This window comes from Strix aluco, chromosome 3 (genome assembly GCF_031877795.1).
Source record: "Strix aluco isolate bStrAlu1 chromosome 3, bStrAlu1.hap1, whole genome shotgun sequence".
Lineage (NCBI taxonomy): Eukaryota > Metazoa > Chordata > Aves > Strigiformes > Strigidae > Strix > Strix aluco.
In genome coordinates, this window is record NC_133933.1 from 52,089,995 (window position 1) to 52,362,345 (window position 272,351).

Sequence of the window (272,351 nt, forward strand, 5' to 3'; positions counted from 1 at the left end):
GAAGACATACTTGTCCTTGGTTTTGGTTACAGTTTTGTGGAATCAGAAATGGAGGGGAGCCATATCTTTCACTGCCTATAAAATGAGAACAGCAGAAAGAGGGTTCAGATCTAATACACAACTGGTAAAGAAACAGATATGAAAATGTCAGGGGAAAGAATGCTTGTGAACAGTAGCTGACCAAGATTTGGATCCTACTGACCCTGGCTTGTGCTCCAACAGCACAGAACCTGGGGTATCCCCCACTCCCTCACATGCAGAAACACTTGCAGAGAAAAGCCATGCTTGGGGAAACATGGAATCTCTGTCTCCTCACATGGCTGCTCCTTACCCTGGAGACATTGACCTTCACATTTACCAGCATATACTGGTGAAGACATTTTTGCCAGTTAAGTTAATCATTTCTGGATTTCTATTTGTTGCTTATAATTTCTATTCCCAGAGGACTCCTGCACTGCTAGGCTTCATACCTCAACCTTCCCCCGAACTATGTGAAACATGAATGGTCTATAATCCTCACTCTGCAGAAGAGGAATTGCAACACAGAAACAAAGCCCAGATTTTCAAACTGGATTAGGCATCTCATTCTTTGCTAGATTCCAGTGGGTGTTAGGTGCTTACATATCTCTGAAATTGAGTGATGGGCTGGGGATCACACAGAAAGCTACTGGCACCCCTTGTAATAGTTCCCAGCTTTCCTAAATCCATATTGAACAATCTAAGCAGCGGGATATGTTCACTGTTCCCAGCTTCTGATCTTTTAAATTCATATTAGTAAGCTTTTATTTGCAAGTAATAAGGCCAAGGAACTCACTGGTTTTGAAGGCTGACAGCAATGATTTTACTGTAATCACAGAGCTGCATGCCCCAATGCTATAAGGAATACATAAAAAAAGTATGACCTGTGATGAAATTATTAGTGTTGGCTCTGTGGTGGATATACAGGGTAATATCAGAAATGCTGGTCAAAAGTTGTTTGCATACTGCACTCCTCCCTTAAACACCAACCTCTAATAATATATCACAAGACAGCAAGTCAGCATACGGATGTCTGATAATCAGTTATTTTGTGGCTTGTGTATGGCCTTGATGAAAGTGGGTCCAATCCCACACAGGCAATACTAATCCTTGCAAATACAGTCAGAATCTATTTGCAGATAAGGGCAGGAGCAGTCAGTACCAGTTCAGGTTTTTATGGTTATTTAAATACCCAACAAAGAATCTGTAATCCCAGTCCTGCAATTACCCTCACATGAATGGAATTCAGTAATAATGCCTCATTCTTAAAGGATACTTTCCAGCAGTGCATCCTGAGTGGCTTTACAAAGGAAGACACATATCTTCACCCTTTTTTACAAGCTGGGAAACCAATGTACAGAGAGATGCAATAGTACAAAATGAAAAACCAGTAGTCCAGACAGGAATGAATCCCAGGTAACCTGAGACTGATGTGCTCTTCTCCAGTGTATTGGGGGAGCTTTGAAGAGCCATGCAGGAGTGGAGTTATGGCTTCTGACTTCAAATCCACCATAAAAAACACTGTACTCACTATAATTTCATTCTGTGCATCATATGAGCTCGCATATATCACCAGGAATTGCTTTTCAATCAGCAGCTGTGAATGTATTTTACCTAATTTTTCAAAAACTGTCTATGGAAGAAAACATTTACAGTTACAGAGACACCAAAAGTGGAGACACCTGAGTCATGCCTTCCCTTACTCTTAGGCCCCGATTCTTCCCACATATGAATAAGCTCATACATGAGGAGTCACAAGAACTTTATTAGGGTGTTTCGTACTTCAAGCTAAGTCATAACGAGGAATATTATTCTTATAACTCTGCTTAGAACAGCATTCAAGTATTTCTGAAGTGACTCTGAAAGTTAGAGGTACAAGATCTAGTGGAGTTTGGAAGCTGTGTTCATTAACACTTTGCCATTTGTTTGTAAAAATACCACCCATGATTGAGTACAAAGTGGAAGAGCATGAATCATTTATTGGAAATATGTTGTTCTGGGTGACTAGAGAAGATATGGTTTGTTTTGTCAAAGAGGTGCTAAATAGTGACTTCCGAAAACCACACTTCCTCCCCCACCCCAATGTTATTAGGATTTCTTCCAATTGTTGTTTTAATATCTGAATGCTCAGTCTGGCTAAAAAAATCCATTTAGTCTTGGCTAAGTTTTCAATGGGAACTGGGTGGCTCAGACTCCAGAGGAAATCTAAGTTCTTATGAAAGTACTTAAATTGTAATCTTTTCTAGGACTTGGAAGCATTAGCTCTGACCCATTTCCCATGAAACTGGGATGAAGAGAGCTTTGTCTTGTACTTTTGCAGTGCTGTCTAGTCATCCCATGTCTCTTCTCTGTCCAGTACTACAGATACAATTTTTTAGTGATAGGCATCCTTCCACATCTGGCTGCAACTGTGTTAGCTACATAGGTCATGTCATCCCACTCACAGCTGTCAGTTCATTCCACTCACCCCACTTCTCTAGCCCTTCCCATACCAGATACCGCCAGCTGGAGGTTACTGCTACATCTAACCTCTTTCCCTAAGATGTTTCAAAAAGGAGTGACCTTTTCAAAGAAAATGAACAGTTCTGGTTTAGGAGATGCATGTAGTTGTTCTTTGCCAGTCCCTGACTGAAACAAGGCACAGGGCATTTACAGCCAACTGTCAGCACAACTGTAGAGTAATGGACTGGAGGAAGCAATTTTCTGGCCTGCACAATATCAGATGCAGGTCATCTTTCCCTTGATACTTTCACTAGCCTGGTTGTCTGTGTATCTCGTATATATGTATAAGATGTATATGTGTGTGTATATATGTATCTTATTGGTTTTTCAGTACATCAGTCAGGAAAGTTAGCCACAACAGAATTGGTTTTGTTTGACAAAAGGAAAATAAAATAAATTGAAAGAGCTCAAAATTGCCAGGCAGAATGGAAAATCTTTTCAGAAGACAACACAAGTGTAAGCCCCCAAATAAAAGGGTCTGTTGCCAGGAAAAATTACCTTTGAGCCAATGTAACAATGACAACAACATGCAGAAACCAGTAAGAAAAAAACCACAGAGAGAGTAAAAAAAAGGGCTCTAATGATGTAGAAAGAATAAGGGTACACTTAGAACTGGCAAGATATCTACTGTTTTGTAAACCTCTGAGCTGAATAATTCAAAGGTAAAACTACTAAAAAACTGCACATGTTTTAGCATCAATTCATTAACCTCTCTTTCCACATGCTCTTACAAAAGACACAGAACTGAACATGGCTCCCTAAATAACATGACTATCATCAGTTGCAGGGATCTTAGCTGTATCTTAGGAAGATCCAGATAAAGAGCAAAGCTGTGATCAGATTCACTATCTTCTCTGTAGGCTGAAGGTAGCTAGTCCACGGGACTTTATAACAGAGCCACCTTGCAGTGAGCTTTGAAAGAAGGGTAGCCAGTGTTCAAAGCTCACACCTGAAGGAGTCCTCTGCAAAAGGGGGAAATTTCCTATAAGTCCCACTGGGCTTGTACCCAGCTGGACATTGCAGACATCTCTCCATGACTTTCTGTCCCATTTGACACTGAGGAATTGGTCTGGTAGTAGGGAAAAAAGTGGTAATGTTGGCAAAGAAATTAGGAGCACCTCTTATCATAATGTGCTCCCTTCTCCTCACAGACAGACTGCAGAGAGTTTGCCAAGCATCCTTATTGGCATGCTAACCTGACCAGCATGCTTAGGCCTGCAAGATCCTGTATGCTCTGCAGGGTGTGTTTAAGACTTTCCCTGCACAGACTATGAGTCTGGCCAAGGTGATGCTGACCTATCCCCAGTATATTCCTTTTTTTTTTTTTTGTGCTGTGAAGCCTTCCCTGAGGGGCCACACAGAGACTCAAAAAGGATGAAGAAATACTGATGGAATCTCCTGGAGGTACAGAGACTCAAGGGGAAAATGTATTCCTCAGGCACCAGCCAGAGCCAGTGAGGCCCAGCAGCTGCTGTCTAACCCCATGGACCCCTGAGCTCCAGCAATGAGTCTTCCAGAATTTCTGGCTTCTTCCATGTTAAGGAAATACCAGCTCCCAAAGAAAATGAGGAAAAAGGCAGCCATTGAAACTTCCTCATAGGAGAAAATACAAGATTTGGTATTCATCTGTAGTCTGAAGAATTGTATCCTTATCTGAAACTCTTCTGGAGGTTCTAACCCTCTTGTGTCTGCACAACTGGTCTGGAAAACTCATCATCTGTTTTTTCATTAAAGTGACAGGGATTCTTGGTTCTCTCAGACCTGCATATAACATGATGTTTCCTCATGAAACTGTACCCCTGCATGTGTCAAATGCCTCCAAATCTCAATAGCTACTATTGGTTTGGGGCAAAATTCTTAGGGATGAGGGACAGAAAACCTCCAGTTTTCAACCTGAATTATCTCCTCACCAAATCCAAACTTCCCACAGCCTTCAGCAGTTCAGCCGTTTGCTAAACACAACTTGCCTGTGTCAATGCCCAGTTCATCCATATTATTGTTATTTTCTCTTTGCTTTTTTTCCAGCCTGGTTTAGATTCTCCCCTTCTCTTAACCATACAAGCAGACTCTTTTTCCTTCATGTTTTGGTTGGCAAGTGGTGTGGAAATCTTACACACCCAGCTGCTTCTGAGCAAGCCTTCAGGATAGGTTGTCATTGCCCCTGGTATTTAACTATCAGTGGCAAGTACTATGGCAATACCTGAGGAACAGCAAATACTTAATCTGACATAAGACTTTATTCCAGAAGGTGCTTGACATTCTGGCCCCTGTTAAATGCCTGTGTTTGTGCTCTGGTAGATGAAGGCCTTGCAGAATTCTGTATTTTCCTTGGAGTCAGATTTAGGAGGGATGTCTGGCTCATAGGCTGATCCAGACTTGTTTTCCAAAGTTAACTTCATGTCATTTGGAATATATTAATCAAAAAATCACTAGTCTGAGAGAAAGAGAGTCTGAGAATGATTAAATACTTTAAATAAAAGAAGACAAATAATGTGAGAAACTACCACTAGCCTAAATTTTACTATCCATTACATTTCATGTTGGATGATTTAATTAATGAACTTGTCTGCAGCTAGTTCCATACAGAAAACGTCATGCTTTGCTTTATTTATTTGCTCATTGGTGTGGTTTCTTTGTTTTGATTTTTTGTTTTGTTTAATTTTCTTCTGTACCCCCAGCCCACTGAAGATGAAGCATGATGTTCAAAAGGCTGTTTATGTTAAACAACAACAAAGCAACAGACCAAAACCACAGTCCTATGCTCATCTATAGCTAACAGTTAATAATAGATAAACAAGGTCTAATAAAATAAAAGCATACATGGCCACTTGCCCAAAACAGAGAACAAGTCAGATTTGGAGGTTTGGAAAAGCTGAGTTGTTTATTCTCCTGAGCACACCTCTGGATCTAATATAATCACTAACGAAGGGAAGTCACAGACTTTTGTAAAGAAGGTCATCCCACAGGATTCCTGAATCAGTCAGGCAAAAGCAGAACCGATTACCAAGCGTACAGAAGAGCAGTTATATATTTCTGTTAAATGACTTTGTATTTACTCTTAAGTTAAATAATATTTTCAGAAGCAGCCAAGTGATGTCTTAATTACAAATACATAATCTCTTAAAATAAAGGTGAAATGTCTGAAGACTGAAATCTCCAGGCCAATCTAATCCCTCCACTCTGGTTTTTTGCAGAATACATTGCATTTTGAGAAAAGAAGCCTGGGAGTTGGCCTACATAAAGTCTGAATACTGATTTAACTAAATCAGTCTAGAGTTTGTATGAGAAAAGTGAATCAAATAGATATTGTGTAATAACCTATCCTGAAATAATTTCCTTTAGAAATACTATTCTGAAATAAAAGCTCTTTATTCCACAACCATTTGGATGCTGTTGAAGTGGAGAGTTCTGGTCACATTCCTCACTGTCAAAAAGCATTTAAAAGCTCTACTTCGTAATGTACAAGAGATGTGAATCAAGACAAGTGGTTTATTGCTGAAGATACAAGACAGATTGCAAACATCATTATTTGCTTGTTAACAATTGTCTATAAAAGTATCAAAATCATTAAATATGTGCTCTATTTTAATAGGTGTGGCTACATGGAATTGATATTGAGATGCAAACTTACACTTCTCCATCTTTAATACTGAGCATAAACTGCTTTACTTTTAACATACAAAATTATGACAAGAGAGCTCCAGCGATGCACGTCCATAACAGGAAACAGCTTAAAATGTCTCCACCAACATAATTAAACCGGTTCTGAAGCTGTGCATAAAGATGGTTGCTGCTGTATTAGGAAATATGCGGTCCACTCACACTGCTCCTGACTCACTCTTGCTACTACCACTGACTTTTCTTTAACCTTGGACTTCATTTCTCAGTCTTCCTGTTTCATAAAAATGTACTTAACTGTATAAAATGGTTTAAAATTGCTACAGGAAAGATAGTGCATTAGGACAAGGTAGTCCATATTATAAAATCTTCTCTTAGTAATAGCCTAGCCAAATGTCCTGAGAGAAGTATAATTTTTTTGTTATTATTACACAGGGGTGTTGGGAGGGAACAAGGTGTTTCTTAGCCCTGCTTATCTCAGCATTTCTATTGCAATGTTACCTTGAAAAAAAACAAAGGTGGTTGTGAGCCCAGGGGTAAACAAAGCCAGACACAGACCATGGACAGTAGGTCAAGTCATGTCAAAGAGCTGATAATAATAAATGCAAGAGAGAAGGAAGAGGATTCAACCTGGTCTAAAATACTTTACAATTTAACACTAAGCATATACATGTTTGTCTCTGTAATGTGAACCGCTGGGACCCATGTTCAGGTCACCTCTATCCACAGATTCCTGTTATTGATGTATTTATGGGGATGGTTTCTGAATGATACAAACCACCATAGAAATTAGAGAGGAAAGAAGAAAAAGAGCATACCCTGTCCTTCCTCATCAGATGATCTTTCCACTATCATTTTATGGAGATACTGCCTTTCTGTTAATTCACTTATTATACAATGAAATAATATAATTGTAGTAAAAGATTGGAATCTACTGTGCTGGAAAACTACCAGGTGAAGCCAGGAAGGCTTCTGAGAGGAAGAGAGAGAGAGAGGCATATCTTATGCCCTATTCGGTGTATCATGATAAAAAGAAACATTCAGAGATGAATATAGTTAATCTAAGATTATTAGTCTCTTAGAAGAGATACCACTCATGGAAATAAGAGGGAAGTAAACATGCTTTGCACAAACAACACTAATTTTGACTCAAAATCAATAGCAAAACTCTCATTGTCTTTTGCGGGCTTGCATTTCATCCAAAGTATTCTTCCAAGTCTGCTAATGTACAAACCACTTGGGCATGCAAAGAATGCTGAATTAGCAGCTTGTCTTTGAGCATTACAAAACTTATAGTCTTGCTGAAAGTAGAAGGCAGGTAAAGTGAGAAGAAAAGGCAAGTCATTTAGGGGGAGGCACTAGTTAGATGCACATAAGAAGAGAAGGCAAACTGGAAGAGGATTATTTAGCTACGATATATGACAATACCATAAATAGATAAGCAGCTCATGATGACAAAAAAAAAAGCGGCTGGCAAGACACAAAGTCTTCACTGAGAACAGAAATGTCATGTGTGTGTTCAAGTGAGCTATTAATGAAAGTGCTAGAAGTCAGCACCTGGAGTATCTGGTGTTCATGGTTTAAAAACAGTTTATCCATGGTGCTTCTTTCATTATGCCAGATTAGAAAAATGCTAAAGTGACATTTCTAAGATGGCCCACGCAGAAGCAAGCTTTGCCGTATAAGAAGTCACCCAGGCCCCAGATTAGAAGATGAGGAGGGTGGTGGCAATTGCTGTGAGACATGTAAAAAATTGTCCACCTGTTTTAAAAGTGGAGTGGGTTTATGTCATCTACAGGCATGAAATGCATTCAGGTCTTTCTGAGTCTTTTATCTTCGTATGCTTCTTTAACAGCTCATAAATACTAGCATGTACATGTGGATCCTCTGTGGAGGGCAGGTTTGGGGATGAGGAATAGGGTTGAAATGAATGCATGTGAGTAATTCACAATAACCTTTGGGATCAGAGACCTGGCTGTAATGTAGATGCCTCAGTTCTCAAACCAAGGGGGAATTCTGCCTCTCATTCCCTCTCAACCAGAGTCAAGTTGGCTAAGAGAGCCAGCCAGACCTATTTTGTGTAAAGCCACAGTGTTGGCACAGTTTCCTTAATTTTGGATGAAATTTTGCCAGGAAATTTCACTGATGTGGACAAGTTCCCAAAACACAAAGGCCACATATTAAAATACCCTCTGAAAAATTACAATTGGGCAAAGGAAGGGAGAATAAAGATGAGACCCTCTCATTCTAAATGTGTCCAAGGGTGGCTTTTAGGGGTTTTTTGTTTGTTTTGGGGGTGGGGGTGGTTTGTTGTTGGGTTGTTGTTGGGTTGTTTTTTTTTTTTGGGGGGGGGGGGGAGGGAGGGGAGGGGGCACGGAATGCAATATTTTATCTGTCCAGAAAAGACCAACTACAATTCAAGTGACAAGTAAAAGGACTCTAATTATATCAGCTGTTAAGATGAACTACGAACTTCTATCTTTTCTGAATTTTTCCATCATTACTACTGATGGTTCAGCTGCTCTGATAAGAACTCTGTAACAGATATAATGCCAGGTTACATTATGTGCAACATTATCTCAGTATGCTCAGAAGAAACAAGAATAGAAAAGATGTTAAAGCTACAGTCCCAGCTGATGATGTATCTACACTAGCATTCTATTGGTATAGGAAAGAAAGAATTATTGACATAAAAAGCCTTTTGTCTACACAAACTTTTGTAGAGTTCTGCAATGATGACATTTAGATGTGGTTCTGGAGACAGTCAGCCATGTCAGTTCTGGAACCAGACCATATACCAGTAAGCAATAAGTTGAAGAAGCTGGAGACTGGGAATAGCATCAGATATGTTTGTTAAGAGGGAAAAAAAAAGAAAAAAAAAAAAAAAAAAAGAGAGAAAATCTCATCAGCCCCCAAAAGTTAAACTCTAACTTTCTGAAAGATTAAAGAAAGAAGAAATAGATGCACAGAATGGTAGAAAAAGTCTAAAAGGAGATATGGGATGATGTTTTATCTACCCTCTTGACTAAGTGAGAATTCCTTATGCCAAATTCTTGTCTACAGCATGTACAGTTTGATCTTTAAGACCCACCAGCCTCTTCTGCAATCTTAAAGACTTCACTGTCCCTGCTACTGGAGAGGTTTTTCTGGTGTCAAACCTGAATCTTCCCTGCTACAGTTCAAACTCGTCATTTCTGTTCCTTTCCTTGGTGGAAGACAAGAACAATGCTTTCCTCTGCAGCAACATTGTAAGTGTGTGAACATTATAGTGTCTCCCTTCAGTTTTTTCTAGTCTCACAGACACTAAATACACACAGGTCTATCAGCCTTGCAGTCAAGTTACAATCTAATCACTTGCATTTAAATGAGCTATAAGTAATTTCAGGTACTACACTGAGACGGTATGCCAGGGTGTTTTTTCCCTCGTGGTTTTACATTCACATTTTCCCTATTGAAAAATATTACAAGAATAACAAACCCCCTCTCCTTGTAGTTTGTAAGACCCACACAAACAAGAGAGAGAAATGACTAACTGATTATTCACAAAAAAAACAGTTCAGCTGACTCATTAAGTACTGTTGAGATGTCGAAATCCAGGGAAAACTCTTTAAAAGCTTTTTACATCATTTAGTCATTTCAAGTAGGCTTCAGACATCCCGGGTCTCCCATGCACAAGCCTGGGCATCTGTAGCCCTGCTGCCTCCAAGACTGCCTGTGTTGCAATGGGCAGCCTGGTTGTTGTCAGGCACAGCAGATGGAGGTGTCCTTCAACAGGTTCTTTTGACAATTCAAGCTAGAAATGCTCAGGGCAGCAGCATGAAATTTTGAACTTTGCAGAGGAGCAGAGTCTCTGGGCCATGGGGAAACAATGATGCCACTGTGGTATTTAAACTGTCTGGGTCTCATACGCTACTCTGGTATCATATGAATTACTAAAATCTCCATTTCAGGCCTTTAAGAATCTATTTGTCAAAACCTGCTTTCTCCCTCAGGATCCATATGTACCAGCAAAGCAGAGCAAGTATGTGCGGGGCTTTTTACACTATTTTGATTCTATTGCAAGCATCCTCATTCCCAGGTCTTTACAGGCTGCTTTTGCCAAGAACTTTTTATTTCCCTTTAGAAACAAACATTGAACAACTCAGATTGGAAGGAACCTCAAAAGATCATCTGGTCCAACCTTTAAACAACATTTCCTATTCCTCCCTTTACCATTTACCAGTATTTATCTGCCATTTTGCAAGTTGTCAAATGATTACGCAAATCCTAAAAACTCCCAAAACAAATTCTGAAGGTTTTGTGGCATTTTAAACAGGTAGTGGAAAATTTGTGGTAACATGACTATCTACCACTGTGCAAAAGGCAGTGACAAGTCCAACTTTACTGATTGCTGCAGAAAGACTGGCCAGAAAGCTTTCAAGTCCTCCAGCTCCTGGTCCCATTAACCCAGTTGGCAGTCTGTTAACACAGCAGTCAGTTGAAAAACAGCTTCTGGCAAGTGCCAGCACCTTTGCTACAGTACAGTAATTGTGCTTACCAGCTCCCAAAACTACTTGGCTTTAAAAACAACAGCTTCACTAAATGTCTGTAATTTCTCTATCTGAATTTGGGCAACAATGCATCTTTGAACACAAACTGTGTCATCTCACATGACAAGTCAGAGCCCTACATCATACAGGAGAGGGCTTCATTTGGAAAAAATCTTCACCACTGTACCATGCCCTGGCTAGGTTCACCTTGCAATTAATTCATCACAAGGAAGTTCTTCTGTTAATCTCCCCATCCCCTATTCCCTGCCAAGCTTCCACCAGACCTCCTGCAGGCAGTTGATAATTGCTGCTTCTTGATTTGCTTGGTTAGACTCTTCCAACGAAGCACACAACAGAGGTGACCATGTCTTTACTTGACACTTAAGGAAAAGGAGTGTTAGGAGATCTTCTGTCTAATTTAGGGTTTTATGACCTGATACCCTGATCAGGACCATATCTGAACATATCTTAAGTTCACCCTAAAGCCCAAACACGACACAACAGATGTACTAAAATTTACTTGGACTTAGATGAACTAAGGTAACTGTCCATACAGACTTGTTACCAAGATAAGACATTTCATAATTATTTTTTTATTTGTTTCTGATGCAGGGAAGGCCTGATTTAGGCTGAACGGAAACCCAGTTTAAACTGGAACAGGACAGGTGATCCACAGACTGTGAGACCTCAAAACACCAAAAGATCATGTCATCTGACTGGGCTTACTGGACTTTTCAACAACAAAATCATATCTTTTGGAAAAGTCACCTGGGATTCATTTGAATACTACAAAAATAGAGAATATTCTACTTCCTTGGGTTGTACTGGGACTGATCACTCTCTCTATTAAAACATCTATCTTATTTCTCCATGTCTGTGTCCTAAGGAGCCATGACCTTAGTCCTCTATGTCCTTGTCCAACCCCTGGGACTCCCCTTATGCTTCCCACAGCCCAGGACCCTGTTTCACTCCCTGGGGTCATCAGCCCCCTTCCTCAGCAACTCCACAGGGGTGGTCTCCAGTTCCCCTCAGCCCTTGTCCTGCCCAAACATGGTGCTGCACATATGGGCCCACCTGCAGACCCATATCCCGACCTGACCTCGGCCTGTCCCCATCCCCAGGGAGGTGCCCGATGCCCAGGGCTGGGGCTGCCCCAGTGCCCCCGGCTGCCCTGCTCCTGGCCCGGGGTGGGACAGGCCCTGGCTGCCAGGCCTCACCCTGACAGACCACCATGGGCAGTCCCCCTGTCTCTGCAGAGCCCTGAAACTGGCAGATTCAAGAGAGTAGTACTGGGTATTTTTTCCCCAGGAAGATACTCCATGCTAGTTAAATAATTAAATTGCTTCTCTGTCTTCTGTTTGATTATCCAAGCATATTGTACTGTTTACTTTTCTCCTTTCAAGGTAATTTTATGAGCATCCAGCTCAAACCCTTTTCTGCACCATCTCCAGTTCTGAAAAGCCTTTTCAAAGCTGTCAATACCCAAGCACACCCCTGCTTTGCTACAAACTGTATCCATATCAGAAACAGAGATAATATTACCTCTCTGTTCATCTTCACAGGTAAGAAGCCAGAGGTCTTTTTCACCCAGAGGCTCACATTTGCCTGTTAGACCAATGTAATAAATGCCCACCCTGACGTTCATGTATGCTTGAGTAGTGTGGTTTAAAAGCCATATTGTTACTTAAAAAGGTGCATTTTGCTGTGGAGACAAGGTCCAGACCTCCATTTTCAAGTCACTTTTATTCTGATGATGCCTTTGTTAACTTTAATGGTGATGGCCTGAGGCTCCTGGACCTGGCAAACACGACCAGTTTTTCATCTTCATAAAAATGAGCTGAGATCATTCACTGACTTTTCCATTGTTTATCAGCCCTAGTAAATATTTGTGGGTGTTCTTATTCATAAACTATTTCATATTTGCAAAGGAGTCTTTCCAAAAAAAGAGAGGGAAAAAAATTGAGGGGAAATATCTGGAATGCCAGTGGTAGCAGCAGCCAGTGCAGTGAATGCAAGACAACTGTAAAGTTCTCTGTGGTGGGTCTGTTGCATCTTCCTATCCTGTTCACATTGTCTTTTCTGTATCAAGGACAACATTGTCAATCAAAACAAAGCCTTTACCTTGCAAGTCTATTTGCAAACAGGGTTGACTGAAGTTTACTCTGAAACAGTTTAAAGTAACCAAGAAACAGACAGACAATCCCAACTGTAGTAGATACAGTTTAAAGGCTCAGAGCCATTTTTACTTGGTCCTGACCTTCCCATCATGTAAAGGAAAGCTGAGCTGTTTCAAAAACATGCTCTTGTTTAGTATGGAGATCCTTGAGTATGTCATTCATGGTCTTCCAGTCTGATGGAGATTTGAAAGCACTGACACTGCCGTTGCTGAGGAAGTATCCAAAGAGCCCCTCAAGATTTTGCTCCTGTCTAGGGCCTATTAGCTAGGAAAGTGTTATTCTGGAGGTGGAAAGAGGCAAAGAAGTGTTACTCAAAGCTTTGATATTCAGTTTGGGCAAAAGTCCATAACAAACGTGAGTATTGCTGTTGGGAAGTGTTATCTTGATGTACTATTTTTGATGTTTCTTTTGCTTTCATCACTACTGGCCAGATTAGGTTTCCCAGATCATAAAGTGGTATACATCATACAAGATCCATCCCTCGTGCTGCAACCCTCATGATGGCCAGAGAAGATCAAGGTACCTGAACCACAACACATATGTGGCAGCCACTCCAAATCTGATCTTGCTGGATTTTATTTTTTAATAGAAATTTCATTCTTCTGTTCAAAACAGATGCTTTTTCTTCATCTGCTCCAGATCACTTTTTTTTTTTTCAAAAAATAGTTCAAACAAAACATTTTCAGCTAGTCTCCACACTTTGCAAAAAGCAATATGCTTATGTTTATTCCTTTCTGGCAAATACAGTTAGACTTTGGGTAAATTTTTCCCCATTCCCTTTTGTCTGGGAAAATTTATGTGCCATTTCTTTTAATTTTGATTTTTTTTTTTTTCAAATTCTGCATTCCCACCTATAAGATGGCTCCAGTGGGGGGCCTCACAAGAGGTTATAAAGCTATATTAGCTATGCCAGTCATTTTAAATCTTGGGTAGCTAAATTATTGCTACTAAAATTTGCTTTAATTCATTTTAATAAAAATTAATCCCACTTATGGAAAACAAAACTGCTAAAACCAAACAGAATGAGCTAGAAAGACCTTTCAAGAGGCAAGAATAGAAACTGTTATTACTTTTTTCCTCTTAATCCAGTTGCTCAACAAAACCACATGATGTGCTGTCCAGCACTGGTCCATGCTGTAAGTATTAGCACACCACTGCTACCAACTGCTTGGCAGTTCAAGTGGTTTAGGTTTATGCTACAGATTGAAAAGTCTTACATTCTTGCTTCTTATATTGTTCAAGTTGGATGTAGCATATTTTTACTAGGTGGAAGTGCTGTTTTCAGCTTGCTTTTACTGAACAAAAAGAAAAACTATTAAATCCATGTGAAAAAAAAAAAAAAAAAAGTATTCAAATGATATTGCAAGTGTCAATCTCAGTGCACTTAGAATTAGTTACTGTCATGTCTTGACCATGAGACCAAACCATGTCCTTCTGTGTATACATGCACAAATGCATGGGTTGCATAACAACACACATGTTGCTTCTTGGAAATCTAGTTTTATCCACTGCATAGACAGCAGGGCAGAAGAGAACTTATTTTTTTTTAATATATATATGTATATGTAAATGATTCTTCTATGTAATATATAAATGTTTATATTTTAAGGCACTGCTCTGGGACTCAGAGAATTTGGGTTATCTTTCTGGCACTCCCACAAATGTTCTGCTAAGCAAGGCTAAAATAATGCCAACATTTGAGGATGTCAGAGTAACAGGTTGCACACCAATCTCAACCACAATATTTCCCATTTTTTGCAATTTGTACATGGTACTAATGCTTGGTATTTTTGCATGATTTTAGGGAAGGTGGGAAGGAGGAAGGGATATTGGAAGACAGAATTTTGGCAATAGGTGTGCAAACTCAAATTCAGGAAGGTAAAAATGAGAAACCTTGAGTGCCACTGCAGGTCAGAATGGGAATAAAACACATACATTTTAGTCATCCTCTCCCTTTTCTATTTATGAAACAAATCTAAGTCTCACCTCTAGCTACATACTCTGTCTACTTGGGAATATAAATTATTGTCACAGCTTATGTTGGCTTAATATATTTCGGTTGCTCATGATGAAAGTCCTTTAAAAGAAGCCTAGGTAATATTGCTCTTGCTCATTATGGTTTCCTCCAATCTCTTTCCCAGGATGATAGTATTTGTAACAGAACAGTTGTCATTCTGAGTTTTTCATTACTTCCCTTGAGATAGCTGTCAATGCAACCGGCCAAAATCATGTAGCAGAAACTGAATTGCTGTTCTCCAAGAGATCCCAGGTTACCAGCATGTGGTTCTCATTTGGAAAGACTGAGAAGAAGCAGTGTTCTCATAATAGCTCCAAACAAAAAATATTTACTTGAAATTGAAGAGTACAGTGAGAGGTGATGTCCTCAAGAATACCTTTTTTCATTTTTAAGCTAAAAGTGGTACAAAAAGATGCATTCATTGGCCAGCCTCAATACCTGACAAGATGGAGAAAGGTCACCAATATGACCTCAATTAATTGAAGAAGCACAACTAAAAATGGGAGCATTTGCATCAGTGCATCATGGTATTAGATTGAATCAATATCCTGATTGAAAGTGAAGTGTATTTAAAGGTTCATAAATTCTAAAGCATTATCTAAGTTCAGTATTTTCCAGGTTGCTGCCACGTACAGCAACATTAAAACTATACTGATCTAATTGTCTTACCTATATCTATGAAACCACTTACAACCTCCCTAGCATCTAAACATGACGATAAAATCATAACAAATATTACCATTCCAATATGATTGATTGTTTCTGTTTGACTTTACTTGTAATACATAAAACATCAGCCATAATTCTGAACCTTCCACAATGTTACTGTTTAGGATAAATATAAATTCTACTAAATCTGAAAGATTCAGGTCCCAGACCTCGCTCATCTTTGGTTTCCTCCTAAGTTACAGGACTCAGAAAGCAGAAATTATCTGACAAAGCAAGAAGGCAGAGAAGTTTATAGCATAGGTAGCTTACCCTTAATAGAAAAAAAAATCAGTGGCTACAAAGTCTCTTAAGGAAGTCTGGCTAAAAAAGAGGAAATGTAGATCAGGACAGGAATCATAGGAATTAAGTCTGTGACATGCTACTGTCTTAAGCTTATGGCACTAGAATGTGTGAAAGAGATGGTCTTGCTAGACATGATATTATGATTTTATGGTAACAAAAGACAGAATCAGGGAAGGAGGAAAGGAAAGATTAACAATACATGGCAAACAGTTCAGGGTCTTACAGAAAAAAAAGGACTGTCCTGAGGTAAGTAGAAGCAAGCCATATTATTTTTTAAAAGAGCTAAATTTTCTGCTTTAAAAAATTTGGAAACTCAAAAAAGTCTAACTTTTGTAAAGAAAGTTTGTCTTTCTGAGTAGATGTTTCATTCTGCATTGAAACTAAGTTCACTTTTAAGAAAGTCTTTGAATAAAAAAATAAAAAGATAAAACATCTGTCTTGAATGTCTTAATAAATTTTTCTTTTTTCCTTTCTCAGTGAAGTATGCTCCAACTGGCCCAAATACCGATAAGAGAGTTTAAAAAAATCTCAATCATTTTCCTATAAAAGAAATTGTTTCCCATCCCACTTGTATTCTTCCATGTTTTTATTTTAATTTGGGTACTTTTTAATTCTTTGATTATTCTGAAAAGGGAAGACTTTCAGCTTACACAGAGATCAGAGTTTGAAGTGACCATATTGTTATTTTTGTTAGCAATATTGTCAATTACTCAACTGATTAATCCCTTTAGTCACTAGTGTTGATTATTTCCCAGAGCCATAGCTTGAGATGGGGAGTGACAGAAAATCATGTATAGTCTATCACAGTAGGCAGGAAACCTCTTTTTCTCATGTGGAGTTCCTAAAAGCAGGGACAAAAAGACAGCTCCCAAAAGCTTTCCTGAATGTGCTGAGGCAGGGTGCAGACTGAAGGACATCCTACACAACTGAGATTGCCTTGTCAGCCACCCAGAGTCTAACTTGCAGACATGACACTTGTAGAGGTTTATGGGGAGTTGGTCACAGACAAGGGAAGCAAGGCAGGTGGTGAGAATTAAAGCAGATCTGTAGGTACTCAGCCTACTCTGTGTTCAAATTAACAAAAACAAACCTCTAAACACTACAGAACAGCTGTGCAAGAAATAAATTACTTTGAATATGAGAAAGTCCAGAATTTCACCTGTTAGATGGTTTCAGTACAGTATTTCTTAGTCATTCAGGTCATTTTACTGTTCAGGAATGTTATAAACTATGATGAACATGCTACTAAAACATGTTCTTATTGAATTTTCTCTCAGTGTCTCAATGCAATGTACAGTCATGACTTTTTATATTTCTGACACTCCATGAGACAGTATAAATGCACTATCCCAATGACATAAAACAATGGGCACAGGAGGCACCTTCAGGCTACTAGGCAGGTATTCAGAGGAGAAATCTGAGCATGAGGAAGAAGTACATATAACTAATTGCAGTAATGATGAAAAAACAACCCTCTGCATAGGTTCCACTGGGAGGTAGAATAGGATAGGGTGGGAGCGGCAGCAAGGATTTCTGCCAGATGTGGAAAGCAGAGGACAATGCTGGCTCACTGCAGGATGCCTGTTTTCCTCTTACCAGTTTTGAATGACTGCCAGGGAAAGAGTATACTCAAGAATATCTCTCCCTCGAGTGCCTGTGATCCTGACAAGCATGAAATATAGGCAGGAGGGCTTGGCTATACCATCAAATTGTGAAGAACTAGTCAAAAAGCTTGACTGTAATTTTTGTGCTAGTAAAGGGGAATTTGTCCAAGAGTTATCATGAAAAATAGTCTATTTATTTTGATTTTGAGGTTTCCAGCAGGAAGACAAAATACCAAATCAGGTCTCAAGGACTCCAAAAGTAAAACTTTTTTTAAAAATTTTCTTGTCCCGTAAAATATTTGAGGTGTTTTTTCCCTATCTTTCACTTTATTTTTTTCTCCACTGTGATTCCTTCTTTCTTTTGTTCCAATAGTTAAAACAGGAAAAGGAAAATAATTCAGTTTTCAGTCAGAAAGACTTTTTATATCACTTCCACTTCCAAAAAACTTCAGATTAGAAAATAATGCTCCACTTTATCATTTGTAACATTCCAAGTGGAGAAAAACAGCTCCCTAAGAAGGCAATTCTCTGACTAGAACAAAAGGAGTCAGATTGTCTGACTCTTCCCAATACGTAGAGAGCTCTCACAGGCTACCGGTGCTATTGTGTTATTGCCTTGAAGGAGGGACTGGGAAAGTGACTGCAGCCTTTTCCCTCTCTCTCACTCTTGCCACCCATGGTGCAGAGTTAAGTTAGGCATCTTCAAAGAGAAAAGGTTCAGACAGAGGGACCATAAATCTATCTGAAATTGTTCTCGTGGTGGTAGATTGTTAGCCTACTGGCACGCCACTGGCTTTGGCTTTGTTTAACAGCTTGGCATTCTACAAAAAAACAAATCAGGCCTTTAATTTAGATGCTAACTTTATGCCTTCAAGTTTCAATATTTTCATCCAAGAGGTTTAGAATGTACCCATTATTTTTGCAGATCACATAATCAGATAATACTAATGACAATACCGCCTAATTGGCTTTTCTTTTGGCTAAAACATATTTCTCTAGTCCTAATGATTATAATAAAATAAAATGTGTCGATTGTTACACAAGAAAAGAATTAAAGAACCTGAATATTACAATGGAGTTTTGTTCCTGCTTAGATATGAAATTACTTATTCTGACACAAGTTTGTGGAGTTAGAGTTCAATGTCATCCCAATTAAATTAAACCTAACATAACTTCAGCAGAGCAGTGTTTGCAAGTGACTGGTTTTTCTCCTCTGAGAGCAGACATGGAGCAATATTTCTGTCATACTCAAAGTCTGGTTTCTGCTCCTATGGATCTGGTTTCAGTGGTTGTTGTATCAAACCCGAGTATGACTGTAGCGAAAAATGTCAGGTTCTGTGCTATATGTGAATCATAAATCTCAGATTAGATCTCTCTTCCTCATATAAGTATATTGTCTGTCCATCACAGCATAACAATTCTTGGCAGATTAGTAATAAAAAAACTGCACTGTGCATGAATCCCTCTCTACACGTGTCACGGGAGAAGATCTAGTAGTTAAAAGCAAACACACAACAAGAAAAGATTACCATCAATATAATACTAATGCAGCTGGCATCTTTTCTTCGAGAAAATGCTATGCTTTTCACAGCATAAATGCAAACAAGCTCCTGAGCACTTAATTTATAGTATGTCAAAAAAAACGTTTTAGCAGATTATAAACAGAACAGCGACAGAAGAATTAGGACAACTGCCCAACACAAGGTAGGGAAAGAAAGCATGGATATCTTGGAAAGAATAATTTTGTTCATCATCCTTTTGTCCCAGAAGAAAGATAGCATGAAATTTCTTGAAGCTATTTTGGCTGGGAAAAAATAATTGTCCATAGGCTGATTATGGTTTCAAATTAATTTTCATGTGTGTACTGCTGCCTAAGCAAATCTATTTACAGGAATTAAACGAACCACATACAAAATCTATTAAGCAGAATTTGTTCAAGAATGAAGGTGATATTTTCTTTCTCCACCTAATTATTGAAATGTAATAAATGTAGGCAGGTGGGGAGGAAGTTAAAGTGGACAAAAGAAAGCCAGGCTTCCATTTTATGGTGTCAGACTTATTCTTTGGGCCAACTCCATGCCTACTTCTTTGATTCTCTACAGAATATAGTTATTTTTTTTTCACTGAATTCTGCTGAGGTGCTGCAGAGCTTAATTTGTTTTAAAATGCATTCAGATTTTCTGATGGTATTGCAGAATGACATGTATTAAACTTGCTTTAAAAGTGCATATAAATACTTACTCTCATCCTATGCACACTCAACTGCCTTAAGACTGAGAAAAATTTGGGAGTGAGGTGGAGCCACCTCTTAGCAGACTCCAGTTTAATTGTGCCAGTTAATGTCATGTCTGAATTTGGTCCACTGTATGCAGAGACCTTCAGTACACTTGGCTAATTATATTACAAAATCATAAGAACAGTACCATGTGTAATGCAGAACAGACCCACCTTTTGCATCTTGGGGGCGGCTGAGCCATGCCATCAAATTTTGTTTCAGGTATGTCCAGACCTACATAACACAGATAAACAGGTCTTGCTATGATTTACACCTGGTTCTCCCTTTCCTCTAGGTCAAGCTTGTTGTCCTTCTACTCTTACACCTGGCAGCTTTGTGGGATAAATTTGCCTTAGTGTTCAGTGATCAAATGAAACTTGGAAAAGGACAGACAAAAGCATGACTTATTTGTAGCAAGAAAACCATTATTAGACAAGCAAGCACCAAAGTAGTTTCATTCCAAAGTGTTATAAAATACTCAACTTTGGAGCCCAAATTGACATGTCCTTGTCCAGGTGACAAAACTCATGCCGTGAATTGACTTGAAATTGCTACTTCTGCCTAGCCTCCTTTCCTTCTCTAGCAAAGTATGTTGTCAGATAGTCCTTACTGAAGGAATAAACATAAAGTGCAGATCCTTTCATTTAAGAGAAATGACTAATTGCTATGGAGACACTTCTCTCTCCACTGGAATGGGTGTGTTGCTAGAGCAGATACCAGACATAGGATCTGTCCTTAGCAGTCATGGAAGGTTGAGATTTCTTCTTCACAAATTGACTTAGATACAAAAGAATGATCAGGCACTCCAATTAAAACTAAATCAAACCTAGCTCAGTAAGAGGTAAACCATGGTAAGGCTTAGTTGAATAGCTTGAGCTCTGCTGCCTTCCAGTGTGTAGAAGACACAGATCATTTCAAGTGAAAAAGTTTTTCATGTCACTGGCTCAGTAACTTTAACCAAAACTACAGTGGCATTGGGTGAGTCTCTTAGAACTTAGCTGGGCAGATTCTCTTCACTCTGGTTTGACAAACATCTTGTCAACTACTAGGAAAAGTGACTACGGCAGCAATATTCTGGAAATGCTAATATCATAGTTGAAATGTTCCTTGATTTTTTAGGTCCATGGGATGGTAGTAAAACAGTCATTTCCACTAGCCTAACAAGATGTGAGAAAAGATTGTTATCTAGAACTGTTTACAGATTAATGTACCAGAAGTAAACATGGAAGCCGCTGTAGCTGAAGCACAAAAATGTCACATCCAGCCAACTCCCTGATGAGTTCATTTCATAATTAACAATGGCAGGATTAGAAGCTAGATCTCACTCCCACAGAAACCAGTGATCATTTTCTGTACTAAGCAAGACAATTAGCACAAGATTAATGCATTTAGTGCACAAGCTGAAACTCAGTTCTCTACAGGGCCAGGTGGAAGAGCTATGTTTAAGCCCTCATTAAACCCCTATGGATTCTCATGAGATCGAAGCTGTTCATTTTCCTCCTGTCAGTCCTGAAATCCTTAAGCTTCAGACAGAGAATCATTCTGACTCTCCTGGATGTAATACAGTATAAATTTGCCAATGTGAACAAAAGACTTGGCTCCATGAAAGTTAGGAAAATTAGGTATCTTGTACGCTCATATAATTCTTCAAAGTATGACAGTAACAGCATAATGCTGCTGAGATGGCTAAACCCTCTTCAAGGAAGCCCTGTGCCTTGGCACCACTGCTGCCATGGGAGGGGAATGTGATATTCCATCAAACAGCTGGATATAAGGATGTTCCTTCAGATGATGTATATAGAAAGTACACATCTAGGACACACTCATCTTTGGAGTTTTAACACCGAAGAAGCTCATACTAGTGACAGTTTCTATATTTTTAAGAGTAAAAAGGAGAAACACAGACTCCAAAATAACTGTGCAAGATGTTTGTAAAAGTTGCATTGAACAAAGCCAGGAAGGAATATTTTACTAACCTAAACTGATCATTGTATGTCAGATGAAAGGTAAGACATGGTATGTTATTATTGGTTAGGAAAAATACATAGTCACTTGAACAGTATATGATTGCTCTTAGCCAAAGACCAATAACAAAGTTTTCCTTTAGAACACATTTATTCCAGAGTTTCTAAGTAATCATTACCAACACCTCTGTAATTCTGATGTTTCAAAATAATAAGATCCTGAGCAGCTTGAACACAGACTGAATTCTGAAGAACTGCTGTGTTACTGTCCCACTACAGCACTAACAGTAAGCTTGGGTATAGTGCACAAGCCAGCTCTTATTTATTAGTCCTGTTTGGGAAAATATGCTTAATTTTAATAAATGAAACAATAATCTAAACCACAACAGACTTCTGGTTTCGTTTTACACAATAAAAGTCCTTTGTGAGCTAGTGATACTGTATTTTATAGACACTGGGACAGCAGCGGGGGGACAGATGTTTCATCTGGAGGAAAGATTTGAAAGATGTTGTTATCAGCACTCTCTGGTTAGCTGGACTTTCATATTTTGCTATAAAATCAATCAGTGAATGCGAGTTATGCTTTCAGACAAGAATTCATATTTATGGTGTTAGGCACCACAAGAAGAGACCTTATTTTTTTAGAGTACTCAATCATGCCTTTTGTAGAAATGGTTAGAAAACCTGAGCATCACAACATGTCTTTACATAGTTGTTTTAAAGTGTTGAAGTTTTAAACTTTTTGTTCCTTTCTATGAATTGTTAGCCAGGTCTCCTAAGCAAGTGTGATGTGTTTATATGTATTCTAAATGAATTCTGAACTCCTAATAAATTTTGAACTCCTCAGACAATTTCAGGACAAAGGAGTGAGGATCTTCAAGATTTGTTTCCACAGGTCTCTTTAAAGTTGTATCTTATTAGATCAATTCAGTCACACATGTCAAACCATCAGAAATCAGGCCCTATCCACTGCTCATAGAAATACTAATTTTTTTATAAGCCTCTTTCCAGTATTTACCTGGTTCTATGCCTATTTATATAATTAGTTTAATGAAACTTGTTTAAACTTCTCCATCAAATGTTAGGACCTTTTTGTATTCCTGGGAAATGCATAAACAAGTTAATATAAGAAGATGTGGGGTGAGATTCCCAGCTAGACACACATGGCAGAGTCCACATGTAGGATCTCAACTGTTTAAATGTGCAAGCCCTTCCCAGAGTGTCTCACTTTGCAATTGCTTCAGTAAATTCCTGCTTGGTTTGTTGAGTTGCAGTGATGGGTAGGTCTCAGTAGGGTCCAGGGCAACTCTGACTCCTTATAAACAGGGAGCAAGGGAACAAGCAAAGTTTTTTTGGCTAACTCCGTCTCTGTTGATCAGTGGGTCCCAGGCCAGTCTCTCAAAGCTTTCATCCCAACACAGTTACATCTCACTGTGCAAAGGCAGATAAAATGAGAAGAAAACCTAAGATTCACAGTCTGGGACAACACAAGAACGGCCAGTATTTCTTTTTCCCACTTCTAGCTTTCAGCTAGCAAGGAAAGAAGTGCCATTGGGCTTTGGTAACAACCAAATGGCACAATATTGTGCAAACTTTTGATCTTTATTCACTTTAAAGAGACGATGAAATAAACATGAAATCTAAAGAAGCATGCCTGAAACTAAATGTTGGAGCCAGTATTTCCCCCTGGAAAGCAAACATCCAAGTCCTACAAGTTAATGGAACCTGTAATTAAAAGTTATGTTGAAGAGTTGATTTTAAACGAGTGGCATTAAAGGTACTTTACCATTCTTCCTCTGTATTACATGTCTATTTTGAAATTCACAAGCTGTGAAAGCCAAGAACCGCATAATCCACAGTCTGACTTCCTGTTGTAGGGATCTACATAGACCCTTACTCAGTTGCTACTGCTCCAGGATCAGCATTCTGGCTGAGTCAGTGAATATGTTCAGGGATACACCAACCCTGATTTAAGAAGTGAAATTCTGTCCCCACAGAAGCATATGGAAAGTCTTCCCCACATCCTGACTATGTAATTACTACCTAAACATTTGGCTATGACAAACTTTCAGCAAATATGGAGAAATACAGAGGAACCTGGTGATATTTGCTTTGCACATCTCTGTGTTTGGGATCTGCAGTGATGTTATTTGATGAAGTGGTTGGTCTCTAGAGCTCTGAGTAATTCTTCATTTCATTACATGTGTCCAGAGATAGATTCAAAATTACATACAAATACACTGTAATCTAGGCAATCAGCAGTGCTGCTACAGATACCAAAACACAAACCAGCAAATTTACCAGGCTACAGTATCAGTTAATTTGCAACCTGGGAGAAACCAGATTTTCCAATAGACCTTGTGGCAGAACAGATTCTTTTCCAAGGTGCAAGAATAAGCATTAGCAGATGAAAATGAGTTGTAGTGGATTCATGTGTAGCATTATCCATACTACCATTATTCTCTGTCTACAGTGGTAGTCTCCAACTGTGAAGTGTATGTGCTCAGTCCATGGACTGTTTCTAAGCAATCCACAAAACATAATCAAGAAACATCTACTGTCAGTACCTTGAATTGACTCAACCAGAGAAAACACCTCCTTTGTAAAACATTACAAGGTTTACAAACTGTAAAAGATTAGGAACTACTATTTTAGGAGTCTGTTGTCCTGTTCCTTGCATTAACAAATTAGTAGGATAGTTTATCCCTGAATGAGAAGACAAGCTGAGAAAAATGGGAGAGAAATTGATCTAACAAAGAAACTTCAAAAATACCTGCATAAAATGGTTATGAAAAAATAGCCTTTGTCCTAAGAACGTTACAATGAAAGTAAATTCCATTCACTATTTTCCATGAAGAATGGTACTGCCTGAATCCATATTTGAGTTATCAATCTGGTGAAGTATATGAAAGTGTTTACTATAAAGTCACAAATGTATAACATGCTTTCATACCTGCTGGTGTAAGGACATTAGACTCCAATTTAGTGAACCCCGTGTGCAGTGTTGGACTTAACTATACCTGCTTCACTTATATTTTTCTATGTGTTTATACTCAAAATCCTGCTTGAAATAATTTCTAATGTTTTGCACAACATCTCAGGTTTCACCCCAGTTCATGACCCGGAAAATTACCCAGAACTTGTTGCTATATATCTTGTATTTTGTTTTTTCCCAAACCACAAGAGGAAAATATAACCAAACATGAATCTCCCTGGTGATGTATATGCGTGTCAGGCAGACAAACAAAACTTGCTTCAAGTCAGCTGAGACATAAATTAATGGTCTTACATTTTTATTTTCTGAAAATTTTTTTTTTTGCATCTTCTGATGGCCAACACCCTTTGTCAAACCTGACCATAACTTGTGTATAGCTTTTTGGGGACAAGTTTGTTATTCACCACAAACTTCACCATAACTCTATGCAGTCAAAAAGCCTTCAGTCTCTCTACTTCTGGTGAGAATTTCAGTATAAAACTGTTTTCAGAGTAACTAACTAAATTAAACCTGAAAACCATTATAAAACAACACATATTAATTTTTTTTTCCTTCAGAATCAGTGCCCAAGACTTTCTAGAACATGTGCAACAGAGTTTGGGATGCAAACCGCAGATTTGCCATGCTCCTGGAAACATATGTGTGTATAGCTTGGGCTGCCAATGTTGTTCTGTTACTGGAAACAAGTTCTCAGAAGACTTGTACAAGGATGGCAAAAATCAATGAGGACATAAGCACTGCATATAACCTCTGTGGCTCTATTCAGCAGGACAGATTTTATCCACTATTAGAAAGAGTGGATAAACCTAATTTGCTGATTGACCCTTAAATTTTAGATTATGCACTTGCTTCTAACTCAACTTTCTTAAGATCCCTTATTCTAAAACTTACAATTTGCTGACTTTTCACAATACATGATCAATGTTTTTTCCTTCTGATGATGGCCTAAACCATTACATCAGTACATATGTCTGGATTACACATTAGATACTTTGATCCTAGCTTCACCCATGAGAAAAAATAAAATTAAACTTAAAAAAATATATCTGGTCCATAAAACCAACATTACCTTGTTCTTGAAATCCGTATCTTGGATACATATACTCTCCATTACTCAGAAAGTCAGCCAATAAGCACAGATACATTCCTTTGCATCTGGGGCCAGCTATGCCTTTGTCTTAGTGTGAATTAAAGTTGAACTAATGGTTGCCCTAACTTTATTCTGGCAAATGACCATTTCTCCTTCCTGCTCATGGAAGACAGTCCTTGCACACTCCTGCAGTACAGAGTAGGTCCCATCTGTTTCATCTGTTTGTTCATGTCCATACTTATTAAGCCTGATGGAAAGGCTGCTCTGAGCCTGGCACTGTTTTGTAGGGGTGGCTCATGCTAGGGCTTGTCTGGAGTCTCGCTCAGTGTCTGAGCCCACAAAGCCATGATCTGAAGCAACAGCACTGGAGCCCTGCTTTGAAATTGACCCAAGCATGACATTTAAACCTGGCACCTAACCAGATGTGCATTTAGCCCATCTAGCAGCACCCTCCTGACAGGTTTTTAAGGCAAAGAGCATTAGGAGGGACTCCACAGTGAATGGACTATCACAGGGTAACACACTCACTGCACTGTAGGCTGAGGTGGAAGGGGAAATGGTAGCAGCACTTTGCAAACATGTTAGCTCACAGCCTGCACTCATTACACTCTCAGCCCCTGGTTCCAGGGAACTGGGCATACTTGTATTTCAGAGCAGCTTGACTCACTACCTGTGAGAGCGTTTGTATGTTGACTCTGACAGGAGTGAGATGTGATAAAGTGATGCTTCCAGTCCCCTCTCAAATCTGGCTTACTCTTTAAATACACACTGTGCTCATTAGAGTCCCAGGTTCTGGTCTTGAACACTGGCTTAATGTTCCCAGGGAACCAGAGCACAGCTGGTCTGCACAACATTTTAGAGAAAGGTAGGGATCTTTATGTGGGAAAAGAAATTTGCCTGCGTGTTAGCTTGTCTGAATAAACATGGGTTTTGCTATTAACCACAGCAGTGAGTGTTTATTGGAGGCAATTCACAAAGGATATTAGACCGAGGGCATTATCTTTATATGCACAAACATCTGTATGCATTTTCCTGTAGCAAATGTATAATACTTCACTATCTAATAAATGTTGTTCTTAAAAAACTGAGTTGAAAGTTCATCAAAAGGCAAGTTTAAGAATAGCACAAGAAGGCATTTTACAAGTTTCCACATGTAGTTTTGCCTTTGCACTTCCACCTGGATCATTTGTATTCCACTCCTTGCTATCTTCGAAAAAAGGCTGTCAGCTACATCCAATTATCTCATAGTTTTGTGATATGCTATGACCACATGGGGGTTAGGATGAAAATAGTCAACTCCCTTATATTTATGACAGACACTCAAGCAATGGGAAACTCTTGTGAAATCCTGCGGCACGACAGAACCATGTAGTAGGTGTCAGCACAAGTTGAATTTTGCTCATGAAATGCATGTAAAAGATGATAAACATTAATAAACCTGATGCAATGAGCTTTCTGGCAGACTTTAATTATGCTTTTCCTAAAATAGATGGATTTTTTTCTTTTCATTGTTTCTTATTTTAAAAGTAGAATTAATAGAATTATGGTGGAAGCTAAATATAATCTAAATGCATGAAGAACAAAATGTGAAAATGCCATCAGCTAAGCATTGTCACCAGTATACCGATGCTTTCCTGTTAGGTCTCTCTTAACTGTGTTTTCTATTGTCCAGAAGACTGGCAACACTATTTAATATATAGAGAAATTGGTACAAATGTGATGTTTCATGGTGTGAAAGACTGTTTCAAGCCCACAAGGAAAAAAAAAAAAAAGATAAAATAATAAAATAAATGATACACTAACAGTTGTAATCAAGCAAGGCTTCTGAAGTACCCATTACTGGCTTCTCCTCTATGACAAGGCTTATATACTAACAATACAAACTAAAGTAAGACCTATAAGGGAAAACATCTCTAAAACTTACTGTTTCATTTCTATGGCTCAAGCCATAGTGACCAATTTCTTAAGCCAGATCCATCAAAAGTGATGTTGAAAATTAAAAGAAAAAAAAGAGGGAGAGGCAGGATATGTGATGATTGAATCTATGCTCCAGTATTCATTTACATGTTTAGCTTCTAGTTAAAAGCAATGCTCAATGCTTCTGACTAAACAGCCATGGCATTTGGACCATCTCTTCACAGAGAGACCTGGCTCATACTGGTGCCTTGATCCCTGTTTCTCACTGTGAAGAGGATGCTGACACCTGGGAAGTTTCATGTCACAAATTTCAGGAGATAATAATCCTTTCCTTCTATTTTAAAAAGGTAAAAAAGAGCAGACTCCAGAGTTTAACACAGTCTTTCCTTCATACACACCCCCCACCCCAGCATGCACTGCAAGCAACCAGTAAATCTGTGCCAGTTGTCATTTTCTTGCATTTTATAGCTGTACTGCCTGGCTTAATGTGAAAGCCTTCCAGGCAGAAGCTGTCCTCAGAACCACAATAGGAACTGGCTATGCTACTTACTGCCAGGACATAGGTTCTGGACAGCTAAATGTCTCTGAGCTTTAAGTGGTGCAGCAGGCACTGGTTGTAAGACAGGTTGTCTGGGCACCCTCAGGGTCAGCCTCCTACTCTTCACTTGGTCCCTCTTCACCATCCTCCTCCAAGCTCTACGTGGACATGTAGCTGACTCTCTCCCTCTCTCCCAGCTGCGCCCAGGTGAAGCTGCTTCCCAGCCTCTCCTGAGAGCTGGCTCAGCCTATGTCCGTTTGCTATTTGCATTAGGACAACATGCCATGAACTTGTTCCTTTACCTTCTCTACTGCACCACTGAAAATCTGAAGCATGAGGAATTTCTTGTCATTAGCTATTTTCCAAGTCATTTTCTGGATGATTATTCAAGGCTAATGAAGTCAAACTTCTTGTCATCGAGTCATCACAACATTTGTTGCCTTGAAATGTTGGGGGATATGGTATAGGGAAGAACTTTGTAGAGTAGGGCTGATGGTTGGACTTGATGATCCCAAGGGTCTCTTCCAACCTGAATGATTCTGTGATTCTGTGAAAATAGTTCTAGCCTGAACCTGTGATATGTTCCATAGGCTGCAAAGTTTTTTTGAACATCTTTCTTGCAATCTGCTTCTATGCCTTTTTCTCTCTCACACACAGATACAAACCTTTAGATTAAAGATTAAATATTTTGAGAAGTATTTAAATAATTATTTTTTAGCCACTCCAAGAGTGAACATAAAGGCAACCACAAAAAAAGACAATGAGAAACCAGCACTCTCTTGTAATCCTTTGCCATCAATGTGTTGATTAAAGAAAAGGTTTAACTGTAGGGTATCAGCCAAGCCTGCAGAGGATCTATTGGTGCAACGAATGAAATAAAAAAACTATGAAAAAAAAATCTAATTACACTTTGCTTGCATCTTTACTGAATAAGAAATACAAAAGGAAATTTATCTTTGTTGTGGTTCAGATTTCCTCATCCTGCTCAAATCTGCTTTTAATTTAGAAATATGCTGGTTTCTGCTTTCACATTTTCATTAAATGTTGCTTAGACTTCCTGGATATAAAGGAAGCCTTGGGATTGGTCACGAAAACAAATGTCTGTTGGAGCAAAGTGCTGGAGCCACTGGGATACAGAGGTCCAAATTCAGACCTTATGCATGGACAGGGAAGAAATCCAAGGGCAGGCTGGACCTCTTGTATAGGTCAGAAAGTGATGCTGTGTGAGAGCAATGCTGTGCCCAGGAAGAAGAAATTTGGGGGTCTCCTTTTTACCTGTGTCCCTTCTGTTCTTTTTCTCTCCTGGGCCCCTCAGACTTTTCCTCCTTATGGAAGTCTTATGTGTAGTTCTGTTTCTCTCTTTATCATTCCTATCCTTGCTTTGTTTGATTCCTGTTTCCTCTGTCATTCCTCCTCATTTACCCTCTCCTCCCATTTATATCTGTTATTTCTCCTTCCTTTCTTGTTCTGTCTCTTTGTTTCCTCCTCTTTCCCTCCCACATGTGGCTTTAGCACAGAGCTCTGGCCACCCCCTTCAGTTCCCCTGAGGTGTCTCCATGATTGTCCTTTCACTCCTCTCTTTTATCTGTTCCTCTGCTTCATTTTGTCTTCTCTCTTTCCTTTTTTTAATTAGTCTTTTTTAAACAGATTTTTTTTTTTCCACCTCAGCACCTCATCCTTCATATATTTTGTCTTGAAAAATATTTCTTGAAACCTATGTACAGCAGCAAGAATACAATTCATGCTCCTGGGATAACAGCAAGAGATAGGCTAGAGAACAAGCTTCCTCCCTCAATGCTGAGCATTCAACACAAAGAAATACACTACAGACCAAGAGAAGCACAACCCTCATCTGCAGAGCATTAAAGAGCTGATGTGTGCGGACACTGCTCCATCATATGGTGCTGAGCAGAAAGAGGAATTGTTAGGTGGGAGTTAACTAAGCATATGCATCTGTTGAGGGGTCACAGTATTTCTCAAATACTCCTTAGCTGAGACTTGCATTGATTCCCACTCAGTTAAGTATAACAGTCTGTCACTCTGAGTATGGATTTGATGTATTAAGAAGCAAGAAGTTAGGGTTTGTCATTGATGATACAGGGCAGGAGTTTTCAGCGAATCACAGCCCACCAGGGTAAAAAGTCTGAGCTGTGGAGTAATACCCTGTAATTTACAGTATCTATCACGGCGGTTTTGCTTGTGTTCTTTGTTCTGGGCCTTGGTCCCACAGGTATCCCAGCCTGGGGTCTCAGAAGACTGAAACCAAGCTGTGGGTTCAGGAAGACTGCCTGGGGAGCTACATGCCAACAGAGCTAGAGCTGCTCCTCAGGTAGTGGTCAAAGTGGGGTTTGGCACGCATCATCCTTTGAGTGAAATGACTGGTAAAAGAGATACGTTAGGATATTATTTTAGGTTTGAGGGTGTTTCCATACAGTCCCATGGAAGGCTTGTTCTGCAAGCTAGAAAAGTGCCCTATATTATTTCTGCATGTTACTAATTCACACTGTTTCAACTGTGCTGCATAGATACAAGTTAGAATAAATACCTTTACCCATATTGCAGTTTTCTTCATGGTCCATCAGTTCGTCAAGCTCCAGCCCTGTTAAATGAAAATGCAGCATTTCTTTGCCTCATGCAGGGCTAGCAAGGTACTCAAAGACTGTAAAATGAGACTCAGATGAAGCATGACAAATTAATGTTCAGAAACCTGACTTCTTTCAAACAAATATGATTTTTTTTAAAAAAGTTGAGGAAAGAGCAAGAACACTGCTACCTTTCATAATATCTGATTTTGGGATAAAATTGGTGTCAAAATGCCCCTTTTCAGTTAATACTTCATGCTTTTTAGATAAAGGAAAAGAAGTTTCAACAAAAAAAATAACCACTAAACAAAAAAATACTTTAAAAAGTGAAATTTCATGGAAACCCTCAATCGCATGAAATTGGTCAATCATGGTTTAGTGAAAACAATGCTTGTCAACAAAAACTTCATTCACGACTTTTTTTTTTCTTTTTTTCTTTTTTTTTTTCCTGACTGACTACTTAGCACAGATAGAGTCATCTTCATGGATGTTCTGCAGGTACTGAGTGGCTTCATAAATCTTTATAAACTTTTATTTGTGATGTAATACAAAATTGCAGCCTTCCATCTACAATTTCATAGGCTGTGCTAGTCCTTTATGAGTGATTTTCTTCATAAAGTACCCATTTAGCCAAGAATGGATTTCATGCCTGTGCAAAGAAAAATTCTGTATTTGATAAAAAGCAAGCAATCCTATGCATTGAACGGATGTCAAGGGTAAAGAGAGTCTCTAGGGAAAGGATGCCTCAGATGACTGTATTTTACGGAAAAGATTGTTCACATGCACAGAATGGACTCTCATTTTGCTATCTTCCCTTTCAATAGGCTTTGTATACCAGCAGTGACATTAGTCAGAGGACAAAGCGAATGACGAAACAGGGAAGGTGAATGTAGGAAAGGCAGAATATTGCATATATTTCTATTGTTAACCTAGATAAAAAACAGACTTCTCTCCCTGCCACCCCCCTCCTTGGATGTTCTAGAGAAATGTGTTGTTCTCAATGCTTTCCACATGAGCTTTTGTTTAAAGAAAAAAAACCCCAACATGTATTATTTATGCTTTTTAAACAAAGGGCTTATTTTCACTTATAAAACTTGAACAGAAACAATTAAACGGGACAAAGAGTACAGCTTGTATCAGCAATTTACTATAGTAATTCTAATATTTCAGACATCAATAAACTTAGTTGATTGTTATTTAATGTCAAAGTAATTACTCCAAAATGACATAAATTTGCCATCCTAAAGAAAACAAAAGAAATAAACCTTTCACTTTCTTCATTAAAGACTCTTTCACACTAGTTTCTATTACCTAGTTATATAATACGCTAGTGTAAATATTTAAAAGGGAAAATTAAATTATCTTTGCCAGGGAAGATTTCTTAACCTCTATTAATCCATCTTTTATTACTACTGTAAAAGGAAAATATTAATTAAATCTGTCAAATCTTGGACACACTTAAATGTCTTTAATGATGCAATCTATATTTTTGTTTCTTCTTCCAGCTTTCTAGGAATGCCTGCTTTCTCCATTGGCTTATTGCACTTATGAAGGGCAAAAGCCTGGTCCAAATGAGAAAAGTACAGCGTATTCCTTGATTTATATGCAGTCTTCTCCCTTACGCTTATATGAACTAATGCTTTTTTGCTCTCTTATTGTCTGAAACGACATTAGCAAGAAAAGTTGTCATTCCAAGCAATCATCTAGGTCCCAGTTCTGCAAAATGAGTATCTGAAATTTAGGCATTTTGTTAGACTAGGAGAAGACTAAGAATCAAGTGATTTTAGTAAAACTGGAACTATGAAGTTGGCCTACTTGTAGGGCTGGGAACAAGACAAGAAAGTTAAATAAAGTGTTGACAAAACATGGAACATTTCTCACTGTGTGGCCTGTTGACTAATGGACGTTGCAACAGGCTGGACAAATCATTGAACACATACACATTTTTAAAACTTAATAGTCTTATATTTACAACTTTGTAAAAGCTCTAAATAAATCTGTTCAGCAATAGCTGGAACTAGAACAAATATTGGTCAATGAGAAGCAGAATATAAGTTGTGCTTTCAATAAGAACAGAATTAAAATTGAGACTAAATTGTTCCACATGGAATAGGATAAAAACTAGAACTAACTAATTACTGTGGAACTAAACAAACACTGGTACTGTAGTGTGAGCCTAAGGGCCTATCCACATGGATTCCTTTTTGGTATCAAGGCCATGCTTGGTTACAACTAGAAGGGCCAAGATTTATCCAAGTTTAACTATCCTGTGGATACATGGGAGATACAGGAACCTAAGGTGAATTTATCAGGTTTTCAATCTGGACTCTAACTGGAATTATAAGAACTCAGTACTGCTTATAACAAAGTGCTGTAATGTCTAGAAATTGAAATGAACCATAAATGTGATGACACAGAAATATGTACAAAGATGAAATACCTCATATTTCAGTCACTGTAGAGTCATTTAATGATTCTATGTTGTAGAAGTCTTTGGATACCTAAGAGAACACCTGTAGCATTTGTTCGTGTTTTGATAAGTGTTTAAGGCTACTCATTACATAGTCAAGTGGCTAGTCCAAATCTGCCTCCTCACACACCCTCTCAGTTTAAATGGGCTGCCATTTCAGACCATGGACATGGCAAAACATTTGATTGCTTACATTTATATTGTCTCCAAAGGTCACAGTGGTGGAATTAGATGTTTCTTACAAAACATTGCTATTAACCATATTGTGCCCACCTAATCAGGTGCTCAGTATTCTCAGGGTTTGCCTCTCTCTTCTGATTGTTTCCAGTCAGGTTGAAAGTTGTCCAGAAGCTCACACTCACACTCTATCTATGCCACATTGCACTGTGCTGAGAAGAGGCCAGAGACCAAGCTGAAGCTATATGGAGATAATAGCAACAAAGGATCTGGCCTCAGAATCACATCTTTAAGAAAGCAATGGTATGAATAAGGCATGAACGACCTTAGGAGACAATTCAATAAAGGGACAAGGGAAGAAAAGAAGATGGACACAATGTGAGGTCATGAGGTTTCTTGTAAACTCAACACAATAGTGAAGTCACCACTGTGTGTACCTGCTTCCAAACACGGCTATCACCTGTGTTGCAGAAGAAAAACCACCAGCCTGGTTTGATAACATACTGATCTTTAATCTATAAAGAAGATTAAATTCAAAGTTTAACAGTATAAAAGAATAAAAAATACCTTTTTAAACAAAAATACGAGATAACACACAGTTGCATCTTGGTTCCTCCTGCTGCCAAAGCTTAGACTACACAACTTCTGGGGTACAATTCCACTGCATACAGTGTTTCCTATCACTTCAGCCTATGTTGAAATTGAAATGAAATATTTGTATTTGCAAAAAAGCTTTTCCAGGTACAAGCTCAAGACAGGGTGCTACTGTGATTAGCTAGTCACACGTCAGATCCCACACGTTATTTAAACAAACCATAACAAAATCACTGCTTGTTGCAACATTCCTGCCTTTTCATGTCAGCTCCTAGATGCCAGCAGTCCATCTACCACTGCCTCGATCAACCCAACTGCTTGTAACTCACAGTTGTTCAAGAGCTGAACCTTTTTTACTTGGATCCTCTGCTCTAAATTCACATCCACAAGTTCTTACTCCCCTATGGCACAAATACAGAAAAGCACTGGGGGGAAAATGACAGAGAAGGCATGAAAACTTGCAAGAACTTCTTTCAGACAGCAAGGAAAAAGCCTCAGGCAGGGGCGATGTGAGTAGCCCTTCTTGATGGCAACCGTTCATAATTTGTTCAGCTTTACCTCTAGTGGACCCTGAGGCAAACCAAAGAGTTGATGGGGGCAGCCAGGTGTAGGGGAAGAAAAGGTTGAACAACCTGTTTAGCCTTCCTCATCTCTTTATAGTTTAGATTTACAATTCTGACCCATATAAACTCTGCTCCTGCTTTGCACTGTCCTCAGAAGCATGATTCTAAGCCCAGGTTGAACCAGACTGGAATGACATTACGATCCACCTTACTCCTAGTTGTCTTGCTGTATTAATAACCCAAGTGAAAACAAACAGGGGAAGAAATTCTACCAAAACTTATAATGGAAGGCATCTCAAAAATGGACAAAAGGATACATTTTTCTACAAGTTTCCCAACTGTAGAATAACTGTTTTGAATCCATTAGTGGTTGCATTCTTATTGCATGATCTTTGGAAAGCATCATAATAACAATGAAAACAAAATGAAATTAAAATATTGCCACCGATGAAAAATCTGTTCAGTTAAAAACTGCAAACCCAAGTAAACAGCAATTTACACACTTCCCTCAGTCCTGCAAACCTGAAACATCCAACACTGCTTGGACAAAATTGAAAATACAGTAGACTTTTCAGAATAACTCTACTTAAAAGACAGTATTGATTAAGAAAAACAAGGCATACTATTGAAACCAAAATACATAGAATCAGGTTTCTATGCTACTGTTTGCCAAAAAGCTATTTTTAAAAAAATGGTTTAAATGCAAACTTTTACATCTCCAACATGTTTTACATATTTCAGACAACAAAAGAATACACATACATTGTATGTGATAATTTTTCAAAACTAGCCATTACATTTTCACAGATTAAAAAAAAGTCTGCTTAAATATTTTATTTCTACAAAGTGAATTTACATTTTTAAGTACAAAGTGCAAATACTACAGTTGTTTTTATTGCCTTTTGGTGAGGAAATCTCCCACATGTCAAAGAGATCTGCCTTGGATCAGTGAGCCGTTCACCCTTGCTTCTTAGAAACTTGCTGAAAGAAAGTTGAAAAATTTTTCATTATTAATGATGTTTTCAAGTAATCAAGTATAAACATTTATCTCTATTTTTCAGCAGTGTCCACATGCCACTGTCAGAACAAGAGTTCTGCACAAATACATATGGGGAATAAAAAAATGCCTGCCCTGTAGTCCTTCATAGCATCTACGAACAAGGATAGGAGCAACATCTTTACTATTTCTTACCTACAGCCTCTTTAAATCTGTACCTGTCAAACACACAGTTTTAGCAACTGCCTGGGCAAGTCCCTGGTGCAATATACCTTTCTATGGTATGTGATGTTTAAGGAATGGGCTGCTTGCCAAAGTCTTATGAACAATCTATAGTTTCCTTGTAAAATTTTTGCTAGGCTGCAAAAGACCCTCTGGGTCTCATTGACAGTGTGTGTGCGTGTATGCGTATGTTTGTTGGACAGGGTGGAGCTGAGCAAGGGAAATATACCTGGCCACTAACCCCAGTTCTGTCAGATCCATCATGTATTTGACCTCTTTTAGAGCAACCACAGTTAGCATATTAATACATGTATCTATATCTGCTTGCTTTCAGTAAGCTTGTATGTGCATATGCACATACAGACGTGCACATACGTAAACAAACCATTCAGGAATACATGCCTAAGCACACATAAACATATATATAACTGAACTTCTGCAATAAACTAGTAGAAAATGAGCTCTTGAGTGCCTATCTATCTCCTGAGTGGTGCAAACCTGATCACTTCTTAGATGGGTGGTTTCCTTTGAGTAGATCCTACCCAGCCCAGTTGCTTTTCAGTAACTTCAAGTAAAAGTTTTTGTGATGAAAGCCACCTTCTGCATTTGCAGCCTTGTATTGTTTAAGTATGAAACTGCCAACAGATGGTTTGCTGAGCCAGCCTTAATTCAAGGCTATCATTTGTCAGCAACAGCTTTTAAAATAATTGGTGCTGAGTCAGCAAAATTATTGGACAAAATTAAAAAACATAGATGTTCTAAGACACTTTTATTACACATTCTGCAAGTCAGGATCAGATTACAAGAAAGGGGAGAGGGCTTGTCATGCTTCAAGTGTAATGCACGTGTGCCAGTAATTGACATTATATAATTAAAATAACCCCTTTGAATGTTTTTGAGTTCCGACAGAGTAATTGTTTTCAGGCTGCCTTGTTTAAAGCATAAGTAATTTGTGGGGGAATTTGAAAAGTTAAGACCACAAACATTTGTTTAAACAAACAGAAACTTATCACATCCTCTAGCTGTGAGAATATTTTATATTCCATCAAAGTATGTAGGAGGTCTGGTAGAACCCACAACCAATGTTGAGCTTGCCTTAGGAAGTGTGAACCTAACATCAAACAAATCAGAGATAAAGCAAGTAGCAGACTGACTAGCAACAATGAGAGGAAGATTTCTTTTGGCTTGTGGGAAGGTTCATCTTGAGTTTGTTTTTTAACAAATTAATCTAGTTTTCTGATAGATAGGAATATATTAACCACAACTATGTTTTGGGGATATTTTTAACCAAATTCCTATTTTCCCAGCTGCAGGGTTACCTGAGCTGTTCTTATAATATGTTTATATTAATATTTTTAAAAACAGTTCATCATTTACTCATGCTTTTGTGGGCATTAATCACTTAATTCCTCTAACTAATACAAAACTGAGGCAAGAATGGTATGAAGATGATTCTTTTCCTAGACCATTCAAGTAACTGGCAAACTCACAAGTCCTTCTTTGGAACCATGCAGAAGTTCTAGGAAGTTGTGCCCATGTTCTCCAGAAAACCACATATTTAGGATTAATGGTTATAAAAATAGACACACACAAATGAGAAACCATTTTCTAACCATTTTATCTGAGCTTCCACTTGAGTCTCTCCTTTTCAACGTGTACCTTTCCTTGATTTAAAAAATCTGCTTTTGTGTACATTCGTATGCCTTGAGTAGCCAAAACTCCATGAATGACATACAGTGGTGTTATTTGGAAAACCAAAATCAAGTCTTTGCAGAAAATTGATGCAAAAACAAATCACAGATTATGTTGGCAGGGCACTTCACATTTTATTTGCTACAATCATTCTGCAGACCTAACCAATTTTAGTTTAAACATACATCAGCAGAGTGATTCAAATCCTAGTTCTCCAGCATAATTTTGCTCAGCCAGCAAAGGCATTTCAAAGTGATTGCATTTTCTCTACGCTATTTTAAAAGGTGTTTAAAGCCACCATACAATAATTCAGTGGGGTTTGTGAAATATACAGATTTTCATAGGGCATGGGAAATGCATGGCTTTGTTCACAAAGAGTAATTTCAATCAATGTAAATTTATGTCTATAGTGTGACACACAGGAAAGTTAATGGAATTCAGTTAAAGCAGAATGTAAATGAAGATAAAGCAGTACACATTTAAAAGTGTATGGGAATGCTGTCACTCAGGAATGAGGAAGACTCATATGAGGGCTCAATTACACTCACCTAATTCTCACTAACCTATATGCCAATTTATGCTTTACTGAGAACATCCATATGCAGGCCTAATCCACTTTGCATTTATGCACATTTACTCTGCACCTGTAGTTGACTTATTCAGTTTTCCTTAGATAGAACTTAAGCCAAAATTTGTTAATCAGGATGCTGCTCTACATTTTCCTGGCAAGTCTGCAGAATGGCAGATTAATGCAGTTTGAAGCTGCACTGAAATCTGCTAAAACCCCAAGAAGTTCAGCTGGGCAAGGCAGAAATGAGATCTTGCTCTCCTCAGTACTCACCTGCCTGCTGGATGAAGTGCTCTCAGTGTTGGTTTTAGGGGCCGCTAAAGGAAGGAAAATAAAACATAATAAATATGGTTTGCAAGTTATATGTAGCATCCCCAAGAACTGAAGCCCTCATTCTAAAAAGGTATTTTTTTAGATCAGTGTATCTGCACAGATTTCACTAAAGGAGATAAAATATTTCAGACCTTTCATTGAAACATCCACTTTTTTCTTTCCTCAATACAGGTGGTGCTTCTTTCATGGAGTTATATGAAAGATGAATGGCAGCATTTCTTACCAGTTAATATGACATTTGCTTAGGACAGATTGCATACAGTCAGTGTTGAGCATTTCAAACTTATTAAATCTTTAGTAGTAAAGATTGCCTATTATCCCTGATGGGAAAGAAGCATGGACAAGCAGACTGTCTGGAAAGCATTCACTTTGCTTAATGATATTGCACGGGAACAGCTCTATGAGCCAAAGACATTGTTCACATTTTATCTGTAAAACAAGATTATTGCTGGTTTTTAAGTTTCCTAGTGGCAAAGCCCAAGACAGTGCTCTAAATGAGGGGAAAAAAAAAAAAAAAAAAGACAAAAAGCAGCTGCATGAGTCTGCTGGCCCATTCAACTCCACAAACAAATAGGAGGCGATGAAGGAACTCCTCCTCTTGGTTTTCCATATCAGTTTGCTAGTCAATCAAGCTGTACTGGGACAAACGGGAACAAAACTGGACCTTGAAAAATACTGTAGCAGCTAGTATTCCCCTGAGAAAGTATGTTTTGCAGCTCTATGGCTTTTATATTGCTTCAAATGGCTCTCCCAAGACACCTGGGACTCACACAGAATGATACAGAGCCACCTCCTTATCTCAGCTCTCACATCACCTTATCTCAGATCTCACCTCTCAGGTGATGGGGTCTCACCTATTCCTAGAAATATAACTCTAGCTGTAGTGAAGTGATGATTGATTTCTTTTGTGCAACTGAAAGGATTATCAAAAAGGAAATTTTAATTGTCAAGCAGGAGAAACAAAACAGAATGCTGATATTCCAACAAAAGCAATTTTTACTGTCTTGTCTTTAAAAGTAAGTATTCCTAGGAAAGCAACAAAATTATTTGATTTAGAATTTTCTTCCAACTGGATGCCATTAGTTTTTCAATGCAAAAGTCCTGGGGTGTTTCTTCCTTCCAAAAATGAATGTTCTCATTATTGACTACATTTTTTTGGAGAAGCTCTGTCAAAAATCTCCAGTTATGGTGAACATAATTTTTACTTTAGCAAAATCTGTGTGTGATCTTCATATAAATTCATGTATCTTACAACTTTCTTTTCCGAAACAGGCAGTTTATCCTAATCTTTGTTTTTTCACTGGAATGGACACAGGAAAAACTGGGTTTTGCTGAGTCTTGCTACAGCTTTCCTTTATGTCCTGGGGCAATGATTTTGGACCCAAATTTCATCTACGATAAAAGAACACGGAATGCCAGCTACAGCAGGACAGAAGTGTCTTGAAACAAATGCTAACATATGAAGTGACCATAATGGCTTCCACTTTAAAACACTAGTCTGCCAAATACAGTAAATGAAAATGAAGGTGTTATGCTTCAGTTTCCACATTTATAGCATACAGATAACAACAGACATCCACCTTCAAATACATTTTTTTTTACATCCATCATCCAAGCAAAAATTGCAAGGTATTATTATTAGGTCCACAAAAAACACAGAAAACAAATCCTGGATTTGATAAACTTGTTTTGAGAGATCTGCATCTGTGACCCACAGACAATTTACTTTATTAGGAAAATGTATGCTATACTGTCTTTCTGCAGTGTTCCCTTTCTAAACTTGAATACAACCAATTTTGTGGAAATCATTTGATTTCTGACTGCATTTCCCACTTGACTTGTTTTTCATTTCCTAGGACACCTTTGTTTTACTGCCCTGGCTTCATTTTAAGGTCCCAGACAAACAAAACAATTAGCCTACATTCATGTTCTACAACTTCTTACAGTATGGGGGTCTACTGTTGCTGTTTAAAACTTCTTTTTTTTAAAATTCTTCCTCATTTTCAGGAAGTTGTTCCCCTTTCTACCCGTTTGGCAGCAAGGTAAGGTGGCTGTGTACCAGCAGTTGTTCCACCTGTTTGGCGGTTGACCACATTCCTCATTGTATCTCTAAACCACATTTGAGAAATGAGAAGTCATTAGAAAGCTCAACAATGTGCTTCCTTCTCAGCAGGAATCCAAAAAGCACAGATGTGATACTTCCAGTCATTCAGGACATCGTACTGTAATAACATTAAACTGGCTTTTCGATGACTGTTAATGTTATCTTATCCTCTTAGGTTTCCTACTGTAATACATTTAATGGTCAGAATCAATGGGAAGTTTTTGATTCTGTTGGAGCAAAGTGATGATTTGCCTACAAAGATGCAGCTTTCCTGTGGTCTGTCCTAAGCAACAGCTGCATTAGCTACAGACAGGTGTATTCTTTTATTTTGTATACTTCTGGCATATACAAATATCAGACGTCATCAGCTTTGAAGAATCTAGTGAAAAAATAGTTAGAAAAGGTTCTTACTATGGCGTTTCTTTGTTTCTGCTTTACCTTCTTCTTTCGTTACTCCCAAGCAGCCCATTAATTCTTGAACTGACAAGGACTTATCATTGTTCACATCGCAGTATTCCACAAACTTTTTTACACATTTTTTGGGTTTTGATTTCTTTCTTAGGAACCTCTTAAATGGCTTGATTTCTTTCTTGCCAATGTCACCACTGGAATTTTTATCTAGCTGTTTGAAATACCAATGGACCACTCTCTCTTCCAGAGTATGATTTGGATCAGGCTCTGAAACCCTGAAAGAGAAAATAAGAGTCTTAATTCTGATACATAAACCTCAGTTTATACCTTTATTTCAGAATAGTTAAATCACTGTCAGATGCTCTGTTACATAAACCTCCCTGCTTTTGGCCACTAGCTTCTTGCAGTGAATCCCTCTTTTTTTCACTTTGGCCAACTGTATCCTAAATTTTACACTAAGGGCTGGAATCTGCTCTTAGTTAACTCTCTGAAATTGTGTTGAGGCTGGCACCATACTCAGAAAACAGTGCTTTCCCCTTTCATTTCCTGAAACAGAGAAAAGTGAAGAGAGAAATAAAAGAGAAAAAGACAGTTTCATAGATGGCAGACACATTAAAACACGTAATCTATCCAACTGAAGTAGGTCAACAGTCAGCATCACCAAATACCTAGGCTCCAATTACAACCCATGATGGATGCTCTTAGAGATAAAACACCCAAATGCATTGAATTACAGAGTAAGTTATAACAATAAATGCCACCTTCTCTTCAGATTGCAAGCACTTGACCTGCAGACATGCAAAGTTTGACAGCACTTACGCATTTTTAATTCTGCCTGTGACTGTTGATAGCATTGGTTTGTTTCACAAGCAGCTAGGCACATATTCATCAAGTAAAGCCTAAGAGGAGAATAAAGACTGAGACAGTTGCACCTGCAGCTACAGATAAACTCTAAGCTGCGCTGCTGCTGAGAATTCAGCTATCAAGTGCATTTCTGTTTAGTGGACATAGTCTACAATGGTAACTGTGAAGTAAACTCTCCTAGATAGGTTCTTTGAAATTTATCCTTTGTGAAGGTAGAAGAATTACTTCTGCAAGACCTCAACAATTCATTCACCACTGCCAGCATCCTTTTACAGACACACAAAAAGGATCTGAAACTCACCGGCTAGAAGACAAGGATGGATCAGAGACTGCGTGCACCATATCCGTGGACAGTGCATCCAAAACACTAGTCAGGAACTCATTCTTCTTGGCCCCAGGACAACCTAGAAAAATAATTTTTTTTTCTTTTCTTGTTTCCTCTTTTTGCAACATTTAAATTCCAACAACAGTTCAAACTTAAGAGATAGATGTGACTCCCTGTACACAAATTCGCATCAGTTGTGGACAAGTTCATAACATAATTCAAAGACAAGCATCTAAATTCAGGTATATATTTGTAACATAGAGCAGGAATAGAAAAACATCCTTTTAAACTCAAGCAAGTGGGAATCTGGTTTGCATACCTCGGATTCCTTTCTTTCAATTTTTGCCATTAATTTTCCTTCTTTAAGATATTTTTTTCATGGGTGTCACATTTTGAAAAGAACAGCTTTGAAACAACAGAAGTTTTTACATGACACGGACCATTTAAAACATAGACTAGAAGCCCATAGCACAACACTTCTTTCAGATTTCCACTTTTGCTCTTCTCAACTACCAATTCTCAACACAAATTCTCTCAGTGCATTGGTTTTCCTCTCTGTAAAATGACAGTCAACTCCTTGCCTCTTTCACTTTTTTCTTGGACAGGAGTTAACTGCCACTATACAGCACCTAGCCCTGTTGGATGATGTCAGTTGGTATTTTGGTTCATACTGTAGGATCCTATGGTGATGCTAGATCATCCTCATAATTACATTCCCTATGCCATGAGGTTTGTCTCTGAAAGAAACTGACAGCACATGTCAGACACATAATATGTCAGATAAATATATACTGAAAGATCCACTCTTAGAACAGTGCAGCTGGAGCTGATAAATTCATCTGACAAGCGCATGGATGTTGACACATGGAGGTTTGCTTATACAATACACCTGCTTCCTCTCCTCTTCCCTAGAGCCCTAAGCCAAACACCAGGTCTTCCCCTAGCCCTGCAATAGCTGAGTTAAACTCTAGGATGATCCATGAGCAGTGACATAGAGATGACAAGCTTGAAGCCGGAGCCCATTGCAGGACTTTCATAGACAATACTGTGCTGGAGGCCTGCTTACCCATAGTTCTGTTCTTAAGTGAAAAAGGGAAATGCTTTAAAGTGTTGTGGAAAAGGGAGATTAGTCAATCAGTATGGATTCATTATTTCATTATATTTCTCAGCGACCTTTGGAGCAGGCAGTAGGATTATCTGAGCTTGAAAAGCCTCACCTTGCCCAGCAAATTATTTTTTAATACATCCCATATTGATTCAAGGAAATGAACCTGTTACATTAGCCCTTAGCTGTGTAGCAGTAAGAATAGCTCAGCTATTATGTATAGCAGCAGCACCCACTACATATTATTATCTAACACATACATGCAGTTATGAGTTCCCTGTCTCTTATGTGTTTGTCTTCAGCACCAGGGAAATTTTATTCCAGTAACTGTAAAAGGTGTATAACAGAAATTCACTGACGCAAGTTTCACTGCACTAAAAGTACACATCTGAAACCAGTTGTCACTCTCCTAGATATGTTCCTCTTCCCTTAGCCTTTAACCAGGTTTTTTTTTCCTGTTACAGCTGGGAAAAAATAAAAAAGAAAGAAAAAAAACCCCAACCGAACAGCTATGACTATAATCCTAAATTTGAGTTCAGTGAGACAAGCACCTGAGTTTTCTCTGTAAGGCACAGAAATGAGAAGGGTGGCAAGAGATTAACAGGGAAGGACAGAAGACTACACCAACTGGTTCCTGGCAGCATTCAGTTCATAATTCAAAAGTATATTCTCTAGAGCAAAGAGTTTGCTGGTAAGTCTCAAACACCACGACCGTGTAAGTAAATCGTGCATTGTGATTTAAATGAAGCCATGTAACTTTGGAAGTCATAAAAGCACATTTTCCCAGAGATGAGCAAGCAGAGCCCAAGCAGTTCCCATGCAGAAGGCACATACTGCCATGTTAACACAGCAACCTGTCTGAATCAAGCAACTAAGTCTCTGCGCAACCTACTGAGCTCAGCACTGCATCTTGCTAGCAAGGATACTTGACCTGTGGACCAGAGCTGGTTCTCTTCAAAGGACAGGCAAAAAGGGTCTCCATGTTCGAGGGTTCCATGTAGACCTATCTTTAATGGTACAAGCTTTATCCATTTCACGCTGGGGTTGTGTTACCGTTGTCAGGCAGAAGCCTGAATCCTGCTCCAAACACGCCCTGTGAAACAGGGCTTGTGGAAAATGCAGACAACAATACTTCAGCATATAACAATGCAGTGCAATATGGAGACAAGACAATTTGACTTTTTGCCTTTCCCTGTCCTTTTTTGGATAGATAATAATGTTAATATCCAATTTGATTTAGGAGCTCCGCCTGAGTTTTTCATATTAGTTATTAATGTATTCCTGAACCATCCTGAACCACAAAAATGTATGTTTTAGGTAGTTTCCACTGCTGTTCAGGGAGCTGCTGAGTGTACTTATGCTACAGATGTAGAGATCAAAATCATGACTTAGCTTGCTATTTATGAGATACAGCTAGGTAGGGGAAAGTATCAACTTCTAAATTCACAAGAAATCATGGGGAAAAAAATTCCATCGTTTAAAGCCTGTCTGACAATTTTCCCTAAAAATAAGAAAGGTTTCTAAATCTGTATTGCATAAAGTTGCAATAGCAGCTGACAGCAGTAGAAATCTTCTCATAGAAAAGAAAAGTCACTGTTAAAACAAACACAATCAGTTGCTGTGAAACATTCTAAATTATAACTCTACTACTTAATGTAAAATGACACCCCACAAAATCCTCACCAGTTAAATACAGAGAAAATATTCAGTTTCTCCCAATTACAATTTTTGCTGATGTGTGGGCAATCACACAGCAATTTACCTCACAGTGAAATCTCTGTTCTTTGCAGGTGTTATTAACTCAGAAAAATTCTCTGGAGGTTTCACGCTAAGCTTTAATTTTCAACTAACTTGCGGATGAAATGGCAAGACTGGGGGAGCTTTAGCTTGATTGTAATGAATAATTCACTCTTACTGGACTAAATACAGAAAGGGAAAGACTAGTCCCTTATGGGAGCCTTATGCTTCTCACTATGGTTTATGTGCTTCAGTTTCTTCTTCTGCAGCTGCTTGCCCTGTGTGGATTTGACAGCTTACATAAATAATAATTTGTTGTTAAAGGGTTGAAGTTGAAACCACATGGAGTTAACCTACAGGTCTAGAGATGTAACACAGAGTTGAGTGTTTGCTTTAAGGATAGTTTTACCCAGAGCAAACCTTAGACCAACAAATACATACCACAAATGACGGGAATATACAAACACCTCATTTCAGCTATAATATAAAGGTAATCAAAGAATCGTCATTATACATTATATATCTCATATGTACATGTGTCTCTCTGTAAATATATCTACCTTTAGTACTGGGGATGGATTTCTGATGTTAAATCTGTGGGGCAGTTGTCTGTAAACCTTCTAAAATATGCACCCAAGTGCCTTGGAGCTCCCTGCTTGGTTGATAATAATCTACTACTGTCAATCTTGGAAGATTATCTTTTTACAGCACATCTGAAGTCATGGCTGGAAAGGTATTTTGTTCATTTCTGTAAAAATGTGAATACATTAGATAAGATTAATCACTTTAAAAGGGAGTTTATGTTAATCTTCCTGCAAGAGAGGAAACTGTTTTGAGTCAGTCACTCAAGTAATTAAAGGCATGATAACTTCCAACTGGCAAATCTAAAGCTTCTTTTTTATTCCCTGTTTGTTAATATGAATTATTATGAAAGGTTTAGCAGTGCACTCAAATACAATGATCACTGAGATACTTCTGAAGATTATAAATAAATTTTGATCTGTCAAAAATCAGAACGATCAGAACTATTCATGTTTCTTTTACAGCTTTGACTTCACTGAAATATAGTGGTATACAGGAGAAAAGAATTTAACAAAGTTTGTCAGTGCTACTGGGAGAGCAGACAATACAAAGAAAATATTTTTTCTTGAACTTTCAATCTATACACACATATATGCACAGTTCATGAGTTTATTTCTGTTGATCCATATAAATTACAAGTCTGTGTTTGTCTAGATATGCTGAGGGCCCTCCTCATTTTTTGGAGGACTTCCTGAGCTCTTCCTGAGCCCCATTCCAGAAAAAAAGCCCTTCAAAAGATGAACCTCGGAACTGAAATTTGTAACTTTGCTGGAGACTAAAAATCATGTCCTCAACAGAGTCAGTGGTTTTATGGCTCATTGCAGTTTTTCCCCCACTGCACCTCCTGGTAACCTCTCACAAGCAGTAATTATCTACCTCTGCTACTTAGTCTCTATCGTAGAGGAGCTGAGAGCAATAACATCTCTCCTTGCTATTTCTCCTTTTTTTCTTTTCTTTTCTTTTCTTTTCTTTTCTTTTCTTTTCTTTTCTTTTCTTTTCTTTTCTTTTCTTTTCTTTTCTTTTCTTTTCTTTTCTTTTCTTTTCTTTTCTTTTCTTTTCTTTTCTTTTCTTTTCTTTTCTTTTCTCTTCTCTTCTCTTCTCTTCTCTTCTCTTCTCTTCTCTTCTCTTCTCTTCTCTCTTCTCTCTTCTCTCTTTTCTCTCTCCTCTCCTCTCCTCTCCTCTCCTCTCCTCTCCTCTCCTCTCCTCTCCTCTCCTCTCCTCTCCTCTCCTCTCCTCTCCTCTCCTCTCCTCTCCTCTCCTCTCCTCTCCTCTCCTCTCCTCTCCTCTCCTCTCCCTCCCTTTCCTTTCCTTTCCTTTCCTTTCCTTTCCTTTCCTTTCCTTTCCTTTCCTTTCCTTTCCTTTCCTTTCCTTTCCTTTCCTTTCCTTTCCTTTCCTTTCCTTTCCTTTCCTTTCCTTTCCTTTCCTTTCCTTTCCTTTCCTTTCCTTTCCTTTCCTTTCCTTTCCTTCCCTTTCCTTCCCTTTCCTTCCCTTTCCTTCCCTTTCCTTCCCTTTCCTTCCCTTTCCTTCCCTTTCCTTCCCTTTCCTTCCCTTTCCTTCCCTTTCCTTCCCTTTCCTTCCCTTTCCTTTCCTTTCTTATTTTTATTTCATTTCATTTCATTTCATTTTTCTTTACTTTCCTTTTCTTTCTTTTTCCTTTCATTTTTCTCTCAAATATTCTTACCAATTAAAACAATTAAGTTAAACTCAGAGTCAAATTCGCTTTTATCTGTGCTTTTATCTGTGCAGAAATAATACAGTATAACAGAACAGATGTTAGCTGGAGGGGAACTACAGATCAATTGCTTTGTAGCCCCAGACCTCTATGTCTTACAGGGAAGAAGTATTATTTCTGGAGAAGGGCAGGAAGCAGATTTCAGTTCTCCACATATATTTAACTTTATTTTTATTACTATTTTAAAATTATTTTTCTGTTCCAATTTCAGGGGGGAGGGAGAACAAAAGAGTTAACAAAGGATGCTCTTTCAAGGCCCTACCCTTCAATCCAAGGCATTCAGATCATACCAAAGTGCATTAAGTGGGATTTGTTGAACTTGAGCCTGCTGAAATGAGGTGTCTCACTCATAACAGTTATTTAAGCTCAGTATAAAGGAACCCATTCAGAAGGTATTCATCCCAACTACCTTAAGACTTTTTCTTAGAATAGGATAGGATGTATCTCTTCTCCATTAACTACTGAGGAAGCCCAGACAGCTAACTTACACTCCCAGGTGGTGTAAAACTACTTGTGATGAATCCTATATGTATCTGTTTTGCAAGTTCATTTAGGCTCAAACTACTCTCTCATGCTTCGGGTAAATGTGGTGGAAAGAAGGGATAATGTTCATAGCAGAAACACATATGATCTTATAAACAGGTTTCACAGGCAACTGAGTGACAAAGTTAGGCTAGGGAATTTGTTGATAGGAAAAGCAGTTCATTACATTTATTTCAGTTCTTGTAATATCATTGGTAAAAAAGAAAAGGACAATGAGAACATCAGAGCATAACACAGGCAGTGTGAAATGACTAACTTTTGATTACCACTTCTTAGTTTGTTTTTTCCTCCATGAGAGTTTGAAAGGCTTTTGCGAAGCAAATTTCTTGCTGCTAAGAGTTCAGAGATGTCACTGTGAGAACAGGCAGGGATGAACCAGCTAGAACACTGTAATCCTCTCTGATGCCATCTAAAACTCAAAGCAGAACTTGAGAAGGTCTGTGGACCTTATTTGCCTCTTTTAAGCATTCTCTTGTAGACTCTTACCTTTCTAGTTTAGAATGGGAACAGGAAAAAGGTCTGAAAACTCAGATGATAAGGAATCTTGCTCCTTTGCTGCCTCACTGGGCACAAGGTAGCTGTTTTTATTAGGTCATCACTGCCTACACAATATCTACCCCAGTTTAGGAGGCCAAAGATATTTCACTATGTTGAGAAGAATCTGAAATTCTGAGCCCTTAGGTTCAGCTTGTGCTAATGCAAACTCCTAACCTTTAGAGGCTTATTTCTTTATGTTATACATGGCCTGCAATATAGCCATGTGGGTCCAGCTCCAGTGTAAGAAACACAACATATTTGACTGAAGTGTTGGCACAGTGACACAAGTCAATCAGCCCACTGCTTAGGACACAGAGGGAAGAGTTTCAGAATTAGAAAGGGGGCCAAAAAAAGTCCAAAAGAGAAAAGCAACTGGATCTGATTTTCAAAATGTTATACTTCTGCTTTACATACCATATTTCATGACTGCCTGTCCCTGAGATATACAGCTGGCAATTCTGACTGTAGTAACACTTTCAACAATAGCTTATTAAATTCAAACATTTTGGAATCCATTTTTGTGTAGTATGGCAGGCATCTAAATCTCCACATTATCACTCTGAGAGTCTTAACAATTAACAGCCAATATTACTTAGGGAGTCAAAATGCAGTTCTTTTTAGTAGACATTTATTACTTCCAATTCACTTGTATTTTCATCATGCTGTTATGTTTCCTCTCAGGAGATGAGTATGAAATAACCATATTTAATTACCCCCATTTAAATATCCATTAAAAAGGAAAAGCTATTACAAAAAATGTATGTTGTTGCAATTATGGAAATGACCTCCGAAGTAAGGTGCATAATTCTGGTCTCCTGCTGGAAAAATTGAACTATGGGGACTTGCTTAGTGGGGATGGTTTTTACATTCCTTAATTAATCTAAACAGCCTGCTCCTTGGAAACATGCATGAAAAGCAGTCTTTTCTACAAACTCATGTTGACCTTAACCTTTCTGGATATCTCTTACTGAGACTTTTACCATTGGAGGCATCAGCTGAAAATCCCAAAAGCATCCACTCTCAGCTAAAGCCACAAAAAAGCTCTCTATTCAGATACTAAGAACTAATGGTCATTGAAGCAAGAAGATGAAGGAAATTCAGAGCTGAGTTAGAAACTGTTGGCCCAGTAGCACACATTTATGTGAAAGCTATTTTCGAAGACTCCCTGCCCACAGAGTGCTACCAGGTTTTCAGAGAGAAGAGCAGAACCTTCACGCCAGTCTGTGGTTCTTACACTGTCATAACATGGGATGAATGGAGACGTAAGGCCAGAACTCCTTAAGGATACCTATCAGTCCCTCAAAGAGTGTTACATACATGATGGATTTTTTCAAATGCACCTTTGAAACATGACACTTCTTTTTTTTTGTAAATCCAAATGCAGATGGTACAGAGCAACCCCAACCTGCGGTGCACAAATGGGGAGTCCCACAGATGCAGTGACTTGGTGCCTCTCTATCGTGGAAATGAAAGCAGTGGAAGAACCACTAATTACGAAGCTAAGTCACTGATACAAAGATACAAAGTATACTGGTGGATGATGTAGGATGAGATGGAAAAAGAGATGGGGAAGGAAGGAGCAGAAAGAAGGCAGAAGATCTAGCTATATAGATCTATAGATATATAGATCTAGCAGCAAGCAGTCAGATGAAGTATCAGAATCTTTACCCATGCTGTGTTTTGCTTATACAGATACCTACAAGTACTGTATTTTAATTAGGAGACAAATTTTCATCAATGTTATCTGATTATTTTTTCTCCCTCCCATAAATTGCAAATGAAAGATTTAGAAAATGGATTTTCAACACAGAGAGAAGCTGGGAATAAGGGGAGGCAGGCATGGCTATTTCTTGGAACATTAACTATATACTGAATTTTAACTCAGAATGAGTTTTTACAGCAGTGATTAAAAGAGGTTTATAAAATGGAAATCCTGGAAGTAACTGAAGAGAAACAAGAGTCAGCAAGAACCACTAAAGCATTACTTGAACACTGGAATGAACCAGTCCTTGGAAACCTGGCATCACAAAAATCTATCTCTCTTTATGTAGTATTTAATTTGGGATTGGCAGTTGTGTTACCTTCCTGGACACTTTCCATTAAACATGACAGATTTCCTCTGCAAATACCATTTCAAATCTCACTGGCTCATCCTCTGCTAAATAAAAAAGATGTAAAATGACTAATACAAAAGCATAAATACAGCCTTATAACTGTTCAGTACAAAACTTTTACAAGGTATGATATTATGCAAGAATGAAACGCCCTTAGTTCCTGCTGAAGGAAGTGGGCATATTATGATAGCCTGAATGCTCAAGCCTTAATAATTTGACATTACTCATTTATTTTAAAAACGAAGGTCCACTCCTTATTCAGCTCACTTCTCCAGGGTTGACAGAGAATCTCTGTAGCTATACCAGGTTTCCAAACTAACTTTCTTTGCAAATTGACCCCCATTTGGAATGGATCCCCCAAGCCAAATATAACACTGTGTACCTCATTAAACCATAATAAACTAATGTTCAAGTAATGATGAGCTTGACTTCATCCCACAAAAAGCAGGGCAAATCAGAGTTAATCATGCCACTCTTAATTTGCAATTTACAGTAAGCACTGAGGTTATAAATGCACAGCACTTGGTAGCAAAGATCCTGCAATGACAGAAGCACAATGGAGTAAATTAAAGATTGACATTACTGTAATTATGGTTCTAAAGCATCTGCCAGGAAGGATGCAATGCATCCGTTTACAGCGTGCAGTTTGATTACAAAGTGCCTTGGGTCATTTTACAGCAGGGAGATCCAATTACATGATAGCACTCCCTTATGGATTATGAGGACAGTTTCTTCACTGGACCACTACACTGTGTGGCAGTTTCACTGTGTACAGTGTGGTCTGTTTCCCTTGTGTGCTGCACATCCTGAATTTGGTCAGAAACCCAGCTAGGAATATCCTGCAGCCATGCCAAGGCCTGGATTTTCTTATATTTGTCCAGAAGCCCACCCTGTCAACTTCAGCAGAGGCTCTGGAGTTTAATGCTAATCAGGTTGCCCAGAGTCACTTGATATTAACAGGTAATATTCAATAGGGCTGAGGAGAGAGGCTATTGAAAAGTGAAAACCATCTCAGGCTTACTGACTCAAGAGGAAATGAAGAGATAGAGAAATACCCTATCACATCCCTTCAGCAGTCAGGCTTGGTCTGCAAAAAAGCATGACCCCATTTTATACACAGGCTGACATGACATGGACTGCTGCAAGACTAAGCATGTGTGCACACTTATAGGAGCATGTGTGTCCTATTTCTGGAGCAGGCCATGAAATCTCATTTGTTGATAACACAGCAACAGCAACACACAAAGGAGGTTCTCATGCATCTTGCTGTCTGCTGCCGTGTAAATGGGAGAGATGGAAACAAGACATCACATTATATCTTTGCGCCCTGGACATAGCAGGGGATAGAGGAAAATACAATCTGAATGAACAACGGCAGCATCCCAAATCCTCATACCCAGCAAAACTGAGTCCCTCTTGGCCTGTATAATAACCTGATTTCCAGCCATGAATTTTGCAACAGTAAGTGCTTGCCTGTTGGTAGATGGAACTGAAATAATGACTCTGATTATAATTCATAACACCCCACATTTCCATTCTAACTCTCCTGTGAATACTTCTTTGGTATAAATATTCATACTCTAATGTTGATTTAGTAAACAGCAGTTATTTTCCATCTCAAGCGAATTAATGTAAAGCACTCTTATTCAAAATTAGAGGTCCATGCTCCATAATTGGAGATACCCAACACTGCAAATTCAAACAGACACAGACTTTCAGTCCATGGACTTTATATGACTAGAGTAAACTAAGTCCTCTGCAGATGGCTATAAAAGGATTCCCATGCTAGATTGTCAAAAATCAATAGGTGGTCTACTGCTGGTTAAAATCAAAAGGCAGAAGAGAAAGTAATAAGAAAAGAGATCCTTAAACCTTTAAAAATGTCTGGGATTAGATTAATAAATTCACTGTGTGTATGTGGATTACAAGGACAAGATAAACAGTTAAAGCCCATCCATTTCTGTCATCTGATATAAGCATATTCACAGAGGGTTTTGCAGCAGAGTCCAACGACGTGTGCCATCACAAAGATCAGAGCTTAAGCCAGAACGATTTCTTTATGGGAAGCAGAAGGTGCTTCCCATAAATATATGGTAAAGGTAGTGAAAGGAGGAGACAAGCATGGAAATTAGAGAGAAGCAGGTAGAAAGCCAAGGGCAAGAAGAGAGGCATAGAAAACAGTGGGGGAAAAAGCTACTTGAAGTTTCAAGTGAACTCACACGGACAGCCTGTGCTCTGACACAGACACCTCTGACAGCACTGACACTGACAGAATATTAATCTTCCTCCCCAATTCTCCTCCAAACAAAATTTAGTTCACTGAGATTGCTCTGGCATTCACATGAGTAGGCTTCTGGTGGTTTTGCTTTCTCTTCTTCTGCCAAAGCTATGTGGATAACATGGCTGAATCTCTGCATCTCTAGCTGCATTTGCAGACACACAGGGTTTTTACATCTTCCTACTGCTTCTGGTGCTCTCAGTATGTGACCACGAAGTAGTTCTCTCTAGGTCTGGCCAGGAAACAACAATTCCATCATGTGGAAAGTGTCAGGATTGAGTAATTTGTATTTCACTCTGATGCAGAATGAGCTGCTTTTATTTTTTTCCTTCACTTTTTTTTTTTTTTTTTTTAAAGAACAAACACTCCATCCCATCTTGGCCAAATAGCTTGGTGGTGAGGGCACGCAGCTGAGATGGGGGAGACCGAGGTTCAACTCGCTGATCCAAACCAGACAGAGCAGGGAGTTGAAACCCGGCTTGCTGTTATCCCAGTGGAGTACCCTAATCTCTGACACTAGAGAGTCAGGTTCAATTCCCTGCTCTGTCTGGTTTGGATCAGGGATTTGAACCTAGGTCCTTTCCTCTTCAGCTGAGTGCTCTAATCATCAAGCTATTGTGTATCCACAGAAAGGTTCCTTTTGTTGTGAGCAAACTCTTCAGAACAAAGAGAGTGTCAGAAACCACTTCTACTGCTACATTAAAACATTTTCTTCAGAAAAATAACAATAGTGTCAGACTGGACAGAATGTTTTTTAGATTAGGGCTTAACCCTGCATGGTGTAGAGAAGTGCAACCAACATCTTCCAAAAAGCCTGGCAAGTAGGTCAACAAACAGAGTGCTCTCACTAGATCAAATGATTTCATGAGCTTAAAGAAAAGCATGGGCTTCAGTGCTTTGCTGGACCAAGGCCACTGCACTTTGCATACTGAAGAGTCAAATTCTCAGTAAATAAGTTTTTTGCCTTGCATGTTTTGGACTCAAGGCTTTCTGCCTTACCAAACAACAGAGTTGTGGGAACTGATGCTTAAGCAGCACTTTATCATTCTGCCATGCTATAAGCCACTGTTTAAATTTTTTTTCAGCAGTGCATATACACAAGAGAAGCCTGTTGTTTGATATAGGAACTCACTAATTCTGTTGGATCTTATTTTCTAACTTGAAATCCATTCTATTTAAAATTGAGTATTTAACTTGTCTATTATTCAAGATAAATGTTTCACTTAGGAGACATAAAGAGGGTAGACAATACAACTTCCAGTGGGATAAAGTTGAATTCAGAACACAGTGGAAAAAATAAGGGAGCTGGAGGGAACCAAACATTCAGACATCATGGGAGAGAGCAAAAGGAAAAATCATTCATAGGGGCAACAAAAAGCATAGGATACATCAGTGGTTCTAGCTCAATTTGATAGCTATATTTCCATTCATAACACAGAGTGCAAGCTTCATTTCAGTTGCCTTTTTTTCTTTTCATGAAAAATTTTCATTCAATTCTCTAAATTTTAAATGGAAAGGAAACTTGGGGTTCTCACACCATACCTTCAAAAACATCACCAAACTTTACGTTTAATGACATGACTTAGTAAAGCACCTAGGATTGTCTGTAATATTAAATGTATCTTGGATTGTTCTGATGCCTGTGATCTGCTGGAGCAGAATCAACCTGAACTATGAATTTCATGGATGTATAAAGATAGAAACATCTATCAAGAGAAGGGGAGAGGATGGGACTTGCACATTGAAGTTTTACAATAATTTTTTAGGGACCTTTAGTTTTTCTGTTTTCTGTTTTTTCTGCATGAAAAGGATCACTTTTCATCTCTCAAGTATTTGAGAGATTCCATTAATGCTGCTGATGTGTTTTGAAATGGTTACCAGGAAACACTGCAAAAGAATAAAACTGCCTAGCTATCACAGCATGTTTTAAGAATAAATTGGCTCTTCTTTTATGACAGGCATTTATCTGTAGTCTCTACTGAAAATATAAGGAGTATAGAATGTCCTCACTTTATCTATCCTGTGTTAAAGTGTTCTGCTTTATCTGTAAACAGAGATAAATCACAAAGAAGGCAAATGGTAGGCAGAGGGGCTGGGAAATGAATCTTTTGCTGTTGAAGAAAGGAGTTCAAATTTTGGTTTGGTTACAAGCAAATTAATCCAATTAATTCCTACTTGTCTCCAAATTACAAATGTTTCTAAGGGAAAGTGCTGAAGCTAAACAACTGAGAGAGAAAGCAAATCTGTGAGGGGAAACTTGACTTGAGCCTATGCACAGGGTATGAATCCTTACTTTAATATAAAAAACATTTGTAAATAATTATTTTTTTAAAAAAAAATTTATTCCTCTATTAGGACTGAGAACAGGTCCGATTACAAGTGCCATCTGAGATATAAGGCATACAAGGTACCTTTATCTTTCTGCATGGTTGAACAATTTCTGAAATTCATTGTAGAAGGAGGGAAAACTTCAGCATCAAGACATTCACTGTATCCCACAATGAGCTCACTTTCTGTATATCAGCCATCTCTTCCTGAATTAAGAAAATGGCATAACATTGCAATTACAGTAAGATCCAGTGGGTCTAATGTGGGTTTTTTTTCACCCTTCCTCCAGAAGACCAGGTTTGATTTGGAATAAGGAGTCCAGGTTTAATAGACTCATTCAGGTAATAGTTTTATGATAAGAAATGCATACCTCTCCTCTCACATAAACCAGAGTTTTCTGACCTGCTTCTCAGGGCGACTTTCCTTGGGTGGATTGTAAAGAATCAGAGCAGTGTGTATCTGTTCACATTCCTCCTTCCCCCCCCCCAGCCTTCCACATGAAGAAACGATCAAGTGGAGCCTGCCCGCAAGATCCCCCACAGTCAGATATGAACGAGAGCTAGCAACAACAAAGCATTCACCCAAACGCTTAGCTAGGTCTCAAGGCTTAAAGCTCCAGCAGCTGAGGAATTTGACAAAACAAGGTTTCACTGTAGAATAAACCATACAGTTTTTACTCTCCTAGAAGAGTCCTGCTTTCCCAAATAACCCCAGTTTCACCAAGCCACCTGCCTATGTCCGGGAAATTAATAAACTTCAAAAGTAAAACCAACTTGCAATGAACAGTGAGCCCTGCTTTTCTAAACATCGGAAATGCCAGCACTACAGCAGTGTGCCTTCTTTTTTACCAAGCCATACAGGGAGCTGTAAATTAAAGCCTGATTCCTGGACCTTACATGTCCAGCCACTGGACCGCACATTAATCTCTTTCCTTGATTCAGTTGCCAAGTTTGCAAAAAGGTTGTGTGATGCATGCCTTGAACCACGAGCTTGGCTCCAAGAGAACTGTGCACCCTGTTAATACAGGGGTCAAAATACCTGTCTTAAGAAATCAATTTTTTATAGGAACTTCAAATGAGTGATTTTTTATAATCCCTATTGGATTAAACTTTTCCTATTGACAAATACATCAAGTGAACAAAATGCTATGTATAAATCCTGCACAGCTCATAGAACTAATGAAATGGGCTTGTAACCATGTGAGACACAGATGTTGTGGCTCTGTGTGCCTTGATTTTTTTAATCAAGAAGCAAGAACAAGGGAAAAAGAAACACAGCAGACAAAGGATGAAACCAGCGTTGTGCCAAAGAAAGTGGACAGTCAAAACAGAGAACATGATTTCAAACAGCTCATAACAGACTGGCATTTTAGTGTTTGCAAAAAAATAAACTGGCTCAGTTTGCAATAGGAAAGCATTGGCGTTTCATGAAAAAAAAAAAAAAAGGTAAAAAATAAAGTAATTCAGGAAACAAAGACATTTTTTTAATGAGAGATTATCTTCCTTCGATTCAGTAGGAACCAAACTAAGTTCAGTCAGAGAAACATACTTCCTTTCAAAATCTGACATTGGGATTGTATATCTAATATTAATTATTTTTATCCATGACTTCGGTTCAAATCGATATGGCAATGCCAATAACATCTAGAGCATGAACTATCCGTAGGTGCTGTTTATGTAGTTTAGATAATCCCAACCTCTACAGCCCAGCTGGTGTTCTAATTACACTGAAGTATGCTTTGCACAAGCAGATAGGAAAACTTGGATTCCACTAAACGATTAAGGAGGAAGAGAGATATTTACCAAAAGTTCTTAATTAACTAAGTGTCCTGGCTTGCCAGGGGAAAAAAACCCATACTGTATACAGAAAGTAGTCCTTTTATATATATACAGCATAAATTGCATCAATCATATTTTTTCAGAAGCAAGCTTCCTGGTTTTTTTTGAGAAAAGATGATGAGATGCAGTTGTAAGGGCTAGAAAGTTAAATTTTCTCTCATGCTTAAGTAGACTCCAATCTGTTAATAGATCTGCATGATAAATCTAAAACATAAGTATGCAGAGCAGATACAAAGGAATGAAAAATATGGCCATTTCTAGTGGTGTACATGGTAACCTACCACTCAGTAGCTTTAAGGCGCATGGAAATCATTAGTCATATCATTCGTGCAGTGAACCTGTCATTGCCTGAGGCTGTTGAGCTCACCAACACAGCATAGGGTAGCTCTTCTTCCCCGGAGCAATGTGTCACACAACAACCCCTAGGCAAACAATGCAGGCACATACAAGTGCCTACAGGAAAGGTGGGCTAGCCAGAGCAGTTAATCCCACCTCTGGTAGGGAATAGTTCAAAACTCCTGCTAGGTCTCACTGACAGAAAGATACCAAGAATTCATTCATCACATCTCACCCCCAGCCCAAACTCAAGCCTGAGCAAGCTGGCTTCTGTCACATGTGGAAGGAGTTAATTGTCCCAACTCATCTCAGCACAGGGGTGCACACAGCTGCTGTCACCCCAATCTCACTTCCCACAGGCCCTCCAGAGTCTGCCATCTGAGCTGCCCTGCTCTGGAGCAGGAGAGCAGAAGCAAAGGACCTCTGCTCAGATGTTTGGAGAGCAGACGACATGACATGTACATGCCAGGTCCCAGCACCACTCTCCAGGAAAAGTTAGTATTTGTGAGAGATACCTGGATTGTAACACACTTCTTGAAACTTTCTAACAAGCCTTGCTACTGAACCTCACTTATTTCTTCCCCTCTGTGAAATAAAAAGCAATAAAAATACTAAGGAAAATATCAGAGCTCTCTATACTGAGCTCTTTGTAGGGATCAGTAGGTATACTGTCCTGGTTATCAGTGTCATTTCTACCACTTTAAACCCTAACAGAACTGGTTACAGTGAGATTATTTTCAATTCAAAACAATGAATTAGAAGCAGAATTTGAACCGCAGTTTTACAGATTAAATAAAACAAAAATCTTTAGAGCAAGTTAACAGTCAGTCATGCCAATAAACTATTATTTACTAGATCACTTACAAAGCTACTTTCAACCAGTTATCTATATAATGGATGATATCATCTAATGTTAGAGGAAGTAATGACATAATATGTTATTTACTTATTTTTCTTATTCTTAATAAAATGACACAACAAATTTTAAAATTCTGATAGCAAAACCACGTTTTCTTCATTTTGAATAGCACAGTCGAGTGAGGCTAAGGAAAATTGTATGTCTAAAGTATGTCACAACAGTTCATTACAGACAGCAGAAAAAAGATACAGCTCAGAATGGGTTCAGTTCAATTCAATACATGAGAAAACTCTTTATTGAGCTTCAATATATTCATAAGTAGAACCTGTTTAAGATCCTTTCATAGGAATGTGAGCTGAAAGGCATAAGAGGATCTCTGTGTGTACACATGTGCATATTAATATAAACACAGATTTAAATTTAGGGCTATGTAAGCTATCATACAAAAATTTTAATCTGCATAAATCAGAAGCACACTCTTCCTGTAAAATTACAAGCACACATCACCCCAAACAAACACGAGTAGAAACTATACCCCAATGCACCTTCACAAACTCTGTACAAGCATGTGTTATTTGGGGAAAAAGAATCCAAAACTCTTTTGTATAAATATTTTAGAGAAGGAATACTTTTTGTATCCTTCCAGCTCTTCGATAGTGTGAATTCAGCTATACAGATCTCAGAAGGACATAAAAATTCTAAGTAATAAAATACTTCTTTAAATAACTTAAAATTTACTTTCTGCATTCAAAGCCTAATGGATCAAGTAGCAAATACACTGAAAAATTTCCGGGGCTGGAAATATGTGCTACATATCTTAACAGAAAATCCGGAATCTTCTCTTTTCAGAAGTTCAGAGATCTTGTTTCATGACCATTTAAATACTACTTCTCTGAACTGAAATTAGGGGGATGAAAATCTCCAGCATACATGAAGGACTAAATCTTTTTGGTCACTGGTGATTATTTAGATGCACACACATACACAACTAATAAAGCTTTTTATCATGCCTTCCTGCTTGAAATGTTGAAAATGACAGACACATAGGAATAATGGCAAGTGAGATTGTAGAACTGAATGCCAAATGCAATTTATGAGTCAAATCCAAAATGCAGTATATTCTTTTCACCACCAGATATGTAGTAGATATAATACAGCTAACTACATTGTTGAATATGCCAGTTAATAGCTATGCCTATATTCTGCCTTTTCCCTTCAGAGAGTTAGCTAAATTTTTCAAAATCCAGGTTTATTTCTCTGAATAAATCTGCCCAGCTCTAGTAGAAGTTTTCTGTTGTAACTGTGGATGGTTACAAAACCCAGGAACTCTTTGCTTATTGGTACTTTTCCCCATTATAAAGTTCACAGCACAGAAGGGTCTGTAGTGATGAATAAGTCATTTAAAAAGCTGATGAATATTCACTCTGATTCTTAAATGAATTTGATTCAATAACCTTTGCTTTGCATTTAACTGTGTTACAAATCTAATTTCAAGTTGGATCACTACCAGCAAATCTGGATTATGTACTCAAAGAATGCAAAATTGAGACTCATAAGGATGGATTCTGTAACTCTGCAGTTAGAGAATAGGAGTAGTAGTACCCTGGGACTGAAAAACACTGACTTTCCACTGGTTCTGAGTGCCTGTCTCTCATTTATCAATAAGAGACTACATAGCACACAGAATATCAAGGGTTGTGGAACCAACCTAAACCTTTGTCCTACAAACACTTATGCCTGGGCTTAACTTTACAACCACATGTAAAGGTTTCTTTGATTTTAATGGATCTAATCACAAGAAGAATGTGGGTAAGTGTTTGCAGCATCAGGGTTCAGCAGGTCATGAATTGTTTTTTAGGAATATTTACAATTAATTGCTTGTGGATGACTTCAGATCAAGAGGCTTTACTGGCAGACATTTCTAGATAGCAAACAAATTCAAGAACTTCACAAGCATAAAGGGCAAAATTTGTGAATAATTTATTTCCCAAAATTATTCATGGATTTTTGCCATATGTTAACATGAGGAATCTATGAACAGTAGCACTCCTGCTGAGCTACAGAGAAGCAAATTTCTGAATCTTGTGAAGCATTCTGAATACTTTGAAAGAACTCCCAGATGCTTCAATGGAGTAATTCCATTTCCTCCTCGAGGGCTCTCAGTTGCAGAGGCCTACACGTTGTATTGAACCAAAGGAATAACATCATGTATTTGAAAACCACTGAGATAGTCTTGTATACACTGTCATCTTTGTGAACAAGAATATTTGTTCTACATGTCTTCACTGAGCCCAGAGAAATGCATTCTCCACTGTCTAAATACCTGATGCAAAAGGGGACCTGGAGGAAAGTCAGCTGGCTTAAGCTCAGCCAATGTGAAATGGAGGTGACACATGCTGGCAGACTAAAGCACTTTGAGGAATTGGCAGGAACTTTCACTGCATCTTCAGTTGATGGCATCTGTCCACCCATTGTCCAAGTGGCTTTGCAATCATCTAGGCTGCAAATTTTCCAGACATCATCTTGTTATTCTGTGTTTGCATGGTGCCCAGAACACGGGATCCCAAACTATAAAACTATAAAGTACTGTGATACAAACAATTAAGTACACACAGACACTTCCCAAGCTCATCTGGTCCCAACTTCTCCATATTAATAGTAGCAGGCATGTCGTCCTCTATCTGCAGATGCATCAAGGTTGCAGCATTTCCTTACCAAGACATATAACATGTATAGTCAATCATGTCTTTGATCCCGCATGACTAGGAGGAGATAACCTGGCATTACTTTTGAACCTCAGCTGGAAACTCTGCTTAATACTGATATTCTACTTTCTAAAATAAAAACAACCTCAGTGAGAGCATGCAACATTGATTTTGCCTCTTACACTGGTGATCAGTTCTATAGGTCTTCTCAGGTAAGCCATGCTAGTATCTAGAAAATGTGAGCATCAAATATACTCTCTGATTGGCAGGACAGCCTTTTTCTCAAAAGTAAGTGGACAGAAAGATTAATGCAGCAGGCTAAAATTGAAGTATTTTCTTCAGAAAAATATACCTACTGATGTGAGATGAGAATATCAACAATTTTGACTACATCGTGTTCATTTTCCTTGACAAGTGAGCTAAACTCATTGCTTGACATTTTCAGTCATTATTCATCAGCCAAAACTGATGTTATTTCTGTATTATATATTAACTTACTCAAAATGTTAGGAAGTAGGAAGTCTTGCACTGGCTTAATTTTTCACAAGCCCTAACCTCATAACTCTGCCTGGATTTCAAAAAGTCACTATTTGATACAAAACACAAAATTACTAGGGTGTTTTATTATCAGTACAAGGTATTTTCAAAGTTGCTTGGAACTGAAAATCCCACTGAACTCACTGGGAACTAAGTGTTCATTTTATTTGAAAACTGGAACACTTCTCCAAGTGGCTAGACACAAAGAATAAATGCCTAACCATTGTTGTTTCCTCTTGAAAATATAGCTGCAGATATATATTCACTCAGAAATGAAAATATTTATTTTTCCCTATCCACAGATTAAACGTGAGAGCTGTTTCTGCCAGAAAATCAGGGAGAACTTGTATCCAAGTATGAAAACACAACAAACCAAGATATCCATTTTGCAGGGAACAGCCTTACAAATCAATGGCATGTTTTTATTCAGTTTATACTCTATCAGATGAAAAAGGAGAAGCCCCATACTATACATCTTAGAGGAAATAGTGTCTTATTATGTGACTCCCACTCATTGTCACGATAAGGTTCAGGTGTCATTTTTCATTATGATTACAGCTCTGGCAGACTAAAAGGCTTTCACCTTTTCCGTTCAGTTATATGAGTTTTTCCTGCCATCATTCAGATTGTGAGATGATAATGATTGCAGGCATTCTGGCAGAAAACACTGAGCTTATTCTACATCAATCTTTCCCTCTTCTTGTGTTGGTTTTTCTACTCCTCACCCAGAAACTGCAATCCAGTTGCCCCAAGTTATTATGAGATACCTTTCCCATGTCTTTACTGTACCAGAAATTATTTCAAGATTTTTTAAATGTACTTCTTGAACCTTAGTGGCTTTAGGAATACAGCATCAAAGTTTGTTCAGTGAGGGCAAATATTTTAATCCCTTTCAGGTTCCAATGTGATCAAAGTTTCACTCTGTTTATGCTAGGATTTTATACTGGGCATAGACAATACCTCAGTATCTATAGTCATGTACTTACAAGCAGATGTTTTAAAAGGGTCTGAGGCTTTCTCACCGTAAATTTCAGATTTCTTTTAAAGACAATAAGTGTCCTGATTTTCTTAACACTCACATATATTTTGCACAGAGCCCTTTCTAAAAGAAACAAAGCTGTTTAACATGCACCGTATTGCACTTTCTTTTGGATTTCTTGATTAGGCTAATCTCTGCATCAAAACATTTCACATAAAATTAATTTCCTTCTTCATCTTTTTGTCATTAAAAAAAAAAAAAAGAATAAAGATAAAAGGAGAATAAATATAATGTTCAGTAGAAAGGAAGGGCTCTTAGCTCTCAGTTCTAGACCATCTCTGTTTATTCCCAGGGAGGGATCAATGCTATGTGCTTTTGAGCAGCTGAAGGCTGACCAACAGAAATCTCTTCAAGTATAGAGTATTAGTCCATGCACAGAGGCTTGGGGCTTGTCAGCAGTAAGCACGGCCGAGCAATCTACATGGAATGCTAGTTTAAGGAGAAGGAAATTTAAGATTTCATTAGACTAAATAGGTTTTAGGGAGCCATTAGTCATTCCTCTCCCCCTCCCCCTGACCCGATATCCACAGTGTAGATAATATTCCAAATACTTAAGTGAGATAAAGGAGTATCTGAAAAAATGCCATTTTTCAAACAGATGCTCTCATACCCTATTAGTATTGTCAGACTTATTTCCCTGCTAAAAGCACTTCAGAGTGGAACAGTGCAAAAAAAAATGTTGCTGTGTGATCCAATCTCAGCTGAATACCATCAACCACAGCAAAGACAAAGTCAGGCTGCATCTCACTGCTTGTGGAACACCACAGCTGTTTGTTTCCATGATCTGTTCAGGTAAGGTGGCATTTACACCATTTAACCTGAGCTATCAAAATATTTTCAACTACTGATGTAACTTATTCTTGCTCTCTCTACAGATGATGGAGACAGGCACTTCCAGAAAGAGATTCAATCTAAATCAGATACTAATGGGACACACAGATATAATTCTAGCATAAGGATCTGAAATCATTGAATATTTCAATATCAAAATCTCTATTCTACCTTTAGATACTACAAAAATTACCATTTGCTTGGATGGGTAAGAATGAATGCCTTGTGGATTTTTTTCCCCTTCTTTGGTGTGATGACTACAAGCCTATAATAGATTTTCCTACTCTGCCGAGTGTGGTTTGACTAGTAATGCACTCCGAGTTTCATCCAGGAGGGCTATGTACTACCTCTTCTTGTTACAGGCTAATCTGCCATGGCATTACGAAGCCTGTCCAAACTTTCACTGTCTTTCAAGACCACATTTGCTTTTAGGTAGGAAGTTCACTGTTTTGGTTATTGTTAATGGGTGTGCTCCTTCCTATAAGCAGTTCGGAGATATCCAAGCAAAATTACACTATGTGGAGGTAGAGGACTGATAAATATAAGCACAGATTTACAGAGCAGTTAGAAACTTTTCAGTAAAAGACACAAAAAAAAAAATTAAACCTCTCTAAAATAGCTCCATGACTTAATAATACTCATGATAATGAGATTGTAATCCATGATGCTGTTCTGTATTTTAAAAGAAAAAGAAAACCAAATGTGTTCAACCAAAGCTTTTTTATTGCTGGATTTAGAACACCATATGTATTAAATTATGGATTAAATTTATGGATTAAACTGTATGGAAAAATTAAAGGTAAGAATTAAAATATCTTTCTGAAATGTCTTTTTTCAGCTTTACTGAAGTTTTATGGTGGAACAGGTTTCACTTAGCTTATTACTTCTCACTGAGGGGAAAACAAATATGTTTTATGTGTGTGTATTTATATATATATATTTATGTATGTATATATACATTGACTCCAAAACAATAACTTCCCTAGTAAAGATGGAAGAAAGGGGTCCATCTTTATCAGAATCAATGGCAAAACCATCAAGTGCAGGCAGCAGCATTTGTCTACATATTTACATCATTGATGGGTAAACCAACAGAGCTTCATGAGGGTCAGTGAAAGTTTTCTGATGTCCTCTCAGACTTAGAAAAGGCATTTCTGGGGGAAAGCATTATCTTACTTAATCATTCTTTGGCCCAGAAGGCAAAAAACACAATCAGAAACCCATTTGGAGAGTGCCGGTGCAGAGACAGTGACTGTAGAGCTGTTGGGTAACAACCTACTGGGAAGGCAGCCAGAGAGACACAGGAGAACATTCTCCCTTTCTGGGCATGTGTACCCTGGAGGTGTCCCACTGCTCCCACTGAGAGCAGGACCCAATGGCACAGAGCAGCACAGCAGGCAAGGCTGCTCTACTTAACAAGGGATTTGTCTGGAAAGGGAGGACAGCAACAAGTGAGGTGAGAAACAGAATTTACATTATTTGGCAGAGCCTCCAGCATTTTTTTTAATGCTGAGAAGCAAATGAAGTCAGTGTTTATTAGTCCTAATATAGCCCTTTAAAATAAACATAAAATTATAGGTTAATATTAAATAGACCAATGAATGAAATGCTATTGCTGAGCCAGTAGCATCACCTTTAATTAGCCAGCTTTTCTCTTTTGCTAGCTGTGACACAGCTGTGCCTTTCACTGGCACTTTACTAGTAGCTCAAATGCTTTCACTGCAATTTTTTTAGACAAATACACACATAACTGGAAGCTACAGTAGCTCTTATGTGCTTGAGCATTTTTTTTTTGTTTCAGATATTAATATTTCTGCTTTAGGTTGGGGAAATCATATTGATTTGTTAAGGAATGACTACAAATTGAGGCAAAAATAAAACAATATGAAGAACTGTGGCCAGACCATCAGTAATTAAAGACAGGATGGGGAGATGGACAGAAGAGGTTGTGCAGGAAATAAATGTGATCAGCAGAGCTTCGAAAAATAATTTGCAGGCCTTCCTTTCTCTGGAGCAAAACTGCCCGCTGGGAGACTACAATGTAATCATGTAGCCAGAAAATAAGGTAGTAGTATTGAAGCTACTAAATCCAAAAGCCCAAGCAAACTGTTGTAGATCAAAGAAACAGAGTCCCTTTGGAGGTTCAGCTGCTCTGAAGCCATACTAGTGGCCTCAGGACTTACTGCTGCAGACCTCCCTCTTTATGCGGAGGTTTGACCAGTAGACCTATGCAGTCGTGAGAAGTACTGCCTTAGCCCAGTGTCCTCCCCAGACCACCACTGCTCAGTACTTAAATAAACTTTGGTGTTACAGTGTGGGCCCTCAGACTGAGCCAGGGCTGGTGATACCAGCCCATGTGTTGCGTGCACCCTCTTCCGATCCACCAAGGGCACTGGAGTTGCATTAAGCTTACTGGACTGTGGGACACACAGATCTCCACTTTGACAAACACATCTTCACCCAGTCAGCATCCCCCACCACATCTGTCTCAGGCTGCCAGCACAGGATAATTGCAGTGGACATAACACGTGGAAAGGGACCCTCACTGAGCTGTCACTAACCTATATGACACCTATGGTATTGGAAAGGCATCCAGCTGCTCAGGATAGCAGAGGACTGGAAAGTCAGGCTTCCTCCTGCAGCCTTCTATATTAGACGAGATAGCTACTGCTTTGGAAGTGGAAGCAACCACTCCCTTGTCTCCCCCAGCACTATGGGACTGAGGAGGAGCAAGCCTGGCCCTTCAGGCTGTTGAGCCTCACCTTTCCCATCCTCCCTGCAGGCCCTGCCAGCCTCTAGGCAAGCCCCCTCCTTCATCCTTGCCACACCGCGATTCAGTTCTGCCATCACTGCCGTGAAGGTTCACACTGCCTTTGCACCAATGTTTCCTGGTCATAGTTCAAACACTCAACTAGACAGGTCTGCTCCATATAGAGGCTTTTTGCCACCTATCTCTTGGTAAATAAAGCAGTATAGCACTCAGGGATGAGGGTTCCAGGCTCATTCAAAACAGCCAGCAGCTTCAAGTGGGTGGTTGACAACTCAGAGCTTTAAGATTCAATAGCAGAAAGGGATATTTTAAATATTAGCTCATGCAGCCAAAAAGCTGGTTACATCATAAAAATATAATCCTTTTAAATCACAGCGCAGTGGAGAAAGTTACATGCCAAATGACCTAACAATTTGAAGCTCATGAGAAGGCAGGCATATGTATATAATCTGCATTATTATCAAAAATAATAAATTACTTAACTGATATCTTTAAAAACAAGCAAAGTTTTAGTCATTCAAATGTTTAAGAATGTGTTCTACTAGGTGCCAGTACCAGACTACACAGAGGAAACAAAGAACTGTATGAAAATACAGTAAGTCAGATGAGGTACACCAGTGGCTGTACCTCAGCATTTTAGCTGAGAAATAGTCTAGTACCTTATGAAATCTGATATGCTTATGGTCAAAAGTGGAGCAACTGCTAAAGTATAAAACGTACCTCAAAAGAAAAAGCAGTTAAGCCTCTATCACATTTTTTTAAAGATGCCTTTGAAGTAAGACAGTTTATATGATGGCTGTTTGCCTGTGGGTCTTGCATCACCATGGTTTGAGCATTTCCGATTATTTCTCTTTAACTCTGGAAAAAGATGGACTGCCAACAACCAAAAGCAAACTGTACTTATCCACACATAATTCGCCCATAACTTAAATCATGAGTTTTGCTCCACAAAATGTAAACTGTTCAGGGTCAGTGCTGGATTATCCCATCAGAAACACAGTAAATAAATCCATTACAATAGCAAGAAAATGGGACAGTTAGAATACTTCTGTTTCTCTTAAATAACACAAATGTGAAATAATAAATGAGTTAAACATGCATGATTTTCAGGAGAAAATATTAACTGCTTGAATGCCAAGGTTAAACTAAACTTTCAGAAAACAACGTGTATTTCAACACAACCGTATGTAAGAAAGAGTTTTAAGGGAATTTTTCTGTTATTAAGTTGATTGACTATACAAGGGACATGTATCAAGACATTTCAATTAAGTAATATTTTAACATTCTTAGCTTGACTTAAACTGTAGACCATCACAGTACCAACACAGTGATCAGCAGAGCTTAGGCCCTGGATGGAAAGCACTGGTTTTTGGTTTTGGGTTGTGGAGAGGAGGGGGCAATGGTCTATATTCTTGTCCAAACTGAGAATTCAAAATCTGTCTCATAAAGGCTGAGCAAAGATGCCAATTTTTCTAATTTGGATCCTTACTGTGTCACTGAATAAACCCTAGACATTAAAAAGTGAAGCCTTTCAGATGATTATTAACTGAGTGCTATCAAAAACCTGAAATACTCATCTTTTTGGAGAAATGCTTTAGGATCAAAAATTGTAATGAGAAGCATCTGAAAGGAGGCTTTGCAGAGAGCTTCGAGATTGCCAGGAGGACATAAATAAGAGTGAAATGCTGATCTTATTTCACTGAGAAATCTACAGTAACTTCAAGCAGTTGCATTCTACTGGATTCCAGCTGGGTTAATTGAGATCAGCATCTCAGCAAAAGGAAATATTCAGCAATGAAGAGCTATGCTATTCTGAGAAAATAATAGAAAAGGAAGATTTTCAGGACTTTTAGTAGACGGACTTACTGAATCTGCACATTCACCCAAGTCACTAGATTGCATTACTGTTAGAGTTTATAAGGCACTGTCATTTCCAGACTACAGTTTCCCCTCCTAAATTATCCTTTTGTATGAAAGGAAGTATCACTAACTATAGGAACTTCAAAAAACATGCTGTGTTAAAGAGAAGGAGAAACTTAAACAAACCAAAATGAAATGTAAACAAAATTAATGGTCTGACCTAAAGCCACAAAACCATAGAAACCCAATAAAGTCTGAAAATCCAGCTTGACATTGTGTCTCTCTCAAGCTTGTGTGCCTTTTACTCATTTGGATTTATTTTTTTTTCTGCACAAAAGAAAAGGGTACTTCTAATTAAAGAATGTTGTGTGAGCAAAATCACATTTCCCATAATACTTTTCAAAATTTTCCACTCACTTTGCAAATTTCAGGTCTTGGTAATGAAAATTATATTACAGGAAAAGCAGATGAATTCCCAGGTTAAGTAAGAATACAAAAATCTTAACCTATATAAAGGATTATCCAAAATTTATCCAGCCCTCACACACAGTGGAGCCTAAAACAGCCTTCTTGCATTCAATGCATACTTTTTAAATAGGAAAAAGATTTGCCCTTGAGGCAAATTAGCTGAGTGGTCTGGCACTGTCTCAATACACTATCATGTCTTGCTCTCTTACATATCCAAGTCCCTTTCTTCCAGATTGCTTAGAGAGGGAAGACTAGCTCTATGAACAGGTAGCTTAACAATCGTCTAAAGCATTGGTCTCCAAAGTGGGGTGCACATACCCCAGAGGGGGCACAAGACAATGAATTGGAGTGAAAGAAGAAAATATTTTTTGTACTATTAATAAATAATATTTTAAAACGTGTTTATTTCATCTTCATCCTTTTTTAATTTCTGTATTTGGGTATGTTTTACAATGAAGTTAATATATTAGTACAGTAGTTTATATAATTTATAAATAAATACATATCTATATTGAATAAATATAAATATATATATATATTGAGGGTGCATGCTGAAAAATATTTTACTGACTATTAAAAACTAGTGAATACATATAATGCTTGAAAATACCTTCACCCATAGACCCAGCCTGAAAAAATACAGTTCCAGGAACTGACATTTCTTCAGTTTGGCTGAATTTGACCTATTACCACTCATGATTTTAGGAAAATACAGAGGCAGCTACACCTAATTCCATCATACTATAGATTTAGCTTAACTAGCCTTCATGCTATGCCCTTTTAAATGCTCTTGACCAGCTTGCGTAGAAAACTGAATTTCTGTTTAACACACCAGTTATCCAAAAGTATGAAATAAACCATTCAAGACCCTTTACAGAATATGTTGGTTCATCACAGGGCTTCCATTTTACTGTATAACACAGAGGAGAACAAAAGGTCAAAATACAAACTTTTGAAAACTGACTGTGAGAAAAGTAAAAAACCCTCCTTTTTCCCCAGTATGTGACATTATCTAGATTCCTTTTTGGGTTCATTTTCATTATCTCAGAATAACTAGTTTCTGAGAAGGATCAAAACCACAAGTAACCTCAGAAAAATGCTTTGGCTTTAAAAAATGGACTAGAAATCTAATGGGAAGAATTATTATTATATAACTTTCAGCCCAATCTAACAGATACAGGTGGCTTGGATTGTTCTTACAAACATTAGATTAACCTTCAATTTCAGATGCTTTATATTAAGTTACCCTTAGGATGTGAGGATATATTCTTAGCTTGGTTTAAATCAGCGGGAATTTTGCCATAAACTCCAAGGGGCCCTTACCTTCTACAATTTTGCCTTAACAAGATACCAGTGTTTGCCAAAAACTGCATCTTGATTTATTTGCAAATTATTGCTAAAAATATTTGGCTTAACATATAATGGGTTCAAATTTTCAGGTGGTATAAATCAACATAGCTGGAGAACTATGCCAATTTAATCCACCTGAGGATGTACCAGTTGGTTTTATCCTATTTTAAGATCATTCATAGTAGTAAAGTAATTGTTTTAAAATCTTCTTGGTTTTACACAGCAGGCAGTCACAGTGGTTTCACCCAGGGCTACTGCATTTTTGTGGGTATAAGCTGCAAATCAAGCAAACCCATCCTTTCAAAAATGTATTATTCCTTGAAAGTAAGTACACATCCTACTTTTTATTCAGTCCTGGCACCACTCAGCAATCAGATGTCGTATTTAAATTGAGACAGCACAAATGCAAACACGACTTTGCAACATTGCTTACAACAGAGAAACTTAGAGTAACAGTGGTTCATTTCTACTAAAAAGTGGATTTGTATTAGCCATTTGTGCAATTTTATGTGTTACTTGTTAACAACTAGCTACACCTGTGCAAGATCCTCTTTCAACCTTCTTTATTCAAAAAACTATCTAAAGTAAACTGAATTCATTTTTATTTGATGTAGTGTTTGTATGATAAGAAATTTGCCAGTTGAGAACATGGGCATTTAATAGACTAGTCGAGAGAGAGAAAAGAGAAAGCCTTGAGAGAAAGAAAAACAAACACCTTAACACAACTGCAACTGTGAAATAACCTCTTCCCCCTGTTAAATTCTATGGGCATGTACTTACTCTCTGCTGCTGTAGAGTAGAAGACGGAGGTTCTTCTTGCTAGCCCATATGTCTTTAAGAAATGTTAGGAAATTTTGATATTTGTCTTATTTTAAAATAATATAAAGCATTTGGAAGTCAAAGATTAAGCAACAGAAGAAATGGGAGAGCAAATCCATGTCATATATAATAATTTATGCTAATTATGACTTCACACTGCTGCAGTGGTTTGTGGACTAAAGCTCACATAATGCAAAATACCACAAAGTAGAAAAAGAAAATCAGAAGACCATTGCCTAACTTAATGAAAATGAATTTATCAGGTAGGAGTTTACAGCATGGGAAGTTCTTGTTAATTGTTTCACTGGAAAAGTATCTTGACTTTGGATAAATCTTTATTACTGTACCGTATAAAAGCACTACCAATTTGTATAACAGATAGGTGAAAGTTTAAAACCCTTCACATGCCCATCCTCCCTCTAAGATTACAGCTAGAAAATGCTTCTTCAAAATTTTTAGCAAAAGGTAAGTGACCAGCAAGTGATATCTTCTAGTGCAAAACTTGCTTCTTCAGCTTCCACTCTGCTATACTCTCTTCTGAGTGTAAACTCTTTCCACTCAGAAAAAACACACACGAAATCAAGTAGTTATCCAAGACTGTAACTATGCAAGTGCTCTTTGAAATAAACTGTTGAGGATGCCCAATTTTCCATTGGTTTCCAAGGAATAAGGATTGTAAAATATCATAGAACAGTTTGGGTTGGAAGGGACCTTTAAAGGTCATTTAGTCCAACCCCCCTGTCATGGGCAGGGACATCTTCAACTCCATCAGGTTGCTCAGAGCCCTGTCAACCTGACCTTGAACGTTTCCAGGGATGGGGCATCTATCATTCCTCTGGGCAACCTGTTCCAGTGTTTTACCACCCTCATCGTAAAAAATGTCTTCCTTATATCTAGTCTGAATCTACCCAATTTTAGTTTAAAACCATTACTCCTTGTCCTATTTCTACAGACCCTACTGAAAAGTCAGTCCCCATCTTTCTTATAAGCTCACTTTAAGTATTGAAAGGCTGCAGTAAGGTCCAAAATATTTCCCAAATTATCCCTGAAATACCTGCTAACTTCCCTGAAGTTACAACAGCAGTAAGCAACTTCAGTAAGCAAGTACTGACTGACAAAATGATGGATAAATATCATCAATATGACTGTCAACAGAGGTGTATTTGCCACTAAGTTTCACATATATGAGGATTTATGTGGCATATATGGTTCTTGCTGAAATCTGTGAGCAGCTAAACACCAAAACTGCAAGTCAGGCATGCTCCATCCTTTTTCTGAAGGAACAGAAATGGAGACAATTTGGTAAGAGATATGAAATTCATGCTCCAAGGTGAATTTTTAGTGTAAATCAGCTTTTCATCTGTCAGTATATCATCTGTTCAGTACCTTAAGTGATAAGCCATAATGTGGAGTACCTCACTCATTCAACCCTGTCTCCCACTGTCTCTTTCATAAAGCAGTCAAGATCTACCTAAAAAACTAACCAGATTTTCTGCCCCATTACTAGTCCTTTAGAAGGCTGTTGCCTCACTAATAGTTGGAAACCACTTTACAGCTCCCAGGTGAAATTCATTTAGGGTAGTTCATACCTATTTTTCTTGTGCCAAAATTGTCACGGAGGAAAACAGTTTCTCTTCCTCATGGTCTCAGAGGAACAGTATCACATCCAGACCTCATCTTGTTTGTCTAAATGAAGCAAATGCTAGCTGCCTTCTCTTGGAAGGAAGCTGTTTTCCCTGATACATTAGTGCTAGCTAACTTCTCCTGTGTATTCATTTTCCTGAAGACAGATGACCAGAATTGTACCCACAGTTCTAGATAAAATCCAGAAAAAATAATAGGGCTATCTAAAATGCCATGAATGTTTCCTTGTCTGCCTTGTCTGTCCTGCTCCTATCTGCCTGTCCCATCATACCTAGCTAGATATGTTTCTGGGTCACACTTGCCATTTTTACAGCCACAGTAATTGGACAGCTTACAGTTAATCCTATGATTGACTTCTTTCTATGTAGAACACAACATATAATTGTATATGGTATAATACCATATCATTCATATTTCTTACTTTTTTTTATTATACCTTGTAATTAATTTTGTTTCATGACATGCTTCATTCAATATGCATTTCATCATTCATGGGCATGTTTAGTTCAGAATTATTGTCTAGATGTTTCTCTGGGTGGCTAAACTGAAATATTTTTCATGATACAAGAAATCTGCCCACGTTATGTGCTTGTTTCTATTCTTTACAATCGCTGACAGTGATTCATAATTCCTTCATAACATGTGCAATATCACTAAACCTGCTACACCTCAAGTTATTTAAACATATTAAAGGGTCATTTAAAAAATTAAGCAGGACTACTGACTTCTCTGTGCTCAACTATATGGAGATAAGATTTCTCACATGCTTATAAAAAGTGTAAAATAATGAAAAATCTAATAAACACCAAGGTCTGTTCCTACAACAGAGAAGAATAAAATAATATTATTCTGAGGTAAACTGACATGGGTACTCTTGGAAAAAAGTAAGCAGATGATACATTTTTTAGACTGATTTGAAGGTAGAAGCCAATTTCCCATGGATTGTTCTAGAACAAAGATTATGAAGTATGGACATATTTGCTGACTTCTTTGCTACGACAACAGCAAGGAATAATTCCAGTAAGTAAATGTGACTGCCTTTAAACTACTGAGAAAAATGAGCCTTACTTTCTCTGACAACATTCCAAGACATATTTACATACACTGTTCTAAAGTCAAAGACTCAGTCAGTGGCAGATCAATATAGTTATATCTAAAAGGTGCATTGTTTTGATAGAGGATAAAAAATTGCTTTCTAATTTATTGCAGTGAATAAAAAGCATTGGAATGCATGAAACCAAATTTATCTGTTTCACTGACCTTGAAGCTGGCGTCCTTTGTACAAATCCTTTGTTTTGGTTGGGTGAGCTCTGGCACCATTATCACACTTAGGTTGTTCATACCTAAAGAACAAACAGAGAGAGAATAGAACCAGTCAAGGTTACTTTTATTTAGAACTAATCTATTTTCAATTTTGTAGTTCAAATTAAACTTGTACCTTCTTTTATTCAGGGAATAAGTTTGTTTTTCATTCAGAAGGGGCAATGCAAATTCATCTGCCTATTTTCCACTTACTTCAAAGAAACCAGAACATCTTTATTCTCCTGTGGTTGATACTAAACTAAAAAATTGTTACCTATTCCAAAGCCCATTCTACAGGAAGGAGAACTGAGGAAGGAGAAAACTGTGGGGAATTGCTATAAAGTAACACATAATAACAAATAATTTTGAAAAAACACAAAAAACCCACAAAACCAAAACCAAAGTCAGGCTCTCCTCCCACCTACCAAATCAAAAACCCATCAACAATATAACAAATTCTGACATCTGACACAGTATTCATGTTGCAAAACACCAGAGAAGCAATTTCAAAATCACAGCAAGACAGGTATTGTAGTTAGCTACTACTGCAGCTCTAAAGCCATGTGCTACTGCATTGTCTCTAAAATAAAAATATTTGTTTACATAAGAAGGGCTAACCATGAACTGCTAACATTTTGAACAAGAGCAAAGAACTGATCGGGTTTTCAGAAGGAAGAGAATTGAGCTGAAACTACTTAAAATGGATTGTGAAAAAGACTAAATCTCCACCTGGTACTTGAATATTCTGGTTCCCCTACGCTGTCTCAGTTTACTTAAAGTCACTTTGTTAGTCCAGCTGGTAACAAGAAACTCTGTGCTATTTGTACTTTCACAAACATTGATTTACACAACACCACTAGCAATATCTTTTATGCAAGACTGGGAGGCACAGGAGCATCTGCTGCTGAATCTCTCCTTTTTTCTTATGTCCTAGATGCATGGTGGTTTTCCACTCCGCTTGACAGAATCACTTTCTGAGAAATTTTACTTTCTCATTCTCCTAAAGTAGCTTGAAGCTGCAAAATTTAGTGTGTAGTGTTTCAGAGAAAGTTTCAATTCTCAGTTAAACACACTTAGTAACATGACTTCTGTCCAGATACATGCGTGTTCACATATATACCTGTTCACTGAAACTAGGTTCTTTCATATTTTATATAACTGCTCACCTTTCTTTGAAATTCTCCTATTCTAAGTTCCCCAAAATAATGTTTACTGAGATTTTAGATTTTGGAACAAAATATTTTTTTTAAAAGCATTAAATGGTGGTTATGTCCTCGGTCCAGGCCAGAGTGCCCTTAAGAACAATTCCTAAGTATTCTGATCTTAATTATCAGGCAGAATGAATAAAAAGCAATATTATTTTCCTTTGAGTACTTAATTTATATTGACATCATCTGATGAAACTGACCACTGGCCCATCAAATTTTGGCTGCTGCAAACAGGTACAGTGTTGTTTTCATGGACATGGGAGAGCTACAGGCACTTTTTTTAACCTAAAGAACTGCGGGAATAGAAGTTGCTTTGATAGCATAGGTTGGATTCAGATACCTGATGGATGACCACTTCAATCAGCCAAGAAAAGAGTGAAAGAGAAATCTCTGAGCAACACTCACTAATGCAGTATCTGGCAGCCAGCCTGGTCCCCAATTAATCTGATAACTGACTCTGCATTCCCCTAGTCCTCTTCTGTTTTTGTTACTGCTCTGTGCCTACACTTTCTTTCTTGGCCTCTACTCTTCTAACCTTTTGGCTTATATTTTTGCTAAATACACATGTTGTTCATCATATACAAAGTAAATCTTCTAAAGCCCAATAGGTGTTAAAATGCTGCAATGTGAAAAGTCTACATTTAACTCTTTAAAGCAACTAAAGAAAGAAAATGAATAATTAGAAATTTACCATACAGGCACAGCCATGCTAAGAACTGATAAGAAAAACACACTTGCCTCAGTTTTCATGGGGAAAGACTGGGAAAGGGATAACATGTCAGAATGGAGCACTGTCAGGTTAAAAATAATGTAGTCAAAAGACATCCCAAGTTACTCTTTTGAATTTTAAAGGGGAAAGGATCCCTAGCAGTGAATGCATATCTAGAGTTGGCAAGGGCTTATGAAGGCTGCTTTACACTTCTGAGCAGTCTGATGGAAGCACTGAGATTTACTAAGGTGTGCAAAGCAATAGAGGATAGAGCTTTCACAGGGATTCTACAGTGTGGGCAGCCTCATGAAGCCACTGATTTATGTTCTTTTTTAAGTTTAGAGAACCTTGTGCAAGTGAATTGGGGATTACTTTGCCCATGATCCTAGTTGCTAAAAAGTCACATGTGAGAACATAGGCACATGGCCCTGCTGAGCAAAAAGGCTGAGGGTCACCCTGTGATGTCCAGGAAGCACTGGGAACTGGATGGTTAGGACCATACTGCTAGGCTTTTGGGGGAATGGTTGTTTGTACTCTTTATTTCCTTTTAGCCAAATGGATGTTTCCTCTAGAGTTTCATAAAAGCCAGATTTATACCACAACTTCACCTATTTCTTTCTGAGTTTTACTGTCTTACATGTCCTAGAGTGGTTCTTCATTCACATATCTTCATTTTAACTCTAGCATGAGATGTTTGGGTTTTTTTTCTGGAATAGCTTCACTGACAAATGATTTATCTTTTTTTCAGATGACAGGAGATTAGAAGGTGTATGAGTATTAATAGCTTCCCTTCATTTTGGAGGTCTAATTTAATGCAACTACTATTTATTTTGGTATTCAGAGCCTGATGATATGACAAATTTCATCCTCATGAGTGTATTCAAAACAAACAACATGCAAAATGCTAAGCTATTCTGGCAAGAGTTTCCCAGATCTGTCTATCCTTTCACTGTTATTCCCTTGTGATTCGATACAGATTTGCAGAACAGAGATTCCAGGACATAATGCATCCATCTTGCTACCAGAAGCACTAATGCTATCAGTTCCTGCAGTAGAGTTTTAACAGCTACTCTTCTAATTTATATTTTGCAGCGGAAAGCTGGAAGATAGCATACACCATTTTGCATGAACACCTGGTTTTTAAACTAGGAAAGACTCACATGTTCACTCTTTCCATTCTGTAAGAAAGAATTACAAAAAGACAACTGCATATTTGTCATCATATTCTGCTCCCTCTCTACTTCCCTTTGCCAGAGAAAAAGAGTTTAATTTTATCAATGTAGGAAAAAATATTAAAATAAGAAATAATCAATGAGATTCCGGCCCACCTAAATCGTATTCAGAAATGAGGTCTAGATATTCCTCTTAAACTCCAGGCAGTAATCCCACCTGCTTGTTTACCAGGACTGTACATTCCTAAATACACCAGTCATTCTTTATTTAGTATGAACCTCCTAAAATTGAGTATTTTACTTATCCATCTGTGCTCAGAAATGTCCTCTCCAGGGATATTACTAAATATTACTTCCTCAGAGCTCCACTGAAAACTGCCCGTAAGTCCAGCAGAGCTGAACAAATTAGAAACGGTCAAGACCACAGCAGCTGATCTACCCAGTATCAGTCATCAGGCAAAGCATTCATCAAGCAAAAGAAGATTTGCGTCTAAACCATATGCATGAAATGAATCCAATTTGCCAGCCTTCCAAATTTGGAGAAGTACTGTATGGTGAAAAACCTCCCTGCCACCTCTTCTCCCATAGCTGAGTGACTGCATAGTTGCCAAACACAAGACGCCAGCAGACTACATAGGAAAAAAAGATGGAGACTGATTCTAGATCCATAGTGAGCCACCAAGAGGTCGGGAAGACCTAGAATTCCAGTCTGTATGACAGTAGAAGACAAAATCACACACACTACATGCACATTATACATATAAATAGGAAAGTGAGCTGGTTGATTTTCAAGGATCACCACTTCCAGCTTCATGAATGATGCATGCTGATCTTCAGGATGTGGCAGGAAGCCCCTAACAAAATTCAGACTTAAAAAGGAAGGATACAAAGGGTGGAAACAGGTGATACAGGAGAAATACACAGACACTGTCCAAACGTGCAGGGATGGGGTTAGGAAACCTAAAGCCCCCTGGAGCTAAATCTGGTAAGGGGTATGAAGGACAACAAGAAGGACTTCTCACACATGCATCAGCAGCAAAAAGAAGACCAGGGAAAATGTGGGTCTGCTGCTGGGTCGGACAGGGGACCTTGTGACAAAGAATATAGAGAAGGCAGAAGAACTCAGTGCCGCCTTCTCCTAGGTCTTTACTTGTAAGACCAGTCTTCAGGAATCCCAGGTCCCTGAGACCAGTATTACAGTCCGGAGCAAGGAAGATTTACCCTAGGTGGAAAAGGGTCAAGTCAGGGATTACGTGAACAAACTGCAGACACACAAATCCATAGGACCTGATGGGATGCACCCACAAGTGCTGAGGAAGCTGGCTGATGTCATTGTGAGGCTACTCTCAATTATATTTGAAAGGTCGTAGTGACTGGGGTAGGTTTCTGGGAGGAGGAGTCAAATAACAAGCCAGTCAGCCTTACCCCAATTCCTCAGAAGGTGATGAAGCAAATCCTCCTAAAAGCTATTTCAAAACATATGAAGGACAAGAAGGTGATTGACAGTAGTCAGCACAGATTTATGAAGAGGAAATCATGCTTGGCCAACCCTGCAGCCTTCTATGATAGAGATGACTTGCTCCGTGGATGAGGGGAGAAGAGCAGATATTGTTTATCCTAATTTTATCAAGGCTATTGACACTGTCTCTGATTACATTCTCATAGACAAACTGATTAAGTATGTGTTAGATAAACGGACAGTGAGGTGTGCTGAAAATTGACTGAACCATCAGTCTCAAAGAGCTGGAATCAGCAGAACAAATTTCAGCTGGAATCCAGTCACCAGTGGAGTGCCCCAGAGTTTAATACTACAGCCAATATTGTTTAAACAGAGAACAACTTTAGCAAGTTTGCAGATGATACAAAATTGGGAGGAGCGGCTGATACACTAGAGTATTGTGCTGCCATTCAGAGGAACTGGCTGGAGAAACGGGCTGGCAGTTATCTCATGAAGTTCAAAAAAAGGCAAATGCAAAATTCCCACACCTGTGGAAGATTAATCCCCTGTACCAGCATGGGCCAACCACCTGGAAAGCAACTTTGTGGCAAAGGCCTGGGATTCCTGATGAACACTAAGCTGAGTATGAAGCAGCAACATGCCCTTTCAGCAAAGAAGGCCAACAGCCTCCAGGGTTGCATTAGGAAGAGAATTGCCAGAAGGTCAAGGGAGGTGATCCTTCCCCTCTCATTCACACTGGTGAGATTTATCTGGAGTGCTGGGTCCAGCTCTGGGCTGCCCAAACAAGATAGACATGGACATACTGGAGTGAGTCTAGCAAAGGGCTATGAATATGATTAATGGACTGCAGCATTTGACATAATAAGGAAAAGGTGAGAGAACTGAGACTGTACAGCCTAGGGAAGAGAAGGCTCAGGGAGGATCCTATTGATGTCTATAAATATCAAAGGGGGAAAAATAAAGAAAATTGAGTCAGACTCTTCTTAGTGATGTCCAGTGACAGGAAAAGAGGCAATGAGCACAAAATGAAATACAAGAAATTTCATTTAAACACAAAAAACAACTTTTTTTTTTTTTTAACTGTGGTGGTGATCGAACACTAGAACAGGCTGCCCAGAGAGGCAGAGAGACTCTCCATGCTTGGAGATATTCAAAGCCCAACTGGACAGTTCTGAGAAATCCACTCTAGCTGGCCTTGCTTTGAGTAGAGGGGTTGGACTAGAGAATCTCCAGAGGTCCCTGCCAATCTCAACTATTCTGTGATTCAACAATAAAATGATACTCATTAAAGAAGAACTACAAAAAAATCAGCAGAAGCCCCATTGCCTGATGAGCAAGAGAAGATGATTTGGACTCAAAATAGAGAATAGGAACTAAGGCTCCATAAAATTATTTTAACTATAATTCGAAGAAGAATTAGCACTAAAAACAAGAAACAGTGAACAAACCTAGGGGTGAAGAACAGAGAAAGAGCAGAAAAAGGAGCCTCTGGAATCTCTAGAGGACACCTCTAGTTCCTTACACAATATGTGTACTGATCATACAGTTTCAGGACCAAATTTGGACTATTTTGTTTTGACAGTTTATGGATCTCAACTTGCCAGAAAAAGCAGATCAACAGTAACTTTAAGTCATGCTTGCTTTAGCTGGTACTGTAACTGGCATGGTCTAGACTATGGTATAAACAGCTATCAGTAGTAGATCAACACTTGAAGAATATGTGAAAACACTCCCCAAGAATATAATACTTTACAGCAAGTGGCTTATAATATTTTTTCACAAACCTTATGCAAATAATAAAAAATTATGTTTTTTAAAGCTTGGAAAGATTTATGATTGCATCAAGATAACCATACTGTCCGCCAGCTCTGTATAGGTTTCTTCTATAGCATTCCTACAAGGGCCAAACCTCAGTAACCAGCCTAAACAACATCCTTTGGAACCTGATACTTTCTTTGCCTACATCTGCTCTATGTGGGTCACAACACTTTACCATGTATCTGGCTCAGCTGAGATGACTGAACTCCAAGCTTCTATTAATAACACACTAAAATGATATTTCCTCTCTATGGGTTCCCAAGCAGTTGTTCCATCAAAGCCAGTCATATGAAATAGTTGAGGAGGTTGCTGGAAAAATAACTGAACATTTCTGAGGTTGGATGTGGTTTCTGTCATAGACCATCTTACTTGGTTCTTCTATATTCAGGCTAAGCAGTGTGAGGTTTCTTCTGGGCCTATTCATTATCTGCTCCAAGCCTTGGCTTCCCAGCATAAAACAGAAGTAAAAAAGAGGACTTAGGGGAGCAAACTGCCTCTGACATTGCAGTGAAAGAGTCTGTGGACATCTAGTCTTAACTTTTGATGTCTCTTAGAAATATTTCACTTCATAGTGGAAGAAAACTATATGACATAATTCCACCACCAACAGAAATCTACATGCAGTATGTGCACACCAAGGCATCTTCTCACTACAGCTTCTGAACACTGAATGTGTATTCCCTTACCTGGTTGATGTACCAGGGATGGGACGTCCTGTATCGACCAGAACACACCAGCAGTAGCCTGTGGAAGGATGGCACTGCACTGGTTTGTAGAGGCCGCCCTGAGCACACTCTGGAATGAACACATTGTCCTTCTGGGGCTGTTTAGCTTCCTCCAGGGCTGACTGAAGTTCTTGATCACATGATGATGCTTTTGGAAGGAAAATAAAAAATACTGAAGAAACTATATGGAAAGAGCCTACTAGATTTATAAAACAGTTTTTATATCTTTCTTTGATTGCATATAATGATTGTATTTGAAGTGGCTTTCTACAGCTCAAATACAAGCTACATTGGTTTATGCTGTATACTGTTAGGAACTTTAATTTCCTTTTCATGCAGCTGCTTCATAATACAGTTCTAATAATATCTTGATGCCTCCTTTCCTATACTAGATATAATCTATGGATAACCAAACCTTAAAAAAATTCTTACTGACTCCACAGTCCCTAAACTATTGATTTTTTTCAGATGGAAGTGTAAAAATCCTACTACTTAGGATTCCTTATATGAATTATTAATCTAGATATTCATTTAGATATTTATATTCTGCTCTTTCTTTCCAGTTTTGGAACAACCTCTTAATACAGTGAAAATTCTTCCACCTTTTTTTTGGTGATTCTGGTATTGGCGATGTATCATTTGCTCTGAAGACCAAGACCCACATGAAAAAGTAATACATTTTTATCTCTGCATTAACAATATGTCCCAGATCTCTTCTGAATGTGAGAAAAGCTCACTTGTCTATACATTCCTAGCCTTTATGTGAAACTATGAACCAGGGGGCAAAGAGCAGAAAGCCCAGGGACTGAGGAATGCCAGTCAGTTCACACCAATCAGTAAAAAGACACCTCTTCTCAGGATTTTTGATCACTACTGACCTGGTATATATGGCACTGCAGAGATAATAAATGAGACAAACTATTTACTCAAGCCATTATTTCTCCAGGAACTTTAAAGTCAGTGTCCTATCATGTGAAATTTATATGGTTAATAAAACAGCTTGTGTATAATTTTCAAACTAATCCAGTGAACAAAAATTAAATATTTGAAAAACAAGAATGTTAAGCTCTCTACAAACACACAAATTACTGACAGGAAAATTTCAAGTTACTAGAATTTCAATCAATAAAAGATTCTCTTCAGTTAAAGAAAAATAATTTCAATGTTACAAAAAAAAATCTGTGGGTAATATTTGCTCTTATTTCAAGTCAGTTAAAGACTAATGACACACTTATTCTCTGAATCTCTAGCAGGATTTACCTCTTGATTTTTTCACAGTTTAACCCACAGAAGTACAAATTGAATCCTCACTGGATTTTCTAGTGCATTTGTAACGAGTTTCAGCTTCAGCCTAATCGCATTTACTCTTATCCACATTTCTGAAAATGCTTTGGAAATTGTAGGCAAAAACTGACAGAAAGTTACTAGTTATGTCCAGAATGCTACTGCTCCTTGCCAGCTTCTTCCAAATGCAGATGACCAAAACCAGTAAGACTTCTGTTGCAGGGGAAAAAGTAGCAGGAAGTTAAACACCTTCATACTTTAAATGGCACACAATTCCATCTATACAATGGCCTGGTTTCCAAAACAGTGTGTTTTGCTCTAATCCATGTAAAAGGTTTAAAAAATAAGCATATTACTCGATAACTTGATTACAAGGCACAGATGGAGTGTTTTTTCAGTTCTTTGGTTGATTTTTTTTTTTCTTCTTTTGTTTCATATGATATTTGAGCAGGGCAGCTAGATAAATTGATTGATTTTGCATGTTTTTGTCTTGGTCTACCCACTGACATGATCAGAGATTGAATAGTTCTCAAAGCACCAGATAATAAACTGTACTTAGAGAATCAGTGTAGTGAGGACAGAAAGGTTCCTTTAAAAAAGAGAAATAGCTAATTATTTGCATGTTAAAACCTTCACAGAAATAGCTATGTTTTCACAAATTAGAAATCTGTCACCAACATTCTCTTAGACTAACCAAATCTTTTCCAGTGAATCTGGATTATGATGATTATCAAGTTACAAGGTACGACAACTCTGGAAAACACATCACTTAGCTCAGTTAATTTTTTATATTTTGTATATAATCAAGCAAAAAGAAACAAACAGGGTGAAGCAGCTGCAGTGAAAGGGAGGAAAACATTACTTCTCTTTAAACTCCACTAAATTCTTTTATCTTTCATACTGATAAACCTTGGGACCATTCCATTAGCTACTGTGACCTTGTCTCATTTTACATCCTTGTAACTAGCAACACAATCTGGCAGATGTGCAGGTATCATTATCTCTTGCAGACCCAGAGGAGCGATACATTTTCATGCTCTCAGCTTTGTTTAGAAAACACATTGGTATATAGAGACTACATAGTCAGGTCATCCAGATACACAAAATGTAACAGCACAGCGAGGATGTGATGGAGAATTCCCAGTACAGAAGCAGATACAGACTGTTTCAGCTGTGAGCATAAGCTACACCACCTAATTTCTGTGAAGCTCTAGTTTCCACTGATTGAAACACCCAGCAAAGGACTACACTGCTGACTCAAAACCACTGCAGTCATGGGCCAGTGCAGTCACTTGCATTGTGGTGATTTAGGAGCAGGTGGTACATACCTAGATAAATGGTATTTAGTCTCCTGACTGACTTGCTGAGGGAAGGTTTCCTACAAGCTGCTCCTCAAGCTAGAAATTTGTCTCTTTTGCACTAGGTCAGGTTTGTTCTGGTCCTTTTTCTCCCTTATGTCTGGTTTTAAGTCTCAGAGATACAGAAAAGCAGTATTATGGGAGAGATGTCAAAGGAGGGTTGCAAATGTGGCTTATGGCTTTAGGAGGGACAGTCAGAAGACTGGTGGAACTTAACACTGCAAGTGAGACTGGAAATAGGACAGCCAGTGACAGTAATCAAAGGAAGGTTTAAAGATAAAAAGGAATGTTCTTAATGGCTGAAGTCTATGAAAAATAGACAAAAAAGCAGGATTCATACTAAATGCCAAGGTAAAAGTCCTGTAACTAGGAGGACTCTAGTTATGAAAAGTCTGCCTTTGAAGAGCAGCATCAGCACAGGCATTCAAGACAAAAAAACATATATAAAAGTAACTATGGCATTTTCAGGGAGGACTTTCCCCTTTTTGGAACCTTTAATTTCTTACTCTTCCCCTACAGATTGGAAACTGTAACAAGAGGAATCTATCATTAGTCCTAAATTAGTTGTCAGATAAAATGTAGAATATTTTTGACAAATTGGAAAAAATATAAATCAGTGTGATGGACACTATGTCAGTTCTCTATGTGCCAAATCACTGAGCCTTATTACAAATCTGCTGAACCCAGTTCATTCATTTTATTCACCAAAAGTGCAGAATAATTTATTTTCCTCCCTTACATAATGGCTAATGAGCTTCAAGTCAGCTATCAGGCAATCTGTTTAGTGACTGCCCAAGAGTGTCATATCTGCAGAGTCCAATGCTTTTGTATGCTCTTGACATGACCATTTATGCCACCATTACTAATTCCCTGCTTGTTTTCCCCACTACCACACTCTTTCTGCATAAAGGAAAACTGCTCTGAAGTGTTTACTTATAATCCTGCCTGCTTTTCCCAGAACCAGAACATTAGTCCTCTGTGTAACTTCCTCTCTGAGGGAATCATTCATTCCCTTTCAAACTCTTCTTTCAATTATTTAAAACGGGAGTACTGGACTGGAAAGATGCAACTGTAGCCCTGTGATGACTAACAGCTCCTATCACAGAGCTACCATACTGCTGCAAATAATTGCCTTTGCAATGTCAGAAGAGTCATCGTCAACAAACGTTCCTTTGCCAGGAGAATCAGTGATAAACGTTGTTAACTTAGAAAATTCCTGACAGTTTGTCCAAACAATCTGACAACAACTATGATCTGGAACCATAACAGATGGATTCCAGCAGTTCATAAAGTGGACAGTATGGAAAAAGATCTATGCCACAATAAAAGTAGGATAAATACCTTAATCATTAAAATGCATCAAACTTTCTATGGAATGTGTTACTACAATAGCATTCCTTCTGGGAAGAGAAAAGCACCGACATGCCAGCTTTTTTTCAGGGAATTTGCTTACACTGTTTTTATTTCACTTAGTTCCTTCAGTTTTGTCTTGCTGGAAAAAAGGGATGTTTTTCCAAGCATCTTAGTTCTATAAAATAGTTAGACATGGCTGAAAAATCCTTTCCAGATACTCTACCATGTTAGCCAGCCACACTGTTGCTCAGTTGGGATCCTTAATTTCAGGTTGATAAACCCTCCTGCAGTTTCTGCCCAAAACTGTATTTTATTCCAGGTTCATAAGCACTACTGATTCAACACACAAATTTCAATCATGTAAGAAAATATACCTTTTTGTCCAGTTTTACACCAAGAGCCTTTGTACCACCCAATGGCCATCTACTTACTCTGAAAAGGGAATTTTTGAATAATGAAGTAAAACTTTTGCTCTCTGCTAAGAATGAGTTTAAAAATCTGCTTTAAATGTTATGTATGCTGGTCTTCCTATGTCATATTGTTATTCCATTTCTTCCCTTTTTACTTTAAATGTTAGTTGCTAAATATACTTTTCTTGTTCTGGTTCAAGATGCCTTTACAATACATTACAAACAACCAACTGAAATGCTGCATCTTCTGTCAATGAGAAAAATACTCCAGCTAATAATAAACTCTCTGGATAAGTTTCATGTTTTGTATAAAATCTTCAGTCAATTCTTGTTGCTAATTATCCCTAAGAAAACAGTTTGGATTTCAATGAATCAAGTTAATTTACATGAACAGAAAAATACCTCAATAGTAGTAGTGTATAACACTGTAAATCCCTGTTTATGAAAGACTCCACTTATGCATCTCTGATAGGTTACTTAAACTGTTAATCAATGCTTACTAGGGGATGCCCTAGAGGAAAAAAGAGGTGTTCTTTCTGGAAAAATCCTGAACAAACTATGTAACTGTGCATTTGTTTATAGCACATCTAAACCACCGAACACTGTACTATGTAAGTTATGTTAATCATCTTGTTAGTCTTGTAAGAGGAGACATTTTAGCCCCTTGTTTCAGAAATTCTGGCAGTTGTGCTGTGTCTTATCACAGCTTCTCCCAAAATGTAGAATATCATGATTACAAATAATTTTGATTTTCTTTTTTGCTTAAATGTAAATCGCTGTATTTATGTCTAAATTTCAGTGTGTTCTACAGAAACAAGTTGCCAAACTTGCAGAAAATTACAAAGGTGTCTGTATGTTACCTTAACATTTCCTGCCACTATACAAATATTTCTTTTCAATTTTTCTTAACTGCACAATGTGTATATGACAAACAGAATCCATTCCAAGAAATTCTGTTTTCAGTTGGTTCCTTCTCCCTCCTTTTCTTATTAACATAATGGGCCATGAAAGGACAATTTAGACAGCCTGGTTTCCAGGGTAAAGGAATCTTTTATTAGGCCTTGAAGCTCAATGTCCTCTATAGAAAGCAGGTAACAAGAAACCTGTGAACAAAAATACTCCGAAAAGTGATACGCATGCTCTGAAGGAGTGCAGTGTAACATTAGAGACAGTTAATATTACAGTTTCCCCATGTTTCTGAGACAATATACAGACAGAATATATTCATGCTGAAAGTTCAATATATAGAGTCTTAAATTTTACGACAATTTCTGCTAAATGTTGTGAAAATCATCTGTCTGTCCTAATTTAGCCTAATTTAGGCACCCTTTTAGAACACTTCAAGCACTGGTTTACACAAGTTTTGTGCTAGTTTATTTCTAAACCATAATAATTAGGATGGATAAATAGTCATCCTATTGACACACATGCAACCCTCCAACAAATTCATATCTCACAGGGATAAGAACTTGTTCCATTTGCTTAGAATGAACCCTCCTTGAACCAGTGAAGTTAATAGGCCCTGAGGAAACTGATTACAATGTGTTTTTATATTTTCAACTAGTTTTCATAGTCTTCAAATTTCATTGAATGGATTTCCACTTGCACTACACCAAATTGTATTTCCACATATGACCAACATGTTCACTTTAGAAAGGCGGTGGGAAGTGTGATGATTTCTATTCAAGCTATGCTCTCCTTGCAGAGGAATTTACATCGACTGGATGGCAAAATGATCCATTACAGCAGTGGCCCTGTTATTCCTAACTCCAGCAAACACACATCTTCAAGTTAAACTAGCAGGTTCTTTACCTGTATCTGACCCGTTTCAACACCCAGAATCCATCATGTCTGCTGCTGCTATAAACACAACTAATACAAATGACAAAATTTCCCTAACTGATTTCATTCTAGTGAAGGAGAGGTATAACTCTATGGCTTCATATTCTTTCAGGGTTTCCAGCTTTCATTTAGACCTTCTCTAGCATAACAGATTCCTTCCCTGAAGAGGTAGATGATTTGGTATAACATGGTTTAAGATGCCAACTTCATATCTTTTATATACACAAAGTTATTTCATCATCCCCCATGGTCAGCGTATGGGCATCTCACATCAATCGTTCTTAAGAAGACCTGTTCTTACAAGAATTTGTCTGCCTGCCCTCTCTTGACAGTTTCAAATAAACTCGACTCTAATAGAAATCAAGTGCAGCTCAGTGCTACAAACAAATGCAGTAATTAGTTTTCTCATGCAACTAGCTTCTTATAAAGACTATTCATTAACCTAAATCAAGCAAAAAGTATATGTGTGGCCCAGTCTTCCCCCAGTAGAAATCCATGGAAAAAATACCCACTAAATTCAATGGACAATACATCAGGCCTCAGTTGAATATATTCACATGCATGTATGTTTCCAGTTAAGCCTATATTTGCTCATGGACCAAGTACTGATTGTAAGGAATAGGTAACATTAATAAACACAGAACCTTAGTCCCAACATCTAGATGGCAACCAAAACTTAAGACTACATTACAGTATTAATATTCATCTGGCGCCACATGTTTTGATTTACATTACGTTCAGATACACATCAGCATGAGGGTTCTCAAGGCCTGGAGAAAGCTGGCAACATTCCTACCCATATTTTTTCTTGTTTGTGAAAATTTGTGGGAACCAAATATTTCAGGCCCCTTGTGTGCATTTGCAGAGTGCTCTCAATGTACAGCTGATCACTATTTTGCACTTTTGGAGCTTGGGTAGATGACTGTGGCTAAACACAAAGCTCATAGCTTCAACACAGCCCTGAAGTTTAATTTATGTACTTTACTCCACTGAACAAAGCAGGATAAATCACAGACAGATGCTCTCATTTATCTATGTGGTTTTATACGCAAGGACACTGCAATACACAAGGAGGATCATCTGGAAATGCACTAAACCCATGGAAATAAAGATCCAAAGCAGAGCCCACCAGCTCCCATTTAGCTTTAGCTGAAAAGAACATGATCACAGGCAATTTAATCTACCTGTATACCCCAGGGTTTTCTCAACTTTAACCCTGGGTTTGAGTAGCCAAGTAGCACAATGTCAAATCAAGATTTCTGCAATACACAAATTCTGGTTCTACCAACAGGCGAAAGTTTGGGGGCCCATAAGACAAAAAGATGAAAATAGGATGACTTGCTCTTTAACTAAAATCAAAATCCACTTGTCTACTGAAATTTTTAGAAGAGTTTCTGGTTTAGGGAAGGTTCTATTCTGCACATACCTCTGCAATTCTTTATTTTTCCTAAAATTTTAAATACTAAGAGTACCGTGAGAAAGACTGTAACCACAACACTGTAGAACTGTTTTGCCACAAAAGCCTGCTATTTTAGCATTTTGTTTGTTTGTTTGTCTGCTTGTTTGTTTAATTTTTAGCCCAACTTCTTAGTTAAAGAGATGAGAAATACTATTTAAGCATTCAAATTTCTCCTCTCACAGAATTATAACTAATATAAATTACTCAATTATTAATTTATAATTATTTTTCTCCTTCACTGAGTTCTCACACTGCCATTGTACAGATTATAAGGGGTCAAACTAGCTACCTGTTTTTAAACCAAATGTAATTCTACATTTTGCCATTCTTATTTAGACTGAATAAAACAGCAGTGTGAGATCTGTTCACTAAATTGATGAAAACTCACAGAGAAGCTAGTCTTTATTTACAAGTGTGACAGAATCTGACTCTAAATGTTTAAGTATTAGCATTTACTCCTGATGTAGATAAATAACAGAGAAACATGAAGTTAGATACATTAGATACATTAGAATACATTAGATTATAAATCTGAGTTATTTCAAAGACACATTTTGCTTTAGAGTCAAAATGTATATCCTAAACATCCTGAGTCAAACATTTATTATACCATCTATGAAATGTGAGACAGCACTGAACCAAGAATAGCACATTTTGTTAAATCTTTACCAGCACTGTGTGAAAGTGAGAGCAAGTCTTTGCAAAGTGGATTGCATTAGGCAGACTTGATCCAAGGACTGTTTACACCCTACCCTCTAACAATGGACCTTTGAATGCATCCTTAACACAAATCAAAAGTCCTTTTAAGACAGCTGGTCAGTCATATGGCATCAGGCTTCACAAAGGGAGTGAAAAATCTTCTGGTCTGAGGAGAGAGTCCTTCATCCCCTTTTTCTCAGTGAGTTACAAGGCTGGAGAGCGGATGGATTATTATCTCCAGGTGCTCTTGCTTGACTTTGTTAACCTGCCTCCCCTAAAATGAGAGAATACTCTCCTATCCTGCAAGGATGCATCTGAAAGCAGTTAGTTGCCAAATGGGATGAAAACTGGTTTTGCTACATAAGAGGAAACATTGGTTTCTATTATTGTTAGGTATGGCTGTCTCACCCTGCCAAAGCAGAGCAGCACCATAGCATTCAAACTGCAAAACCAACCAAACAAAAAAGCCACCACCCAAAATTACAGCAAATGAAAATCACTGACTTTTCCCAAACACGGTGGCTAGCTGGCCAGTTTGCTATAGCAGTCTAAAGGCTCATTCATTAAACAAAATTGCGCAAAGCTACCATTCTTGCTTTATGAGTATATTGACCAGCAAATGTTAGTCTTCTGCCAGTGGAAAAATCTCTCATTTTTAAAGAAATATTTGAAGTGAAAATAAAGCTGGTTCAATTTTTCCACAGAGCTGTGAAAATTGAAGTCTTTGCCAGGTAAGCTGAGGGTAAGTATTTGTTTGAATAGCTCTACTAAAAATTACAAAACAAAATGTGCAAACTGGAGTGCCTAAATTCATACTTTGGCACTTAAATAAGCCAGCCAGCTTACAGGAATGTTTATCAACCCAGCGCTTCCCTTCAGTGAAACAGGAGATGTTTCTGTTCACCGTTTGGGAAACTGATATACTTACATCAATGCCTGGATATGACTTTGGATACTTGACCTTAGGCACCCACGTAATTTTAATTTCAGAGGTGTACAGTGGCATCTCTGGCTGCAGTTTGTGCTACGTTCCTGCCATTAGTCCACACTGCTAATGCTGTTGGCATCATGCAATGTTTTCCAGCCTTATTGCTTAACTCCTGCCTGAGGTGGCTGCACGCCACCTACTTTATTTTCTAAGTATCAACTGATTTCCAACCACCTTACAGACAGAACCCTGACTACTGTTGCAGAAGTCAGCAGGAGCTAGGAGGACTTCTGGCTGTTTTACAGGAACGCGATCCAAGATGCACAGTTAAAAAATATGCAATGTATTAAAAAAATAACAGAATATTATTTTGCATTTAGGTAGTTCTCCTTTACATGTCTCAGTGTATCTTACAAAATTATCAATATAATATGCACCTCTGTCTAGTTCATAGCAGACTGAATGGGCATTATTGAAGGGTAAAATTTGGCCCTCTGACACTGAGCAGGAATATAGAGATTAAACAGGTTGTTGAAACAGAAATTCTCCTTTATTCCTCAGTGTTTCAAGGAGTATTATTCTGACAGCCATAATGCAAAAATTTATGCTACCATCATTCCCACTGCCTCTTCTGTGGCTAAGTAGAATGATTCCACCTCCAGGGCTCTCAGATATGTACCCTTCAAACGTACTTGATTTAAAAAATCAAAATATTTAAAAACTACTAATGCTGAGAATATAATTGCACCCTTAAAAGCTAATTAATAACAGGTGAATCAAAACCTAGCCATTTTTATACTGACTTGCTCTTTTTCATCTTGTCAAAGAGAAGGCAAGAAGCAGGTGGAAAACTAGCATGCATATTATTGCTCATATCTCTAATGACAAGAACTGTGTTGTACAATTAAATGTCTTTTAACAGATCGAGAAGCAAATTCTTTAAAGTGGTATCATCTGTTGAATCATGATGATCCCAGAATACATTAACTTTTGTCCTCAGTATGAGATTCGACAAATAACCTGAAGGCTGGTCAAAAGGTAAATGCACGGCTTTAACCCTGCACAAATCCAAAGGCTCATCTTAGATTAAATGCTGTACAGGTCTTTCCCCCCCAGCACATTATATCCAAAACACACTATTTATATAGCACGTAGGAGGACAGTATTCATAACAGGAGAGGTACAGGATTCAGATAGAAGACTTTACCGATTTCAGCCAAGTTTTGTGTGTAATAAAGAGGAAGAGCCAAAGAAGAGTAAAAGCCAATAAGAATATTCTAATACTATTTCTTTCAGCTCCAACAACTTTTTAATATAGTTTTATGTAGCTCTTTCTTTTTTTTTTTTTTTCTTTTCTCATATGGCCATGGTTAAACAGCTCAGCTTGTGCTTTGGTTTCAAGAGCAAAGCCAAATCTTTGGCTTGGCTTTACCTTTGGAAAAAAACAACAATCTGAATTAAAAATAAAAATGATAATTACACCCCACTTTCATCTCTATTTTCAAACAGAAATAGTTATCTGAAGTGTAGGTAATGCTAAATATGGTGTGATAGTGAAACACCCCTGTGCTTTCAAAGAATGGAAGATCCCCTTATCATATTTAAAATCCCAGGCCACAATTTCTGCTCCTGTAAACTGAAACCATTCCACTGAATACAGTAGGGATCACTAACAGAAAAGTCAGTCCCTAGATGATGCACAGTAGCAAAGTCCAAGACTTTTTGAACCAGTAAAATTACAGTTTTAAAGTGTGACTAATGATCCTTACTCCTTTATAATCCATGGTTACTTTAAGTGCTCAGAAGATTATTAGTTTTAAGTGTTTAATGTACCACAAAAATGACCTGTATCAATGGAATAAGCCTTGCATAACTACTTCCCAACAATCCATTGTGTGTGAGAGTAAAGAACAGGTTTCAGAAAGCATTATTTTTCAAAGTGTTTGCTTTGTTTGTTTTCCACACATACTTTCAACCCTTTCAGACCTGCTCCCATCCTGTCTCCCCACACACACATGCACATTTACCTCAGGCCTCATTTATTCTGAAGATCTCTACAACCAACAGAGAAAATCCAAAGGACTGGTTTTGGCAGAACTATTCAAATAAAACAGATTCTAAATATTTAACTTTTCCAGATAACGAGCACCACAGGAAACAGCAATGTTGGCATTCAGTCACCTAAGGAAACGTTTTTATTATTGGTTATGTGAAGACAGTTCTGTTATTCTTTCTACATATTATACATTGTATGCTCTGTTTTCTTTTTAATTTGGGAAGGTTAAAGGTTGTTTGATGGCTTGAAAATAACGCAAAAGGAAGCTCAGTGCATGATGCTCCCAGGAGGTTGTGAAGCTGTTGCAACTGGAGCTGTTGCTGATTAAATCTGTCTATTGTTATAAAGCATTCTGGACCAAACCAATCAATCACTGGCATAATTAATGAAGTCCACAAGGGCCTTTAGTGGTACTTGTTTTCATCAATCAGGAGGAATAAACACAGGCTAAAGAAGAGTGGAAAAGCCTGTGTATTTACAAACCTCCTTGCCTTGGGTCACGCTTGTGAATGACTACAGTACAGTCCTATAGCAAGTACCACTGCACACCAGAAATTTTACCTCATACATGTAGGCTCATTTAGATAAAGATAATATGGAGGTGAAGACACAGGCTCTCCCTTGCACCAAAGTCATGCACATCCTCTTTTTGTTTGTGTTCTACATACATATTTATTGCAATCATGCAATGGCAGGTACAGTTTGCAGAAAGAAGAGGAGGAATCTCTGAAGCTGTCATTCAGTTGCAAGGAAAAAGAGTGAAAACACAATGTCATGATTTACATGATTGAAACAAAGAAACCAACAAACAAAAGGCAGGAAGTCTAGATGCAAAACTGAAACTGAGAGAAAGGGTTGTGCCTTTTAATTTCGAGAAATGCAACTATTTCAACTGGTCAGTACATCTTTTTCTTCATTTCCACCTTCTATACTATGTAAGCCTTAAGCCTGTAAAGCTCCTTATTGTATTCAACAGGCCTGTACTAGACACTATCTCAACTACCTCTGAAACTTTTGCTTCTGCTTGAATTGATCTGTCCAGACTGCAGCAGCCCTCCCAGAGCAGAGCCAGGGTTAAAGCCCTGGAGTTCCTGGCTAGCTGCCCCGAATGTAAGCAATGAAACCACACTGTCTCCCTGCACTAGTTGACGTCAGATGCTTTCGCATACAATACTTTGTAAGCTGCTTAAGTATCCCCAGTGACATCCTGAGGAAGTAAAATTGGCACAGAATATAGGCCAAGACTCTGAACACTGGTCATTCATACTAACAGTGTTGATGTTACGACACTTGCACTAAGTTTTATTTCAAAAATACAAATTAACTTCCACAAAAAACTCACAGCCTTGACTATAGAAACATTCTTACTTAGGAAAGCACTGGATTAATGCCAGAAATATACTCCACTAGTTTTAGGATCAAACACCTAGTTGCTTCCACAGTTTGGTATCCTTCAGTATCCTGCAGTATGGATACCACAACTGGAGAAGGTATCCCTGAAATGGTCTCTGAAATCCTACACAGATAGGAAATGACACCTTTCCATGCCTACTCAATCTAGGAATCAAACTCTCTCTCCTATCCATTGCACTGTTCAACTGCTAACTCCTAAAAAATCTCATCTTGGTTTGGGGTCACTGCATTTTCAGAATACAGCCTGCAAATTCATAGCATGATCTATAGCCTTTATTCCTTGGTTAATCTCCTCATAAGGGTTATGGCCTTTGGCTGTAATAGTCAAAAAGAGAAGGTGGAAGAACAGAGAGATGTGAAATCAGTGTTACAAGAAAAGCCTAAAACAGCAGCATTTGAGACTGGAGAATGATACCTAGGCAAAAATCAAGAAATACGCAGTGAAGATCTGCTATTGACAGAAAAGAAAGCAGACAGCAAAGAAAGGACTGAAAACAGAACAGGGAATACTGTGTGTGCAACCAAGAGTGACGATGATCAATTATGCCAGAAGTAACAAAGACTATGTTAAAATTGCATAAGGCTCCAATAAAAACAGGTATGAAAAAAGGTGAATTAAGCTTAAGGATAGTATTCTGACCCACAAACTCTTACTCACTTATCCAGGGGACAAAAAGATCCAAAGCAAGGCATTTTTCTTCTAGCCTTGCTGTGGACAGGGGATGCTCCATATAGAAGTCACACAGGCTCATTTTGACAAGTGTATTGAAATACTATCTGCACCATGACATCCTTGAGGCTAGCACTATGGTTAGTTACATGACATTATATTCCCAGACATGCATAAAGGTATTGACGAATATTCAATGTTTCTGAATATTAATATATTTCAATGTGCAAAATACAAAACCTCATCTGAAGAGAATGGAGTTGTACAGAAAAGCAATAAAGGGAAAATACTTTGTTCACTCTTTCAGCTGGCTATACAAGTGGAGTAGCTGAGCCCTTATGCTGACAGCACATCCATTAAAGCCAAGAGGAATCCCAGCTATGCAATAGCAGCAGGATCGGGGTGGGCTGTCCTATTATCACTGATCCAGCAGACTGATATACCACATACTATCTACTTAAAAAAATGAGCGTGCACTGTGTTTCCAAGAGAGGCAACACCATCATCATCAGTCCTGCAACACTAATGTCCCCATTTAGAGGAAAATTAAAAGAAAACTAAAAAAAACTCTCCAGGCCTGATTCTTTTCTCTTCCCATAAGGCTTCCAGTGGCATTACCTTCTAACTGCAGTGGAGTCACTCCTATTTACACTGGTATGAGTAAAATGAGGCTTCACGCCTGCTGAAATTAAACCATCTCCTCCTACAGTCATTTGCTATTATTATATTGGACTGTTTAGTTAAAGGGATGAACTACAGGATGTGTGACTACATTACAAGTCAGTGTTTCGTACTTGGGACGTTGGTAGGGAAAGGGGAAGTGACCTTTCAAACCACTGACATTTATACTGATATTTTTGGCTTTGCTGTTTCTCTGTTGTATCAACTCAAAGGAACTAAAAATCATGTCCCAAAAATGATCTTAAATTGCTTTTTAAACCTGATTAGAAACTGCAAGAACACTAAAATTATAAGTCCCTTATGCTAGGCAGGATGTAGTCTTTATTCAGTCAAACAGGAGAGCAATAAGAATAATGATTCCCTCATTACCTTCAGGTAGTAAGGGCTATTGAGATTATGGCTTTATCTACATGGTGAGAGTTTTGGGAAAGTCAGAGGAGAAACACCCAGGACCAGAAAATACTTACACTTCTGCTCCCCAAACCAATTAGGTAAGTAAACCAACAGTAAGGGTTGCTACCTCCTTACCAGCCAGAATAACTGGGAACAGTGCTGTTGTGAAAGAAGGGTGAACTGCACCATGACAGAGTGTGATGGTCATGAACCTCTACAACTAGTCACACTCCTGCATCTGTTAAGAGTCCCCACTGTAGTGGAGTCTGTGGATGAATTCACTAAATGACAAGTAAACATAATCAGACAAGATCAACCCTTGTCAGCCCTTACATTGATGGGAGTTTGCCTGAATACAGATGTGAAAATTTGGCCTAATGACTGAGGGGGACACTCAACCCTTCCTATGATTTGAACCTGAACAGATCATGCAATCCTAAGCTATTTTCTACTTTTTTGCCAAAACTGTATTTCAGCTTTTGCAGGCACAAGAGGCATTAATTTGACTTTATACTCCTCTGCTTTCAGACCAAACATCAACCAGTCTGTTGCTGTGATCTAACTGGGTGCACTGGAAAACAATTCAAGGGCATTATAGGTCACCCACATTTGAGGAATTTATGTATTTATAATGCATTCTAGTCCAACAAAAACTGCATCTAAGCAGCCATCCAAATAGAGGACAATAAAAGTCCTTTCATTTTGATAAGTTGTCTTTACTCACTGAAGAACAATAAAAGTGGTAAGTTTAAATAACATTAGGATCTCACTGGAAAACAATGGAACAAGGTAACCCACTGTTTAAGTGGTGATAATATAAATTTTTTCATAGCTTGTTATGACTGCAATAGAGTTGGTTGAAAAATTTTGTTGTGACCGTGTTTACTAGAAAACCAAGTCTTTAAATGAAAAGATTCTTTTCATTCAAAGTGTTTGTTTTTCATAAAAAATGTGATTTTTAATGAGAACAAAACAAAACCAAAAACCCACAACAAGTTGTTTCTTTGTGTTGAACTTCCCAGAGGACCACAAAATCCAAGATGCCTACAAGTTTTCTGAGGTATCTCTGAGTTTTTAAAAAGCAGAGACCATTATATCCTGCATGTATAGTCAGCCTAAAGATCACAGCCCCTGAAAAAGAAGGAATTAATGAATTTTTAAAATTACAGCTCCAACAAGGCATTACAATGATCAATCAAGATTTTGAGTTTTGAGCCAAAACTATTCAGCTTTTTGAAGGTTTGTTTTGTTGTTTGACTTTTCATCTTGAAAATATTTTTTTTTAGCTGAAAATGCATATCTTTTCAGAAAGAGTTCCCTAAGAAGTTAATTTTTTCCATAGAAGGCTGCATTTTCAACCAGTTTGGTATATTAAGCTTTGCCCTCTCTTTTCTCTTGTGTTTTGTAATGCACCAAGAGAATTTAAGATCTGAAATTTAATTTACAGCCTTAATCTTATTTAAACATAGTTTTATTTGTGGTTGAATGCAGATAGTTGGCCTGCCGTTCTTAAACTAAAACAGGTATTAAAAATAGCTTAATGAAAAACAGTGGCCTGTCTCTTCAACCACTGCTTCTTCTCCAGTAACACAGAAATCTAAAGCATTATGGCAACAATACTTAATGTTATTTCTAGGCAGTGTAGAGTGCAGGGAAAACATAGTGTCTAGCATTTATCTGGAACAGTCTGCTATAGGAGAGGACAGAGCATGATGGACAGGGTGGAGTGAAGCAGAAAGCAAGCCAGTAATAATACAACACTTGGGGTATATACAGCATCTTGCTGATGACAAGATTTCAAAGTGGTTTTATGTACGTTAGCAATGTAATTTGACTAGAACAAGTTCCCTTGTGCCAATTATGACCCTTGGTGTGGCTTTTCATGGAAAGGAGACTCTGCGCTGGTCCCAAACAGAAAAGACAGTGTATTGCATTAAGAGCAGGCTAGGGAAAAGGATCCATGGATGACAGCATTAACCTGGGATCTTAACAGTCCATAAAAGCAGAGGCTGCAGTAAAGGCTTGGACTGATGCTATAGCTGCATTGCAGACATCTGGCCAATGGACGGGTTTTGGGGTTAATTCCAGTCCTTCCACAGAGGTCCCTGTAGGAGTTGAATTTCTCTTGCTTTTGTACTAAATGGAAAATGCTAACATTTATGATGAAGCCTCAAAAAGTTCCTGCATCACATGGCATTTTTCTCAAGAATTAAGCAAAAAGCGAAGAATTTATTGGAAAATAATTAAGCAATGCATGAACTGTAGCATGGAGCTTTCAATCTTTTCAGGAAGTTTGTTCAGAGATACACAGTTTGGCAAATAAGAAAGTTGGAAGTCATATGTGGTATATCATCCCATTAAAAATCTCTCCAAATTTAAACCACTGTGACTGCCCATAACCTGATCTACCAGGCAACATCTAGAAATAAATTCAGATTGTCAGAAATGTACATGTCAGGAAACTGAAGTAAAGCTTTGACTCCAGCCATAAGGGCTGATTACATGGCTACCAGTGCTTCCATGGCCATATTTCCATTAACAGCAACCAGAGTTTTTTGTGCAGAATGTGGCCAGATCAATCACTAGAATTCCACAGTTCACATGAGATATTAACAGTGGAATATTTTGCCATAACTGGTTTTGGCTTTTTTTAAAACACTTCTTACTCAATTATTGGAAAGGTGAACAGTTGGTCATTTGACTTATCCTCACAGAAGAAAGAGAAAATTGCTTTCCTCAGAACAATCTGGTCTGTCTTATAAAACCAGAATAATTTTGCCAGAACAGCTCACTGGATGACTTTGATTAAAATTAAGAGTGAAACTTAAAATTTTGGTTTCCTTAAAGTTAGCATTTTTGAGAGTTTTTATCAGCTCACAGATTAAGACATAAGGAGTTCTTAACCTTGCAAAATGCAGGAAAGAGTTTTGTGGATATCCTTGGAGTGATGGAATAACCTTCTTCACCATCTATACTACAAACAGAGTTTTTTGTTCAAGAGCATAACTACCAATTTAGTGACGTTTTGAAAATACGAGTCTCAGCGCTCTCTGACATTGCAGGTATTTCTTTCATTTTGTAATATATTTTTTGACCTCAAGAGTAGTATTGGATTCTTAATATTTCAGAAAAAAATAGGACAAATGTTTAGATGCCAGTTCGCAAATTTAGATGCCTAATTCTATATGCTCACACTTGAGCTGGCCCTCTTACCCAAGAAGGTGCATCAGAATCAAGAAAAATTTTGCCTTTACAGTATTGATAAAGACCTGCAAAGGTTACTGGCTACGTTCATTGCTTTTAGGCTTGTTTGCTTGTGGGGGCACAGGGAAGGGAAGGCATCTCTTCATGGAGCATAGACATTTCCTCTTATCAGGTCATTGGGATGATGATGGAAGTCCTGGCAGCTCTTCCTACTGTCAACCCTGCTGGACTTCTAATTGACTGCAAAATTTGGAAAACCTATCTTCTATATATCACCCAGCAATCATAGTATAGCCATAGCCAGATCCAGACTGTCTTGTCTGAAAGATTTATCTATTTCCCAGGGGATTATGTCTTTAGATATGATCCAGTCCAATATGTTTCTGTGCATTAATATAATTTATGTAATTTGGTTTTGCATCTGTCATTAAAATATAGACTGTTAGCCTGACAGCTCTCATAGGATTTATGAAGTTTATTGATGCTTTTATGATAATGCAATCTGATGTCTGGTAAACTGTGGAAAGCTGCGGGTAGGTGGGGGAGTACATGTCTAAAAACTGAACTTCAAGCAGGACTTTTGTGTCATTTGCTTGCTGCAGAAAGTAACGTGATATAATTAAAAATGGTCAGGAGAGATTACTATCTTTTGGCATCAAATTTTAACACATGCAGTAAAATAGAAATTATCAACCTTGCATAAAACAGATCTTTCTTTTTTTTTTTTCTTTCTTCTTTTTTTTTTTTTCTCCCACAGTGGGAATCCAATAAAACCCTGGAACATCCTGAGCATAAAGATCAACTGGACGTAAAACAGAACTCTATTTTTTTAATGGTTTAGGATGGGAGTATCTTCCCCTGTAGTGGGAGGAAAAAAATGGAAATGTCAGTGCTTGATCTTTATAAAGGTTTTGTATTAATATGTAAAATGAAATGAAAATAAATGAAAATGCTTGTGAAAAGGATTATTAAAGATAGGACAGTATTATAATAAGCATGATCCAGCAGCCTGCAAATTAAGAATATATCATAATATACAAGCACTGTGGGGAGGTCTGGAAAGTTTTACCTTCTTGGAAGAGGCTGAAAAAACTCAAAGAAAACCGTAATTTTCTTTTACCAACTTCGGACAGGCAAGGCAAAGCAAGAGCACCAGAGAGTATGAAGAGTAATTTTCTTAACAGATGAAGAGGGTGAAGAGTACTGTTCTCTCTTTGTGTAATAGCTAAATCAAGACTAGTCTATAATTAAAAATTGCTACTGAAAAGTAAGATAGTTCTCCATTAGGAACTAACTCATCCATTTATAGATTGGCCCTAATGGTGTGAACAATCAGTAGTTTCAAAGCCACCAGTTTTTCAGCTGCCAAGGATTATCTTGAAACCAGTATTCTAAAAGAATACTAATCTGAAACTATTCTGATTCTTGACAGAAAAATAACAAAAAATGGAAGAAAAGAAAAGAGAACTACATACTACTGTTCAAAATATTTAAAAATAAAACAGTAGGGGGATATAACAAGACATGACAGTGCCTCACACATCTCCCTCCCAAATAGTTTCTTAACAATGCTGGCTTTATAGTAAAATACAAATCACTAATTATAGTTCACTCCAAATAACTGAGTTTATTCAGGAACTCTAAAGGGAACATTTAGTGAGTTATCAACGAAAACCAATAAAAAGACTGTTGGCCTGAAAGCTTCCAGTCCTCCTCTGTATGTTTTTTTTTTTTATTCAATTTCATCACACAATGTTTTTATCTTCAATGAACAACTTGCTGAGATAACAGGCAAAACAACAAATATTCTACCAGCTGTAGTCTTCCAGCACACACAAATTTTACAAGGCTCAAAATCCAGATCTGTGGTCATCACAAAACTTTGAAACTTCAGTTGCAGATGTCATGAAAAAATGCTAGTGCCTTTTCTTGTGTAGGGAATTGACCTACAGATGAGGTCAAGCTATAAAGTTCATAGTAGTAATATCTGGATTTGAACTTGTCCAAAATTTGGCAGAGACTGCCCATCTGTAATGTACTGAGCTCCCATTGACAGAATCCTTATGTGGACTTAATAGCCAATTGACATGTTTGAAGACTTATTTAAAATCAATACTTTTGCCTTCTACTTTCCTTTCATGGCTTGAATTGAAGTTTTTAGGGCTCAATTCAATGCCATTTCAGGTAGTCTGGACTATCAAACCCACATGGCGGAACATCACAGGTTTCCAGTAAGCTGTCATAACTCCGAGTCCTGGTATCTGCAGATATCAGATACTTTAGGCCATATGAAGGCACTACATGTCTATATTTCAGCAACTTATTCCCATGCTCTTGGTTTGTCCAGTTACAGTTAATGGCTGTATTTACAACACAAGTTTGGGAATGTAAATCCCATCTTTGAGTGTGGCTGACACCTCACCAATTGTTGGAAGGAAACACTGTCTTTAGGACTGAAATGAGGTAATAATGGGAAAAAACCCCAGTTTTTCCTATGTAATTCAGTGGTTTGCAATTAATGAACCACTCCTAGTCAGGCTATTTTCCTATGTAAATCAATTTCTGAGTTTCCAATACAGGTGTAATGCATTCAGAGTGAGTAGGATTCTTTGGACATACATGTATATTCTGCTTTAAATTATGCATCTGCCCCACCTTTAATGCTGAATACAAGCAAATTTGACAATGGAATACTGGCCAGGGTTTTGCAGGCCAACACACAACTTACTAGGAATCCCTACTGAAAAATGGAGGCAACAAGCTTTTAAAACACTTTCTTCCCCCTCTTCCCTGTGTTCTTTTCTCAGTTTGTTATGATATCCATTTTGATTTCCTTCTGTTATAACTGATTTCATATCTCAAATACTCACATTGCAAAATAAGCCTGATTCAAAATAGTTCTAGAAAAATTGTAATTAATTTGTAATAAGTATGTAACTGTGAACATGCAACTGGATCTTATTTTTCTCCTGCTAGCTCACACATCTTCAACTGCACGTAATTTATCTTCAGTCAATATTAAAAGCAACATCTGGAAAATGCAACAATTAATGAGAATAAACACAAAGTCACTGAACTGTTACTCATTTTCCTGTCTGTAAGTTATTCATTTTCCTATGCTTAGAAAGGAATGGCTATTAGAATTGGTGTGACTGGGCAGACACACAAACTCTTACATTTATTTCTTTTGAAATAAAATGTAATTTTTGTTTTTTCGTGTTGGTGTTTTTAACTTCAGGGCTAAATTTTGCCAGAATAGGCATAGCAGGAGGACATTAGCCAGGTTCAGTTTTGAATGAATGTGACCATTGGAGTATGGAATAAGGTTTGTCTTGGTCCTTTGTAAGAAGGTGACTTGCAGGGAATGATCAGTACGCAGGGATCCCACTGGAACAATTGCCTCTGAGAAACAAAACAAAGCAAGCTAACAAAACAGAAACCTCACTGGCAAACAACATAGTTTCCATGTGAGAAAACCTGATTCGTACAAATGCTTTAAAGCAGTCAGATGACAAGGCAATAAAGACTGCATTCAAATCTTAGAATGTCACCCTGTCACATTAGTCTGTCTACTGGCAGCCTCTGCCAACAGATTCAGACTATACGGACAGATAAATGCAAGCAGCTTTTTGGTATAGATACAGGCGTTGGAATGGGCTGCCCAGGGCAGTGGTGGAGTCCCCATCCCTGGAGGTGTTTAAGAGTTGGGTCGACATAGCGCTGAGGGATATGGTGTAGTTGGGAACTGTCAGTGTTGGGTTGATGGTTGGACTGGATGATCTTCAAGATCTTTTCCAACCTAGACAATTCTGTGATTCTGTGATAATTGCTAGTTACATTAACATTTTAAATTCCCTATTTTAATCTATTAAGAATGTATTCACAGTAGACATTATACTAACTGGTTTCATTTGCATTTGCAGACAGCCTATACTACATTACTGTATGTGCACTTCAGTGTTCTCCCAGATGGCATTTTGAGAATGAAATTCCTGCTGGATCAAGCTCTCTGGGGTTAATTGATAAAATCTTGTAACAGAATTTTAAAGCCCTGAAACTGATGGTCTGTAGTAAAATAGCAGCGATAAAACACTACTCTGTTGTCAGAAAATTAAATAAAAAGCTATATGTTCCTTCCATGTGTGCAGAGCCAAAGCCAAAAATGAAACTGAAGATGATTCTACATTACCAGAATATCCAGGTACAGTAGCTGAAATCTGGGCACTCCTGAAGACACTACAGCCATAGTTTGAGGAGACAAGGAATTCTGATTTAGGATTCTTTGTTCTGGGTGAAAACTGTTATAATCACATGATCCACTACTTTATGTTAAGAATTTTCACAGCGTGACCCTGCATCAGCAGGCTTTATGCCAGAACAGGGTTTCCTCTGGGCTGACCCTATTTTATGCTGGATCATGTACGGCTTGTCCTCTAGCACCTGCTTAAAGCATCTAAGCATAAAGCTGGCAGCAAACACAGAGCTGGCACAAGCACTGCATCATGTGTCTGTGCCTGATCCAGATGAAATGTGAACTACTGGGTGAACAAGTAGCATGTAGTCAGAGTATGAATGGTTGTTCAAATGCTGTCTGGGAGTTCTGCCATTGACTGCCAGGGGCCCTAAATTTATACCCACTCATTTCATGTGTTTAAAATTTTACACATGAATCAAAGTCACATTCAGTAAGTACAAAGAAATGTGACAATTTCTTCCTATCTGTTATTTTGCTGGTCATACCGGATTATCACAAAACACCAATTTTTCAATATCACTTGACAATGCTCATTAAATAAACTACACAACTGATCAATGAACATATAAATTATTAGTTCTAATAATGTGACACCATTCCCATTCAATCTTTAAGGAAACAGAATACAAAAGTATTAATAATAAGGGAATAGTAAATATGTGAAACTACACTTTGTCTTAGCCAATTATATATTATTTAATCCCATCTCTTTTAACTTGAATTATATTATCACCAGAATCTCTAAAGACCTTAAGAACTTATCTAAGTATATTCCAAATTATGGATGACTTTTTGCATCCTGCTTTAGCAAAATTAATGAAATTTTACACTGAGTATTATTTATTCTCATTTGTGTGGTGTACAGATTGTACTTAGAAATTACTCAGTACTTTAGGAATTTTTTTGAACATGAACAATATTATCAGTTAAACTCACCCTATTTATTTTTCGTGGAAGTGCTCCCACAACAGACTGTTAGAAAAATTTGGCTCTTAAATTCAAGCTAACAAAACAAATCCTAAACTTCACTGGCCATTGTGAAAAGGATTAAACTACCCTTCCTTTGCCTATACTCAAGCTCAAAAAAGGGCATATATCCTCTGAAAAATGTCACACTTTGTTCCCAACAATCCCACAGGGATATAAACTGCTGGTAGAACAGATGTAGCAAGGAGAACCTAAGACATCTACAGTCCAACATGAGCTCTCCTCAGGGAACTGCATTTCCCATTAGGTGATGGGAAAGATCTGCACTGTCATGTAGTGTTCTTCACCCACATCAAGACTGCACCTAGCCCCAAGGCTGCAGTAACTGGCAACTGCTGAAGACATAGTCCAAAGTATCCAGTTTCTTCAAGGCAAAAAAACCTTCGGTCCTCTGGTCTTTACAGAATACAAAAGCTCTAAAAGAATACCACCTGCATTTTCAACTGATACTGGGGTGGGAGAAAGTTCATCTAAAGCACAGATACCTTCATATATGTTAGAGATCAAAACTAGTCACCACACTCAGCGAGGTCCAGTTACTTAGTTAGCTGGCCAAGAGCAGATGTCGGCTTTGCAATGAGGTGGGCTACTCTCTAGGCTCCACTGATGCATCTCCACAAACTACAGCAGGAGATTAGGCACTGAGTTCACATACAGACAGCAGCATCTAGGCTGCTACAATTTAGTGTCTTCATCAGAACCCATATAGTCCCATGTTCAGTGTTTTCAATGCACTTCTGGTTATTTTTGATAGCTGTTGCTATAATTCTTACTTTTGTCAATCTGATGTGGCAAACTCACAATATTTTCTGTGAAATGGAGGAAGGAATGAGGAGTGTGGAGGTAAAAAGAAATGTAGAAGAAACAAAAAAATCTCAAAATACATGCAAAGGCACCAAGGCATATGTATAAAACATAATCTCAGCAAACACTACGGTATTTTAGCAACCAGATGCATACATTTTTCCTAATTCTGGAAAGAAAAAGTCTTTTAAAAAATTCTGGAAATCATCTTCAACATACAAAAAGAGCTAAAATGGAGATGTTTCTACACAAATTCACCACTCTAAACAGAGATACTGTTACATGACCCAATGTTGATGAGGTTTTTGCCAGCAGCAACATTTTGTCATCTAAAGATAATACTTTAAATACGACTCTCCAAATGCCTTTAGTGAGCAGCAAAGGCTTATTTCTCTGAACCAACAAAAAAGAATATGCACTAGAAGTCATTACAGAGCATGGATATGTAATGCAGTAGTTTCATGCCCTGCATCTGTAAGTCTCCCAAATGCCATTACTCTATGCTAAATTAATTTAGGTTGATTTAATCAGATGAAAGCACGGGATAACTAACATAAAGTAGAATTTCCCGAGACATTATTTTCTATCTTCCAAAACCTAAAAGCTTATGATAATTTTACTGGCTAAATTGTAACTGGCAGGTCATTTGCAGAGTAGCAAAAGCAAACCATTTCAGGATGAGTATGATAAATTTAATGTATTCATTTGTGATCCTTAACTCACAAAAACATTCTCCTAAGGAGGTTGATTTCTCAGGTCAAGGCAAGTCTTTTGTTGAGCATGACCTGTTGGCCAAGACATATTAGGACATATATTCAGGTAAAACTTAGAAAAAAATAAAAGCAATACAGACTAAAATAGTCCAGTTTTAAGTAGGATACTTGGGGTTTGCCTGAATTTTTAGCATTATTATTTTTCTTTAGTTATTTTCTACAGGCAGGGCTAGGTCACAGTGTTATTTGCACCTGAAGAATTTCTTTGAAAGCACTTGGGTTAATATAGAACAACAATGGAAAATTTAGCCCATTATGAATAAATTGGGGGTCATCTTTTGTTTTATAAACACAGTTTACATGCAGACATGAATTCTCGTCATTTTACTCAGACAAATATATTTCAATAAGCTTTCTGCTGTTTATATGACCAAGTTTGAATCAGTTTGCTATGCAAACTGAGTGAAGAAGACATCTGTATTTATCCCTTATATTGAAGCCTGAGTGTCCAAAGGTGGTTAGTTTACAATCCAGTGGATTCAGTCACGAGGTTCTTCCTATTTCATACACATAACAGCCCAGAGTTCATTCTGGGTGTTCTCAAAAGCCTTAGCACCCCTCTGAGACGTAATAAGGGGAAAATCTAACTTATTTTTTTCAAGACTTTAAAAGTCTTGTTTACTGAATATCAGTGAGGCTCGACCAACAAAACCACTTATAAATATATGGTCACTGACACACATTATACTTTGCAGTCTAGCAGAGAGATACTGCCTAGCAAAACTGGTAAAGACACAGTTTTTAGCACCTAGATTAATCTTGATTGATTATGACATATTACATATACAAGAGAAGTTACAGCAGAGAGAGCAGTGGTCCCTTCTGGTGCACCAAGTATGCCTACAAATTAAAGCAAGGCTACTTACTTCTGCTAGTCTAGGTATGGTACCACAGACTGCAGCATCTGCTAGCCCTCCAGAGATCCCCTGTACATAGTACAGTTGTGAGGAAGTCCTGTTGTTAGCAAATCCAACACAATCATGCTTTTGATGCTAATGCACCATGGGCTAGCGATCATAAAACCGGTAGATTACATTTCTGATTTTTTTTCCTTTGTAAATATGTCTTTAGAGGGACTGGAGGTTACAAGTTCCCAGTAATAAACCCAACTTTTCTTTGTTGTTTTTCTAATTTTTCTGTGTGTGTGTAGAAGCTTTGGCTTCCAGCAGCTGCACTGCAAACTCAAGAATTCTTGCTTTAGATCTAGTCTCTAGCACTGTAAAAATTAAATAAACACTCCTAAAAGTGATATATTTTATATATGTATTTTACAGGACAGAAATCTCAAAGGAATTCTGTTCTTGCTAACACTGACTAAAGAAATGACAGAATAAATCTCCAGCATGGGAAGTGTTTGCTTCAAACTCTTGTCTACACTCTGTTTAAGGTCCTTTTCTTAAGTGCCTACTGGTAAATCAAGGAGAGGAAAAAGTATTAATAATATTGCTTTGATGTTAAAATTAGCTTATATGAAGGATTCTGTAAACCTCTTAGTAAGGATATGTCTGTCTTTCTTATGATGATTGCTTGTCTTTTTAAATCCTTTTGGATCTCAATTCAGTAAAATACTTAAGCACAGTACTTAATGTAAAGCATAACCTCAATTTCCGCTGGATCTAAAGTGTGCTTTTGGCTGTTTTACTGAATCATAGTCCGTATCATTAATGTTTCCTTTCAGATTAAACATTTTCCCAGTGAAAGAGAAGAAACTCAAGAAAATTCTCTAAAGTTTATTCCACTGAAAGGAAGGAACAGTTAGGAAGGCATCAAAACTTATGGTCCACCAAAGCACTGAATGTATCTGAATATTTTAGAGGCTTCAGTCTTAGGACATTTGCATGACATTCTTAGTCCAGGTTTACAAAGCTCAATTCTGAAGAGTGGTGAAAAAAAGTGAAGCCAAAATTCAGCAATTGTAAAAAAGGCAACATAATTAATTCACACTAAACTGGCAATCAGTCTGTGAATAACAGGTGAGTGATGTAGCAAAAAGCAAGTAACACCATCTTTCCAATTTCCTGTTAACTGACAATTAGTTTCTGATGGGAGTTTGCTTCTTTTCAGGTTTGCCTCCTAAAATTTATCACCAAATACGTGTAATCCACAGTGTCATTTTCCAAGCACCTTCTTGCTACACATCACACCCTCCCCTCCAAAAAAAAAAAAAAAAAGTAGATGACAAAGAGGCAGAGAATTAAAAAGGATGAAAAAATTAAACATCTGATCCACTCACAGATGCAAATAAATGCGAGACGGAGACTTTAGTGGAGTAACATCAATTTACACCTAGTAAAGCTTGGCCAAAAATATTTCCATATAAAAGGAACGTATGATGCATGAGACTACAAAATCATTACAATGCAAATTATTAAGTCGCTATCATATGATGAGAGTGGAAGCATAACGCTTATTAAAACGGCTTTCATTTAAATGGCTTCAGTTTTAACAAGGCTTAATGCATGTCTTCACACAAGCTTTGCAAAGTAGGGACAACATAAGTTTCTCACCTGAGCTTTTATTGGTTTTGTTTTGTCTACTCTTTACTTGCTCAGTCCATAATGTAGGATAACGAGAAGCTATATCTACAAAAAAAGAAAACAGAAAAAAAATTGAAAATGTTAGAATTTTTTTAAGTTACTAGCAGGTAAATAATGGCTGGTTTTAAAGATACATGGATCTCAAAAAGGAAACAGGCACACTGGTTTCTATTAGGAAAGTTAAAACCTTTATTCATGCAAAGGCATGAATAGTTCCTTTCTTACCCCATTCATACAAAAGGTCAAAAGAAACATTTTTAAACTAAAATTATGTTTAATCAGAATAAAAATCTCCCAGTGTGGACCCAAAATATGTAATAACTTCAGATCAGATTCTGTGAGATTTGCAGTGAGTGGTAAGGCAGCCACCATATAGGACTATCACTGCATGCAGGCCTTGAGCTTTCCATTTAGAGCACCAAATTTTGCCAGAAGCTAATAAGCCTGACAAAACATCAACCTTAATATTACTAGGTAACCTGCTGAGGACAGAATTTACCCTGTAACTTCCTTATTTGGCCATACAGTTTTAAACTGCACCCTGGCTCACATTTAAAACCTGTCTCTGCTGAGTAGTAACAATTAAAGTTGCTAATGTCAGACTCCATAGCTACAGTGTCATCTCAGAACTATCCCATGAAATTAGTTACTTGTAAGTAAATACTCTATTATGTTTGCTCTCTTTATCTGGAAAAAGGCACAGATGTTTTCCATCTCTTGCAATTTCTTGCAGCTGCCCCAGCAGTTGCTCTAACTCTTAATGGAGCATTTGACATTGTGGTATACGGTCCGTACTCCATAGTTTAATATCACACTGTTAAGTTCTTGTTGATACTCACCTTCTTCATCACCCTGAGGCTGAGTCTCCAGCGCGGGAGCTGAGGCATCATCTGAATTCAGAATGGAAAAGATTTGCAAGGAGACTACAATTATGAGAGTAAGCTAAATAAGTGTATATACGTGACTGATACTAATGATTTGCACATAGCCCCGGCCGGTAAACAAACAATAATTTAAACATTATTTATAGGCACTACACAGCACAAATGTATTACATCTACAGATTACAAATGGATGGCTTTTGAGGTTATGGCTGATTGCAGGGTCTTTGATGAGGCACAAAGTGATCAGGTCGCTCCCTGGACAGTAATTCTTTGTTTTTAATGCTGCACATTAATACCTGCAGATTATAACTGATCAGATCAGCATTTCTAAAGAAGTAATTAGATAAACGTGTAGAAGGGGTAAGACCTGTGAAAGCAAAAGGAGTCTGGGGCGAATGAGTGGCTGTAGACATGCTGACACCTTAAAATTAAAAGAAAGTTTCTTTTGGCACAGCAGGATCTATTTAACAGTCAAGCTGATTTTATAAGCAAGATTCACAGATTAAAGAACCAGAATATGTTTGCATAATTCTTATCCTCTGGTTAGCCGTCTCTGTCCATCCACTACTAACCATTACTGCAAGAAAAGAGGAAGGAAAATTTACAGAAAAGATAAGAGGATGTGAGCAATTTTAGGTTCAGTAAAACGCAGTGGAAATAGTGCTGGAAAAGAAAAATTCAATATGAAAAATTATTTAAGTTAGCATTCTGTGAGAAAGAGCAATATCCAAAGGCCCATCTTTACCTTATTACATTTTCATTATTTAAAATTATTGAAGATGCCGGGTAAATATGACTTAGTAGGCCTTGCTAGTATATATTTTCGAGTCATTGTTGTTTCCTGTAACATGGAGCTAACTCCAAGTCCAAGGTGTCCCGCAGTAAGCAGCATCTTCCATGAAAGGGTTTTATTAGCATTTCTTGCACTTTCACAACTGGACCAACGTAGTTTCCAGATTGTTTTCCTGGCATTTTCACTGAAGCTAGAACTGAATGTAACTGAGAAGCTTCCTCTTGCATGTAGTCCTGCTGGGGTAACACTGAGCAACGGCTTTAAGGCTAACACACTATCTGTTTCCATTTCTTCTTGCTACTGAAATTCAGAACAGCCTCCTTCTGTTCTCTTTGTTGTTACCATCATAGATTTTTTTTGTAAATCTGTACTGTCTTTATGCAAATCATGCAGAGGATTTGGAGGCACTCTGACCTTCACCTCTGGAGGCCACAGCCTGGTTTACAGCAAATACAGATACCAAGTAAATACTGATAGCAAGCAAAACCAAATTTGCAGCCATGGAACACTAACCTCTGTGCTTTTCACAAAGCCAAAGCAGCAGCAATAGAAACTTATTTTCACTTCAAAATGTTTTAACCAAAGCATAAGGAGACTTCTTTTAAGGATGCTCATTCTTCACATCCATGCAATGACAGGATGCTTTGCTCCAATGCCATAACAGACTGTCATTTCTCATTAGCTTTGCTGGCATTTTTGTGGTGTCCTCTGGGTGGTGGAATAAGACCATTGATTAATTTCAGAGAAGCCATAAAGTATCCTAGTGTACTGAGAATGAAGACATCTATTTAGATCATCAGCCAGTATACGATTCAGAAAACCCAGAAGTTCAGATGGTAGCTTACAATAGGTAAGTATTAACCAAGAGCCCAGCCAGAAAGTCGGTTTGGGGTTTAAAAGACATTTTTCTAATAATCTTTTGGTACACAATTTCAGTTTGTGACACATTTGATCTTATGTTATTACCTGAAATTCAGATATAATGCTGCAACTTCAGCAATTATCAGCCCAATCAAAATTAGCCTGTTGACCTTTGCTCAAGCAGCACTTAAAACAGTTTATCAATTTTTTTTTTTAAAACTCACCAGATAGTTAATTATTGAGTCATAAAATTGGCCTCAGGTCCCCCTCACCCAAAAGAAAGAAAGAGGTTTGCTTTTGCTCATCAATGAACCAAATATTTGGTATATTATCTATATAATCTAAAAGGTATTAACTTCACTCCAGAACTGGAGGAGCTACAACAGCTCCTGGACTACCCTTAATCTGCAGGAAGACACCTATATTAATTTTCTGTTTGCACTCTGTCAGGTACCTCATATTTTAATAAAAACCTTTTGTGTTAAAATTGAAGAGGCATGTGGCATTTCATTGTTCAAAACAACATTCAATAAAGAGTCACTACTGTAGAGCAGTTCATCTTCATGTTAATTAGATATCTCACAGGTTAATTGCATAGGTCTTCCTGGCTGGCATATGCATACCAGTCCATATGTGCATACATTTAAACAGAAACCATTCCGTTTGCTGTCAGAGTTCAGTTACCAAGAACACAGTCCTGCAGTCAGCTAAGAATCAGAAAAAAAAGGATGTGATCCCATCTTTGACACCTGTGCTTTTCAGATAGTCTGAATCATTTCCTTGGATAGAAGAGGGAACTGCAAGGCCAGAGAAGATACTTTAGGAATTATCTTTTAAGATTTATTCCTGTTCAGTTTAATGTGCAAATTCACAAACATTCAGAGAGAGCTCCTGTCCTCCAAAATTTGCTGCTGGGAATTTTCTTTCAGTATTGGAACTCCCAGAGAAAGTGAGGTGCACAACTGCAGCAGATATGGCCCACCAGCTCATCTTCTCCTGTGAGTCTCTGTGGGACATCTTGGAGGAAGAGACTGTCTCAGGATAAATCTATGCTGCCTCTTGAGTAGAGCACCACACTTGAAGGTCTGGATCATGTTCCCCTCAGTAGTGAGAATGTCGTGAACCTGCCTGAGCTTGCTGGGTTACCATACAGGCAGGTACCCCCATCCAGGCACCCCTGGTTAGTTCACAGGAACTTGCAGAGGAAACACAAGCAGGGAGTTCTATGGTTATTTCAAAAACTACTGCTGTGCCCTTTCATGCTGAGCTATGAAATACTTCTTACTACACTGACTTTGAAGCTGAAGCACAGCTCTTTAACTCAGATAGCTGATCCTGTTCACCACTCTGTGATGGTCTGTAAAGAGATTGTGACATCTCTGACAGCATGACTTTATTTAAAGCATAAGGAAATGACTGGCTGGAAGAAGGGTGGGAAGAGACAGTTAGCATCTGAGAAGAGCCAGGGACCACCTGGGAACCAGGTCAGTGGCCCTTCATGTTGCAGGCTTGTGCTGGAGAATAAAAACAGGGCGCGCATAAAATGCAACCATGTCACTTCAGACATGAATATATGTGATGCGAAGGGAGACTTGATAAATCGTGTTCATTTAAGTTCCTTGCTCTATGATTGATCATTCAGGGTTCAGCAGCTCAGCCACCACAGTCACAAACCAAAATAAAGGATTCCAGACAAGTTTTATATATTGAATGGTCCATTCAGTTTAAAGATGAAAATGAAAGTCCTGACCTAAAGCAAATGGGTAACTTAAGGTTAGTGGAACCCACAATTTGTCTGGAAATACATGAAGGAACAATTTTCCAGTATTTTGTAATTATTAGCCTTTAAAGAAGTACTGATTTTCTTAATCTAACAGTGCAATAATTTATTTAAATGTCAGAATGTTGGATATGTTACAATGCTGCAAAAGTTCCTGTAAAAAAAATATTTCAATTAAATTTACAGTGGACCAAACAGACAGTCATTATCATTAGCATGAATATGAGTAACTTCTTTAAAATTAATTTATGCCAGTGTAACTGACAGTAACATTTAGTACGTTATTTTCAGCTGAATTTAAAATTCTTTTAAGTGTTTGGAGAGGTTAAGCTTTAATTTTCTTTAAAGCATAGACATGTCCCTCACTTAAATCTACCAGCTTTGTTCAAATCGTATCAGATTTTGTCCTGCCAACAAGATATACACCATGGTCTATCTCTAACAACAACAATCATTTGGCCATGAATGTAAACCATCAGATGAATTAATCACAATATAGAGCAAAGTGCTTGGTCCAAGATGACTCAAGCACTGATTGCTATGGAAATAAAGTGAGGACTCCAGTTCCTGAGATTTTGGGACTGCAGAATGCTGTCCTTATCAAACAGACAGAATAATCTGTCCTCCAGGGCAAGCAAACAGTATGGGAAAATAAATATTTGAGTATAGCTATGGGAAGAAAAGTTATCTTCCAAACAGCACAGAATAGCAAAGCCTGTAGGGCTGAGACTAGAAAAATGTAATGTCTATGCACACATAGACAAATATATGCATATATATGTATACATTTATACTCATAAATTTACTAAATATCTACAATGTAGACATAAAATGTATAGTTGTATGCATGTACATATATTATATATGCAGCTAGAATACATGATGGATATATATGGATAATTTAAACCTATGGAAACTCACAGTGGTGCATCCCACAGCTATTTTAGTCTCTATTTAAAGGCCAGCTAAGATATTTACCTGTTTTTCCTGCACCTTCTCGTTGTGGAAGCTTCTCATTCACTGAACCTGCAATTGGAAAAAAGAATTAACCTGAAAAATATTGGTTTCACTTCTAATATGTCTTCTGAGGAACACAGTTCAGCTTTAATGATTCATTTTTGTTCATTACAGCATAAAATATCAGCAAATTCTTCCCTTGCAAACCAAAGATTTTATCTTTGCCTGACTTCGGCAGTTGTGTACGATCAATTTATTGTCAGGTGCTAGTTCTTGTCCACCACAGGATCTGAGAAACAGATAACATTAAACACTACAAAGGCACAAGTGCAAGAACATGCTGACATGCTGCAGAGTCAACATCTCCCTCCCCCACTGACCCAGCGAGGACAGGTCCTGCAGTAAGACACATTGCCCTGGCACTAATCCCTCACAGTCCCTTGTGCAGGGCAGCACCCTTCCTACACACACAGTCTTGCCCACACACCTCGGCTGCTCTGAAGGGCTTCTTCAGCCTCTAGCCCAGTCCTGGCTCAGATTAAAAACTGCGCCTTTCTGCTTTAAATACCTCATACAAAGCCCTCCAGAAACCCTATGCTGGTGTGGAGAAGTGTGTATGTTGGGGGAGGCAGGGACAGTGCCTTATTCTGAGTTTGAGCCTGAGCTGGTTGCAGAAGACGTTCCCAGAGCGGTGGCCCTTGGGAAAGGAGACAGCAGTGGTGAGAAGGGAGTTAAGAAGTTTGCAGGAGATGGGTTTTAACAGATTATTCTACCAGCCTGGACTCCAACCCAACCCAGCATTCAGTCTTGATTTCAAGTCATCAAGAAATGGAGAATCTAATGGTTTTCTTAGTAGTTTTTACAGGAGGTAGTTGTCCTTAGAGTTTAAAATAGAAATACTTCCTTATTTCTTGCTTATGTCTCATTATTACAATTTGGATGATTCTAACTCCTAGCTACTTCTTACTGACAGATCTCTGCTGTGTTAAAAAAACACCTTTAAAAGTAGTATTTTTCTCTCTGAAGAGCCACATGGAGTGATCAAAAATTAAAAAGCATGTCAATTGATTCCTACCACATAGTCTCTTCTTATGTACACCTGCTTAAATGAAAAAAACCCACATCTGACAGATGTTTGGAATTGTGTGACATAATTTGTTTACCCTAATTTTCTTAATGTATTTCCCTCTGGAATAACTGAATTCACTGGGTTTAAAACAAACAAATAGACCCAAACCTTGCAGCACAGTAAATCTGTTCTAAAAGGACAATTTAAATAAGTAAACCCACTAAATCACATTGAACTGATGGGTTACTTCAACATGAAGTTCAGACACAGGAGTCTGCCAGACGGAAGACAGCTAGCATCACGAATCTGGCATGCTGATTTTGAAGCCTCCGTAAAAGAATACGTGACAATGCAGTCAAGTTGGTATTACCTTCTGAAGGATTCAGCTTTTAATACATCTTTTATATCAAAAATATTCTAGTTTAAAGTTGCTTCCTTTTTTGGCGGTAGTGTATTTTTCTTTTATTACATTTGAATCACCAGAAATTCAATATACTTAGTGATGCATTGGTATTAATTCAGACAGGAAAAATAATGTCATTATCATTGTAGAAATTATATCCAAGGTTGTTTGGGGTAGCTTGCTCTAAACAGACTGCAATACTAATCCGTGTTGTTCACTCTGACAAGGAGACAGATTCTTGGATTTATGCTAGCTGAAGCCAGAAGATCTGAGCTTTTTGGTGCTTGGCTTGAATTTGATAAGAGGCTCAGCTTGAACTCAAATAAGATGTTTCAGTTTTAGGAAATACTGCATACAAAATTACAGGTTCTTCTAATTGCACTAAATACCAGTGATCCAATTTTTCCTCAAATCTCATCCATTTAAAATTAACTCTGTAGTTTCTCAATTTAATTTTGATGCACAGGCCTATAATTATAATTCTCTTGCAAATACAGAGATTTTAGGTCTGATTCTTGTCCACACTAAAGTGTTTTACACCATTTGTGAGTAGAAATGAGTCTCAGCATGGGTAATGTGTATGATGAACTGCCACTCATAGCCCCCTTGTGCTAAAAAGAGTGTTAATCCTGTTTGACACCAGTGTTGTGTCTCTATGTACATTCAGAACGACTATTATAGATTGAACTTAAAATTCAGTTTATACCCAAGTAATATAACACATTGATGAAATTTATATAGTATTCCACATCTTAACCCAAAGCTGAAAAATCTTTCCAGATTTCATTAACACCAAGATGCATTCAGATTACTCCATCTGTATGTGAAATGGTGAGAAATAATGGCTATATGATATTCATGTACAGTCAGGGAGAATTGAATTATTTTTTCTATTCTTTGCTTTTTTTCCCCTAAATTCTGATGGAAAATTGATGCATGGAGGAAGACAGTGGCATTCACAAAAGCTAACTTTATCATAGTGAATCTAATTTCACTGTGAAATTAAATGAATGCTAGGAAAATTACGTTCACTGGGCTAATACTAATTTTTTAATTGTCTTAGGAAGCTAACAAAAATATTCACATAATTTCCTACAATGGGAAATCTGTGCCCTTCACGGCGTTTCACCTGAAATTTTCGATTTATGCAGCAGAAACATTTCTGTTGTCTCCAAGCTGGAGGTGAGGAGAGGTTATTGAGCTTGTATCATTTTTTTCTACCATTTTCTGAATATATTTAAGGTAGAAGTACTTCTAGCTTAAATGGTGATAGGAAGTTGCATTTGCAAATTTCTAGGAGATTGTATCTTCAATACTCACAACTAATGCTTATATTTTCAGCTAGCACAAAACAGACACAGCAACTCATAACTTATCTAAAAGTTAGGCAATACAAACAGCTTCCAAGTTTTCAGTGCATTGTAAGCAACCAAATCACCACCCAAATATATTTATGGAATAGGAGACAGCAAGGAGGGATATCAGATTCAGCAGCATTATTTTAATAAGGAGAATTTAGTATCATTCTAGCATGTACATTTGCTTAGCCATCTATTCATTTATGATTCTGATGAATTTAAAAAAAAAAAAAAAGTTAAAATATTCATGCCTTGGTTTATTGAAAACCCCACAATTCCACCCAGTTTCACTCTAACAATTTCTGAGGCACAATAAATCTTCAGGGAATGTGATGTTTGTGATTTTATCACATCCATTTTCTATAGTTCTGGTCATATGTGACTGGACTTAAAAGGGAAGGTGAAAGACTATTATTATCAAGTTTAGATAATGATTTCTGATCTCCTAATACAGAATATTTGATATATAATCATTGAATGCAGCTAGCAAGACACAGGAAAGTAAACTTTCTATGCCGTTCTTTATCTCACACATGGGTGTGTCTGTATTTATAGGGGAAGGACTATGTACGGGGACAGAAGATCTAGATAATTCAAGGATGGATATTTTTCCCCGACAACAAAAGCAATATAATTAAATTTTAAAAGTTCATTGCCTTCCCAAATATGTTCATTTTTGTCACATTATCTGATGATAATACTATACAGACAGGAAGAGTTCTGAATTTTTAAAGGTACTTGTATTTTGGCCTTAAAAGATGATCATGCCATCTTAACTGTAAGGTAGCAAAACTGCTTCACAGAATAATAAAACATGTCTCCATACCTCTGCAATCTCACTGACAAAAGCCCGGAATAGTTAATAGGGCATAAAAACCCTGCAATAGGCAGACACTGTATTTTCCAATGATAATTTAACACCTGCTTCTCAATTTCTGCCCCATTTCCCAGGACTCTGTGCCTGTGGAATTTCTGCAGTTCCCTGCAGTGCTGATAACAGAGATGGGGAGTTGTAAAAATGTCTTTTTTACGTCTGGTGTTCTTTAGTGAAAGTATTGGGGAGACATTCATCATTTTTAAGGAGCTTTCTTTTTAATGCTGTCATGGGAATGTGTTTGATTTACTCTCCTTCTCACCACTGCTCCTGCAACAGTGGAGATTATTTCCATGGAGTGGAATAGCATTCTGAGATTTATCATGTGTGTTTTAGTGGTACCGAGTGTTGGTGTGGGAATAACTGGGAAGGATGGACGTGCCTCTTTCAGGTAAAGATGTAGTAATTAAAGCGAAAGTTTTACATAAATCAGTTGGAGAGTCCTGCATTTTTTAATGCTGCTTATAACTTTCATCCTTCCACACCTTGTGTCTCTAGCAAAAAAGACGGCTTCAATAAGAGCAACCGGGATAACACAATGAGCAAAAAATGGCTCATACAGCTATTGTAGATACATAAAAAATATACATGTGACACTTTTCTGTCCCAGGACCTGAGACAACTTTAGGAAGCATTATGTTATGCAGCTAACCAATATTAACAATTAGATAAACTGAGAAGTTGTTTCACCTATCCAATATCATAGCATGGATAGGGGATGGAATCAGGAAACCAAACTCCTAACTGCCCCTCCTAAATTCTGCTCCATATTTCCTCTATTAAAATCCAAGTTCTTCTAGGCTGCCATGCTCTTCTTTCCTATTTCTGGATATTCACCAAAGTCAAAGGTTGTTCTACTGGGAGAAAATGAAAGACAAGAAATTATCCCATAATTTAGGAACAGCACAGTTGATTAGACATGTATTCAAACCTTATCTGAAATTACTGAAGAGCTAACCTAGAATTGAAAAGCAACACTGAACATTTTCATTAAAAAGAGAAATTTTCACACATTCCATGGTATCACATTTCCTATGAGAAAATCATTACAAAAGCATGTTCACAATTGACTCTACCTGACATCTTGATTGTCTGTGCACATTCTCCTCTAAAGGGAAAGGGTGGCAAAAGTGATCCTGGGAGAAGAAAGTCTGGTACATGCAAACTGAGAAATTTGCATAAATGTCTCTGACATAGCTATAGCATCATGTCTGCAGAATACATAGAAGCAAGCAAAAATATATAAACATGCTAGTGTCAGGGTGCTACTGCTACAGGAGATCTGCCTGCAAAATCAAAAAATAGCAGGGTAACACCTGCAATGAGGCTAGCAATGACACAGTGTATTAGACTGAGTAGGGACAATAGTGTTGGAAGAAATGGCATTCCTGAAATACTAGTTAAAACAGGAGTACATCTACTCAACTTTAGTATATCCACTAATATTTTCATTGTAATTCCTGTGCATAGTGGTACTAAAGAAAAAGTACAAAAGTGAATCAGCGGTGATCTGGAAAACATCAGCAGTCCTTCTTGGGGAAAAAAACCCTCTGTTAGCCTAAACAGATGGCAATTTTGCATATACACTGGGAAATGGGAGAAGGGTGCAGTCGTGTTTCAGGCTTTCATTCTGCAATATAAGAGCAAAGTTTTGCCTTATTGTACCACATAACTTTCTGAGAAAATCTGTAGCTGCCTTCTCTGCTGAATGAAAAGGTTTCTCCAGACCTCTTAAGACTGAGCCCTTAGTGACTACCACTGCAAAACCCCCTAACATTTCAAATCTACTTCCAAACTCTGCTGTAGCTGGACTTCTTTCCTGAGGGACAAAGGAGAAGTGGTGAGCAGTAAAACATGAGAGTACTGATACAAGCAGGGGAGGAAATGTGCAGAGATAATCCCAAAGTGTCTCATAATAATTGGAAAATTACGATCTTCCATGGAGCAAAATCAGACTCTGCATACTCATCTGGGCCCTGGAGCAGTCTATTTATCTCTGAGCTACTAAATTAAAATTGAGTGCTACTATCACTTTCTCCTTAGCACTTCTGTAAAACTAACTTCCCTTCCCACCCCTCCAAAAATGAGCTGAAGCAGTCTGGCAGTTTATCTGCTATGCACATGAATATACCTTTGAGAGGAATTAGGGTTTGGTTCCTGTAGAGATAGAATAATTCTAGTATTAATCTATCAGTTAACCTGGAACTACGCTGCCGCTTCTCAATAATACCAAATATAAATAGAAAAAGTGAAAGTACAGTAACTAACTCAGCAACATGTGTTGTGACACATCTGCCAAACAATTACTTGTTGAACTCTCAGCATCAGCATAACCCCTTTTTCACTGATATCAAGTGAAAGGGAGGAAGCTACAAACTGATACTGCAGAGAAAGCAATGAAGGCATGCTTTAAGAGAAGCCCTGGCTATGAACATGAAAAAGCACCTGTACTCAAGAATACATTGAAGCACAAAAATGTTACCCTAACCCTATGTCTTCTGAAGATGTGATCCAGTTATAAACAATAATTGCACTAAAATGAATGCACATTTTTTTCTATTTAAGGCTTCTGAACATTTTGTATTATTTTTCACAGTTGACTGTCTTTCCACAGTGACTTTTCAGACTGGATCAAAAGAATTAGTCAGAAGAGTATTCTTTCTGGCTAAAGTTCATCTACAGGCAAAATGCATGGGAGATTCTGCAAATCATTTAAACAAGATAGACCTTAAAAGTGGAATTAACTTTTTACAGTCTTTGCTGAAATTTTCTCAGTGGTCTCTTCCTTCCTCCATCTATTTATTAAACACATCAATATTGTGGTTGAACAACTGAAGTAGATCAGACCAGGTGAATTCCCTCAAAGGCCTTAATCCACTTTTTTTTCAGCTTCATTTAAATTACACAGTTAGCTTTTTAAAGCTATTTCTTCCACTCTCTGACAGAGAACGATGCTGCAACACAAACAGAAATACAATACATAGACCTCAATTTTTTTTTAGAGCTATTTCTGTGCAATTTTGTCAGTCTCAAGGAAGGTGAATAGCAATTCTGGCAGCTGTTCACACACTGGGGATTTATATTTATTATCTATGTCAATGAAATAGGGTCAGAAGCAAATTCCTAAAAAACAGTGAACCTGTTAATTGTCCTTATGAAACAGCAGCACATATGGCAATGAATTTGATTTGCCAATTAATTTCTACAGACAATTATTCCATTATGTTTTTAATGCTTTGTTTCACTTTTATTTCTCCTCTGGGTTTGGTCATTCATGGGATTTGCTGTGGGAGTTCTTTCACTGGGCTATGTTACAAATTAGGACATTCACAATCTGTATTTTTTGTGGGTGTGGGGTTTTTTTCTATACTCCAAATACTTAAAAGATCAAAAAGCAAAGCCCTCTGAATTTTTTTTCAATGTGTTTATGTGCAGAGAGTTTAAACATAAAGAAAGGACTACTTCATCAAGTCAGGTGCATGGTTTCAGACACTGACACATAAATATTGTACAAATAACCACTGCAGAAAACCTCTTCAATGGCTAGATTATAGTACAAACGAAGTAGATGGGTCATAGAATCATGGGGAGGTTTAGGGTGGCAGTGACCTCAGACATCATGCATGGCTAGTTTAAAAGCTAGACCAACTTTCTCAGAGCCTTGTTCAGTTGAGTTCTGCAAATCCCCAAGGATGGGGCATCCACAGCTTCTGCCAGCACCTGTTTCTGGGCTGAACCACTTTCCCAGTGAAGAATTTTTTTCCTTAAGTCTAATCAGATGCCACAGATAAACTCTGCTATTCATGAGACAACGAGACATTGAGACCTGCCCAGCGAAACAAGTCTTACCAGGGCACCGGGGAGTTTTGTGGGCCACAGCAGTACCACTGATAGGACGACCGTTGGGAGTGACACACCAGCAGTATCCAGTGTAACTATGGCACTGAACCTGTCGGAAACAACATGAATCACGCGCAGTTTGTCAGACATATGTCTGTTATCCCACAGCGTTTATGACATGAGTACAAAAGACTAGTCCAGCAAACTATATTGACAAAACCTAGAATAATAAACCATAATGGTCCTAATCTCAGTCCTACATATGATTCTTTAGCATAAAGAAGAGTTTATTGCAAGCAAAGTGTGGTGAGTCCTTCAGAAGCCAATGGAAGAGAAAACTATTGAAATATGTGGTTGTTTACACTCTATTTCAGAAGAGTGAGGTGCAGGTGTTATGAAAACCTCACAACGAAGTTCCTCAAGGGACACATAAACTGTTCCTGAAGCAAGCAATCTTGAGGTTTTGTCCACACAGAGAACATATTGTTCCACCCACTGAAGGAGCAGGACAGAGTGCTTCTGCCAGCATTATTCATATCCCAAGCTGTCAGAAAGGAAACTCTTGGAATTCCTCTTAGAAATCAATTGCATTATACTTCCTGAGAGCCAATATCACTTCCCTCACCATGCTTAAAATGAGAAGTCTTGTGCACACCTCCGCAACTGAAATGCAGTACAAAGGAGGCAGAAGGTGATCCTGATTGGAATTTATATCATGGGGTAAGCTTCTAACTGTGTCTCTTCTGAATTCCATGATCTAACCTAAGTAAATTCATCTCAGACCATATGCTTGTGCAGAAATTCAGCTGAGAATAGGGAAGAATCCTGTATGATTCATGCTTTAGCACTAAGATATGGACTCTGGTCACAAGATTTCTGGTTCGAATCAGGAACAGACCAGAAATTCCAAGCATTTTACCATCTGATGACTATTCAGGGGGCTACAAGAATGACTCAGCTGTCTCAGCCTAGAAGAACAGGGAGAGTATCACATGAACAATGGTAATGTTGGCTCTTCTGCTTGCCAACTCTGAAAAAAAAAGAACAAGGACTTGGCAAAAACCGTGATTTTTCCTTCCATTTTTTAACGTCAGTGTTAGTACAAATTACATTTCATTTTGAAATTACATTTCCCTTCATTACATTTGCCTCTTCTTCATCCTCTGCAAACACACATATTCTGACTTTCTGGTCACGCAAGATACTGAATGAAAAATTTTCAACCTGACTATATGTGCCATCATCATTGCATTCTGGGATAAACACTTGTTGAAATTCCTTGCGAGCTTGTTCCTGGGTGTACTTCCTCTCAGCCACACATCTGGAAACATCTAGGGAAAGGGAGAAGACAAGTCAGTTGGATGATGCAATATGAAGAAAAGATAGGTGATAATCTAAATTAAGAAAAAGGAAGAAGGCTCTGTGATTCACATAAAGAGAGTAAGAAATATAAACAGTGAAAATGTGCAATCATTTGCGTTATTTTTAAGAAAAAAAAAAATGAAAGACAATAATTTCTGGACAATAATCCAGAACTGGGAAATGAGATGGAGAGATACCTGGAGAGACAACCTTGCTGCTTCAAATGCTGCCAAAGGGCAGAAGCCCAAACAGGGCTTCTCCTATGAATCTAACACAGCAATAGCTGCCACATTGTGCCCCATAATATTCTTTCAGTGCTGGTGGCAGCACCAGATTTCTTGTGCTTCAGAAAAGGCAAAACAGGCAGCAGGAGTACAGCTGCCTTCTATTTCCTACTGTGAGTTTGCACATCATTTACTGCAGTTAGGCAGTGATCTCAGTTGTGATACAGGTGTGCCCACCAGGCTGGTAAAAAAAAATAAAATAAAATATACTGTACATCACAGGGACTTGTTGGGGAGGTGATTCAATAATAATTTTGGACATGTTTAATTCATATTATGTTAAAATTCAGTGTAACAGTTTATGATTTAGACATGGCATGAGTCAAGTCTACTACATGGTCTTTTTTTGTCCATTGTGTGGTTTCTTGCACCATCTCCTGAATTACTTGGTACTGGTCTCCATCCAAGACAAAGTAGCAAACTAGACAGATTTAATTCAGTAGAGTTTCTTTTGTCTAATGAATTATATTGTCTACTACACATACTTTATTTCAATTAGGCAGCCAAGGGTTGAGAAAAGACACATAACGTAAGCTGCTGTACCTTTTTTTGTTTAAAGCTGCTACAAATTTTACATATTGCTGATGCAGAATCAATACTTCAGGATCTCCTTGAACTAAGCAATTTCAGGAGAAATGAGAATACCAGGCAAGCTTAAGGTAGTATTAATGATTTCAAGATGTGACTGTAACATCTGAATGAGAATGATCTCAAGCAAACCATCAGTGAAATGTGCTGCTTCTGATGCCTGTTTTGTTTAAAGACTGTTTGACAGTAACTGGCTAGTTCCTTCTTAGGGCTAAAACTATCCATCGATTACCTGTGAGGCAGGGGCATTGTGATGATTCCTGAATATTTGTGCAGTTCTTAGAAAGCACAGGGACAGGCTTTATAGTCCATGCAAGTTGCACATTGAACAGAATCTGAACAGTGAGGTAACACTTTCACTCCCCCATTTGATACCAGCATATCTTGACAGGGTTTTGGCATCTAACAGTCCCCAGAAGACCACAGGTGAGCCAGCTAAATTGCCAGTCCCCCAAGCACCCTCTCTGTGTCAGTATCATCCAGACATACATGTGCAAAATCAGCATGGAAACTTGGTGCAACTGCAGAAGTCATTTGCACAGGATGAATCCTTCACTGGTCATCTCTCCACCAAGCGTTGGACAACCCACCTGGCAACATTAGCATAAAAAATTCCCTTCAAGTCCTAGGGAATCTGGTGTGGAAGTGTAGCATAATGAGGACAGAAATTGGTCCTCAGCATCTGCATCCTGAAAACAGAATTGGACCCCTTAATTCTAATCTTCTTATTGATTTTCCTTCTGGTCTTGGATTTGTGTGCACTACTTCTGTGCATTAGTTTACTCTTCTCACAGGAGCATTATATGAGAGTTCATGTTGGCAAAATGCCCAAAATACAAGTTGTTTCACTTTGAAAAACTATGTTTCAGTCTTTTAACAACTTTAATCGTATTATGCTTTTTCTTCAGAAGGGTTATACACAGAGATGCAATGTTACCTAAAATGGACAGAAATGTTCAACCATCCAGAAATGTGAGAAAAATAATAAAGAACTGAATTAATTTGTCCTCTGGTACTTTAATAAATTGTTTCGTCAAAGGAAAATTATAGCCAATGTACTGTGCAGCTCAGGTAAAGTCTGTTAATGTATGCACTGCCAAAGTTTTTTGGGAAACAAAAAAAAAAAAAAAAAAGAAACATTTTAAGCAAGCTTTGGTGTCGTAAGCCTTCTTCTGAGCATGGTTTGGTTATACAGTACTTAATAACATGTGGTTTTAATGTAGCTAGTATTTTAACTGAAAATAAATCACTCCTTTGTTGGACCTCTGTCCTCGTTTTTCTAGAATGACATGTGGTTTAAATGTCTAAAAGGAAAAGTGATATAAATTCCATCACATAAGGTCTCTGGTATAGTACCAGCAGGGTTGTAAATTATCTCCAATATTTGAATTATCATAAAAACATGCCAAGGAGAAAGATAAGTTCTCCAAAAATGTCCACCACTTGTTCCTAAACAGCCCGATGCTCTAAAGGCTTTCTATTTGTGGATGATCTAATATGCTTTAAAATCAACAATGATCAAATTTAGTGGAATTTAAAATTCATGTTTGAAGCCTTATTTTGTATTATATAACCATGGAAACATTTTAAAGCTGTTGGGCATTACTGTGGTTCAGTATACCCAAAATAAACTCATGAGGAAGATCTCTTATCAAGTTAAGCATCTGAAACTGTGTATAGTCAAAATATTATTCCCAGTTCTGTTTTTTTATTTCACCAAGGATTTACCATAGAGGAATAACTATGACACAGAGATCTGGTCCAAACCCGATAGAAGAAATGTATTAGGGTGGTCCAGATAAAAAGAAGACATATAAAAACATTCTTCCTCAGAATACTAATGAATATTAGATTATTAATTCAGAGGAGCTAAATTCCTTCCAAATAAAACATCACTGAAGCCAAAAGAAGTTACAATATTTTTTATAATAAATTTGTAAGATTACACCATCTGAGCATCTGGCTCTGTGTCCTGGTTGCAATACCTTCTAAATCTACTTCAATTTCAACCAATTGATTGGTTGATTTCAAACAAATTTTCCAAAAGAAAAGAAGAATTCAAGAGATTTAAGTGCTAGACATATACATAAAATAACAGCTTGAAAAAGGGTGAGAAAATTAATTCTTGCCATGACTGGGAGAAAGGCTGAAACGAGGTATCAGACAAGAGACAGATGTAGGGAAAACTTGAAGCTCCTAACAGGCAAAAGTCAGTGATGGGGTGAGATCCTGATCCACAGGAAAATGAACCTTCCACAAGGTCAATGCTCACATTCACTCAGCGAGGCCAAATATGGGACACTCTGCGAATTCCTGTGAGTATACCCAGACAATTCTTGTCTACGGGCCCCTCTGTGCACCTTGCACAAGTGTAACTAATAAATATGACTCACATGAATCTCAAATTAGGAGGATGAGTTTAGGCTTAAGTAGCTTGCCAGAAGGAGGTTTATAGGAATAATATATAGGAACTAAGGGGATACCAGGGAAGTCTCTCACATACAGATCCAACTTTCCTCTTTATCTAGAACAGAAATAATTCAGATCAGTATGGACCCTGATTATTTTGAAATGAAGACCAAGAATGAAAAGTGGTGGGACTTACCTGGTACCTCTGTGCTGATTAATCAGCTCACAGCTTTGATTTTGACCATCATGGATCCTGACCAAAGCGGGCCAAACTATTTTGGGGTGAACAGTGTGACACTGATGACACACAACATGAGAGCAGAGGGGACTCCAAGTCTGCAAGGTGTTGGAAGGATGAAAAGCACTGTGCAACACTGTGCATCACTGGAATAAGTCAGCCTTGTTTCGCTGTTGTTATATTTGATATTTAGCTCTGAAGAAAAAAAAAAAAAGCTTTTTTTTTTTTTTTAAATCTGTTTTTGTTTAAAATTTTGGAACCACCTAGCAGAAAAATAAGGGGCTTGAAACTGTTACTGGTTTCTGACTAGAATTCCACTATACTTTATTTCTCTCCCTAGCTTCAGTATTAATAAGGGAGCCAGCAGGCTCAAGCTGGAATCTGATATATGACTTGGTGAAAAGTTTGTTTGGTTCCAAGACTTGTAAAAAGCTGGCTGAAATGAAGCCTTATTTACCTATACTCAGACAATGAAAAAAACTAATTTTGTGGATATATATGCCCAGCTGTAATTTTGAATTATGTCAATAACTCAGTGAGACTTTATCCTCTCAACTCCAGGTAGATGAGCTTTTACATCCCAGAAGCTTGCTGGGAAAAAAAATTCTCCTGGCATAGGAACTGAGCATGAGGATGCATGAGTTTACCTTAAATTAGCTCACTTGGACTGTATTAGCTGTCAAACTGGATTGGTAAAATGCTCAACGCATTTTAGCACAGTATGTTGACCAGTGTGTTGACTGTACCACTGTGACTTAACACCAGGACTGCAAAGGTAGCTAGAGGTTTAAGACAAATACATCTTGGAGTGTATACCTGAAGACAAAAATGGATGCATGGCAGTGGACAGAAGTACACAGAACTGAGGAGAATACAGTGTTGTAGCTTTTGGGGCATGTCTTTCTGAATTGCCCTGGTGACAACTCTGGCTTCCAGATGAGACCAGTGTCTGGAAGGCACAGGTGGAATGTAAAGCCATCTTAATCCTGTGCTAAGGTTCTATACACAACAGGGAAGACTTTCACCTATGAAGTGAGGTAGTGCCAGTACACTGCTGCAGGATCCAGAACCAGATTCTGTCACGCATGACACCTGGGAGCACAGGATTTCCTGCAATAGCACTGAAGTCAATAGGAAAGTGCAGTACCCAAGGAAATTCTGGAGACAGAATTGGCCTCACAAACAGCACTTGGAACTAATCTCATTTTATGCCTTATTTCCAACAGTACAGCACCAAAATCACTGAGCTTCAGGAAGAAAAGAAACTATCCATCAACTTCAACTCTGTTGCTAATCCTTGAATAATATATCACACAGAGAGAAGTTTATTACTGCAAAGTAGAAGTTTATCTTTAAAACAATGACACAAACTCATCAAGGGTGTAAACACCATCTCTAAAGTGACATTTAATGCAACTGAATTTACAGCAACTTTGGGGCTCCATGGGGAGATCTAACCCAGATTCTCTCATGGAAAAGTAAACAGCTTGCCAAAAGAACAGATAAATCTCCTGTAAAGATTTTGATTTAGTTCATCTGGTATTTCTTGGTTTGCTATATATTTCAGTAAGAATAAAAGTACCTTTCCCGGTCCCAATACACTGAGCAGACTTTGCTTGTTTTCAGAGAGATTACTGTGTGTGACATGGGCTTGTTATGTATTTATGCATAAAATACACTTCACAGTTTATTTAGTTATTTTATTATACATGGAATATCCTGCTGAACAGATCAGAAACATTTACCACTTTGTTAAAACTACTTATAAAGTGGTTAAACTTAATCGTTTGAAGAAAAAGTTCCCTTGAGGGCTTTCCACAGATACTTAGCTTTCTTATGCTAAAGAGAAAGCTTTTCTAAAGTCACATAGATGTGACTAAAGATAAAATAAGGGTGTTCTAATAAACTTAGAACAAGCAGACCTAGTATAGACACACATAATCCAAATACCTCTTACTGTTTCTCTGTAGGTTTCCCTTATTGCCCCTCCATTATGCCAGAATACATATATATGCTTACTTGCCCTTATATTTAGAAATATACAGTACAACAAGCTGTTTAAAGTTAGCTATCCACCTGAGCACTTTACTGAATTGTCCTTACAAAGAATCAGAATTTTTTTCTACTTCTGTGTTTCTTTCCCACTGCTTACCCTTTTGCTAACTGGCAGTGATATAAGTCAAAAGGTCTTAATTTGTAGTTAATTTAGCACAAAAATGTTTTATTCAGAGCACAAGACACCCTTTGGTTTATATGGCATACACTACTCATCAACATTTTCTATGATATTTGGCCTAGATCAATGTATATTCCAAAGAACTGATTATGTATACCAAAAAAGCATATAAATAGCTGTAGCCTCAGGTGATAGGAAATACATAGCAAGTCCCTATACGTGCTCAAAGTTTCAGTTTCAAAGATGTAGAGATTATTAGCCTCTTGGGATGGAAAGGATGTCAGCACAGACATTTAGTCCGACACAGCCATAAAATAAAGACTTGCTGCTTCGTGACAAGGGCTGGCCAACTCTTTCACTATTTATTTTTATTGCTGCATTCTGGATTCAAACAAAACAGCAGAGCAATCTTAGCCTAAATTCTCCTCTATTGGCATCTAACAGAGGCAGGCAGTGTGGGGTTTCTTTGTTGTTTTCTTTTTTTTTTCCACATTTTGCAACCACCCAGCAATTTAGATAGCTAAGCTTTAAGATAAAATAAGGAATGCTGTGCTGGATTGCTTCTTGGCACAATATTTCTCTCGATTTGCTAACAGTCACATCTGGAGAGATGCAGTCTGACTAGAACTGAATCAATTATTTGTAAGAAAAACTAAAGCTACAGATTTCTTATTTTTTACATACCAAAGGCCAGACTAAGTTTTCTGAGAAGAACAGAGATTTGATAAAGAGTTTGGAGAAGTCTAATATGGGCCAACTTATAATTCTGAAAAGGCTTGAAAATCTGAAAAGGCTTGAAACTATTTGTGGTTCCTAGTCTTCAGTGCAGTATTAGTGCCTTAGCACTAGTAGTTTTTACTTCACTTGCTTTAAGATGTTCATTTTATATCAAACTTGAGACTTAAATTGAAAATACATGAGCAGAAGTGAAAACTCCACAAAATGAAAAAATATTACTTTCATACAATTGCACTAGTGTACATTTGATTCTAAAAAGATACCTTTTTTCTGCCTAAGAATGCTCTCGTATGCCTTGTTTCTGTGCAGTCTGTCTTTGACAAATTCTGCTTGGAGAAATATCAAGAAAAAATTAGTATTTTAAAAAGAGATAAATTCCACCTCCAGCAAATTGTGGATATTATTTCAGTGTTATTTGTCCTGTGTTCCATGTACCAGTAGACACATTTAAAAGAGCAAAGGATATTCCACAAAAAAATATTTCAAATGTACTTAAAAATTTGACCACCTCCATTAAATACCTACTAGAAAGTATAATCAGAAGACAACTCCTCTTGATTTCAAAGGTTACATAAATTGTAATTTCTGTATGTAGATACCTTTTGTTCACCAAGATGCTGAATATTTTGTTTTTCAAATTAACACTTTTACTACAGTAGCTTGATACATAACAGCTTGACACATAATATACATGAAGACTCAAAACCAAAATGAGGTTGAGGCTAAAGAGTGTTTGTATCAGGATTGCCAGCATTACAGTTTGGAAAATTGCAGTCATCCTACCAATTAAACACAGTGTCTACAGTGAGAAAATATGTCTGAAAAAAGGAGGAGACAGCTCCTAGCTAAAAGTATTTTAAGATAAAAATTTGCCCTATAATCAATTTTTTCCCAGAAGGTTTATTTTCAGAAAAACCCAAACTGACACCACTTCTCAACACATTCACATTTTAATATATTTTTTTCCCAAATAATAAGAAAAACCTGCATTCCTCCTTTTTTTTTTTTCCCTCATAAAAGATGAGAAAAAAAAGAAAAGGCACAGGAAAAAAAGGAAAGGTGAGGACAGGTGAAAACTGCTCTGCTTTCAATCTGCAGACTGTGCAAACTCTCAGTGTGTGTTCAGGATTATTCTGTAGACTGACACCTTGACCCAGTCTCACTTTCACTCAGTTCAGAAAAGAAGCAAACCTACTCACTACATCGTTCTCTCTCCAAACGAAGCATCTTGGGAGCACATTCTGCCTCCCAAAGGCAGCCCACAGGGCTGCCCTCACAGTAGCAGATGGCCCTGCCAAGCCAACGTCCCTGCCCACACTCTGACCTAAGGGATGTGCTCAGGCACTGCAAGTGCACTTCAAGCTCACACCCAGCTCCAGGCAAACCTGAGTTTGAGGGCAGTTTCCATGGGAAGACAGGATAAGGTGTGCACTCAGAAACTATATCCAGCATTTACAACCCAGTTCTTTAGCTAGGAGGCAACAGTAAGATTTCCCCAAAGGGTGCTTAGATTCATGAATTATGGGACCAAGATTAATTTATGAGCCCAAAACAGCTACTGCCCAGTGATGTCTCCTTTCTCTTCAGAAAGGGAAAATCCTATCAGCATGTTTATCCAAGGACAGAAATGTACCTTAATTCATATAATTTCAAATTATTTAAGCATGTCCTTAATTCATCCATTAACTCATTGTACTAATAGCTCAAATGAGTGAAACTGCTCACTATTGCCGAAAGCCCCATTTTAATGAAACAAATGCTGTGTGTTTCTCTCTTTAAGGAAAGTAAATAGCAAATAGTAAAATACCTCTTTATGGGAAATTCCATTCATATTTTGATGTGCTTCAGTTCTTTATATGAATTGTGAGAATGAAGATAGTACCTTTTGTTATGTCTATGATAGCCCATAAAAGTATGGCATTTTTAAACAGCCAGGCTCTTTAAGATACCATAAATGAATTAAGCTAAACACGAGCTATCTAGGGTTTCCAATGGAGAAAGGGGATCTACATAGTTATAGAATAACAATGACACTACTGTGTGTGACAGCTCTCCTTGGTGTGCTCATGAAGCAGCAAGGTCCTGCTGGGGCCACCTCTGCAAACACTGAATACATACTCTGAGTGCCAGCCAGACTAAATGCCAAGCCACTCACGAATTAAATATCACTCTGTATAAAGCTCCTTACATTGCCATTTTGAGTACGGACCACTCAGAGATGTGTCGCAAGTCCAGTTTAACAATTGCCTGTAAACCCAGGTTGCTGCTACATGATGACAGTGAAGAAAGGAAATGTGATGCAAGTTGGCAGTTGAAATGTTATATTGATCAGCAATTTGTATCAAACCTCCAGCCCTCATTAGAGAAGTCTTATTTTAGTGAAGCATTGGTAGAGAAGCCATGAAATCCAAACACCTCACCTGGGACATTTCAAGAACACTATGTTAGGGCAGAGGTACACTGGCAGGACTGTCCTTGTGAATTTGTTTTTTGTTCATCACAATGTCAGAATACTTTCACTGAGCCATTTGCTTAATACATTTGGAATATTAGTCTCCTATGCCCCAATTATGGGCCTGGTACATTCACTTAAAAACAAACTGAGAAAGGTAACAAGTATTCTTAAGGTTATTTAAGGAACAGGAAGAGAAAAAGAAGAAAAAGTATTTCTGAGTGCATTATCCTGCAGAGCTTGCAGACCACTTTCAGGGCAAACTCTAATTAAACCAACAGGAACTCCTCTTAGCTAACTCTAAGAGGGACATCTCCATAGGATATAGAGGCTTTGTAGTTCAGGTGAAACACTCCCAGTGCACAGACATCCAAAATTCAGTCACAACATTGCACATGCTCTTCAGCTTCCTCCTGACAAGCTGCCTATATCTCAGCAAACATTCATATAAAAAGCTTAAATGCTTAATTAAAGTTCAAACTACCCCGATGAACCACAGTGCCACCTGTTCCAATTCACCCTTACACCATTAGCAAAACTGCGATTGAACTGCTGCTGGCCAGTAGTCACTGTTTGTTTGATGGTCCATTAGAGAGAAAAACTGTGGTCCCTCCACTAGACACTCCTGTTACAGATATTTCTCACTTTGAACAAGATGCTAGCAGACTTTCTACACTTGAGACCTGAAGTTGCTGAGGTGGGAGATGAAAAGCTGTCCAATGGGAATGGAGTTATTCGAAGTTTCTGAACTCTGAAAAACTCCATTAATCCCATAGAAAATATTCCACTAACCTAGATAGGACTAAAGCTTGTTGTCATGTCAAAAAAAGGCACAGTTTCATTGAAAAAACCTTCAATCCCACTCGCCTCCACCCAGCATCATAATTTTAGGTTTCAAAGTTAATACACATTATTTACTGTCAGAGAAAACTGCTTGAAAAGCCTAAATTATTTGAAACCTTCTGCAGGAAAACATGAGTTCACATTTTCAGCGTTCATGGGAAAAAAACCTGTTCAATAGTGGAGAATAAATAGGGTAGCAAACCTGACAGATTTTAGCATAGGTGAAACTGATAGGAGTCTACAGAAATGAGTTGAAGCATTCTCTTTTTTTTTTTTAGTATTTATAATGCAAAATTGTCATTACAATAGAAAACTGGAATATTCTTTGCACAATGTCATTCTACAGTAATATGACAATTTTACAGATTAATTCTGAACAGTTAACAAAGAAAAAGAAAAAAAAAAAAAAACAGACCTCTTTATATGGGATATACTAGATGCTCCATTAAAAAAACCAAAACAACTTGTTTCAGGTAGTCTCATCTATCATGATTTGTAACAGACATTTAGGTTTACATTAGGCTTATTTGTAAGATAAAGAAGGAGATCCTCACTTAGCAATGCATCTCCCATTTCACCAGGGCAAGACCCTTTTACCTGATGTCTTGTGCACTTCAGTTTCCTACAAGCACAGCTTTTTGGAGTAACCTATACTGTGTTCCAAACCATGTAAAATCTCCATTAAATGTAAAACTGTAGCTACTGGCCCTATGGGAGACTGCAGTGCTGGGTAACACTTCCTACTCATAATGTGCAACTGCATCATTCAGAGATATAAATTAAAGGGGCTTTTTCCTTTTCAGAATGAAGCTTTTTTCTTTTTATTTTTTCTATAGACATGGTACTTCTGCATGGTTGGTCTTATTTTCAGGACTAAGAAACTTCAACTTGTACTTTTTGCATGCACTAACAAAGAGTATCAAAGGCTCAGTTCAGTAAGTTACAAATCCTTCCTGTGTGACATCCAGAGCTCTCCTGTCCCATCCTCACCAGCCATAGTGGAGGGAATAAGGCTGAGTGCTAAAGGACTTCTGCCTGTGTTTGTATTAGTCATAGGAATACATCTACCCTGACATGTATCAGGGCAGTCCTGTAAGAGTAGCTAGGCTCAGTTCTCAGATTGAACAGCATTAAACCCCTAAAGGAATGTGGTTCTGTGCATGCTGCCTGCTGGGAACAGTCCCTGGCCCATCTAACCCCTGGGCCATGAAGATACAGTCCTCGGGAAAGCGCTAGCTGGCCCATGCTCAAAGTGCAACAGGGAGCACTCTACTAGCTTACCTGTGTAGGCAGCCATACTGTACCCTGGCACTGCGTAATTAATTAGTGTAGACATAGCCTCTGTGTCTTTCTGACCAGTTTAAAAGCAATCATATTGCTTTTCCTCTTCTTGTATGTTTTGTTTCTTTGTCTGTGCTAGGCCAGATGAACTATGAAGCGTTTGTGAATGCATGTAGTGGATCCCCACCACAGGTGATATTTTAACAGTCTCCCAAACACAAATAATATTTCTGAGCTGTCAACATACTTTTATTTATTAGATTTATAATCTTGTTGCACAGTAAACGTCTGCGTCAAGCAAGTGGCAAATCTTCAGAACTTCAGAGTTTAGATTTTGTTTGGAAAAGTATCCAAAAATGTGGATGTTCATTTACATTGTACACAGATTATTTGAGACCTTTGAAACTGCAAAAGCAGGCTGGAAATTTTATGAGATTGTAGCTTCTTACAGCATTTCCAAGCTTAGCAATGGATTCCAGCACTGCCTGGAAGTGGACTGCAAAAAAAAACCCTATTATAAAACTTTGTAATGTCTTCAGAAAAACTCACTATTAGAACAGTCTATTTTGATGTTTATTTTGTCAAAGATGAGTTGTTTTTCAGAACTGAGGGGAAGGTTCAGGGTTCATTCATTTTCAGATTTGTTTAAGCTGTTTTGATCTCTGCTGCAGCCATCAAGAACTAGAAGGACAGGAGTACGAGAAAAGCAAATGGTTTAAATTCTGCCAGTTTTCTGTCATTTAGTTTCAAGATCCAGGATCTAAAAATGGTTTCCTTTGCAATGCTAAAGAAATACCTGGGCTGAGCACTGTTGCTGTGAACGAAACTTGAATCAAGAAAGGAAAGCAAGCATATTTAAAGCAAACTATCCCTTTGTAATTTTGCTATTTAAGTGATCAAAACCAAACAGATGAGATAAATGTTGAGACACAGAGAAGGCAGCCATTGGTCTGGCAGTGGTTCAAGTTCCCTTATGGATGTAAAACCATATCACAGTTCTGAATATATAAACAAGAAAAGATGGATTCATAATTATTCCAAAACATTGTAGACATAAACTGTCAAGGTGTTCAGATTTCTAGTGAACAGACTGAACTGAACAAAAAGCTGTTCATCATATTTTCAACTAATTAAAATGGTATCTGAAAGTATTTAATTTTCAGGCAAGGTTTTTGTGAGGTGAACAGGGATTTTTACCTGAGAAGAAGACAGGAGGAGACAGACACAGACTTAAGTCTTTTCTGATCAATGATGGATCAATAACAGACACAGATTTTAAGTTGTGAATCCTATACCACAAATCATTTCTTTTCTCCCTTCATAACTTCCACATACAAACATGCATGTTTCTCTCCCTTTTTCCCACGTTAGCAACCTCAAAACTTGCTTCAAAACAAATGTTTCAATGGGGGGTAGGGGTGGGGTATCTGTTCTTTTAGGGGGACAGATGAACACTTCCAAAGGATTTGATTTCATTCCATGTTCTGAAACCTTGAAAGTTGCCCTGAAATGGAACCATCACCTTTTGGTTAGCCCTACTAAAACAACCCTCTGCTCTCTGGTCAAGCATCACCTGCAACAACAAAGTTCACCACTCAAAAGCAACCAGCTCAAAAGAGGTATTAATCTGAGGACTTACTTAGCTCTTTCAGAAGAATGTTTGATGGGACTATCAAAAGTAGCTCTAGCAATGCTAAAACTGAAATTGCAGGTAGGCCAACAAATCATCTTTTTCTTCTCTAAAACTTGTTTTTACAGCTTGAAATATTTCTGATGATTGCAGCCATGGGTAGGAATAAAGAAACTGGTCACTTCAATATTTAAGAGTGATTTGACTGAATGAGAAGTGCTATGAGAATGTAAAATTTAAAAGTGCATTGGTCTTTTGCTGATAATGACCAAGTATATTATTGGCAATCATGCATCTATTGTTAATCAAAGGAAAAAATATTTAAACATTAAATTGATGTTTGCATTCATTTAATTGAAAGATTAAAAACATCTGATTGATGAGGGCACGATGTATGTTTACTATTAGCAATACTTAAGCTGCCTAAGGTGTCTAATTCCAAGTCTACAATTGTACTGACACACTATTCATTCATTAATAAACAGCAAAAGAGCACTTCTCCAAGCTGCAGTTACTAACTGCAGAAGAATTTGCCAGCATTGCTGATGAAACCATCAGTAGGGCAATTCAACACATCTTTATGGAAAAAATTTCTTGCAGATAACATTGTCAATATGGTAAGAAATAAAAAAATAAAGAAACATTCAAAACTAATTTCTATAAAAGTATATAATGGTCTCATGTATAAAATGAACAAATACAAAGTGCACAATAATTCCCTCTGTCGTTCATGAGTGTAACAAAAGCTTTGGCTCAGGTAGCTTTGTTACGTTATCCTCGTTCACAAAAGTAAACAGATCCATCAGCTAATACAATGGCTTATTATGAAAGGGCTGAGGAATGAGCATAGTGTTTCATCTAGGCAGAAGATGAGACAGAATGTCTCTTTGAAGCAGTCTTGATGCTTCAGAGGTTTGCTGGAGCTAATGGAGAGAGAGATGATGTGGAAAATTGCCTCCTAGAGGTTGAATCGATGTGGTCCCCCAGGCTTTCTTCCCCCCTCCCTCCCCCCTCTTTTGGACAGAGAGAAAGGGAAAGTAAATCTTTATGACCACTGTTATTCTTACATTTTAGAAAGATCATTGTGTTGGGAATCACCCTACACTTCAGTAAGGAACTGCATTCTCTAGCACCAGGTTACTCTAAAAGTGAAAAGATTTGACTGTGAATATAAGTATTGGAACTGAAGTGCTAGGTTTTGCATGTCACTCAGTTTCTCTAAACAGAGATCAGAAGTAAAAGAGTGGATGATGTAGGCGGGAATGGCCTGTGAGGGCTCTAAACATTATAACCCTTTTTTTTTTTCCTCTTTTTCTCCCCCCTCCCCTAACTAAATGATTGCAGTTAGGCAACACAAGACTGAATTTGACCATCTCTAAATCAAAATACCAAGCTGCATTAGACAAGAAACCTCGGGAGATAATCTTGAGTTACTCTGAGCCCACCAGTGATATGGCCCTTCAGAACAAAGACCTAGCCTTGCAATTTGCTTAACAGTGACTTATTATAGTGTAAATGGGTGGAGGGGTCATATTTCTGCTGATGAATAAAGATTAATTTATATTTACGTAGCATATTGTTATAGAATTAACAGCATCAATTCCAACCTACTTGCTTTTAGAAAACCCTTCAAGTACAGCTCTGCCAGTTTGCAATACTAAGACATTTTCAAAAACGATTTAAAGTCTATTATTTTTCATTATGGTCAATAGAAATTTTGATTTGCTCACCTTTGCAGTTGCCCCGGTAGGCTATTTCCAGCTGAGGGTCTTTGCATTTTGCTCGCTGAAATTCACACCGGGACAGAAAAGTTCTTCCATCAGATGCACAGAGTGATTTCTGAGGGGAACCTGCACAGTCCAGGCTGCATTCTCTGTCTTTGTCTTGGTCCACTCTCAAAAACTAGAAAAAATAAATTAATGCTGTAGGAATGCTATTCTCGTGAGAAAACTGCTCTGTGATCCCCTTCCCCAGGGAAGACATACAAATATTACCCAAAACTGAAAAGAAAGCTCTGCCTTTTTTAGCCTGTTTAAATACTCGCTGATTCATCATATCTGGGGTTATTCTGCTGCTGCTTTGAAATGGTAGTGATTGCAACATTTCTGTAACATACACTAAGTCCACTATCACAATTAGGAAATCTCTGAATCTCCTTCAATTGTTATGAAGCTGAAAACAGTGGTTTGGAGTCTGCAGAGCAAAAATGGTGATGGCAGAAATATTCTTCACAACAGAAATGAAACAGCAATGGAAACTTGTCTGTTTTATGAGCTATGCATTAACTAGTCTACAGTAACAAGCTGAAAAGTCTGTTCTAAGATCCAAATAGGATTTTTAACATCAATAATCATCTAAAATTGTACCCATAATATCTTCAATGGCCTCAGTGCAAGAGGTCTGAAGAGAAAATGGGTGAGGTAGGAGAATCTTACAAAGCACCTTATGAAACACAACAGATCATTTATTCTTGCAATGTTCGTATTCAAAATATAAAGGCTTCTCAACAAAACAGAAAACTCGGATATATTTTATAGAAATATTTATATTTGTGCATATGGTTGTCTATAAAAATAGACAAGAATAGACAAAAATACCCAAAACCAAGATGGAAGAGGGAAATGTTATAATCTTGCAGTTCTTCCAGTGAGACCATTCTTACAACATCCACAGTGGAGTCCTGCACTTGGGTCACAACGACCCCATGCAACACTGCAGGCTTGGAGAAGAGTGGCTGGAAAGCTGCCTGGCAGAAAAGGACCTGGGGGTGTTGATCAACAGTCACCTGAATATGAACTGGCAGTGTGCCCAGGTGGCCAAGAAGGCCAACAGCATCCTGGCTTGTATCAGAAATACTGTGGCCAGCAGGACTGGGGAAGTGATTGTCCCCCTGTACACGGCACTGGTGAGGTCACACATCGAATACTCTGTTCAGTTTTGGGCCCCTCACTACAAGAAAGACATTGAATTACTCGAGCGTGTCCAAAGAAGGGCAACAAAGCTGGTGAAGGGTCTAGAACACAAGTCTTGTGAGGAGTGGCTGAGGGAACTGTGGTTGTTTAGCCTGGAGAAAAGGAGGCTGAGGGGAAACTTTACCACTCTCTACAACCATCTGGAAGAAGGCTGTGGCAAGGTGGGTGTTGGTCTCTTTTCCCACGTAACAAGTGATAGGATGACAGGATGCATCAGGGGAGGTTTAGATTGGCTGTTAGGAAAAATTTCTTCACCGAAATCATTGGAACAGGCTGCCCAAGGAAGTGGTGGAGTCACCATCCCTAGAGGTATTTAGAAGATGTGTAGATGTGGTGGTTAGGGACATGGTTCAGTGGTGGACTTGGCAGTGTTTGGTTTACAGTTGGACTTTATGATCTTAAAGGTCCTTTCCAACCTAAACGATTCTATGATTCTAAGTCTCAGCTGCCATTCCAAATTGCCCCACCACAGGAGAGCATAAAAGACAAAACCTGAATCAGGCTGTGCGCAAAAAAGTCTTGAGCCAAATAATTTTATTTAATTTGTTACCAATCAACAAAAACTTCTGACTGATGTTTTGAGCATGGTCTGAGCCCTGGCATGGGTTTCCCATGACTGAAAAACCTCAGGGGTGTCCCTGCCCCAGCACAGGTTGCCCATGGGCCATGGTCCCTGGGGGCTGTCCTTGCATCAGTGTGGGTCACCTGTGGGCTACAGTATTTTTTTTCTGGATGGGCATAGGGAAGTTCATGTCCTCCTATCACAATGGAAAGCCCTGCAAGGCCCCTGCTATTCAAACCCTGTCACTTCTGCTCATTGCACCACATATCCTCCCTTTCTCAGAAATTCCATCTCATCTCCTCTGGAAGACAGTGAGTGGGTATAGGCTGACAGAAGCAATTTAGGTTGTTCCCATTATGAATTTCAACAAATGCTCCTCCTAGTCCTGCCATGAAGCCACACTGAACCTGGTCTAACTGTTCACCCCTCCACGCCGAAGACTGCAGGCAAGGCTCATGAGTTTGGCATCATCTTTGGCACTGTGAAAAGCAGGAGCTGCTCAACCTGAAACACGCTGTCAAAAAACTAATCAGTTCTGATGCCATTGCATGTCAGCCAAAAAACAGACAAAACCAAAGACAATGCTTTGCCTTCTGAGCTCCTGAAAAGCAGGGACTAGGGAGGAGGTAGATTCAGTAAGCCCTAAGATGAATTTCTCTATCCTTTTGCTGTTTCTGAATAAGCACAAAATTAAGCAAGGCATATAGCTACCAGGAGATAATAATTCTCCTGAGTATTAAGAGGCACCTGAGAAAAGGTCTTCATCCAGCTGAAGCCCTGGTTTCATTGGTGTTACTTCGTCATCATAAACCTTGGGTACAGAAAATTTTGAAATTCTGATTAGAAACTGAGACTACTAGAAGGACAATTTCAAGAAAAAAAGAGGACAAAGGTAGTATTTGAGCAAGAAAGAGTAGCACAACCTAAAAAATTCAGAAAACATTTGCTACATATAGCTTCCCTGCATTTTATTACAGAAAAAAATGTATAGAGTCATAAATCTCCTTAATCTTCATACTTAAGCTGTGGTCTATTTGCATTTCCTGTCACTTAACATGAAGAAATACAGATGTACTTCTGAAGAGTATGCCTGAAAATGGAGAGACAATCTCAAAGGTATTGCTTTAAAATAATAGTAATTTGGTTGGACTTTGACCAGAGTTTTTATATTTTAGTGGCACAGTAACATAAAAAGGAAAGCTTCCTTTTCCTAACATTTTTGAGCAATTTTTCATTTTTAATAACAATTAGCATCAGAAGAAAATTACTTGCAAATTACTCACAAATTACACACAAACCCCAAATCTTTCTTCCTGGAATTTAGCTATAGAGCTTCAAAGTGGAGAAGTGACGTTTCTTTTCCCCCCATTTTGGTGCTGTTCTGTAGATCTTTCTTGCTGACAGAAATTAATAATTAGCTGACATGAGTGGGAAGTGAGGAAAACTGAAGCCATCTCCCTTTACCTGCAAAATGAGCAACAGTAAAGACAGGATCCCATGATGCTGACCAAATTATGCTGATGTCCAGGGCCTGCCCAGGTGCCCTGATGAGCTGCAGCGAGGGGAGTCCCAGTGAGGTCTTCCAAGCCTCCCTTTCTTGCCTGGGAGGCATATGCAAGTTTCACGGTTTAGGCCTAGCCAGGACTATGAAAAGGACTTTTCAAGGAAAAATGGACTACACAGGGCCTGTGGCAATAAAACTAGATCCAGTCCTCTGCTCTGCCTCAGTCTTCCCCTGTGGATTTGGTGATGGCAAATCAAGTGATGTCCCTCTTCCTATTTTGTGAAGTAAGGATCTGAGTACAGCCTTTCTGTGTGTATAAGACTACCCCTCTGTAATGGCTAGGCACTTTGCCACCCTTAATTTATCCTCAGCAACATCCCTGTTGAGCAGAGAATTATTTTTCAAAAGCACAGGAAGGCTTCATGACCCACAGAAAATCATGTGGTAGATCAGGGAATTGAACCCAGACACCAGAAAAAAATCACATACAGCAACAGTCTAGCCTCTGTCCCATTTTTCTCCCAGACTTTTCTCATGTTTTCTGTTTTGAGTTGTTGCAGGAGTTAAGATGGGTATGCCTGATCACAGTGGACAAACCACAGTGACACAGTGGACAGAAAATCCCCTTAATCGTCTGAGGAACAGAATCTGCTCCCTTGAGAGCATGATAGTTCATAGATAAAGCTATATTTTAAATAAAACTCTTTGGATAAATGCCCTTTAAGTATTTTATTATTTCAAAGCCTTAGAGGAGATTAGGGTAAATTATGGGTTCAAGGATATTCAAGCAACCTGGAAAAGCAGAGGATGAAGACATACCCAGGAGACAAAACCACTTGAATAGCTTGTTGGTTAGCCAAACCTCACTGGAGAATTTGGGTTGTACATTTAAACAATTTCCACCAACCTAGTGTAACTGAGGGATTTAAGAGCAGGAAGGACAAAAAGGCAAGCTACTGAGAGAAAAGCTAGCATACAAGAGAGACTAGCAAATGAACTTTCAAAAAAAGAGATATAAAGTATGCGACTGACATTTGGAAAATACTCCATTGTCATCTTTACTACAGCAGCATAAGATGATACAAGTCCAAATCACCATTGCTTGCTCACATGTAGCCAAAGGAGTTGATAAATATGTCAAAACTAATAGAAATGCTGAAACAAGAAAGGGCTATGGGATTTCTCATGGGATTTGCTAATTTACTTAAACAGGAACGAGCAGTCAGTGACACAAAAACTGGGATCATACTGATGCACATCTTAGAGCTGTACTTTCCTGTGAAAATATTCCTTTTGATTATGATCGGACAGTTTAGAGAGAGAGAAAGATGGTTCTAGATGGACCAGAAAGTGACTCACCCTGCATACAGATTTATTTCTGTCATTAAGTTTATTTAACAAACAAATCTGTTATTGTACAAACATGCGATTCACTGAAAGACAAGCTTAAAGCAGCATTTCTGTTGAATGCTGAGATTAAGCAAACAATAGTTGACCAACCTGAGGTGGAACTATTTTGAACAACCAGCAAAAACCAGACAATTATGGTTAAATCCTATTAAAAAGCAAACCACTTTTAACAGAGAGGTGTTCCTGCCCCTAATAACACAGAAACCAGCCCAGAAACTGAAACAGTTTCAGAAAACTGTTCTCAACTACAAATTTGAGTTTATGCTACAGATTAACAGGCATGTCTCCTCAACTGCAGTTGCTTTAACTTATCTCCTGCTTTACATTTTATCATAAATTTTTTTATAGCCTCAAATTTATTTCAGCCTTTCCAAAGCATTACACTTTACAACACGCAGCTTCCAACAGGCCTACTACTCTATACTAGGCACTGCTTTAAATTCTGATATAGTATTTCTGAGAAGAAAGAACAATAATGGGACTATAACAGAAAAATTCTCAATTATTAAGTTTACCTCAGTTAATAAAACCAAAATCACTAGAAACTGCACTTGACAGATATCAGCATTGATAAAATATTATTTAATGTCATGTGTTTCAGGCGTCACAGAATTCCAGTATTTTCGTTCACTGCCTCACACACCAAAGGCTCTTAATACTGGTTCAAATGTGTCCCCCTGTATTGCCAGCAGTCCCAGTGATCTTTCATCCCTCTGTTTCTGGAGTTTAGTAACACTAGAATTGTCAGAGTATGAAGTAGTAGATACCTGAAACCTTGCTTATACTGAGGAAAAATATTTCTGCTCTGTTTTCTGCTCTGTTTTTTCTTTCAGCTTTGTTTTTGTCACTGGTCCCACATCTGGGTTGTGGACAGTCAGTATGCTTATTTCCTCAACCACAAGCAACGTGCTGTAGTCCATGAGAAAGTTTTTCCAGTACCTCAAGAGTAGACATTTGATGGTTTTCTTACTGTGCTACTAAACCATTTATCAAGATAACATGTCCATAAACTCGTTCACTGCTATAGCATAACATGTATCTTCTCTTTACCTGACACTATCCACTCTTATGCAGGGATTCAGTGTCATTCCCTCTGGTCTGCATCCTGCCACCTCATCACCATAAGGGCAGAAAAGGTCTTCAGATGAAACCGAGTCACATGCACATTTGTGCATTTCCACCATCTATAGTGCAGAGCAACTCTCCTTCCACCTAAGGAGATCACAGAGTATACTGGGAGAAAAGTGGTGCATGGATAGAGAGTCAACAACTGTATACATTTACAACCCAAATTGCCAGTGCAAGAAAGCAGAAGAGTCAAGACCAGTGTTACAGTCTGATCATGGAGAGCACGGACATCTCTCTCCATTGAAGGAAAAACTGATGACACGTGCACTTAGGTGTAAAGATTAGTTATTGAATCTGGGCCACAGCCTTTTAGACAGTAATGGGAAACGCTCTACTCTACATTTCACAATATAGTGCACAGCTGTAGATTGCCTTTGGTCAGAGGCAACTGTCTGATTAATCTGAGCAAGGCAGGGGAGTGTTCCCCAGCTTGGTTTTTTTTAACATTTTTTTTTATTTGGACCATCTTGTCTCTAAGAAAGTTTACTTGCAGTCCTATAGAGACATCCTTAACACAAACAGGCTGCACAGAAAGCATAACTCATATCTATGCTAAACCTATTTTTACTTTGCCCTAATGTAATTCTTCCTACTACAGCTGAAGACCCAGCAACTGGTTCTTTTGTGTCTGTGGAGAGAAACTATCCTCTTCTGTGAGATCAGGTTGGAGTCTGTGCAGTAGGAAAATGAAAGACCTTCAAGTTCATGGATTTGGAATGTTCATCAGAGGTTTTCAACCCTTCTCCAATTTATAAACCCTTTCAATTTCCACTGGACCTATATACCCTCCACTGACACTAGGTATTTAAACATACTGACAACAGGTTTTTATTCTGTTACTTTTTGCAGACCACTTATAACTGATATACAGACTTTCCCTCTGACCAAGTGAAAACTACTGCTTCAGAATCTAAAATGACATTCAAGCTCGCTTGCAAAACAAGAGAATGACACCTCATCTTGGGCAGCTGAGGGCCAAAAATTCCTCAAAAACAAGCAGAAGAGAAAGTATGGATGCTAGACATCACTGTTTTGCTTGGAGAAGCCTAGTGCAGACTACAGCTTTGAAAGGCAATTTCTTTATGCTGCATCTGGTTACCGTAATATGTTGAGTAGAATGGTCTGACTTCCCTGCTGCTGGCATGGGAGGTCTGCGAACAAACTATGGAGCAGTGTGCTCTAAAGTGGCTCTGTGCTTAGGGCTTTGTGCTGTTGAAAAATGTGCTGATTTACAGTGATTTATGTAGACATGCTGTTTCTGTCTGATAGCTGCCTGAAGGGCAGATGTGGAAATCTCCAAGCTAGGAATACTTTGTTCCCTCCAGGCTCATCTACAATGGGAAAATGAGTTAGACAATAGTAATATATAAGTGTGTGTGTATGTATGTGTATATGTACATATATATACACACACACCCTTATGTATATATAACTATACATGCAGCCTATAATATGTAAAGTCATATTCCCATGTATATTTCAGACAACGTTTAAGTATCAATATGCTACTACAGTTTGCCCTAGAGAGCACTCTAAGCAGCTAGTCTCTCTCAGTTAATCTGCTTTATTAAAACACCACTCATTTTTTTCATATTTATTTCATCACTCTTCTGCCAAGGAATGAAGCAGAAGGTACATTTACAGAATGAACCCTAATCTCATTCCAATGCCATGGAAAAGCATTCAACCCTAGCACTGAAAAAATAAGTGCTCCTTATCCTTATTATTGAGTTATTTAGGACAGTACCAGGAGATACCTTCAAAATGACAACTCTGTATAACTGCTGTACTTAACCTATCTTTAACAGATTAGTTCACTTTGCGCTGTCCCACTGAAGCAAAACAGTCCATGACTGTTCCAGGACATGCCCTGAGCTACCTACTTCAAACTATGACCTCCTTCTTTGTCCAGACATACAGGACATCACCATTAAGGTTAAGCTTGCATGGAAGAATTTACACAGAAAGCCATCACACACAGGACTAATCAGATACTATTCTGATGAGCTAGAATGTGCCCACTCCTGCTGTTGTAGTGGACAAGGCCATTTGCACTTACAACAAAGAACCTCATCAGAACATTTTTGTGTCTCTTCTCAATGGTAAAGTTTCTTAGCGTAAATCAGAATTTTTCCATTATATTCCACTACCAGACAAGCAAGCAGACTACTGACTTCAGTGAGGTTATCTCAGACATCTAAAAATGAACATTTGTTCTTGAAAGTTCATTTATCCCTGTTCACACAAAAAATTAGTATTCCAGCCACAATACTGCAAGACTCTCCAGGGCAGCAAGTGATGATCATAATGTGGGGCTAGTTGCATAGACTACAGAAACTAGAAATTGGCACCTTTAGCATACGATTCACCTGACTTAGGATAAGATGGATCACATCCCAGAAAAGTCCCTTCCACTTTATGAACTGGCGAGTCTGATCAACTAGCTCTTCTGCAAACGGCTGAAGTCCTATGAGATTAACCCAGCCCATAGTGTCAAAGGAAAAAAAAGGGAAGAAACATTCAAAATCCCAGGTTCCAGATGACTAAAACAGAGGTGGGCTCTAGGTTTCAAAAAGAAATCTATCAAAGATCTCCAGCAGGTGTCTATGCATCTGCAGGGGCACACAGGAGGGAGAATTGTCTCTAATGCCTGCTGAGACATTGTTTCATTGAAAAGGACCCTGTTAAACCTCTGAGCTCAGGCACCCCCTCACTTTGCGTCATTATATTTCATGAAACTCGTGTGCAACCTATGACCTCTTTTCATGTAAACTTTTGCAAGAGTGGTTGAAAGAAACAGCTAGAGTATGCAATTTCACTGAGTTGGAAGGTGGGGGGTTGTTGTTTCGTTTGTTGGGCTTTTTGTTGTGGTGGTGGTGGTGTTTGGGTTTTTTTAATCATTCTTGGGTCAGTACCCAAAGTCAGCTCCAAATTACCTATCAGTTAGGACAGTGTTGTGCTTTACTCCCTCAGTGCCTGAAATGCAGTGGGGCTCTTGGACACTCACTGCCAAAACTACAGTATCATCTTGTTATGACCAGCAGAGAAATTTACTATGAAACAGGATCGTGGTTTGATTGATATGTTTTGCTTTGGCATGTTATTTTTTTAAATATTTATTGCCTTAACAGGTGTTTTTTTAAGTGAGGTTACTTTGCTGTATTGATGGAGAGATGGTGGGGCTGAATGTCAAGCACATCCATCACTTCTTTTTACTGCTGCTTCACAAATTACTAAAAAAGGCAAAACATCTCAGTTGTGCAACCATGTAAACAAGGAAGGACTGAGCTGAAACTGAAGCAAACTGAGTGACACACGTTCTTTCCTGCTTTGAAGACAGGATGGACATCAATTTATTACACATGCAATCCCAAGTTTCATCATTACCATATCACAAAAAAAGTTCCTCCCAACAGCTCACCAACTTAGAGATTTCAGGTGATTTGGTGGCTCAACAGTATTTCAGTATTTCTAATCTACTATGGATAAATTATTCTGGAGGATTGGGAGGCAAGGAACTACAACCAATTTAGAGAAGAGTTGTGAGGCAGGGAGGAAACAGACTCTGTAAGGGGTTCAAAAGTGACAGTTGAGCAGATTCTTCTATTTATTATAGTTCTCGTCAAAAATGAACTGAATTGCTTTGGTCTCTGGAGGCACAGGGGAAGTTACAGCAAAAGAGAGTTCTGTGCTGTTTAAGCATTCTGAGTATAGTGTACCAGGAAACACTACAAAAAGAAGGCATCCAAATCTTGTCTTTTTTCTCTCCACTCGGTTTTGTCTTGAAAAAAAACGTCAGGGTAGTGCAATCATACCTCTTGAAGGGCTATTCTCTTGAATAGCTTAATTCTAGGATCTGGTTCCATCCCTACTAAGGTAAATACACAGACTTCAATAGGAGCAGGTTTGGGCTCCTATCGAGTAGCACTCAGCCCTGGTGAACTACTCTTTCAGAAGGACCTTTCATTTGAATGCTCCTACAATATAGTCTTTGGAAGCACAAAGCACTCCCTCCAAATGAGTCACGCCAGAAGCTGCAAAGTCTAAGCATCAGAAACAATGTATGAATGATTTGTTGGCATTGACCCCATATAGTTGAAAATGAACTAATGGTCTTAATTTTCAAGACATGATAAAAAACTGTTGGGGACACTAAAACACCCATTATCTGACTACATTCATTCACTTCCAAGATTAGGAGTCCTCCATATTTCATGAAAACACTCATTTTTACAAATTGAGCCTAGTGTATTCACTATAGATGAAAACAGCCCACACACTTAATACTGTAGATATTTAGAAGTAATAAAAGTGCACCACAGCAAGGACAAATAGACTGCACCTATTTTTTTTTCCTTCCAAAAACTAGTTTGCCTGGCTTTTCAGGGATCAAAATATCTTCCTGTGATTTTTTATTAGAGTTATTTTGAACTCCAGTTTAACATAAACAGCTGGTTTCTTTCATTTTGCACCATCAAAAAAGTTAAATGGTAAACTTATGGTATCAGCTTGCTGTATTTGTTGCCTGAAAACTGAACTGCAGATTGGGATGGAAAGCATGACAGTCTTAAGTACAGTGCTGAAAGCAGCACTGTTAAAAATGATGTAAAGAAAAAACACAACTCTTTTCAGGAATGTGGTGTCCTTTGTATGTATGTACAATTGCTAATTAGAGAGATCTCAGCCTTTTTATTTCTTCAGTAAAGGTATAGTTTTTCTTTCTCTGTGTCCAGTGGCATTATTTCTCTTGGTTTTGGAGAATTACCAGCAAAATATAAGGGTTCAACAGAGCCAAAAAACACCCACAACACGATAAACATACCTTGGGTTATCAGAACAAAACAATCTACCATAAATTTATACTGAAACTTGAATTGAAAGGGTTTCTAATCTGAAAGTATTCTGTTCTGCACGTACTGCAATCCACTAGTTTCTAGATATGTCATGTGTCCAGTGCTCTGCATTTTTCCCAAGTCACTGGTAACTTTATGCCCTTCATTCTTGTGGTATTGTTATTCATAATCTTTTCTTTGGCGGGTTGCTGTCATTTATAGTGTTTCTTCTCAGTTGCCAGAAGTCACACAGGGAGAAAATAAACACAGAAACAGTGGGATGTATTGTCTATGATTGAATTTTCCTCTAGTTTACTTAAGCTTTTCATGAGTTCTGACCCAACTTTCAGAATACAAGTGGGCTAGCACAACCATCTTGTTAGACAGTTTCCTGACACACAGCTAATCTGCCTGGTTGGTGTCTTTAATAACCACAGCTACAATCTGGAAAAATAGACACATTTTACCTTTTAATCTTGTTCAAAGGCTGATCACTTGAAAAATATTTTGGCTTCTAAAATGTTGAAAAGATATTTTAAAATGCAAATAAAATCTAAGCCAGATCAACATTTCTATATTTTAGGGTTTTATTTTAGGATTAAAGAATATCAACACACACCCTTAAAGTGGCTGAGGTAGCTTAAAACAATAAAACTAGGAGCAATAACTTAAGACTCAAAATAAGAAGTATTAGGTTGAACTTTTGTCACAAAGGCCAGAAACCTCCTCATCCACTGGTACAGCAGACAGGACATGCGAAACCCTCAAAATGAGCTTCCAGATGGTCTCAAACAGTCATCTTCAGGGCGAGGTATTGCCATCCTCATTGTTTCCATCACAAAAGGGTGACCTCCTTCCCAGCTCACCTCTGCTTTCCTCCCACCACACACCCAAGCAGCAACCAGCTCTTCCATACCAGCAGCAATTACACTGGGGGATGTCAAAAAGACAACTCCATAAAAGCTCTTAACTCAGTGAAAAGGAAATAATTTATTAAAGGAATAGGGTGACCCCCTCAAAAGCTAAAGTGAAATGGCTATACGTTGTGTTACATACTTGTAGGGAACAATCTCCCTTTGTGGGGGGACAGAAAGGCTCAGCTAAACAGGGCTTTTCTATATCTGAGTTTCTATGCAACCCTATTTAATGCCTATCATGATCAGCAGGCAACTGGCCACTCTCCATATGGCTGGTTGCCTTCTCTTCCTGGGGAACTAAAGAACACGAAGGGCATCTCAAATGACGAAGACACAGTATGAGACAATATCACAACAGAGCATTTCTTTTTATAATTTAAATCAAGTAAGCAACTCATTCACGCAGGGCAGAAACTCGATAAGACATCAAAGGTCTAATCCCCAACCCATAAAGCTAACTTACTGACAATAACTGCAGAGCTCTAACTCTCTTACATTTATCACTGCCATCAGCTTCTTCAGAACAAAGTATTTTGGAAGGCAGGCAGGCAGTTGAGTGTGGGAGGCAGATTTTACTCTTGTTAAACTGTTGATCTTAAAACAACATGTTGCTAGGTTTAAATACTGTCATCTTTTAAAGGAGAAATCATGCTAAAAACGAGCAGTTAAATAGTACACAATTGGAATATACAAGGATTTAACAAGCCAGTCTAATGAGAAAAGAACACTTTCCACAGGGACACAAGAACCTGGCTGTGGTTTTCTCAAACCACTGGCAGTTCTGCTTCCTCCCAACTTTGGGGTTTTATGGAACTCTTGTATGTTTGTTTGTATGTTGGGCAAAAACATTCTTCCTTTAATTTAAACCATTGTTTTCCAAGGAAAAAAGTCATTAGGAAGCCATTTATTTCTAATTATTATGAGGACTTTTGCAAAAGAAAACCCCTTGAATATGAAAAACAAAATTTTGTGTGTATCTAGAAGTGGGTGGGAGGGGTCAACAAGCCATGATCCAAACCAGGCAATTTACCAGAATAAAAAAGAATTTTTCCAAGTTCTGTGTCACATATTAAGTGGCCTCTGCTTTCTTTGTAGCAGAACACATTTTCCTTGCTGTTCTTTGACTTCTACACACCAGTTGGTCAGTAGCTTTTAAACTGGCCCTAAAAGATTACCCAGCAATACCAGAGAATGTTAAAGAATCATCATATCAGCAATACAAACCATTAGTCCCGGTCTACTGGGGACCCTTATGTATAAGTGAGATTTCTCAATACCAAAAGAAATTGTTAGGGATGAGAAACCTGACAGAGGAGAATCTGCAGAGTTTCCATTTGAGTTCAGTGAGCAAAGACCCCACCATAGTAGGTGCTGTACCAAAAAAATCCCCAAAGAAGCTGTAATGACAGTCACACATACTGTATTGTGGATGAAGAATCAACAATAGAAGAGACTACTGGACTCCAGACATAAAAAAAATCAATGCTGTTTCTAAACACAGTGGAGCTGACAACACACAGAAGATTATATCAGTTGACTGGGATCCTTTGATAAAAATCACTTATATCACAGATTTGAGATTTTTTTTTTTAAATGGGATGCAATCAGAACCAATTCTTACACACCTAAGGAAGATTAGACACTTTGTATTAGTGATAAGAAAACTCTTCCAAGTACTTTAAAATACAACAGATTAAAAAAAGCAGAGCTTTTTTTACCACAGAACAGGTATTTCATTTTAATCAGACTTTCTCACAGACTTTCCCCCAAAGTGGAAGAATTGAGGCCCAGCAAGTTCCAGCTCTTATCAAGAACATATATAAACATATTTCTACAACCCAGGAGTGAAAATTTCTGGAGTCCAAAGTCTCTGATGCAATATTTTATATTTGTGCCTTCTAGTCATACTAGAAAAATAAGAGAATCTTATCCGCTCAGATTATTTTTCTTGGAAGCATATAATTACTCCACATTACAGATATTGTTTATATGCAGTGGAACTGACCAACTAAATATGGACAGGGGTCGCACCTATGAAATATTTTCCTATTTCACTGTGGAAAATAGCTCCCTGATACAGTTTTTCACAGATTTTAGCGTTTGGAAGAATATTTAACAGACCCCATCCGATTTTAACAGATGTACCCATCCCACCAACTCCACATCCTCTTCCTCTGCTGTGTACAAGTTGTTGTCTTTCTTGGAGTCTGGGACCTGGCTCTTGCAAATCATATTTTGTCTTTTGGTGCTTGTGACCTCAAGCAGAGCAACTGTATCCACAGCTTTGTTTCTCAGTTGTATGTAGCAGCCTGGAAAGCCAGCAGTGAGATGGCTAATTTCGACCAAATTTCATTGGCATAGGAGGAAGAAGAGAAATAGTGAAGCCATATTTTAAAAAGCTTAATCTTTGCTCCCCGCCCTCTGCCTCACATAGAGGAGGAAGAGTAGATGTCACAGCAGATGCTGAGGCATTCTCACCTTCCCTTGTGCTGTTGCCTGAGGAAAAGGAACATTAGGTGACTGACCTAAGGGCAATTGCTTGTTCACCTCCCTTGCCTGTAGGGAGAGATTGGCCAAGCACCTAAGCAGAATTACAAGCTGCCCACCACAGGCTACTGATGCTCTCTGTGGACAGCACTTGACCACATTAAAAAGCAGTATGGATAAATGTGACAAATGTCAGTCTAAACATATTCAGTCATGAATATGGCTTGGACTGGATGAACAAGGGGATTTTTCAGGCTCCTTGACAAATGTAACTCACTGTTTAACTGTTCAGAAAACAGAAGAACAAAGGTTTTATGTGAATTTGGACTGCCCCGATTTACTACTGGAGAGACTTTCCTCTAGTTAAGATGAAGGCCTGGGGACCTACGAAATTTGTCCCCCATTAGATCTAGCACAGATTACCTTTGATACCTGAACTGTTATTCTTCTGTCATTGCATAGTCTGCCACTTGACCTTTTGGATCTCATCCACTAGGCTGATATCCCTAGGCACCTCTTACAGTACCTGTGGGCCAGGCCTTCCTGGTCTATTAAAGTTCCCTGAGGTCCATCACTACTGCAATCTACACCACAGCTCCAGCCACAACTTATTCAGAGCAGCATCATTAGTTGACTGACACATTTGCCATAGAGTTCCTGTCACTGCCTTGGACTCAGGCTGTCAGGTAGGAAAGACAACTTCTCAGCTGAGAAGTCGTCTGACAGAAAGTGGTGTCAAAATACCACAGATTGCTGATACAAATTACTCCAATTACTTTGTGGCATTTTCCCATTAGCGAGACAATCCATAGAAAATGGCCACACCTTTAAATAATTCTTTTGGATTCACACATTTCAGAAAGTCAAAAATCCAAATCCTTTGCAGCTGCAGTTGCTACCTAAATATACATTTTCCTCACAACTTGCCTTTAAAGAAGAGAAATTCCACTAGCATCAGTTTACAGTCAGTGAATTTAGTCACAGAGATGTGGTGGCTTGTCCAAAGTCACAGAGGAAGTCTGTGGCAATGCTGGGAATTAAACCCAAGACTCCAGAAACTCATTCCTGTTTTTTAACCACATGCATCATCCTTCCAAACGTTCTTTTCTACAAAAAGATTTAGTCATGGCTGAAAAAGGCCCGGCTCATTAACAAAGTAAGGACACAGCAAGAGAAACTGTATGAATCCTTCAAAACCGGCGTGTGGATTTTCTTGCTAAAAACATTCGAGGATGTTTTGTAAACTAAATTACGTCCTTCTTTGTTTCCATTAAAAAAAAATCTTTGCTGAAGGTCATTTTTAATGGGATCTAGCATGATGTTCCAAGGGAAAATCATGGGCTGAGCTGTTTTGGCTCTGCACGCCATTAATTCGCTCAAGTTTTGAAAAACAGTGTGGTACTGATTGGTTTTTTAGTTCTTTCAAGGCAAGTCCTGAATTCAATTCGCCTTCACTTCTGAGACTAGAAGAATAGAGTAGAACAATAATATATTTAGTTTGTAAGAGGTAAATACCTGCAATGTTCTTTCCTTAAAAGAACCAGGTCTACCTAAAAATCAAGAGCAATATTTGGAGTCAGGACTGTGCCCTTTCTACCTACAATGAACTGACTAAATCACAGACAAGCCATTTTATCTCTTGGTGCTTCTTTAGTCCTCACCCAAAAAAATCAGACCATTATTGCTTGTCTTTGTAAAGCATTTCATAAACCATGAATGAAAATGCAATATAAGAGCAAAAGATTAAGTAAGTGCCAAAGCCACAAAATCCGGCTCTGAACAAGGCCACAGACTTGACTTTCTCTTTAGTTCTCTTGGGCTTATTTATTGCTGAGCAGATTACTTGGATTTTCTATGACAGTTTAGCACCATGTTTTATTTAGTTATGGGGTTTTTAGCTTTAGGAACACCTCAGTTTACAGTTACTTCTTTGATGTAGCTGTCAGACATGTAGAAACAATGACAGTATTGTTAAAATATCCATCAAAACACAAAATAGATATGATACATTAATGTTTCTATAGCAAGCTGATACTGCTAAGGCAGAAGTGTATTTTCAAGGTTTTTCTAAGCATTGTTCCTTACCACTAATTTGTCTAAAAGCTATACCATAGTGCTTCTCAACCGCAATATTTCAACCAAATTACAAGTTTACCTGAGAAAAACAGAAAATACTCCAACCAAGAAGGATAAGTTCCTTAGCATGGCTTTCATACCCAAATACTTCAGTATTTTCTTCTCCCACTTGGAAAAGCAGAGAGGATTAGCACAACATGGAGTTGATATCATGATTTATCTGCTGCATACCATGCTTTTAATATCACAACATCTATCAGATAATCAAAATAAATGTGGAAAGCTTTGAACACCGAGTATGCAAGATGTATGTCTGTTAGCTGCTCTAAGAGGAATGAAGCTGTAAATTGGCTAAACTCTTTGTCCTCCTTGCACTAAAAGTTTTATTAAGGAAACTGGACTCTGCTTGAAGTTGAGAATGTTTTGTTTCTGTAAAATAGTGTTGAACCACAAGAGCATCCAAGCTAACTAAATATGGAGCAAGAGATGTTTTTGTATACCAGCCCAAAATATTCTGTTACTGATTCACTGGTAACTTATGACCGGTTTGGATATAATGTTAACCAACCATCATTGGTTTTGGGAGGTGAAATGACATGAGTCAACTGAAATTAATATGATAAAGAACAGCTCACTCTTACTGCTTAAGTAAGTCCAGTCCAAGCTTTGCTTCTTGCAACAGTGTTCCAGGCCTAACCTTTGAGAAAAGGCAAATACAAAGAGGCATAGCAAGCTCCATTTATCATACGCTTCCTTTCTCCCTAGCTCAAAAGCATAACAGCCTTGTACAGATGGAAATGAAACATAATATCATGTTTTTGTGTGCACAGAACACCCAGAGAAACAATAGAAAAATGTAGTACTTTTTCATATGGTAGCTATATTGCATACACAGCTTCATAAAGTGTTGCTGCCCATTACTAAAAATTCTTCTTTTATCTTCCTATTTCTAAGCTTAAAAATCTTGTCTATCAAGAGACACTCCAAGCTCTTTCAGCAAGGCTGACATAACTGGGCACAAGAATCCAACTAAGATCTTGTTCTTTGGCTATAGTAAAGTCACATAGAGAAAATACTAAAACTTAAAATCTGGAAGTGACAGAGAAATATTTAAAATATAGATTTTAATTTATAGAAATATAATTTATAGAAATAATAATTCATAGAAAATGCTGTGAATAAATTTAATCAGTTAATTTTAAGCCTATATCTAACAATCCCTGCAGAAGTATTACAGACAAATGTGAGGTTTCAAGCCAAATCTCGAACTCCAGACAAAGGAGCAGGGGACCTGGTGCTGCCAGTCAAAAGGAGATGGATTCCAGAAGTTATCTACTGTTAAGTATATATAAAATTCCAGTAGAATGAGTGATAAGTCTGGGGGAAACGTGATTCTCAGCAATGAAGTCTTCTAATTTAAACCTTTAAACCCTAACTTGGATTGCCTTAGTTGTTGGTGTGAGAGAATACACACCATTATTTAACCACTATAGAAGTGCCTAGCTTCAAACTTCTACAGTATGAGTTTCCACAATCACCCTGTACATTGCCTTCTACCTTTGTGTTTTCCCCAGTTCTGTTCTCCTTTTATTTATGTGTAATATGTAAGCTGAACACTTTTTAAATAAAGTTGTGCTCTGGCACACAATAAACAGGTTAGTTTGAATATGATCCACCTCCGATGAATCATATATGATGTATCATGGATATCATAAAAAAACCTAGAGCCAACCCAGACTTGCTTTTCCTGTGATATCTGTTTAAACTGTTCTTAAGAGATTGAAAGAACAACTGATAACTGCTACAAAATTCGCCTATGTTCTCAAAAGGCTTTAACTAGTCATTTATTTTATGTACACAGAAAGATCCCCGCTGTTTCTTAAAGGATTCACACTGTCTGCAAGCTTTGAAATACTGCTGTTCTCAAGAGGAGGCAGTCTATGATTGCTCATCCTTGGCTGCCTCAAAGTTACAAACTTGAATGGCAACTTAAAAGGAGGTGTCAGGATTTGTATGTTCCTTAGCCAAAACCTAATACTTTGCTGAAGAAAAGCTTGTAGATCTAATCATCTTCTTGCTCTCTATTTTATTACTGGCCCAGAGCTATCAGAAGTACTGGTTTCTTCTATCTGATAGAGTATGCAACATAACGTTTCATGGGCCTCACTGTTTTCTCTCTTGCTCCCTAGTGGATTATATTTTCATGCTAAGTATTACTGAACTGGTGACTGCACAGATCTTACCCTTGGTTCACCCTCATTTATATTGTTCTTGGCTAGAAGAGGTAAGAATTAACAACCCCCAATGATAAGCCCGACCATCTTCCTCCAGGTGAATTGCAGCTGTGCAGAGACCATGTATCATCATTGGAAAATAAAAGTCTGTAAGGCAGTTTCTCCTTGCTGGCATAATATGGTGAAAGTCAGATCACTTTCACTAGGACAGGTAAGTCAAGCCCCCTCCTTTGATGAAACAGAAAAATAGTAATTGCATCCAAATGAAGACACAAGTAAAGGAATGGTAATTTACTTTCATCCGGCATGAATCTGAAAACACACAAAGATTAGATTCAGCAAGCCTGGAAAACTACACAGGAACACTCAACAGAAGGATTTTGCAGCAGTCCTTCCAGGAGTTCCTGCTTCTGGCCAGGACAAGAAATACCACAAGAACTGCCATAGTTTAATCCAGAACTGAAGATGGAGGGAGGATGAATGACAGACATGAAAACACAGGACTTTTGCAAGCTCTGTTCAACCTAAAGAAAAGCTTGAGTTTCTTTACAGCTCAAGTTCCATTGAAACCTTTATGTAATTCAATAGGGAAAACAGGAGTGGAAATCAACACTTGATTCAGCTCTAATATTCTCTTTACCACAAATACTTGTATAATGTTGGTTCCTAATTGCTGATGAGTGACAGCCTAAAAGGTGAGAGGCAAACAGCACAATGACAAACCCAGCACCCTGACAGGGTGCAGCAGGACATGGCTACAGAAAGCATGAAGACAACGCATTGGTAGTAGCAGAGCCTGGAAGAAACCAGCGAGATGGGTGGGGAAGACAGCAAGGAGGATACAGCAATGGCACTGAGGCCTACTTAAAAGAAAGGTCTCAAATGGACATTGTAGAAAGCTGCCATTCCAACTCTTATATTTTGTGTTTGCTAGCATATCTTCATGATGTTCATGTACATGCAAAGACATGCAGACAGGTTTTTTCCCAAAGCTGATGCAAAGAATACATGTCATTTCTATATTATTAGCATACAGAGACATCATATGGAAAGTACAGACCTTTCCTCACACATCATCTACTGGCATCAGTTCATTGACTTTAGCAAAGTTACTCCTGATTTACATCTGTGTAAAAATAAGTCCAATGTGTTCAAGGAAATACTCTGCACAGCTGGGACAGTTTAGACACATGAAATAGATGTTTCTAACACCATGTGATTAAAGAAAAACCCAAACCACAGAGTTTAGATCTGAATCCAAATCCTCCTCAAGCTTGGTGTGTTTTAGATCCAAGATTTTGATTCAGAGCCTTGTCTATATAAATTGTAGCAATTCACAATTTGCTGAGATTTCAACTAATATATCATACTGAGTAGATCAGCACCTACTTTGGATTTTAAAGGTTTTATGGTAACTGGTAAATTAAGTTGTGGAACATGAACAGTAATCAGTACTGGTCCAGAACAAAAGAGAAACATGGAAAATAAACATGTTAACAGGCAAGTGCCAACTTGATGTTTCACTGAAATTATAATTTCCATAGACTATGACTCAGATGTGAACATTAGTTTGTTATATCAGCAAATACATGATAGTTAGAAGAACTCACTCCAGTGTTAAGCAGTAGGGACACCTATGAGAGAACCCAACAATTTCCAGCATGAAAAAATTGTTATGGCTCCAAAACCAGTTTCTGCTTAAAGTTAGAACTCTATTTCTATGAAGACTATCCATCAACTTCAGCTGTTTCCTTGCTCAAATATTTATGGGAGGGATTGAACTCCGTTAATGTCATTAACAGCAGCAACCTCATTTCCTTCCATAGGACAAGTCATTGATCACATACACATTAGAAAGCAGAGCTTATCTATTCTGAAAACATCTGAAATGCAAACAAACATTACAGAAAGTATTAAACACATAAAATACTCTTCTCATTCAAGGGGGTCTGCCTTAACTTCTAGCAAAGGCAAAGACACAATAACTTGAAGCTGAAGTTTGGAAATTCAAAACACAAAGATTCAGCTTTTAAAAAGAAACATAGTTTATCAGATGGGTTTAAATACTCATTAGTATGAATGAGAACAGGAGTCACCCATCTATGAATATGTACATAGTTAATATTTCCATCCCTAATAGCCTAATATTTTTCTGAATTTGAAAGTGTGCATTTTTAAAATGTATATACTGAACCTGGTTGTATAAGAAGTAATTAATCCAGTAATAAAATGAACTCATCTTACCACTCTTGAGAATCAGTGTCCAAACCAAAATATGTCAACTATGCAGCTAGTTGTGGGAAAGAGGTTTCTTTCCTAGAGTCTAGGCCGGGAATCCCAAGTTTGAGAAAGTGCTTTCCAATTAAGTTAAAGGTCTACTGACTCCAGACACAGATGTTTTCTCTCAGAGGTGGTATATGCTGCCAACCAAGTTGACAATTCAGAAGTATTGGGAATATGCAGAATAAGCCCTCATTTCCCCTTTAACTCTGAGTTATGACAATCCAGCCATTTGAAGAGTTTTCATAGTGCTGTAGTCAGGCTTCAGATCGTCTTCTTCAGCAAGCAGTACTGAAGAACAAAAATGCACAATTCAGGCTCTATGCTGTCAGTACTTACAGCTACTGTGTTAGTACTTACAGTTACTAGATGCCAGCCTTTTTCTCAACACAACATTTTCACAACTAATTAGTATTTCATCTTTTCCCAGTGAAAGAATATCCTGACCACTTGGTCCCACCCAGCTGCTTACACCATTTCCATAGATTTCCCTGGGGTAGCAAAAGGAACAAGGGTCTGGGGGTAGGACAGCAACCTACGAAGCAGATCTCCCATCCCTAACCTCATGCCAGCCAGAAAAACAGCATCACTTACAAGGACATGAACTGATTTTGCCAGCCCCAGCTGGACGACCTTATATGACAAAACTATGTATCTTAATCAAAACCAAGTAGTGCTATGACTATTACCATCATCTGAGCAGTAAACATAAAGAGGGTGAACAGAAATATGGTTTCTTGAGTCTCCACATCAACAGTGCCACCATTCATTAGAAGAAAACTACCAGAGCTGTACTTGTTTCCAAACATCCATAAATTAACTTCAATGTCTCAGAATGATCCATACTGCAACACCTGTCACATCCAGATGTTTTTGTTTGCTTTTGTAGCAGCAAACTCAATGCCTTCACAAGTTGGGAAGACTGGTTTGGTGGATTTGTTTAAGCAAGGGATTTTGATACACCAGACTGTTTATGCATATATCTGCATACCTACCTACCTCTTCAGAATTAGCTTACTGTGAATCAGAAGTTTGTTGGCGGTTTGGGGTTTTTATTTGTTTTATATATATATATATATATATATATATATAAAAACCATATGCCCTGATATAGTCACCTTTTTGAGTACTTCACCAAAAATCTCTGAGCCTGGAAAGATTTGGGGATTTAACCATTTCATTTAAAGGGTATCTGAGTCAAGGTAGCATTACCAAGGAAGTGCATGGGAAATCTGCTTTACTACTGCTCATACTGTGATTTTTATATTAAATACAAGAATACAAAGTCAGAGTTATAGAAAAAATAAATTATTTCAGTGACAGGTATGCTGTAGTTCAGTTCCAGTAAAGAACAGATCATTTACTATGGGAGCAGGGAGGGAAGGTATTGTTTTATCCAGAGAGTGCATTCAGTGAAATGAATTAATTATCAGTATCCTTCTTCAAACGGATAGCTAGAAAGTAGGAAGCAATTTTGCTTCCATTAGGAAGGAGTGGGAAAATTCACCTATATTTGATTCATAGCTGCAAGTAACACTTAGAGCTTGATTAAAAACTTCAAGTTAATACTGAAATAAGTGGGAAAATGTCAACTGTTTCCAAGACCAGGTGACCCTTTGTCAGCCCAGCTGTATCTTAAGAGAATACACACAGATAAAATACAGGCTTCTGGAAGTAGTTGATTTTGATTTTTCTGACCTCTGGCTGCTTGGAATTTTCTTTCTACATTTAATGGTGATAAGCATTCGTTATGAAAGCCCAAGCATGTCTGCAGTGATTCTTCAATCTGGCACAAACAGGAGACTCTTAACTGTTTTTGTGCGAATAAAGCTACAGTGATGAATTCACATGCTAACAGTAACTGGCTGAACAAAAATTTCTATGTTCTTTTATTGTGGCTCAGGGGATCAGGGAACTGGAGTCCCAGCTATGCCTGTAACTGATGGGCACAAAACACATTTTTTCCAAAACTGTCAGTGTGTCATCTGCAAAAACACAACTGTGAAGTGGAATACTCCATCTTGTGTTACCCTGCATAGGGAAGAGTTTTATACACCGCAGCTACCTCTTAGACTCGGAAGATCCATCTTCATCTAAACATCAGTGATCTTTTTGGCTATTTGTCATTAGAGAAGATAATTTATCCAAGTTAAAGAATTTAATATATTTGGAAAATATTTTTGCCAATAACTGATGAATTTCAGTTTTTCTTTTAATTCTGTTTTTCGGATTCTGTACCAAGCCATTGTAAACCACATCAGCATATGCAGTTATTGCTTTTTCTTGCATGTTATGTAATTCAGATCAGCAGTACTTAAAATGCTCAGGTCCAGGGGGTTATTTTCCTCTGGTAAGTTGACAATCTTCCTTACACTGTGCTATTGTCTCAATGGAAATATACCTACTGGATACAGTTAGAGATTTGCAGCTTGTGTTTTAAACTCATTTGACTCCCTAAAGTGTAAATCATTAGCTAGATTGATCAGTATGTTCATGGGACACATTAATGGGGATTAAAAAAATAAATAAATAAACATAGTTTTTCAGCACTGGTAACTCAAGAACATTTCATTCTAAGACCAGGAGTTGAAAGTTTCCAGGTGAGATCAATGTCCAAGGTTTTTTGGCCCAACCAACAGCTACTTGTTATATTTAATAGGGAAAAGTGTTAGCAACACACACTGCACCTGCAGAAAACCAGACCTGAACACAATGAATTATGCATCATTTCACTTTGAGATTTAAACTTTCTCTGAACTGTAGATTCAGCACAGAAAGGCACCCCCATCTACTTTCGGTTGCTCTTCTAATAACTCATAATAAAATCCTCTTTGCCTTTACTTTGCAAGTTGTATTTCTAAGAGCCAAGCATCACCTGGGATTTTTATGAACTGTAAGCCTGCCCAGAAAAGCTGTAAATTACTTAAACTGTATTATGGCATTTCGGTTGGTGTGGTTTAGTGCAGGTAATAGAATTTGTGCTGAAAATGCTCAGCTTCAGGAATTTTTCTAGCAGCCTAAGAGACTAAGAAACAATTTAGTACTTTATCCTCTGCTTTACCCTTTTTAGATTCTATTAATAGAAAAGCTCCATGGTCACAATCTAAGCGTTTTTCTGAACTGGTGAACTCAATCCAGTTTACAGGAGTCAGTAAATTTCTGCTAACAATAGTGCCTTTTTTCTCAAATAGGTAAGACCTTCATGCTTTCAAGAGCCGGTTGGATGTGGATCTCCTCTGTTATTAACAGACAAGAAAACTGAAGAGGCTGATGAACTTTTACAAGGACCCATTTGTAATACAGCCTTCAGTAGGCTTTATTCTCCCAATCCTAAAATGAGCACAGACAGAATAACAGAAAGTGTTATCTGCCTTTTCCTTTCAAGAAAGGTGCATGCCTCATCTGCAGACACCTTAGAATATTGTACATTTTTTCCTATGGTGAAAGTCCCTATTCAATATAGGATCTTCTAGGGTGTTTTAATTATTTTAGTTTCATCTTTGTAGCTGAACAGTTTGGCTACTAGCTAAATAATACAGGCACATCAAGACTCACTGAGGAATGCTGCCTATCATCACTAAACACAGCAGCATCTCACATAATACAAAATAAATAGCAGATGTCACTAAGCCACCACTGTGATCCCATCTGTAAATACTATAGGTCAAAGTCTTCCAAGTTGCAGCTGTGCAACCACTTCTATTTGAATAAAGATTCACTGCTATAACAGAATAATTTTCCTCATGTTATCTAATGTACATATACAGCAGCTTTTATCACAGGAGTAAAATAAAATGTGGAGGGCTTGATGGGTGTAGGGGGGCTGGCATTCAGCAGAATTCTCCAGAGTTCCGTTTTGGGAGATGTGCTGCTAATTTACTGATACAGGACGCCCCAGTGTTCAACAAGGACTATGTAACTTACATTCACAGCAGTAGCTTAAGCTAAGAATATTGGCACTGTGTCCACAGCAATTTTGGGTGAACTCAGAAACATACACAGGGGATATAATAGCTTGAGCTGTAACTCTTCCTTTTTCCATTGTTTCTATTATGTGGTTTAGGGAACATCTTTTCAACATTCTTCACATGCTCCCCTTCCCACCATCCCCAGAAAGGGGGGTGACATTTAGTCCTCCAACCATGAAGTTGTGGAACAAATCCCACACAGTGCTAGTGTAGGAAAATTCCATCTTCCGAGAGCAACCATGAAGCTCTGAATGCCAAGATGACGTTATGGCATGCGAGCTGGCATCAAGTTCATCCTAAAGTTCAACTCCATGGTTTTTTTCACCTCACCACAATATAAGATTTTCCTGGTGGTTGCTCAAATTGAGTGACACAATTACCTACCTAACAAATCCTCTACTCCATCCCATTGTTCCCCCTGAGGGAGGACTACATGGCCAGTAGAGCTTTATCCTCAGATTATCTAAAGCAAAAAGGAGAGATTGAAGAATTTCAATTTCCTCTGGAAGAAGAGGTGGAGAAATTCTCAGTTGTTCCTGCCAGATAGCCCCAGGCTTCTGCTGCCTCTAGGCCAAAACAGCTTGACAGAGGCACTTAGCTTGGAAGTCCCCGAGAGGTCAGGATGTTTCTCAGCTCTTCTTTCCAACTAATTCACGTCTCCTCCACATCCCATAAGCAGGATTTCAACAGCTCCCTCCACCAAGCTAAACTAGACCAACCAACATAGCTGAACAGCATCCTTGACACTGCTGCTGCCATACAGGGGTACACAAACCACCTCACAATAGCACTTCCAGGAGTTTCACAGGAGTTCACAGCCTCACACTTGAGAAAGGTTTACCTCAGACACATACACAGAGATCTTTGCCCTGAAGATGTAGATGTGAACAGGACAGGGCATGGAGGTGGCTACAATGGTTCTGCAGAGGAAGCTGCCCCCCTTTGAAACCTCACTGCATGTGATGCCTTCCCTTTAGATAGCACAAAGCAAGAAGGGCTCAGGGTGTAGCCACATGCTCAGATAGCTACTCAATGCTTGTACAATAAAGGCAGCAAAGAAGGGACTAAGGCCACCAAAACTGACATTCTCCCTGGGGAGACTGCTGCACTCTAAAGGGCCTGAAAGACGCTGATGGCATCATGAGAAGAAAGAGTTTAATTCTCAGACAGGATATCAATCTATATTTTCAAGGCTTCTGCAAGATAGAAATATTATGCTTTCCTGAACCTCCGAATTCCCTTGAGCCAATGAGTCAAACTGTTTCCTGAATTAGTCTGCTAGTGCTGTACAACAGATCATAGGCAGCAGCTATAGAAGGCATACAAAGTACAGGAGGAACAGGAGACTACTCCTATTCAGAACTGCAGTATCCAGGTTGCTTCCAGCTCTGAAGAGCAGAGGGAGGGCATATGCTCCTTTCCTAGTAGACAAAGAATTATTTTAAAGTCATCTTGAGAAGAGCTACCACCTTAAGAACAGCATTCATTGAGTATGGTCTCTCCACTAGACTGTTTCTAGCCTGAACACTTAGTTCAACCAGAACATATCAAATATTGCCTTTTATTTAGGTAACAGGCACTACCCACTGACGTTAGCACCAAAAGAAGCTGTTCCCAGATATAAGCTGCCAGTCATGGAGAAATAACCCATTGAAAGCCTACCTGAGAAATCCCAGTCTGTTCTGTCATCAGCAGCACTGTGCAAAACCACAGCTGACAGCCAATACCCCATACAGTATTTAGGCAAACATGCATTGATAGACTATCCCCTTCCTTACACCACAGCTCTACCAACAGCTCAGATCCCTTACAGGCTGATATATGAGGCTCCCTGGCACCACCAGCTATGAAACAGCCAGGGAGAAGGTTAGTGAGTTGCACAGCTGCAGCAGATCTCCATGAAATGGAACTGGTGCAACTGGGAAATAGGTTTTATTCCTTCATTCCCCCACTAAATCCATATCGTTACTCCATTTGATCTTCTACACAAAAGTGTGTATTGATAAAAATGTATAACTCTAACTACGTTATGTTAAAAAGGCTATTGCAATGAGGTGACAAAATCTGCGTTACTTAAAGAGAATCTCAATGAGGAACTGGATGGATCATTCAAGGTTAATACATTTATTGTGAAGGCAGACAGGACTCACTGATGCAATTTTGTCCCCAGTTATATTCTTAACAAGTAGTTCCTGTATAAAACCTTTATTCATTTCATGAGTTAATGCCTATCCCTAAGAAAGACATAAAAGGAGGTCAAACAAGCCTTCTGCACCCAAAAAAAATCAGCAATGAAAATTTCCAAGACAACTGTAAGATTTCTTCCTATCATTTTATTCATTCAAGTTGATCAGAGATTAACTATGAATGGAAAATCTCCCACAAATCTTGATACTGAGTTTGATTTAGTGTCCACCCTTATGGCCAGATATGCCAATAACACAAATTACTTTGCAAATGCTTTTAATGCAAAGGTTTCTCCTAAAATCCAGAAAAAAAAATACTGATATGGTGAAGTAAGAATGCAAAAGTAAAAATATGCTCTGTTAGAGCAAGAAATGAGGAATGGATACTTGTTTCTTTTTTTCTTTCTTCAGGGAGGAGAAAGTGTCTTTCAGAGTTTTGTTGCTGTGTCAGAAAAGCTGATGCTGGCAAGCACCTTTTGTTTCCTAACTGCAAATACAAGGCATGAAATTTGATCTTTCATCGACATGAGATCAGTTCTTGTGGTCCCACAGCTATTTCTAACCAGACCTTGCAAGATGATAGAAACTGATTTCACTAAGGCATTTCTGGGCTGAACATTTGAAGGCAAGTCACATGTCTGTTAGATACCTGCAACTTGCTTATTCAGTTTAGTCTTCTGAAATTTGAAAACACTGAAAAATGTATCTGATGATCACAAGCATAGCCATCTATGGCATCCCTGCACTGCCTGGTGGAGAACTGTACTGCCACATTAGTGTTGATGTAGGTGAGTATGTTTACTCAGTGTTGCATGGCTCTGAAAGCCATAGCAACTTGGGCACTGTGCCATGGTCACACAGTTATGCTGAGCTATGTGGTCTCATACAACTCAGAAGTGTTTGCACAATACTTAGCCGTGCAGTGGAAAAACAATTACAGAGCACCTGTCCTGCATCCTTCACCTGTACACATGTACACAGGCATGCACGTAGACAGACTTGGACATGTCCCCTCTGCAGCTTCTGTCTCTGGCATCCTACCCATGCTTCCACAAGGTTTACTTGCACTTCTCAGTTTATATGGCATAGAAAGCAGGGAAAGCAATGTGGAAAGCAATTTAGTAATTTCCTGTTATAGCTTGCGCCAGCTCACACCCAAGGAGATTGTGGATGGGGGAACTTATATCTGCATGCTGGCTATCATGTCAGACATATTAACATGAGTGGTCAACAGTCTCGTAAACGCTGTCTTGCAAAAAATATTCAACATGATGTGGGAACCTATAAAGACTAGTGCTCCCTAGACATACTGGGTTATTAGCTGTAAGACTGCTGGACTCACACTGCTTCAACAGTCTCTCTGAGACAGTACTCTATACAGATGGTTGCATTTTTCTACATTTTCCCTTCAGTCTGGTCTCTGTTTTCATGACTTAGGGGATGATCAGATCCTCAGGTTCAGTGTTGTGCTAGCTTCTTGTTTGCAATTCTCCTTCTGCAAGGGAAAAGTCTTCACTCGTGAATGAAAGCAACTTCAGAATAACATATGTGATCAAATCAGAGGTTTATTTTCTCTACTGCCTTGTATTTCATAGCAATTTAAAGCTATAAAATCTGTATTATACAAAGTACAGTGCTACACAATGCCAATGAGAATGCAGAGGTGGTTTACTGGGGTTCTTAACACTGCTACTAACCAACAGTTTCTGTCCTGTAAAACTTGAAACAGCTTGGCCTTTGCTTGCTTTAAATTTGTTTCTGTCACCTTTCCTAAATCAAAAATCTGTTTGATAGGATTTTTCCTTGGAAGAATTACTTTGCAGATTATACAGCTATTTTTTAGGGTGCATTCTGTATTGTAGCACTTAAACATGATGTTGGATCTCCATGTACAGCTCCTGAGAGCATGCCCTTCATAAAGGTTTGGCTGTCTGGACTCAGAGTCAACGGAGAGCCTGCACAACTGTGGGCAGCCCCTTTCCCCTGTTGTCCCTGGGGAGAAGCTCCCAGGCAGTGCTGGAGAGGGGACAACCCAGCTGGGGCTTGTCCCTGTCAGTGGGAGCTGCTTTTCAGCTAAATGCTTGCTGCTTGGGCTCTGCCTGATCCACTGCTCCTGTCACATTGCAGCTTCACCACGGGCTCTGATCATCCAGATGCAGACCTCAAACTATAGGTGACTTTCCACCTTGACATCAGCCCATCCCCAGGGAGGTGCCCAGTGCCCCAGGTTGGGGCTGCCCCAGGCCCCCACGGCTGCCCTGCTCCTGGCTGGAGGAGTGGGACCGGCTCTGGCTGCCCATGGGGAGCCCCTTCTTCTCCCACTCCCTGGTCCTCACAGCGCCTGACACTCTAATGTAGACTGCTTGCCTTTTATATACATTTTTCACCATACTAAGAGGGTCTTGGCAGTTGTAGTGGTTCAAGTAGAAAGGAATTGGTCCCCTGAGAGGGATGTGTAATGATTTGCTTTGGACTGAGGAAGAGGAATTCATTTTTAATTGAATAATACGAGAAAAAAGCCTTACATGTGCTAATTCATTGGATTCAACTGTATTTAGACTAGGTTATAGGGATGTTTTGACATCCCTAATTTGGTAATTAGAGAAGACAGTTGCAAGATTGGACTATTTCGACACTAAAGATTTTGATATGGGGAAGGTCACGGTGACACTAAGATCATGCAAGTAATATAAATGTAAAGAAACTGTGATTACCCAATGAGTCAAGCAACTTGAAAAGTAATTTTCTACATAACACCAAAGGTATCTTCAAAAAAAGGTAAATGAAATAGCTTGGGATTTTTCAAAGGCAGGTTTAAAGAATCGATCTTTGGAGACATCCCCAAACCACATTTTTAAACCTCTGCAGATGATCTTATCTGCCATGCAAAGAAGACTGTGAGTATGAAACTCACAGTGAATGAAAATAAAATAAATGCTTTCATTTTATAAGAGTTTGTCTTTGATTAGTTATATAAGGTTATTACTTTTTTTTTCCTTGTTTCTGCAGGGGCAAATCTTAAGCTGTCTGTGAATATTTTGGTATGCCTGGTCAGAAACAAAGTTAGCAAAAGTAACAATCACCAACTTGAACTGTCTTATCACGGTCTCTTGTGATGCTAAATAATGATTCAAAATTCAAGTGTCAATTTTGCCCATACTTCAGATGTACCTGAGAGGTTTTCCTGTATTGACACAATAATTAAACAGTATTTATCACGCCTTCCAATGTTTCATGAATAGAGCCTGGTTTTATAGGCTATTTCAAGGCTGAAAAATATTCTGTAAAATCTGCAAAATCCTTGGACACTTTTGCCACTCTGTATTGAAGTTACGGATTTATGAACAGAGGGCTTGATAAACTAGTTTTTAAATGAGCCACGTCTTTTATATGTGCCAAATCTTTTATCAGAAATGTATATTCTCATATTAAAAATGATAAAGAAACTCTCAAAAGGAGAAAGGGTAATTGCAAAAAAAGGCAACACTGCGTACTGCTATATTGTCTTCAACACTGAAATAAGATGGCATGATCGATATCAAGGAGCTAAGCCAGAGAAGTTGAAGAGTTTGCAAATTTTGCAGAACACCTTTCAGGTTAGAAAAGGTTCACAGAAGTGGACTCAGTTCATGAAACGTTTAAAACTGTATTAGCTCCTGTTTAGCTGATATCCTGTTACTGATACACTACAAAATCACACACATAACTATAGTAACCTGTAGCTGCATCCGTGTTACACTACACATTAAATACTACACCTGTTTGAAGTTCCTTACAATTAAAAACCCCTTCTACTTAAAAAATGCTAGATTTCCTGCACTTTTACCTTCTGCCAGCTCTTTTAGGAAACAAAACTCCTTTGCATTACTACACATTTCTACCGTACAATATAACGACTACTTCTCCATCTCTTTAAGAACATCAGCACTATAAACCCAGAATTTCAATAAAATCCACAAAGTTTATAGAAAACTTTCAAGCAGAAGAGCTGTTTGTTAAGAAATGTTCTCTTTAAAAATGCAACATTTCATAGGCAAATTGCCCTTTAAAACAACTTATAAAAGATTTGCCTGAATTTCCCCCTTCCTTCCCTTTTTATGCCAATATCAGTTTTAATCACTTGTAGCTTTGCTTACATAATTCTTATCATGAAAGAAAACATTTAGCCATTCAGCTAATCAGATTGGCTAGCAGATGTTTCACTTGTTTTGTTATTGATAACAATTATTTTTAAATCTTAGATAATGAAAAGCCATCTATGTGTAAAAGAAGGAAATCAGTTTAAAAAAAAAAAAACAAAAACAAACAAGGAGTCAGTACATGCATGTGCAAGACTTCGGCAAGAGGGGAGCATTTTTTCTAGACTGCCTGGAGCTAGATGGCTATCTTATATATGATATTGATTAAAACATTCTTCTCTTGTGCTTTTCTTTTTTGATCTTTCGAATATATATGTACCCCTGTCTTTAGATATATGTGACTCTTCTCTATCTTTTCAACTCATCTTATGGCCGATATCTTTTTTGGCCTTTCACAAATGTCGGTGAGGGAACCATCCTTTTCATCAACTCACGTTTCCACTGGCTCCTAAAGAACTAGGCTTTACAGAGACGATGGTAAATAAACAGGAACAACTGGTCAACTGTAACTGTGCCTCACGTGTGAGCTTGTTCTTAGACTCAGCCATCAATCAGAAATGCAGCAGTGATTTACCACTCATCTAGAAATAAAGCAGAAATATTTGCCCAAGTTTTTTTGAACCAAATCTGTCTCCTCTGGTTCTGAGAGGCATTGTAGGCACACTGTCACCAATTTGGCTATTACCAGAGCTTCAGGACTAGCTCTGAAGTCCTAATACACACTTTCTAGGAAGAAGGGGTCCCCAGACAAATGTCCAAATGACCTACTATGTACAGTGGAACTGCGCTTCTCTAACAGACAGATCCGCCACCCTCCAGAGGGTAAGGGAAGTGTCCATAATGAAGCTGAGTGCCACTGATAAATTATCCCTAGGGTAACAAAGTACTGGGTATGTATTTTATTAGGTGATGAGCAGAAGAAGGATAACATCTGGATTCACAGTCCATCAGGCTAAGTCTGCCAAATGTTCGATTCAAGTTACAGTGTATTTGAACAACACCATAACAGTTAAATGGATTCCCATGGCACAGATCCTAATGCAATTTGGAAAATGAAATAGCAATAGTGCAATTGTGTTCACCTTTGACATGAAAAGCGTGATGGAGAAAAAAGTATATCTGAGAGGCAGCATATAGTCAACAGCTGTTTGATAAAGCAAAACAGCAAGCAGCAAAGATCTCTGGGCTAGGAAAAGCTTAAAACCTTGATCAATGTGCTGCAACAACAATGCAAGTGACCCATACACTGAAAGACCAATCCTTTATTTCATAGACCATTCACAGCTTCAAGTTAATGGACATGACAGAGTACTGGCCACATTAACTGAAATCACAGCATTAACTAGTTTAATGCATCATACAGTTACTAAGACAGAGGCTGGCTGTTGAAAGTACAAGCTCCCACTTTGCATGCTTTCATATGCAATCTACATATGAGTTTTAACACAATGCGCAACCACTTCTGGACAACAAGGCAGATTCTCAGCTAAGGTAGCATCAGGTAAGTAGCAGGAACCTCACCTTATGTATTGCAATCAAGTTTGGGCATGATTCCAGGCCATGGGGGGACAGCAGTACCAATGGAGAGGTGTGGGCTTGGAAAACAAAGTGTATTGGGAAAGGCACACTGAATGGGCTTGACTATATAATGCTGTCAGAATGAATAACAGGCATCTTAGCACTCCCAGTTCCATGAGCTTTTCTTAATGATTGTGTTGATGAACAATGACCTTACATGGCCTTATCTCTAATTTAACAGTTGTATGTGCAGATAATCAATTTGACTTTGATGCAATATGAAACCTTTTGAGATTGCCTTATAGTTTGCTTCTAAAAAAAGAACTTTATAAAAACGAGCATTTTATTTATAGCCAGTTTTATTTTGGAACAACATACAGTTTTGGAAAAAAAAAAAAAAAAGAGAGAAAATACTGAGACTCGAGCTTATTTCTTCCCACATTTTTCACATGATTGACCCCGTTCTGTTGACCTTGATCACTGTCTTTTCCAGGTTCTGTTCACTTCTATTTCACCTGAACTAGTGCCTCTACCACTTTCAGGTATCTTTCAGCCAATCTTTAGCTTCCAGAACAGTTGCTGGAGCCTTCATACAGCATGTCATTTAATAGCGGCTGTGTCTCAGAAGAGATTCCCCCCGTGCTGCCAAGATCAAAAACATGATTTTCACAAAAAAAAACCAAACCAAACCAAAACAAAACAAAACAAAAAAACACCTGGACCAGCAGTCTTGTAATGTTTTTGATGGATGTGGGATTTAGTTCCAACTTATCAATCTTCTATCAAGAAAGTGACTGTATTTGGTCTGCAGAGTGAAAGGTAGACAGGATTTTAACAAGTTTTATTTCACAAATTAGTGTCTATTTCAGCGGAACTTTAAGTTCTGTAGTCACATGTATTTGCCAACAACATGTAAGAAGCACGAATACCATGACAAGATTGACTCAAGAAAGCAAATACCACTCGGTAGCAACAGAGAGCGGGGAGAGGTGATTTTGTGTCATTCCTCTGTACAGTATATGCCAAATGGTACCCTTCTACCTGTATGTACAAAAAACTGACGTGTTTCTGTTTTATTTGAGGGGCAGGTGTGTGAACAGTCCCACTACCCACACAACTACAGACCAACACAGATTTTATCACATCTCTGAGGCTTCATATCCAAACATGCTCATTGACAGTATCAGTTTCAGGTACTTCAATCATCTCCAAGCTCCTCCACACACTCCTGCCCTTATAGGGGAGACCCATAGTCAAGTTTATGCTCCTTCATTCCTTTCAGGAGAGCAAATAAAGTTTCCACAGTCTAAAGGACACTCACACATCCAACTTTGCCTTGCTCAAACTCTCACTGGACTCAGGAGGATGTAGTGAAGAAGGCTGGACGGCACCCATTATAAAGAGTGTGGAATATTTTAATTGCCATGTTACAAACCCTGTGACACCCATGTACAGCTGCACCTGCAGCTCCTCTATCCTTGACATGCATGACATGATCAGAGACCTCCAAACTTAATTCTGTTGAGTGCCTGATCCAGGCATTTCTGCTCTCCAAGTCACATGAGATTGTACAAAAGCAAACTGATATTCCAGGGGGCCAAGCCAGAAGCTGCAGTTGTGATTCCCTTCTTTATCAGGAAGGACTGCGGCATGGCAGGCAGAATAATTTCTGATCTCTCAAAACAGTGTGCTAGGGGGGAAAACTGTCTCACTTCCCCTCACCCACACTTCTCCACTTTTTGAACTGCCTTGCAGACACCTGGCACACATCCCACCACTTTTTAAACAATGCAGGACACAGAATGTGTGCATATGACATATGCAACCCTTAGGCCATTTTACAGTCACAAAGAACTGATACGAAATTAAGTAATCAACTCCAATTATACTTTGTTAATAAATTCTAAATGTCACTTCACTAAACAGTAGTGTTCTAGCAAAACCAGAAATGTTAAAAAAATAATCACAAAGTTTTAAAAGGTGTTGACCTGTATTCAAACTAGAAACGCCAGGTATGGGAAATAGAAAGCATCTATTTCTGCCTCTCTCAGACACACGCACACCTGTTTTGCTGCTGCTGACAGCAGATAGCTGCGGGGTTCTTCCTGAGAGACATCCTGCATACCACAAAATAGCTGTAGAGTATGAACTGTGACCCCCTTCAGTTTTGATAGACTTGTCATTTCTCTTAAGCTTTTCCATCCATCATGCACACTCTTTCTAATGTTTAACTCATTTATATGAAGATCCCTCGAGGGAATTTCATTGCATCTCTGACACTACTTTAACTGCTGTCAGGTGGAAATAGAGAGTTTTTACATGTGATTAGTCTTATTTGTAACCACCTAATTTCATTGAACACTTCTGGTTCTTTTTTACTTGTGTTAAATGAGTGTGATTTCCTGACATGGTTGTAAAATGAATCTCACTTCAGAGTTTCTTCACCCCCAGGTGCGCGGAGAAGACTCAAGATAGCAGTTTTAAAGAAATAATTTACTTTTGTGTCAAGGAGCGAAACTGTGTACCTTTTTGATTGTTCCTGTCATAATAAGCAATTCAAGCAGTAAAAGCTCTCTCTATTCTCTCATCATTTAGGATGATAGTCAAGAGAACTACTAAAATAAAACCAGCTATTGCCTGAGGCAGTTCCTGAAGTGGATGTGATCTGAGATTTGAAGGGAGATGGTGTTCTTTTCAGTCTTTAGATAACACAAATTTATCAACTACCAAACACAACTGCCCTGCAGCACTTCCAACACAGTCAAAACCTAACAACCAACCTAATGAAAACTAACACTAAACTCCAATAATCATCCCCTTTCTTAAAAAACACACACAAACAAAAAAATTTCAGATCAAAGTGGTCAGATCAAATTGAATAAACTTCAGGAAAAAAAGTCTAAAATTCTGGTTATTAACCCCAAGGGAAATTTAGGCTTTTATGAGGGTTTTCCAGTCATCATTGGAAAACAAGAGGAAGAAAAGTATAGCATGAGAATGTATATAGTCCACCCCTGCATACACATATATGACTGACATGGGTAGTCTTAAAATAGCAATAGAGATAGCAATCTAGGTAATTTATTACAGCTGATGGATAACATTTTGAAGCCCCAGGTAGACTATAGGAGAAGATCTGTGCTCCTTGATAATGCTTGACACCTCTTTGAGGTTGTCAAGAGAGTCTTTGAACCAGGTTTCACAGAGGGTTCTTGGTGTTGCTGCTATAGAAAAAGAGAGTACATTCAAGAGGTGGTGAATGTAGCAGCAAGAACAGCTATCAGCTCTTTGGCCTGCATCCACAGGATGGAAGTGTCTTACATCCAGCCCCATCTTCTTTTCTCCCTCAAGAAAAGGTAGGGAAGGGCAGTGGTTAGAGAAGCTTCTAGCTCCATGCTGAGCTACATGAAAAAATAGGAAGAGACATCCAAGAGGCATCCCTTTATTCTTTGCAGGAAAGACCAGGCTGCGTTGGTTCAGGGCTTTTTTTTCTTTAGGGGAGAAAGTTTCCTTTTGAAGGGAAACACATACCACAGTCTGAGAACCCCAGCTTTAGGGCAATGATAAGGTTGAAACACTAAGCTCTCACAAGTCAGGAAATACCAAGCAGATGACACTGGCCCTCTGCACTATGAAGAACCCTTTGGCCAGCAGCAGGACAAGACCAGGGAATAGACCCTTTTGCTCATCTCTTCCTGTAGTGCTCCAATTGCTCCAATTCTTTACAAAGGTAGACTAGGTTAAAAAAAAAAAAAAAAAAAGAAAGAAAGAAAAACCCAGGAAAGTCTATACAAAGTAGCCAGCTTGGATACTATGCAGAGGATGTAAAGAACAAGACAGTGTCCACAACTGCCTGATTAACTCCACTATTAGTATACCATTATTTGCATTCAGCCTCATCTGTAAGCAGGTGTCATTCAAGATTTATTTATTATTGAACTTGATAATGATGGTAGACCAAGAGGGCCAATCAAGAATGAGACCCTTTTGCCCAAAACATGGTACGAACCCAAAGAGCTTAAAGTCTATAAAGCAAGGCATATAAACACTGGGGAAGAAGATGTACTACAGAGAGATCAACTGTGTGGGGAAGAAGAAAGTTGGAGCAAAACCTGCAGAGGCCAGAGACAGTTCAGTCAAAACTATGAGTCACAAAGGATGTCACCTTCGAGCTCCTCTCGGCTTGCTCCTACCAGCAGGGTTTCTGCTAGCTCTTTTCTTTGGTTTTACCTCAATACTACATGTATTGTGAATCTGTGGTTACCTTACCAGTTACTCTATCAGATCAGCAGTGCTGTGTCTACTGTGCTTCTGTGGGTTTGTCACAAGTCACCCAGATGCATAAATCAATCACTATCAGCCATTTCATCTTGGTGTCAGATCTGGCTTTGCCATCTAGTAGGAAATACTCTGACTGTCTCATTGTCTTGCATCTCTCCTGGTCTTGCATCTAATGAACTTAAACACTGATGCTTAAGAAGAGCAGCACTATATACCCTTTTCGCACTGAAGAAAATTACTGCACTAGGTGCAGACAAATAGATATCTGAGCTCTGCTTTTTTCCACTTTTCCTTCAGAAAGAAATCATTTATCAGTGCATGAATATTGCCTTGTAGTTTTATTGCAAACTAATGGAAGTCCATCACCAAGCAATGACAGAACTTTTGCTCTGGGAGTCATTCAGCACCTGGAAAGGGGAAACTTAAACAGAAGAGCAATTTACCAAATGAACAGTTCTTTCAAAAAATCTTTCCCTTTCTCTCAGAAATGTAATTTATGGAACCTTTCAAGGAGGAAACAAGATGGAAAGATAAAACCTCCTGTTCAAAGTTCAGATTTGCAACTAAATCCACTTAGGCAGAAATCCATCAAAAATCTGACACGCTTGAAAACTGCCTTCCCAAGAGGTTGCAGTCTGAAACATAATCCCATTAAATACATTGTGGAAAGTAAGTTGTCCACTTTGTTTTGTCTTGCCCACCAGAATTCATGTAATAAATGCTGCAAAATGAAACAGTATGGATACATGCAACAAAATGAACAGGCCATACACTTTCTGCAGGCTGAACCCCTCCTAGTGTCCCAGAGTAAAGAGCAGCTCATATGTTAGGCCATATTTTCCATCCTGTCCACACCAGTCTGCTCTGAGCTCTCACGACTGCAAACAGTTAATGAATGTCAGGGCAAGCCATGTCATTAAAGACACTTTCTTTTTACAAAACTATTCTACCTTTCAACAGTTTCTGTTGAGATTTTTTTTCCATTTGAGATTTTTCCCATTTGAGGTCCTATCTGATGGGCGACTGAGTGGCAAGTTCTGAAAAATGAAGGTCCTCAGTTTTTCCCCTCCTCTCCTCCAGACTTGCACGGCGGGGTAGAGAAACAAGGGATTCTCCTACTTTCAGCCCTTCCACAGGGGACAGAGCAGGCCGTGCTGCTCTTGCACTCCCTCCCGTGGTGGATCCCTAAAGTGTCACAGAAGCAGCCAGGTGACCTCCCTGCCCCCGAGGATGCTGCACAAGTGATGCCACCGAGCTGTATTTGCAACGGAATGGACAGGAGGAGAAATAGAGGAAGACCTGTATAGACTTCCCTCTCTGCTTTTTGTCTCTGAAGTCTTTGATGGCTGCCTCCCAAAAGTAAGCCATCCTACAGACCAGAGATAACTTACTAAACAAATCAATGTATGGTCAAGTCAAAGCCTTCTTTAGTTTCTTTGTTTCCAGTCTTTTTAATTTCTGTACCCACTTGTGGGGACAAAGGTATCTTTAGAATACACACTATCCTCCACTACAACATAGCATACCTGGGACCAGGTTTCATTTATTTGACTTCATTTATCTGATAAAAATTTTTACTTTAAAAAGTTACATTTGCTACAGTGATTTTTCACTCTAACAGGCACATCAGTCCCCATGTTGATACTCTCTGGCCTTGAGCAGTGCTATACAGCACTATTGGCATAAAAAGGTGGCACACAGTGACCACAGCACTTGACAAATATAACCTTACAGAGCCTGGGTCAGCTTCACCAGCAGCCCTTTGGCTGCACTAAATGGCATCACTGTGGATGCTGAAGTGAACAAGAACTGATTAAAATACTGTAATTAAATGCATTAAATAATTCTTCACCTATGCAGATGAACATGAGGACAAATACATTAACTGGGGCAACTGAACCAGAGCCAGTTCGGAAGCCATGCTCAACATGTCCTTACAATATCTGCCTCTGATAATAACTCTCCTTTTAAGACCATTAGGTTCCCCTCACAGTCCCAAATAGGAATCCAGTGTGTTTGGATGTCTATAGAAAGTCAGGATGAAGGCAAGCACACTGCAGCCATCATGGGACACACATTATCAGCCTCACTGAGAAGAGATTTTCACGTTTTAGTATCACTGCCTTTCTGATATGCTGCCAATGCCATATTTCCACCTTGTATTCTCAAAAAAAGGGTCCCAGACTCTAAGCTCTACCATTAGGAGAAAGATGCCACTGTAAAGAGCAGCACCTAGCAAACAAAAATGCTTGGGAATCAGTTCTCTAGATTTCATGATCTAGATCCCAGGCAGATCACACCCTTGGTGCTCTGTGATACTTTAGGACACGGTCTGGTTTAACAGCATTTCTGTTCACAGAGTCATGTTATGGTTAAAATATGGTTAAATAGTTTGTGTGTCCACCAAAATGTCACCCTCCCTTCTCCCCCTCCTTCGAAGTAGTAATGAGACTCAATGGCAGACTTCTACTCAGACTAAACTCCACAACTCCTCCGCTTTACTCCAGATAAGAGCAAGAGAAAGATAATGAAACTGAGTCATTGCCTTCCCTCCCTGACATCCATGCATGTCTGCAATCTGCAGGTCTTCTCTGTACATGGATTGTAGTGAGTACACCCTGATTACCATTTAAATGATTCTTTATCTGACATTACTTTCATTTCAAAAAATGTACAGACCTCTCCTGAGCATTTACACTGCTTATTCACTGACAGGATCCTGCTTTAATACTGAACAAAGGTCAGAATGTTGATAAATTGGTAAATATGGTAAATCTAGCCTGAACAAAAGACTGTGAGCACTTTATGGCAGCATTTGTATCCTAAAAATCTGTAAAATACAGCACCCAGCCATGGCATAAATAAAGAAAGAGCATTCCAGAGCAATGGAATTTTTCTTCATTTTCATGTAAGTACTCTTTAGGTGCTCTAGGACAGTGAGTCAAAGATTTATAGCTTATGTATGACAGCTAATTTGTATACAGTTTAAAAACTAACACCTACAAGACAGGAAAGTATACTATGACATCCTCAGAACAAATTTAAGTAACACAAAAGAAAAAAAAATCTTCACTCAGTGGCTCAGATGACAGACAAGCAGACTAAAGTAAATGAAGAAAAAAAGCTAGGTTTGGGATAGGTGTGAGGTAAACATTCTTGAGCGAGTTTTCTAGCAGCACACTGAACAAGCCAGGGAGAGAGTTGGAAAGGATCACCTTCAGGAAATGTTTTCTCTTTCCGTCCCAACAAGAATTCTAGGATGTATTCTCTATTAGCCTGGATTTTCAGCAGCTGATGAAATACTTAGCAGTCATTTTTAAAAGCTAATAAATTAGAAAGGGGAAAAAAAATCACTGAAGGGCAGTTACTAACTCATCAAGGCAATTTCTTCTGCAAGGACTGGCTAAAACTTCAGTCTGGGGACTGACTCCACACCAATTTACTTCACAGGTTCTGTGGTAAGTTGTGACACTACCTTAACTTTGCCTGTTTGAAGACCATTCATAATTTGGAAAACTAATGTTAAGAAACCCTCTGATACTAAGTGTCACTGCACCAATCTAAATGCCAGTCCATATGCTTCTGGGTAGTTTTCACCTCCCTGTAACCAAAGTTTGTATCCTTGTATCCCATGCACACCATTGCACTACACCAATGGCTGTAATTCAGACTAATTCCCTGTGTAGATGGGACAACTAGGCAGATCCAAAAAATGCAGAAAAAATGCGGTTATTTATGCTATACCTGCTGTTCTCTGCTCAGTTCTTTGCTTATGGGCAATTTTTTGCTACATTGTGTTATCCCTCCTTTTCCTTTGGCATAAATTATTCTGTGTGACATCAGCATATTGTAAACTGTAAGTTTTTTCCTGAAGTATTTCCTCTTCTCAGGGTCACAGCTAGTGTTGCACTGGAAAGTGTTTTATCTACCACTGTAGATAAGTATGAAGGCAGTGATTATCAATTAATAACCAGAAGTGGATAGAGCAATGTCAACAGCAGCATATCGCATGAGACTACACGGGGCCACTGAGACCAAAATGATTGGCATCACCAGAATTTTGTTGTAGCAGATAGTAGAGGGGCAGAGAAGGGGAGGGTAGTATTCACACAGTCAAAAACTATTTTGATTACATTATTTCTGAAGAAAGCAAGAAAGCATTCCAACTTTTCACTGTGATATTACCTTCACCATGAATCTTTCATCTGAACTTTTTAAAAATCTACCTCAAAATACAATATTGAATCAACCAGAAAATTAAGAAGCATTTGGGCTTTGATCCTAAAGAAAACACAAAATGTTTGGAAATCCCTGAGTTCTTTGCAAAATGTAACCTCCATTCGCTCTGCAGCTTCCTCAAAAGCATATGAATTTGTTCAGATAAAAAATGCCACTCCTGAACCAAACCTTTATTTGACAATCAAAAATAGGTCTTTGATCTCAACTCTTTCTTACTCCGTTTCTAATTTTCAGGCGCTTTGGCACTTCCTGGTCTCGGGCCTGACAGGAAGTACCAAAATACGTGAAAATGGCTGTGCCTGCGGTGAGGCTGGTCTGGCTGAAGAAATGGAAACACTAGCAAAGTCCTGGGTGAGCCAGATCTTGAAAAGATTCATAGCCCGACTTCCAAACCAACAAGGTTCAGATACGTTTTGGATAGCAGCTAAACCTTTTGAGGCTTCTCAAAATGAACCAAACCTTGAGTTTTGCCAGCTGTCAAGGAATACACATGGCTGTTCCTCGAGGTATTCAGTAGGCAATAGGGGATGGATGAAAGCATCACAACTGGCCAAAATATGCATGATCGACTTCTTTTTGTTTCCTCTGTCCTGCTCTTCCCACCCCACCCACATTCACTTGTACTCTTCACTTCTAGTTTTAAAAGCTTATGGGTGTGCAGTCAACCTGCCATCTCCATTACATCTTTCCCATTATAAAGTAGAGTTTATGTTGGCTGCATGCAGAAAAATTACTTCTAACCCCTGATCAAAAGTTTTGCTGACTCTTTTAATAATAACTCTCACAGGTTTTGGTTTTGCTTCTTTAGTGAGAAGCGTCTTGAGAATTTATTGCAAGGAAGCATTGTTGAAAGTGTTTTATTTTCAGAGCTGATGTACCCTTGGTTGTACCAACGCCCATTTGCAGTAACAATGCTGTTAGGATCTGGAGCCACTTACAGTTTTATTTATGGTCTTGGTTTTTCAGTCACAATTAGAGTAACTTTTCCAAATGTTTGGGTTTGCAGACGCCATCCAAATGGGTCCTTAACTTGGAAAGCTTTGATTGTGTTTAGCTTCCCTTTACTGAACTACCTTAGTGGTCCATCTTATATTGGTGAGTGTTGTGGAAGCTATCCAGCGCATTAAATGCTATTGAATACTCACAAAGCATGTGCCAAGGGAGAAAAAGAAAACAATTGTTCCCTGAAATATTCAGCCTCTGATGAAAGGGACTTTTAACAGGCAGAGGTGTTCATTTCAAGAAGCGATTTCAAGCAAACTTTCTTCCTTTGTAAGTTCTAAGGTCAATATTGTATTGAGAAGGACACATGGTTCAGCAAGGCTTTGAAAGAATAAAATTAAATAGTTTGTGGTATGTTATAAGTCATCAAGATTTTAAAATAAGAAACACTTGTGTCCTATTGTTTGTACAAGTACATGCACACACATAACACGGCAACTGAGATAAAAGCTAAGTTGATGGTTCCAAAAATACAGCATAAACAGTGCCAGAGTAAGCGTGGTGGCAAGTGAAGTGATCATAAGCTCACTTATTCGAAGAACAAAATTAGCTTTCTTCAAAACATCGTGTTTCAAAACAAAAGTACCTATATCCTCAAGGTATGACTATTCCCCTAATACAATATGCCAATACGGCTCAGCTCTCATCAGTTTCATACATCCAGAAAGAATGGGTGCATCTCACAGAGCAGAATAAAAATACATTGAAAAAACGTTCCAACAATGTGTTACAAGAACTGCAGACTATTACCTGCCTTTCCATAAACAAGGTAAAAGGACAAGGCTACTTAAGATATTCTCTGGAATGTTAGAATGTTTTACTTTGGTATTTGACACAAGGGGAGGAAAAACCAGGAGCAGCCAAATTGGCTACAGTCCCTCCAGATGTCACGGTTTCTTATGAGACAGCTCTCAGCCTATCTTCCCAGAATGAAAACCATTGTTCTGTTGCCAATATTTGTTTATTTGAAATAACAATAAATATAATACTAAATAATGCTTTCCTCCCCCATGCATCCCTGTGGCTCAGTTAGCAATTCAGAACTGGAATATTATGTTTCCTCTCACTTTGTCTATTATTGCAACATGCTCCTACTCAGGAGACAAGAGTCTAGGAGCAACTTTAGCAAAGTGTATTTTTTGATGACAAGAAGCCAAGATTGGTACAAACTCAAAGTAGCTTTGGGCTATCTCTAACCCAGTGAACCCACAAGAACTTTGAAACTCTTGAACCCTGGTGCACATTCTGGCTCCTCAGTAAAGATTCAGGTGTGCATCAGCCCACCGCTCATGTTCCTCCTCTACCCTGGCACACAGACAGGAGTTCAAATGATTTCACAGTTTGAGCAGGGTGACACTTTACAATACTCATACACTCACTTTAGATACAGCCATGGGGACCAGCAGACCGGACTCTAGGCTGCCTGATGCATCGCAGCTACCTGCTGACTACTCTGATGCACCTGCCTGCCAGAAATTGTCCTGATTGCTATTATCAAGGTTATAGGAAGTCATATGCTCATCAGTCCCTGCAGACCTGCAGTCACCTAAGACTGTCAGGCAATCAGAAATCTCTTGGGGGTGTTATTTGTGTGAAAACTGTAATTTCTTGCTACTGGACTATGCACAGCTTCCAATATCTGAAAATCACATAGTCACTTGAATGTGAGTGGTTGTTGTCGGTATTTCTGCCCAAGGGAAATGCAAAAATATTATTCCTAATTAAATGGGGATGCAGCTCTGTAAACTACTGAAAGTCATCCCTGAAAGTAATACTTGCTCTGCTTCTGGAGCTAGCGAGGACATAAAGCTAAAACAGTCCAGAAAACTGTTTAGACAGATGAAAAACATAAAGACAGACGGTGCTACTCTCCTTGCTGCCTGGCCATCATTCAGTTTGTCGCTTAGAACCCAGAACAGTTTAACACCCAGATAAGTTAAAAACCTCTGATCCATGTAGTCGTCTTTTGGAAAATGACCTTAACTTTAGACTTGCTTTTGATAGAGGGAACTTTAATTTTACTATCATGTCGTTATAAGGTTCATCTTATGGCAGATTTACCACTGTGGTTAAGGAGACTGTGCCCCTGATATTACCACCACCTGGCAAGCTACATATACCCATGACAGTTTGATACCATCAGGGATGTTCACACCCTGCTCATCATCATCCTGCAGTTTTAATGAAACTCAGGTCCGCAGTGAAACATGCTGTCCCCGTGGCGTCTGGTTATTTATGAAAATATCAGTCTTCCTTTGTTTTTCTTTCAACCACAAATAAAAATAAAATCTTCATCTCATGTGTAGAAAAGAATTGTAGTTCTCTGTCATCACACACTGGCACAGCAGGTGAAAAAAGTCATACATTTTCTTGGTCTTTCTACAAAGCCTGGGTTTGGTTTTCCTTATAACTATGCACATACTATTCATCAATATTTGAGAAAGGTACATGTGGGAAGGGATTATACAGTCAGTGAGCTATAAGCAAAATGACTATAGGAGTAAAGAATGATTTAGTGCTGTGGTATTTGTTGCTGTAATAGCATTGCTTTTGTGTTGTTGTTTAAATAGGGAAGTACACAAATAGTAGAAATAAACCTGCCTCATTCATAGTTTAGTCTTGTGGGAAGATGTAAAACGTGTGTGTGTGTGTCTGTGTGTGTGTGTGTGTGTGTGAGTTCATTGCCCACTTCATGGAAGGATTTCTAATGTAGCCTAGTATTCATATGGGCTGGCCATCTCTCTAAGAAGAGCACAGGCAACAGAAAAACTACCATGGGCTCACTACTTACAGTCCTCTACTAACAAGGCTAGCTACCCCTACTGAAATATGCAAGTTTAATTCAGTCCAAAAGCTTACAGTCTCAAAAACTATTACCTTTTTGGTAGCAGAGGGTGGGGATTCCACCAGGATAGAGTTTTCTGGTCATGGTTCATAAAGATGCACACTACTATAAGGTACAGAAACAAACAATACACACTCTGGATTGGTGGAAGAGGGAACAGAGGTACTTTAGACATCTCTCAGCTAACAGTGTAGTCAAACACATCTGCACAAGTCTATGACATTTAATTTTTAAAGAGTTTGCCCAAGTGCCCTTGGCCAGATTTTTCTTCCCTTTCATGAGGCAGGCAACCACTCACTGAATGACAGTTATGTTCAGCAGTGATTTATATACATCTGTTAAAAGGCTTTGGCATCACTGGAATCATGTATCATTTAAAGATGATGTAACAGTCACAATCACTCTTATTTTACATTTGGACAAATTAAGTTTTGGTAGCATTTGCAGTTTACTTCCATAACAATATTTAGAACTTTTTAGCATACAGAAGAAATAATATAACACGTAATCTCTTCTAAATTCTGTTTACACATTTCTGAAAGTGAACTTGGAATTAAATTGTAATGTTAACCTGTTAACTATAACAGTATATATCACATGACAGTCTAAGGGTGCTTCAGTTGGGGTTCTTAAAAAGTAAAAGATGAAAATCACTTGACTCTATTTGCCCCACACTTTCAAATGCCACAAATTATAAAATTCATGGATCAAACTCATTCCTTTAAGGTTTTCAATTAGCAGCTTCTAATCTACAAATCATTTCAGAAAAAAAAAAAAAAAAAAAAAAAAAAAAGAACTAGACAAGAAAGCAAAACTTCGTCTGAAGAATTTCAGGTATGAACAGCTCAGCCATCCCCCACTGCCGTTTCTCCTTGAGCTGTCCCTATCCCCCCTTAGTCAAAAATAAAATAAGAAAAAAATAAATAAAAAGGAAGGAAAAAAACCAACTCAGTATTTTACAGAAAATTTCTGAAAGACTGAGACAAAAATAGGGTCTATTTCACTTTGCAACTGCCTGTAAGTTTAGCATAATAAACTCTAAAGGGCACAGCCCTCACCAAAACACTTAAAAACAGCTTGAAAGGGGTACTCGCTGCCCGTTATGTTTACTCAAGCACTTGTTTAAAAACACATTTAAGGAAAATGTTTTTATTTCTACAGATTGCATTAATTATAGCTTTGCAAACACTGCAAGCTGTACAAGACGACTGAACTGAGCTATTAGCTGCAAACCTCAGGTCTTGGCTAGAGAAGTGGTTATGGCTTATTTAGCAAGCCTAATGAATTGGCTCACCCATCCCTACACAGCAGAGTTCCACGTTTAGCATCCTGGAGCCTGGAATAGCCCAAAGAGGCTTGTTTCACTTCGCTTTATAATTAAAGTAAAATCGGTCAGCCCAAGACGGACCAAAAGCAGACCTCACTGCAGCATTATTCCTCTTGGGGAAAATGAAAGCATTAACGCGGACGTTAGCGCTGGCTCGAAGCTCTGCGGAGACCCGCAGTAAACTGCCACTTCGCTGCCACGGGCCGTGCTCTCCCCCGGAGAAACGCGACGGGGCGGCGGTGCCGGCGGCTCCCAGCGCCCCGCGCCGCCGGACAGCCGCGGGAAGGCTCCGCACCCCGGCCCGGGGCTCCATCCTCCCTCCGCCCGCGGCGGGGAGCAGCCCCCCGCCCGCAGCCCGCCCGGGGGGCCCGCGTCAGCCCGCTCAGGTGCGCCCCGGGGGAGCGACCCGCCGGGCCCCCGGCGCCCATCGCCCGGCGGCGGGGCGGCCTTACCGTCAGGGCGGAGAGCTTCTGGGCCGGCACGGCGGGGAGCAGCTCCGGCAGCAGCAGCAGCAGCGGCACCCACATCCTGAGCGGCGGCGGCGGGCACGCAGCGGCTCCGGGAAGCGGAGGAGGGGGACTCTCCTTGGGATGTCGCTCCCCCCTCCGACGCCTGCTTTGGCTCCTTTTCAATCGCTCCCGCTGGGAGGTCCCAGCTTAGGTCCTCTGCTTGCTTTCTCCCCACCCCACTCCTTGAAATCTGGGGACGGGAGTATAGCAGAGAGGCAGCAGTTTCTCCCTCGCTCCGCGTCCCTCCCTCCTCCCGGAGCGTCAGCCCCGGCTCGGAGATGCTCCACAGTCTCTCCTCTCCTGTCTTCTCCCAGCGCCCTCCCGCCGCGCAAGCACTGCCGGGGGGGGGTCCGCCGGACCCCGCCGCCTCCCCCGGGGGGCCGCCCCTCCCTCCGCCTCGGACGGGCTGCTGCCTAGCCTTGGGGGTCGCTTTCTTTCCCCTCCAGCCTCGTCTCCCCCGGGGCGGGGGGAAGCGGGAGAAAAAGTTTGGGACGAGAAGGGAGGACCCTCCGCACCACCCCTCTGGTGTCCGCGCTGGCGGGGGGCCGCGGGAAGGCTCTGCCGCGGCTGCGGAGGCTGGCGGTGTGCGACCTCACCGAGCCGCTCTTCCCCTTTTCCTCTTATCCTTCCCCCTCCCCAGCCCGGCCTCCGCTTTCTCCTCCCAGACCCACAGATCCTCGCCGATTAACCCTCCCTGGTGCTCCCGGGGGGGACGCCGGCTTGCTCCCCCCGCCAGGCTCATTTCCCCCCCGCCTCCTGCTGAATCAACATGTACAAATACCAGCAGCTGCTGGCGGAGGGGCTGAGAGGCGCCCCGACCCCCTCCCGGTGCACCCCGACCCCCTCCCGGTGCACCCCGCCGCTCTCCTGGTGCTCCCCGACCCCCTCCCGGTGCACCCCGCCGCTCTCCCGGTGCGCCCCGAGCACCCCGCCGCCCGCCGGGCACCGCAAGGGCCGGGGAGCGAGGGCCGCGGCAGCAGGATTTGTGGCGGGGGCACAAGCGAGCAGGAGCGGGGCAGGGGCCGGGAGCCGGGCGTCGCGGGGGGCTGCCGGGCCCTCGGGCACGGCGGGGAGCGGGCACTGCGGGCCCCGCGGAGACGCAGGTCGGTACCTCGCCTGCCGCGAATGCCGGGTGAATCCGTCCTGCCGGCAGTTCTGCACTTTTCTCGCTTATCTTTTCGGAGCCAAATAGAGGTATTTTGATATTTCCTTACTGTGAACCGCCAGAGGATCTCTTTCCCCCGGCTGCCTGACAGAATCCATTTTACTGCAGTTCTGTCAGTGGAGGAGCCCCCCCTGCTCTCCAGGGAGAGCCGCAGCTCGCTGCCAGCCTGCAGAGACCCCCACGATTCCATGGGTTTACCGGGGAGTCTGAAGCGATCAGGGCTTGCTTTATTCTTAGGGTGTGCGCATTTGCGGGAGAGGACCCGGGCGTAAAAGGGCTTTAGGGAGGCTACGAAGTGGCACACTCCCAGCACACAAGTGACAGTTTCCCCAAGCGTCCAGCTCCGAGCTTGCAAAGCTTGTCACACCCTGGCAGTCACACACGGCCTCAGCCAGGGCTCGGGATGGAGCCTGCTCTCCTGAGCAGTAGCTGCACGCACGGTGAACCAAGGTAGAGGGAAGTAGATATTAATTACAGACGGACTCGCGTGCCCTACTTAAGACACCTACAGCTGACTTTTCCAGATCCTACAGTGTTCAGGGCATGCAGCCAACAAACTAGTCACAGCTTCTCCATGTCTCAACTGAGCAACCAGAGACACAAGAATTTGGAAAGCCCCCTTTTCAAAAAGTATGGTTTTAAACAACTCTCTTATCGACACAAAAGTATGTGCACGCATGTGTGCATGCGTGGCCTGTAATATCTTCTGGGTTTTTTAAATGGGAAAAAGAAAAGAAAGCTAACATATGGCATTGCCCAGGTCAGAGCATGTCTGAGACCCTTCACTGCACCACACAGACCTCCATCAGTCTCAAACTAGCAGCATCTCACAGACAGAGCAGATTGCCATTTGCTGCAGTAGGCAGTGCAGGATATTTTGTCAGCATGGGTTTCACAGCCTTTTCCTCTCAACTGTGAGGTGGTGAAACTGTTGATGTCTCTGTCAGAGCCATAAGGAGCTTTTTTTTTGTGCGACCATGACTCCAGACTTTTTCATGCCTCAAAGTTTTTCTCCACATGTACCTAGTCTCGTTTTCCCCTCATCAAACCTCTCATTCCCATTGCCTTGTCCATGCAGTCAGTCCCACCTCTCTCATCTCCACCAGTCCGTCCCAGTCTGTCCCCCAGTTTGGGTCAGGGTCTCCTTCAACACCAAGCAGCCCTTCAGCCCCATGCCTGCTTTCCCTTCTGCCACACTCTTTGCAGCTTGCTAGCCCCACAGCCCCTTCGCCTTCAGCTCAGTGTCCTCTTGTGTGCTGCCGGCGTGTAGCTGGGCAAGGGCAATTCACAGCAGACAGACCTTTCAGGAACTACTAAATGGCACAGCAGTTTGGATTTGACATTACAGGAAAAAAAATCCATGCTCAGAATAGATGAGAAATTTGTCAAATAAAAGCAAGCTTCAGGTTTTTGAGGGTTTATAACTTAGTCAAATTTGGGTGGATTTCACAGAGTTGGCAATAGCCTAAAAGCGAAAACTCTGCAAAAAGGGAAGTCTAGAATACAGAAACTGGTGGCATTATGGTTTTAAAATAAAGACGGCTTGCCAAAATAGGCACTATTATTTTGTCTACTGTCATTTTCCCAGCTTTTTTTTCTCCAAAGAGACTTGAGTATGCTACTTAAAATTTCTTCTTCCCTTTCTTTGCCCCCCATCCCAGAAGATAATTCAACCTAAAGTATTTTTAAAGGAAAATGTTGAGACCAAGTGGTAAAAAACTGGCAAGCTTTAAGCAACTGAAAATAGTGTTTTATAATGTAACAGAGAGTGATTTTAATAGGCAGAGCTTCCAGTCACCACCATGGTGGCAAGAAACCTACTTGCCTCCAAGAACTTCCAGTCTGATTAGATAAGGGTTATAAAAAGGGAAAGAAATGGTTTTCCTTGTTATCCTGGGGAAGGACTATGAGAGAGAGTCACATCAGTATTTCTCACTGGTGTTGATCCCCATTTAAAAAGGAGACAGATTTCCAGACAGACTCATGAGTCCATTCACAATACATTGTGAGTGTCCCCTCTGCATAGATGCCACTGAAGGAAAATTTTGTTTTACATTACTTGCTGTGGTTTGTTAGTGGTGGGTTTATCCTGAGGCCAGGCCTCAGCTCCCACAGTCAGACATACTCTGGGTCATCTGTCAGGGTCAATTTTGACCTAGCTGCCACCTCACACCAGAACCACGTCCAAACTTCATTTGTGCTACATTAGGAATTGTACCCAAGTTTCCTGAGGTCCTACACTTCTGCTGTTGTAACAAGACCTATGTTTTCTCCTCTTCCCCAAGTCTTTTTAGAACTTTTGTAGAGAGCAACTCACGTTGCTTAGATGAGTGAGCCTCATGGAGCAGTCCTGTATAGTTCAACAGCAGTGGATCCAAGTATACAGGAAATACTCAGCAGAATTTAAGAGCATGAATGCTTTCTTTTCATGCTTTTATTTAAGTTAGAAAAAGCAAAAAGGAATTACCTCTGCTGTAGAATTGTGCAGGCTACTTTAAATCCTGTGCACGGTTGACCATCCTGCATTAAATTCAACAGGATTGTTCCAGTATGGGTCTTGGAAATTCTAACTGTGAGAAAGGAAGAATTATCTGACCCTTAACTATCAAGGCTACAGAAAGTAAATCCTCTTAGGTTTCAGTGCAGTACTGTAACGGCAGGGATGGACCACTAGATCCAAGCCATGTTACTTGGCTGGGGTATGTAAGTGTTCAGGAGTCTGCTTCTCATAGCAGGATCAGGTGTTGTTTGACAGAGAATAATGCAATTCTTAGAAAGATACTCTTTTTCTCCTAGGGATTCCTGGCATCTTCCTTCAAAGATTACTGAGCAGACCCTGTGCTCTCACCTGCTTTTCAAGTCTGCTCTTTCTCAAGCAGCAAACGCATTCTGCAACCTCACTTGAGGTTTGACAAACCCTTGATTAGTTTTTAAAGTCTGGAAAAATAATAGGAAATAATATTAAAAGTCAAGCAAGCAGTTCTTATATTACTTAGAGAATATACAGGCACTTACAGACATGCAAACAAGTACAGAACAGTTGTTTCTATGCTGTGTGGCTACCTTTCTCTCCTACATTTCTACATTACTGAGCATCATGAAGTCCTGGTCAGTGCCAGAGACCGATTGGGCCTGTAGCAAATAATAACAATATAGAAGTTGGTTGTTTTGTTTTTTTTTTTTTTACTTGTAAAGCATTATCACTTAGCTTCTTATAAACAAAGGTACTAAATCAAAACCAACTGACATCAATGGCAAGTCTCCCATGGCTTTAATATGAATATGAATGAAAAGCTCACAGTGACCTGAGACTCCATACTTGTGGTATCATTAAACTGTATCCACAGGCTTTCACATTTGATATGGATGATATCCCATATATACCATTTGTTTAGTTTAAAGGAATAAGAAAACACTGTGCTGTCTTACTTCTTTGTGTTTGCTGTGAGTAGTAGGGAAGATGGAGTCCAAGAGATAAGTAGGAGTTTGTGGGACTTCTTAAACAAAAAATAAAAAATGACTCATTTAATTTATTTTTTTTAAAGTAGAAAATAGTCTTTGTAAACTTCTTTAACACACAGTTGTTTTAACACAGCTATGAGCAAGCAGCTGTGCTGTGTGCCACGTGAAACATGGGGTGGAATTTTTAAGTGTTTATGGGAACCAGGGCCTGAGATCCTGTTTTTTGAGAGCTACACAGGTGAGCCAAACCCTCATCCCAAAAACACCAAGGCCCACGCATTATTTGATCATTAAAAATAAAGTCATCAAACTGGCCTTTTAGAAAGGGGACAGAATGTAGAAGTCAAGTCAAAGTTGTGGAGGAACAGGCCTCTGTGTAGCTAGTTGTCCTTGGGAAAAACAGATAGCTTTGAAAAGTGTCATTATCCTTCAGTTAGACTTTCCAGTTTCAGCATGTTGCATTTTTCATGATTAGAGATTACTGTGGGGGCTTTTATCACACTTTAGTGAGCAGTCAGTATGAGGAAGAGGACTTAATTCTTCAGGACAACAACGGCAAAAAAATCCTGCTCTGTCTTGTGGGGTGAGAGCAGTGATAATGCCTTTCTCATCTGCCAGAGACACAGTTCTGCTGAGCTCTCCCCATCACCCAATGCCAGTACACTCTTTAGACTTCTCAGAAGGTTTCTTGTTGCAACGCAGAGAGAGGCATCGCTGCTGACTCACTCACTCACCTTTCATTAAATCACCCTCCTGGATCGCCACGGCTCTATGGCCAGAGGCGCTCCTCTTTTGCCCAAGTGTAGAATTTGGGATGGTGTGGTTGGGATCAGGACCAAACTCTGAAAAACTGGCTGGCTCATGAGTCAAAGGAGCACCTGGGATGGCAAAAAGGATGTGAGCACCAATAGAGGGAAGAAGGAAAAAGAGAAAAAAAATAGCCTTTTGGAAATGTTGCTGACAAACTTGGTCTGCTGCCTGATAGCCTGGAAACAACCACGGGATTCTGCACGGTTGTAGAGCCTTGGAAACAAACCATAGTGTGGAGAATGTTAGCAGGAGGAGCTCTGTCTTGGGAGGCATAAATTCATCCCCAATGCTTGTAACCAGATTTACACCAGCCATGAAAATCATACAGGAAAACAGCTATAACATGCTTTTCTGAGAGCCAGTGGAGTAGCTGAAGTGACATAGGATGCAGTAGAAAATCAGAACACATGTATTATTATTCCCTTTCCTTGACCAAATTTATTTTTCTATCACTACCTGTTTGCTGTATCGCTCATCACCTTCCAGAGTAAGTTCCTTATACTTACAAATAAAAGAAGGAGCAAACAGTTTGAATGTGAAGACATAGGAAGTCTTCTTATTGGGTAGATCCTAGGCAGCTGTTAGAGATGTGCTATTTCAGCATCCCATATGCACTGCTTCCCAGAAGAATAGGAAGAGGCCTGCTGTGGAGTTAAATGGAAATGCTTTCACAGGAAAACTGTGGTATTTTAACAGTGGAAATATCATGCAGTCGTAAATGTGGAATAAAAAGCTAGGTAAAGTGCATGAATATTTCTTATTTCCAGTCCCCAGCACTGACATTTGTATTATGTACCAGCTGGCTATTTCAGATTTGTAAACTCGTAGTAACCCAAAAACCATTACATTCTCATGCCTGTTCCTCAGCCCTGTGTAAAGCAAGCTCCATGGTCCCAAGCCAGCCGCCTGTGGGCATGAGGTGTTTTCAAAGCCTTCACCACACCAAACAATCTCAGCCCAGATGCCAAAGCCTAAATGGGCCCAGTGCCAGAGCCACGCTGTCACCACCAACAGAGATCAACCCAGGACAGGATGGAGGTGAAGCCTCATGAGTGTGCCAGGTAGCCACCCTTGTCCCTTCCCACACTACTCCTTCCTCATACATATACAGAGGTATTCAGTGTCCAAGGCTGTTACTGTGGCACCTTGCACAGACATTAATGCCTTTTAAGAAATTAGGAAGTAGAAAGCAAACAGGCATAGACTAGTCATTCCTCACCCCTTGTCCCATTCCTTCCTACCCCCTCTTCATAAGGGGGACATAGGGAAGAAAAGTGTATTTTCTCCTTTCTGCCCTCAGTGACTGTCCAAGTAAAGCCAGAACAAAATTTCTGTGCTAGGTGGGAAAACATAACTGATGACTACAAATAGCCTCATCTGCAGGGGTGAAATACTGGAAATGCGAGCAAGAGGGTGGGAAGGATCCTACAACTGGGGGAGAGCAGGAGCAGCTGCCCAACAAGCCTTACAGGGGGTGCAGGTCTACAGCAGATGCCCTCAGACAGTTTTTGAGTGCTTCTGAGGGTAGGCAGAGGAGCAGACACTTCTGGTGGGAAAGTGGCATTACCAGCATGCTATGGCCTGTGCAAAAATTGCTATGCTTGACCTAGCCAAATTCTGCTTTGCAATGGGTAGCAGTGGCTTTTAGTCCATTGAGAGTCATCTTTTCTTACCAAGCTCCATTCAGAGAGAGGAAAAAATTGACAAATAATGCAAGATGCTCAGTTAAACCTTCAAGAAAAAAATACCACAGTTTGAGGAAAATGCCTATTTCTCTTCATGTTTATGATTTTCATTAGCTGGCTTTGCCCAGCTGATAAGTACAGGTACATTCTCATAGACACAGGCGCAGCAGTGAAACAGCGGGTTATCGCAGCAGTGGATGCAACTACCTTTCTGCTTTTGAATTTATCCAGTATTTCAGAGACTATGATTTTCATGGACTTCCTATTGCCTTACCAAAAGCCACTGGTTGCACCTCATGCCACCAGTGGTTTTTTTTTACTTTTGCTGGCTACTAAACTAATTAACAGTCATACATTTTAGAGAACATGTTGATAAGTGCCAAGGTTTCTTCACAACCCTTAAAAAATCCTGTAGTGTAATGTCAAGAACTCATTTGGGCATGTGTTGCTTTACCACTTTAGAGAAAAGACAATATTATTTTTTTGTTTTAAAGTGAGGCAAAAATCAGCAAGTTTTATGGGTTTTGGCAAGCTGGTCTTTGTTGCTAGCATTTCCCCTTAGGCTGAGTAGTGGTGAGCTGCTGGCTCTGTATGTCTCTGAGGCACGCCGAGGTAAAGTGTAAAGAGGGTGGCAAAGAGACAAATTTATAGCAAGAACTAAGTGGAAAGACATCACGAACAATTGAATAAGGACCTGTCTGCTTAGACAAACAACCTGCCAAGGCTTTTTCAGTGTAGGGCTGACGTTAGACAAAAGTTCATTTCTCAGAGCTGAAGAAAACCTTTCTTTCTCTTTGTGGTTTTAAATCTCTGACAGTCTCCATAAACATTAATCCATAAGGTGTTTAAAATTTTGTGCCTCAGCAAAGATTTGTGCAGGTTCTGTGGTTTGTATTTATTTCTGTGGAGTGACTATGGCATGAGAAGAAAGATTCTTGCTCTTGAAGTGTAAACACTGGCCCATTTGAGAGACAGAGATATGAATTACACTAAATATTTAGTAAATGATTGGTTTCTACTGGGAGAGCAAAGTATTTTGCATTGGAAGAGATACAGAAAAAAGTAGGGAAAGAAAATTCAGTAGTTTCATAACTATTTTTCTAAGAAAGAATGTGAAACACTATCTGTAGCTGGCACCTTGTAACCCTTAGGTCATTTGGCCTTTCCTGAGCTCACAACGAGTTGATCAGAAATTCTTCAGTGAAATATGATTATACATGTGCTTGTGTCAGAAAACAGCAACTTTTAAAAAGCTATGCTTTTTGTGGAGGCACATCAGTTGCAACAAAACCCTTGTCGGGAAAGACTTCTTGGGCCTCAAGAAGTGCTTCTGCTGAAAAACAGACAAAGCTCTGCGCTTGAGGCTAGCCAAAAGGCTGCTGTTTGAGATGTCTGGAGGTACAGGAGAGCCCTCTTCGTGCTCCTATGTTGCCTGACTGACACCCAGCTCTCCCACTTTCCATCTTAACCACCAGTTCATCTAACTGTCCTGGAGCAGCTCTGACAGATGAGCACAGAGGGACGGATGGAGGCATCTTTTGGCAGCCAGCAGTGCCAGGGCTGGGGAAACGTTTTGCTAGGAGAGGGACTCACATTTGATGCAGCTGATTTGAGCAAAGTGGGGACGTGCACCTTTGTCCCCTGCATGCCAGGTGAGCGTCACAAGCAGATGGCTTATGTGGAGTCCCTTCTTGGTTTCTCAGGAGATGTTTTTGCTCATATTCTGTCTCAGCAAAAAAAAATGCCTTGCAGCTCTGTTGGCAAAAATCACTTGGGTTGCCAGAATGTGTTATTTCATCCTTGGAACCAGTGCGCTGCCAGGAGTTGCACCACCCCTCAGGGGTTTATTGATACAAAAATTCCAACATAGCTATACTTGCAAGCTCTTCCTAGTGTACACTGTGCCTGTGAAAAAGAGTATTTGAGAACATTTGGCATTAACAGATATTTTTTTTTACACATTTTTACAGAAATGTGGGATAAACAGTAAAAATAAGTTAGGCTAACAAATTCAGTGCCTAAGCAAATATTATAGGGTGCTTTGTTAGACTGGGGCTGACACTGGAGTTAGGGAAGAAAAACAAACAAGTGTTACTTTTCTTTGAGATTTGTCTGTGGCCAGCCATATTAGCTGCAACTAGACTCTAAATGTCATCTCAAAAAAACCCCAACCATGTGCTGTTCTTAATTCCTGTAAATCATACTGACTTCAGTTGCATTCCTCTGGTGTAACTGAGAGCAGAATTTGGCCAAAAGGTATTAGTACTGCTCTTTTGCCCACAGGTTTTACATATTTCATATGGAGATGTCTTAACTAAGTATCAGATAGCTGATCATCTGCCACCTTGGCAGTCAGCATAGATCACTTAAGCCAGACTTCATGTTGTTGATCTCAGTACTGCAAATCAGAGGGAAAATGTGCAGAGATAATCTGAAGACAGCAACAGAGGGCAGATCTGGCTTTCCAGGTGTCGTTGCAATAGGTTTGGACTATACAGATGTCCCCTGGCAGCATGGGCAGTTTGCCTTCGGCAGAGTGCCTGAGAAACCATGTTTGCTCCATGGTTCGGTACATCAGTGACTAATGCACACCATTAGGATGGCTCTAGAGAGCAAATTCGTGCTCACAGTCAGGGCAGTGCCCAGGCTGCCCTAGAGCCATCGTTTGTGCCCCAGCCATTACGAAACTCTCCCTGTTTCCCTCCTATGCAGGTCTGAGCTGTTGCTTTTTCTCCACTGTGCCTTCCTCTGGTTGGGAGGCAGAACTTGGCTTTTCTCTCTAAGATGCCTCACTGCTGCAGGTGCCATTACAAATATTTTATTAGTTCATTTTCAGAAACCTGAAGAGCGAAAGAATCTGAGGTAGAACTGAACACTGCTGTGCAAATGCTCTGGAAGGTATGTCCAACTTGGCATAGAGCTTAGTCATCCCAGTTGGCAGGAGAGCAGAAAGTCCTTTTCTCTCTCAAAGATGAAATCTGTATGTCTGCCAACTCCCTGTAATTACAAGCCCCAAAGAGTGTCTACTCCACTGTAACTAGAGATCTATGGGCTTTGGCATTTCATGTATCAATTACCACTTAGTGCTACATCACCAAGCCAAGATGGGAATTTCCTTTGTGGGGAGACCTCTTTTATTAATAAAATACCAATCACATTCGTTCTCCAACATCAATCTCAGCTGGCTAATTTCTTTTCTGTCCCCCAATACAGAGCTTCAGTCAAATGCTCCTGGGGAGTATCCCTTCCCTCTTGCCTGTCTCTTTGCCTGCATTTAATTCTGCATCAGTATACACAGTCATCCTTTTTTGTCTGTGCAGCTAATTCCCACTCCAAAACAATAAAGTCCCTTTCTGAACAGCCTCCTAAAGTTACTGTGTGTTGAACACTATGGGTTCAGCCTCCTGGGCTTTGCCGTGCCAGCCCATGACTACCAGCACCTCAAAGTCACACCTGACCATAGTCACACCCATAGCATGTGGCAGCAAGATTTCAGGGGGCTAACCAGCTGCAGTCAGGAGGTGTATCACTGGCTGCAGGTGGAACCTGGATCAGTATAAAATTTTCAAAACCTGCTGAGAAGCTGTTAAACGCTCAGATGGCTAGCCAGTGCTGAATGCTGTTCTGTCTGCACCATACAGCAGGTGCTAACCAAAACAGCTTTAAACTCTTGGTGACATGGATGTACAGGTTGTGTCTGAAAATTGATTCACCAGGTATTATGGGAGAACTCCGACTTTCATGGGCCTTTATGGAAGAGTCCTCAGAGGCTCATATAATGCAGATAATTACTGGCCTTCATGCATTCACCTTTCTCCATTCCTGCCACTATCAGGTATGGATCCACTACTGGAAGACAAGTCTTTTCCTGCCTGTGATTGAAATGTTATCGCAGGAGATTAGGAGAGGAAGATCATGAAGAACATTTTGCCAGAAGCCTTCTGGTCCCTAGGAGGGGTCAGTGAATCTTGGGGAGGGGGTTCAGCCTCGCTAGGGGCTTGCACAATACTATCAGAGCAGTGACTGCTGCAGACACTGAGATTAAGTTTAATTTTTTACTTTGTGGATGGAAACACTGTGGAATAAAGAATTTGTGGAAGGTGAAGGAGAAAGCAATACAGCAGCTGTTACAAAACCACCTGGCTGCCCAAATCCCTGCATACACAGGGGTGTTTGCTCAGCTCCTGTTCTTTAACTTTCCTCTCAAGATGAAGCTAGAAGAGAACAAAGTTAAAAAAAACAATATAAGAGGAGAACTGAGAGTGAGCAGAAGTTCTTTCCCCAAATATTGCCAGTGATAAAATGCCAAATCTGTTCAGTGAGCAGCAAACTCTGCCTCTGGCCTCAATTTTGCAGCTGAAACACCCCATGTCTGGTAAGCTGTGAGCTCTGGCCACAGCTTTCCCTGCTGTCAGTACATGCACCACTGATCTCACCTCTTTAGTGTCTCTGGTGCCGGATGATGCAGTCAATCTCCCACCACAGCACTTCTGGGCCTCCATTTGAGCCTCTTTCCTGTACCTGGGTAGTGACATTCACAGAGCATTTAGGACCACAATCTCTCCAAGCCTCTAGCACTCTGTCAGCTTGGGCTGGAGTTAACCAGCAGGGATCAGAGAGATTGAAAGGGCTGAGAAATACAGTGATATTATATAAATCTTGTTTCTTTATGAACAGCTTCAAAAAATTGTATTCAAATAAGCCAAAAGTATGGAGAAACAGCCTTCATGTGTTTGCCACTTGCCAGTTAGAAACCTCTATGTGCAGTGATTTATAGTTTATCGCTAACCGCACTCTCATTGAAACTTGAAATTATTTCACACCAGAAGGTTTTTGCAGATTTTGAAAACATTTGGTTTTGGTCTGGTGGGACTTCTCAGTCTTTCAGGGGCTTGTTGGATTTGGTTTTTCTTCCTTTCATTTAGAATTGCAAGGTCCATCCTTCCTTTAACGTCCCTCACCACTTGTTCTCATTATTTATGAAAATATGAATATTATTTTCCATGCTTATAAAAAATTTTTCTTTTCATGAACTGTAATCAGAAGGGATTTCTCTGCTCTTTGAGGAGTCAGCCTAGGTGGGTTTTGGGTCTCTGTTTGTTTTGGAGCCTGAGGTCCACATCTAATTTTGAACAGTTGAAAATTAGAAGGAAAGTGCAGCTAAAGTTTTGGTTGGTTTGGTTTTTAAAGCAATCACAGATAGGCTCAAAAACATTGTAAGGCAATTCTTTTACTTCTCTTGACTATTCAAAGAAGGCAAATTTTTACTTACCTTGTTCACTCATAGCTTCAGTGTTTATCCATGAGATTACCTATGTGTATTTGTCCCCAAAAAGAGCTTCAGAAAGCGTATGTTAACATCTGAGAATATAGCAGAAAATAGATTTGTAAGCATTTATATAATTTTATTTGGATTGTGTGAATCAAGGTAATTTGTGCCTTGATGGGGTTTTGTTAGGATATGGCCAAATGTAAAAATGGTAACATTTGTCTTAATGCAATTATCCTTTGACTATTAAGCCCCTGTTCCCAAAACCTGTGAGCCAAAAGAATGCCACAAGATAATAATTTTTACTATGAAAACAGTGATATTTGTTAAAGGTTGAAGATAAACACTGAATATAACATGAGAGAACCTCTTTTTCAGGTAAGGTTAATCAACACTAGTTTTATCACTGGAATAAGTATTTTCTTGTTACTACTTTAACATAGAAAACCATTTTGGTTTTTACACTATTTGTAGCCCAGTCACTCACGATAATCCATGACAAAGCTTCTGCTGGCAAGAGCTGGCAGAAATAACAGTTATTCTTAGAAGTATAAACATATGTTTTCTATAAAATATATCTCATCTTCAGTGATAAAAATAATAAACATGGCTGTTTTGAAATGACTTTTTTTTGTTTCAAACCAAGAATCCCCCAGGAAATTTCAGTGGAGTTGAAAAATTCCCAGCAAAATGTTTGATTTGGTCAAAAAGCCTCTTCAAGATTAGATTAAAGTATTTCAAGCAGTTCTACTGTAGACGCTAAATTGTGTCTTTAATCCAATAAAAACTCCATTTAATGAAAGCCATCTGCAAGTCATATCATTGTTACTCCTCACCCCATTCTTATTGCTGCTTGAAGCATCTTTGTATTGGCAATTTCTATCAGTGGCCACTGGTTTCCAGCACAAGCCTATTAGTTAAAATATCAGTCCAGCTATTAGGACTTTTTGCTTCTTGCTGCCTCTCGCATTGGCTCATGCTGCATGGTTGAGCCAGTCGTGATCACTGTGCAGCTCATTTTGCCCATCTGATAAGAGGATACTGTATCTGCCTGCCAGGTGTGTTGTAGGGACACAGCACTTAATGTTTGCAAAGAGCTGCTGTGGTACTTGAATAGAAATCCTACAGAAGGGCAAAGCTTCACAATGGAGTTGCAGGAGAGACTCATATAGCCATAGTTAATGCTTCTCCAGCCTAAAAAGTTTTACTCAGGCTGCAGTGAAATAAAATGCTGGCTAAAGTGACTTAAGAAATCCCAAAGTCTTTGTCCCCACCCCTGTGCTATGTCTCAAAGCCCACTTGCTTGTGCTAGGGTCTGTTGATGGGACCACACTGTACTTGTCAGTACATTGGCCTGAATCAGAAGTGATGTTGGTGAGGGGAGACTTACTTTTAACTAGACAAGTTTCCTGATCTGCTTTCAGCATCTTCCAAAAAAATTCAGAGTGGAATAACTGACAGGGCAGTGAATTGCAGTACACAGGCAGGGACAAGCAGATGGGAGGGGCAGGAGTTCTTAAACTGATGTCACCAGCAAACCACTTCACTGAACTGCACCTCAGAGAGGCCCCCCACTCTGTGCTCGGTGCTGCACACTAGAAAAATGCCACAATGCAAAATATGCATGAAAGATGGGAGAAAGGAATCGTAGTGATTCCATCTGTGGAGTTGGGGACCCAGAGGCACTGAAAGTAAATGACTTACCAAAAGTGGATTGGACAGCAGTGAGAGAGCAAATCTGAGTGCAAGTGCCCTGCATCTTGATTAAAAAGCCCATTCTTCTTCCCATCCTGCAGTACACACTTTAGATACCTTTCCAACTATTTTCACTCTTTCCATATCTAAAACAGCTTTGCCTCCATTCTGATTAAAATTTCCTGTGACTGAGGTACTGCAGGTGCCCTAGAGAAGACTGGGGAGCAAGCTGTAGTTTTACAGACATCCAGGAATCATGTATGACACAAGAGTAAGAAACTAAAGCAGGACAGTTTGCTTGGAAAATAATTTCTTTTTGTGCGCACTTAAACCCCCACAAAGAAAAGAAGGAGTCTTTGAAATAATTATCTCCATATATGTTGCCATGATTACAAAATGCTCACATTAAAAACAAACTATGAGAAAAGTTGAGAGTAGAGTCCTGGTGAGAATGTCGTTACTGTGTCAGTCTCGTGATGGGAGCTTCAGATGTGTCCCTGAGAGTCTCTCTTGTCTCCTCTGAGAGTGAGGATCTGGGCTGCGTGCCTGTTTGTCATAATACTTTTTAAAGATACTCCTCCGAACCTTTAGAAAAAGTTTTTCCTGTTGCTGGAGATCTGAAGGAATGGATCTTATCTTTCAATTTCCTGTGTTTCAATTTTTCTGAATGTTAATTTTGAATATATATTTTTCTAAATTCAGCTAGGTATCCACATTTCTGAAGAGATGACTCTAGGGTCACTTTTGTGTGTTTTAGTGGTTATGCATAGCTGACTACCTCTCAGCAGCATGTCCTGAGAGTTTTTGAAACAGAGAAGGGTTTATATGACAGCAGCATAAAGCAATTGCCCTCTTTTTCCTTATCCCATCCCCCAAGTGAAAAAAACAAACAAACAAAACAAAACAAAACAACGAAAGAGACAAATTCTTCATCATCACTACAGTATGCTGTTGACCAAGAGGTGTACTCTTCTTGGGTAGGGCAGTGCTTTCCCCGACATCAAAATGACAGCTCTAATTACCCCATGCATTTGTGATTTGCTTTGGAAACTTATTTTGACACATGTGGAGCCAGATATTGGAATAGCTTAAGGGAGAAAAGAAACCTGTCACGGATGTGAGTGGCAGAGCAAGAACAAAAGATTGTGAGTTTCCTCTTTGCCACCACAGATCTCTGGGTTGCCATCTTTTTTCATAGCAAACTAGGAAAGAAAAATTCCTGAAAGCGAAGCTTTGTGTTATCGAGTGTGATAACATCTGACAAACTGTACAGATCTTTCCCTCTCCCTTCCCCTTTCTTTTGCAAAGGTTGGGGCTAGGCCAACGACAGAGTAACAGGTCATTGACCTATTAGCCTCTGCGATCATTTTACCCCAGGCCCTGAATGATGTCTGCAGACAGGTCCATTGGGAAAGAGAGGCAATAAGGTCACCACCTCCCCATTTCCTTTTCACCACTATCTCTGCAGCAGCAGCTTCTCCAGGCTTGACTTCTCCATGAGTAATTGATGTGTTGAAAGTTAAGCATGTGCTTAAGTGCTTTGCTGGAGTGGGGCCAGCACCTGGCAAAGGAGGGGCTGGCCCGGGCAAATGAGGGGCTGGCTCAGAGCAGCTGCCCCTATCTCCCCATGGAGCCACTGAGAAGGTGGGCTTGAAAACCACCATTTACCTCGGGCTTCTCCCTGCCAGCCCAGCCCAGGAAGCTGTATGTTACCCATGCAAAATCTGCAGAAATCTGAACTCTTTTAAATATATAACATGATAGCTGATTTTTCTCTCTATTTAATAAAGAAAGGAGGCATTTATCATGATCTGCATATGTCTGGTTGTGTATCACTGCTTCTCCTGCCCCATCTCCTTTGAATCCATTGATCGATTTGATAGAGGAAGAGCAATCTCTGAGAAAATTAAGATCCCCCAAATTTTATTAAAGTAAGTGGGCAGAAATAGATGCTAAGACAGAGAAAGAGCAAAGGGATCATGCAACTGCTGAAATATCAGAATCATCTTCAATGATATGACATGTTCTTGGGCAGTCAGGCAGTATTAGCCTTAGGGCTTCCAGAACAACTTCTAGGTCCTGTGTGCCTTTAATCAGAGTGCATCATATATTGACCCAACTCTTAGAGCTGGTACTTCTGGGAAAGAAAACTAAGAAAAAGGTACCTCCTCAATTCCCCAAGGCTCCCAAACAAACCATGGGTATTAATAAGCAAAGCAAAACAAAGGGGGAAGAAGTAAATAAATTCTTCCCATTTGACTGGCCCTCAGCAATATTGTGCAAAGCAGGGTAGTTCTTTGCATTATGCTAACTGAACAGCTTTTCTGAGTTTGAGTAAGGATTATATACATATTTTGTGCTAAGAAAACAAACCAACTAAAAGATTCCTTTAAGAACTTGTTTAAAAACTTGAACATACCCTAGACGATTCATTCAAATACTTTTCTAACAGGCTGAAAAACACCAAACAGAGTAACAGAAAGATTGAAGTTACTTCTACTTTAAGGAGACTTGAAAATAGATTCACTGATCTTTTAGTTATGGAAAATTCTATGCAATACAAACTCCTTGATGCTCCTGGAAAAAGAAAAAAAAAAAAAAAAAAAAGAGTATTTTAAACCTCTTTGAACAGTTCAAATGCAAACTCAAAGTCTCAGTTACTAAAAACTGACAGTCAAGTAGTTATACTGTTCTTGTATTGTCTCTTATTGGAGAGAAGATACTCAGGATGATTTTGGCCACCTTAAAACTTAGGCTTTCTGTGGAAGTACAGTAACCATTAATAGTGTGAACAGTAAATGAAATGTCTCAAAGAAACTTTGGCAATTTCAAGAGACGGAGTAGTGAGATTTGATATCTCTGCTCTCTCACATGGAGCCACCCTTCCTGTTACAGCCACCAGCATCATCACCATGTTTAGATACATTTCTCTGAAAGGCCAAGTACAAGGCTTTGAAGGCCCTGGAAGACTCCAGGTGCTCCTGCAGACACCAAGTGCAGTCCAAGAGCCAGTACTGTGCTTCAGCAACATCTGTGTAACATTATCTGTACCACACAATGGGGATTCACTCAACCACTTGGTCTGTGGAGCAAAAATTCAGGAGTGAAAACTTCCGTTTTCTAAGGTTTGCTGAGCACAAAGTATGCTTGAAATAAGCTGTGACCTGTAGCTGTGGATTTTACCTTTAATTGCAGAAGTACTGAAATGAGCAGCTACTTTTCTTTCTCTTGAAAGGGAGGCGGAAGTGGAAGCAAACACAATAGTGTTTTCTTTTAATGATACTTTTATATTCCTTGACCATATAGATAAGCCAGGTTCAGCCTGTGGTTTCATGGCTGGGAGCCAAGGGAGCCAGAGCTCTAAGGTAGATACGGACTTGATCCAAAGTCAACTGAAGTCAATGGCAGCACTTTCACTGACCGTGGTGAATTTTGGATCAGGTTGCACAGCTATAAATATGAAGATTCACTTGAAGATGAAATACGGAAGTTTATGTGAAGTTAGTAAGCACAAAAGGAGAAGGTTAAACTAAATAACATTATCATTGCCTCATGAAGTATTAACAGGAACTTGTATTTTTTAAAGCAATGCTTTTTTCCTAATTTTCCCCTCTGCATTATACCACCCTGCAGAGCACACAGGGCACACTGCTGTGATTATGTGTCTTAAGCCTCTGGTACCACTCACTGGCTGATAAAGAGGTCAGAGGGGGAGTCTGGGTGTTGATAGTGGAGAGAAATGTTCCAGAAGAAGTCTTACAAAGGGTTGTGAACTGTGGAAATTCACTCTCTCACTGTCACCAGCTATTAGCAGGGCCATTAATAACACAGCATCCAATGTATAGGTGCATTAGCTGTTGTCATGCTCTAGTAATGGACCTTCTACAGGAAGGAGTGATGGGTGCCTTTACACTAAAGGATAGCGATAGCCCTGGGCTAACATCCCTCTGCCCTTCACTCTGACTTGCAGAGGGGAAAGAGATAGATCACACACACTTTTCTGAAGCAATCATTCCTGAGAGGTTTTTTAACTTTTATGCACCAGTCTTCCATGTTGTTTGTGGCAAGTGCTGTACCAGTGATTTTAACACTCCTGCTTCCAATGTTAACATGCTAAATGTTCTTCATTTAGGAATTTGTAAAAGTTCACTTTTGGGTTACTGTGGTTTGAGACGGAGTCATCTGATACCATTTCTGTTCTCAACTGGGTGATTTCTGTCTCTGAAGAAATTGTATAGTTTGCATTTGCACACACAGTGCACACTTGTCAACATGATGGTGATATTTCAGCCTAAGACTTGCAAATGGACCAATTTCAAGCTTCACAGCAGAACACCCACTTTTGAAATTTTAAAGCTTAAATTGTGTGAACTGGCAACACTATAAGAGCCTTATATGTTGACATGGATAGAAAATTGCTATCAAATGCAAATGAACATTTAAAATATATTTTTCTTCATTATTTATTTTGGTTCATCATTCAATGTATATCCTGTTCACAGATGATGGTCCATTCTCTAAGCAAAGCAGATATTTTTTCATTATCATTGTAATTCTTTCTTTTGATGGTTTATAAAAGGTTCTGATGAGAAATATGTTTTCCTTATAAGAGAAAATTTTCATTTGGCCTCTAGAAAGAAAGAGAAATAAGCAAATTGGAATGAGGCAATGATAAAATGCAAATTTGTGGTTAAAATACAGAGATGTTTGGCATATTTCTTTGTACATCTAGTGAACTCAGCAGAAAACCAACCAGTCTTTAAGAAAAACATGACATTCCTATTTCTGTCCTACAGATGCTAGTGCTGATAACCTGAGTTGAAATATGAAGCTCCCATGAAATCTGTGAGGATAAATTACATTTCTGTGAGTAACTAAAATGAGATTTTCTTCTTTGTGAATCTATTGTGAATCTATTGTGAATCTTCATGAACCTATTTAAAATTCCAGAATATCAGAACTGCAAAAATAATCCAAGAATCTTCTATAACTGCAATGAAATATACATGCTTATGCCATTGTCTATTTCCCTTTGACATTTCAATTATTCCTTAAACATTGAAGTGATCGCATTTCACTGGCATGAACGCCCAGAGAAAAGGAGTTAGTAAAGTTGGTTGAATATTCTCCCCTGAGACTATTACAAAAAATGCATGTGCAACAATTCTTGCAGGAAATGCTTTCCTGTTTATCAAACCTAGATAACAGAAATGTCACAACTAGGCTCAAATTTTGCAGATAGGCAATTTATGGAATACAAATATTGAAGAAAGTATATTCAGAGGAAAATATCAGTGTGAAAACTTTGGTATTTCTGTGGATTATCTGAGAATTGGAGATGATGATTACAACAATAAATACTTTATATCTTGAACTGTTAGCAAAAAAAACCCCCACAGAGTGACAGAGGAAACAACGGGAATTGTTTCAGTCTTTCCATGATGCATGCACTTGCATGCCTGGAACACATGTGCAAACTTATTGTTACTGTAGTTTCAATCTATCAAAACACTAGGAATATCATGTTTGGCCATGGCAGAGGCACACACTCTTAACATCTCCCTGCAGCACTCATCACAAAGCATCCTGTCAAGACAAGGCAGCAAATAGAATTTCTATGACTAAAAACAGAGGAAGCCTTATGGCACAGCATGTATAACAAATAAAGATTTTGTGTCTCTTAGGGAGGACTAGGATTTGATGAATAAGGGGGAGCTAAACGCCTTCTGTCGTGTTTTCATTAGATGAGTCTTAGCTGGACTTCTTTTCTTGATCGAGTGCATTAGAAGAAACCTTCCATGTGTTGTTTAAAAGGGATTCAAATAAGCAAGACAAAGATAGAGGTCTGATGGCCTGATGAGTAGAGAAAAAAGAGACAGGGATACATCTGGAAGGAGATGTCTCCTGACAGGAAGTCAATGGAAGGGTGGTACATGTATGTGCTAGTGCCTGATCTTTTTGGAGCTCATTGGGCTCTCTAGCACCTCTCAGTTACAGAAAGCCATAGAGAAGAATGTGCCAAGATTGCAATTCAATTTCCTCTGAGTTTTAGCTCAAGCACATAATACTGATAACAGTGTCTTTTATATTGGGAAAGTGAGCATGGCAGGCTCTGTTCATTCTTTCTTTTAGAGAAGAAGCCATTACAGAATATCTGTCTCACTCCACATGATCTAGATCTTCTCTTCTTAACTGCTGTCCTGTATGTTGTTGAAAAGGCATGGATTAAATATTCTGCCTTGTATAGTGCATGATAGTGCTCAAGTGACTGCTGGCTGAGGTAGAAAGAGACAATACATCTGGATTACTACTTTATAGCCAAAATCAAGCTCCATATTTTGATTCATCATGTGATTCTCCTACCTAATAAGAGAGTGCTCTGTTGTCTTCCAAGCTAGAGGAAAGACGACAAATATTTTTTCCTTTTATCCTCAAAGAGAGGTAAGCACTGTCTTTCCAAATGCTCTCTTTAACCTTTGCTGTTCACCTTTTGGTCCTTAAGCTTCTTATAAAAGCTCAGTTCCTCTTATGAAATCACTGTCATATGTATTTTATTTGTCTGGGCCTGTGTCATATCAGGTCCTTTGTCACTGACTCTCAGGCTGGCCAGGGTGAAATAAAATCAGAGCTTTCAAAGCTACTAGCTCAGACTCTCTGGCTTGTACAACTGCCATTAAATAATCATTCTTTATGAAGTTGGTAGTCTAGTACAAGTGGCAGGGGAAAATTCAAACAAAATAACAATAAGACCTGTGGTTGTGGAATGACATTACTTGTGTTTAGTGTCATGCTGGGCATGTTGAGTGGCAGTTTGTTTCCCTTTGAGTGCGTTCTTTGGCAGTCATGATGTGCTGATGTGATATTGGAAATGTTTGTTTAAGAGAAGTCTGTGTGGATGATATTAATGAGTGATTCAGCAAGACTCAGATATTTACAGAATTGACCCTGGTGAAAGAGAGCTTGTTTAAGAGGAGAGAGATGAGGAAAGCACATCAAGTTTATGGAAAAGACAGGAACATGACCAGATGAAAGAAAATAAGCTGAGAAGAGAGGAAGTACAAGATAGAAACCAGAAGAAAGGAGAATGATGGAATGGCACCAAACATACCAAAAGCATGAGGACTGACATAGAAACAGTAGGCTTTGCTATCACTGAGTTAGTCACAAGAAAGCAGCATGCCCATACTCTACAGTAATAATGTCAGAAGGAGAGATAATTCAGCAAGATGCTCTGTTTCAAGTTGTTTGTGAGACATTCATCTTACTCAGAGAACTGAACTCTGAATGTAGGCCTGGACATAAAACAGCACAACCAATTATCAAAACATTATTTTAAGCTAAATTCATGTTAACTATATGATTTTCTCTCTCAGTAATTATGTACACAGTTGTTAAACCCTAAACAAATCCAACTCCAAACTTGCCATTTTACCTCAGCTCACCTTGGAATCAAATTTTTTTACAACATCAATAAGGAAAAGGCATCATCTGATATTAGCTGTGTGACACTGTTTATGAATAACTGCCTGTCGTCTGCCAGCTTACCTCAGTTATGGTCTGGACACCTACAGAGTTGATAGATTGTCCTGTTGGCAGCCCTTGTGGCATGTAAGTGGCTCTCATCAGGCTTGACTGAGGACATCTGCATTTATCAGTCTGCAGCTATTTAACCTGCTAACACCCATACTTAACAGGATAATTTTGCACTTGAAGTAATAGACGTGGGTGAAAATCGATGAAGAATCTAAACTAAGCTAGAGCAAATTCAGTAGGCTACCATAAGGTCACACTCTTTTCTTAGAGTGCTTTGATCCTACTACATCTTTGAACTCACTATTTTTTCTCCTCTGCAAAGGTGTAAACTAGAATCACAGCTTCTCTGTCTTTTCTCTGTAACATAACCCATGAATCTAGGAATTAGAAATGGAAAAGACTTTCTGGATCATAGTGTAGCTGAGGTGAGAAGGGGACCTCTAGATGTCTCTAGTTCAGCACCCCTAATCAAAGCAGGGTCAAGAGCAACTTACTCAGGGCCTTGAGTCTGTATCCTTTCCTTGAAACTGCAAAATCAACATCCCCATCCTTTGAGCTTCACCCTGCAAGGAACCTTTGTGGATGTAATTACCCACCCATTTCAGTGGAAAGTACTCCTGTCAGTGAGTGACTGCAGAACTCAGCTGAGCCCACTGCTGGGAGAAGGCATGGCAGATACCAGACTACCTCCTGGGCCCCCACTCTTTCTTTGCAGGTCAGCAGGGATATTCTTTTACCTGTCACTCTTAGCAGGGGCATTTCAGCATGGAAATGCCTCCTGCCTACTCACTGGTAGGAGGTCTGTCTACCTGTGAATTTAATTTCCTCCATTGGTCTGCCAGTATCCCAGCCTGTTGATTTTTTGGGCAGGATGCATGGCTCATCTGTTTGCTCAGGCTCTTGCCTGAGGACGTGGTGGTGAACATGTCTATTTTACCCTGGAGGGGACTCTGAGCTGAGTTGACACAAATCAATAAGCTGTCTGTTTTATTTGAAAATTTCTAATGGTAGCCAGAGGCTGTCTGGACACATTTAATAAATAAAAAAGTAAATAGAAAGCCACTACATTTCATTTGAACTTAATTGGCATAGGAAGAACTCACAAGGGAGCTATATAAGGTTTTATGGGGGGTTATTTTGACAGAAGCCATCATTTGTTAAAAGACAGAAAAGTAAAAAAAAAAACCACATTGCCAGAACTTTGTTTCTCATTCACGCTGCTCTTCTACATTACAAATCAGCAAATGATGAAATCCAGACATGAAAAAATACAAGGATTCACTGGCTCTGAGTATAAGTTTTATTTCTTATTTGACACTCTCATTTTTCCAGCTCACAACATCTGCAATTATTTCACAACACACTTAGAGTGGAAGAGTAGAGGACATAAGGAAATTTAGGGTGCAGAGGGAAAGGAGTATGGAGAAAAGGCTACAAAGTTTAAGAAAGATGAGTGAACAAGGAAATTTGAGGTGCTGGAGAGTTACGGATGTTCTCCCATAGGCTTGTTTCTGTTTTAGTATGCTTTGTACTTACATATTGGTGTTCCCTAATCTCTTGTGCCCCACTTGTCTTAAATAATTTTATATCAGTTATCCAAAATTGCTACTAATTAGGGAATTAACATTCAGCAGTTTCAATACGGGAGATCTTTCAAGACGGGCGTCTTCAGCTGAAACAAGATGAGGGCTCTATGTGTGCAAAAAAAAAGATGATCCTGGAAAAGACTGAAATTTGCCATAAAAATTACCTGTTTCCCTTCTGAATAAAAGATGCTATCTACATAAGATTTATGTATTTATGCTTATATCTGTATTTATAACATAGTTGCCTTTTTCCTTCATTTCTCTGCCACGGTCAAAATCTACTTTTTCTTAAATGCAAAAATAAAAATTACTTCTTCCCTGGCAGTTGCCGGGGTCCCTGAGATGATGCCTTTTCTTTGGACTGCAGTGACACCTAGTGCTCATACCCTTAAAGCAAGAACAGCCCGTGCTTTTGACTTGTCAGGTTTTGATATTTTCTCATTATTGTGCAATGCCAAATAACAGTGCCAAGATCGTTAATGTAGTCACACCACTGTATTTATAGTGGTTTGGATCTGCAGGGGGGTGGGTAAGGCTCTTTAATGTGAGCTTTTGTATGATAGTCTCTGTTGAGGCAGTGCTAGCCTAAGGAGAGCCAGGGGCAACAGCAGCTTTGTCACACAGTCGGGATGTTCCCACGTTCTCAGCTGAACATGAAAGCATCATTTGGGTTCCTGGCTTAGAGAGGCTTTTCAAACAGCATTGCCAAGGTCTAGCTTTCCAAATTGCTATGTGTAAAGCCCTGAATTCAGGGCTTATAATGACCAATATATTTCAAAAGCTGCCATGCCTGAAGGAGTAGCCAATCTTTAATAACACAAAAAGAAGTATTTAAAGTATCTCTCGTTCAGTTTATCATGTAGTTTATAAGTAATAGCTCCAGTGGGATTCACTGTGTGCTTGGTGATGACTTTGCTGCCACTGTATATGTCAGACACTGGTCAGTCAGAAGGAGCCTCACAAAAAGCAGAACATCACTAACCAGTTGGTCTCCTTTATCTTGCATCTCTGTAATGCACAAGTACTGCTGAGTTTGCAACCACAGCCCTCAGTGCAGTGAACCCAATGTTTGCTCCACTCCAGCCCAGAGCATACATTTCTGCAGTTTCCCTTCTGCCTGTTTCTGCAGTCTCCATGGTGCCGCCACACAATGCTGTGCAAACCACCGGGAATCTGCCCAGAGCAGGCAAAAACCAGCAGTGTCTCTACTCTTCTTCCAAAAACAGCCACAAACAAAATTGGGAGCCCCCCACAGTTTGCCATCTTCGTTTCCTGTGATTAACAGCTGGCTGGTATCCTAAAGATGGGTAAGGCAGAACTGTAGTCTGTACACAAAGTCATGTAGACACAGAGATCCTATAGCAAGCATCTCTTTCTGCCAGAGCTGGAAAGTCACTCTTGCAGGACACTGTCTTTTTTTTTCCCAGTGGGACTGCAGGCATTTACCTCACCAAGCTCTGCTTCTTTCCCTTCCATAGAAACAAAATCTGAGTGTAACAAATTATTTCCAATGGTTAGGTGCCATTTCCTCTGAAAATGCTGTTTTTTCAGAATGACAAACACTTCCTTCCTACAAAGCTCCCTCTAAAGAGTTGGTGTAACTGACAGTTTTAATAATACAGTAGTATAGAGAAATTGGGTAGTGTCCCTTCAAATTAATTGTGAACATAGTATCTGCTCTTGCATTACCTGCCCAAACTTCACAGGAGCAACCATGCTTGCCTGTTGCCAGACATTGTTTTGTAAAGCTCACCTATGCTCAGACCATTTGCTCACGCCCCTAACACTGTGAGAAGGGCACGCACTAACTCACTCAGGCTCAGCCCTTCAGGAGGGATTTATTTGCCCCACACTCTTTGACCACTGGCTCCAGAAAGCTGTTCTGGGTTTGTAACCACCTTCTTCTCTCAGCCAGCTTGAGATGGTTCCATTCCACTGGTGGTGGGACTGAGAACAACCTGGGCCCTGTTGGCCCATCATGGCAATTCTGGAGTTTCAGAGGGGCCCTGGAGCCCATTCACCACTGCCGTGATCCTCCTGGATCTGACTGTGGGACCTCCCACCCCCACTGCCCATTCCCCGTTGTGTGGAGATGTATCTGCATTCAGACAGAAATCCCCACTGCTCAGTCCCACTACTTTTGATCCTTGTAGCAAGGTGAAATTGAACATGGCTGTGTGACACACACAGATACTACATGTCTTTCATGTTCAACTGATAAACCACCTTGCCACATCCATAGGGCCGCTCCTTCACAGGCAGGAAGACCAATATATCTGCTTATAGAAGGTTTACACTGTTTCAGTTATCAAAAGTTTTGGAACAAATTTTTATTATTATGACACTTCCAAAAAATCTGTTTATTTTTAACAACAGCCTCAAAGCTCAGGCTAGGATCTGGAAGCCAAGATTCTTTGAGCTTGGGACTCCCTTTATTAAATGTTTGACACAGGACTTGCTGCTCTTGTATCAACCAGCACTGCTCAGTGTCTGGTTGCGTCCGTGCATCTCCAGGCAACAGTGAGGGTTACAGAGGTGTGAAAAGACACAACTTCTAAATATGGAGCAGCACCAATTGCTTCACTGAAGTCACATAAACTACATCAAAACAGTGGTAGTGGGAAGCCTTGGGCCTCCTGAATAGGGTCCCCAAGCCATATCAGAGGGAAACTTTTCTTCCAGCCATCACTGCCCCCTGAGCATTGCAGTGCCTGCCGAGGCCAGAGGGGACTGCTATGTACATGGGAGATGTCTCCAGCCTGGTCAGTCAGTGGATCACAACCCAGAGACCTTCATCAAACATCCTGGATGGAAGTGTTAACAGCTAGATGATCTGAGACCAGCAGAAAGATCATGTTCACTTTCTCTTTCCATGTTGCTCATGAAGAGATATGGATGTTTTAAAACTCTATTCTGCTAACTAAAGGAAGCAAAAATGGTACTGAGCCAGGTAGCTATGATGAGCCTCATAGAAACCACCTTTTTCAGAAAACCCCAGCTCCTTTCTGAAAGGGATTTCAGCTTTCATTCTCAACAATAGTGATGTTTCTAATCCCAGTGGTTATGGAGAAAAGCTAAAAATATATTTTAAGTGTATCACATATAATCAGAAACTAGAAGACAGAAGAGATAAATACCCTTTTAAAAGGAAGCACACAGCCTTTAGAACAATCTCCTCTTTTTTGAAGCCTGAATAATGAATTACATTAATTTATGCCCTGTGTTCTTGAAATTGGCAATTGCTATTAGACACCTATGAGAAGGACATCTGAGAAGAAATGTGTTTCCCTTCTTGTTTTATTGCTATAAAGCACAACTCTTACTTTGTAACCATGAATTGTTGTTTGCCATCTCCTTCAAATTAGAAACAGTAGTTCCACAAAATGGTGTTATGGAAAATAAGAGATGGACAGGTTTACTACTTGACTTGCTTGGGTTCTGCTTCCCTCTGAGGCATAAAATATTTTTGTTTCCCAAGGGCTAATTGCTTATCTTTTCTGTGCCAATCTCCCTAGCCATAAACTGGGAATAATAATGTACCCATGCTGTGAAGTTAATTACATGTAACAATATTTACAGAGCTTCATGAAATCTTCTTTGAGCATCACAGATGTTCAAATTTATGTCAAATACATGGAACATTTTCATACATTTGGCAGCATTCCTTTAGATTGTCATGCTTTGGCCTCAAAGGGCTTCATTTGCGCTGTGGCATGGACTTGTCACACAGAACATCTGGAGATGAAACAACATCCATGATGTTCTTTCTCAGCTCTTGGCTGAACGGGCTGTACAAATGGCATGCTCCATCTGTGGGGTGACAACCACCAGCTGCCAAGGGTACAAGTCTGACTTGGAGGAAACTGGTTTTGCCCCTAGAAAACCCCTGGTTTATGTACTTTGGATTTATAAAGCACTGCATTTTCTGTCATCTAATGATATATAAGATAATCAGATGTGGCCACGATTTTTCCTCACATGTACCCTCCAGTATGAGATTGAAAAATCAGACCCATCATGGTTGATATTTTACATTTTCCATTGCTACAACAGAATCAGTCATTCTTGGTGATAATAATAGCACAGAAGAGTCCTCTCGGTTCTTCTGGCACAGGAAATTCTACCCACATGTTGCACTGCAATGCAAAAGACAATGGGAGAATATATCCAAAAGCCTCTCCAACATTTCTTTTTGCAGACTACCCAAAAGTGTGTAGCTATGCTGTCTGCTCACAGCTGTCTTGGAGAAAAAAAAGAAAACATTGGAAAAAAAGATATGTTAAATACTTAGTGAATTAGTAAAAATAGTACAATCTGTGATTACTATGCTTGACAAAACTTCAAAGAGAAAATCTTATTTCTTTTTTCCGGGTAAGGATATTTAAAGCTGCCTGATTGTTTATCAAGATGTATCTAACAAACCTTTTCATAGTCATGTGACTCCTTTGCCATGGAGCTACATTTATCATTCCACTTTTTGTATTTTGCATTTTTAACATTTTGTATGGATTATCCTTGCACTAAATAAGGGAAAAAGTATTTGTTCACTTTGGGAGGTACCATCTGGTTTGAGTTTAGTCAGGAGGAGAAGGAGGACCACTTTCCAGTGTAACAGTAGAGAAGCAGCCCAGAGCACCAGGTTGGGTGAGGTCTGTCCATGCAAAGCAACCCCATCGGCCCCATCAGCCTCATCCAAACCACAGCTCCTACCTGGGCGAGGGACCCGCAGGGCTCTGCATCCCCTCTCCTGCTAGCCTGGCTCTGAAAAGCAATTAATAATTTTTGCCCCCTGGTGTCCTTTTTGAAACATTGCAACAAACGGTTTATGAACACAGGAATGTCTCTTAAAGCATCGACAACTATGAATAGTTATTTTGCTACGTCTAGGGCACAGCGAAGGCAAGGCTTTATTGAAATCAAAATTCCAGCAGCTTATCAAAAGATCTGGAAGCTACACTAAAGGCCTCTGCCTCTGCCTTTTTGAAATACATATGCCTGAGACAAAAATGAGTATTGTCTATTGGTAGAGCAGAAACAAGAGTCATATCCACTAGATTCAACAACTATCACCTGACTGAAAGCCTGGGCTAGCCAATGGACTCATTTCCACACTGTGCTTTGTGCCCTCATTATTGTCAGTGTTGGCGGGAGTTGTATATGCACAACACAGCAGAAAAATATTTTACTTATCTGTGTTTTGTCTAACTTAAGAAAGTCCTAAAGATTTTTTCTGCAAGTATTTAATAGGAAATTCTGTTCTTGTTACAGAATTCAATAGGGCTGACTTTTTAAAAAATAGTCAAAGACTCTGGAGGGGATATATTTCTCTATGTGTTTACAGTAACTCCTATAACTCTGCTGTTTAGTTTAGAGAACGTTTTTAGTTTCATCCCTATCAAATTCTGTGAGCATTTTCTATATTCAGTCAGTACCACTGTCTTTTAAAACTGGGATGAAATGAAAACCGCATCTCTGCTAATAAATGGATTTATTAACACCATAAAAGTTCTCAACAGATAAGCTTAGTTATAGCATCAACAAAACAAAACCCACCTGGAAAAACTGAAAGGTATAATATCAGAGGTATTTTTAAAACTAGTTTAAAAATGTTAATAACACAGTCCTTCTGGGTAGAGACTATATAGTGTTGTTATCCTATCTGCGCTTGTGTGGGATTGCAGAACAGGTTAAAACAGTCATGTGGGGCAATCTCAGGCCTTTGATTCCAGCTGTAATTCCCAGGTGACACCTTCAACTGCATAAAATTAAGTTACCAAGCTGGCTCCAGCACAAGTTCCACCACAATTCAACCCCTTGCCAAACACTATTCAGTGATGTTCAGGAAGATAACATGTCCTGGGGTGAGATATCTTGCCTGTGGCATAATGATGCTATAGCACCAGAGATTTTCTATGTCTAAGGCAGAGAGCAAGCCCTTCCTCTCAGAATACACTGCCTGTAAGGTTTTCATGCCCCTTGTTAGGTAGAAGTGTGGGCACACATGATAAACAGACTTTCAGATGTTGTATAGATTAAGCACCCCTAAAGTAAAATGAAGCACAAAGTGCAATGTCTGACAATACACATGCACCTAGATGTACACTACGTGTTTTCAAAGACAGATTACCAGGGGTGGTTTTGCAGCGATGCAAAAACTGCCCATTTCGAAAGAAAGGTTCTTGAGGTAATATGTTCCAGCTGATTCTTCAGCTGAGTTTACTTGTCTTTGACAGTCTTTTTGCTCCATGCATGTGTGTATGTATATCACACAGGCTGAACTGTGTGACTTCCCCTGATCTGGTATGCAGCTGGGAGCCATTGTTGACCATCTGCTGAAGCTTGAAGGATGTTTCACCTGTTCCTTTCTTCCTCCCAAAATTGCAGAAAACTAGGCAAGGACATTTCTAATGGTAAACCGAAAATATCTTAGTAGATGCTGTTGAAAAAATGACTCTGCTGCTGCAGGACATGTCCATACTGCCCGAGAAATTGAGAATAAGCACTAATGATAAGATTTGCTCTAAGTGATATGTTCTCAGAGGTAAATTGCAGTAAAAGGCACACAGGAAGATAGAAAACCAAAGATGTATAAGGGGTGTAGCCTTTACAGCTAGCTTTATCTGCCCTTTTGTATATTTGGGGCCTGATTGCTTTCCATTTCACACCAGCAGTTTAAACCCACTCACTTCAGAATCACTTATTCCTAGTGGGATGAAGATAGGATGAGTCCAGTGCTGGTACTGGGCACAGTTTGACACAATTAATCTCCATCTTCAGCTGCATCTGCAGCATCTCAGGTAGGAACACAGTTGTTATAGTGCCAGTGGAGACTATAAGTTGATTAAAGCCATCTAAAATCAGACTCAACCTTTGCTACTCAGGGGGATTTCTTTCTTTCCAGTTACTACAGAACAGGCTTAAGGTGCTGCCCCAAATGTATATTACTCAGATAATCTTTAAATGGGATGAAACTGGAACTCCTGTGTGGAACTGCACAGCACTTCTCAGCATGCCAGACAAGGAGCAGCTAAAAAATTGTGCTCAGACACATCTCTGTGTAATGGCTGGCTTTCATAATGTCATAAAAATTTAAGTGATCTTTAAATTAAGTTTCTGTAGGAAGTCTGTAAACTTAGGTTCAGGGAAGAGAAGCTACTAGAAATGGGAATTTCTTTTTTTTCTTGAATCTTTCTGTGAAGAACACAGGTAATTATCCTGTGCTATATTAACCAACACATATACACTATTTCATATGCCATTAGCTTTCAAATCCTTTCCCAACAGTGCCTTAGCCTCCTGCTAATGTTTCCCCTCAGGCCACCAGGAGACCCTGCTTCCCAGGTTGGCACATTTCTCCCCAGACCAATGCCAAGAATTTTGAGCCAGGTTGCAATTACCAGAAGAGCTGTTGTGAGCCATTCAGCCTGCAAGTAATTCTGAGGTGAAGAAAGCATTTTAAAAGTGACAGGCTAAAAATAAAATTTTAGTAAAACCAAGATCGTTCTTCTGGGCTTGTGTAGGCAGACCAGTATTAGCAAGTATTTTATTGTACTGAATTCTGTTCTGGAGAATCAACACTACATGCTTTGCAAAAGGTTTGTAAAAATTATTATCATTTTCAGCTGTTTCCATCTGGAGAGACCCAGATGGAGGCTCATAAAGAGCCCTCATATTCCAGAAGTGCTGAGTATGAGGGAAAGATGAGATCTAACTGTGAAGTTCAAATGAGTTGTACATAGTTTCAAGAAGCCCCAAGGCTCAGAGCCTGTTAAGACAGAAGAGTTCTTGGACATGTCTTGAAGCAGAGTTTGGGTGTCTGGAGACCTTTAAGACAAAAATGGAGTCATTTCACCTCTGGGCTTAGGCAGTACCTGAGCTGTGGTTTACAGGATAAAAAATGTTACATTTCTGTACTTTAATTCTTGCTTAAGGTATTAAATCCTTCTTCATGTCCAGTAAGTCACATACATCTTCATCTAAAAGCAAACATAACATTTGTGGAGTTATTGGAGTTTCTCACCAGGATATAAAAATCTAAATGATTTTTTTTTCACAGAAACTGTGTGTCATATTTACCAGCAGACAAAATTGTAAGATTCCAGCTCATTCTGCTGAGCTCAAACACAGCAGGTCACTCATTGGCTTAGCCTTCATGAGGAAAACTTAAGATTAATACCATAAGGAGTGTGCAGTAATCAATCAATATTGCTCAGCTGACAAGCTATGATTCACAAATTTTTTTTTTAAATGTGGCCCATTTTCCCATAACATAACCCTTCAATAGAGTATTCTTAAATAAGTGATAAATGGGTTTTTTTTATTTTTGAATGAGACTTCCTCAGAAGGTAAAACAGTCTCAGGGAAGAATGGGTACCTCCAGAAGGTAATACACCAAGACATAAGACTAAAAGTAATGAACTTCCCACTGCAAGCACTTACCTCTCTCTGTTAGGAAGATACCTAGACCACTAGCCTAACTTAGATATCTAAATTTAGGTAGCTGAACCTAGATAACCTCAGTGCTACTCATTCTGTAAATGCATCCACAATTTTTTCTGTATGAGATAAACTATCTAAGCAAAATCGTGGCGTATTATTAGTGCTAACAACTAGAACAGATATTTTTACAGCTGCCTACAAAGAATTGTAAACTCACCTTTTCTGAAAATGTATTCCCAAATGTTTTTGGATTTCTGAGGGTTTCTTCTTCATAGCTTTGAAACTGGTCTTCTTTGTAGCTGCTTCAGTCTCCATCAGTCAAGGAGACCCAGAAAATTCAGCTTCCCTTCTCATTCCCAGTATCTGATTCTGATGCAGAATTTGTACATAATTGTATTTTTGCCGTACCTTTGGCAGAGTTACAGCAGTGTTTCTGTAGGCTTCACAGTTTGCCCTGAATGGTCTGGCTGTGTAAAGTCTTTGTGTCCCAGCTTCACTGAGGAAATCTAAGAGGCAGAATATGTAGGGAATCAGTGGGCAGAGGTCCCTCCCCATGCAAGGCTATTTTGCCTGTGCAGAATGATGCACACAGGACACTCTGAACTACCACTAACTTCCGGGAAACACTGGTAGGTTTGTTGACAGAGCTTATGAGTCTGTATTTGTAAGAGTGAGCGTGTTGGGAAGGTACAGGGCCATGAGCAGAAAGCACACTTCCTGAGGTACTGACCCCAGTGGATGGGGAAACATTGAGCTAAGGAAGAAGGCTGTCTAGTGGCAGGGTAGCATTCCCTACATGCCTATCTATTTCAGACATTTTGAAGAAGACACTTAGAACAGACATTTTTCATCTGAAGTAAGACCAATGGGAGAGAACACATGTAAGCTGTAGTTAAACGTTTTTGCCAAATATATAACATTTCATGTTACTACAATGTAGTTTTCAACTCCATCTATAGGATACATATTTTACAGTTAATTCTTCAGTTCAGCCTTAGGCAGTTTAAATTCCATGACAACATGTTAGATCTTTTTTTTAAAAAAAATTGCCATATTGGGCAAAATTTCCCTCCAAAGTATCTTTATGTATCTTTACGATGATGTTAGCTGGTCTGATTTTAAGAGCTATTTCATACGATCAACATCTACTGATACCCGTAGAAAATAAATGTTCTGTAATTTTGAAAATGAGGCCACTGACTTTATTCACACGTGGCCAACATTGTCGAGACAACTTAGGAACCAAAGTGAACCTCTAAGGGTTGTCCCAATTCTGCCAAAAGACCGGGGATTTACACCTATGTATAGATGTGCAAACTTTGGGTGCTGAAGATCATTATGGAGAGCACTGGACATATGGCTTGTTAATACAAAAGTGCTTTTGTTTGTGAAGCTTAGCTTCTTTAACACATTTTTGTTTGAAGTCAGCAAAATTCCTCCTTTGCAAAAGGTTTTTGTTAGAATTATGTCATATCCAAACCAAATACTCAGTCTTTCAAAATACATTTCAATGTATATGTTACGAGCTCCTACCAAAATGTTTTCCAAGAAGAAAACGGCTTTTTGACTTATTAGAAAATTTTACGTAAAATTTTCCAGTTTTTTGCAAACATGTGTTTTGGTATTTCAGCTTTCAATAAAAGCCAGCAACTGTATTGCATAAATATACATTCTTTTTATTTCACTTGCAGGAACAATTTCCTGACCATTTCTGTTTTGAAGCGTCATTGAACTGATCTTAATGAGTCGTTATGACCTGTTGTCCATGATTTCAGTAATACATTGACTAAAAGTTGAAGTATGCTTTATTTTAAATAACATTAACCCCAGCTCCTCTGATTCCTCATAGCTTGACTTTAGATATTCATAACTGAAATGCCTGTTTCATTCAACTGCACATTCAAAACAATTCCCAAGCCACTGTTGAAGAGAAAAAAAATATTCAGCAACAGTGAAAGTAAAGATGAATTATGTAAAGAAGGAAGGGCTGCTTCTTCTTCTTCACCACTACCTTCCTTTCATGTCCTTAGGTTTATATTCAGCTGTGAGATCTTCATTATGAAGCAAATATTGAGGAACAGAGGAGCACTGAACCATAATGTCCAGGCACTAGCTGGGGTGAATAACAGATTGAATTCTGAACTGTTCCCAACTCCTTGATTGTATTTAGTTTTCTTTACAGTAAACTGACTACGGAGGAATAAGATGGAAGAAAGATTTTCTATATAGCAGGGGGATACTCAGAGGTGCTTTATTAGATTTCAATTCTGGAAGAACCTTCTAAATTAATTCTTCAAATGTTTTAGCATGCATGTCTGTGGTATAATTAACAACATTTATGTCTGTAAGTACACGTCCTGTCAGAACCTTTGATCTCTGTATTTTTGAACACAGTATGAGTTTTTTCATGATAACAGTCTTTCTCATTGTCATGTTATCCCTTTTTGCCCTCAAAAAAATGCCACTCAGAAATTTTACTGCTCCATTTTATGCAGGATATGGTACTCAACATGTCTTGTCTTTGGAATATTTACAAATACTAACAAAGCCTCAGAAATAGGTAACTGATATTTTCTCCATATTTCAAGCAAGGAAAATGAATTAAATTGTCCATACCATAAACCAGTCTTATCTGGTGAAAAATTTTCCTTTGTTACCAGGGCTTTAATATGCTTTTACTGAATCATACATAACTGGCATATTTTTACTGTGGTTTTTGTTTTTTGTTTTTATTAATATAAGCAAGTCTTCAGGCAATTATACCAGTCTGATTGTTGTGATATTGTGCTTTGCACAGGTTGTAAATGGCTACACGTCCACAATAAATAAGGCCTAGAAAACACTGTCCAACAAGAAGTCTGAGGACTATGTCCAACCCGTCCCGATGTTTCAGCCCAGCCTTCCCTTTTCCCTTGGAGTCCAGGCAGACCAGTTTTTTGATAAACAAACTGCTCAGGCAGCCCAGATCTGCTTCTTACCAGCCATCAGAAAGTTGGTGAAAGGTAGCGAGGGGCATGGGAACCGCAGAAGAAGGTACAGTGGCCTCCTTCCACAACTCCTTTCATCAGGTTCCAGCTGCAGCAGCCAATATGTACTGCATCAGCTGGAGAGGAGAAGCCAAATGCACAAGACCTGCTGAAAAACAGCTCCTGTCATTAAACACTGGTTCAGTTATTTGCTAATAGATGTTCACTGTGGGACCACATCACATCTGTCTCTTTGGAACCTTAAAAAAAAATACATGAGAATTATTTCAAAAACCTGGGAGAATTCAGGGCTAAAGCTTTTGCCTAACTACTTTTCTGGTGGAAAGATAACACAGTGTCAGAAAATGGAGTATCTACCAAACACAAGGTCAAATTCTAATTTTATGTTCATTGCCAAAAAGCTAGGCTCGCTTCAGCTACAGCTATTTTTACCTGTACACACTATTAACCAGAATATCTTTCTAGACAATGGAAAGCACCTTTCCCATTCATAAAGCTGTGAAGTATCATCCCAGTAGTACAAGTAAAAATAGAAGATGGCTGCAACTTCAACGTTGTGTATCTTATCTGAAAAAAAAGCAGAAGTATGCAACTGGGTGGCCAGGGAAAAAGCTGTTAAATACTTAGAAAATATATATTTTTAACATTTACTAAAATTGTCAATACTATTTGAAAAAATAACAAATGTACACCTTTGCTAGCAAGTTGTTTCTTGGTAGCAAAGATATAAATTAATTCTTTTTCAGATAATGAGTGAGTTTCTTGCTAAAACAACTAGAGGGAGTGCAATAAACCTTGAATGATTGCCACTGGACTGTAGGTCTAAAGTTCCCTTTGCAGAAACATGTCTTGTTTCTCCCCCAGCCTAAAAGGCTATAGCTTCTAGCATATCCACAACCAGTCAGCACTGCTGCTCCTCTCCAGGTATGAGGGAGAGGGATGCTGTCTGTCAGGACGTGCACAGTGTTGTGTCTACCCTGTTCCCTTCCAGTGGCCGGCCAGGGGGTTGCCCATTTGCCTTGCTGTGGCTGCTCTGCTCTGGGTGAAGGAGAGCCCCGGGCTGGGAAAGCTGGAGCGTCTGGAGTGTGGGTGCATGACCCAGCAGGCAGGAAAGCCTGCGGCAAGGGCAGAATTAGGAGATGCCTGAAAGAAGCAGAAAATGACAGAGGCAAGCCTCTGAAGCAACAGAAAAATTCTTTCTTAGAGACCCAGAGGCACAGGGGTGAGGTTGTGCAAGACAGCTGGGACAATCTGACAGCTCATTGCCACCAAAAGTGAGTGTTTCATGCTGCTTCAAAAAGCTGGGGGTGTCAGGCAAACACAAGAACTTATGCAAAAGAAGGAGCAGACAGCTACAGTCAGAAGAGGGAAGTAAGCCTAGCCTTTGGGGCAGATACTAGCTCAAATTTCTCAGGAATATTCAGCCTGTGTGGAGCCTGCTGCAACCCAAAATGCCACGAAATGTTGCTGGACTGAGACAAAAAATTGTGAGGAGAAAACAGATTTGTTTAAAAGGTCTGTTATATTATTCTCACTCAGAAAAAAACTGAGTTTCCATGTTTTCAATGTTGATTTTCCTCATTTAGCTAAACTTAAATGTAGCCTTTAGAAGTATACAGCCCTCTGGGTGATTATGGTGTGTCCACTGTAAAGAAAAGGTCCAGGTAGGCTCACCTCCAAGCTTTAGACAAGGAAAAAATTTCCCCAAGAAAATTTGAGGGAGCAGTTGTCTTTGGCAGGGATGAGCTGAAGGCGGTAATAACCTATGAAGCCATTAGGGTTGCAGCTGCAAGAGAACATGTGTTCACATTCTCTGTAAATAGCACTTTATCACCTCACATTTGGAAATGTATAATTACCTCTCTAAAGCCTACATACAATCTCAGAAAAGATGTTTTACACAGGAAATGGAAAACTAATCTCTATGAAAATGCTATTAATAATAGTAGTTTCAGATTAAATCAAAAAGAAGATTCACCTTAGGCTTGCTTTGAAAAAGCATGAGTGAGGCAGGACATGAGGTTGATATCGTTCTCTGGAAGAGAATGTTTTAATTCTCTTTAATGGGATTGGAAACAAATACAAAATAAACATTTTACTGGAAATAGATTGTTCCATGGACTATAGATAAAACTGAAAAAACAAACATGAAAAAATATTAAGAACTATGTGTCTTAGGAAGGGACTGTATTATAGCCAAGATTTCCAGCTTGTACACCCATAAGCATACATAGACTGAGAGGTCTGGAGAAGGAAATCCTTTAAGTAGGGTTGGGTAACATGAGTTGGAAAACTGTAAGATACCACAAATCAGAAAAGACTGATTATCTGTAGAAACAAATGCAAAACAGTCTGTAATGACAACTTGGTCAAAAGGAAATAAACTCATCAATTTCTGAAAATAAAATTAAAAAGAAAATTGGAGGAATCAGTCAAAAGTAACAGTCATCACAGACTAAAAGAATTTAGATCCCATCCAAGGTTTTTACTGCTTTTCAGAGGTGTTTCTGTGCAACCATTACACTACCTCCTAATGACCAATTCCAGTTTCAGCATTTTAACCAGCAGGAGTCTAAGCTCATCTCTCCAAGTCATATTGCTATAATTTCTTGAGAATTGTTGTTTTAGAAGCCAGAAGCCCTTTCCCCCCATTGAGCTGAAAGTTAGGCTGCATGCCTCTCAGCTTACTCATCATTCACCACCACACCATCTAATTAAGTGGGTTGAATCTTGGCCACATCACATTTAAAATGAGTCACATAAAGCATTTTCTAACACAGTTCTTTTAAGATTGGTTAAAACTTCGAGGTGTTATGACTTAAATGTCAGATGATATCTAAAATACTTTTGATATTTACATGAGACATCACAACTTTATACCTTTCCTGTCTGAGAAAAAAAATTCAAGTTGATTGAAGTGGATGTAATGCAGATCAAACATCACCTCCTCTTTTTTAATTCAAATGACCTGTTAAGGTATTTCTTTAAATAATTAGGAGAAAACATGAAGGTATCCAGTAATCCCAAATGCTGGGATTGAAAGGCATGGGAAGGGAGAAGAAAAAGGTCCTAGAGTCTGGGTGGCAGATGTGCATGTACCTCCACCCAGCACACAGGAATGACCTATGTCCTGCAGTGGAGGAAGGCTATGGAAACACCAGTCCTCCTAGCCTTCTCCATGGAAAAAACCCTGCTCCTGTGCCTCCACGGCAGACTGAAGTCATCATTAACCTGTCATGGGCGTTATCGCTGTGTTATGTGCAGTCACACACTTCTGGACTGCAGCAGTGGACTCTTCATCGAGAAAGCAAGACTCACCCATTTTAGGAAAGATGGTGAGAACCATATAATCACCCCTGGTTTCACCCATTTTAGGAAAGATGGTAAAAATCATATCACTACTCCTGGTTTCAAAGGATTTCAGAGCTTCCAAAGTTTCTGAGCTGCTAAGAGCCCTTAGGCTACAAAATGCCTTTGCAGGAAAATAAAACAACAGATCTTAAGATGTCATCTTTTCATCTTAGTAAAGGTCTTTTGAATATTTCAGTGACTGTTTCCCCATTTCTGGTCAGGTTTGTTCACTTGTTCAGCTTCTTGCAGGCACTGAGATGCACACTGCTTTCTGTTATCTAGATAGCTTTTGATATCACCATGTAGGAAATAATAAAGGGCATGTATTAAGGAATCAATTAAAATGCTGTTAATTCCAGAGTTATGGGGCATGGTGGCTTTTCTCTTTTCATCCATGGAAGCCCAGAGTTAGATGAAGTCCTACTCTTCTGGGAATGAAAACCTACAAACCCAGAATAATCAGGTTCAAACAAACACATATCTTCATGCAAAGCAATTTCACACAGGCAGCTCTTGCACAGAAGTTTAGAAAATCTGACCAAGCAGCAGGCTGTGAGTGGCCCATCAGAGCTGAATCCGCAATTATTCCTGTCTAGGAGATGTTGGGTGGGGTTTGGCAGCCAGAGCCTGTCCCACAACCTCAGCCAGGGGCAGGGCAGCCGGGGACACCGAGGCAGCCCCAGACCCAGGCATCGGGCACCTCCCTGGGGATGGTGATGGGCTGAGGGTGGTCCAGGACATGAGCCTGTGGATGGATCCAGCTTGGCAGAGCCCATGGCCAGACAGGGCAGGCTGTGAGGAGCTGGACACCGACTGTGCTGCAGCATCACTGGGGCAGGGGCTGACGGCCCCGGGGAGCTGACATGGGATCCTGGGCCGTGGGTAGGGTAGAGGGAGACCCAGGGGACTGGGCAGGGACAGTTGGGGCTTTGACAGGGCCCTAAAATTTCCCAGTTTTTTTAATTACATTTTTGGTTGCTGGTTGCTTGGTTTTTAATCTTAGTTTGGTGTAAGAGTCCTGCAGATATATCTGTCTGGGAATATGACAGAGGAATCCCTCTTCTAAGGAACTGAATTCCCTTTGCCAGCCTTCTTCTGTTTTTCCAAAAGAGTGGTTGTGACAGTGAGAAGCATTACCACATCTTAAAGACACCTTCCCCCTACCCCTCCCTTCTCCTTCTTCCCAGGCTCAGCTTTTCTCCCAATATCTCTATCTCCTCCCCCAGCAGTGAAAGGGGCAGAGAATGCGGGTTATGGTCAGTCCTGCTCACTTCTTTCACCTCGGGGAGGGGGGTAACTTCTGACATTCTGCCCCTGCTCCAGTGCAGTCCCCCTCTCATGGGAGACAGTCCTCCACAAACTTTTTCAGACATGAGTCACTCCCATGGGCCACAGCATTTCCTGAGCTGCTCTGGCGTGGGTCACCCCAACATGTTGCAGTCCTCCCAGCGCTGAACTACAACAGCGGGGCTTCTTCTTCCCACAGGGTCCCAGCCTCCTTTGGGCGCAGTCACCTGCTCCAGTGTGGGGTCCTCCACAGGCTGCAGGTCAGCATCTGCTCCATCATGAACACCCATGGGTGTCAAGGGTGGCCCTGCTGTCTCACCACGGGCTACAGGGGGGCTCTGCACTGATGCACTTCCTCCCCTTCCTCCTCCTTTCTTCCACTGACCTCAGTGTTCACACAGATGTTCTCCTCACAGCTCCTCCTCACAACTCCAACTCCTCCTCCCAGATTCCCCTTCTTAAATATGTTATTGCAGAAGCGCAGCTAATTGGCTTGGCCTTGGTGCAAAGGTGGGTCTGACTTGGAGCCAGGGGAGCTTCAAGAAGGGGACCACTGCTGTAGCCCCTTTCCCCACTATAAAACCCCCCACCACTCACTGAATCCCAGGATGGGAGGTCACACAGCATGTTCTGCACAGATGTAGCAAGGACGTCTACACCAGCAAGGAGGGTATGGAAATCACACCTATGTAGCATAAATGTATTTATTGTCAAACAAATGCAGCTTTAATAGTTCAGCAACATGGTCATCAAGGGGCTTCTGTCCCCAGATCTTTCTATTCAAAAGTCGTGGTTCTTCCCACTTGCCACTTACCTAACTGTTACCAGAGAGGGCAATGGGAGCAAAACACTCCAGAAAACATATAGCTGTTCATTACTTAAGAGTTTGTGGCAGTAAGATCTCAAGAAGTCCCACCTTGCACCAAAGAAGTGAGGAGTTTGCCAAAGTGTCAAAGGCATTTCTGATCTTGCTGTACAAATGCCAACACCGTGGTAGCCATGGTGGACCTAAACCCAGACTATCATGCTGTCCCCATACACAGATACTTGGGGGTTCAGACCCACACCACAAATCCATGTCAAGACCAGTGCATGCTGGGAGGAGACACCCTGTGTTGCTTATGCTGCCTCACCATTGAGCACCACAGGGTGCTCATTCACCATCTCAGGACATGAAGCAGTCACAAGGACACCACCAGATTGGTGCTATGATGCCTGTGCACTGTCTCCCTCCTGAAAGGATGCCAGACATTCACTCGAGACATACACACATTTTATTTGGTTGCATCAAGCAAAGCACTTGCCCTAGGCCCAGCACATGACTAAGAATTACCACCCAAATGCTTATAGGCGACAGGTAGATCTCTGAGGGTTTTCTCTGTTTTCTCATGGGGAGGAAACATGGGGTCTGCCCACCTTTGGAGATCACCTTTGGAGCATGACTTGCTGTTGTGCTGCTGATCTGCTTATTTTCAGGCCTTGCAGTAAATATCATATTTCATCTTTGCTGCCAGCTTTGTTCCTCCTAGGCAGTCTTCAAATCTTCGGTCCATTTCTTCATTTTGAGCTTTAGAGAAGAGGTCTTTCCAGTTCCCAACAACCCCTGTGTACAAGAAGAAGTACCAGAAACTGAAGGTAGCCACTCCTGAGAGGGAATAATACCTAGGCAGCAGTGAAGCAGAATCCTTGCCTACATGAGTCAGGAAGGACCTGATTTATGCCCCTGAGAGTTCTCATTGTCTGGGAGAGGCAAGATAGTAAAGATAAGAAGCAAAGGCTGCAGCCAGGCCACAGGGAGCATTGCCGGTGGGCCGCCTGCATGCCTCTTCTCCCCAGAGGGGGTTTCCAAGGTGGTTTCATGAAGTTTTTACATGGAAGAGTGGGGAACCTGATTTCGTCGCAAAGGAAAGCTCATTCATGAATGTCTCCCTCTGAAGGGGCAAGTTATTTGGAGTCATGGGGTAGGTGGTAGAGATGATAGCAGTTAAATCCTTCTTCCTCCAAAGAACTGGTGAAGGAAAGGGATTAAAGGAAGCCCATGCCCACAGTAGTCAAAAACCAAAGACTCTTGATATCATGGGGACCAGCTGGGCTCCCAGAGCTCTGGCCCTGGCCCCAACTCTGTCATCTCTGGGGCCACCACTAGCATGTCTATTAAGAGGAACCAGATTGATACTATTCCTCAGCTCTGAGTGCATAACAAGAAGATGCTTGGGAGGCCAGCAGAGCAGTGAGCAATGTATTCCCTTGAGGTTCAAGAGACTTTTGTCCCATTAGCACACCTCCTCCCAAAGGGGACTTTCATGAAGCAACAAATGCAGCCTGGATCCATGATCCAGGATCAGCCTCATCACCTGACCCCAGGCAACAGCCACATCACAACCCATCTGTAACCATCCAGCCCAAGCAGATTTGGTGCATAATTGTTGGCATAACCTACACCAGTGTTGGCCCCCACCTTCACACCTCACTTTGTCTAACTAACTGGGGCTGCACAGGGAAATAGAGCAACATGGAAGCAATGGCTGAGGCTCTTAAGCCTGGCTCTCTGCTATATTTCTCACAAACAGCACCCAGATCCCATCAGTGGTAGAAGCTTGTTGTACAGGATGCCACAGGAGAGAACTCAGACACACTTGTCCTTCCTAGACAGCCTGTGAGTTCATAGCTGAACAAGGAAACCTACTCAGAACTCCTTCTGGAGTTCTACTTTAGCAAGTAGATTCTTCAATTGCAGAGACGTACCCTTCCGGAAGAGGATGTCCCCAAACCTTCCATGGGTTTCTTTGGAATTCTCTTTCATAGCTTGGAAAGTGGTCTTCTTGGCTATTCTGGGAAAATCTTCCTCACACAGGGAGAATTCAAAGAAGGCAGCAATCCTTTTCATACCCAATACCTGATCCTGGCCAAAGGAACATAGCACAGAAGTGAAACTAGAAGACTTGATATTGTGGCTGTGGCACGGAGTCAGAACCCAGTAGGAAGCCCAGCAGAGGAGGCTGTCTCCCACAGTATCACCAAGGAATTCTAAGAGCTCTAACAGAGAAAGAACCCACACATGGTGGCCTCAGCTTCAAGGCCTTTTCTTCTCTCCCAAAAGCAACTGCGCCTGTGCCACATATGACTTCTTCCACGAACAGGCAAGGCTATCCTCCTCCTAAACCCCATGGGCCTCCCCCAAACATAAGACTACCTCAGAAAGGCACACCCTTCTAAGGGAGCAGACAGGCTTGACCGAAGACTTTCTTCTTCCCCACAGCCATACATATCAGGAGGGGTGCACAGTGCACTCATCAAAGAAGAGCTGGATGAGATACCATACCTCTTTGAGTTCCTCATAGCTTATCAGCATGATTCTCTCGTGGTCAATGTATTTGTTCCATTCCAGTAAGTGGTCAATGTAGGATCCCCAGGCCACTGCAGACAAAGAAGAGACATAATTGTGTAGAGTATTCCCCAAAACAGGCTCTTATCAAACCAGAGGAGTCATCCCAGACAGCTCTAAGCATGGCACCGGGATGGTGAAGTGGTGACTGGCTCAACATGTCTATTCTTTCAGCTGAGGTCAGTGCAGGAACCCTCAGCTCAGGCCACTGTGTAGCACCAAACCACAAGCTCTACTGCAGGAATGGAAAAGTCACACTAAAGCTTTCTCATGTTCTCTCTGAGTTAGAGACAAAAGAAACTCTGATTCTCTGGTACTCCCTGTTTCTTCCCTAACATGCGCCTATCTGCCTGTCCTGGGAGTGCCTTGGTAAGGTATGTTGGAGTAGGATTTCCATGCACAGGGTCCTGTGTATGCCCCTCATGTAAGGAGGAATGCCAGAGGATGCAGAGCAAAGTACATTTCCCATTCATGAAGGCTGCAAAGTACTCATCCCAGGAGGAGAAGGATGGCAGCACTGGCATGTTGTTGTAGAAGTGGTAATAGGAGACAGCCGTGTCTTTGGGATTCCGAATTAGCACAAGAATCTAGAGGAAGAAAACACAGAATTTGGTTCTGATTCGGTGACAGACCAAAACACCATCTTCTCAACACATCACATAGAATCAGAGTCATTTAGGTTGGAAAAGACCTTTAAGATCATTGAGTCCAACTGTAAACCAAACACTGCCAAGTCCACCACTAAACCATCTCCCTAAGTGCCACACCTACATGTCTTTTAAATACTTGAAGGGATGGTGATGCCACCACTTTCCAGGTGTGGCCAGCCTGTTCCAATGATTGACAACCCTTTCGGTGAAGAAATTTATCCTAATAGCCAATCTCTGCCTCTTCAGCCTTGGAAATCTGCCTGTGCATTGACCAGCCCAGGTGAAAGTGCAGAAAACACATCTCACACAGACAGAGGAAAGCTAATTAGGGGTTTGCAGGCTTTTGCAGTGTGATACAAAGAGAAGACTCACCTTAGCCTTGCTTTGGAGAATGGACGGGGGCAGGAGATGAGGTGGTAGATGGGTTATTATAATTCTTCTGGAAGGCAGTTTCTTCATCCTCTTTAAAACAAGTGGGAAGAAATGTGACAGGACAGAAGTAGCTTAATCAATGATATGTGCCTTTTCAGAAATTGTGGGTAATAAGAAAAGGTGAGACCAGAGAAGGATCTTATCCCTTGGAAAACCCACAGGGATGCACTGGTGGTGTAGGCTTCTGTCAGCCTCTGCCACAGAGCACCATTTCACATGAGACAGGCCTGAGGACATGATGCCCAAGAGAAAGGTCTTACTGATCAAATCCACTGGATCCAGGGCTGGAGCTCCCTGTGGCTTCTCAGCACTGTCTGTGCTCTGAGGCCCTTGCATTGGGACACCAAGGGCAATAACACATGCTACTTGTGCAGACCATAGCTGTTTTTAAGGCTCTAAGCTCTCCATTACCTCTGAGATCAGCCATTGTCTTTCAGCTATTACTACCTGTAAGAAGAGCAATGATAATATTTTCAGTTCCTGCCAACCTCATATATCCCAGGATCTCCAAATTCCAGACGTGGAAATGTCTCTAGCTTCTTTTCAGCATTTATTCTCTCTTTCATTTCTTCTTCTGTATATTTGGCATCTGTTGATTCCAACTCCCCAATGATTTGGCCAAGCCAGTTAGTTCCTGAAAGGATAAAGATACCAGTAGCTCATCCATTTGACTGCACTTTTACATGCCTACATGACTACTACCTGCCTGACGGGATATCTTGTCAAACTGGTTCACATTTGTGAACCCGTTTGGCTCTATATTGTACTTTAGCCTGTCAACAGTTGGATGTGCTGGTTTTGGCTGCGATAAGAGTTAATTTTCCTCATAGTAGCTGGTATGGGGCTATGTTTTGGATTTGTGCTGAAAACAGCATTGATAATACAGGGATGTTTTAATTATTGCTGAGCAGTGCTCAGACAGCGTGAAGGCCTTTTCTGCTTCTCACACCACCCCATCAGCGAGTAGGCTGGGGGCGCACAAGAAGTTGGGAAGGGACACAGCTGGGTTGACTGACCCCAACTGACCAAAGGGATATTCTGTACCATATGACATCATGCTCAGCAATAAAAGCTGGGGGAAGAACAAGGAAGGGGGATATGCTAGCAGTTCTGGTGTTTGTCTTCCCAAGTAGCCGTGACACGTGATGGAGCCCTGCTCTCCTGGAGATGTCTGAACACTTGCCTGCTGATGGGAAGTAGTGAATGAATTCCTTGTTTTGCTTTGCTTGTGCACACAGCTTTTCTTTACCTATTAAACTGTCTTTATTTCAACTCACGACTTTTCTCACTTTCATTGTTCTGTTTCTCTCCCCCATCCCACCAGAGTGGGGAAAGAGCAAGCAGCTGTGTGGGGCTTAGTTGCCGACTGGGGTTAAACCATGGCACTGGGCAATAATCAACAAGGGTATGCCAAAAGCCAACAGGGACAGAGCTGCCAGCCAGATGTGTAGTGCTACCATGCTCACTTCAGGAGCACATCCCATCCCTCAGTGAAACAGAAGCAGATCTCTATTGCTCTTTCCAGCTCTGGCACTTTTTGGTCACCTCAGACTACTCTCTGTGGAAATTACTCAAGCGCAGTGGAGCTCCTAGCACAGGGCCAGTTGAGTTGTCCCTTGGCTGTTTCTGCTCTCCTTCCACAGCGCTGTCTTTGGGAACACTCCATTCCCTCCTCCTGACCAGCTTCAGTTTACCGTCTCTTCATGATCAACACAGTTTGGTATCGTTCCCAGCACCCATAGGCTTCCATAACTGGCAGCAGAAGAGGTCATCAACCAAACCACCAGACTGTCAAGTTGCTGTCAGCATCTTTGCATCAGGCTTAGCTGTCTTGGCCTCTGCAACCTGGCAAAACTGGTATGTGAGCGACTGGGCTTGTACAGCAAAGTCTCAGCTTTCAACATCTTCTGAGATGTCTAAGTGGACCCTCACACCTTTAAACCATTTCTGCCTCTGCACAGCTGTACAGGCTGCACACAAAGGGGATAAGGATCAACAGTTCCTCTTTTTCTGCAAATGATCTATTAAGATATTTCTCTAAAGTGAATAGGGAAAAAAATGAAGGAATCTAAAATGCCTATAGTGAAAGAGGAAATAGTCCAAGAGTCCTGATGACATTCATGTATTTTGCTCCATTTAGATTCAAAGGAATCACCTGCATTCTGCAATGCAGTAAGTCTATGGAAACAGCAGTTTTTCTGCCCTTGTTAGCAGGATACATTCCCTGTATTGCCCTTGCAGTGAGTAGGGTAACGACATACTTTCCTGTATAAGCAAGAGTGGTCAGAATATCAAGGGATGTGATTATTCTGCTTTACCCAACACTGGTGAGTTCACCACTTGAATACTGTGTGCAAGAAGCACAAGCAATTTTGAGAATCTGAGGCAAGACCTGCTGAACTTTGATGAAATCACTGGGACCTGGAGCAAATGAAATGCATAGAAAGTCTTGGTTTGCTCAGGCTGGAAGAAAAAAAAAAAAAAAAAAAGGCATGGGGGAAATCTCACTGCAGTCTTCCACTTCTGGAAGTTATAATAAAGAGAGAGCCAACTCTTCTGAAAATTGGCCAGGAAATTACAGAAGAGGCATATTACAAATCACAACAAGGGCATGTCTGACAGCATAGAAGTGAAAAAACCCAACCAACCAACCAAACAAAAAAACCCCAAACAAACAAACAAAAAACCCAAACACCACCACCCCCCAAAAAAACACTATAGTGGGTAAACACTGCAATAGATTTCCAATGGGTGGTGAATCTCCACCCTCAAAGTTTTAAAATGCTTCTGAATAAAGCCTTGAGCAACCAAACCTAACTTTGAAGGTTAGGTCTTTCCCCTGCTTTGAGCAGAAAATTGTATTATTTGACCTCCAGAGATGCCTTACAAATTAAATTCATGATGATATGAAGTCTGATGTCATCATAAGCATTTCTCAGGTATTATTGCTGTGCTAAATATTGACACAAACTTCTGGATTGCAGCATTGTGTACTTGACTACTTACCAAAGAAACAACACTCACCTGTTTTAGGATAGCCTGCTAGAATCACATCGTCGCTCCTGGTTTCAAAGGATTTCAGAGCTTCCAAAGTTTCTGGGCTGCTAATTACAGCAGGGTATAAAATACCTCTGTAGGAAAAGAGCATGTCTTCTGGGGCAATCTTTTCACTCTGTGAAAAAACATTTTCCATTGTTTCTATAACTCTTCCCCTATTTCTGCTCATGTTTGTATCCCTGTGGAACTCCTTTCAAACAAACAGATACAGGCTGTCTTTCCACAATGCAGAAACACTTTATGCAACATATTAGCAAATTGGATAGGGCATTCACTCAGGAATGAAGGTACAAGTCACTGATTAACTCTGTACTCTGTTAACTCCTTTTGAAATCACAGGACTGGAGACTGACAGTAACTGATACCAGGAACAGGAATCTATTGGGGCAACAGCTAACAGCATTCAAAATGTTAAATGAAACCAAAAAAAGACGTATAAAGGATATTCCCTGAAATATTTTTAACTGGTGAGCATGCAGTGCAATTTACAAACTGGACAACCAGCATGTAGTGGACATGCAGATAGTGGTTCTCAACCTATCTTGTTATTGATTCCACTAATGGATACACCTCCAAGAGTGCAACTTCCTTCTAGGTGGCGGCTCTGTGACATCATCACTTCAGGACACATCTCCAGAGCTAAGGACAAGTATCACCTAACCCATACTTCTCATGATTAAATACTCACATTTGAGACTTTCACTTCACCAAATCCTACAGGAGAGTTACTTTCATGTGAAGCTCTAATACTTAGATTCTGTGTTAACATGAATCAAACTCTACCTGTATGACTTCAGTTCTGTTTCTGCCTACACATACCCATAATTTAATCTTCAGGTGAAATTGTTGTTGGTGGGGGAGTTATTGGTATTCTGGCTGATGCATTTTCAGAAGATAAGGAGTACTGAGATGGAAAAAAATAGGTATCTCCACAGGCCACTCCAACAAGACACATGCAATACAGGAAGGCTGAATTACCCTGTGGAGGGGTCTTTCACTCTTTCTTTCTTCCACACCCTTGAATATAGTATGGGTGTTGTTCACTACCCATATATCAAACCCACAGAGAGCTCCAGACTGCTGTGTATCACATCCTTGTCTCTTTCTTCATAAATGGATGTTAGACATTTAGTAAACCTATATACAAGCTTAATTAAGCATGAGGAGGTGTCAAATCAAAAGCACAACTGTAAAACCTGGAAGATTGCTTACAGTTACCTACAAAGAATCATTTAAAATTATTTTTCTGGTCTCACAAAATGCAGAACCATCAAAATAGACCATTTGATTGGAAATATTTTCTCTAGTAATGCCAGTTTACTCATAAAAACTGGAAGCACCCTTCATATATTATGCCTTCTGCCAGCTTTGTTATTGTTTTCAGTTTTCCATCTGTGTGTTTACTCTGAGTTGCAAAGAAAAATATCCTCCCATTTGCCAATACTGAAGAGTAAGAACATCAAGAAACTAGCATTTTTTCCTCCTGCCTCCAGAGCCAGCTGCGTGAATCCTGAGGGAGCCAGATCACTATAACACCTCAACATGAAATCTAACAACCTGTCACCTGAGCCTCTAGGGACACAGGTGCCTCTGGGTCCTTTAACCCTTGGACCCTGACCTCTGCTCATGAGCAGGGCCTTCGATGTTGTCGCAGCCACCTGGCAGGCTGCTCAGGAGCTGCAGAGGTGAGGTCTCAGGGCAGCTCTGTCTCTCTGGAGAGGCTCAGGGGAACCAGGTGTCCTGAAGGTACAGGGAGTCCCAGTCCCAGCTCTGTCTGCCCAGCAGCCGAGTGTAAGGAGGTGACCCTGCAGGGAAGCTGTAAGACTGTGGCACAGCTCACATGGTCCCCAGGGAAAACTGAGTTGTTCAATTCATCTACATGAAAATCTGACTTAGATGTTATTAGCAGGAGCATTTGCAGTACAACACAAGAAGATTCACCATAGTCGAACATTCACCTAAGCCTTCTTTTGGAAAATGGATTGGGGAAAGGACATGAGGTGGGAGAACAGTTAGTATAATTTTTCTGGTTTCTTCATCCTCTTTAAAGCAAATAGATGGAAATACAATGTGAGCATCCTCTTCAGTGGAAGCTTATCATTTCAGGAATCACAGGCTAACAAAAAAAGACTAGACCAGAAAGATACACCTTTTTTTTCTTTTTCTTTGACAACTGGTAAGGATCTAGCAGTGATAAAGATTGAAAACTACTGCTATTGTGTCAGTCAACTGTGTCTTACCTTGAAAAGAGATTCCCAAGATTTTCTGAATTGATTCTCATACTCATTGCCTTCACCTCTGCTTACTTTTCACCCCCTCAAAATGTTACTCATCCATCAAGTCTCCTTGCCCACATTCATTTTCTGACATAGCAGCTTGCCTTTTCTGTCCTCCCCTCTCCCACCTCCTTACCCCACTGAATGCAAGGGCCCACAGAGTGTCTCTAATGGAGCAAAAGCACATGAGGTGTTACTGCTCTGAATATCTCTGTCCTTCAGGGTGATTGTAAGGGCAGAAAGGGACTGAACCCATAGCCCTGGGATGACACAAGAGAGGATAAACTTCAGAAAGAGGTCATGGTTTGGTTTTCCATCAGATCAGCAAGGGCATGTCTACTGTTCATTTTAGTTTAGGTGTTCTTCAACTAGCTTTAATCTAATTAGTTCAATAGAGTGGTGGTGATGTAGTATTATTATCTGAGGAATTACCCATAGAGCTTGTGTTTCCCTTCTGTGCAGTGTAGCACCCAGTCTTTGAAGAGATTGTTCCCACACTCAGTAACAACTAACTACATAATGTCTCATCCAAAAATGCTGCAAGGGTAACAGCTTTTGAAGATCAATGATTTTATCTTCTTAACTAAAGTAAATCTGCTACTTATATTTACTTCTCAAAGCCCCGTGTGCCTGGCAAGCCTCACTGCAAGTGAAGGCTCTTGTGCAGCATCAGTGTCTGAAAACCCAAAAAGCTGCCATGAAATTGCAATAGGATTCAGAGAGTGATAATATCGAGTGTAACTCTAAAATCTGGTGTGGATCTAATCGGGGAAAAAATATCACATAAGGAAGTCAGACGTGGTAGAGTCTTGCCTGTTGCATAAACCGGAGTGTTTGGTGACTAACTAATGCAAGAAGAATTAGCACAGACAGTTCAGTAAGAACATGGAAAGCTGGCCTGCCATATTCCAAGATGTGTTCAAGTATGGATCTAGAAAGGACTTAATGCGACTTTCTAGTCCTCCCCCTGTACTGCTAAAGTATCAAGCATGCTTGTCTCCTCCCTGCCAGATGCTTCCTTAAATTTCTCTGCAGACTCCCTAAGCAGCATTCTCCAGTTTAGACTGACCTGCAACCACAGGCTGTAATAATTACTGCCTGTGTCTTAGGTATGATCCTCCTGTTACTGTAGACCAGAATAAGATCTGACCTTTTTTTTCCCAGCACTTTCACCATGTTAGCCCTTGCTGAGTGTGATTACTTGGGTGTTTTCATGCCAACTGCTGCTTGACTGGTTTGCCCCCATTAAGTACTTGTGTCTTTGGTTTCTCTTTTTTAAATGTAGCATTTTACACACCTTTACTGAACTTCTTGCCAACCTTCTCCTCAATTTGTTATGATGTTTTGAATTGTTTCCCCATTTTCTGCAGTACTTTCAGTCCTCTTTTCTGATCCCCAGACTTAAAAGTCAATGTTATATTATATAGATATTAGTTTATCCACCAGTGTTAAGAACAATGTTGAATATGACCAGGACTCACCACTAAAGGATATTGCTTTAATTGTCCTGCCAATTTTGCTGTTATCCAGTATATGCCGTTTGGCCATGAACACACTATTGCAACCAAGTTCACAACAGCCATGTAAACAAGTGGATATTCCTAAAAGTATTGCTGCTGCTCACCCTGCTTCAAGATGCCTTTTGTCATGTTGTATGAATTTCTAGGAACACAAATCTACTGTCAGTACTTTAATTTCATTTCTATAACCACATTTGTAAGTTGTCATCTCCACATACGAAGCCATGAATTTGTTGACCTAGATTTGTCTTTTGTCATATAATTTCAGAAACTCTCTGATGCTGTCATCTATTGTATATTCTGACTATATCTTATTCAAAAGATAAGTTATCTTTTAAAGAAGGAGCACGAACAGCTTTGACATGGTTTATACTTACCACCTTATTATCTTCAAAATGTTTCTTCATTTGTTGCCTGATCATTTTTGCTAGTAAATTTCCAGGTATCAAGTTAAGGTGACTGTTCTATTTTGATTCTTCTTTCCCAAATTTTTAAACATGGCTGTTATGTGTGTCCTCCTCCAGGCATCTGGTACTTTTCTGGGTTCTCACAGATAATTTCTAGTTGTTCAAAGATGGCTTGTGTCGGGACTTTCAGATGCTCTGCTTTTGAATCCATTCATTTTTTCTAAATATTTTAAGTAGCATTCCTATTTTTTTGCAAAACTTCATTTCTACATCTCCAGGCAGAATTTAGAAGAATGAAGCAAAAAGTCATTGAATACTTTATTCTTTCCTAGTGTATTTTTTATTTTTACTTATCTTCTTAAGTGACAGATCTATAAATTGTGTGTGTGTTTTTCCTATTTTTAATTCAAGTATACTTAAAGAAACTTATTTTGCTATTTTTCCAGAACAGGTGGCTGAAGTGGAGTTGGTCCCTGGACAGGTCTGAAATACTGTGTCCACAGTGCCAAATACCAATGCCGGTACAAAACAGCTGAGTATAGTAATGTCTTACACCATCACCATTGACAATCCCATTTTCTCAATAGAGCCAGTTTCAGTGAATTTTGGCATCTTCAGTTTCAGAGAATTTCCATTTACTGAAGTTAATCTATGTCAGTGTTTAAGTATTAATTAAAGTTAAAGCTTAACTGTAGGCACATATATAACTCAAGAATGAACAGAGGGAATGTTAACTGTAGTTTTGTGGTAAGAGCATTCGACTGGCATTAGTGGTAGGAAACATCATCTTCTGTATTCACTACATTTTCTTTTCCTATTTTATGTCTGGAACATGGAAAACATAAAAGCAGTTCTTAGAAGTGGCATGTAGGTGTATAGATTAAGAACTCTCTTCAAACACAAGAAAAAGACGTTACCTTCACAATTTTGCTTTTTACTAAGCTTTATACAGGTAGAAATATGGTCTTCAGTGGAGCAAGTGCAAATTTATATGATATTAAAAAGAAAATTATTTGGGATTTTTGTGATACAAAGAGAGAATTATTCATACATAATGATAGTCTTTGATTCTTGAAGAAGTAAGGAGCAGGGTCAGCAGAACTGCTACCTTGGACTTCCAGAGGGCAGACTTTAGCCTGTTTAGGAGCCTGGCTGACAGAATCCCTTGGGAGGAAGTCCTGAAGGGCAAGGGAGTCCAGGAAGAGTGGATGTTCTGCAAGAAAGAAATCTTAAAGGCACAGGAGCAGGCCATCCCCATGTGCCAAAAGACAAGCTGGCAGGGGAGAAGACCAGCCTGACTGAACAGAGAGCTTTGGCTGGATATCAGGAAAAAAAGAAGTTTATGACCTTTGGAAGAAGGGGCAGACAACTCAGGAGGACTACAAGGATGTCGTGAGGTTATGCAGGGAGAAAAAATTAGAAGGGCCAAAGCCCAACTAGAACTTAAACTGGCTTCTGCCATGAAAGACAATTAAAAATGTTTCAATAAATACATTAGCAACAAAAGGAGGGCTAAGGGAAATCTCTATCCTTTACTGGATGTGGGGGGAAACATAGTGACACAGGATGAAAAAAAGGCTGAGGTACTTAATGCCTTCTTTGGCTCAGTCTTTAATAGTAAGACCAGTTGTTTTTCTGGGTACCCAGCCCCCTGAGTTGGAAGACAGGGACAGGGAGCAGAATGAAGACCCCATAATCCAAGGGGAAATGGCTCACGACCTTCTACACCACTTAGACACACAGAAGTCTATGGGGCCAGATGGGATCCACCCAGGGATACAGAGGAAGCTGGTGGAAGTTCTCACCAAGCCACTTTCAATCATTTATCAGCAGTCACAGTTAACTGGGGAAGTCCCAGCTGACTGGAGGTTAGCAAATGTGATGCCCATCTACAAGAAGAGCCAGAAGGAGGATCCAGGGAACTACAGACCTGGCAGTCTGAACTCGGTGCTGGGAAGGGTTATGGAGCAGATCATCTTGAGTGCCATCATGCAGCAGGTACAGGACAAGCAGGTGATCAGGCCCAGTCAGTATGCATTTATGAAAGGCAAATCCTGCTTAACTAAACTGATCTCCTTCTATGATAAGGTGACCCGCTTAGTGGATGAGGGAAAGGCTACAGATATTATCTACCTAGGCTTTAGTAAAGCCTTTGACACCATTTCCCACTGCATTCTCCTGGAGAAACTGGCTGCTCATGGCTTGGATGCATGTACTCTTTGCTGGGTAAAAAACTGGCTGGATGGCCGAGCCCAAAGAGTGTTAGTGAATGGAGTTAAATCCAGTTGGCAGCCAGTCACAAGTGCTGTTCTCCGGGGCTCAGTATTGGGGCCAGCTCTGTTTAACAGCTTTATCAATAATCTGGACAAGGGAATTGAGTGCACCCTCAGTAAATTTGCAGATGACACCAAGTTGGGTGGGAGTGTTGATCTGCTTGAGGGTAGGGAGGCTCTGCAGAGGGATCTGGACAGGCTGGATCCATGGGCTGAGGCCAACTGTATGAGTTTCAACAAGGCTAAATGTCAGGTCCTGCACATGGGTCAAAACAATCCCATGCAATGCTACAGGCTTGGGGAAGAGTGACTGGAAAGCTGCCCAGTGGAAAAGGACCTGGGGGTGTTGATTAACAGCCACCTGAATGTGATCCAGCAGTGTGCCCAGGTGGCCAAGAAGGCCAGTAGCACCCTGGCTTGTATCAGAAATAGTGTGGTCAGCAGGACGAGGGAAGTGATTGTCCCCCTGTACTTGGCACTGGTGAGGCCACACCTTGGGTTGTCAAGCATTGGAACAGGCTTTTCTAAAATAAACAATTCTATGATTCTATAACTCAGCACTTCACAGGTCACACCTTGAGTAATATGTCCAGTTCTGGTCATCAGAATTCAGGAAAGACACAGACAGGCTGGAGGGAGTCCAAAGGAGGGCCACAAAGATGAGAAGGCTCAGGGAGGACCTCATCACCCAACACTTAAGATGCAGCTACAAAGAGGATTGAGCTCTCTATTCACAAGGAGCCACATGGAGAAAACAATGGCCAATGGGTACAAGTTGCAGTGGGAGAGGTTTCAACTTGATATAAGAAATAAATTCTTTACAGTGAGAACAATCATTCTCTGGAACAACCTCCCCAGAAATGTGGTAGAGTCCTCATCACTGGAGGTTTTCAACATGCAATAATCTCGTCTAGGCCCCCTCTCCCATGAAAGATTGGACCAGATGACCTTTCGAGGGCTGTTCTATGATTCTATAAAAGCACTGCCTGTGAGTGGATCTGGCCTATTAATACCAGCACATAATCTGAAATTCATTTTGAAATTCTGCATTCAGAGAGATTAAAATCCCTAAGAATGCTGATCCCCATTCCCCTTCATTCTCTTCCCTCTAGCTTTGATCCAGTTTCTGCTGAAGTCATGGGGAAGATATCTTTTGTCATTACTTAAGGTTGTGTCAGATCCATATTTTTGCTAGTGATCTTTTCTGTGAAGATGTCACCTGATTTGAAACAGTTCTGAAAAAAAAAAAAATCTACATATTAAATAATTATAAATAGCCTAGAAAGTCTAAGTTTGGCTAGATAGAGAAAGGGGGCATTTCCTTCCAGGTGACAGCTACTGAAACAAGGCTGTTAAATTTATCTGAATGTGGTTAGTTGCCATCTTATTCAGCCAATGAGTTTAGCCAAAGCAAGCCAAAGATCTCACCTTTAAAACAAAAACCCGCTCTTCATCATTGTCACTGTAAAGGTTGCTGCAATGTGATTATCACAGTAATTCTAAGGTGCTTGGATCATTTGATCTAGTTTTGTAGTATGTAGCATTCAGATGATCTGAGAGTGCATTGAAAAGTTCTTGCTCTAACCACATTGCATTACTCTTCAGGCTTTACAGTACACCTCATACTTTAACTTTGCTCCCAGTTTAGTTCCTCCTACGTGTTCTTCAAACGCTTTGTCCATTTTCTCATTTTGATCTTCATTGAAAAGATTCTTCCAGTCACTTACACCACCTTCAAAGAAGCAAAGAAACTCTTGACAAACAGGAAATTTTATTGGTTCTTATTTTATACACCTGTCATTCTTGTTCCATTGTACACTAAATGGAGCTGATACCTTTTTCAAGAGAAAACTTCACTCATTTTTGCACCAATATAATTTTGGGAAGTCAGTGGAACTACAGATCTGTGAAACTGCTATAATGCAAAAGAACATACTCCTCTTCAGGTGACTGTGTCCAGAAAAACAGCCTGAAGTCCTGTTTCTCTGCAACTCTCTACTCCAGTCAGTAATGACTGACAAGGTAGAAGACCATGAAGACTTAAATAAGAATCATCTGGCAGGAGGGAGAGCTGGGTTTCTGTTCCCTTGGCAGCTTGAGTTTTTATCCAGTGACTTCTTTAATGTAAAATGAAGAAATAGATTCAGACTGCCAGGTTGGCACTCTCATGTCTGTGTCCCCTACACTACACTGCAAAAGTAGTTCCCTTTGTTTCCCCTTCTCTATGTACATGCTTGGCTTAATTCTAACCTGTGAGTGTGAACAAAGACTTGGCAGTGGCCCTTTCAGGAGATTCTACACTCTCTTAAAAAGTGTGATCATGCCACTCAGGCTGAGTTTGGCCCAGATTTGCCTGCTCAGGTAAGCCTCTAATGGTTGAAGAATAAGTGATCTTTGCACAGAGATGGAGAGGAGTTCAGACACATGACAGGTCCTCCTTCCTGCCAGTCACCTGTGGGCCTCTATAATTTCCTCTGTGCAGTTGCTTCTCCTGTGCTGGCTGCAGCCTGCTGATAGAGCATTTCTGGGTCTCTTCCTCACCAGTGCTCCTTGACTAGTCTTCTCAAGCATAACAGTCATCAACCTGCTTGATACTAATCCATAAGGCTAATCTGTGTGCAAAAAAGAAGGAAAGGATGGGTGGCTCAAGTTCTTGAGAGTGTGACATTTCTGCCTCTGGACCTCTTGGAGCTTCCTACCTTTGCGAAAGAGAATATTGCCAAATGCGCCATGGGTCTTCTGCGAGTTCTTCTTCATTGACTGGAAGCTGCTCCTCTCTACCACAGTCTGAAGCTCTTTCTCAGTCAGGGAAATACCAAAGAAAGCAGCTATGTTTTTCACACCCAGGACCGGATTCTGAAAAGAGGAATGTAACATACCACATGACAGTAAACAAATTACACTGCTTTCCAAGGTGTTTGCACTTCCCTACATCTCTCTGCTGGCTACATATATAGAACATCCACAGAGTTCAGTAGGATGGGAGTGGTACATAGTGTTTCTCTTCTCCATAATTATTTCATCGGAGATATGATCTGTCTTCCTATAGATCACAAAAGATTGTATATGATTTACAGTTGATCAAAATCTACACTGTTGAATATATAAAAGCTCCCCCCAAAATAATACTGGGGATTTTGATTTACAGTGATTTGGGCTTATATCAGAGTTAAAGAGAAAACAAGAATCATTTTCACAAACAAAATTTTTAAAAGGCTTTTAAGTTTGAATCTCACCTTTCCTTCCCTTAAAATAAGAATCTAGCTCATAGAGTATCAGACAGTTTGAATACACTACATGAATATAATGGTTAATTGGTTTAGGAACAAATGCTCTTTGAAGTAGAAAATATTTGTAACTATTGGTAACCTCACCTCTTTTAGCTCTTCATAAGTTATTGTCATGACATTTTCATCATCAGCATATTTGTTCCATTTGGAAAGGTATTCAAAGTAGCATCCCCAGGGCACTAAATAAAACAAAAGAATCCTAAGATGAAGCATAAATGAAGATTAGACAAGCTCTTTATATAATAAACCAATTTTTACTCCTTAAATTGATACCTCAGCCATGGATATTATTAATAATGTCTATGACAGAGTTTTCACCCTTCTGTGGGAATTACAGGGTTTTACTCCAAGCTGTTCTGACACATGCACGTCTCAAGCATATAATACAATTTGTAAGTCAGTATGGTAAAACTAGCTAGTATTTCAAGACAGATGTGAGTCCACCAAAGAGCTATCAGTACTCAAACCACCCTGCAGAGTCCCTTAATGCAGTTTAAAACCCTCTTTAACCCTCCCTTCTGCTGGCAATGTGATATGCCAAACTGAAAAATTTATGTTATTATAAACTAGTGGGATTATTTTCTTTCTTTTTTAATGCACTAGACTTAGTCCAAATGATTCCTCTGGTCCAATTTGGCATGTAGGAGTTCAGATGTCTGCATGGGCACAAGATGATGGACACTGGTGAGGAGGGGTGAAGGGGGATCCAAGATAGGGATAAGGAGGAACTGCTTCTTCCAGCAAAAATATCAGTTTGTGCAAGTTAAAGCATTTTGTGGAAGTGCAGTTTTGATAAGGATTTATCCCCAGGCAGTAAGACAAGTACTGTAAACTTTAGTTCGAATTTCTAACTTTCTGTATTTAATCTCTGGTTTTGTACAGTAAACCAAAAAAATCCTAGTGAAGCTGATTTTAAAAGTGCAAGGTTTTTAGACAAAGTCAAAGCATTGAATAATTGATGCAGACAGGAGAGTATACTGTACTTTTCTTTGTCATGAAAGCTGTGAAGAAATCATCCCAGGTCTCATAGGAAGGAAGAGGAGACATGACATTGGAAAAATGGTAAAAAGACGTAGCTACATCCTTCGGATTGCGAATCAGCAACAATATCTAGAAAAATTTAAAATATTTTATTTGTAGAGGAAGACATAGCAGACTATAGTATGAAGAAAACAATAATCTACTTTATTATCTACTTTACAGTTTGGGAAATTTCCAATATCTTGTATACTACTTGCAGAAGTAGCAATTTCATTCTAATTCAGGTGAAGTATTTCACTTTGCTTCAGAACCTTGTGAAGATGATTGCCTAAAATTATTAAAATATCTTTTACAGATTAATTAAATTAATTATGCAGAATCTAAGTATGTTTTGCTTGATACAACCTTCATTCATCATTTAGGTAGCAGGGAAAAAATCACAAAAATTCTCTCTGAAACTTGACACACTGAAGCCCTCTCTTGTGACAACACCATAAAATGCCTCCCATAGGAAATTATGTCAAAATACATTTTGATTTGTTCCATTCCCCCATCTCACTTTTGGAGACTGACACAAAGGTGTCAATAAGGATGAACTGAGATTAAGTGAATTGAATGTCAGTACTTAAACGGGCATGTAGAAATGACCAGGCTAAACACTTAAGCAGAAAAGTGATTCTGAAAATTGGCAGAAAATAACTAACTTGGCTTAAATAAAAAATCTTTTGGAGTGTTTGCTTCCAAGAGAGTAAAATCAGCACTCACCTTGGCTTTATTTTTGAAGATAGAGCTGGGAAGATTTTCAGGAAGGAGATGAGTCAATACAATTCTTCGAGGAGGTAATTTGTTCATTCTCTTTAAGAATTGGAAGGAGGAAATTGGACAGTTCAGTTAGTACAAGCATTCTTTTCATCACTCTATGACATAATATTGCCTTGCTAAACTCATCAGCAGTTATTGGCTCATAAAAATACCTATTTTTTGAGAGTGTTATCCCGAGATCTTAGTGGAATTCTCTGAGTAACTCTAATCTTCAAAAGACCCTGAGAATGAGTGATTGGAAGATTAGCCACTGTTAATTCTCCTCAGTGATAATGAATTCAACATGTTCTGTTAGACAAGGGATCAAATCTAAAGGTAAGATGCAGACTTTAACTGGGTGTATGTGAAAGCTGAAGAATCTCAAGGAGAGACGGAATGTGAGTGAGGAGGAATAGCTAGTAAAAAAGAGACAAACGCCAGTATTTCAGTATTTGATATTTCATTAAACTCTTCTTAAATACAAAACATGCTACGCTGAATTTCTGCAGTTCTTGCATATCTAATGAGTATGTGCTCCTCTCAAGTCCTCTGAAGTGTCCATTTATCCCTCAGCATTTGGCAACGCAGGTGAGATTCATCCTGACCACACATCACATACAGAGAAGTGGGAGAGTTTTTTATCAAATAGTGGATGATTTCATACACCATATATTCAGTATTTGAAGCACAAAATTTTGACACTGTTCATACGTATTCTGTGCCCACCTCATATTTCCCAGTATCTCCCATTTCAAGGTAGGGGAATTCTTCTAGTTCTTCATCATTCGTGCTGCTTTCTTTATTCTTTTCAGATATGGCTACCAGATCACTTAAGATTTGACCTAGCCAGTTTGTGCCTGAAAGGGGAAAAATACAGAACTGTTTGTAAAACCTTTAGAATAAACAGAAATGGATTTGCCAGGAAAGCCAAGAGGTAGGTAGTACTACCAGATGAATTGCCTGGTCTGCTTTCCTGTGATACAATCACAGCTGACTACCTGGACAATCACTTCTCAGGGTCCTACCTTTGCTCTTTATAAGGATACATTTCTCCAACTCGAAGTGCTCAGTACATGGTGAATTAACTTGTATATTGTAAATTAACTAATAAAGGAGAAGAACCACTAAGATTCAAATAGAAAAACATGCATTAATGTAATAAACTTTTATTGTGACAAATATAGGGGGGATTGGGGTGGTAAACCTGTACCTCAAAACCTAGTACATTTTATATGTTTTTCTGATGTGCTGCACAGGATTATCTTGGGAGGAAAGATGGGTCACAGAACTTCAACACGGGAGCAGAACTAGATCTGAAAATTGTGCTGTATGTGCTCATTTTCACACAGAATCACACAGAATTGTCTAGGTTGGAAAAGACGGTTAACGGTTGGACTAGATGATCTTCAAGGTCCTTTCCAACCTAGATGATTCTGTGATTCTATGAATAATAAAGCATTCAGATCTCTGGATGTCTCCTTTACCTGCCTTTGGAATCTGGAATTTCCCTGCCACAGCAGAGAGGGCTGAGGAAACACAGGAGAATCCTTAGGCAGCAGCATCCATCCCTCTGTCCTGCTTTGAAGAAACTGGTCTGTAATATTCCAGACCTTGAAGATCACCTAGTCCAACAATTAACCTAACACTGACAGTTCCCAACTACACCATATCCCTCAGCGTTAAGTCGACCCGACTCTTAAACACCTCCAGGGATGGGGACTCCACCACCTCCCTGGGCAGCCCGTTCCAACGCCTAACAACCCGTTCTGTAAAGAAATGCTTCCTAATATCCAGTCTAAACCTTCCCTGGAGCAACTTGAAGCCTATAAGCCAATTTTCTTTACCAATAGGCAAAAATTCTCTAAAGTGACATTTCCTATACACATTTATTGCATTTTTATTCAAAACATAAAAAAGAGCCTGTAGAGAACTCCCATCTTTAGTTTGCTATTTCCCCACTTCTGGACACTGGGTTCCTACAGCTTTGTCCCTACAGTCTTAATAACTGTGTTCCGGTGCATAGCATTTCTTCAAAAAGAAAACATGAAAAAAAAGCAAAAACTTTACAATCCTGTCAGCTGTGACTATCTTCTGTAAGACAGTGTGAATCCAATTGCTGAAGGAGAGAAACAGCTACATTAAAATGAATAAGAGACACATCTAATCCAAACCTGTAGCTCTGATATGGGCCAGTATAGCGTGCTTTCAGCCAGAAGGAGCAAAGATATAGGATAAACTCACAACTCGAGAAAAGATCTCCTCTTGATTTCCCAATAGTCAAAGATCAGTGTGATCATTTCAAGTGTTACAAAAATAATTTTTTGATAGTTATGATTTCAGATATTCTTGACATCTATGTGAAATAAACTAAAGAATATGCAGCATGGCATGTGAAGGTATCAAAAGCTCCAATCTGTGTAAAAATATAAAGCTATTAACTTTACAAATATAAATGTGAGAGCAGATCCTGCAGTATGAGGAGATCTAGTTATTTCCGGTGTGAGCATTTAACTTCATAACTATAAAAAGCAAAGATAACAAAAACCTTTACATGTTATGAAAAGAAAATCAGATGTCTGTTTCTCAGCCATTTGAAACATTCCCTACCTAAAATCTTCATAATTAACTTTGTTATGCTTTTTGAGAACAAAATTAGTTCTACAAAATTTTGTGAAAATTCTATTACTTAATACAATATATAAAATTATATATAATATATATTATATATATTAAGTACAAACCTACTTATTTGCCATTACATAACTTTATTTATGAAAAAAGCAAACTATATTCACCAGATTTAGGATATCCTGCCAAAATGATGTCATCACTTCTGGCTTCAAGGGACTCCATAGCTCTGAATACTTCAGGACTACAAAAAGTAATAGGGTAGAGAATCCCCTTGTAAGAAAAGAGCAGTTCATCACGATCCATTTTGTTAGCAGCAGCTATTGCCTTATCTATGATATCAGTAAACTTTTTCCTAGACTTCTCCATTCTTCTCTCTCTCTCACACACAGGCTCCGTCACAGTGTGAAATGCTATGCAGAAAAAGAGAGCTACAGATTACTTTTTAATGGGGGGATGGGTTTGGCTTTTTTTTGGACCCTGTGAGCAATAATTTACTACTCTTTCCGAAACTGTAAAGAAATAACGCAACTCCAGTCAAAGACCTTAAGTCATCTGAACCTTTTGAAATCAACAGAAGTTGAACATAAGCAAACAAGAAAAACAAGAAAATGCAATTGCATTCTAGGTTAAAGGGCTTAACTAGCTTCAAAATAACATGCCAAAAAATCTAATTACACCACAGAGTTTCTAAACAAAATATATCAAAATAGAACGATGTGAGTTGCAGCCTGGGGTTTAAATAGCATTCCTCATGGCAGTTGGGACAGTACGCATTCCCTAAGGAAGGAAAAAAGAGGGAAATGTCATGTAAATTATTAATGTATCTCATGCAATAGCATAATGTTGGAATAGGATTCAGTGATAGATGGACAGTTTATTTCACTCCTACACTTCACTCATCACAGAATAGTCCAAAGAAACTATCCAGAGGATTTCTAGTGTATTTTTACCAGATAGGGCAGTCAGGCCAATTATTATTTGGAGGCATGTTTTATCCTTAGGAAAAAAACAAAAACAAAAACAAAACAAAAAAACCCCAAACACAACAGTATTAGTGGAGAAAAACCAATTAGAAGACATAAGTCATGAGGAGGGATTCTGAGGAGAGTTAGATTTTTGGGGAAAAAAAAAGGCATGATCAAGATTTAGTAATGTGAGCCTTTGATACAGCCATCTGCCATGACACCTGAGCCAGGAGATGGGAGGAATGTATCCTGCACCATGTGTTACACAAGAAGACCCTCTGATCCTGCCAAATACTGATTTTGGAGACTGACAGAAAACATCAGTTGATTTCAAGTTTCTAAAAAGCAGCTTTAAAAACATGGAGATTAAAAACAGATTAAAGGATTTGGTAATCTCCAAATTAATGGTATTTGTTCTAGCCACCACAGTGCCTCTAAAGGTTTCTGACTCCCCATACTTATCAGACCTGGTCTTTTCTGGTTGTGGAGCTTTGCAGAAAGAGGCTAGTACCCGTTCTGTGATAGGTACAGGACACTGCTAGCTGACAGTTGCCTAGTGGACTGATCTGTTTATGCAGACCCATTCCCTGTTAAATGAAACAACAAAGCAATACCCTCAAAACTCGTGCTCTCAGGTGGTAAATGAGAAGAGGTAGTTTTCTGTAACTATTCCTATGATCTGCATTAATCTCAATAAAACTCTGGAGAAAGCTCCCATAAATTAGGCCTCCAAAATGACCTAATAAGATTTAAGATGGATCCACTAATATTGATCCATTTATGAAGGTACCCTAAAATCCCCCTGATCATCCATCTGCAAAAAAAAAAAAAACAACTCAGGGGGAGGGACATTCCCTGGGATTCTATGAATGAGCCCATGAAAAGTAGGCTTTAAAGTAGAATTGGCTCTACAATGGAAATGCCATATGTGGCATTTTTCCCTTTGAATAATTTATCATGTGCCATATCAGAGGGGAGTCAAAGTCTCCAAACAGAGACCAGGGTGGTAGGATACCTTAGGTTATGTGACAAAAGATTGTCTGCAGATTCACAAAGGAGCACTAAGAAACAGTGGAAGGAGAGCCCAAATACACCCTGCCCAGATACTCCCAGGCCCACCTCAGTAGCCATCAGCTTATCAAAGGCCTATCTACACAAGCCCAGAGGAGCAATGGGAGACAAAAGCAGGCAGAAATCCAAATTAAGGACTCAGAAAAAGGAACACCCTGTCCAGGCCCCTTCTAAGGCTGTCCCAAACCAGTGGCATCCCCAGAGTCCTGGTGTAAAGATGACCCATCAAGATGATCAGTGCTGGAGCACCTTTTGAAGACTGGCAGAGGCTGCTGCCTGGGGGTATAGGCACATTAAGGAATGAAGGGGAAGAGCCTTTCATGATTGCACAGGATTTATTATGTCAGGAGTACATGACAGGGGTAAGAAAACTGCCACAAATAAGATTATTTATCAGCCTGCATGGCACTATTACTATTTACTTAAAAATACAGGAAATACTGAAACGAAGTGAAAAATAATTAATCCTTAGTACATGATACGGGCTTATTTTCTTGACTACTCTAAAAAACTGTTTGAGCTGGGTTCTCTCTCTGCTGTAAAATTTTCTAGGATCCTCCTTCATCTTTTGTTTTACTCCTGAATTGAGGTCTTCTTTATGATGGTCACCTTCCCCGACCAGGACAAAGCTGATCACGTCAGATTAGACTCCTATCCCTTGTCTACAGAAGTATACACAGCTGTCTTTCTGCTACCCAAAATTTCCCACATGTCTTTTCTAAACTTTCCTCTCACAGCTTTTTTCAGCCTCAGCTTTGCTGTCTCTGGAGAGTTTCCACTCTCTTAATCCCCTCTCTGGAACATGGTAGGAAATAAGCAATTTTCCACAGCTTTCATCATCTCTATTAATGTATTGGCTAGTTGTCAAAGTACAGATGCAAAGGTTAACTGCCCCCTCCCTTCTGTTAATACTCCACTAGGTAATAAGAAGGAACATGTCAGTAAATACAGAGAATTTCATGACACACAATGCTGGAGAAATCATCTTTTTATACTAATCTGAAGATGTCAGCTGTATGTTAACAGACTCCTAAAACCATCATCAAAAGACATTTATTTGCTTGCTTGTTTGTTTTATCTGATCTTTCCCAACCATATTGGTGAAATTAAATTAAAAAGCTGGAAGTCTCTGACTAGAACTTTGTTACCAAATAAATGTGCAGATGTCAGGCCAATGACCTCAAGAAGTCACCCATTGCCTTATTGTGTATCTATAAAACCTGACATTAAAAGAGGAAGGGGAAGAAACTGGCAGGAGGGAGAAAAGAAGAATGTCACAAAACACTCATTGACATTATGGAGGACTTTCTGATTTTTGCTAATGCACTAAATGTCCTATTTCCTGCAAATTTGACTTTAAACCCATTATGACCTATGCCCCTGAAATAGTCAAAGATATGGAGCCTTTAGTACAGAAGTAATTATGACATACAAAGTGTAATGTCGCAATACAGATGAGGCCAAATATAAAATGCAAATGTAAAGTATGCTAAATAAAGCTAATTAAAGAGGTGTCTATCTGGATGCATTAAAAAAAGATTAGTCCTGTCACATTCTTTGCAAAAAAGAATAATTGCTATTTTAAATGTCAGTATATGAATTTGAATGCACAAATCAGTCTCATCAAAGCAAACACACCTTGCTCATTAGAGCATATAAGACATAGTGCATATATTCTTATAGGAACTGGAATTGTGCGGCCTGGGTCTTAAGCATAAAGTCAAAGTATTTTCACAGAGAGAAAATAATTTAGTTCCTTGTCTGAAGATCATATTTTAACTGTTTTTTCACTTAAATTATCAAAGACATTTAGGTTTATTCAAATATTGTAGTATTAGGACTGCAAAGTCATGCAAAAAGAACTACAGAGTGTTTTTCTCTCATTTTTTTCAAAACATGTTTCTCCATGGATTTTGTTGAGTCCCAGTCATGACACTGTAAATTAATCCTTTAGAAAGTTTAAAAAGAAACTGCCAGCTAATGGCCTGTGGGCTAATTCAGATGCTGACTAGCTGGCTAACAGGCCAGTGTGGGCACCACTTGTAACAACCTATTTACTCTTGGGCCATGATCTACCACCTTTCTTTCACTTCCTGCTGCCCTCTGAAGGACTAAGCAAGCTGACTGAGCTCCGCATTGTGTGTTGTGGAGGAGGACCAGGGCTGTATTGTGTACTGCTGGAAGTAAAGTTGGGACATGGGAGGAGGACACAGGGCTTTGTATCCATACCCTCCTACCCTCACAGGGTATAGAGATGAGGGTACTGGAGAGATGAGTTGAGAGCTGTAAGGGAATAGAGAGGGAAACAATAATTTGAGTATCTCTTCCCTAGAAATAGCCAGTTCATGCTTATCTATGGGCAGTTTAGCCAGACTGAAGATTAATGGTAGCTAGTGCAGGAACAAGAGTTAAAAGCTTAGACACCACTATGTGATACGTGCTCTTCTGCTGCTTTGAGGGTAAACTTAGCAGCATAGCTCTTTTTGGTATCATCACCTCTAACAAACCCTGAGAAACACAAGACGGGTCTATGCAGAGCTACTCTGGATGTCTGTGCTGCATTTCCTAGTGCTCTGGGTGCAGTGCTGGACTCAGGCTGGCTCCAGCAGTTGTGCTGCACTGAGCCTTAGCAAATAATTTTTCCTAGAAAAAGCACATGGAGACCCCAATGCAGACACCTAACCACTTCCTCAGGGACCAAGATGATGCCAAACAGGCAATTCAAGCCTTGAAAGACACAGGCTAACAAAGCCACTGTATCAGTATTGGGCTTCCCACTATGCCTTTTGGTAGCCATGTAATCAAGCTTTCCCAGTCTGAACACAGATATCTCATAACTGCCTGTCTGTCCTCCTCTGCTTCATGCAGCAATTCATCATCATTTACAAATGACAAAGTTCCTGCATTGCATTTTCTTCCCAAGCAAACTCAGTGCTCATGAATAAGGAACTATTTCTGCAGAGATGTATGTGCCAGACTAGATGACATTCCCCTGCAGTACCCAGGCAAATACGCATCAGCCGTAACCAGGGGGCAAACCTTAGAGCGAAGCAGTGAGTCCATTTGTGTGGCTGCTCAGCTCTTGGCCTGCCTCCTGGGAGTGCTCTGCTAATTTCTGCTGAGAGACTCTGCTGAAGAGCTTTCACCATGGCCAAATGTCAAGTGCTCACCATAAAGTTTCTCTCCATCCTCCTTTTTCCATGTTCTACCATTTTCTTACCCTCCCGATCCATTAAAAGAAAACAAAAACTTTAAAAAAAACCCTTCTTTTTTAATCCCCTCATGATTTTCTCTTCCTATTTTCATATGGTCAGCGGGTTTGATTCATTTTGCCAATTAATTTATTTGAGCTCCAGTAGGACTGCTTAACTCTCATCTTCCCTAATTAGATTCCATTCAATACCTCCAGATTCATTCCCAGAGGGGAAAGGTGAACTCATATTTCACTTGATGTATTTGATAGTGGACAACTGTCTCTTCAAAACTCCAATATGAGGAACTTTTATAGCTTAGAGTTCATCAAAATACACAGTCCCCTTTGATCTCAGAAAAAACACAGATACAAAACCATGAAAGCTTTTCCCTCTTTCTATTTCACCCTACTTTCTTAGTCTCAAGGCTCCCTCATCTTTATCACTCCCCTTTTTGATCCTAACACAATTCCTCAGCTTTCATCTTGTTTTACACATTCCCTAGGTCAAGTCCATTCCCTATATTTAGATTTGCTTTACTGTGTAAAGATGAAGGGATTTTACATCCAAAACAAGATAAAAATAGTCATCAGTAGCACAGCTCACCAGACTTACTAATCTGTCCATGAAATATATTTCCACATGCAGCTCAGAAAAGGCAAAACTTCTCTGTGTTTTTATTTTTAGGTAATTTCTCTTATTTAAGTCTTTTTCTGCCAATAATTATGGCTGTTCTACATCACAGAAAACCCACAGTTGCTGCCTTTGAAGAGTGAAAGCAGATTGTTAATGACAAAACTCCTAAATACCCACATCTTTTACTATCCTAATTTAGAGTATTCTTAAAGTGATGGTACTTTCCTTGATGTACCAGGGATACCATTCAGGAACTGCTTCTGAAGCTCTGTTCTCCAGGCCTTACTTTGTCTCCCCCACTACCTCCAGCCAGAGATGGATGATAAGATAGGGTAGACACCTGGGACTGGTACAGTTTCAAATCTGTCTCACCATATGGTTTGAAACCTGTGTTTCCCATTTTTAATAGCAATTTTATGACAGCTGTAATTGCAGACTTTATCAGAATAGCTGGGATTTAAAAGTCAGTGCAACAAGACAATAAAAATGCTCCTGCTAGTGTAGACTGCCAAGTTAGTAATTTATTTTTCACTCCTGATTAGTTCCAGTGCTGTTCCCACACTTAGTCTCTGTCTTGTGATCAGCAGCAGAAGATGTTTGGTAACTGGGATCCTTGAATCCCTACAGAAACAAGTGAGGCCACCAACCAGAGGCCACCAAGACTAGCTTTGCTGGATCACCCTATTCCTCAATGAATCGATTACATCCTTAAGGTTTAAGGTTATAAATGGATTTTACATGGAGACCTAGAATAAGAATGATTACTAAATCATACAAAGAAATGCCGATTGAATAGCACAACTCTTTAGTGAAGGCATTATTATACACAGACCAAATCATATTGTGGGAAACTATCATTTCACTCATTAGCTTTTAACCTCCATACTTATCTTCCTTCCCAGCTGAGTTCCTACTAACCTTTGGTAGCTGCTGGCTTGGAAAAGAGTGGAGTGATCTCCAGTTAAGGTGACACATACTGAGTAAAAGCAAGCTGTGGAAGAAAAGTGGCAGAAATGCAAATAAATCCTTTTCCCCAAACGTGAGTACTATCAGGTTGGAGAATTGCAGGGTGAGGGAGAAATGGAGAACATAGCTTTGAAGAGAGAGATAAAGAGCTGCTCTGAGGAAATGCTCCCATGAGAGAGACACTCTCTTTTATATATTAAAACACTTCTATTAATAAGTATTCATATTTTTATGACTATTGAATCTTTAATTAGTTGATTTGTGAACTGTATTTACTCCACAGAAATGTTAATACAGCACCTGAGAAGAGCAGGTAGTAAAAGATATCATCTCCTATGTGGGAAACTATTGCAGAAGAAAACTTGCATAAATACAATGCAGATTTCTTGGAAGCACCAAGAAGATATTAAAAATAATCCCCTTTTTTTTTTCTTAAGTCCAGCATTTGCACTCTCAATGTCTGAACTATTAAATTTTCTTCCCTCACCATTTGGGAACCAGCAGGAGAAAAGCATTCCAGGGACCACGGACAAGACAGAGTTCCCATATTCAGGTTTAGAGCCTCGTCCTATCATGGTTTGTAGCAGCCAGTAGCGGAGAAAAAAGTCTGTCTCAGAGCCTTTAATCCTGTTCTGGAGGAAAATCATGCTGCTCAGTCACTGCATGAGCATGGGATATGTTGAGTTGCCAGGTGCATAAGGCTGCAGAGATGCTCCTTCATTCCCCAGGGAAGGCATACGTATTGACTCTGACGTGCATGAGGAGCTCAGAAAAGCAGGTGAACACAGAGGTGTTCTTTCAGCATGCTGACTTCACAGCACAACCGGCTTTAAAAGCCTTGTTGTTCTCAGGCAGGGTGTGCTTGTGGAAAAGTAGCTGAAGCTTAGCTGGGAAGTTTCTTCTGACCTTCTATGAAAGTCACAGAGGCTAACTCCCTGGGCAGGCCTCAGCAAACTTCCACAGTCAGAGCAAAGACACATCCCTCCCACAGAAACTATCTATCTACCATAGACACGGCATAGTGAGTTGCCTTGAGCTCCCAGGAGCCCCCAAGTGAAAGTCTCAAAGTCTGGGACCAGTGCTTTGCTTCTGACTTTAGAGCAGACCTGAGTAGAGAGAAAAAGTAGGCAAGATCCAAGTGCAGGGCAGGAACATCTACCTATCACTTTTCCACATTTGTGCCAGTCAGGTAGATATCTGTGCCCAGTCTGTCCCTTACAGCAGTGGATTAATGCATAAAGCAAACACTACTGATTACAAATATTCCCAACATTATCAAAAAAGCTGTTACCTGTAGGAAACTAAATGACACCATTCTGTGATGTGACCAGCAAAACTATGGCTAAGTGTTCTCTCTCGCTTCTCTAACTAGGAATGAACCTCACAGCAAGGCAGGTCTGGGATGTGTTAGAAATCCATGAAACAAAGGCAGCTATAAACTGTAGCTGTATTGTATTGTGATGAAACCAACAACAAAAGCAGCATCGAGGAATGACACACATAAGTATGATTTGTTTTGTTTATAACAACCATTTTTATTAGCCTAAAAAAAGAAATCAGAAGGCCCAAGCTGGCATATTATGTGTTAATAAGATTCAGATTTCTGCTGATGCAGACTTGCAAAATAAGCACAAGGCCTGACAGAGGATTTACAGAGTCAACTTTGCTAGTAGATATGTATCAAAATTACCCAAAGCTATGGAGACAGAAGCTGATGTTTTGCCTATAAAAAGATAATTATACTTTAAACAGATTGAGCTACTGATGTGTTAAGAGATTCTTTCTTATCAGTGTTTAACGCAGATTTAATTAAAATTCCAATTAAGTCAATGAAAAATTTCCATTGATTTGAATCATAATTGGATGAGAGCTTAACCATGGCAGAAGTCTTTTTGCCAAGAAATGACCTGAATTGATAGTCTTTAGAAAGACTTAGAGAATTCATTAATAAAAGGGGAAATAGAATATTCCTTTAAGAAGGCATATTCTGAAGCAGGGCTGTTAGATTCCTCTGTATGTGATTAATTATAATACTGTTCAGTAAATTAACAACTTCTCAGTATGTCAGAGGTCTTATATTTAGCATTAATATCTGATATATATTGCAATCACTATAAAGGCAGCTGTAGTCTGAATATTACAACACTTATCTGCAATACCGACTTTTGTCCTGTGTATCATGCAACTGCATTCTTGATCAGAGTTCAGGAAATGATTGCTTTAACAGCTCTGTTTTATTTCTGACTTTGCAATACACATCATATTTTAACCTGAAGTGGTTGCTGCTAAGCATTCTTTGTACATTTTCTCCATATCCAGACTATGCTTTTACTCAAAAAGATTCCTCCAGTCTCTAACACCACCTACAAAGAACCCTTATTGACAGTGTAAGATGTAATGCACAGGTTTCAGTATTCACTGTATTTATTTTCTCAGGAAGCATTATTTACATTCCTCTATATGGTAAGGTGTTTTTCCTTGTTTTTTTAAATTATTAGTGGATTTGATTTCTTTCCAAACCTGAGCAGTTCTGCTAGTCTGCAGAGATCTACTGAGTGAGGTCAATTTGTGGTCAGCTTTCTGCTTCACTTAACTAATAGATGGCCCCAGTCTCGGGGCAGGGATGAGTGAATAGCCACAGACTAGCTCCTGGGTTGTTACATGGGTGAAATAAAGTTAATTGGCCTCATTTTTTGTTCACCTTATTACACCAGCTGGACGGCAATTGCATTTCAAGAACCATTCACCAGCTGCTTAGCTATTCCTGCCATGAAGGCTGTAACTCTAGAGTTACTTCAGTATAAGATGGCACTGATGGTCTGGAGGAAAAGGCTTACAGACATTCAGAAATAACCATGTATTTTCTTTCCAGAAAACCAATGGTTCCTCAAAAAGTTCCCATAGCTTTTTCAAAGGAAAAAAAAGCAAAAGTATCTGTCAAAGAAGGACTTAATGGTCTTAATGGCTGGACAAGCTCTGTCATGCTGTCATCTAATACCTAATATCTAATATCATTTTAGCCACAGAGGTGAAAAGAACTCATTGCTGAGCTACAACCAACTCCCTGGTTCTCCCCATCTCGGCTGAGACTTTGGTGAGTCAGATACACACAGTTTTGAAAAAGGAAAGGTGTCCAAAAAAACTGTCTGCCAAGCCAGTTGCAAGACAGTTGTGAAAAACCTTAAAGTTAGGAAATCTATTGAATTTTTCACCATTGTACACTGTGAATATTCAGCTAATATTTACAGATGGAAAATTCTGCTAATGAAGCTGGGAATGGCACACCTAACAATAGGAAGGCTGAGAATAGTGTCTTCAGAATGGCTGAAAATTCACCTTTACAGAAGGTGAATTTACATCACCAAACATCCCACGAGCATCCTTAGAGGTCATCTTCACATATTGGAAGCTACTCCTCCATATAACAGCACAAATGTCTTCTTCATTGAAAGGGAACCCAAAAATATTTAACAGTTTTTTTCACTCCTAAGTATGTAGTCTGTTAGGAAAAAAGGAATGCACCAGGTAATATCCAAGTAAATACAGCATTTCCTCCCTCTAGCCTTCCAACTCTCAGGGTATCTCTTTTCACACCACATTGATGACAAGGTAAAGACAACGATGCACACAGCTGTTCCCAGGACTAATTCAACTAATTACTCAAATCAGACTCTGTATAGCTAAAGTCCTGTGCTAATGAGCAGAGTCCATTTACAGAAACAGTGATGAAGGCATGCATGTTCCATCCAGAAACAGTTCAAATAGGATCCCCACAGCACTGGGTAAAAGCAAAGCATGTAATAAGGTAATAATTATGTGATGAAATATTATTGAAAACTGAGTGCATGCTTTCCAATCTCAAATCCATATTGGAACTACAGACAGAGATCCTTTCTGGGTATAATCATGTGCCACTTTTACAAGAAAAGGCTTTAGAAATTAATGTCTCTTGACTGCCTAGGAAATGCAGCCAAGATGATTAGCTCAGGTCATTGTTCTAAGAACTAACTATGTTCATTTGATCCACTGGATATGTTTTTTTCAGAAATAACTATCACACTTCGGCCACAAAATAGAGTTAGACATGCAAATACTTGTGGTTTAACTGAGTTTTTATTATCGCTGCTGTTATCATTGCTCTCTTATCCTTAACCATGCTGTCAGTATATGGCAGTATTACTTTCATGTTTGAAAACAATGCACAAATACCCTTTAATAACCAAAAGTCATGGTGAGTAGTGAAGGCTCCCTTACTGACTCCAGCGTTTTCCCAAAGGTATGTCTTCACTGCTCAGTTGAGCTGGATGAACTGCAGGAGGTCCTCAGAAGTGGGAGCAGACTAGCCAAACGGAGAGCATCTTCAAAGAAAATTCATTTCTCTTTATGGGACTGTGAGAGCATTGCAGTAGACATTTGCTTATGCATGTCTATGTGCAACCATCCTCTAGTAATCAATCCCAGTCAGCTGTGGCAACTGAAGAGCAATTTAAGAGAAGGCTACTTTGAAGGCAAGTTAGTGTTTGTGTTAGAGACTGTTCTACATTGGTGGTCAAGATGTGAGAGTAAAACACCAGTAACCATGAGTGAATGTATCCATTAAGTAAGAATTCAATACCTCTTCCAGCTGTGAAGTCTTTGAAGAAACTATCCCAGGATTCATAAGACAGAAAATGAAAAAAGGCTAGGGAAAAATTATAATAAAATATCACTAAATCTTTCGGATTTCAGAGCAATAGCAGTATCTGAAGGATATAATTTTAATATATATATAGGTATTAGGAAAGGGCTGTAGTGGAAAATGAGCAATGTTCATTTTAACTAACACAGCAAAGATTTCTTGGACCATGTACATTAATCTTGAAGTACTGATTTTACATTACAAGCAGAATTCAAATTATTTCACTGTCCTTCACCTTGAGGAAAGTTTTTTAAATGTATTTATTGTGCACACATAAATCAATTATATAAAAACTCAGTGTGTTTTGCTTGGCATGTTGTTTTTCAAACATTTATGGTGAACAGTGGTTTTATTAAAATAGACCAGATAAAACAATAAAATTATCAAGAAGGGTCACATTTGGGTAAAACACTAGTATTCTTTGCAGGATGACTTGTACTCAGAGTTCAGACTCTTGCAACACCACAAGTAAATGGTCCCGGTAGGAGACAAGTAAAAAAAATCAAATTGGCTTGAAAATCCACTGAAGTCAGTGTGTCTATAAATCATTTAAAAAGTACTCACTTCAGCTTTGTTCTTGAAAATGGACTCGGGTAAATTTTGAGGAGCCACATAGGTACATATAAGTCTTCTTGGGGGCAATTTCTTCACCCGCATCAATAAAATTCAGAGAAGAGAGAAAGTAGAAAGCATAATTAACATAACATTACTCTTTTGAAATCCTTTGCATCAACAAAGGGTTTCAAAACCCTTAGCGAAAATTTCATCTGGGAGAGGATAAATTGTTAAGCTTTTTCCTGGGACCAAATACTGTCTGTTTTCAGTAACCCTAACCTAAAAGCTCTTAATAACAATTGCTTGGGGAGAAAAATTGTCCTCTGATCCATTTCAAAATATGAGTTCATGTTTCTTCTTTATGTGATGAGAGAATTCTAAAAGTAATGAGTGAGATCTTGGTGGGAAAGGTGAGAATGACACATCATTTTGGAGCCAAAATGGATGAGCCTGTTGAGACTAAGAGGAGAAAAGGAACAGGAGAAGGAAGAAGTTGAGATTAGATTGGGAAGGAGAAAAGCTGGAACAATGAGGAAAGATGGGGGAAAAAGGAATACCTCTGAAAGTCCTGAGCAAGGATCTGAACTCTGACATGCAATAGCAGAAGTTTTTGACTGGCACTGTCTGTAGCTAACTTCCTTGTGACTAGCTCCTACATCAAGGTCTCTTTACACATGAGGACTGAGCTGTCCACTTGTCTCTGGGGCTTGTCCTTCTGCATCTGTAATAAAGCATATTAGCCAGACAGTGCACAGAAACTTGAACTAGTCATACAGATGCTGCACTTCCTTATGAAAAAAAAAAAAAAGAAAAGAAAAATGGCTTTGGAAAGCAAATAAATATATTAATTTGCTGTTAATAAGAACATAAGAAAGCAGCAGGGCAGTAGCAAATTGAATTGGCTTGTTGGAGGTGCAACAGAAGTTCCTTATGGGACATCTCCAGCATTTCATCTTGTGTTACGTAGTCTTTTTGTTTATCTGTGCATGAAATGTCTCCTTTGTAACCTCTACAGAATAAAATTGGACTGAATTTTGGAAGTGTCTCACACAGTCCTTCTGAATCTTTTTCTCCTTACTGAGCTACATGGATTTATTTTGGTTAGGGAATCTCTGCAGATGTCCATAGTTCTTACTCTGTAAGGAAGTATTTCATATGTCACATGTTCAGTTGAGAAATTACATATAAGCTTCAGTGCCCACCTTGTATTTCTCAGAATATCCGATTTCAAGGTAGGGAAATTCTTCTGGCACAACTTTCTGATGATTTGTTTCATTTTATTATTTTTTGCAGCTGTTGTTATTAAGTCATTTAGTATTTGTCCAAAACAGTTTGTACCTGGAAGCATGAAGAGTGGAATTTCTTTGAAGATGCTAGGAAAAGTCTTGCATGCAATGTATGAAATGGTGCATGAGGGGTACCAGTGACACCTCACTAGGGAAACAGAAGAAAGTATTTTCAAGTGTAGAAATTCACACAGTATCCAGAAATATGCCTGGTCTGTGGCATTTAAAATATTGCTGAAGCCTATAAAAAACTAGTTGAGGCCTCTTTTGCTCTGGTAGGCTGAAAGGAGGATCTATTTTACTGGACTTGTATCAAACCATAAAATAGGAAGAGATAAAAATGTTGATCATTGTTCCAAACAAGATTACTTAGTTCTTTGTCTAACTGCTAATTAACAAGATGGCTTTAAGAAGGACATTGACCAGCACATCATGGGGTAAAAAGAGTTATTTACTACGATTGCACAGGAATATTAGTAAAAGCCATGAAGAAATGTCTTGGGTTCGTGTCAAATTAAGTTCTCTAGCTGATCGTCTTCCTTGTCTGCCAAATTCGTCTTGGCTCAAACTGACTCCAGCATAACTCCTGGTCAGTGGAATTATCGTAAGCTTGAACTTTCTCTTTTGTCAGATCCAGTATTTATAATGTAAATAATTTCAACTTTAAAGTACTCATGTAAGGACTTGTAACAGCAAGACTGGCATGAGTACAGTATGAGTGGGATGTGCGTCTGAAGGCACCAGGCGAAGCGGCAGAACAAGGGTTAAGAGGATGACCTGTGTGGATAAGGAAGGAGACTGTTCACAGAAATGCAACTGAGGGATGTGTTCCTTACATCAAGTCCAGGAGGCCTGTGCTCTGATAGGAACAGAGCACCACAACTTGTCAGCAGAAGACCCTGCACTGTGACAAGAGGAGGGTGGCAACAAGGTTACGGCATGCAGAATACTTGTCTAACATTTATAGAGGCTGAATTAAGCAAAATTTGGGACCCAAAGCATCACACTGAACTAGTCATCACCCTCTATATGGTAAAAAAGAGCTGTCCAAAAACTAGTTTGTCACCACCAAGCAAGAACAACCCAAGATATATGATAAGAACTCAACTTATCCTTCATGTCACACACTGTAACTGACCCTGGCTACACCATTCAAATACAAACACCTTGCTGCTTGAAAGTATATAGGTACAAGAGAATGAATGTAAATAGATAGAATAAACATTTAGTTTTTTGTAAAACAGATATCACCTTCCTCTTCCTGAGGTCTTGCACTGATTTTTGTTACCCTGATTTCCTACACACACACTTATACTGAAAAGATGTTTTGTCTGTGGAATAGGCTATATTAAGCAATTAGAAAAATGAAGTATAGCACTTTACATTCCGGAAAAACAGATGTCCTTCAAAAATGTTTATTCATTTAATTCTGATAACTCTGGATATGCCTGATATCCATGTACATGTCCCTTTTCATTCTGAGTTCCTGTGGAGTCTATGGTTTCCTAAGACAAAAAAATGCTAAGATTTGTATTTTTGTAGGATGGAAATATTTCATATAGTTTATAGGAAGGGGAGACAAAAGTCTAAAGCATACAGTATTACACATGAAAAGAAATTATATAGTTTTATGCCAAAGTTAGTGTTTTTTTTTTTTTAATTTGCAAATAGGAATGTCACTTTCCTTTCTCATTCATCTCAAATAAAACCTGAAATAAATATTTCATAGTTCTAAATGCAACACCATAGTTACATTAGTAGTAGCAATTACTATTATTCTTGTTGTTGTTAGTTGTTATTGTTATTGCTATTGTTATACCTGTTCTGATTATCAGCATTATTATGGCAACCTCCTTTGTGCAGCAAGAAAAAAATACCTGATTTAGGAAAGCTTGCTAGGATAACATCATCTCTTCTGGCTTCAGAGGACTCCATAGCTTTGAAAATTTCAGGAGTGCAAAGAGTAGTGGAGTAGACAGTCCCCCCATAGGTAAAGATCAAGTCTATGTTCCAGTTTGTCAGCAGCAATCATCGATTTTTCCAACACATCAGCTAAAGCTGGTTTAGACTTTTCTATTCCTTTCTCTTCCTTTTTGCTTTCCAGAAGTCCCTATTGATGTGTAATCATGGGCAGCAGAGGCAGGTACAGATTAACTATTTATGGGTTGTGTCAGTGCATGTTTCTTAACTCCTCCCTTCCTAGCCCTTTGCAGAAAAAGTCCCTGAACCAGCTGCAGCTGGGTTATTTAAAATTGTCTCATTGACTCACTTAGCAATAAAGAGACTCCAGAGCAAATATAAAGGAATCTATTTGTTTTTACTGATGACTCAAGGGATAGCTAGCACGCAACCTACATCTTCAGGTGTTTATTCTGATTTCATCATTGTTAACATGGCCTCTGGCATATGTTCATTGGACATGAGATAATTAAGAGCAATTAAGTTTCATACTTGTGACTCTAAGTGAGTATGATAACATGGTTGGCTAATCCTTGGAAAATGTGGGGTTTTTTTCCAAACAAACTGGAGGAAGGAGATTTAGAATACCCAAATCTGACAAACAGAATGCAAGACACATTGTTATGGTAGGTTTTCTGTTGACTTTAGCAACACCAGAGCTTTGGCCTGGATATGCAGATCAGGGTATAGAGGGTCCAGAGGACAGCAGGGAATGCATCAGGAATATCAGCATGTTGACAGGGCCCTGAAAAGAGATCTGATGGCTGATAGACTGGACACTCATTGCAGTGTCACGGAGGATCAGATCAATGGACTCTGTGTGATAAAGGGAGCAGATCAATGGGCTCTAAGAAAAGTGTACATTGTGTTTTTTCAGATGTCTGCCTTTCCCTAAAAACTAAGATCAGTTGGACAACTTGGGGGTTGGACTAAATGATCTTTAAAGGCACCTTCCAACCCAAACCATTCTATGAACTAGTCAACATTTTATCGCCACTTAGGTGATAAAATGTTCCTACTTGGCATGGAAAGGCTCTGGCAGGTCTGATATACAAGGATGGGGTAAGTGTTTCAGTAGTACTTTGATCCCAAAAATAAACTAGAATGTTTACGTTCCGTAGACAATAGTTCATACAGAATTATTTTAAATGGTGAGCTAAGAATTTGGACTGGAATTTTATCATTCCAAGTGTTCCATAAATGAAGAACTGCTATACTAGAATCAAGAGAAGCCATAGCTTTTGATTCATCCTAAAAATATCTAATCAGTTCAAGCAGAATCCTGCTGCAGGACACTGTGGTACTGAAAGCTAAGAAGGACAGCAACCACCTCATGGAAGATAAATTCTCAGGGGGCTGTTAAATACAACTACTTCCAGATTCAAGATGTCCTTAGGTCACAGACTGTTGGAGATCGGGAAACTATTTTGAGGAATTATCGTTATATTCTGTTAGCCACACCTGTATACAGGATGCACAGCTAAATGCAACTTTGGTCCATTCCAGGATGGTCCAATCCATTAAGGTCTCACATTCTTTAAGGACTTCATTTTAACTTGGCCTCATGTCACAGGAGTCTAGCCAGAATCAATATTTATCCTGTAATGGATAAATAAAATGTCTGATCTAAAATATAGCTTGAGCTTCCATATATGTTATATTATGCAATGTTTGTTTAAAGTACACAGTTAAGCTCATTTTCAGGTTACAGTTTGTGAAAGGATCAGTTTTCAGTCTTTTATTTCACTGTTCTGTTTGCTTAGCTGACAATTATACTTAAAAATAGAGGGGTTTAGCTTACTCTAGATAGATGTACTCTAGATAGATGTAGGGTCTGTGAGTATGGTTTCATATTATTTTATGAAGAATGAATCATGTCAACTCTGTCAATCATCCCAAAGCCTTTCAGGCTAAGAATCTGACTTGTTGCCAAAGGCTATATTTTTATGAGAATTTGAGTGAAAATGATCTTGCCACTTTTAAGTATGAGAAAAATGGTTGGGAAAAGGTTTCTTCCCTCCTTTTTATGGCCAATATGATTAAGACAATTACTGAAGTCATGACTCAAGCCTTGTTTTAGTCAGAGCTTTAATAGGCATGGTATAATTCATATGAGTTTTATCTAGTTGTATTTTCTTCTGCATGCTCAAAAGAGTAAGATAACATAAAAATTTTCAAGCCTTACCCTAGTTACAGCTTTAATGGGCATAGTATAAATCACATGAGTTTTATCTATTTGTATTTTCTTCTGTATGCTCAAAAGAGTAAAATAACTTAAAAATTTTCCTCTACAGGAAATGTTATCATCACTTATTATATAAACGATACAAAATTATCAGAATGGAAACCACAGCTACCACCATCTCACTGTTTCCTTACTTGCATAGGTAGCTGAGCTGAAGTGCATCACTGGGGTAAGGAGTAGAAATTTGACCTCGTTATTTGCCATTGAACACAGAGCATTGCATAAAAGCCTAGATCACTACAAAGCATGGGAGCAGCCAGGGGCAGAAAAGCTGAGTCCTGTCTCCTGCTAATGTTGGGCAGAGTTTCAATACAATCAGAAGTAAAATCTCCTGTCACATACTTGGTTCTTAACATCAAAAGGGAGACCTTTTTTCAACAGTTCAGCTGCTGAAATAGCCAGGTTGAAGCAGTATGGGAGCAGTGACACAGCATTTTTGTTATGGAAGATATTTAAGCACAGTCAATAGAGAAGATTTGCTTTAGCCAGCTTTGCCCACTCTGTATTACAGAAACACAGCGTGGATGAGGTTGGAGAGGGCCCCTGGAGCTCATTTAGCCCAACTTCACTGCTCAAAGTCACCTAGAGCAGGTCACCCAGGACTGTGTCCAGATGGCTTTTGAATATCACCAAGGACAGAGATTTCCTAGATCAGATCTTCACCATATGATACATATAAAGCATATTTGAAATATCATATGATGAACACTATCTTATTGCTTAGGTAGTCTTACTGGCATGAGTCACTGCAGAATTACCCAATGTTTATAGGAGACAGAGAATATGCACCACGGCATGTACATATAAAACTAGTGACATAGCACTGATAAATTTCTATGCAAAGCTACGGAGGAAATACGATTATTATAAGACTGCTCTGGAGCATTTCAGAGTATTTTCTGATCAAACTTTGTTTCATCAGAAAAGTTCTAATCAATTGTACTGCTGATACCTAAAGAAAAAAGCAGATTATAGATGACACATGACATGAATCCTGTATTCTGAGAGGGCAGATCTATCTGCTGTTCTCCATACTGAAGACTATGAGGTTGGAGAAAGTTTCAGGCACTTTGATTTTAAAAAGAAGTTAAATGACTGAGAATCCTGCCTAGTCCCAAAGATAAAATTCTAATTAATATATTTTTATGATAATTGAATAATTTTATCAGACCCCACTGATATAATTATGCTTAGAATTCTTTCACTGACTGCACTGCATTCTGGAAACCAAATCAGTTGAATGATTTTGTTTGAGCCCATTATTGCCCTGAAGCAGATACTGACGAAAAATGAAGACAGAATATTTATGAAAAACATAACTGTGTCAGCATTAAGTAAATAAAGGATTTTAGTTTCTTTGCTTTCTTATTTTTTTCATTTTTGCCCTGAGGCCAAAAGTTTATCCCACTTTTTATGGTGATCCAATACAAGACCTTCTAGCAAAAATTCTTCATCTATATATGTAGAACCATAATAACCAGACAACTACCAGTCTTTTCAAAATTCCACAGCTATTAAATAAATACCATCCCAAAAACTTTAATTTCATTGACATTTTCACAGTTTACATCACATATTCAATAAGACATTTTACTGGTATGCATCAACAGTTTTATCTTTGCTCATTTATCCTTGCAGAAGAGAGAATATTCTCATTCTCCATGGCTTTTCTTGGTATTTTTTTCCAAGACCAGAAGTTACTATTTTCAACAACTATTTGAACACCTTTCCCTGTTACTAAGAACTCAAAAAAATTCAACTATTTTTTTGACACCCAGAATCTGGTTCTGGAAAGTAATAGGTAATACACTGAAAGTTACTGGCATTGAGCATATTTTTCCTTGGTCTTTGGACCAGTCTGATGCTGGAAATGTCCAACAATGTTATGGGAAAATCAGATAGACATCCCAAAACATTTTCAAGTAGTTTGAATGTTCTTATTTGATATCCCTGTTTTCATAACTGTGCAAACAGAAGCTCCAAGATATTAACCTGACTGCAGCTTAGAACTGCAGAGCACACAGAGTGCTTGCTTCACTGGAAATCACAGAGTGCCAGTACAGTTCTCACAAATGTCTCATGAATGACAGGATTTTGGCAAGGTTGACATTGCCTTTATATTGTGTAAAGTCCTTTCTAAATAGTTGCTTGTCCACTATCTATTTTTTTTGGACTGAAGCAGCCATTCAGGAATTTTCAAAGCTTATCCCATTTTAACCCAACCTCTTCAGGAATAAAACAAAGTTCTCTGTCAGCAGAGAAAACACAGAAGAAAACACACACTGGATGTCCAGGGAACCTTTGGCCTCCTCTTTCCTCCAATAATGAAATGAATGGCTGTCTTGCCTGTTTCTAATTTTCGGGTAACATATAAGCTGGAAGTGGGAACCCCTCTGTAGCAGCCTGGGTAGGTCTGAGAGTTAAGAGGGTACAGAGAATAACTGCATCTGTGAAATTGAACTCAAGAACTGAGGAATAGCTAACACTAGAAATGGAGACAGAGATGGTGAGTTTTCACATGCAGTCTGGGAAAACACAGATAATGCAGAGCAAACACCTAGACTGCTGTCCTGGTTTAGCCAGGATAGGGTTAAGTTTCCCCAGCAGTGGGGGGGAAGCTCTAGCCGGGTTATTCAGATACCCTGCGGATGTCACATCCTGGCACCGAAGCGGGACAAGGGGTTACCGCGTGTACTGTGGGATTTGCTCTATTCTCGCTGCTGTATTGGTAGATATTTTGCTCTGTTCATTGTTATTACTGTTATTCTTATTGTTATTGTTGTTGTTTGTTGTGTTGCTGTTGCTCTGTTGTATTAAACCTCTCCTTATCTCAGCCTCGGGGCTTTGTATTTCACTCCCTTTGTGGGGGAAGGGCAGCAGCCGCGTGGTCTCAGACCCCGGCAGGGGCTAAACCACCACAACTGCAAGAAGGAAGAAATGGAACAAGAGCAGTGAAACAACTTCTTAATAAAGATTTTGCTATCAACAAAAATGGTTATCTATGGGATATATCCGTTAGTTAATACTACTGTATCTGGCAATCTATGAATAAATTACTGTAGTTCCTTCAAGCTATGAGACCTCTGATAGGCCAGAGCTGCCACACAAGACCACGTTTTCCCTCCATACTGAGTTGGACTCATTAAACTCAAAGATTTCTTTGTATAATAAAGCTGATATGTATTCCAGCTTTAAGAAACAGGCACTAAGATTCATTTCAGCTGATGTCCTTATGAAGAGCTATAGCACAGCCACAGCTCTATATGTCAGTTAGTTCCCAAGGACTCCATTACAGTCAGCGAAGAGATGTAATCACTGCCAGGGCATCATTCTTCTCATCCTGAAACAGATAACTAAAATGAGTCACATGAATTGCCTCCCTGAAGTACCAATGTCTCTTGGCACACTTGTGGAACAGAATAGCCATTAACCACTCAAAAGCATGTCTCTATCTGAAGAGCCTTCAGCCACCACCATCAGCCTGTCTCAGGGCTAGCAAAGGGGCACAGTTGCTGTCATTTGTGCTCAAGGAGCATGAAAGTAGCTTCCACTTGTGGTGGTGTAGTGGATGGGGAGGTTCAAAGAAAGGCAGAGTGCATGTAATAATGTGGGTCTTAACTGGATCTCCCAGTTCAAGATATGAATATTCTGTCTTTTCTTCATCATATCTAATTTTTTCACCTGTCACCTCTTTGTTTTTCTTTGCAACTATTGCAACTATGTCCTGCAATATCTGGAAAATGCAATGATTCTGTGAAACAGGTAAGAAATGGCTTTAAAAAAAACACCACTGAGCAACTGCATCACCTTGTGCTGAAATTTTTGAAGTCTCCAAAGGGAAAAGAAAAATATCTGGCATTTTTCTATGTAAATGGGTTATGAAAAAATGGAGAAAGAAGAAACTATGGAAGAAGTATTAAAAAAATGGTAGAAATAATAATGATCTTGGCTGTTGCTACCTGGAGGGTATAATTCCAATCCCTCTCAAAAATAGCTGTTGCAAACAGTTTGATATAGATGGATGAATCAGGGGGAAAAAGAAAAGAAGATAAAACAAATGTGGACAACAGTGAGATAGATTTTGAGTCATTGCGATGGATTCAATCATGCTGAAGCTTACAGACTGGACATTTACTCTGTGATAATCCTTGTGTCTGCTGAGAAGTTTCTTCCTGCTTTGCAGCACAGATACATGTAAATACCTGATGAGAGCACTTGCCTTCTTTGGAATTAATGAACTTCCTGTCAGTGAACTTTCCACACAGTACCAAACACACAGGGACACTGAATTTTGCATTATTAACAGTGGTGGCTCTGTGTGAGAACATGAGTCTGCAGACATTTTCAAAGATAAGCCGGATGTTTTGTCAAACGTAGAATGTCTTCAAAGACAATGTCATACATTAAAATTATCAATTTTTGTATTATTAATTCTACTTTAGTGTCTCCCATCTCATTCTTCTGAATTTCTTGCTACACTGTGACACAGGGCTCTGGCTAACATTTCATTTCTTTATCTGCTGCTGCTGCCTCCAGTGGAGAACTGTTTCTTGTCTTTCCCCCTCTGGACAAGTCTTGCTAAAGCAGGTTCAGATGCAATGTTTTGAGACTCCTGAAGAGCAGGATCTTCAAATGCAAGAATAATTTTCAAAAATAACCAAATCAAAAATGAACACCATAAGATAGAGTTCCACAGTGACATGTTCATATGCCCCACAGCCTCACATGGGAATTATGGTACAAGCTGTCAAACAGAAAATGCCTTTCAGAGCTCTAAGACTGACTGTTACAATTGCATCAACCCCCGACTCCCGTCCTTTATGTCTCGGAGCTCTCATTGTATTAAAGCCTCGAATACAAAGCTAGAATTTTTTTTTCAAACTTCACATACGGACACCAGCCAAATATCTGGGGGCTGTTATTTTGATGTTCAGATGTGCATTGTGATGTTTAGCATACGGATTTTCTTTATAATCAGCACACACCCAACATTTCCTCTCCAGATGGTAATGGGAAAAACCCTAAAACAACTGTTATTAGTTACCTCATTTATCGTTCATTTTGAAAGACTCTTAGTTATCATGCCAAGAGGCATAACATGAGACCCGAAGAACAGCCCTTCTCCTCATGCTGACAACTGAAGTTATTAGATGTAGAACCCCAGAAGAGTGATTTTTTAAAAGCCCAAAGAAATAGGGTGAAAAAAATCAGAGAAACACGAATCTCCCATTTTATGGACTATATAATCTTCTCCACTTATGCAAATGTTGTATAATGAGAGTTATTTTATATTATTTTTACTATTGGATTTGCCTGTTCCTTTCTTAACCCCGTTAGGTGTACAAATTCATAATCACAGCACTATACTAACAAAGTTTTTTTTCTTCTTCTGGAGAGAAAAAAAAAAACAGAAATGTGTATCTGATTGGCCACATGGCTTTCTCTGCATTTTGCTTTATAACTCATTGTTCTTCCAGTTTTATGTCACACTGAATAATCCATATTTTGACCTTTGTTAACACCTGACATCTTGATTTTGTTAACGAGAAAGAAGACCATTAATGTTTGTGCTGTTACCTAACAATCTGTGCAAGTTAATGGTTAATATTAATTTTAAAGTTGCATTAAGTAAGCAGTAAGAAAACTTCCTTTTGTTACATTAAATCTCAAGAAGACTCCATTTCTATAAGTACTTTGAAGGGTGAAAAATGCTCATCACTCTAGTCAGATAACCATTCTGAAATGAAATTGCTGTCTTCTACACTTGTGTGCACTTGTCCTAACAACTGCATTTAATGGGGAGAATTATGGCCTTCTATTCATAATTACTACTGAAAAAGCCCCATTATGTGCAAAGCAACAATTGTTATTAAAGAATTTTATTCAGTAAGTGAGCAATAGACACAGCCCACAGCAATGTTACCTGACCAGTCCATCACTGTTCCAGCTCTCCCTGCCCATGAACCTGGGATGAAGGAAAGATTAACAGGTTCAGCTGTCAGAGAAAACTCTTCCTGACATGGCCCTGGCACATCATGGGTGTAGTGGAAAAGAAGAATTGAGCTCTTCAATGGCCATGTCCCTCACACCCCTTCCAACCCCAAAGCTCTTCCCCTTCAGTGGAAGAACTGGTGGATTTGGCCCATACTAAGCGGTAAAAGGAAAAAAGTCACTGAGTACTACATACACCATGAGAGTATGGAGGGCAGTCTAAGACTGGTTTGGGCACATTAACCTTTTATTGTTTATTTTTCCTTTGCATTACCTTAATTATGAAATAAAGAAAATATGTTATCTAAACACACACATAAAAGTTCACTGTGCATACTTCTTACTAGCATTCACTTTGCAGCAGATAAAGATTTCTTTTTTATTTCATTTTATTTAATTTCATTTCATTTTTCATCCCACTCTTTTCCATTCCATTTCATTTAAAATACTTCCCGATCACTTTATAATACTTTCACTTGAAGCTGAGAAAAATTATATATTCACCAGATTTAGGATATTCTCCTAATAACACATCATCATTCCTGACTTCAAAGGATTTAAGAGCTTTAAAAATTTCTGGCTGCTTATCACAGCAGGGTACAAAACTCTCTGGAAGGAGAACATCAACTCCTCTGGAGACAGATTATCAGGGGCAGTTACAACCTTGTCCAGCATGTCAATGAACTTCTTGTTGTCCTTTTTTTTTTCCTATGGCTGTGTAAATCTGTGTAGGCAGTGATATAAAGGGGCAGTTAGGTTATTTGTTTCTCAGCAATTAAGTAAAAAACTTGTCTTGCATGTTTATAGAGATAACACTAATAAACTGTGGATAGTTTTGAGGACTTGCAACAAATTCATATGATTTTGACCCCTGTATCAGGAGTGCTGGCAATGACACAACTCCTGTTCCTGTACTGTTTGCTGTCAGCAAATGGTGAGCAAGACATCTATCTCACTTAATGGAACAGGGTGCAGTGACTCCCTGACCAGCTGTGTAAGCAGGAGAACCAAAGGGTGAATTTATCACCTCAGATATGATCCTGTATTAATGATTTTGGCCACAGTCTGTTTTCTCTGTACAACATCACACTATTAGGTGGATGCACCAGCTTGGGTTAGCACTAGTTATAGTGTCTTTCCACAGACCTCCATTACTCAGTGTAAATGATGCTGGAATCAAGCAATGGCATACTGTGGATATGATAAGAAGAAGCCTAAAAGCTCTGGATACATCTGCATAGCAGGGCTGTCCAACAGATGTAAATTCCAGAAGCTTGAGTTTGCCTCAGGCAGGCTAGAAAGAAACTACCTGCATTTTACCAGAAGTTTGTTGAAGGCAACACATTATTGGAAAATGTTTCCATTGGAAAAGTTGTTGGTTTTCAAATAAAATTTGTTTCATCAAACATCTCTGATAGCTTCCAGCAGTTACCCAGCTCCTCTTCAATGTACTAGGCAGGCACCTGCTTCTTCAAGCCCCTCTTCTTCCCATGCCTGTCTGCAGCACAGCATATTCAAGATCCTTGAAGCTTGTTTTCTCACTCCCAGCTAGCTCCTGATGCACAGATGCACTAATACTCTTTACAATGCATGGCCTTTCCTTGGTCCTCTCCTTTTAAGGTGCCACCACCTTAAAAGGCACCCACTATTCAGTGTGCAAGCAACATCCCTAGCATGCCTAGTCATCCTTCCATAACTGCTATTTATTGCCAAGATCCCACCTTCCTCTTAGGAAACCTGTCTTTCCAGCTCTTTCCAGCTATACTCACATCTGCTTCTTACCTTGGCTCAATTTTGAGCACTCCACAGTCTCCATAGGTACCTCTTCTGGAAGCACTTCTATCTATCCCTAAGGCACTGTCTAGTCTAGGCTTTCTAAAGTAGGCAAATTCCCAAACTTTTCTCTCCTCCTCATCCCATCCAGCTGGCCTTACATAAAGGTACACCTTTGTCCCTGATTTCCACCACTCATCTGCCCCTTCCTACCTCCTCTCCTGCACCCCAGAAAAGTCCTTCACATAGTACAACTGCTACTCCCCTGCACTTCATTGAGAGGCTCCTACCTCAGAGCAGTAGCATAAGGAGCTGTAGCCAACCCCTCAAACAGAGTAGAAGATGCTAAGCGATTGCAGAGTATGAATAAGAAAGTGCTAGGATTAATTTGGGCAAAGCATTTTGACCTAGAGCAGAAAATTTCTATTACTCTTCATTTGAGCTGTTTTCCTCTCCCAGCCACACAGTGGTGAGAGACCATCTGGGGAGTCTGGTGATTCCTTCAGACTGACATACACGTAAGGCTGTGAAGATGGCAGCAGCTGCGTCAAGAGCTATAGAGATGCCAGGGTAAATAATAACTGGCAAACTTACCAGCTTGATGAGTAGACTCTGTGTGACTTTTGCTTATCCACAACTCCATGATCACAGAGCCAGGGGCTGGAGAGGGTCTGGAGTGCTGACTCCCGTGTCCCACAAAAGCAGGGGAACACCACACTGCACTGAAAGCTGCCAGGGGAGGTTTTGTTGGGAAATGCTAGGTCATCATCACTTTTCATAGGGATTCCCTTGCTCCAACAAAACATTCACACCTAATTTTTTTTAGGGAAAGTTTCTCAGCTCCGGAATGAAACTTTTAATGGGGAGAGATGGAGAGAGACTAGCCCATCTCAAACAGGATAATAGCTGGGGCATCCAAGGTACAGAGCCTGGAATAAGGATATAGGGGGGATCAGAAACAAAGGAGTGAAATACACCTCTCCTATAACCTGGGTGTGTGGGAGCACTGCATGGTAATTTATTGATTATTTTGGAAAGCTCTAAAGTCTTTGTTTCATCTCAAGGCAGAGTGGGAAAAGTCCAAACTTGAAGGGCACAACAGCTAAAAATAATCACACTGAAAAGAGCTACAAAGGTGTAGGTGGGGGTGTAATGTTTGTAAAACACTGTAATCAAAATATTTTAGCAGATACCATTTGCAGACAATTCACTTTAAAGCTGCTATGTGTGGCACCCATATAGATTGCATTTCTTTAATTTCCTCCCACACATGATCCTCGTTGGATTTTGAGAAATAAAACTGATACACACCTATTAGGATCCTTTTCCTCTTGCCATGCTCACCCTAAAACCTTATGGAGCCTGATCCCTAACCTGAACAAAAACCCGGGAGCTTCCCTGACGTCTTTGCGCCATCTACTGTCTTCCACAGATCTTAGCATTCAAATCACACATTTTCTTGATTGCACAGAACACTGATTAAATGTTTTCACAGAAATATCCATTATAATTACATGGTCTTGTTCCTGAGAGGTAATAGTCGCTCAGAACACCAACTCACTTTTTTTTACTGTTTTTTTCCCTGCTATTATCTCCATCAGACTGACCTCCACCAGGTCACAGACTATTCAGGATTTCTCCAAGTTATTTCTAATGCTTTAATAAGTCATCTCCCTTTGGTTTTAAAATGTTCCAATGCTTAATTAGCCCAGATTCAAAAAAGTATTCCTTGTTTCTAAATACTTTTATCCCCAAATAATGTACTGTTTTTCCTCTGGGATGAAAAGGGGTCTTTAGGAAGCCAACACAATGAAAAGATAATATTCTTTGTCTTTCCACAAAGACAGCCTACAGAGTAGTCTGTGCATTCCCAGGCTACTTCCTGGATGTGAAGCGATATATAATTAAACACCTTCCTCAGAGCTGAAGAAAGGACCAGTGTCTAAAAATGTCACCTCCAGCTGCTGGATACCAAATGCTTTGTGAGAGAAAGGCTCCTTGCCTGAAGGCTGGAGATAGTCAGCTGAAAGCCCCTTCTGAGCGCAATCAATATACAGTGAAAGGAAGCTTGAGGCTATCAAAAACATTACATTTCCAGATCTGCCAGTTTAATAATTGTCTAAGATATTGGATATTGGGTTAAGGTAACACAGCCATGACAGTAACTAATTTACTTTTAAAACTACAGACCACTTATACTTCGATTAAGATAAGCAAATGCTTTCCCAGTCTGAAGTAATATACTTGATACTTCAACAAAAAAATTAGCTTAAGTTCATTTTTTCTGGTGGGAGGAAAAACAAACAAACAAACAAAAAAAGTAAAGCTGTTCCTGCAGTTTCGTGTAACAAAAATCAGCCATTAGAACAGCCATAGGGGAGAGAGCAAAACTGCAGCTAGCTGAAATGCATTTCTGACAGTAACTAATACTGGATGCTAAGGGAAATAATATATGTAATGGCACAGTCAGAGAGTAATCCTTTTCCCTGTTTATACACCCTTTCTTCAGCAATCAGCAGCTGTGAGTTCCTGAGCTGATAGATGCACTCCAACTACATTTAACACCCACCGCTGGACCAATACTTCACGATTTTTCCTAATCTTCTTTTGCCTAACTGTGTGAACTTTAGTCTCCAAAGCCTTCTGTAGCAATGAGTTCCTCAACTGAATTTAGTGTTGTGCAAAAAGGATTTTTTCTGTACTGCTTCTCCACTGTCACAAGCATGATAATATTCCAATCACCATATAAAGACTTCTGGGCAAAAAGGTAGCTAGAAACTCAACTTCCTAATGTAAAAACCCATAAAGAAAAGAATCCCTTGAAAATAAGATATATGGCTTTTAGAAATATCTTTTTAAAAGGCAAAAACTCATTAATTTTTCCTTGATAAATTGTCTTTATCATGAATTTGTAAGTCTAAAGGGTCAGAGGAGGAACATGCTACCAGTGGGTCATGACTGAAGAGATGCAAAAAGCCACCTTCTTCCTGGGGTCACCATATGCTGCTCAGCCTTCTTAAGGATAGAACCAATAGTTATTTACACCTTTAGTGCTAGTGCGATTTTGCTTTATGGATTCATACCAGAGATGAAAAACTTACCTTAAAACTGTGTGTGCTCTAATGCTTTTTAGACATTGACATTCTTAAAGTGAACTAT

General features: G+C 39.3%; 3 protein-coding genes across 5 annotated transcripts; all 3 read right to left on the reverse strand.

Moving 5' to 3' along the window:
* Positions 1-33,975: 33,975 nt before the first annotated feature.
* On the reverse strand, positions 33,976-183,135 carry SMOC2 (SPARC related modular calcium binding 2). Of its 2 annotated transcripts, none has more exons than XM_074820683.1 (13): positions 182,848-183,135; positions 136,219-136,390; positions 121,712-121,818; positions 120,497-120,596; positions 112,965-113,012; positions 108,508-108,558; positions 107,639-107,713; positions 80,524-80,710; positions 73,430-73,512; positions 42,134-42,236; positions 40,996-41,243; positions 38,394-38,437; positions 33,976-35,622 (listed from the first exon to the last, which is right to left on the reverse strand). In XM_074820683.1, the coding sequence occupies exons 1-13, from the start codon at positions 182,920-182,922 to the stop codon at positions 35,599-35,601; spliced, it is 1,317 nt and encodes a 438-aa protein (XP_074676784.1). In that variant the 5' UTR covers positions 182,923-183,135; the 3' UTR covers positions 33,976-35,598. The 2 variants fall into 2 exon arrangements, with proteins under 2 accessions (XP_074676784.1, XP_074676783.1); XM_074820682.1 differs by having other exon boundaries at positions 40,969-41,243.
* A 40,294-nt stretch (positions 183,136-223,429) lies between these two features.
* LOC141920943 (sulfotransferase 6B1-like) lies at positions 223,430-234,076 on the reverse strand. Of its 2 annotated transcripts, XM_074818562.1 has the most exons (8): positions 233,871-234,076; positions 229,665-229,812; positions 227,129-227,274; positions 226,581-226,670; positions 226,019-226,145; positions 225,496-225,590; positions 224,919-225,075; positions 223,430-223,776 (listed from the first exon to the last, which is right to left on the reverse strand). In XM_074818562.1, the coding sequence occupies exons 1-8, from the start codon at positions 233,913-233,915 to the stop codon at positions 223,646-223,648; spliced, it is 939 nt and encodes a 312-aa protein (XP_074674663.1). In that variant the 5' UTR covers positions 233,916-234,076; the 3' UTR covers positions 223,430-223,645. The 2 variants fall into 2 exon arrangements, with proteins under 2 accessions (XP_074674663.1, XP_074674662.1); XM_074818561.1 differs by lacking the exon at positions 233,871-234,076 and having other exon boundaries at positions 229,665-229,908.
* Positions 234,077-234,214: 138 nt separating this feature from the next.
* On the reverse strand, positions 234,215-244,242 carry LOC141920944 (sulfotransferase 6B1-like). Its single transcript, XM_074818563.1, has 7 exons — positions 244,041-244,242; positions 241,972-242,102; positions 241,210-241,299; positions 240,447-240,573; positions 239,548-239,642; positions 238,873-239,029; positions 234,215-237,905 (listed from the first exon to the last, which is right to left on the reverse strand). The coding sequence occupies exons 1-7, from the start codon at positions 244,240-244,242 to the stop codon at positions 237,775-237,777; spliced, it is 933 nt and encodes a 310-aa protein (XP_074674664.1). The 3' UTR covers positions 234,215-237,774.
* Positions 244,243-272,351: the final 28,109 nt, after the last annotated feature.

Coding starts and splice junctions, on each gene's coding strand:
- SMOC2 (XM_074820682.1), bottom strand. CDS start 182,922: ATGTGGGTGCCGCTGCTGCTGCTGCTGCCGGAGCTGCTCCCCGCCGTG. Junction 108,559..112,964: donor AGAAGGTGCAGGAAAAACAG/GTAAATATCTTA, acceptor TTCTGAATTCAG/ATGATGCCTCAGCTCCCGCG. Junction 35,623..38,393: donor GCACTTCATCCAGCAGGCAG/GTGAGTACTGAG, acceptor ACTTTCTTTCAG/CAAGTTTCTAAGAAGCAAGG.
- LOC141920943 (XM_074818561.1), bottom strand. CDS start 229,866: ATGAGCAGAAATAGGGGAAGAGTTATAGAAACAATGGAAAATGTTTTT. Junction 226,671..227,128: donor GAGATCCTGGGATATATGAG/GTTGGCAGGAAC, acceptor CTTGTTTTAAAG/AGGATGAAGAAACTGCCTTC. Junction 226,146..226,580: donor TTCTCCAAAGCAAGGCTAAG/GTGAGTCTTCTC, acceptor TTCTTCCTCTAG/ATTCTTGTGCTAATTCGGAA.
- LOC141920944 (XM_074818563.1), bottom strand. CDS start 244,242: ATGGAGAAGTCTAGGAAAAAGTTTACTGATATCATAGATAAGGCAATA. Junction 239,643..240,446: donor AGCTTTCATGACAAAGAAAA/GTACAGTATACT, acceptor TGTTTTATTTAG/TGCCCTGGGGATGCTACTTT. Junction 239,030..239,547: donor CTTATGAAGAGCTAAAAGAG/GTGAGGTTACCA, acceptor TCCTCTTTTCAG/AATCCGGTCCTGGGTGTGAA.